Here is a 288,358-nt window from a genome sequence, read left to right on the forward strand (position 1 = left end):
TGTTAATTGAGTTTAATTATAGAGATGGATTAATTTGCCAAAATGGTAAAATTTAATTTTCAATATTGTAGCGATATAGAAAAATTTAAATAGGCTCATAAAGCTTATTTTGTGAAGCATATTGAAGAGGAAATTAGAGCCACAAGTTACTATATGCAAATGAGCTATACAACTGGCAGGGAATATTTAAGGATTAATTTGAATATATTTTTTATGTTATGAAGATATAACACAAAATCTGAGTGTACTCTAAATAAACTGCGAAGCGGTTTATGATGAGAGTACACTCAGATTTTTGTGTTATATCTTCATAACATAAAAAATATATTCAAATTAATCCTTATAATTCAATTTAATAAAGATAATCTCTTCAATACTTAAAATTCATTTTGGGACTCTTTTGTCTATGAAATCATTACGCCGTCATCTCAGCCAATCAGAAGCAACTTCATAAACGGCGACGCCATTTTTTCCTTTATGGGCTGATAAAGTAAATTTTTAAGCCAATGAAAATGCTTGTAACAAGCAAAATTGAATTATTAATCTTTAGCTATGTGCGGGGATTGGTGTCATAGGCTCGGTTATAACCGGAACAAGGACGTTAAGCCCATCAATCAATCAATGTGTGGGGCTGGATACTCTGCTCAAAGTGTACATTTTTTATTGTACGAATTGTATTGGCGAATAATGATTTGCTTGAGGATTGAGATCGGTCACTTTACGAAATACTGGTACCAGAAGCTAATGAATAAGGGGTTGCCTGCAAGGGCTGTCTGATAACGTGCACACTGTAAAGTGGTGTCAGTATCAGTGTGTGAACGGCCCTGGGTACACCAGAAGCTCCTGCGCAAGGGGTCGCCTGAAAAGGCTACTCTGGTACGCCCTGACCTGCAACATTTTGGTACTGGTGGTTGTATTCAGCAGAGCTCTGTAAAACAGAACACTGGCGACTGTGACAGAGGTACATGTATTGTACAATTACCTCGGAGCAGGACACTGTCCATCAAACTCGTACTGGCAAGCGTGCCAGGGGTTGGTCACTACAGTGACAGAGGTAGTGTAGGTGCCTCGGAGCAGGACACTGGCAGTCGTGTCAGGGGTTGTCCCTGGAGTATAACAGGTACAGAGGGTAGTGTAGGTACCTCTGAGCAGGACACTGGTAGTCGTGCCAGGGGTTGTTCCCGGAGTATAACAGGTACAGAGGGTAGTGGCATACCCTGGAGTAGGACACTGTCATCTTGACGACAGTGATTACTTATAGAGACCCGACAGAGTGGTGGTGTCTGTACAGGATATAGAGTACAGGCTGCTGGCTTGTTGTGAAGCTAGTGTTAGTAGAAACGACACTTAGGCAGTGTCGGGCATACCACAGGACGCAGTACACGTCGTAGGTACGACGGGTGGCAAGGCAGGCGATAGGGTCAGAGGCACTGTCCAGGCATGTGTACATATCCAGTCGTGTAAATATCCAGTAAATATTGTTCAACTGCTCGACCAGGCAGTCGAGGGATCCCGATCGCTTCTGAAGCAGGTCACTCTTTCTAAATTGAGAGGTTGCACGTTACAAAACTAATCTACAGCTACAGGTAAACTAATGTACAGTGAAAGGTGTGCTAATCTACAAACAGAACAAGTACTCAGATAATAGTCTTAATAAAGCACTGCACGTGACAACAAAAGATGACATCATAGCCATGTTTTAAGTTAAGGAGATAAGCCTCAAACTCTGCCATATGTGTGAGATGGTACAGCAACGAGTCCCGTTAGCGGGAGGGTATCATATGCTGAAAATAATACCAATGTGCATTGATCCATATGAATATATTCATCACATGTCATACAAGTAACAGGTAAAGAATTTTCACTCACGTGTTTATGAGTGCAGTCAATCATACCTATGTATTCATCACATCTAAACCTTGTGAACCTAAAATACCCTAATACCCATAGTCATCCTTCTATGTGGGAGCTCCGTAGTCAACGGGGTAAAAATCGGTGATATTTACCGTTTTTACGGTATTTATCCATAGAATTCAGCATGAAGTTGATCGAGAACGTAAAAATATACACCGCTTGTATAAAATTCTAATTTTTATGGTGGATATTCCTTGAAAATGAAGAAAAACGAAACCGGAAGTCGGACCGACGGAGCGGTAACAGGGCGAGGACAGCTTTAACATCGGATCCAAGACAAATTTCCAGCGGAAATCTTCGCCGAAGGAAGTTTTCAAAGATTCGTGGACAGATGATCACCAACAGTTAAAATGTAAGCTATGTGCTGTCCTGTATGCAAAGAAGACAATTATTTTGAAATGTGATCGGTGACCATAAGCTAAGGAAGCGACAGAGAAAAGCCGGCCGATACTCATTTGTTTGAAATCCCCAGAAATCAAAAAGAAAATTTACAAGAATATTGATTGTAATACATGTAGTTATGAGATAAGGGAGATAACTCCTATAGCTTTATTATCAATACATCCTATAAAGGTCATATCATTGATTTAGGTTATAGAACTTTCTAGAATATAATCATGTATAAACAAATATGTTTGTAAACATGTTGATTATAAGTAGAGATCTAGAATGATCTATTTCCAGAAAGTTCTGTGTGTTTATTTGTTTACTGTTTTTAGTTAGATATTTCTAGAAGTAGAAGGTTCTCCAATATTCTTGAATTAGGGTTTAGCTATATATACTCCAGCTGTCCAAAGCTAATCAGAACTGTAATGAGACCTGTAATGAGACATATCAAGAATTGTACAGTGCCATATTAGATTCTATTGGGAGAGCTATTGTGACTTTATCTGTGGATTATTACAACACTTTGTGTGGATTTATTCATATTGCCTGGAACTTTACAAATCATCTGTGGACATTCATTTTCAATTTGAAACCTGGAAGGATCAAGGATTATACCAAGACATTCGCATACAGATAAGTAACACTTTAAATCATCGTATTACTCTTGTACCACCACCAATTACTTTAGATATTGTAAACCATCTCTGTATAATATTGTACATATAATTAAATTGTGTTTTGAATTTAGCTGCTGGTTTCTCATTTCTGTTGTTCGTTCATGTAACATGATAAACTTAGGAGTCACGCCTACTTCTCGAAAATTCAACTGAGGAATGATCTTACAGAATGCCAACGCGAAAAATCAGCAGAAGAATGATCTTACAGAATGCAAACGCGAAAATGAGAGGGAAATGAGAGAAGAGGCCAAACGCAAGGACGCTGAAGAAACGGAAGATTATGTGTATAGAGTCCGCAGTACACCGTGGAACAGGAGAATTAGGAGACTTCCAAAACAAGCTGTATAAAGCACAGAACATTATTCAATGTTGGAATTTTAAAAGTTTTATTTATTTATAACAATGGTCAACTTTATAATGTACATTTTAGATATGGAAATAGAGGCAAATTGCTTGCTTCCATAAATATCTTATTTTATCTTATAACGAATATTTTTAATTTCTAAAATGTCTTCCGAGGATGGACATAGCATTGCTCTACCAGGACAATGTCTTTGCTGATGATAACATGATTAGTGATACATTGTATATAGAAACTGAAAAGAATTTACAATGTGTGATTTAGTGTTTTCTTACCTATCTGACAAAACAAATTGAAAAAATAACCCCAAGAAAGGGGTTTATGATTGCGAAAATTTTGTACGTGCAACATGGAACACGTTCGTGTTCATGCTTTGCTGCAGAAGAGGTGAAAGTGTATAAAAATTTACATTCAGCCCTAAAAGAGTATTACCATAAAAACAGTGCAGGATGCATTTAAATAAAAAAGATTATTCTCAAAGATGGAATTAATACATTCAGCTTGAAATTCTGAATATATTGTCAATATTGTCTATGAACGATATGTTGTTCAAGACACAAACATGTATTTATTATAAATGTGTTTTGAAACTCTTCTGGAAATGCTTATGCCTTGACACTTCGAGCTGTGCCGAGGGTTTACCTAACTGGTTTATATATAAACCGGGCAGCGGTCCAAATCTTAATACAAACCGGCTACATTTCACTTATAGACCAGTTATGGGTACATCATGTACATTCGATGAAATATAACACAAAAAGAATAAAGGGATTTACGCTAACTGTGTTTACACTTTGGAAACAGACGCCGAACGATTACCGCACAGACTCCTTTTTATGTAAATCATGTGTGACTAATATTTTGGCCGGTGTTGTCCAATATCGGAAAAATGGCAACACTAGCGGCGTACTTCCCATTACCGCCTATCCCCGGATATCGCGACCGATCAATGTGACCATAGCATGAACCACTCGGCCCCTACAAACCCCTACGACCCCTAAAGCAACAGGCCCGATAGATGATCACAGTCATGTGTCTTGACTTGTCCGACCGAATATATGATAACAGTCATGTCATGTTTCTTGACTTGTCCGACCCAATAGATATGTAACAGGTGAGGAGAAAATGTAGCGGCCAGAACGGGATTCGAACCCGGGACCATCCGAGTGCTCTACCAACTGAGCTACCTTGTCACCGATGATCGATCCAGTCCAATCCCGCTACACTCCTCTCTCCTTTCTCGAAGTCTTCGGCCTCGAAGACATACGAGACCCTTCCAAATACCACCACCGTGGGTTATTTAGTTGGGCGCCAATTCTGTAACAGGAGAGGAGAAAATGACTTGTTCGACCCAATAGATAATCACATGTGTTTTGACTTGTCCGACCCAATAAATAATCACATGTCTTGAATTGTCCGACCCAATAGATAATCGATAATCACACGTGTCTTGACTTGTCCGACCCAATAGATAATCACATGTGCCTTGAATTGTCCGACCCGATAGATGATCACATGCGTCTTGGCGTGTCAAGTTCGATAGATGATCACGTGTGTCATGACGTGTCAAGTTCGATAGATGATCACGTGTGTCTAGATACAGTGTAATCACACGTGTCTTGACGTAAAGTCTAATACATAATCACTTTGAGTTGTTTAGTGTTACGTCCTAACAGCAAGGGTCATGTAAGGACGTGCCAGGTTGTCAAAAATGATCGTTGAAAAGCTCTGATATTGTTCCTTTTCAAATTAAGATTTGAAGGTTTAACTTCCCTATGTAATGTTATGGTCACAAAGATCGGCCGATATTTAGGTATAGGAGGTAATCTGGAGTGCATCGCTGATTTTGGCCATTTTTCCGACATCGGACATCACCGGTCAAAATTTGCCAAATCATTTACATAAAAAGGGGGCCCTGCGGTAATCGTACGGCGTCTGTTTCCAAAAAGAACTTTTTTTCGGGCCGACGAGGCAGTGAATATACCGACCGAACATCTTATGCGAATATCGCCCGGGTATCTCACGGACTACGTGTGATTGCCGCTCGATTCCCCACCGGACGAAGGATATGTGAAAATATTATGAAAATATACGGACACCAGAGAGATTTTAACTTGGAGTTAAAACTCTTCGGGAACCTCCCGCATGCTGCCTGAGAGCCCCGGTCACCGGCCGGCCATGTCTGGTATCCCGCCAAAATGGCTAAAAATCATGCCGGGAGTAAATCCTAAGCCTAATCGGAAGGGGTTGTGACCAAAGCAAAATACATTGGGCGAATAGAAGACAATGGACGATGTTCTCCTGCAATTTGCGTGGACAAATCTTGGTCATATATCTTTATAAGTTTAGCCACAATCTTTTAGATATTTGATTATGACTGTGGAAAGTTGCATAGGAATTGGTACTTGTTGGGTTTTCATTGATGTCCTTTCGTTTGAAGGTCTATGCTTTATATTCCACGTCATTGTTTTGTACCGAAGTATGGCCATACCGCCATATTCACGAGGCATTTGCACAGGAGGATTCGGATCAATGAATCAAGTGCCTCATCAGTTCATGACTCAATAACCTCACTTGTGCTTATGTTCTTGCAGTTATCCGAGACTAACCACACATTACCCAGGTTAGAATATTTTTTATTACTATGTGTTATCATCTTGGTAGTAATGCCTGGCTTCATCATAAATATTGACATTCCTGGACATCTGTCCTGCAGAGAAAGGTATAACCTTCACTATATATACAGGCTTTTTGTGCCACAGGTCGTTAGGTTTGGTGGACCATGTGATATGTGGATTGTAGTGGGGACAGCAGACACTGTGGTTTGATTGTCGGTACTATGGTAGAGGTAATTAATGTTTCGTTGAAGAACATGTTTAACAGTTGTGGCTTGTCTTCTGTTTAAATGTTGTGAAATGTGGCAAGTGACTCCATCATGCCGAGCAACTTACCCTGCAACTGCATCGTTGTATTACTGCCACGACAATACATGTTGTCAGACGAATCTTAACCTCCAGCGTTGTCAGTCTTCGTCGCAGTGTACATGAACGTACGAGGATGGCCCGAAATTAATGTTAATGTTACTTGCGCAATATCTCGTGGAAATCGTGCTAAATGGGCTTAAAACTACCTCGTGGCGATAGCGTGATATCTGAAGCGAGATATAGGTAAATATCTCGCTCACAATTACACTGACCTTGGTGCTGTGTACATTGTTTTGTAGCGCACTCGTTACACTCTATACAAATACGGTTGGCAAGAGAGTTGAAAACGTAATTGAAATTAGGGCCTATGTCAAAGGTAGGTTTCTACTTGGCTTAAAGCCGGTGAATATTCATCGTGAGGTGTATGATATATATGGGAAGGGTCAAATGTCATATATGACTATTTGTAGGTGGGTTGCTCGATTTAAGTCGGGACACCAGCAGCTTAAAGATGCTGCCCACACAGGTCGCCCTGCAACAACAACAACAAAGCATAACATTGAACTAATTCGGCAAATCCTTGAAAAAGATGCATGGTACACTGTCCGGCAGTTAGCTAAAATAACAGGCTTGTCTTCAGCACGTATTCATTGCATTTTAAAGAAACATCTTAAGCTGGGCAAGATCAATGCCAGGTGGATACCCCATTTAATAACTGACAACCAAAAGAGGTCCCGGGTTGACAAGGCCAAATCCTTATTGAAGAAATACCCAAAATACAGCAAAAAGGCTTTTGATAATTTGGTCACAGGTGTTGAAACATGGGTGTATTTTTTCGAACCCAAAAGAAAATACTCTAATCGAATATGGGCAAACAAGAACGCCAGGCGCCCTAGCATTGTTAAAAAAATACGCACCGTGAGGAAGGTTTTGTATGTCATATTCTTTGATAACAAGGGTCCAATCATTCAAATCCCTGTTCCAAAAGGCAAAACTGTCACAGCGAAGTATTATAGAGACGTTGTACTTCGAAAACTTAAGAATGTCTACAAACGCCGCCGCCCACAGACAGGTTTGGAGTACCTCAGGCTCTTACATGATATTAAATGCGCCAGCACACAAGGCGCGCATTGTAACGGAGTTTTTGAAGGCAGAAAAGGTCACTGTCCTCCCCCACCCTGCATATTCACCAGACTTGGCCCCCTGTGACTTTTTCTTGTTCCTCAAACTAAAATTTCACCTGTCTGGAACAAAATATAAATCAATAAATGCCCTTGGCTCTGCCATTTACCAGTATCTTATGAGTATACCAATTCAAGAGTACGAAAACTGTTTCCAAAAGTGGATCGATCGGTTGAAATGATGCATAAATGCAAATGGGGAGTACTTCGAGGGACAGGGCAAAGTAAAATGATCAGAATTACTTCTTTCAAAGAAAAATCACCAAAGTAACAATAATTTTGGAGCACCCCTCGTATAAGTATCATAAGTTCGTCATTGCGTTTGCTTCGAGATCGTCAATATATTTCCATTTTCCATGCCTTTATCTTTGTGGGTAGTATGGCTTCACGTTGTGTTGGAAAATGTCTTCTCATTTCTGCAATTTGATTTTTCTTTGTAGGCATTGAACTTTGCTGGGATCCATTTATCATAGCGTTCATCATTGGTAGGTTTGGGATTTTTCTTTTGTGACCTATTGTCATCATGTTTTGTCCGTCGTCGTGCGCCCTACTCCTCCTTCATCCTTGGATTGATTTCTTCCATATTTGGTATGAAACATCAATGGGGAAAGAAAATCATTTTCTACATGAATGAGATAGGTCCGACCCCTAGGGGCAGAGGGGTGGGGCCCCAAAAGGGCAAATTTTCTTACTTTAAGCTTTAAAATCCTACTCCTCTTACATCTTTTAATAGATTTCATTCATATTTGGTATGAAACATCATTGGGAAAAGACAATCAATTTTTATATAAATGAGATAGGTCCGACCCCTACGGGCAGAGAGGATGGGCCCCAAAAGGGCAAATTTTCTTACTTCAAGCTTTAAAATCCTACTCCTCCTTCTTCCTTGGATGGATTTCATCCACATTTGATGGAAAACATCATTGGGGAAAGACAATCATATTTTGTAAAAATGAGCCTGCTACGACCCCTAGGGGCAGAGGGGCGGGGCCCAAAAAAGGGAAATATTCTTAATTTTAGCTTAAAAATCCTACTACTCCTTCATCCTTGGATGGATGACAACCATATTTGGTTTTAAACATTGTTGGGAAAGGGCAATCATATTTTTCATAAATGAGCCTACTCCTACCCCTAGGGGCTGAGGAATGGGGCCCCAAAAGTAGAAAAAAAAATTAATTTTAGTTTTAAAATCCTACTCCTCCTTAACCCTTGAGTGGATTTCATCCATATTTGGTGTGAAATATCATTGGTAAAGGGCAATCATATTTTATATAAATCAGCTTGCTTGAACCTCTAGGGACTGAGGGGTGGGACCCCAAAAGGGGAAGTGTTTTTAATTTTAGCTTTAAAATCCTACTACTCCTTAACTCTTGAGTGGATTTCATCCATATTTGGTGTGAAACATCATTTGGGAAGGCAATCATATTTTATATGAACGAGTTAGGTCTGACCCCTTGGGACAGAGGGGTGGGGCTCAGAAGGGGGAACTTCAATGAAATTTGGCTTTAAAATCCTACTCCTCCTTAACCATTGAGTGGCTTTTTTCCATATTTGATGTAAAACATCATTAGGGAAGGACAATCAAATTTTATATGAAGATTTTGGTAATCCAATATAGCCACTGGCCCACTTCATGTTTTCAGGTTTCAGTATCCGATCTCACTGAAAATGGGTCTATAGGGGTTTTAAGGGATGACGAACAACATGCAAACATTTTCGTAAAGATTTTGGTATTCCAAGATGGCCCCTGGCCCACTTCCTATTTTCAGGTTTTGGTCTCTGATCTCAATGAAAATTGATCTATAGGGGATTCAAGGGATGGCAAACAACATGCAAACATGGGGATGGAATGGCGGGAGTCCAAAATGGGAACTTTGCTGAAATTTGGCTTTAAAATCTTACTCTTCCTTAATCCTTGAATGGGTTACAACCACATATATTGATGAAGGGCTACCAAGTTTGTTCAATAAATGACCTTTACCTATTTCAGAAACTTACATATTCAACAAAGGAATTCCTGGTATTGCTTATATTAATTATTGACCACTACTTTATACTGTGACTTTGTTGTTTTGTGCCATGAGTCAGATGACCCTTAAGGCACATGGGCCTCTTTTTATTTTAATGTGGTTGATTATCTCTAGTTCCTCTACATACTTCTGGAGGTATACGATAAGATCATCATCAGCGCACTGTGCTCAGTATAATAACTGACTTGTTAAAAACAATGTGAAAGTGGTGTTATAGCAGAGCATGTAACTGTGACATTGTCGCACAAATCTGTGTTTTCGAGGTTTGTTTCCAAGGTATTGACAGAGAAGGTTAAACAATTCAATTGCTATTGTATTTTGTTTATACTGAAAGGAGACTTATTCGATTTGTTAATATTGGGAAATATTAAATAGGAAGATTGATATCGAGTGCTCACACGTCGTCTGCGTTTGCAGAAACTAGTTTCGGAGATCGGTAGACTATTGACACTATAACATCATCTTCCCTGGAGTTCACCAGGGTTTGAGGGATTTGTATCATTACAGACATTCTTTATCATTTTATTTTTTTTCAAATTGGTTGAGGATATTATCACAGTGGTATTCAGGATGGGTGTAGAAACAGTGTGAAAGTCAGAAAGGGGAAACAACGAGGGAGATTACCGGAGAGGTATTCGGAGAGGTACAAGGGAGATAACCATAGATGCCATCGTACAAGAGAGATAACCGCGGATGCCATCATACAAGGGAGATTACCACGGATGCAATCGTATAAGGGAGATTACCATGGATTGATTCGTACAAGAGAGATAACCACATAGGTATCCGTACAAGGGAGATAACCATGGATGTCTTCGTGTAGGTGAGATTGCTACAGAGGTATTCGTTCAAGGGAAATAACCACAGAGGTATCTGTACAAGGGAAATTACCACGGATGTCTTCGTGCAGGGGAGATTACCACAGAGGTATCCGTAGAAGGGAGATAACCTAGGATGTCTTCGTGCAGGGGAGATTACAACATAGGTATTTCAACAAGGGAGAGTATCACTGATGTAATCGTACTAGGGAGATTACCAATGATGTATTCCTACAAGGGAGATAATCACAGAGGTATTCGTACAAGGGAGATAACCATGGATATATTGGTACGAGGTAGATAACCATATAGGAGATAACTACGGATGTAATCGTATTAGGGAGATTATCACGGATTAATAAGTATAAGGGAGATAACCACATTGATATTCGTACAAGGGAAATAACCATGGATGTGTTCGTACAAGGGATATAACCACTGAGGTATTCATACAAGGGAGATAATCACAGAGGTATTCCTTCAAGGGAGATAACTATGGATATATTGGTACGAGGTAGATAACCATATAGGTATTCGTACAAGGGAGATAACCACTGATGTAATCGTATTAGGGAAATTACCACGGATGAATTCGTATAAGGGAGATAACCACATAGATATTCGTATAAGGGAAATAACCACGGATGTATTCGTACAAGAGAGATAACCACTGAGGTATTCATACAAGGGAGATAACCACCGAGGTACTCGTACAAAGGAGATAAGCACGGACGTCATCTTACAAGGGAGATAACCACAGAGATATTCATACAAGAGAGATAACAGGGGACAACAACGGTTGTTATATGGGAATATAAATTTCGTCGAAGTGAAATAAGAGAAAACATTGTTAGTTCAACAAGGGAGACAACTACATCGTCAATGATTTGTATCAACATGTCATTGTTTTGGGTTCAACTTGAGCTTTACAGATTTCGGCCCAGCCAGTTGTGAAAGAAAACAGTAACCATGTATTGACTGTTTATGTCTGGAACACACAGTTATGATACATATCTATACGGTAGTTTATGTGACTTGAACAGACAGAACCTATTTGATATAAACACTTTAATACAGTGATAGACTCGCCCCTGAGATATGTATTGATTGTCCAATAGTGGAAACCTTCCCCGACTGGGAGAGATATGTACAGACGGGGTGTTTATATACCAATAACCACGGCTTTACCGTAGAGTTAACAAAATAATGCGAGCTTTTCTAGATTTATAGCCGTAACGATTCAATTAAATCTGATTTTCAACCACTCACAGTTGTTTTTGATGAATCGTTTCCCAACATGTTGACATTAGTCTCGAGGTCAGTCATATGTGTCTGTATCATTTAGTTCTATGTCAGTATTCGTCAAGTTTGGTTTTTAACTTATCAACCAACAAACCTTTAAACTCACTGACAATGAAGCCAACGTTGAATGCATAGATCAAATCTTAACGGAAGAAAGCCGAGGGTTTTTTGGAAAATACGTAATATCTCAAAAGAAATACACAAATACAGAAATATCTTGCCTGATTCGAAAGATATCTGTGTGTATTTTGTCGAATGTCTCAAGTCATACATCATTATTTGTCTTGTTCACAGACATACTAATAATGACAATATCAATTCAAAAATATGCACTTAAAACAAAAGAAAATGGACCAGCTACGGAATCAGATTGTGCCATATTTGAGTCACCACTGTTACCAGGTGGTCGCTAGGAGCCAATGCGAGATGGCAAAATATTAATGAAATGTCCTATTCTTATGCGTTTACTTGTAGTGTTGTCTGAACGACTTATTGAAATTCCTGTGATGCCTTAAAATTATGTCGGTGTCATATTTCAATGCACAATTCTTCAACCATTTGATTGTGGTTTGCCTTTTTGCCTTGTCACCAAGTCTTACACTGTCGTCAATCATCCTTGCCACGAAGTCTTACCCTGTCGTCAATCATCCTTGCCACCCTGTCGTCAATCATCCTTGCCACCAAGTCTTACCCTGTCGTCAATCATCCTTGCCACCAAGTCTTACCCTGTCGTCAATCATCCTTGCCACGAAGTCTTACCCTGTCATCAATCATCCTTGCCATGAAGTGTTACCCTGTCGTTAATCATCCTTTTCACGAAGTGTTACCCTGTTGTCAATCATCCTTGCCACAAAGTGTTACCCTGTCGTCAATCATCCTTGCCATGAACCGTGTTACCCTGTCGTCAATCATCCTCCCTGAAGTGCTACCCTGTCGTCAAATCATCCTCCACGAAGTGTAACCCTGTCATCAATCATCCTTGCCACGAAGTCTTACCCTGTCGTCAATCATCCTTGCCACAAAGTGTTACCCTGTCATCAATCATCCTTGCCACGAAGTCTTACCCTGTCGTCAATCATCCATGCCACCAAGTCTTACCCTGTCGTCAATCATCCTTGCCACGAAGTGTAACCCTGTCATCAATCATCCATGCCACCAAGTCTTACCCTGTCGTCAATCATCCTTTTCACGAAGTGTTACCCTGTCATCAATCATCCTTGCCACGAAGTGTTACCCTGTCGTCAATCATCCTTGCCACGAAGTGTTACCCTGTCATCAATCATCCTTGCCATGAAGTGTTACCCTGTCGTCAATCATCCTCCCTGAAGTGTTACCCTGTCGTCAATCATCCTTGTCACCAAGTCTTACCCTGTCGTCAATCATCCTTGCCACCAAGTCTTACCCTGTCGTCAATCATCCTCCCTGAAGTGTTACCCTGTCGTCAATCATCCTTGTCACAAAGTCTTACCCTGTCGTCAATCATCCTTGCCACTATGTCTTACCCTTTCGTTAATCATCCTTGTCAAGAAGTGTTACCCTGTCGTCAATCATCCTTGTCAAGAAGTGTTACCCTGTCGTCAATCATCCTTGCCACAAAGTGTTACCCTGTCGTCAATCATCCTTGCCACGAAGTGTTACCCTGTCGTCAATCATCCTCTCTGAAGTGTTACCATGTCGTCAATCATCCTCTCTAAAGTGTTACCCTGTCGTCAATCATCCTTGCCACCAAGTCTTATCCTGTCGTCAATCATCCTTGCCACGAAGTCTTACCCTGTCGTCAATCATCCATGCCACCAAGTCTTATCCTGTCGTCAATCATCCATGCCACCAAGTCTTACCCTGTCGTCAATCATCCTTGCCACGAAGTCTTACCCTGTCGTCAATCATCCTTGCCACGAAGTCTTACCCTGTCGTCAATCATCCATGCCACCAAGTCTTACCCTGTCGTCAATCATCCATGCCACCAAGTCTTACCCTGTCGTCAATCATCCTTGCCACGAAGTCTTACCCTGTCGTCAATCATCCTTGCCACGAAGTCTTACCCTGTCGTCAATCATCCATGCCACCAAGTCTTATCCTGTCGTCAATCATCCATGCCACCAAGTCTTACCCTGTCGTCAATCATCCTTGCCACCAAGTCTTACCCTGTCGTCAATCATCCTTGCCACGAAGTCTTACCCTGTCGTCAATCATCCTTGCCACGAAGTCTTACTCTGTCGTCAATCATCCATGCCACCAAGTCTTACCCTGTCGTCAATCATCCTTGCCACCAAGTCTTACCCTGTCGTCAATCATCCTTGCCACCAAGTCTTACCCTGTCGTCAATCATCCTTGCCACCAAGTCTTACTCTGTCGTCAATCATCCTTGCCCTGACATGTTACTGGGGTATATAGATGGTGATGGAAGTATTGTCAGTATGTGTTTCTAGGGTTAATAAATACTGATGAAATGTTACATGTCTAGTATCATACTGCATAGACAACCAGTAAATTACACTGTCATGCTTAATTGGTTTTACCAAGTCCTCTCCAATCTTGCTGCTTTAATTTCAGACAAATTCCAGCATTCACTTTATTTAACACCAAAAAACTGCAAAATTCGAAATAATCAATGAGTGAAACCAAACATGGACGTTTACAAACTATTCCATTAATAAATAGCCTCAGCTTTAATTAAACTCCGCAGATAGATCCCAGGTCTGCCCATTTATTTCCACTTCTATCTGACACAACTCCCAGTCAGCAGATATGGAAGGTCGTCTCTGTGTCTGAAGGAACACTACCAGTGGCGGCGATACTGACATAAACATATCTATCTTGTAGGATTATAGGGATGTTTCAGGTCAAGGAGAGAACCTAATAGTTATCAGAGTAGATGTCTTATACTAATTCTTTAAAAAAATATCTTAATATCTGCAAGAGTTAAGGAGGAGTAGGATTTTAAAGCTAAATTCCATCAAAGTTCCCCCTTCTGAGCCCCACCCCTCTGTCCCCAGGGGTCGGACCTAATTCGTTTATATAAAATATTATTTTCCTTCTCCAATGACGTTTCACACCAGATATGGATGAAATCCACTCAATGGTTAAGGAGGAGTGGGATTTTAAATCTAAAACAAGAAGCTGCCAAGCTTGGCATTATCCCTCATGAACAGCAGTTGGTATAAAAACCCAAATACATCAAGGTCAAAGTATAACTTTAAACTTAACCAGTGTTCTCCCTTAAGGATTTTTTACTGCTGGTCCTAAGAACTGACTGACCAAAAAGTTACTGTCCTAAAATTACTGATGCTTACAAAATTACAATTCATCCTTCATCCTTGTTGTTTATATAATTACAAAACTATACAAGCAAAGTAATAGTTTTACTAACAAAATATATCCGGATATCCGGATTTGTATCGTGCGCTCTCAACAAAGTTGACTGAAAACCAGATTATTACAGAAAATATTTTGAACTTTTTCAATTGTGTTCTTCGTTATATAAAAGTGTGTTTATTATCATATTGACACGATAGACTTGTTTCGCTGTTCGAAATAGTTGTCCGCTAGAATACTGTCCAGTCTCTGTGCACATGGTGACTTACCTATGTCATGCTTGAACGCCTTTCTGGGGTACATCAGATCTAGAGCTCAGACACCTATAATTTATGGGTTTTTTTCTGTTTCTCTTATGCAAGGATGTGTAATTTATAAATATTCATTATAACTGCAGCAAATGTGGTTTGTGGTCACAGGGTTTAGTAAGTCATAGTGCAACGTACACCTAGGACCTAGGATGACATGAAATAAATTAAATATTATCTGCTGAATAACACAGTAAATGTCTTTGGCCGGTACTAAAAGTTATCCGTCTTCATCACTTTCTTTTATTGACTATATCATCCTGATTTGCATAGTATTGTTCAAGAAGTTTCCAAAGTCGATCAGTTGCTTAGAATATCATGAACGATGCAACAGTTTGTATGATACGCCACTTGAAGTTTACACAAAACAAAAATGTAGCACAGTGAAATGTCACTATCTTAATTTATATTAGAACATCGCTGATGGGTATATCTTAGTATATGCTTTTAAAAGATTTGTGTCACTAAATCATGACGAAATCTATTAAACAGTATAAGACACTGACTTCCAGTATCGCGTGTGCAGTTGGAATCTGCGCATAGTAGATGTACACAGACTCCACACCTGACAAGGAAAATAATAGTTCGAGAGTACACTCACACTAAAAATGGAAAGGACTGCAACAGCAATAGACACAACAAGGGTACTTGTCTGATATATATACAGAAAGTTTCAAGGAGCTGTGTTGAACAGTTTTTGAGTTATAGCCTGGAAAAGAATCTGGGATGGACGGATGGAGCCCAAAACAATATCTCCTTCAAACGTGTTTCACGTGGGATAATTAAGAAATTTTCCCCATTTGGGACCCCACCCCTCAGCCCCTAGGAGTCAGACCAGGCTCATTTATACAAAATATGATTGTCCTTTGCCAATGATGTTTCACATCAAAAATGGATGAAATTCACTCAAGTGTTAAGGAGGAGTAGGATTTTCAAGCTTAATCTTAAAATGACCACGCCAAAAATTTTCTTTTTGGGCCCAACCCCTCAGGCCCTAGGGGTCGGACCAAGCTCATTTATATAAAATATGATTTTCCTTTGCCAATGATAATTCAAACCAAATATGGTTGAAATCTGCTTCAGGGTTAAGGAGGAGTAGCATCTACGGGTCAGATGACTTAAGAAGAAAAACATAACAATTTTTTTTTTAATATTTCAGTATTTTATTTATTTTCTGCTGACCAATACTTTTCCCCACATCACTTATAAAGATGATTTGTGTGACAAATAATAAAACTATCACCATACCAAACACTGTTTCTGAATAATCTCATAATACTTATTATTATATACACAACATGCAGCCCTGACAACTAGCCAGTATCACAACGCACGATGGAGGCCTGGTCAGGAATATATCGGATACCTTAGGAACAATCAGGTGATGAATGGACAATATTCTTGGTCCTCAAGAACAGTCAAGGGACAAGTAATTATCACTGCTATTATTTTCCTCTGTATCTTAGGTATTTTCACATTTTGTCACTATGTCATCTTTGGCTTTAATTTCAAAAGATGACAAATTATCTGCTGTTTACCCTGACATCAATATGAAAATTGTGTTATAGAAAATGATATATGTAATTAACATTTTTCCTGTGTATAAAAATTGATTAAAAAAGAAACTCTTGAAGACTCTTTAAAAAGTTGTCTAAATGCAAGAGAAAACAGCAGTGACAAACATGTATGTCCCTTGACTGTAACTCAATGTTAAATATCAACAATTAAAACATTTGATCATACATCATTAATATAATATTCAAAGGTATACCTTATCATTATGCACATTTATCATTATCATAAATAAATATACTGTCTTGTCTTTTTCCTCCAATCAGAAGAATTGAGGTTTTCATCATCTACACAAACACAAACAAAGCCTAAATTTAAAATGTAGTTCCCAGAGTTAATTGTGGCAGTGCCATTACACATAAATGTCACTTAAAATACCCAATATGGCCAGGGGTTTAAAGGTCATCTGACCAGGGGTATAAAGGTCAAAAGATTATAATGTATAATAACCGATCTGACCAGGAGTATAAAGGTCATCTGACTAGGGGTTTAAAAGTCAAACTAAAGTTATGTATAATAACTTATCTGACCAGGGGTTTAAAGGTCATCTGACCAGGGGTTTAAAGGTCAAAATATTGTAATGTACAATATCCAATCTGACCAGGAGTATAAAGGTCATCTGACCAGGGGTTTAAAGGTCATTCAATATGATAGGAGTTTGTTCATAAAGATATGTAAGTAACATGTATATAATGTCATCATAAACATAATTGCATAGTGTAATGAATACTTTATCACAGGTTTCTATGATTTCAATCTATATAGAAAAAAAAATAGACATTCTTCATTTGCTTAAACAGTTTTAAAATGCATACATCAAATATACAACATATTTTTACAATATTAATACCTTTGGCAATTAATAATCCCTCAATAAAAAATAAGTTGTCTAGTGATAATTGATAAGTCAATGATGATCTTTATAGTATGGTAACTAGTGATAATTTATGAGTTAACGATGATCTGTATAGTATGATAACTAGTGATAATTGATGAGTTAATGATGATCTGTATAGTATGATAACTAGTGATATTTGATGAGTTAATGATGATCTGTATAGTATGATAACTAGTGATAATTGATGAGTTAACGATGATCTGTATAGCATGATAACTAGTGATAATTGATGAGTTAACGATGACCTGTATAGTATGATAACTAGTGATAATTGATGAGTTAACGATGATCTGTATAGCATGATAACTAGTGATAATTGATGAGTTAACGATGACCTGTATAGTATGATAACTAGTGATAATTGATGAGTTAACGATGATCTGTATAGCATGATAACTAGTGATAATTGATGAGTTAATGATGATCTGTATAGTATGCCAACGAGTGATAACTGATGAGTTAACGATGATCTGTATAGCATGATAACGAGTGATAATTGATGAGTTAACAATGATCTGTATAGTATGATAACTAGTGATAATTGATGAGTTAACAATGATCTGTATAGCATGATAACTAGTGATAATTGATGCGTTAACGATGATCTGTATAGTATGATAACTAGTGATAATTGATGAGTTAATGATGATCTGTATAGTATGCCAACGAGTGATAACTGATGAGTTAACGATGATCTGTATAGCATGATAACGAGTGATAATTGATGAGTTAACGATGATCTGTATAGGATGATAACTAGTGATAATTGATGAGTTAACGATGATCTGTATAGCATGATAACTAGTGATAATTGATGAGTTAACGATGATCTGTATAGTATGATAACTAGTGATAATTGATGAGTTAATGATGATCTGTATAGTATGATAACTAGTGATAATTGATGAGTTAACGATGATCTGTATAGTATGATAACTAGTGATAATTGATGCGTTAACGATGATCTGTATAGTATGACAACGAGTGATAATTGATGAGTTAATGATGATCTGTATAGTATGATAACCAGTGATAATTGATGAGTTAACGATGATCTGTATAGTATGATAACTAGTGATAATTGATGAGTTAATGATGATCTGTATAGTATGATAACCAGTGATAATTGATGTGTTAACGATGACCTGTATAGTATGATAACTAGTGATAATTGATGTTAACGATGATCTGTATAGCATGATAACTAGTGATAATTGATGAGTTTAATGATGATCTGTATAGTATGCCAACGAGTGATAATTGATGAGTTAACGATGATCTGTATAGCATGATAACGAGTGATAATTGATGAGTTAACGATGATCTGTATAGTATGATAACTAGTGATAATTGATGTTAACGATGATCTGTATAGCATGATAACTAGTGATAATTGATGAGTTAACGATGATCTGTATAGCATGATAACTAGTGATAATTGATGAGTTAACGATGATCTGTATAGCATGATAACTAGTGATAATTGATGAGTTAACGATGACCTGTATAGTATGCATAACTAGTGACAATTGATGAGTTAACGATGATCAAACTGTATGATGTTAACGATGATCTGTAAGCTAGTGATAATTGATGTTAACGATGATCTGTATAGCATGATAACTTGTGATAATTGATGAGTTAACGATGATCTGTATAGCATGATAACTAGTGATAATTGATGAGTTAACGATGATCTGTATAGCATGATAACTAGTGATAATTGATGAGTTAACGATGATCTGGTAGTATGATAACGAGTGATAATTGATGAGTTAATGATGATCTGTATAGTATGATAACTAGTGATAATTGATGAGGTAACGATGATCTGTATAGCATGATAACTAGTGATAATTGATGCGTTAACGATGATCTGTATAGTATGATAACTAGTGATAATTGATGCGTTAACGATGATCTGTATAGTATGATAACTAGTGATAATTGATGAGTTAACTACGGTATATATAATTAATGTGGTTAACTCATTATAATTTATAGAATGTAACCATTTTAATTTTATAGTAGGTAACCATATCAATTTTATAGTATGTTACCATATTAATTTTATAGTAGGTAACCATATTAATTTTATAGTATGTAACCATATTAATTTTATACTATGTAACCATATTAATTTTATAGTATGTAACCATATTAATTTTATACTATGTTACCATGTTAATTTTATAGTATGTAACCATATTAATTTTATAGTATGTAACCATGTTAATTTTATAGTATGTAACCATATTAATTTTTAGTAGGTAACCATATCAATTTTGTAGTATGTAACCATATTAATTTTATAGTATGTAACCATATTAATTTTATAGTATGTAACTATAACAATTTTATAGTATGTAACCATATCAATTTTATAGTATGTAACCATATCAATTTTATAGTATGTAACCATATTAATTTTATAGTATGTAACCATATTAATTTTATAGTATGTAACCATATCAATTTTATAGTATGTAACCATATTAATTTTATAGTATGTAACCATGTTAATTTTATAGTATGTAACCATATCAATTTTATAGTAGGTAACCATATTAATTTTATAGTATGTAACCATGTTAATTTTATAGTATGTAACCATATCAATTTTATAGTATGTAACCATATTAATTTTATAGTATGTAACCATATTAATTTTGTAGTATGTAACCATATTAATTTTATAGTATGTAACCATGTTAATTTTATAGTATGTAACCATATCAATTTTATAGTATGTTACCATATTTATTTTATAGTATGTAACCATATTAATTTTATACTATGTAACCATATCAATTTTGTAGTATGTAACCATATTAATTTTATAGTATATTAATTTTATAGTATGTAACCATATTAGTTTTATAGCATGTATACAATGATCCTGAGATGTAAATATATTGATAAATAGGAGTATTTGTCTGAATGTTTCAATTAAAAGAATTTGATTATTGAAACCAGGGCCTGATTTCTCGAAACAAAAGTCCAGACTTAAGTCAAAACTTAAGTTTTTCTCCGTATGTAACTTGTATGAAAAATTACGACTTAAGTCAGTTTTTGACTCAAGTTTGTTTTGAGAAATCAGGGCCACTTGTTTATAATGATCTGGTACATGTAGAGAGAGAAAGGAAATCATGCTCTTACTGTGACATTATGCAGTACTAGGCCTGACAAGGAAGCCTATAAAAATCACATAAAGAACTAAGGTAATTTATTACAATCCATGTAAAAAAATATTGTGGTTTTTTTGGCCAAGAAATAAAAATTTGGACAGAAAACAAACCTTTAGTTCTAAAACAATGTAAAAAGTAGAAGATTTAGATACAAGAATTGCATAATTCACTGCACAGCTTTTGGCACAGAATCCATATCAATAGTTACAAAAATATTCTGATTACACATTGGAATGTCATAGCACACTTTTCACATAGATGTTAATGACTATACACATTGGAATGTCAAACTACATGTAATGGTATGTTCTATTTTACTGCATTTTTCTCTTGTCCCAATGCAAAAAAAGAAAAGAAAATAGCAGCATATCGATACTGTACTATGAGAATCGCCTTGCATTTTGCAGCTATGAAAAAATTCAAGAAATTGTGTGAAGAAAACAAGAGGCCCATGGGCCTTAACGGTCACCTGAGTTCAGATACAGAATGAAACAAAGACATGCATATAAACACTACATATTTGCCCATCAGGCCCTTGAAGTCAGTCAGTGATTTTATAAATTTGACTTTTTAATCTATGAAGATTATTTGGTTCCATCAAATCTGTGATTCAGAAGAAATATTTTTGAAATGTTATCCATTTTTACCCCCTTTGGCCCCACCCCTCTGGCCCCTGGGAGTCGGCCAGGACCAATATGAATATGATGTTAAAATGCTATCTCAGGCTAATAATTCTAACCCAGATTGACTAATTTCCTATGAAAACTAAGCAAATAATGTTCATAAATGTGTTGTCCTATAAAAACTATAGTAAATTTGACCCCCTCCCCAGGGGAAAATCTGAGATCCAAGGGCCATGAAATTCACAATTTTTTGTAAAAGGCCTTAAGACCTTCCAATATATCAAGAGTATCTGGTTCCATCAAATCTGTGAATTTAAAAAGAAGATTTTTGAAATTACCATTTTGACCCCTTTTAGCACCGCCCCTCTGGCCCCTGGGGGTTGGCCATGACCAATATGGATATATATATGGATGTTAAAATGCTATTTCAGACTATTAAATCTAACCCAGTTTGACTAATTTCCTATGAAAAATAGGCAAATAATGTTCATAAATGTGTTTTTCCTATATAAACTAAAGTAAACTTGACCCCCTCCCCAGAGGGAAACATGAGACCCCTGGGTCATATTACTCACAATTTTTGTAAAGGACTTTAAGACCTTTCCATCTATGCAGAGTTTTTGATTCTACCAGTTCCAGAATTTCAGAAGAAGATTTTTGAAGTTTTAGCCTATTTGACCCGTTTTGGCCACGCCCCTAAGGCCCCTGGGGATCAGTCATGGAAAATTTGGTAATAAGATTCAATGGCCATCACATAGGGATAATTCTGACTACAACTGACTAATTTCCTATTATAATGACTAAATAATGCTCAAAATGTGTTTTTCCTTTATAAACTACAGTAAACTTAACCCCTTCCCCAGGTGGAAACCTGAGACCCAAGGGTCCACACCTTTAGACTGTCCATCTATGACGAGTATTGATTCTACCATTTCAAGTATTTAAGAAGAAGATTTTTAAAGTTTTAGCCTATTTGCCCCGCCCCTCTGCCCCATGGGGTTGACCAGGACCAATATAGATATAATATTAAATGTTATCTCAGGCTTATAATTCTAAACAAGTTTGACTCAATTCCTATGAAAATTGAGCAAAAAATGCTCATAAATGTGTTTTCCCTATATAAACTATAGTAAACTTGACCCCTTGAGACCCCAGGGTCATATAATTCACAATTTTCATAAAACACCTCAAGACCTGTCCATCTATGAAAGTATTTGATTCTACCATTTCCAGTATTTAAGAAGAAGATTTTTAAAGTTTTAGCCTATTTGCCCCTTTTGCCCCGCCCCTCTGCCCCGATGGGGTTGACCAGGACCAATATAGATATAATATTAAATGTTATCTCAGGCTTATAATTCTAAACAAGTTTGACTCAATTCCTATGAAAATTGAGCAAAAAATGCTCATAAATGTGTTTTCCCTATATAAACTATAGTAAACTTGACCCCCTCCCCAGGGGGAAACTGAGACCCCAGGGTCATATAATTCACAATTTTCATAAAACACCTTAAGACCTGTCCATCTATGAAGAGTATTTGATTCTACCATTTCCAGTATTTAAGAAGAAGATTTTTAAAGTTTTAGCCTATTTGCCCCTTTTGGCCCCGCCCCTCTGCCCCGAGGGGGTTGACCAGGACCTATATAGTTATGATATTAAAATGTTATCTCAGGCTAATAATTCTAAACAAGTTTGACTCATTTCCTATGAAAATTGAGCAAAAAATGCTCATAAATGTGTTTTCCCTATATAAACTATACTAAACTTACCCCCTTCCCAGGGGAAACGCGTGACCCCAGGGTCATATAATTCACAATTTTTGTAAAAGACCTCAAGACCTTTTCATCTATGAAGAGTATATGATTCTACCATTTCTAGAATTTCAGAAGAAGATTTTTGAAGTTATTGGCATATTTGACCCCTTTTGACCCCGCCCCTAAGGCCCCTGGAGGACAGTCATGGAAAATTGGTTAATAGGAATGATTCAATGGCCATCTCATACTGATAATTCTGACAATATTTGACTCATTTCCTATTACAAATGATCAAATAATACTCAAAAATGTGTTTTCCATATATAAACCATAGTAAACTTAACCCCCTCCCCAGGGGGAAACCTGAGACCCCAGGGTCATATAATTCACAATTTTTGTAAATTTTTGAAATTTGAGTCAATTTTACCCCTTTTGGCCCCTCCCATAGCTCCCTGCGGTGTGTGGACCATATAATTCACAATTTTGATTGGCCTTATGCCTTAGAAGGTTTGTGCAAAATTTCATTGAAATTGCTTCAGCAGTTTTGGAGAAGAAGTCGAAAATGTAAATTGTTTACGGACATACGACGCACGACGACGGACAAAAGGCGATTAGAATAGGTCACTTGAGACTTCGTCTCAGGTGACCTAAAAACAACCTCATTAGTATTGAATGTTGTTAAAGTGTTACAAGCTTGATGTGACTTAAATAATTCTATTTTCATCTCAAATCATTATCTGAATTTAGTTATTGTCCACATACATGCCGCACCAGGGTATAAGCTGCATTCCCAATTTCCAGGTAAAAAAGTTGTGGTTTATACTCCAGAAAGTGATAAATACTCAGGTTTCACTAAATGAGAGTTGAAGATGATAAACAGATGATTTGCCTATCTAAATTATCAGAAGCATTTGTTAGATGTTAGACTCCTGTATAGATAGCAGCACCATGGAGCTTTTAACATTACTTACCACCATTACACACTAAAGTTCACCTGGTAAACAAACATTACACACATATTAGCAACTCATAACAGATTGAAAACTACTCTCAAAAGAAAATAGTTGTTAGTAACTAATACATTATTTTTTTTTTAAAATAAATATATTTTTAACATTTATTCCTATCGGATGCTGATTGACTATTATGTTTTTGATAAAAGATTTCAGCCTCATGTAGAGTATTCAGTGATATAATTGCAATATTTCAGCCTCATGTAAAGTATTCAGTGATATTTTAATATTTCAGCCTATAAAATTTGTCAGGCACATGTCTGCCTAGTTGCACAAGAGGGCAATATGATGTTCATCTGAGAGATAATATCTACCGTATATCATCGCATTAAAATTTAGAATATTATGAAATATAGTTAAAATCAAATGGTAATATATTGTTCCAAACTATTGATAGCACAAATCTTGTGTGATAAAAATCAACCAAGGAACTGTCAAAGGACAAATCACAGTCTCATCAAACATTCATACATCCTTCAAATATTATAAACACATAATAAGATGAAATGAATGGCAAAAAAAGTACAATTATCATGATGAAATCATATTTACATACTAAGCCCTAAATATATGTCAGCTAGGTCTCCAAGGTTATGTTTTAAGGGTTAAAGTGAACAGTCGGGCAAGGATGGCTAAAGTCGGTAATAATGGTGTGAATGTATCCAGTATAATTTCTTATGAAATGGAAAAATAAAATATCTCGTCAAAATCTGTCTGCGTACGAAGAAATTGATTTAAAGTTTGGGAATTCTAAAACGTCCTCCCGGCTCACTATGTCCGGGGTTACATTTCCACGCAACCTCGCTTTCAATGCTTTCAAATTTTCTTTACTTTAATGGTCAGAACTGGGAAACTAAGCAGAACTTGACCGTCATATTAATATGTGAGAACTTTTGGAAGGCCAATGAACGCATTTAGACTGGTTTTCTTTGCCCGACTATTCACTTTAAATAACAATATATTATTTAAAAGACCTAGTAGAACTAAGCATAAATAACATTAACGAATAAAGGGTTGTCAGAGTTTATCAATATGGTAACAAATCAGCAAAGTTGTACTTCTTCAGACTACAAAAGCTTGATCTGTGTTACATAGATATTACAGAGTCAACATTAATTAATGAGCATCCTACTTTCTTCTTCTTCATTCTCATGTTGAATCTCGTTATATGAAGCCAGTTTCTCTGCCTGGTCCCCAGCTCGTCCAGGTAATTCCCCTGTTTGGTCCCCAGGCCTTATATTCCCAGACGCTTCACTGACAGGTGGCCAGTCAGTCATCATCATCTCACCAAGTATGTGTTTATATGTATTGCCAGTTTTTGTCTCTTTTTGCAGGAAGCTTTTATTCTTTTTCACACACTTGGTTGCTGTTAATATGTACTGTAAATTAAGATAACTGATGAATTAAGACATATTCAAGTTCAGAATGAGTAATACACCTAGACACATTCAAGATCAGAATGAACAATACACCTAGACATATTCAAGATCAGAATAAACAATACATCTAGACATATTCAAGATCAGAATGAACAATACACCTAGACATATTCAAGACTAGAATGAACAATACACCTAGATATATTCAAGATCAGAATGAACAATACACCTAGACACATTCAAGATCAGAATGAACAATACACCTAGATATATTCAAGACCAGAATGAACAATTCACCCAGACATATTCAAGACCAGAATGAGCAATTCACCCAGACATATTCAAGTTCAGAATGAGCAATTCACCCAGACATATTCAAGTTCAGAATCAGAATGAGCAATTCACCCAGACATATTCAAGACCAGAATGAACAATACACCTAGACATATTCAAGACCAGAATGAGCAATTCTTCACCCAGACATATTCAAGACCAGAATGAGCAATACACCCAGACATATTCAAGTTCAGAATGAACAATACACCAGACATATTCAAGACCAGAATGAGCAATACACCTAGACATATTCAAGTTCAGAATGAGCAATTCACCCAGACATATTCAAGACCAGAATGAGCAATACACTCAGACATATTTAAGTTCAGAATGAGCAATTTACCTAGACATATTCAAGCCCAGAATAAACAATAAACCTAGACATATTCAAGACCAAAATGAACAATACACCTAGACATATTCAAGTTCAGAATGAGCAATTCACCTAGACATATTCATGACCAGAATGAACAATACACCTAGACATATTCAAGTTCAGAATGAGCAATTCATCCAGACAATATTCAACACCAGAATGAACAATACACCTAGACATATTTAAGATCAGAATTAACAATACACCTAAACATATTCAAGACCAGAATGAACAATACATCTAAACATATTCAAGATCAGAATGAACAATACACCTAGACATATTCAAGACCAGAATGAGCAATTCACCCAGACATATTCAAGACCAGAATGAGCAATACACCCAGACATATTCAAGTTCAGAATGAACAATACACCTAGACATATTCAAGACCAGAATGAGCAATACACCTAGACATATTCAAGTTCAGAATGAGCAATTCACCCAGACATATTCAAGACCAGAATGAGCAATACACTCAGACATATTTAAGTTCAGAATGAGCAATTCACCCAGACATATCAACACCAGAATGAACAATACACCTAGATATATTCAAGATCAGAATGAACAATACACCTAGATATATTCAAGATCAGAATGAACAATACATCTAGACATATTCAAGACCAGAATGAACAATACACCTAGACATATTTAAGATCAGAATAAACAATACACCTAAACATATATCAAGACCAGAATGAACAATACATCTAGACATATTCAAGATCAGAATGAACAATACATCTAGATATATTCAAGATCAGAATGAACAATACACCTAGATATATTCAAGATCAGAATCAACAATACACCTAGACATATTCAAGACCAGAATGAACAATACACCTAGACATATTTAAGATCAAATAAACAATACACCTAGATATATTCAAGACCAGAATGAACAATACATCTAGACATATTCAAGATCAGAATGAACAATACATCTAGATATATTCAAGATCAGAATGAACAATACACCTAGATATATTCAAGATCAGAATCAACAATACACCTAAACATATTCAAGACCAGAAATGAACAATACATACTAGACATATTCAAGATCAGAATGAACAATACATCTAGATATATTCAAGATGAGAATGAACAATACACCTAGATATATTCAAGATCAGAATGAACAATACACCTAGATATATTCAAGATCAGAATGAACAATACACCTAGACATATTCAAGACCAGAATGAACAATACACCTAGACATATTCAAGATCAGAATGAACAATACACCTAGACATATTCAAGACCAGAATGAACAATACACCTAGACATATTCAAGATCAGAATGAACAATACACCTAGACATATTCAAGATCAGAATGAACAATACACCTAGATATATTCAAGACCAGAATGAACAATACATCTAGACATATTCAAGACCAGAATGAACAATACATCTAGACATATTCAAGATTAGAATCAACAATACACCTAGACATATTCAAGACACCAGAATGAACAATACACCTAGACATATTCAAGACCAGAATAATACAACAACACCAGAATCAACAATACACCTAGACATATCAAGACCAGAATGAATAATACACCTAGACATATTCAACACCAGAATCAACAATACACCTAGACATATTCAAGATCAGAATGAACAATACACCTAGACATATTCAAGACCAGAATGAATAATACACCTAGATATATTCAACACCAGAATGAACAATACACCCAGACATATTTAAGATCAGAATTAACAATACACCTAAACATATTCAAGACCAGAATGAACAATACATCTAGACATATTCAAGATCACAATGAACAATACATCTAGACATATTCAACACCAGAATCAACAATACACCTAGACATATTCAAGACCAGAATGAACAATACACCTAGACATATTCAAGACCAGAATGAACAATACATCTAGACATATTCAAGATTAGAATGAACAATACACCTAGACATATTTAAGATCAGAATGAACAATACACCTAGACATATTTAAGATCAGAATTAACAATACACCTAAACATATTCAAGACCAGAATGAACAATACATCTAGACATATTCAAGACCAGAATGAACAATACATCTAGACATATTCAAGACCAGAATGAACAATACATCTAGACATATTCAAGATCAGAATGAACAATACACCTAGACATATTCAAGACCAGAATCAACAATACACCTAGACATATTCAAGACCAGAATGAATAATACACCTAAATAAGAATTCAGCTGTCTGGACAAGTTTGATATGAAGGCACTACTATGGATACAAATAAAAAATCAAACTATGGCAATGTGTTTTAAGTTTAGGAGATTTATTTAATGAACCCACAAGTTGAACAATTTTGAATCAAAAAGCCTGTAGAAAAGCTACTGGTCAATATGTCATTATTGAGCAATATCTACTTCTCTTTGGGCTTCTTTGGAGTAAGTTATTTGAAAAATTTTGAATTGTAACTTGATATGAATATTACCTGTATAATATGAACACTATCCATTGGTCTTTTTAAGACAGAATAGACCTAGCTAATAATATTGGACCCCTGTTTGTTTGGTCAGACTACAGGAAAGGGGACAAGTTCTATTTTAAATTCCCATAGGGATACTCTAAATCCTATGTCCATGTATGTGTCTGATGTTTACCTCTGCTTGGGGTCCAACACAAGACAAGGTGGGTGTAGCTGGAAACACCAAGCCAGCAGCAGCCGGAAATCACCTGGTCCTTCTGGACCACAGGGGACCCCCATCAATGATCTCAGTTGTGTGGACACATAATATCGTTTATATAGAAATTATGATATCATGCCCCCCGGGTCAAATTTGTACAATTTTGAATCCCCACCCTATAAGGATGCTACCATAAGCATTAATGGGTGCTATCCCATGCTTGGTTTTCAGAGAAGAAGTTGTTTATATGGAAATAGGCCAAAATTGACCCCTTTTGGTCCCGCCCCCTCAGGCCCCTTAGGGGGGTCACCCCATCATTTGTACAATTTATAGTAGTAGCCCATAAGGATGCTACCAAGTCAAATTTTGTTGAAATCCGACCATTAGTTATGGAGAAGAAGTCGATTGTTGACGGACTCTACACCCCGCGGACGCCGGACTGCCAGATGCCGGACGCTGCGGTATCCCATAAGCTCAATCACCTCCGGTCCTTCGCACCAGTTGAGCTAATAACAATGAAAGCCCACTTTATCATCTGCTTCCTCTCGCCCACAGAGGCATGATCTGGTTGGGACATCAATAATATCATATGATAATAACAATAACAATGCTGTAGTATCCACCACTTTTATCATCTGCTCCTTCTCTGGACCCCACAGAGGCATGATCTGGTGGACACATACATATCATATGATATAAAATAACAATGCTAGTCCACTTTTATCATCTGCTCCTTTCTCCCACAGAGGCATGATCTGGTGGGACACATAATATCATATGATATAAAATAACAATGCTAGTCCACTTTTATCATCTGCTCCTTCTCCCACAGAGGCATGATCTGCGTGGACCACAATAATTATCATATGATATAAAATAACAATGCTAGACCCACTTTTATCATCTGCTCCTTCTCCCACAGAGGCATGATCTGGTTGGACACATAATATCATATGATCATAAAATAACAATGCTAGTCCACTTTTATCATCTGCTCCTTCTCCCACAGAGGCATGATCTGGTGGACACATAATATCATATGATTATAAAATAACAATGCTAGCCCACTTTTATCGTCTGCCTCCTTCTCCCACAGGGGCATGATCTGGTGGACACATAATATCATATGAATATAAAATAACAATTGCTAGTCCACTTTTTATTTTGTTTTTTGTTTTAATTATTTTTTTTATCATCTGCTCCTTCTCCCACAGAGGCATGATCTGGTGGACACATTAATATCTCTATGATATAAAATAACAATGAAAGCCCACATGATTTTATCATCTGCTCCTTCTCCCACAGAGGCATGATCTGGTGGACACATATATATCATATTTGATATAAAATAACAATGGATAGCTAGTCCACTTTTATCATCTGCTCCTTCTCCCACAGAGGCATGATCTGGTGGACACATAATATCATATGATATAAAAATAACAATGATAGCCCACTTTTTATCATCTGCTCCTTCTCCCACAGGGCATGATCTGGTGGACACATAATATCATATGATATAAAATAACAATGCTAGTCCACTTTTAATCATCTGCTCCTTCTCCCACAGGGGCATGATCTGGTGGACACATAATATCATATGATATAAAATAACAATGCTAGTCCACTTTTATCATCTGCTCCTTCTCCCACAGGGGCATGATCTGGTGGACACATAATATCATAAATGATATAAAATAACAATGCTAGTCCACTTTTATCATCTGCTCCTTCTCCCACAGGGGCATGATCTGGTGGACACATAATATCATATGATATAAAATAACAATGCTAGCCCACTTTTATCATCTGCTCCTTCTCCCACAGGGGCATGATCTGGTGGACACATAATATCATATGATATAAAATAACAATGAAAGCCCACTTTTATCATCTGCTCCTTCTCCCACAGGGGCATGATCTGGTGGACACATAATATCATATGATATAAAATAACAATGCTAGCCCACTTTTATCGTCTGCTCCTTCTCCCACAGAGGCATGATCTGGTGGACACATAATATCATATGATATAAAATAACAATGCTAGCCCACTTTTATCATCTGCTCCTTCTCCCACAGAGGCATGATCTGGTGGACACATAATATCATATGATATAAAATAACAATGAAAGCCCACTTTTATCATCTGCTCCTTCTCCCACAGGGGCATGATCTGGTGGACACATAATATCATATGATATAAAATAACAATGCTAGTCCACTTTTATCATCTGCTCCTTCTCCCACAGAGGCATGATCTGGTGGACACATAATATCATATGATATAAAATAACAATGAAAGCCCACTTTTTATCATCTGCTCCTTCTCCCACAGGGGCATGATCTGGTGGACACATAATATCATATGATATAAAATAACAATGCTAGTCCACTTTTATCATCTGCTCCTTCTCCCACAGAGGCATGATCTGGTGGACACATAATATCATATGATATAAAATAACAATGAAAGCCCACTTTTATCATCTGCTCCCACACTTGATCTGGTGGACACATAAGGCCATGATCTGGGTGGACACTGTTCCTTCTCCCACTGGGGGCATCATATGATAATTAAAAATAACAATGAAAGCCCACTTTTATCATCTGCTCCTTCTCCCACAGAGGCATGATCTGGTGGACACATAATATCATATGATATAAAATAACAATGCTAGTCCACTTTTATCATCTGCTCCTTCTCCACAGCGGGCATGATCTGGTGGACACATAATATATCATATGATATGAAAATAACAATGCTAGCCCACTTTTATCATCTGCTTCCTTCTCCCACAGAGGCATGATCTGGTGGACACATAATATATCATAATGATATAAAATAACAATGCTAGTCCACATTTATCATCTGCTCCTTCTCCCACAGTGAGGCATGATCTGGTGGACACATAATAATCATATGATATAAAATAACAATGAAAGCCACTTTTATCATCTGCTCCTTCTCCCCACAGGGGCATGATCTGGTGGACACATAATATCACATTAATATTAAATAACAAATGAAAGCCACCTTTTTATCATACTGCTCCTTCTCCCCACAGAGGCATGATCTGGTGGACACATAATATCAATATGATATAAAATAACAATCACAGCCCACTTTTTTTCATGCTGCTGCTCATTATTGAATGCAATCAGTGGCTCCAGGGTGATCAGGTTGGTTCCAATTGACATAACAATAATGTTGGCTTGTTAACCAAAACTTGCTGTAACTGACATTTCATCTTTTCATATTTAGAAGTGCATGTTCTCAGCATAAATGAAATCAGTATGCTGGAATGTCAATAATATCATTGAACCAACTGATAAAATTAACATATCAATAGTGCTCTTCTTATGTAAAGGTATGGAATGCAGCTTAATTGGCCTTTAAGTCACCTATTCAGTGATGTATTGATCCATTATGAAAATGTAATAATAAAGATCAATTATTGTTTCATGTAACTTGCTGTATTTCCAGGAGAGTATATTCAATTAGAAGCTCATAATGTCAAAATAATGTGAGATTTGACATGCACCTTCTGTCAAAGCATTGTAGAGTCAACTAACTGTAAAATAATTAAACATGGGATCCAATCAAGTGATTCAGATTTAAACTGTTAAAAAGAGATTTGACATTCCACACATCAAAAAATGTATACTCAACCGCCATAGAAATTAAGAACTGTATGAGATAAGTATCATAATCATCAGTGAATGTACCAGATTCAGGTGATAGGGAACTGTAATATAACGACATAATTCAGTGGATGTATAGATCAGGTAGGGAACTGTAATATAAACGACATAATTCAGTGATGTATAGATCAGGTATAAGAACTGTAATATAACGACATAAAGTCAGTGATGTATAGATCAGGTACAGAACTGTAATATACAGACATAATTCAGTGATGTATAGATCAGGTATAGAACTGTAATATAACGACATAATTCAGTGATGTATAGATCAGGTATAGAACTGTAATATAACGACATAATTCAGTGATGTATAGATCAGGTATAGAACTGTAATATAACGACATAAGTCAGTGATGTATAGATCAGGTATAGAACTGTAAATATAACGACATAATTCAGTGATGTATAGATCAGGTATAGAACTGTAATATAAACGACATAAGTCAGTGATGTATAGATCAGGTATAGAACTGTAATATAACGACATAATTCAGTGATGTATAGATCAGGTATAGAACTGTAATATAACGACATAAGTCAGTGATGTATAGATCAGGTATAGAACTGTAATATAACGACATAATTCAGTGATGTATAGATCAGGTACAGAACTGTAATATAACGACATAAGTCAGTGATGTATAGATCAGGTATAGAACTGTAATATAACGACATAATTCAGTGATGTATAGATCAGGTACAGAACTGTAATATAACGACATAATTCAGTGATGTATAGATCAGGTATAGAACTGTAATATAACGACATAAGTCAGTGATGTATAGATCAGGTATAGAACTGTAATATAACGACATAAGTCAGTGATGTATAGATCAGGTATAGAACTGTAATATACAGACATAATTCAGTGATGTATAGATCAGGTATAGAACTGTAATATAACGACATAATTCAGTGATGTATAGATCAGGTATAGAACTGTAATATAACGACATAATTCAGTGATGTATAGATCAGGTATAGAACTGTAATATACGACATAAGTCAGTGATGTATAGATCAGGTATAGGAACTGTGATATAACGACATAAGTCAGTGATGTATAGACCAGGTACAGAACTGTAATATAAGGACATAAGTCAGTGATGTATAGACCAGGCACAGAACTGTAATATACAGACATAATTCAATGATGTATAGATCAGGTATAGAACTGTAATATAACGACATAAGTCAGTGATGTATAGATCAGGTATAGAACTGTAATATAACGACATAAGTCAGTGATGTATAGACCAGGTACAGAACTGTAATATATACGACATAATTCAGTGATGTATAGATCAGGTATAGAACTGTAATATAACGACATAAGTCAGTGATGTATAGATCAGGTATAGAACTGTAATATAACGACATAAGTCAGTGATGTATAGATCAGGTATAGAACTGTAATATACAGACAGTGATGTATAGATCAGGTATAGAACTGTAATATAACGACATAATTCAGTGATGTATAGATCAGGTATAGAACTGTAATATAACGACATAATTCAGTGATGTATAGATCAGGTATAGAACTGTAATATAACGACATAAGTCAGTGATGTATAGATCAGGTATAGAACTGTAATATAACGACATAAGTCAGTGATGTATAGATCAGGTATAGAACTGTAATATACAGACATAATTCAGTGATGTATAGATCAGGTATAGAACTGTAATATAACGACATAAGTCAGTGATGTATAGATCAGGTATAGAACTGTAATATAACGACATAAGTCAGTGATGTATAGATCAGGTACAGAACTGTAATATAACGACATAAGTCAGTGATGTATAGATCAGGTAGGGAACTGTAATATAACGACATAATTCAGTGATGTATAGACCAGGTACAGAACTGTAATATAACGACATAAGTCAGTAATGTATAGACCAGGTATAGAACTGTAATATAACGACATAAGTCAGTGATGTATAGATCAGGTACGGAACTGTAATATAACGACATAAGTCAGTGATGTATAGACCAGGTATAGAACTGTAATATAACGACATAATTCAGAGATGTATAGATCAGGTATAGAACTGTAATATAACGAAATAAGTCAGTGATGTATAGATCAGGTATGGAACTGTAATATAACAACATAAGTCAGTGATGTATAGATCAGGTATAGAACTGTAATATAACGACATAAGTCAGTGATGTATAGATCAGGTATAGAACTGTAATATAACGACATAAGTCAGTGATGTATAGATCAGGTATAGAACTGTAATATAACGACATAAGTCAGTGATGTATAGACCAGGTACAGAACTGTAATATAACGACATAAGTCAGTGATGTATAGATCAGGTATAGAACTGTAATATAACAACATAAGTCAGTGATGTATAGATCAGGTATAGAACTGTAATTTACTGTAATACAGAAATATCATCAGTCATATATAGACCAGGTATGGAACTTTAATACAGAAATATCATCAGTCATATATAGACCAGGTATGGAACTTCAATACAGAAATGTCATCAGTCATATATAGACCAGGTATGGAACTTTAATACAGAAATATCATCAGTCATATATAGACCAGGTATGGAACTGTCATAAAGAAATATCGTCAGTATCGTCACTGGAATATGATGACTTTCTCAGACTTTGTACATACTGTTAGTGTAGATGGGTTTTCTGTAGGGTGGTCCTCGTGAGAAGCAGAATGCCACAGCCATATAGAGATAAGAAGACACCAGAAATATAATTGTGGTTTCCCAGCACTTGGTATTTTCAGCATCATGGCTAGGCAGGGCTCTTGTATACCTGAAACAATAAGGTTATGTAATAAAAATCTGTAACACTGGCAAATGTTAACTTGTTACAGTCTAAATTTATGTACAGGTGGTATTGGCAGCATGCCATAATCACCCTGAAATATTCAAATAAGCAACAATTTCACTTAACCATGTTTGTATGTAAAACAAGAGCTGTTGGAGAACAGCAAAGCTCGCCTATTCAGAAGAAGTTGATGTTCAAGTATTTACTATTTAAACATGGAAATATGACAAATTAACAGGCTCAAAAACCCCCTAAAGGGCCCCAAATTGGTTGTATTATCACGTTCAGCATCCATACACATTAGGAAAATAAAATCATAAACATTTATGATGACTTAAGCTTAAACAATAGGCAAAATAGAAACTTGCTCAAAAACTTTAACATTGAAATATGACAAATTAACAGACTCAAATACCCCCTAAAGGGCCCCAAATTGGTTGTATTATCATGTTCAGCATCCATACACATTAGGCAAATAAAATCATAAACATTTATGATGACTTATGCTTAAACCATTGACAAAATAGAAACTTGCTCAAAAACTTTAACATGGAAATATGACAAATTAACAGACTCAAAAAACCCCTAAAGGGCCCCAAATTGGTTGTATTATCACGTTCAGCATCCATACACATTAGGAAAATAAAATCATGAACATTTATGATGACTTAAGCTTAAACAATTGACGAAACAGAAACTTGCTCAAAAACTAACGTGAAATGGGACGCCAACGCCGACGCCAACGCCTACGCCGGGGTGACAACATTAGCTCCCCCTATTCTTCGAATAGGCGAGCTAAAAATGAGGTTTGTGAATTAAGGTAGAATTAGGCCCCCACTTGTACTTACCAACTTTGTGATTTTAGAAAGAATAAGGCCCCCACTTGTACTCATCAGGTCTGTGATTTCAGGTAGAATAAGGCCCCCACTTGTACTCACCAGGTCTGTGATTTTAGGTAGAATAAGGCCCCCACTTGTACTAACCAACTTTGTGATTTTAGGTAGAATAAGGCCCCCACTTGTACTAACCAACTTTGTGATTTTAGGTAGAATAAGGCCCCCACTTGTACTCACCAGGTTTGTGATTTTAGGTAGAATAAGGCCCCCACTTGTACTCACCAGGTCTGTGATTTTAGGTAGAATAAGGCCCCCACTTGTACTCACCAGGTTTGTGATTTTAGGTAGAATAAGGCCCCCACTTGTACTAACCAACAATTTGTGATTTTAGGTAGAATAAGGCCCCCACTTGTACTCACCATTGTGATTTTAGGTAGAATAAGGCCCCCACTTGTACTCACCAGATCTGTGATTTTAGGTAGAATAAGGCCCCCACTTGTACTCACCAGATCTGTGATTTTAGGTAGAATAAGGCCCCCACTTGTACTCACCAGGTCTGTGATTTTAGGTAGAATAAGGCCCCCACTTGTACTCACCAGGTCTGTGATTTTAGGTAGAATAAGGCCCCCACTTGTACTCACCAGGTTTGTGATTTTAGGTAGAATAAGGCCCCCACTTGTACTCACCAACTTTGTGATTTTAGGTAGAATAAGGCCCCCACTTGTACTCACCAGGTCTGTGATTTTAGGTAGAATAAGGCCCCCACTTGTACTCACCAACTTTGTGATTTTAGGTAGAATAAGGCCCCCACTTGTACTCACCAGATCTGTGATTTTAGGTAGAATAAGGCCCCCACTTGTACTCACCATCTGTGATTTAAGGTAGAATAAGGCCCCCACTTGTACTCACCAGTCTGTGATTTTAGGTAGAATAAGGCCCCCACTTGTACTCACCAGGTTTGTGATTTTAGGTAGAATAAGGCCCCCACTTGTACTCACCAGATCTGTGATTTTAGGTAGAATAAGGCCCCACTTGTACTCACCAGGTCTGTGATTTTAGGTAGAATAAGGCCCCCACTTGTACTCACCAGGTTTGTGATTTTAGGTAGAATAAGGCCCCCACTTGTACTCACCAGGTTTGTGATTTTAGGTAGAATAAGGCCCCCACTTGTACTAACCAACTTTGTGATTTTAGGTAGAATAAGGCCCCCACTTGTACTCACCAGGTTTGTGATTTTAGGTAGAATAAGGCCCCCACTTGTACTCACCAGATCTGTGATTTTAGGTAGAATAAGGCCCCCACTTGTACTCACCAGGTCTGTGATTTTAGGTAGAATAAGGCCCCCACTTGTACTCACCAGGGTTGTGATTTTAGGTAGAATAAGGCCCCCACTTGTACTCACCAGATCTGTGATTTTAGGTAGAGTAAGGCCCCCACTTGTACTCACCATCTGTGATTTAAGGTAGAATAAGGCCCCCACTTGTACTCACCAGGTCTGTGATTTTAGGTAGAATAAGGCCCCCACTTGTACTCACCAGGTTTGTGATTTTAGGTAGAATAAGGCCCCCACTTGTACTCACCAGGTTTGTGATTTTAGGTAGAATAAGGCCCCCACTTGTACTCACCAACTTTGTGAATTTAGGTAGAATAAGGCCCCCACTTGTACTCACCAGGTTTGTGATTTTAGGTAGAATAAGGCCCCCACTTGTACTCACCAGGTCTGTGATTTTAGGTAGAATAAGGCCCCCACTTGTACTCACCAGGTCTGTGATTTTAGGTAGAATAAGGCCCCCACTTGTACTCACCAGGTTTGTGATTTTAGGTAGAATAAGGCCCCCACTTGTACTCACCAGGTTTGTGATTTTAGGTAGAATAAGGCCCCCACTTGTACTCACCAGGTCTGTGATTTAAGGTAGAATAAGGCCCCCACTTGTACTCACCATCTTTGTGATTTTAGGTAGAATAAGGCCCCCACTTGTACTCACCAGGGTTGTGATTTTAGGTAGAATAAGGCCCCCACTTGTACTCACCAGATCTGTGATTTTAGGTAGAATAAGGCCCCCACTTGTACTCACCAGGTCTGTGTGAATATTTTATGTGTAGATAATAAGTAGCCCCCCACTTGTACTCACCAGATCTGTGATTTTAGGTAGATAAGGCCCCCACTTGTACTCACCATGTCTGTGATTTTAGGTAGAATAAGGCCCCCACTTGTACTCACCAGGATCTGTGATTTTAGGTAGAATGACTTGTTACTCACCAGGTCTGTAATTTTAGATAGAATAAAGGCCCCCACTTGTACTCACCAGGTCTGTGATTTTAGAGGTGAATATGGCCCCCACTTGTACTCACCATGTTTTGTGATTTTAGGTAGAATAAGGCCCCCACTTGTACTCACCATCTGTGATGTAAGGTAGAATAAGGCCCACTTGTACTCACCCATGATCTGTGATTTTTAGGTTAGAATAAGGTATCTGTGATTTTAGGTAGAACAGGCCCCCCAACTTGTACTCACGCAGGTCTGTAATTTTAGATAGAATAAGGCCCCACTCTTGTACTCACCAGGTTTGTGATTTTAGTAGAATAAAGGCCCCCACTTATTACAAGTGCAACCATTAAAGCAAATGGACAATAATTGTACTAATTAGCAGTCAATTGTATCAACTTGTATCTGCCAGGTGGTCAAGGCGTAATTTTGGAGGACATCGCTCACTAAAGTTGGCTGAACTACAAAAAGATTCCAATGCATCTATTAGTATATAATCAATGGAAATGTATTATCCTGCTTAAGTATGTTTATAACAATATCTGAATACAATATCAGTCATTTTGTTCCTAAGGTTATCTTCAGTACAATATTCCTATCTTAATTATAATCATAGAACAACCATAATCCATTATTAAAATATGCAAATAGAAGAAATACTTACTAAATATGGCAATAGTTGTAGTGATGACGAGATCGACGTATAAAAACTTTTTCCCCTATTGGAAGGAATTTGAATATTTACCTCCAATTTCCCGTGGGCCCTACCCCTCCTGCCCCCATGGGGTCAGAGCCAAAATTTATACAAGTTCTCTGTTCCCCTCCCCAAGGATGTTTGTGGCCAAATTTGGTTACAATCCATGCAGAACTCTATGACAGTAGGATTTAAAGGATTTACCTCTATTTCCCCTATCAGCCCCGCCCCTCCTGCCCCCGGGGGGACCAGAGCCAAAATTTATACAAGTTCTGTTCCCCTTCCCAAAGGATGTTTGTGGCTGAATTTGGTTACAATCATGCAGAACTCTAGGACAAGTAGCGATTTATAGGATTTACCTCTATTTCCCCTATTGGGCCCCGCCCCTCCTGCCCCGGGGGGTCAGAGCCAAAATTTATACAAGTTCTGTTCCATCTTCCCCCAAGGATGTTTGTGGCCAAATTTGGTTACAATCCATGCAGAACTCTATGACAAGTAGGGATTTAAAGGATTTACCTCTATTTCCCCTATTGGGCCCCGCCCCTCCTGCCCCCGGGGGGTCAGAGCCAAAATTTATACAAGTTCTGTTCCCCTTCCCCCAAGGATGTTTGTGGCCAAATTTGGTTACAATCCATGCAGAACTCTATGACAAGTAGCGATTTAAAGGATTTACCTCTATTTCCCCTATTGGCCCCGCCCCTCCTGCCCCCGGGGGGTCAGAGCCAAAATTTATACAAGTTCTGTTCCCCTTCCCCAAGGATGTTTGTGGCCAAAGTGGTTACAATCCATGCAGAACTCTAGGACAAGTAGCGAATTATAGAATTTACCTCTATTTCCCTTATTGACCCTGCCCCTCCTGCCCCTGGGGTTCAGAGCCAAAATTTATACAAGTTCTGTTTCCCCTCCCCCAAGGATGTTTGTGGCCAAATTTGGTTACAATCCATGCAGAACTCTAGGACAAGTAGCGATTTATAGAATTACCTTTATTTCCCCTATTGGGCCCCGTCCCTCCTGCCCCCGGGGGGTCAGAGCCAAAATTTATACAAGTTCTGTTCCACTTCCCCCAAGGATGTTTGTGGCCAAATTTGGTTACAATCCATGCAGAACTCTATGACAAGTAGGAATTTAAAGGATTTAACTCTATTTCCCCTATTGGGCCCCGCCCCTCCTGCCCCCGGGGGACCAGAGCCAAAATTTATGCAAGTTCTGTTCCTCTTCCCCAAAGGATGTTTGTGGCTGAATTTGGTTACATTCTATTCAGAACTCTAGGACAAGTAGCGATTTATAGGATTTACCTCTATTTCCCCTATTGGGCCCCGCCCCTCCTGCCCCCGGGGGGTCAGAGCCAAAATTTATACAAGTTCTGTTCCACTTCCCCCAAGGATGTTTGTGGCCAAATTTGGTTACAATCCATGCAGAACTCTATGACAAGTAGGGATTTAAAGGATTTACCTCTATTTCCCCTATTGAGCCCTGCCCCTCCTGCCCCCGGGGGGTCAGAGCCAAAATTTATACAAGTTCTGTTCCCCTTCCCCCAAGGATGTTTGTGGCCAAATTTGGTCACAATCCATGCAGAACTCTAGGACAAGTAGCGAATTATAGGATTTACCTCTATTTCCCCTATTGGGCCCCGCCCCTCCTGCCCCCAGGGGGTCAGAGCCAAAATTTATACAAGTTCTGTTTCCCCTCCCCCAAGGATGTTTGTGGCCAAATTTGGTTACAATCCATGCAGAACTCTATGACAAGTAGCGATTTAAAGGATTTACCTCTATTTCCCCTATTGGGCCCCGCCCCTCCTGCCCCCGGGGGGTCAGAGCCAAAATTTATACAAGTTCTGTTCCCCTTCCCCAAAGGATGTTTGTGGCTGAATTTGGTTACAATTCATGTAGAACTCTATGACTAGTAGCGATTTAAAGGATTTACCTCTATTTCCCCTATTGGGCCCCGCCCCTCCTGCCCCCGGGGGACCAGAGCCAAAATTTATACAAGTTCTGTTCCCCTTCCCCCAAGGATGTTTGTGGCCAAATTTGGTTACATTCTATTCAGAACTCTATGACAAGTAGCGATTTAAAGGATTTACCTCTATTTCCCCTATTGGGCCCCGCCCCTCCTGCCCCCGGGGGGTCAGAGCCAAAATTTATACAAGTTCTGTTCCCCTTCCCCAAAGGATGTTTGTGGCTGAATTTGGTTACAATTCATGTAGAACTCTATGACTAGTAGCGATTTAAAAGGATTTACCTCTATTTCCCCTATTGGGCCCCGCCCCTCCTGCCCCCGGGGGACCAGAGCCAAAATTTCTACAAGTTCTGTTCCCCTTCCCCCAAGGATATATGTGGCCAAATTTGGTTACATTCTATTCAGAACTCTAGGACAAGTAGCGATTTATAGGATTACCTCTATTTCCCCTATTGGGCACCGCCCCTCCTGCCCCCGGGGGGTCAGAGCCAAAATTTATACAAGTTCTGTTCCCCCTCCCCCAAGGATGTTTGTGGCCAAATTTGGTTACAATCCATGCAGAACTCTATGACTAGTAGCGATTTAAAGGAAATGTTGACGGACGGACTGACGGACGGACTGACGGACAACAGACGCAGCGCCATGACATAAGCTCACCGGCCCTTAGGGCCAGGTGAGCTAAAAATTATAAAAAAAAAAAAATACTGTGGGATAAAAAAAAAAAAAAAAAAACCATTTTATAACCAGGAAAAAATCTACCAAACATTTGATTCGGTTTATCATCTGTGTTAATTAATTTATGTCAATTTGTATTCTTAGTTATGAAAAGGGATTTCTAATCCATCTAGGTGACACAGATGCCTTAAACACTTCTAATTGATTGAAATGCTCTTATTTGAATGATGTTTTAGAATAAATTTTGTTTGGAATTTCCTATTTCTATAACAAAAAGAGTAGGGTGAGATGTAAAACGATACAGTGATATACAACATGTTTGCTTATGGATATTTGATACACTGGTGAAAACCGATACATATCGGTATATCGATATATTGATCAAGCCTAACGGTTGAGAGCACCAGTTTTGTATCAAGTCACCATTTCTGTCAGGATAATGTTTATGTGATTGAGAGCACCTGATTTGTATCATGTCACCATTTCAGTCGGGATGATGTTTATGTGATTGAGAGCACCTGATTTGTATCATGTCACCATTTCAGTCGGGATGATGTTTATGTGATTGAGAGCACCTGATTTGTATCATGTCACCATTTCAGTCGGGATGATGTTTATGTGATTGAGAGCACCTGATTTGTATCATGTCACCATTTCAGTCGGGATGATGTTTATGTGATTGAGAGCACCTGATTTGTATCAAGTCATCATTTCAGTCGGGATGATGTTTATGTGGTTGAGAGCACATGGTACCGCAGCTATACAACTGATGATCACTAATGATTGTTGATATAACTTAGGTTAATTGCTAATCATTAAACAGTTTTCCCATGTTTTTGTAGTTGGAAACGGCTTTTGAAATGTCGTTCTACAGCAAATTTTGAAAAAGAAATCAGTATTTTCGGCGATCTTGTTGTCCAAAAAATCTCATTTCAAGCTATACAAACATTTTATGCATGATTTTTGTCATTTGGGGCAAAAATTTACTTCATATTATCTGAGATCTTCGAGTTTTCTTAATTCAAATTTTCAGAGTTCTTTAAACAAAGATAAAGAGGGATTTCGGGCAGGACCGGAAAAGTACCTTGTATTAAGAGGGGTTGTCGAATTATCCGAGATCGTATCAACCAAGTTTCACTGAACTGGTCTGATGCTCAACCAATGGAGCTTAAGAGAAACTCTCTCTTTATTTTACCAAAAGATGACTAGACAATACTTAACCAATAGAAACTTACCGAATATAAAATCATTACTGACACAAATTGTATAAAGCTGTACAAAGCCATATACTTAAAACAGGCAAACGATGTGGTGAGGGCTGCCCGGCCTTCCCTGTATAACATACAGAAAATACAGACATACAGAAAATATAGGGATAAGAGGCCCATGAGGCCGAACGATCACTTAAAACTTATTGTATTTCAGTAAACAGTGAAAATAGTCAATAGTACATGCCTTATAACAGTGTAGACACATTCTGTGTGTGGTATACTGGAGGTAAAGGGAGCTGTTCCGTACATACCTTATAACAGTGTAGACACATTCTATATGTGGTATACTGGAGGTAAAGGGAGCTGTTCAGTACGTACCTTATAACAGTGTAAACACATTCTGTGTGTGGTATACTGGAGGTAAAGGGAGCTGTTCAGTACGTACCTTATAACGGTGTAGACACATTCTGTGTGTGGTATACTGGAGGTAAAGGGAGCTGTTCAGTACGTACCTTATAACGGTGTAGACACATTCTATGTGTGGTATACTGGAGGTAAAGGGAGCTGTTCAGTACGTACCTTATAACGGTGTAGACACATTCTATGTGTGGTATACTGGAGGTAAAGGGAGCTGTTCAGTACGTACCTTATAACGGTGTAGACACATTCTATGTGTGGTATACTGGAGGTAAAGGGAGCTGTTCAGTACGTACCTTATAACGGTGTAGACACATTCTATGTGTGATATACTGGAGGTAAAGGGAGCTGTTCAGTACGTACCTTATAACGGTGTAGACACATTCTATGTGTGGTATACTGGAGGTAAAGGGAGCTGTTCAGTACGTACCTTATAACGGTGTAGACACATTCTATGTGTGGTATACTGGAGGTAAAGGGAGCTGTTCAGTACGTACCTTATAACGTGTAGACACATTCTGTGTGTGATATACTGGAGGTAAAGGGAGCTGTTCAGTACGTACCTTATAACGGTGTAGACACATTCTATGTGTGGTATACTGGAGGTAAAGGGAGCTGTTCAGTACATACCTTATAACAGTGTAGACACATTCTATGTGTGGTATACTGGAGGTAAAGGGAGCTGTTCAGTACGTACCTTATAACGGTGTAGACACATTCTATGTGTGATATACTGGAGGTAAAGGGAGCTGTTCAGTACGTACCTTATAACGGTGTAGACACATTCTATGTGTGGTATACTGGAGGTAAAGGGAGCTGTTCAGTACGTACCTTATAATGGTGTAGACACATTCTATGTGTGGTATACTGGAGGTAAAGGGAGCTGTTCAGTACGTACCTTATAACGGTGTAGACACATTCTATGTGTGGTATACTGGAGGTAAAGGGAGCTGTTCAGTACGTACCTTATAACGGTGTAGACACATTCTATGTGTGGTATACTGGAGGTAAAGGGAGCTGTTCAGTACGTACCTTATAACGGTGTAGACACATTCTATGTGTGATATACTGGAGGTAAAGGGAGCTGTTCAGTACGTACCTTATAACGGTGTAGACACATTCTATGTGTGGTATACTGGAGGTAAAGGGAGCTGTTCAGTACGTACCTTATAACGGTGTAGACACATTCTATGTGTGGTATACTGGAGGTAAAGGGAGCTGTTCAGTACGTACCTTATAACGGTGTAGACACATTCTATGTGTGGTATACTGGAGGTAAAGGGAGCTGTTCAGTACGTAACGTACCTTATAACGTGTGTAGACACATTCTATGTGTGTGGTATACTGGAGGTAAAGGGAGCTGTTCAGTACGTACCTTATAACGGTGTAGACACATTCTATGTGTGGTATACTGGAGGTAAAGGGAGCTGTTCAGTACGTACCTTATAACGGTGTAGACACATTCTGTGTGTGGTATACTGGAGGTAAAGGGAGCTGTTCAGTACGTACCTTATAACGGTGTAGACACATTCTATGTGTGGTATACTGGAGGTAAAGGGAGCTGTTCAGTACGTACCTTATAACGGTGTAGACACATTCTATGTGTGGTATACTGGAGGTAAAGGGAGCTGTTCAGTACGTACCTTATAACGTGTAGACACATTCTATGTGTGGTATACTGGAGGTAAAGGGAGCTGTTCAGTACGTACCTTATAACGGTGTAGACACATTCTATGTGTGGTATACTGGAGGTAAAGGGAGCTGTTCAGTACGTACCTTATAACGGTGTAGACACATTCTATGTGTGATATACTGGAGGTAAAGGGAGCTGTTCAGTACGTACCTTATAACGGTGTAGACACATTCTATGTGTGATATACTGGAGGTAAAGGGAGCTGTTCAGTACGTACCTTATAACAGTGTAGACACATTCTATGTGTGGTATACTGGAGGTAAAGGGAGCTGTTCAGTACATACCTTATAACAGTGTAGACACATTCTATGAGTGGTATACTGGAGGTAAAGGGAGCTGTTCCGTACGTACCTTATAATGGTGTTGACATATTCTATGTGTGGTATACTGGAGGTAAAGGGAGCTGTTCGGTACGTACCTTATAACGGTGTAGACATATTCTATGTGTGATATACTGGAGGTAAAGGGAGCTGTTCAGTACGTACCTTATAACGTTGTAGACACATTCTATGTGTGGTATACTGGAGGTAAAGGGAGCTGTTCAGTACGTACCTTATAACGGTGTAGACACATTCTATGTGTGGTATACTGGAGGTAAAGGGAGCTGTTCAGTACGTACCTTATAACGGTGTAGACACATTCTATGTGTGGTATACTGGAGGTAAAGGGAGCTGTTCAGTACGTACCTTATAACGGTGTAGACACATTCTATGTGTGGTATACTGGAGGTAAAGGGAGCTGTTCAGTACGTACGTACCTTATAATGGTGTAGACACATTCTATGTGTGGTATACTGGAGGTAAAGGGAGCTGTTCAGTACGTACCTTATAACGGTGTAGACACATTCTATGTGTGGTATACTGGAGGTAAAGGGAGCTGTTCAGTACGTACCTTATAACGGTGTAGACACATTCTATGTGTGGTATACTGGAGGTAAAGGGAGCTGTTCAGTACGTACCTTATAACGGTGTAGACACATTCTATGTGTGGTATACTGGAGGTAAATGGAGCTGCTATAGAAGCCTCAGCCTCAGACAAAGATATCCCAACATGAGCTGCCTTCAGAGCCTTCAAAAAGATGAAGTCATGGTATTAAGAATGAACCAAAATATCTGTTTGAAAAAATAACAAAAACATCAGCCATGAAAATATAAAAATTCTGGTTGATCTTCTGAATCTTAGTTTTGAGGTAAAATTACTTTATTTATGTGCTCTGGCCTTTGTCTATGTGTAATTATTCAGATTTATAACTATATCAAAAACATACTCTTGTCTTCCTAATTGTTAAACTGTAATTCTTCGTTACTAATGATTAAATGCTACTTTATTGAAATTACAGTTGGCAGTAAATTTGTCACTTACCTCACAATCATTTGCTCCATCACCACACATTCCTACATGGTACCTACAAAGGGCACAGACAATTAATTAATGGCACCTACCTATATATTAATTGATGGTAAATACTAAGGATTAGAAGTCATAATTCATAGTGGTATGAAGGATTAACCTACAAATAACTGATGTTGACTTAGAATTGTACATAGGTGAAAATGTCTTTTAGATCCTGGTTTTTGATTTTTTAAAATTGATACAAACCCTAGAGACTGTAACTTGTGTATAAGTTGACACTTCTGGTCAGGTTTCATCCTGGCAAAAACTGTGCCGACAACACATATCTGGAAAAGAAACACAGCAGAATATTGTAGTTACAATGATGCAAGTAAGTATCCTGGGAAAATTACTAAAACTGTGTCTAGTTCACAAGGATTTGTTTTGACATCAATTTTCATAATGTGTAATGAAATGTTTCATGTGTAACAGGGTGCAGGATTTATAATTAATTTAATCACTGCCTCTGCCAGGGATCGAACTTGGGACCTCTGGATTACTAAATAGAAGTTTTCTCTAGCCGAGCGATATATGTGGCTTGTATTGACCAGGGTTACATACTCCCCCTCTAGGAATGAACTCATTCTCGAGTTTCTAGGGGTCAAAACGATTCCTTTGCAGGTATCGTTAAGTATCATTCCCGAGTTCCTACATGGACGCCAAAATAACAGGGTGCAGGATTTATAATAAATTTTATCACTGCCTCTGCTAGGGATTAAACTCAGGACCTCATAATTACTAGTCTGACAACTGATAGTTCTCTCTAGCCAAGCTGTATATTGCAGTTGAAACTGTCGTCATGACAGCATCACTATTCACATATTTACCTTTGATAGTAGGTCAGGTAGATGGTTGGTAATCACATACATACTTACCTTTGATAGTAGGTCAGGTAGATGGTTGGTAATCACAGATATACTTACCTTTGATAGTAGGTCAGGTAGATGGTTGGTAATCACAGATATACTTACCTTTGATAGTAGATCAGGTAGATGGTTGGTAATCACAGATATACTTACCTTTGATAGTAGGTCAGGTAGATGGTTGGTAATCACAGACATACTTACCTTTGATAGTAGGTCAGGTAGATGGTTGGTAATCATACATACTTACCTTTGATAGTAGGTCAGGTAAATGGTTGGTAAACATACATATTTACCTTCGATAGTAGGTCAGGTAGATGGTTGGTAATCACATACATATTTACCTTTGATAGTAGGTCAGGTAGATGCTTGGTAATCACAGATATACTTACCTTTGATAGTAGGTCAGGTAGATGGTTGGTAATCACAGACATACTTACCTTTGATAGTAGGTCAGGTAGATGGTTGGTAATCACAGACATACTTACCTTTGATAGTAGGTCAGGTAGATGGTTGGTAATCACAGACATACTTACCTTTGATAGTAGGTCAGGTAGATGGTTGGTAATCACAGACATACTTACCTTTGATAGTAGGTCAGGTAGATGGTTGGTAATCACAGACATACTTACCTTTGATAGTAGGTCAGGTAGATGGTTGGTAATCACAGACATACTTACCTTTGATAGTAGGTCAGGTAGATGGTTGGTAATCACAGATATACTTACCTTTGATAGTAGGTCAGGTAGATGGTTGGTAAACATACATACTTACCTTTGATAGTAGGTCAGGTAGATGGTTGGTAATCACAGACATACTTACCTTTGATAGTAGGTCAGGTAGATGGTTGGTAATCACAGACATACTTACCTTTGATAGTAGGTCAGGTAGATGGTTGGTAATCACAGACATACTTACCTTTGATAGTAGGTCAGGTAGATGGTTGGTAATCACATACATACTTACCTTTGATAGTAGGTCAGGTAGATGGTTGGTAATCACAGATATACTTACCTTTGATAGTAGGTCAGGTAGATGGTTGGTAATCACAGACATACTTACCTTTGATAGTAGGTCTGGTAGATGGTTGGCAATCACAGATATACTTACCTTTGATAGTAGGTCAGGTAGATGGTTGGTAATCACAGATATACTTACCTTTGATAGTAGGTCAGGTAGATGGTTGGTAATCATACATACTTACCTTTGATAGTAGGTCAGGTAGATGGTTGGCAATCACAGATATACTTACCTTTGATAGTAGGTCAGGTAGATGGTTGGTAATCACAGATATACTTACCTTTGATAGTAGGTCAGGTAGATGGTTGGTAATCACAGACATACTTACCTTTGATAGTAGGTCAGGTAGATGGTTGGTAATCACAGATATACTTACCTTTGATAGTAGGTCAGGTAGATGGTTGGTAATCATACATATACTTACCTTTGATAGTAGGTCTGGTAGATGGTTGGTAAACATACATACTTACCTTTGATAGTAGGTCAGGTAGATGGTTGGTAATCACAGACATACTTACCTTTGATAGTAGGTCAGGTAGATGGTTGGTAATCACAGATATACTTACCTTTGATAGTAGGTCAGGTAGATGGTTGGTAATCACAGACATACTTACCTTTGATAGTAGGTCAGGTAGATGGTTGGTAATCACAGATATACTTACCTTTTGATAGTAGGTCAGGTAGATGGTTGGTAATCACAGACATACTTACCTTTGATAGTAGGTCAGGTAGATGGTTGGTAATCACAGATATACTTACCTTTGATAGTAGGTCAGGTGGATGGTTGGTAATCACAGATATACTTACCTTTGATAGTAGGTCTGGTAGATGGTTGGTAATCACAGACATACTTACCTTTGATAGTAGGTCAGGTAGATGGTTGGTAATCACAGACATACTTACCTTTGATAGTAGGTCAGGTAGATGGTTGGTAATCACATACATACTTACCTTTGATAGTAGGTCAGGTAGATGGTTGGTAATCACAGACATACTTACCTTTGATAGTAGGTCAGGTAGATGGTTGGTAATCACAGACATACTTACCTTTGATAGTAGGTCAGGTAGATGGTTGGTAATCACAGATATACTTACCTTTGATAGTAGGTCAGGTAGATGGTTGGTAATCACAGACATACTTACCTTTGATAGTAGGTCAGGTAGATGGTTGGTAATCACAGACATACTTACCTTTGATAGTAGGTCAGGTAGATGGTTGGTAATCACAGACATACTTACCTTTGATAGTAGGTCAGGTAGATGGTTGGTAATCACAGACATACTTACCTTTGATAGTAGGTCAGGTAGATGGTTGGTAATCACAGACATACTTACCTTTGATAGTAGGTCAGGTAGATGGTTGGTAATCAAACATACATACTTACCTTTGATAGTAGGTCAGGTAGATGGTTGGTAATCACAGATATACTTACCTTTGATAGTAGGTCAGGTAGATGGTTGGTAATCACAGACATACTTACCTTTGATAGTAGGTCAGGTAGATGGTTGGTAATCACAGACATACTTACCTTTGATAGTAGGTCAGGTAGATGGTTGGTAATCACAGATATACTTACCTTTGATAGTAGGTCAGGTAGATGGTTGGTAATCACAGACATACTTACCTTTGATAGTAGGTCAGGTAGATGGTTGGTAATCACAGACATACTTACCTTTGATAGTAGGTCAGGTAGATGGTTGGTAATCACAGACATACTTACCTTTGATAGTAGGTCAGGTAGATGGTTGGTAATCACAGACATACTTACCTTTGATAGTAGGTCAGGTAGATGGTTGGTAATCACAGATATACTTACCTTTGATAGTAGGTCAGGTAGATGGTTGGTAATCATACATACTTACCTTTGATAGTAGGTCAGGTAAATGGTTGGTAAACATACATACTTACCTTCGATAGTAGGTCAGGTAGATGGTTGGTAATCACAGATATACTTACCTTTGATAGTAGGTCAGGTAGATGGTTGGTAATCACAGACATACTTACCTTTGATAGTAGGTCAGGTAGATGGTTGGTAATCACAGACATACTTACCTTTGATAGTAGGTCAGGTAGATGGTTGGTAATCATATATACTTACCTTTGATAGTAGGTCAGGTAGATGGTTGGTAATCACACAGATATACTTAACCTTTGATAGTAGACTTGATAGTAGGTCAGGTAGATGGTTGGCAATCACAGATATACTTACCTTTGATAGTAGGTCAGGTAGATGGTTGGTAATCATCAGATATACTTACCTTTGATAGTAGGTCAGGTAGATGGTTGGTAATCACAGACATACTTACCTTTGATAGTAAAGGTCAGGTAGATGGTTGGTAATCACAGACATACTTACTTTGATAGTAGGTCAGGTCAGGTAGATGGGTTGGTAAACATACATACTTACCTTCGATAGTAGGTCAGGTAGATGGTTGGTAATCACAGACATACTTACCTTTGATAGTAGGTCAGGTAGATGGTTGGTAATCACAGATATACTTACCTTTGATAGTAGGTCAGGTAGATGGTTGGTAATCACAGACATACTTACCATTGATAGTAGGTCAGGTAGATGGTTGGTAATCACAGATATACTTACCTTTGATTGTAGGTCTGGTAGATGGTTGGCAATCACAGATATACTTACCTTTGATAGTAGGTCTGGTAGATGCTTGGTAATCACAGACATACTTACCTTTGATAGTAGGTCAGGTAGATGGTTGGTAATCACAGACATACTTACCTTTGATTTGTAGGTCTGGTAGATGGTTGGTAATCAGACATACTTACCTTTGATAGTTGGTCAGGTAGATGGTTGGTAATCACAGACATACTTACCTTTGATAGTAGGTCAGGTAGATGGTTGGTAATCCTAGATATACTTACCTTTGATAGTAGGTCAGGTAGATGGTTGGTAATCACAGATATACTTACCTTTGATAGTAGGTCTGGTAGATGGTTGGTAATCACAGACATACTTACCTTTGATAGTAGGACAGGTAGATGGTTGGTAATCACAGATATACTTACCTTTGATAGTAGGTCCTGGTAGATGGTTGGTAATCACAGACATACTTACCTTTGATAGTAGGTCAGGTAGATGGTTGGTAATCACATACATATTTACCTTTGATAGTATGGGTCAGGTAGATGGTTGGTAATCACAGATATACTTACGTACCTTTGATAGTAGGTCTGGTAGATGGTTGGTTAATCACAGACATACTTACCTTTGATAGTAGGTCAGGTAGATGGTTGGTAATCACAGACATACTTACCTTTGATAGTAGGTCAGGTAGATGGTTGGTAATCACAGATATACTTACCTTTGATAGTAGGTCAGGTAGATGGTTGGTAATCACACAGACATACTTACCTTTGATAGTAGGTCAGGTAGATGGTTGGCAATCACAGACATACTTACCTTTGATAGTAGGTCAGGTAGATGGTTGGTAAACATACAATATTTACCTTTGATAGTAGGTCAGGTAGATGGTTGGTAATCACAGACAATACTTACCTTTGATAGTAGGTCAGGTAGATGGTTGGTAATCACAGACCATACCTTACCTTTGATAGTAGGTCAGGTAGATGGTTGGCAATCACAGATTATACTTACCTTTGATAGTAGGTCAGGTAGATGGTTGGTAATCACAGACATACTTACCTTTGATAGTAGGTCAGGTAGATGGTTGGTAATCACAGACATACTTACCTTTGATAGTAGGTCAGGTAAAATGGTTGGTAAACATACATACTTACCTTTGATAGTAGATCAGGTAGATGGTTGGTAATCACAGACATACATACCTTTGATAGTAGGGGTCAGGTAGATGGTTGGTAATCACAGATTTACTTACCTTTGATAGTAGGTCAGGTAGATGGTTGGTATATCACAGAGATATACTTACCTTTGATAGTAGGTCTGGTAGATGGTTGGTAATCCACAGACATACTTACACTTTGATAGTAGGTCTGGTAGATGGTTGGTAATCACAGACATACTTACCTTTGATAGTAGGTCAGGTAGATGGTTGGTAATCACAGGACATACTTACCTTTGATAGTAGGTCAGGTAGATGGTTGGTAATCACAGACATACTTACTTTTGATAGTAGGTCTGGTAGATGGTTGGTAATCACAGACATACTTACCTTTGATAGTAGGTCATGGTAGATGGTTGGTAATCACAGATATACTTACCTTTGATAGTAGGTCAGGTAGATGGTTGGTAATCACAGATATACTTTACCTTGATAGTAGGTCTGTAGATGGTTTGGTAATCACAGACATACTTACCTTTGATAGTAGGACAGGTATAGATGGTTGGTAATCACAGAGATATACTTACCTTTGATAGTAGGGGTCTGGTAGATGGTTGGTAATCACAGACTATACTTACCTTTGATAGTAGGTCAGGTAGATGGTTGGTTATCACATTACATACTTTACCTTTGATAGTAGGGTCAGGTAGATGGTTGGTAATCACAGATATACTTACGCTTAGATAGTTGGTCTGGTAGATGGGTTGGTAATCACAGACATACTTACCTTTGATAGTAGGTCAGGTAGATAGGGTGGTAATCACAGACATACTTACCTTTGATAGTAGGTCAGGTAGATGGTTGGTAATCACAGATATACTTACCTTTGATAGTAGGTCAGGTAGATGGTTGGTAAATCACAGACATACTTACCTTTGATAGTAGGTTCAGGTAGATGGTTGGCAATCACAGACATACTTACCTTTGATAGTAGTGTCAGGTAGATGGGTTGGTAAACATACAATATTTACCTTTGATAGTAGGTCAGGTAGATGGTTGGTAATCACAGAACATACTTACTCCTTTGATAGTAGGTCAGGTAGATGGTTGGTAATCACAGACATACTTACCTTTGATAGTAGGTCAGGTAGATGGTTGGCAATCACAGATATACTTACCTTTGATAGTAGACTCAGGTAGATGGTTGGTAATCACACAGACATACTTACCTTTGATAGATAGGTCAGGTAGATGGTTGGTAATCACCAGGATATTACTTACCTTTGATATAGTAGGTCAGGTAGATGGTAGCTGGTAATCCACAGACATACTTACCTTTGATAGTAGGTCTGGTAGATGGTTGGTAATCACAGGACATACTTACCTTTGATAGTAGGCTCAAGGTAGATGGTGGTAATCACAGACATACTTACTTTGATAAGTAGGTCAGGTAGATAGTTGGTAATCACAGACATACTTACCTTTGATAGTAGGTCTGGGTAGATGGTTGGTAATCACAGACAAAGACTTCCCATTTACAGTCCTACAGTGTATAAATCAAAACTTTTACATTCCTCCAGTACATACATTGTATAAATCAAACTTTTACATTCCTCCAGTATCTACAGTGTATAAAACAAACTTTTACATTCCTCCAGTACCTACAGTGTATAAATCAAACTTTTACATTCCTCCAGTACCTACATTGTATTAAATCAAACTTTACATTCCTCCAGTACCTACAGTGTATAAATCAAACTTTTACATTCCTCCAGTACCTACATTGTATAAATCAAACTTTTACATTCCCCAGTATCTACAGTGTATAAATCAAACTTTTACATTCCTCCAGTACCTACATTGTATAAATCAAACTTTTACATTCCTGCAGTACCTACATTGTATATAAATCAAACTTTTACATTCCTCCAGTACCTACAGTGTATAAATCAAACTTTTACACATTCCTCCCAGTACCTACTACATTGTATAAATCAAACTTTTACATTCCTCCAGTACTACATTGTATATAATCAAACTTTTACATTCCCCAGTATCTACAGTGTATAAATCAAACTTTTACATTCCTCCAGTATCTACAGTGTATAAAACAAACTTTTACATTCCTCCAGAACCTACAGTGTATAAATCAAACTTTTACATTCCTCCAGTATACCTACAGTGTATAAAACAAACTTTTACATTCCTCCAGTACCTACAGTGTATAAATCAAACTTTTACATTCCTCCAGTACCTACATTGTATTAATCAAACTGTACATTCCTCCAGTACCTACAGTGTATAAATCAAACTTTTACATTCCTCCAGTATCTACATTATATAAATCAAACTTTTACATTCCCCCAGTATCTACAGTGTATAAATCAAACATTTACATTCCTCCAGTACCTACATTGTATAAATCAAACTTTTACATTCCTGCAGTATCTACATTATATAAATCAAACTTTTACATTCCCCCAGTATCTACAGTGTATAAATCAAACTTTTACATTCCTCCAGTACCTACATTGTATAAATCAAACTTTTACATTCCTGCAGTACCTGCATTGTATAAATCAAACTTTTACATTCCCCCAGTATCTACAGTGTATAAATCAAACTTTTACATTCCTCCAGTACCTACATTGTATAAATCAAACTTTTACATTCCTCCAGTACCTACATTGTATAAATCAAACTTTTACATTCCTCCAGTATCTACATTGTATAAATCAAACTTTTACATTCCTCCAGTACCTACAGTGTATAAATCAAACTTTTACATTCCTCCAGTACCTACAGTGTATAAATCAAACTTTTACATTCCTCCAGTATCTACATTATATAAATCAAACTTTTACATTCCCCCAGTATCTACAGTGTATAAATCAAACATTTACATTCCTCCAGTACCTACATTGTATAAATCAACTTTACATTCCTCGTATCAAATAATCAAACTTTTACATTCCTGCAGTACCTGCATTGTATAAATCAAACTTTTACATTCCTCCAGTACCTACATTGTATAAATCAAACTTTTACATTCCTCCAGTACCTACATTGTATAAATCAAACTTTTACATTCCTCCAGTACCTACATTGTATTAACAAATTTTTTACATTCCCCAAGTATCTACAGTGTATAAATCAAACTTTTACATTCCTCCAGTATCTACAGTGTATAAAACAAACTTTTACATTCCTCCAGAACCTACAGTGTATAAATCAAACTTTTACATTCCTCCAGTATCTACAGTGTATAAAACAAACTTTTACATTCCTCCAGTACCTACAGTGTATAAATCAAACTTTTACATTCCTCCAGTACCTACATTGTATTAATCAACTGTACATTCCTCCAGTACCTACAGTGTATAAATCAAACTTTTACATTCCTCCAGTATCTACATTATATAAATCAAACTTTTACATTCCCCCAGTATCTACAGTGTATAAATCAAACATTTACATTCCTCCAGTACCTACATTGTATAAATCAAACTTTTACATTCCTGCAGTACCTGCATTGTATAAATCAAACTTTTACATTCCCCCAGTATCTACAGTGTATAAATCAAACTTTTACATTCCTCCAGTACCTACATTGTATTAATCAACTGTACATTCCTCCAGTACCTACAGTGTATAAATCAAACTTTTACATTCCTCCAGTATCTACATTATATAAATCAAACTTTTACATTCCCCCAGTATCTACAGTGTATAAATCAAACATTTACATTCCTCCAGTACCTACATTGTATAAATCAAACTTTTACATTCCTGCAGTACCTGCATTGTATAAATCAAACTTTTACATTCCTCCAGTACCTACAGTGTATAAATCAAACTTTTACATTCCTCCAGTACCTACATTGTATAAATCAAACTTTTACATTCCTCCAGTACCTACATTGTATTAATCAAACTTTTACATTCCCCAAGTATCTACAGTGTATAAATCAAACTTTTACATTCCTCCAGTATCTACAGTGTATAAAACAAACTTTTACATTCCTCCAGAACCTACAGTGTATAAATCAAACTTTTACATTCCTCCAGTATCTACAGTGTATAAAACAAACTTTTACATTCCTCCAGTACCTACAGTGTATAAATCAAACTTTTACATTCCTCCAGTACCTACATTGTATTAATCAACTGTACATTCCTCCAGTACCTACAGTGTATAAATCAAACTTTTACATTCCTCCAGTATCTACATTATATAAATCAAACTTTTACATTCCCCCAGTATCTACAGTGTATAAATCAAACATTTACATTCCTCCAGTACCTACATTGTATAAATCAAACTTTTACATTCCTCCAGTACCTGCATTGTATAAATCAAACTTTTACATTCCTCCAGTACCTACAGTGTATAAATCAAACTTTTACATTCCTCCAGTACCTACATTGTATAAATCAAACTTTTACATTCCTCCAGTACCTACATTGTATAAATCAAACTTTTACATTCCTCCAGTATCTACATTGTATAAATCAAACTTTTACATTCCTCCAGTACCTACAGTGTATAAATCAAACTTTTACATTCCTCCAGTACCTACATTGTATAAATCAAACTTTTACATTCCTCCAGTACCTACAGTGTATAAATCAAACTTTTACATTCCTCCAGTACCTACAGTGTATAAATCAAACTTTTACATTCCTTCAGTACCTACAATGTATAAATCAAACTTTCACATTCCCCCAGTATCTACAGTGTATAAATCAAACTTGTACATTCCTCCAGTACCTACATTGTATAAATCAAACTTTAACGATCCTCCAGTATCTACATTGTACAAATCAAACTTTTACATTCCTTCAGTACCTACATTGTATAAATCAAACTTTTACATTTCACCAGTATCTACAGTGTATAATTCAAACTTTTACATTCCTCCAGTACCTACAGTGTATAAATCAAACTTTTACATTCCTCCAGTACCTACATTGTATAAATCAAACTTTTACATTCCTCCAGTGCCTACATTGTATAAATCAAACTTTTACATTCCTCCAGTACCTACAGTGTATAAATTAAACTTTTACATTCCTCCAGTATCTACATTGTATAAATCAAACTTTTACATTCCTCCAGTACCTACATTGTATAAATCAAACAATCAAACCTTTTATATCTCCCCGATTTGTATTCCAATAATGTTTTTGAGATAATAGACAAAATTTCAATATGTTTTAGTTTATTTGTATTAAACATTTTATGAACAGCTATGTGATGTAATTACACGAGAGATTTTGAAAGTAAATTCCAGAGATATGGAGGTAATGAATATTTATACCAAATTTGCAGCTAATGGGTTAAGAGCTAGTATTAGAATATCAGAAAAACTAGAACACTGACACGTCAGAAAGGGCCCCGCTATGTGTCTGACGTGCCAAGATGACTGATTTGCAGCCATTTTGATTCAAATCATATTGACTTTAATTAATATATTAAGCAATGAATAATTTTATTTATTATGTCATAACAAATTGTTAATAAGTCCAAAAATGGAAAATGTGTCCACAACCTTTGATGCAGTGACCCCATGATCTTACCTTTGGTCAGTCAAAACTTTGGTGAGTTGACTTCTTGTTTAATTCTGAACAACTCTGCTTCATTATAAATGTTGTAGCAAAATGTTCATGAGAAAATAATTTTTTTAAATTTGACCTTGACCTTTGACTTAGTAACCTTGGCCCATGACCTTACCTTTGGACAGTCAACTCCTTGTTTAATTCTGATCAACTTTGCATCATAATGTTATAACAAAATGTTTATCAGTTAAGAGCAACAACATTGTGATTTTTTTAAATGTTAAAATCCAAGATGGCCGATTTTTAAATTTAATTTCAGCCTGAAAAATTACCAAGCAGATCTAGGATGGATGGGGAATCATCATGTAAAATATGGGGAAAATACTCCACTCCCTTCCATCATTAATGTGCAAAAGAAAAAAAACGGACAGACGGACGGACGGACAGACAGACGGACAACCTGATTACTATAGGGCACCCGCATCTCGATGCGGGGCCCTAATAAAGACACATTAATTCATGTACTTTTCTCTTTACCTGTAGAACTTACCCACTTTGTGGACTCAAACATGATCTGGTCGAGGGGATCTCCAGAAAGTTCTCCGTCCATCATGGTTAGTGAGTGACAAGTTGCCATGGCGTTTAACATTGGTCCATGGTCTAGTCTCGATGGATCTGTTTGCAGGGGCAGGAAACTACAAATACATACTTTGATTAATTCTACAAAAAAATTATCATCACATCCAATTCTTTGCATATTTGAACAGATTTAAGTCAATATTAACTTGTTCGATATGAGAAAAAGTTTCTGGGCTATTGGATCATTAAGTAGAGGGTGATCTAACACATGACTGATCATAATTAACCCTGAATAAAAGATGAGTTTAACTATGACCTAATAATTAATAATGGATGAAAGTTTACCTGTTGTTGTGGACAGGAATGGCTCCCATCATATCCAGACCATCCTCTGTAAGTGTCCCAGTCTGTAACATGGCAAACATCACTGAAATCATCTTATATAGGAAAGGCTGGATATCCATAGGTAAGAATGTGTCACTACAGATTAGAATCTTCTCAGTGAGTTTGTATTATTCTCAACTTGGATTCCCAAATAATGTCATCATCTCATACTTGTCAAATATTTCAGAATTTTCAATGGGAAGCAATATTTTGCATGTGGCAGTCCACTTTTTTTTATTTGTTAAAAATGATGTAATCAGACAATATTAAAAATACACCATGTGTGAAAAAAACTAAGGGCAGATAATTTGCTGCAAGATTTTTTTTTTTTTAAAACCACAATATCCACATTCAGTTAAATACACTTTCTGGGTGATGAAAATTAATAAGATGTCCATCCAAATAGAACAGTACCTTATCAAAGCAGAAGGCATCTAGTCGACCCCCAAAATTAATCCTCGGAGGGCTAATACAGTAGATGCTATCTTTCTTCAGTCGATTCTGAGCGTAGGCAGTGCCTATTGTCATGGCGGCAGGCAGAGCGGCCGGAACTATGATTGTTATCACATCTAGTACTCTCAGTACAATATTAAATGGCTCAATCTGAAACAATTATTCACAATAAATTATCACTCCTGCAAATCTAACATAATGACAGTTCTAAAATAATGTTTTTTGATGAACTGGAGGGCCATAACTGCTAAAAAGCTTTTAACCTTGTTACCAAATTTCAAGATGATAGATTCACATGAAATTCTTTGTTATTTTTACTTGAAATCAAGGGGCTGTAACAAATTATATCAGTTGAAAGTGGCGTATAAAATGGCTGATGAATTTTTAACATGTTAGCAAACTGGTTCCATTTATTTTAGTTACTGCATGAAATGAATTGTGATAAATAAATGAACATAATGATTATAAAATAGATGGCTAGACAAAGAATTTTAATATCAGCTATTTCAGCAAAGGAATGTGAAAATAATCAAATAGTCATACTAAAGGTATTACAGAATGTGACCTTGAACAGACTTACCCCATCTCTTACATATAACACAACTGTGTATATCATTCCAATTGCTGCTATAAATCCTAAAAACATCACAAACTTCATGGAATCTCTGTAAAACTGGAAATCAATCGGTTTGGGAAATAATATTGATCGTACAAGCTCCCCTTTTGCAGTTCTGAAACCTGAAAAATATAACAATCATTCCACCTAGTTATAAAATCTGAAAATTTAAGAATAATCACAATGTTCCATAGTTGAGAAGTGATTCAGATCTATTCACTACTGTAATCCCCAATGACTTAATTCATGAAAATTCTGATGGACAATAAACAGATACAAAGATAATAGATGTTGAGCTTAAGACAAAGGTATGTTCCGGCATAGCAATTTTAATGAGAAGAGTCCCTTGTCTTTAATTTATATTCTGTATATTAACTCTAATCAAAACATCATGTACACCTCTAACATCACTCATAGTAGCAATTCTATTTACCAGTCCGCACGACCACAGCTGTGACTCGTGCCGAGCCGTAATATCGTGTTTGCATGATATGAGTCCCGGAGAACAGAGTATGGCGTTTGTGGGCCTCGGAGGAATATATTTCCTCATCTTCCTGATGTGTGAGGGGTGTTTTTGTAACAGGCACACTCTCACCTGTGTAAGGAATGAAGAATGGATGAGATTACAACACAACTGATTTTTTCTTCACTTTTCTATTGCAACACTGACATTATCATTAAGTTGCTAAAATATTTCGAAAGATTTTTTTGCAGTTACATATACATAGTGTATGTAGCAATATATCAATTATTAATTTTAACTGACAATCTTGTCTGACAGACATTTTGACCTAAATTTTAATGATCCAAAGGAAACTTGAAGCAATCATACACAATAACAGAGACTGAGGGCAAAGCTGACCTACATATTATGGAAGTTTAAAGAAATAGCAGTAATATACTCCAACATTTCAATAGCATCACATCTGCAGAACTATATGTCCAGAGGTTAATCAATCAATAAATATGTTATACCTGTGAGCATGCTCTCATTGACTATACACGTTCCTGTGATCAGCACCGCATCGCACGTCATTGTACAGCCATTCTGTGGAAGTACTATCAAATCTCCGGGGACCAGACACGATGTTAGAATCTTCTGGTATCCTGATACAAATGCAAGACACAATCTTAAAGTACACTAAATGGGGGTAAAGAAAAATTAACGTTTATGCTTCGTCCCTATACACAAGACCTAACTGTCAAATGTTACAGCTTGGTATAACATTTCTCCAGACTAACTTGTACATAAAAGTAAGCCCATTCCAATTGGATTTGTTGATCTTTATATTTTTGAAAGTTTTATCTTATCTTTTAAAAGAAGTGTAGATGTTTTATCTAATTTTCCATCACTCACCTCTCCCCTGTCCCTGACAAACTTCTATTTTTTGTTCCGATACTGTCACCATGTCATGAAGTGCTACACTTTGCTGGGGAAGAACAAGAAAAGCAAATTATGTAAAGAAACAGCAAAAATGATACTTTATGAAAATAAATTTAACATACCTTTTTCTCTCTTATTTTACAGGCTATGATTTAAATCATCAAAATCATGATTAGTATCAAACAATTATCTACTACTGTGAAACCTGCCTTATTGACCACCTCTGTTTAAGACCACTTACTTGAAAAGACCATTTCCTTAGGTCCCAAGTGGTCAAATATAACATAGCATAATCTGTGTATAAAGAGTACTTGGCTATAGGTTTAAATGGAGGTTTTTGTACCCCAATACCTGGCAAAATGGGGGTAACAGTGCCATATTTAAGGGGTACACTATATTTGCATATTTTCCCCATGTGTATTCTTTGGTAGAAAATAAAAACAAACCGTCCATTTTGAAAAGCAATTTTCAAATACTTCGTATAGTTCAAGAGATTTTTCACCTCACGATCATTGAATGCGCCGATCCTAAAAGGCATGTAAAATGTAACGCTGTCTTATAGACGATTTCTGTAATGATCGACATCACAAACAATTTTCTTGCTCAGTTAATGTTTACTTCCGGTAACGCAAAACACATTTGACACACTTACAATTTCTTCAATCAAAATTCTGCATGATCAGGAACACTGACTTCCCCTGATCACTTGGGTGGTTTTTATAGACAGCTTTGACTGTACTTGCAATTGAATTAAATAGAAATATCTAGCATAGTTTGAAATATGCAAACTTAACAAACAGCACTTTAAAGATCACCCAATGCTGTGTTCCAACTTTATTTCACGCTACTTATTTCTCATTTTCAATTCTGAAAGAAGTTTACAAAAATTTATTTTTGCAGATTTAAAAATTGAGTGTTAAGATTTTAATCAATATAAATCATGTAGATATCAATTTCTAAAAATAAACTTTCTCGCAAGTTTTCTTGGATCGCAAAATTTGCAAAAAAAATTGCACATGAAAGAAAGTTGGTTTACAATAATCAGACGCTGGAATTTAATTGTGTCCAACCAAGGTGCTCTGTCCAACAACAATAGGTGCTCTGAGGTCAGTCTGGACACCTATCACGATGCTGGAATTTAATTGTGTCCAACAACAATAGGTGCTCTGAGGTCAGTCTGGAGTCCTATCACGACGCTGGAATTTAATTGTGTCCAACAACAACAGGTCCTCTGAGGTCAGTCTGGAGACCTATCACATCCTCAAAGCAAAACTGAAACATGTGTTCTTAGTATTTACTCTGATATTGCACTCACCTTCTTGATCTGACGCAGTGAGACTGTTATAGATATGAGGGAGATGAGAAATATACAGGCTGCGTAGTAGTAGTAGTTATCCATTAGCCATAAGATGATACTGAAGATTTGGAATATGTAGAATGGATTCATTACCTATTAAAAGAAAAGTAAAATAAGAATATGATAATGAGTAATTTTCTTCAGTAAAAGATTACATAATTTTCCTTTATCTACCTTAAAATAGGTATATTTAGCTTACTGGGTATCTCTTCTTTGAAATTAATATACCGCCTATCACTTTATCAAAGTATGTTTCAGACCAATTAAACCTCAGTTCTATGAATTAATTTGAGAAGTTTTGAGCTTGATTTGAAAGTTCAAGGTCAATTTGAACAACCATGAAAGTTGCCCAGGATGCTTCAGTGAATATGAATACAACTCACCTCCTCAATAAAAAGCCTCCAGTAAGACTTCACTTCAACATCTATCAAGTTGTCTTCATAAATTACTCGTCTGAAAGTTTAGCACAACAAGTTCATAAGTTTTTGTGCTAGGTGCCAATTGTATACATCCATGTAAATAGTATGTGTTGCATTAATCAGGTCCATTTTGTTATTCCTTAAGAAGTTTATACTAATTCAGCAAAGGTTGTATTGCTTGGTATTATCATACTTACTAGTAGATGGTTCTTAAATGAGAAGGCATTAATATAATGGCTATCAATTTAACAAATTCTTAAAATAATACAGAAAGAGAGAGAGAGAGAGTTTCATCTATGAACTTACTTCTGGGCTTGCTCTCGCTGTGTAAGGCCTTGAAAGGATTCCTGCAGGGTGGAACATTTAGTGTTATAGGAAAGATCCCTAGAAAAGATACATCCATGGATAAGCTTTTTTGTATCAGTAATAACTAGTAAGGTATAACATCAATTTATTGTCCATAATTCTACCACTGTATGTATCAGTATAGGTTTCACAAGGAAAACAATATACTGTAAACCAATTAATATTCGCGGCTACTTATTTCACAAATTCTGCTTCAAAACAAGTTTACGGAGATTAACTTTGGCGGATCAGACCATCTTCTACTTTCAGTTTCATTACTTTTTTTGACATAATAAAGTATTTATAAGGTATTACAGATCTGTTTCTTTTTTTTGTTTTTGTGAAACAGACTAGTCGTGTACCTGTGTTTGTATTAAGTACATGTATCTCATTCGTAATAGGCCTAAGTGTTAATCCCTATACAAACAGTTACAGTACGAGAGAATAGAACTCATGATCACACACAAATAAGCAATGGAATCTGCCAGTATTAGCGACGATCAGTATGCCTTGAGTTATCTTTGGCTAAACAAAACAAAACAACATCTACTACATGTAGCTATAAAGGATATCATAACTCAAAATTCTGAGACTTGAGATAAAAAACTCTGGAACTGAAGTGACCCCTATTGTTCCCTCACTGAAACGAATGTGCCGGTAATGATTTCTGCCTGGTGTGTCATGGCGGCCGACACAAACACCATCTCATGCGGATGGTAGCATTCTGGGATTAGTCTTACTGAACTATAAATTGTTTATTTAGATTGAACATAGATAGTTTACTTTTGAACAAATATGATCATCTTAACAAAGATTAACTTTCACTATTTTTAGTTGATTGCAAAAGGACCATACATCATACAGAACCATGCAAAAGGACCATACATCATACAGAACCATGGAAACATTACTTACTGTAGCTGGACAAAGGACCATACATCATACTGAACCATGGAAACATTACTTACTGTAGCTGGACAGAGACCATACATCATACTGAACCATGGAAACATTACTGACTGTAGCTGGACAAAGGACCATACATCATACAGAACCATGGAAACATTACTGACTGTAGCTGGACAGAGACCATACATCATACAGAACCATGGAAACATTACTTACTGTAGCTAGACAAAGGACCATACATCATACAGAACCATGGAAACATTACTTACTGTAGCTAGACAAAGGACCATACATCATACAGAACCATGGAAACATTACTTACTGTAGCTGGACAAAGGACCATACATCATACAGAGCCATGGAAACATTACTGACTGTAGCTGGACAAAGGACCATACATCATACAGAGCCATGAAAACATTACTGACTGGAGCTTGACAAAGGACCATACATCATACAGAACCATGGAAACATTACTGACTATAGCTGGACAAAGGACCATACATCATACAGAACCATGGAAACATTACTGACTATAGCTGGACAAAGGACCATACATCATACTGAACCATGGAAACATTACTGACTGTAGCTGGACAAAGGACCATACATCATACTGAACCATGGAAACATTACTGACTGTAGCTGGACAAAGGACCATACATCATACTGAACCATGGAAACATTACTGACTGTAGCTGGACAAAGGACCATACATCATACAGAACCATGGAAACATTACTTACTGTAGCTGGACAGAGACCATACATCATACTGAACCATGGAAACATTACTGACTGTAGCTGGACAAAGGACCATACATCATACTGAACCATGGAAACATTACTGACTGTAGCTGGACAAAGGACCATACATCATACAGAGCCATGGAAACATTACTGACTGTAGCTGGACAAAGGACCATACATCATACTGAACCATGGAAACATTACTGACTGTAGCTGGACAAAGGACCACACATCATACAGAGCCATGGAAACATTACTGACTGTAGCTGGACAAAGGACCATACATCATACAGAGCCATGGAAACATTACTTACTTACTGTAGCTGGACAAAGGACCATACATCATACAGAACCATGGAAACATTACTTACTGTAGCTGGACAAAGGACCATACATCATACTGAACCATGGAAACATTACTTACTGTAGCTGGACAAAGGACCATACATCATACTGAACCATGGAAACATTACTTACTGTAGCTGGACAAAGGACCATACATCATACAGAACCATGGAAACATTACTTACTGTAGCTGGACAAAGGACCATACATCATACAGAGCCATGGAAACATTACTGACTGTAGCTGGACAAAGGACCACACATCATACAGAGCCATGGAAACATTACTTACTGTAGCTGGACAAAGGACCATACATCATACTGAACCATGGAAACATTACTGACTGTAGCTGAAAAAAGGACCATACATCATACAGAGCCATGGAAACATTACTACTGTACTTAGCTGGACAAAGACCATACATCATACTGAACCATGGAAACATTACTAACTGTAGCTGGACAAAGGACCATACATCATACTGAACCATGGAAACATTACTTACTGTAGCTGGACAAAGGACCATACATCATACAGAACCATGGAAACATTACTTACTGTAGCTGGACAAAGGACCATACATCATACAGAACCATGGAAACATTACTGACTGTAGCTGGACAAAGGACCATACATCATACAGAACCATGGAAACATTACTTACTGTAGCTGGACAAAGGACCATACATCATACAGAACCATGGAAACATTACTGACTGTAGCTGGACAAAGGACCATACATCATACAGAACCATGGAAACATTACTGACTGAAGCTGGACCAAGGACCATACATCATACAGAGCCATGGAAACGTTATACTTACTGTAGCTGGACCAAGGACCATTCATCATACTGAACCATGGAAACATTACTGACTGTAGCTGGACAAAGGACCACACATCATACAGAGCCATGGAAACATTACTAACTGTAGCTGGACAAAGGACCATACATCATACTGAACCATGGAAACATTACTTACTGTAGCTGCACAGAGACCATACATCATACAGAACCATGGAAACATTACTTACTGTAGCTGGACAAAGGACCATACATCATACAGAACCATGGAAACATTACTTACTGTAGCTGGACAAAGGACCATACATCATACAGAACCATGGATACATTACTTACTGTAGCTGGACAAAGGACCTCACATCCTGCTCCCAAATATACCTCAGGTGTTGGTGGTCAAAATACCTCAGACTGACATCTGGCTGTCAACAACAGATCATAGAATCAAGTGACAGGATCTTGAAGGACATGACAGGAGAATCGGAAATTTCACAGTTATAAACTGTGGGTATAGACCTGATTCAACCTCATGTGTGCGATACTTTAAATGTACTAACTTTGGCGAAATTTAAATTTTAGCAAAAGCTTGATTTTGAATAGGTTAGCACAGTATTAAAATTCACACACTTGTTATAAATGTTATACTAATATTGTATTAATATTCAGTGATTTTCTTACTTAATAATTTATGGGGCCTGTACCTTTTCAATTGGGAAAACAATACATTGCATCTTCCTTAAAACATGTATATTTTAAAGATTATTTCTTTATTTACAATTTACAATTGGGGAAAATACATCAAAATTTCTCTAGGGGAAGGGGCCTTTATACGGCCCCAAATGTACCTAAACAAATCACTGATATCATTAGTATAATGCAAAATTTGTGGCATAAGTTTACCCGGCAGTAGTTATCAGTCAGTACGTGCGGCAGTTGCAGGATAAAGAGCACTATACAGCCATCCAACAAAATGATCACATGAAAATACAAACTCAGTTTTGATAACATACTTACCTGTTTTAACTTTGTGGTATCACAGGAGTCAGACTCGTCATCGTCAGAAACGTCTCTAAACTGATGGTACTTGTCTGGAACTCCACTACAGAAAGAGTTAAAATACGGAGTATTGTGTAATGGTGTATTAGTAGTGATGATTACAGAGTATTGTGCAATGGTGTATTAGTAGTGATGATTACAGAGTATTGTGTAATGGTGTATTAGTAGTGATGATTACAGAGTATTGTGTAATGGTGTATTAGTAGTGATGATTACAGAGTATTGTGTAAAGGTGTATTAGTAGTGATGATTACAGAGTATTGTGTAAAGGTGTATTAGTAGTGATGATTACAGAGTATTGTGTAATGGTGTATTAGTAGTGATGTTTACAGAGTATTGTGTAATGGTGTATTAGTAGTGATGATTACAGAGTATTGTGTAAAGGTGTATTAGTAGTGATGATTACAGAGTATTGTGTAAAGGTGTATTAGTAGTGATGATTACAGAGTATTGTGTAAAGGTGTATTAGTAGTGATGATTACAGAGTATTGTGTAAAGGTGTATTAGTAGTGATGATTACAGAGTATTGTGTAAAGGTGTATTGTAGTAGTGATGATTACAGAGTATTGTGTAAAGGTGTATTAGTAGTGATGATTACAGAGTATTGTGTAAAGGTGTATTAGTAGTGATGATTACAGAGTATTGTGTAAAGGTGTATTAGTAGTGATGATTACAGAGTATTGTGTAAAGGTGTATTAGTAGTGATGATTACAGAGTATTGTGTAAAGGTGTATTAGTAGTGATGATTACAGAGTATTGTGTAAAGGTGTATTAGTAGTGATGATTACAGAGTATTGTGTAAAGGTGTATTAGTAGTGATGATTACAGAGTATTGTGTAAAGGTGTATTAGTAGTGATGATTACAGAGTATTGTGTAATGGTGTATTAGTAGTGATGATTACAGAGTATTGTGTAATGGTGTATTAGTAGTGATGATTACAGAGTATTGTGTAATGGTGTATTAGTAGTGATGATTACAGAGTATTGTGTAAAGGTGTATTAGTAGTGATGATTACAGAGTATTGTGTAAAGGTGTATTAGTAGTGATGATTACAGAGTATTGTGTAATGGTGTATTAGTAGTGATGATTAAAGAGTATTGTGTAATGGTGTATTAGTAGTGATGATTACAGAGTATTGTGTAATGGTGTATTAGTAGTGATGATTACAGAGTATTGTGTAAAGGTGTATTAGTAGTGATGATTACAGAGTATTGTGTAATGGTGTATTAGTAGTGATGATTACAGAGTATTGTGTAATGGTGTATTAGTAGTGATGATTACAGAGTATTGTGTAATGGTGTATTAGTAGTGATGATTACAGAGTATTGTGTAATGGTGTATTAGTAGTGATGATTACAGAGTATTGTGTAAAGGTGTATTAGTAGTGATGATTACAGAGTATTGTGTAAAGGTGTATTAGTAGTGATGATTACAGAGTATTGTGTAATGGTGTATTAGTAGTGATGATTACAGAGTATTGTGTAAAGGTGTATTAGTAGTGATGATTACAGAGTATTGTGTAATGGTGTATTAGTAGTGATGATTACAGAGTATTGTGTAAAGGTGTATTAGTAGTGATGATTACAGAGTATTGTGTAAAGGTGTATTAGTAGTGATGATTACAGAGTATTGTGTAATGGTGTATTAGTAGTGATGATTACAGAGTATTGTGTAAAGGTGTATTAGTAGTGATGATTACAGAGTATTGTGTAAAGGTGTATTAGTAGTGATGATTAACAGAGTATTGTGTAAAGGTGTATTAGTAGTGATGATTACAGAGTATTGTGTAAGTGTATTAGTAGTGATGATAAAGAGTATTGTGTAAGGTGTATTAGAGTGATGATTACAGAGTATTGTGTAATGGTGTATTAGTAGTGATGATTACAGAGTATTGTGTAATGGTGTATTAGTAGTGATGATTACAGAGTATTGTGTAATGGTGTATTAGTAGTGATGATTACAGAGTATTGTGTAATGGTGTATTAGTAGTGATGATTACAGAGTATTGTGTAAAAGGTGTATTAGTAGTGATGATTACAGAGTATTGTGTAAGGTGTATTAGTAGTGATGATTACAGAGTATTGTGTAATGTGTATTAGTAGTGATGATTACAGAGTATTGTGTAAAGGTGTATTATGGAGTATTGTAAGGTGATGATTACAGAGTATTGTGTAAAGGTGTATTAGTAGTGATGATTACAGAGTATTGTGTAATGGTGTAAGGTGTAGTATGATGATTAAGAGTATTGTGTAAAGGTGTATTAGTAGTGATGATTACAGAGTATTGTGTAAAGGTGTATTAGTAGTGATGATTACAGAGTATTGTGTAAAGGTGTATTAGTAGTGATGATTACAGAGTATTGTGTAAAGGTGTATTAGTAGTGATGATTACAGAGTATTGTGTAAAGGTGTATTAGTAGTGATGATTACAGAGTTTGTGTAAGGTGTATTAGTGTGTGATTACAGAGATTGTGTAAGGTGTATTAGTAGTGATGATTACAGAGTATTGTGTAAAGGTGTATTAGTAGTGATGATTACAGAGTATTGTGTAAAGGTGTATTAGTAGTGATGATTACAGAGTATTGTGTAAAGGTGTATTAGTAGTGATGATTACAGAGTATTGTGTAAAGGTGTATTAGTAGTGATGATTACAGAGTATTGTGTAAAGGTGTATTAGTGATTGATTAAAGAGTATTGTGTAAAGGTGTATTAGTAGTGATGATTACAGAGTATTGTGTAAAGGTGTATTAGTAGTGATGATTACAGAGTATTGTGTAAAGGTGTATTAGTAGTGATGATTACAGAGTATTGTGTAAAGGTGTATTAGTAGTGATGATTACAGAGTATTGTGTAAAGGTGTATTAGTAGTGATGATTACAGAGTATTGTGTAAAGGTGTATTAGTAGTGATGATTACAGAGTATTGTGTAATGGTGTATTAGTAGTGATGATTACAGAGTATTGTGTAATGGTGTATTAGTAGTGATGATTAAAGAGTATTGTGTAATGGTGTATTAGTAGTGATGATTACAGAGTATTGTGTAAATGGTGTATTAGTAGTGATGATTACAGAGTATTGTGTAATGGTGTATTAGTAGTGATGATTACAGAGTATTGTGTAATGGTGTATTAGTAGTGATGATTACAGAGTATTGTGTAATGGTGTATTAGTAGTGATGATTACAGAGTATTGTGTAAAGGTGTATTAGTAGTGATGATTACAGAGTATTGTGTAAGGTGTATTAGTAGTGATGATTAAAGGTATTGTGTAATGGTGTATTAGTAGTGATGATTACAGAGTATTGTGTAATGGTGTATTAGTAGTGATGATTACAGAGTATTGTGTAAAGGTGTATTAGTAGTGATGATTACAGAGTATTGTGTAAAGGTGTATTAGTAGTGATGATTACAGAGTATTGTGTAAGGTGTATTAGTAGTGATGATTACAGAGTATTGTGTAAAGGTGTATTAGTAGTGATGATTACAGAGTATTGTGTAATGGTGTATTAGTAGTGATGATTACAGAGTATTGTGTAATGGTGTATTAGTAGTGATGATTACAGAGTATTGTGTAATTAAGGTGTATTAGTAGTGATGATTACAGAGTATTGTGTAATGGTGTATTAGTAGTGATGATTACAGAGTATTGTGTAATGGTGTATTAGTAGTGATGATTACAGAGTATTGTGTAATGGTGTATTAGTAGTGATGATTAACAGAGTATTGTGTAAAGGTGTATTAGTAGTGATGATTACAGAGTATTGTGTAAAGGTGTATTAGTAGTGATGATTACAGAGTATTGTGTAAAGGTGTATTAGTAGTGATGATTACAGAGTATTGTGTAATGGTGTATTAGTAGTGATGATTACAGAGTATTGTGTAAAGGTGTATTAGTAGTGATGATTACAGAGTATTGTGTAATGGTGTATTAGTAGTGATGATTACAGAGTATTGTGTAAAGGTGTATTAGTAGTGATGATTACAGAGTATTGTGTAATGGTGTATTAGTAGTGATGATTACAGAGTATTGTGTAAAGGTGTATTAGTAGTGATGATTACAGAGTATTGTGTTATAGTGATGATTAAGAGTTTGTGTAAGTGTATGTATTACAGAGTATTGTGTAATGGTGTATTAGTAGTGATGATTACAGAGTATTGTGTAAATGGTGTGATGATTAGTATGTGTAGGGTATAGTAGTGATGATTACAGAGTATTGTGTAAAGGTGTATTAGTAGTGATGATTACAGAGTATTGTGTAATGGTGTATTAGTAGTGATGATTACAGAGTATTGTGTAATGGTGTATTAGTAGTGATGATTACAGAGTATTGTGTAAAGGTGTATTAGTAGTGATGATTACAGAGTATTGTGTAATGGTGTATTAGTAGTGATGATTACAGAGTATTGTGTAAAGGTGTATTAGTAGTGATGATTACAGAGTATTGTGTAAAGGTGTATTAGTAGTAGTGATGATTACAGAGTATTGTGTAATGGTGTATTAGTAGTGATGATTACAGAGTATTGTGTAAAGGTGTATTAGTAGTGATGATTACAGAGTATTGTGTAATGGTGTATTAGTAGTGATGATTACAGAGTATTGTGTAAAGGTGTATCAGTAGTGATGATTACAGAGTATTGTGTAAAGGTGTATTAGTAGTGATGATTACAGAGTATTGTGTAAAGGTGTATTAGTAGTGATGATTACAGAGTATTGTGTAAAGGTGTATTAGTAGTGATGATTACAGAGTATTGTGTAAAGGTGTATTAGTAGTGATGATTACAGAGTATTGTGTAAAGGTGTATTAGTAGTGATGATTACAGAGTATTGTGTAAAGGTGTATTAGTAGTGATGATTACAGAGTATTGTGTAAAGGTGTATTAGTAGTGATGATTACAGAGTATTGTGTAAAGGTGTATTAGTAGTGATGATTACAGAGTATTGTGTAATGGTGTATTAGTAGTGATGATTACAGAGTATTGTGTAATGGTGTATTAGTAGTGATGATTACAGAGTATTTGTGTAAAGGTGTAGTATTAGTAGTGATGATTACAGAGTATTGTGTAAAGGTGTATTAGTAGTGATGATTAAAGAGTATTGTGTAATGGTGTATTAGTAGTGATGATTACAGAGTATTGTGTAAAGGTGTATTAGTAGTGATGATTACAGAGTATTGTGTAATGGTGTATTAGTAGTGATGATTAAAGAGTATTGTGTAATGGTGTATTAGTAGTGATGATTACAGAGTATTGTGTAAAGGTGTATTAGTAGTGATGATTAAAGAGTATTGTGTAAAGGTGTATTAGTAGTGATGATTAAAGAGTATGTGTAAAGGTGTATTAGTAGTGATGATTACAGAGTATTGTGTAAAGGTGTATTAGTAGTGATGATTACAGAGTATTGTGTAAAGGTGTATTAGTAGTGATGATTACAGAGTATTGTGTAATGGTGTATTAGTAGTGATGATTACAGAGTATTGTGTAATGGTGTATTAGTAGTGATGATTAAAGAGTATTGTGTAATGGTGTATTAGTAGTGTATTAGTAGTGATGATTACAGAGTATTGTGTAAAGGTGTATTAGTAGTGATGATTACAGAGTATTGTGTAATGGTGTATTAGTAGTGATGATTACAGAGTATTGTGTAATGGTGTATTAGTAGTGATGATTACAGAGTATTGTGTAATGGTGTATTAGTAGTGATGATTACAGAGTATTGTGTAAAGGTGTATTAGTAGTGATGATTACAGAGTATTGTGTAAGGTGTATTAGTAGTGATGATTACAGAGTATTGTGTAATGGTGTATTAGTAGTGATGATTACAGAGTATTGTGTAAAGGTATTGTGTGATGATTACAGAGTATGTGTAAGGTGTATTGTATTACAGAGTATTGTGTAATGGTGTATTAGTAGTGATGATTACAGAGTATGTGTAATGGTGTATTAGTAGTGATGATACAGAGTATTGTGTAATGGTGTATTAGTAGTGATGATTACAGAGTATTGTGTAAAGGTGTATTAGTAGTGATGATTAAAGAGTATTGTGTAAAGGTGTATTAGTAGTGATGATTACAGAGTATTGTGTATTAAATGGTGTATTAGTAGTGATGATTACAGAGTATTGTGTAAAGGTGTATTAGTAGTGATGATTACAGAGTATTGTGTAATGGTGTATTAGTAGTGATGATTACAGAGTATTGTGTAAAGGTGTATTAGTAGTGATGATTACAGAGTATTGTGTAAAGGTGTATTAGTGGTGATGATTAAGAGTATTGTGTAAAGGTGTATTAGTGGTGATGATTTAGTATTGTGTAAAGGTGTATTAGTGGTGATTAAAGAGTATTGTGTAATGGTGTATTAGTAGTGATGATAACAGAGTATAGTGTAAAGGTGTGTCAGTAGTGATGATTACATAGTATTGTGTAAAGGTGTATTAGTTAGTGTTGAGAATCAGTTGTAAAATCACAATCAATGATCGGTTAAGTAAAACTTACTTATTATCAATTTTATAAGTGGATACAATTTATAGAAAACTTTCCTTTATCAATGTATTTAATCTTTCATTTTCTCTGAAGAATTTTAGAAAGATATCCTGTGCTAACAGTACAAAGAAGTATTTAAAAAAAAAATCAAATTACTGTTTATATATTACCAAATATTCATAACAGGTTAACTTACGTGAACTCATCAAATCCCTTGGTCTTTACTGGGCTGACAAACCATCTCTTCACATGATCCTGATGAAGAAAATTATAGGGTACCAGTTATATCTCAACTGCTGTAACAACGCTGTGTTAATCATAATATACTGGATAAATAATCAGTACCAGGAAATTATCTGTTTGAAGTTTGCATAGAGAGCTCCAAGACCTTGGTTAAAGATCAAGGACATCCACTTGAAAATGCTAAAGTCCATCATTGTAGCATCATGCGTGTGTTTGGTATGAATAATATAAATTGTCCATCATCCCAAAGCATGTAAAACTCAGTCATCAGGTTTACTTTGGAACTTAAAGCCACCTACTAAGTGTTATAATAACACATGGTCCTCTTACCTGAATGAGGATGGTGTCCGCCTCCGTCAGATGACATTTTTTCCGTTTTATATAGCACTCTAGTTCTGGTCTCCATAGCATCAGCAGAAGTACAAAGCCAAGGCTAGTACAGGAGAGTAGAATGAAGAGCAGTAGCTTCCATCTGTTGGCTCTGTACCCATAGCAAACCTGTAACACATATCTCAGGATTAATTTAATACATCTTGTCAACTTGACTAGTGATTCTAATTATTTTTAGTATCGGAATACATGTATTGGAATCTACTTGAGAAACCCATGCAAGATTCTACTAATATTTAGTCCATCATTCTAGACCCCTAGTAAATAAAACATTTATCATTTTTTAACAATATACTGTTATAAACACAAACAAAATTGCTAAAGCCTCAATATGGAAACTTGATATCTGGTAGCTGGGTAACTGGCATATACATTTCTTTCACACAGTTGAGGGTCAATGCCATGATAAATGTATGAGATCACCTACGTATATATACTCAATCAAGTGTTGATCAAGTGAAATCTAGGAGTACTCTTGTTTCCTCTATATTAGATCCATTTGTATGCTTCCCATCCCTGCAGTCAACAGATGTTGATGGTATGCAGTTGTATGATAGTGGAAGCTGACAAACAATGACATTTTAAGCCTATTAAATGGTGAGCTACATAGTCAGACCACATCAGACTTTCATACGATTTTGTGAAGGAAGAAAGAATGTTTATCTTATTTTTTATCTTTTTGTATGAATACAAAATACAAATGTATCTGTCACCAGATGTTCAATACCGACAGCAGCTCACTGCTATACTTTGATTCCCTACAGTGACACAGAGGACATATCATCAATCCCTTATACCTATATACAATGTATAGATCTACTCAATACCTCAGAAAGGCTAATATCAACTTATCCTTAGCTACTATACAAATCACAAACAAGTTTCCTTTTTATATACTACATGCATACAGGACAATTATGTCTTATTTATTACTTTTATTCATGTAACAATGAATTATTTAATGAACTTTTTGCTTCTGACAGACTGAAATGAGGAGAGGGCTTAAAAGGGCATATTTAGGAATATCGTATTCGACCCAGTAAGCATCCCAATTTCCCTATAAGCGCTCTACCCCTCTTTTTAGGCCTCAATTTCATTTACCTTGAATCAAATTCAGATGCAAAATATATAAACTGTGGATTTCTTTATTGATTTCTTTGCAAAATGATCTACTGCTTACTTTGCGCAATAATTTTATGAAGGACTAGTTCAAATTTGGCTCTTATTTATTTCAATTTTTCATCAGGGCGCTTATTGGGTCGCATATGGTATGTTAGGTTGACCATATCAATCATTATACATTAAATATTATGTAAGATTTATGACTTACCAACTGGTCATCAGTACCAGGGTTGAGTATGATACGTGTAGGGTCTGCCCCGCTGTTAAACAGACGGCTATACTCACTCATCCTATAGCTGTCTGCAATAAATTCAAGGCTGATTAAGATTTTACCTCACAGCATTATATCCATCCTTGATACTTCAGGGGTTCTGATCACCTACGATCTCTACACCCCTAGACTATCTCATAGTAAAACTGGGGGCAACAGAACAGAACAGGTAATTTATTCCTTTGATGTACAACAAAAGAGCCTTATAACGGTACACTGTGGTTGACTGTGTGGCTTTGATGTTAGGCATCGCTCTCTCTGTAGTCTTCAAAGGAAATCTTTGCTGGCCTGTGATTGGTCAAATGTTTTTCACTGAGCTGCCTTCAATCTTACTATGAGATAGCCCAGGGGTGTAGAGATCGTAGGTGATCGGAACCCCTGGAGTATCGAGGATGCATAATATCACACTTACAAATAATATATATGTCTTCTAATAGTAATATGTACAGAACTCATATGAGATCTTTGGCATCTAGATGTGAAAAAACGCATTGCTGCTATAGCACTGATTAGTCATTAGTAAATGACTATAATGACATATTACTATATATTGATAATCATAATGAACCTCCTTGTTACACAAAGTTTAATGACTAGGATGTCCTTAATAGCTTACAAAGTGGAACCACTGTCATGCTGGTGTAATAATTTTGAGGATAGATAACTCTTTTCTTGAGTTATAAAACTTTATATTTATGATGTAAGATTTAAATACACTTTACGAAATCCCCAAAAGCAATTCGAAAGGATAAAATAGTTTGTTTAGGTTTTATTTTGTATGAAAAAAATCAGTTTATAAATACCCTGGATTTTATATTTCTATTTTATCTCCAGATTATATGGAAATTATCCCCCTTTAATAAGTAGTTAATTCACTTAAATGTAATTACACAAAAATATTTCTGTATTACAGGAAAAGCAGTGACTATCAAGATGTAACAGATACAATTACACAGATGGAGTGAATTAGAACATGTAAATCTAATCAACACTTAATTGTTAAATTTTACGAGAATAATGAATGGCTCAGTCCACTAATTTAGAATAAGAGTATAAGCCTCTCACTATCAGTGTTGTGTGGGGCTGTGTTAACTGTTGTATAATTTGGTCATTTCCATATTAATTTGGAGAACAACACGAATTAGAATAAAGATGTGACAGGTAGATGTGTATACCATTAAACAGTGTATATGTAGAGACAGCAGTATAATGTATAAACTAATTAAACAGTAGATTTAAGGTACATGTATGTCGTATATGTACAGGGGTTTAACTATACATTTCATATGGTTCATTACATATAACTGACGTTATATAGACCAGTTTTAATTAAAATATTTCAAACTCAAAAAAGTACTATATAGTATTATATCCACATATTTTGATTTTACCTAGAATGTTTATGTACCTGCTACTGTATTGATGGATCACCATGGCCAGCTGTCAATCAAACCGCATGCATTTTGTGTTGTGTATGCTACGATGTTTGCTGTGACATTGAATAGGTACACGTGCGTTTGCGGACACTATGCGTGGCTATATTACACCTGAGGATCTGTCAATTGTTATATTTGTCAGTAAAAGCCACTTCATAATCACATTTAAGTCATATTTTCGAATGCCAGAGATATGTCCTGGTCAGACTCAGTCCAGTTTTCACATAAACTGTGAATTAGTGACATTGAAATAATATTTTTTCATTAGGTATTTTGAAGACATGTGCCTACCTGATATTGCAGACTTGGATATAGCTGTATTAATAACTTAATAATAAGCCCGGAAGTTGTCCTGCTATTCTGGACATAGACACACACGTACATTATATCTTTATCAAGGGGAAGTATAAACATCAAATATATATAAATAGAGGCATTGGAGATAACTGAAAACTCATGTAGCTGGGCTTGGGCATGGATTTTTATTTGAAATTCTCACAGTACAGACAAAAACAATAAAAATAAAAGAATCAAACTGTTTCCATTTTATCCTACATTGGTACCCATGGCAACTAAATAACTAGATCATGGCAGGCGGTTTGAGATCTTCACATTATTGAGATTTAGGAATTAAATCTCTAGAAAAACAGGTGTAGTAGTGTAAAGGAGCATGTCAATAAAATAAATAAATAACCCTATAATTGTCTTCATTCATACAAGCTAGTTCACAAAGTTCAAATATGTTTAGACCAAAATTTTCAACTTCTTTCTCAATGATTCATCAGTGGTGCAATATTTGATATTGGCATTGAAGATTTGATGTTGGCCTAAGTGAACTAAAGTTTTGTTCAAATGAACAACCTTGACCTTTATTTATAGGGGTCAAGTAGGTGTGGAATTTTCTGACAATCTTGCTATAAACATAGTAGATCAACACGATGTTATGCCGTCGGTATGAACACCACAAATTGAACCCTTCAATTTACTACATGTATGTATAAAACTTAGAGCTTCACCAAGCTATAAGCAAGGTATTTAAAAGTTAAAATGACACATTGGAAACGTTTTAACTTTTATACAAGATAGAAATTTCACTATATGAAAACTGATACAAAAGCTTTAGGAAACAAATGACAAACAAAGCTAGAAACATTACGTAGAGTTATGTAGCTCAACATGGGCATGGTATCGTAGAGCATTCGGTCAAATTCAAATGGTCCGGGGTTCGAACCTCGATCTGTCACTGTGCTACTACTCCAACAATGTTAGAGGTAAAGCACAAGACACTTTTTATCACTTTGTCATGTCTAACAGAAATCAGAAACATATATACATAGAGATTGGAAACTCCTTCTTCGTCTATGTGACAGGCAGAGGGACCTCTAGTTTATAGGCATTTTCCCTTGGATAACTTCTTTTAAGTGTATTCTTTTAAACATGATATTTTTGCATCAACACAAAGTTTAAACATTATATCATGGTTTGATGTGATCAGTTTTGCCAATTGATGTTATTTAATATGATTTTTGAACGTATGAAAATGAGCAATTTTACCTGGTTTTTCGAAAATCGGGCATTCAAAACCGGAAGTGCATTTTGTCTTATTATTATATAAGTTAAAATATTATTTTTTCTTTCCAAAATCGTACTCAAACCATCTGAAAATTACTTAACTTTCATAACATATCAAAGTTATTCTGCTGCATTTAAGTATTTAAGATTTTATCTAAAAGCCCCTGGGGACATACAGAGGTACATCTGCCTATCGTAAAAATGGCGAAGTTGCCAATCTCTATGTATATATGTTTCTGCAGAAATTTCTCAATATCAACGTCTAATAATATTGGATTAACTGTGCTACATGTATTTGTTCTATTACATATGGGACAAAGAAGTAATTCCAACTGTGTGGACAAAAAAAGCGAGGTTTTTGTTCCAGTCCTATTACATATATATTATGAATAAATGAAATTATATAATCAATTTATATTACTTAGGCTCACGCTACCCATTCGCATTTCTGTAATGAACGAATCGATCTGGCTAATTGCTAAAATAAATTCATCCTTATTCACAAAATATGCTAAAGTTTTTCTTCACACACCCGATATCCAATGACGCAGACACAAGTTCAAACATCTTTTTTTTTTCAATCAGATTACATTCATTTCAAGTCTAAAACAGTTGATAAATTAATCAGTTACGGTACCATATATATTTTAATGTTGAATGGAAGTAAAGTAACAATATGCACGACGGAGTATGGTTTGTGTGTACTTTTCAACTGATGCATAAAATACACTATTATATGCTTCTTAGTAATTTAAGGTTTTTTCATTATGAAATGCTGTGAATGCACAATTTTTTAAATGAAATTCTTATTTGCTAAAACGAAAAACATTTTCTACGCAAACAGGAAAGTTAGTGCGAGCCCAGTTACTCATAACTTTGTTCATCAACTTACTCATAACTACATCATCAGAGAGTCCTACTGAAAAATAATCGAACTTTCACTTAAAGTGATTGAGGCCAAGGGAAGTTCATCTGCACAGAGGTGACACGCAACTAAATTAGTAAATATGTATAGCAGACGAAATAATCCCGAGTCAGGTTTGTTTACAAAGTGTGTATTATCGGTTATCACCATCTTACGAGAAACGATTACGCCGCCACACATTCTGTGACTTAGATAAACACTTACCTGGTTCATTTAATTCTGTTATCGCGGTATCATCTTGTCAACCCCACGAACCACATACACAGTTGATGTGTTTTAGCAGCCTAACTAGTTCAGCACTAAACTTTGAAACGGAAGTGCTACCGGTGCCACATGTCAAAATACTTGAAAGAACAGCCAACGAGAAATCATATTTTCTAATTACAAATTGTAATGACCAATTTTGATGTTGAATTTTTAAAACTTCGGTAGCTTAATAAGCATAATCACCATTAATATTTATCCCAATGCCTTACAGACACAACAGGCTAATGTAAATAAATAAATACTTCTATAGTATTAGTTTTTTAATAGGAGTATTCTTAACTGACATAACAGCGGAAGTGACAGTGAGTGAATAAACGAGGAAACGGATATGGGTAAAAGGCGGATTTTTTCCCTCAAAAACGTGAATGTACCGTATTATATTTTAGACACAATGAAGGTAAAATGTATCTATATATAATCGTTGTTAATTTGTTTAAACAACACTTACATTAAAATCATGAAACTAGTTTGATACTTTTGTCTTCGTGATTTTTTAAAAACTTTTTCTTTTGTAGTTACTGTTACTGTAAAACTGCCTGTATGATAAGCAGTAAAATTTCCAGAAAAATCTACACATACACATTTAAAGTCTGAAGATATCTTTTTGAAATTTCTTATTTAACATAGAATAGTCATGGACTAGGTTAAATCGCTGACTGGCAGACTGACCACATCTTCTCTTAAAGGCCCACCACCTTTCCGAAACGTTAAAGGCCCACTACCTTTCCGAAACGGCTTTTAATTTTCAAAATGGGAATGTAAAACGAGATCGATACTTTTTGTAGAGTCGCAAAAGTTATTAACTTACTGTTAATACTACACTTATCATCATCTTCTGAACAATTTAATTAAAGAAAATAGTATGTTATTTTTTTAACGCGGGTCGTCTTATGATTCCCGCCGTTGACCTAAATACCGCGCGGTAGTTGACTGTCAGTGCGCCAGACGGCAAGACAGCACATGAATCTCCACAGTTATATATATATAGATATATATTACGCCGGAAATCTTGCATATGTTTGGAGTTGTTACCTCATCTTAGGCCATTGATATGTATTTTCTTATGATATTAATGTTTTTAAGAAAAGGTAGTGGGCCTTTAAGGATTAAATTTTCACCTATTGGGTTTGTTCTGATTTTTTATTATTATTATTTTTATTCTGTACAGAAAATTGTATACAAAGGATTTCAGAAATGGTAAGAGACATGGCAATGAACATGTTATCATATTGTAGGGCATGTTTTGGATTATCTGTATCTGTATGTGTTTCTTCGTAGATCCCGTTGACTGTTTTTTTCACGACGGTGAGAGAGTGCCTGATTGTTATTGGCCTTGTTCTCTTAGTGCGGTCTTTAAAGGCACTAAGGGACTCTGCGCATGCCACTTTCTCTGGGAGGTGGTTCCACTGCACAATTGTCTTCACAAAGAAGGGGTGTCTATATTGGTTTGTTGTACCACAGGTGTTCGTTTCTAATATAAACATAAGTATAATACTGACCCAGTATTATACTTATACTTATATTAGAAACGAGCACATGTGGTTGTACTAACTGGCATTTGGAGGCCTCTGCTGTTGTTACACACTCGGTTCTCCATGATGTTGCTTCCTCGATGCTCCAGGGCTTCCGATCACTTACGATCTCTACACCCCTGGACTATCTCATAGTGAAATTGAAGACAGCTCAGCGGAAAACATTTGACCAATCACAGGCTAGCAAAGATTTCCTTTGAAGATTACAGAGAGAGCGACGCCTAACATCAAAGTCACACAGTCAACCACAGTGTTGGTCTTCTTTTTGTTAAGAAGTCTTGTGGTGGTAATGCTGGCACCAACCCATCAACCACTTTAAATAGCTGTATTAAACGGAGGCTATCTCGACGTTCTTCTAAAGACTCCATCTGAAGTTCTTCTCTCAGTTTTGTGATGGTACGTGGCTCTCTGTTCTTTTAATTTTTCTTTATGAATCGTATACCTCTGTTTTGAATACGTTCCAGTCTGTCTATGTTACCTTGTTGATATGGATTCCAGATTGTTGCTCCATGTTCTAGGATGGATCTAACTAAAGTGATATAGGCTGTTCTTCTGCAAAGTTCCAGAACATTTCTTAGGTTTTTTCTCAGAAAGCCGAGTGTTGTGTTGGCTTTCCTGCAGACTCCGTTGATGTGTAGGCTCCATTTCAGGTCGTTAGATATCTGGAGTCCTAAGTATGGATTGTCCTTTACCTCCTGTAGTATGTGTTTGTTTAGCTCATAAAATCTTTGGGAGCGCTTGTTTATGCTCAGGATGTAACATTTTTTGGCGTTAAATCTCATGCCCCAGTTATTTGCCCATGTTTCGAGGTTGTTGAGGTCTGCTTGGAGTTATAGGTGGTCGTTCTCCGTTTTGATGGTTCTATATAGCAGGCAGTCATCGGCAAATAAACGTACTGATGATTTTACGCTGTCTGGTAGATCGTTAATATGGCATAAGAACATAATCGGGCCTAGAACAGTACCTTGAGGAACTCCTGAGTCAACTGGTGTTTCCTCTGAGCATACTCCTTCTACGATGGTTTTCATTTTTCTGGTGGTTAGGAAGTTTTTCAGCCATAGATGGATGTTACCCTGGATTCCGTACTGGTGTAGTTAATATTATACAATTATCGACCTATTTCCAGGTGGATACGGTGAATTATCAACCCGTGTAAGTGATATATCCCGAGGCCGGAGGCCGAGGGTTATATCATTTACGAGGGTTGATAACTCACCGTATCCACCTGGAAAAAGGTCGATAACTGTTTTATTATATGAAACTTACATATATTTACCCGGCTCTTCAAAAAGAATTAACGACAAAAACAGGATGGTATATGCAAACTTTCTGTTTACAAAAGTAGTTACATGTAGTAATAATGGTAAATATCCAAATGCTCCTTGCTAACGGTGTAGACTCACTGACTGGTAGAACCGGAATATTGTATCAACTGCAGCCCGTCTGGCATTCTTGAACGTTTTCCATAAATTGAAGTTTGCAGTTCATTTCTGTTGATAACCGTTGATCGCAGTAAACTTGCTGCCGTCCGCCATAATAATGACGTCACAATAGACTGTCCCGACGTCATTGAATGAGGGAAACTCCCGTTACGCTATATTTGGGTACGACTCGACGTCAAAAGTGATTATGACGTCACATCTCAAGGGAGTTTTCCTCGATCTATTTTTGACACAGGTTACTGGACTCGCGAGAGGTATCTGGACTGAGTCCAGTAACCTCGCGTGCTTTTCGCCGCCGATTTCGGGGTTGATATCGCAGTTGATGAATACTTCTGAGAAGCGTATCGGCCAATCAAAAGACAGCAAAAGCAGCAGTCATATAATAAAATAATTTGTCGTGGGGCACAGTGTCGAATGATTTCGAGAAGTCTAGTATTGCTACATCTACTTGATTGCCTTTGTCGAAGTCTTTCAGAAAGTCATTTAGTGTGGTAATTAGTTGGGTCTCACAAGAATATCCTGTTCTGAAGCCATGGTTTAGTTTGTTAAAATTTTGTTGTCTTCCAGGTGGTTTAAAATATGTCTGCAGATAATATGTTCAAGGATTTTGCATGTAACTGATGTAAGTGATACTGGTCTATAGTTTTACGGCAGGTGTTTGTCCCCTTTTTTTGAAGATGCTGGAGATATTGGCGTTTCTCCAGTTTGCGGGTAGTTCTCCTGTGTCTAATGATGTCGGCAGTATAATTTTCAGTATGGGTACTAATTTTCCCGCACATTCCTTAAGCATTCGGTTTGGTATATCATCTGGACCAGAGGCTTTAGATGGATTCACTTTCGATAATAGTTTTTTCTGTCCGTTTTCATCAATCTTGATAGTGGTATGTTTTGTTTTGCTTTTAGTCTGGTTTTTGGTGGTATACTGGTGGATTGTTTAGTGAAGACTGACTTAAATTGCTGTAGTAATATCTCAGCCTTTCCTTTGCTGTCACTAACTAAGGTGGTTCCTTAATTTAGCGGTGAAATTCCCCCTGAGTTTTGGCGTTTGGATTTTACATTTTTCCAGAAGGATTTTGTGTTATTGTTGTTGAGTCCTTCTATGATGTTGGAGTTGACGTAATTGGACTCAGCTCTACGAAGGTGTCTTTTGCATTCCTTTTGGTAAGATCTATAATTGGACTAGTTTTTGGTTTTTCGTGCCTGGTTGTAGAGTCTTTGTGTTTTTCTTAGCATTTTCCTTTCCTTTTTCTTTATCCATGGTACACAGTGCTTGGTTTTAATTTCTTTGCTTGGGATGTTCTTGTTCATAGTCTGGAAGGTATGTTGTTTGAATGTATTCCAGAGTTTGTGCACATCTCCACCATGTTCTTGTTCTGCCTCAATTGTACTTCTTAGTTTTACAAGGTCTTTGTCTATACTGTCCCAGTCTGCTTTGTTGTAAATGTAGCATTTTCTGGTAGTTGTAGGATGGTGTTTAACTTTTGTTTCTAGGTCTGTGATAATGATGTCGTGATCCGATATGCCAGGAACGTTTACAGATGACTTTACGGTGGTTGGGTTGGTCACAAATACCAGGTCCAGTAGGTTGTTTTTACGTGTTGGTAATTCATGTATTTGGGTCAAATTATGGTCTTCCATTATATTTACTAGTCCTTGCTGTATTTCTTTTTCTGGATCTTCAGATAGTAATTTTTCACAAGATATGTCTGGACAGTTGAAATCTCCTGTTAGCACTATGTTTGCTTTGCTTTCCTTTTCTTTAATTTCTTGGGATTTTTTAAGTTCTTCAAGGTGTTTTTGTTCTCTATGTGGCATATAGAAGGAGCCGATTAGTAGGTTTTTGTTGTTTTTCAGCTTGATTTTAGGTAGTGTAGTGCCATTTCAAATTCCTCCTTGTCTTTTATACTGCGACAGTTTACAGTCAGGACTCGTAGATTGCTTTTGGGTGGTGTCTCATATGGGTTGCTGGTTCTTTCTGATCTTCTTGATTTTTGGGAAGATTTCGAGGTTCGATGTTGGTCATCCGTTTTTGATTTTAGACTGCTTGGTTTCAGTGGACTAAAGACCGATGGTATGGAGTCGATTGTTAGATCTAGTCCTGATAATGGTTCATAGATATTGGATGTTCCTAGCTCGTAGTTTCTGAATGTGAAGGTACTGATGTTGATGGTCTCACATCCTCAGCATATTCATTGTACATTTTTATGTTACGTAAAATAAACAAGAGGCCCATGGGCCTAAACAGTCATCTGACAATTGGCACAATGCAACACCTCAAAGAATAGGCCTATTGTAGTGGCAAGCAATTAAGGCAATACAAAGAACTCTTTAATTTGAAAAAAATTGACTTTGAATGAAGGTATATGTTATTTATTTGAACAAACTTGGTAGTCCTTCATCCCAGCATACCACAGGCCAAATATCAGGTCTAGGCCTTTTAGTTATTCACAAGAAGTTATTTTAAGATTTTAGCCTTTTTGACCCCTGTGACCTTGAATGAAGGTCAATGTCATTTTATTTGAACAAACTTGGTAGCCCTTCATCCCAGCATACCACAGGCTAAATATCAGGTCTAGGCCTTTTAGTTATTCACTAGAAGTTGTTTAAAGATTTTAGCCTTTTTGACCCCTGTGACCTAGAATGAAGATCAAGGCCATTCATTTGAACAAAATTGGTAGCCCTTACACCTAGCATGCCACAGGTCCAATATCAGGTCTCTAGGCCTCTTAGTTATTCATAAGAAATCGTTTAAAGATTTAAGGCTATTTGACCGCTGTGTCCTTGAATAAAGATCATTTATTTGAACAAACTTTGTAGCCCTTCATCCCACAGGCAAAACATCAGTACCCTGGGCATTTTGGTTCTTGAAAAGAAGTCGTTTAAAGATGTTAGCCTTATTGAGAGCTGTGACCTTTGAATCCAGGTTAAGGTCATTTATTTGAACACACTTGGACCCTTCATCCCATTATGTCACATGTCCAATATGAGTTCCCTGGGCCTGTTGGTTCTTGAGAAAAAGTCATTTAATTTTTTTAGCCTATTTGACCCATGTGACCTTTAATGAAGGCCAAGGTCCTTCATTTTAACAAACTTGGTAGCCTTTTATCCCAGCATATCACAGGCCCAATATCAGGTCTCTATGCCTCTTAGTTATTCACAAGAAGTAATTTTTTTTTTTAGCCTATTTGACCCCTGTAACCTTGAATAAAAATCATGGTCATTCATTTGAACAAACATAATAGCCCTTCATCCCAGCATGCCATGGGCCCTTATCAGGCCTCTAGGCCTCTAAGTTATTCACAAGAAGTAATTTAAAGATTTTAGCCCATTAGACCCCTGTGACCTTGAGTGAAGGTCAAGGACATGCATTTGAACAAACTTGGTAGCCCTTCATTCCAGTATGCTACAGGCCAAACATCAGTACCCTGGGCATTTTCGTTATTTGAAAGATGTTTGAATGAAAAAAATTACGCACTGTGAACAGCCCAGGATGATGGACGATGCATGATGACAATAGGTCAGATGACCTAACAAGAGGCCCAGAGTTTGGGGGGTATTGTTATGCCAAGTAATGTTCTGAACTTCTGAATACAAGACCATTTTTTCTTTTCTTAAGGAATTTAAAGATTTACCTCAAACTTCCCTATTGGTACCCATTCTTTCTGCTCCAGGGGGTCAGAGCCAAAATTTATACAATCTCTGTTACCCTTCCACAAGGATGCTTCAGGCCAAATTTGGTTACATTCCATGAAGAACTCTTTGACAAGTAGCAATAAAGGCTTTACCTCTATTTCCCCTATTGGACCTGGCCCCTCCTGCCCCAAAGGGAGTCAGAGCAAAAATTTATACAAACAATATCCCATTCCCCAAAGATGTTTCTGGATCAATTTGGATTTATTCCATTCAAAACTCTCTGACTAGTAGCAATTTGAAGGATTTACCCCTATTGGGTCCCGCCCCACCTGCCCCGGGGGGTCAGAGCCAAAGTTTATGCAAACTCTGTTCCCTTTCCACAAGGATGTTTCCGGCCAAATTTGGTTACAATCCATGTAGAACTCTATGACAAGTAGCAATTTAAAGGCTTTACCTCTATTTCCCCCTGCCTTTCCTGCCCCTGGGGGTCAGAGCCAAAATTTATACATATTTTGTTCCCCTTCCCCCAAGGATATTTCTGGCCACATTTGGTTAGAATCCATGCAGAACTCTATGACTAGTAGCGATTAAAAGGATATACATCTATTTCCATATTAGGCCTCGCCCCTCCTGCCAGCCAAAATGTATTCAAATTATCTTCCCTTCCACCAAGAATGTTTCTGCAAAAATTTGGTTAGAATCTATGCAGACCTCTATGACTAGTAGCGTTTCAAAGGAAATGTTGACGGACGGACGATGGACGCAGCACCATGACTAAGCTCACCGGCCGTTTGGGCCAGGTGAGCTAAAAATGGCTTTCATGTTTCAAACAATTGTTTCAACTATGTCTCTCTTCAGAATTTTAAACATTAAATATATTGTTTAATACTTAACACCAAACAATGACTGGTCAATGCTTCCAATTTCCAATCAGTGGTTTCGATGTGTAATACAAGCACATAACAACAAACACAATAATTTAAAGTTGAAATTGTTTGTTTTTTATACAATTTTATTTTCTTTCAATAATAAAAAATAAGAAAGGCTTAAGGCTACACACATAACAATATGCAAATTAGTTATAAATTATACCTAACTTCATTCAATGAAAGGCAATTACCAAGGTTAAAAAGTAAAAAGAACAGAAGGCCCATGGGCCTTAACTGTCATCTGACTATTGGCACTATACAACACCTCAAGAAACACAGTAGTGGCAAACAATTAAGGCAATACAAAGAACTCTTTTAATATAAGAAGTTCAGGTTCTGATATATTTGATGACTTAGACCATGAATGAAGGTACCTTGATCCCCACCATGCTACAAGTCCAATATCTAGTCTCCAGGACTCTTAGTTATCTACAAGAAGTCGTTTAAAGGTTTTAGCCTATTTGACCCCTGTGATCTTGGATGAAGGTTAAGATCATTCACTTGAACACACTTGGTAGTCATTCGTTCAAGAATGTCACAGGCCTAATATCAGGTCTCTAGGCCTCTTAGTATACGTAATTCATAAAATGTTGTATAACGACTTTAACCTATTTGACCCCTGTGATCTTGAATGAAGATCAAAGTCATTCATTTGAACAAACTTGGTAGCCCTTCATTCAAGGATTCCACAGGCCCAAAATCAGGTCACTAGGCCTCTTATTTATTCACAACAAGTTGTTTAAAGGATTTTAGCCTATTTGACCCCTGTGACCTTGAATGAAGAGCAAGGTCATTCATTTGAACATATTTGGTAGCCCTTCATCCCAGCTTGCTACAGGCCCAATATCAGTACCCTAGGCCTTCTGGTTCTTGAGAAGTCATTTAAATATTTTCGCCTATTTGACCCCTGTGATATTGAATGAAGATCAAGGTCATTCATTTGAACAAACTCGGTAGCCCTTCATCACAGCATGTCACAGGCCCTATAACAGGTCTCTAGGCCTCTTAGTAATTCACAAGAAGTGGTTTAAAGATTTTGGCCTTTTTGACCCCTGTGATCTTGAATGAAGATCAAGGTCATTCATTTGACCAAATTAATTTGGTAGCCCTTCATCCCAGCATGCTACAGGCCAAATATCAGTACCCTGGGCCTTTCAGTTATAGAGAAGAAGTCGTTTGAATGAAAAGTTTATGCACGGCGGACCACGCACAATGATGGACAGTGCATGATGGCAATAAAAAGGCCTTTAATTGTTTTATATTAATTTCAGAGATATGCCTTGTCAAAAATATACTAACCGCAGGTGTATAACAGGTCTTGATGAATATAAAGAGTACTACGATGATCATCCCTGCTACATGTAATATTTACAGTAATATAATTCGAATAATCATTTCCTTAAATAATATTTATTTGTCTTGCATATCCTGCTTTGCAACACTGATGAAGTTTAATATCAAATTTTAAACACACTATTTTTTAAAGTTAATTTCAAAAGATCTTTACTTTTGAGACATAAGAATCAAAAACAATTCAGCCGAAGGCCAATATGTGAAACAATAGAACATGTAATTGAAAATGAATCTAATTTAAGACAAACAAGAGGCCCAGAGGGCCTGTATCACTCACCTGGTTATTGTAATGCCAAGTAATGTTCTGATTACATGATCATTGTTTCTTTTCTGAAGGAATTTAAAGATTTACCTCTAAATTCCCTATTAGGACCCCCTCTTTCTGCTCCAGGGGTTCAGAGCCAAAATTTATACAAACTCTCTTCCCCTTCCTCAAGGCCAAATTTTTGTATAAATCATTCTAACAAATATTATTATCATCATTTATAACATCAATTTTTTAACATTCAAATAGCTAGATACACTCAAAGAATCTACTGCAGAGGAACGAATCAAGAAGGTGTTGTGTGTGATTTTTGGAAATAGAAAAAAAAGAAAAAGGAAAAACAACCTGCTCATGAATATCAAAACGAAATAATTCGAAGTTAACAACGGAAAACATCACTGATTGCATGATTCTAAACATTGATTATCATTGTGAAAATTATTGTAGATGAGTTTTTTATTATTTCATACCTTCAATTAGGGTGTGAAAGTAACAAAACAAAATTTAATTTTCATTGAAGGTTGTTTTTACAGTTCTGATGTGCTCAGGCTTGCGTATGGTGTACCTATAATTGCTGTTTCACAGCATCAAATATAAGGATATTGCACAAGGTAAACATCAAGAGAACGTGGTACGGGAAGTAAAGACAGTAACTAGAGGTCCAGCCTCACACACTAAGATCACATTTATTGCTCCTGAATTTAACATCCTTGGTTATTCAAAACCTTTATAAGCTCTGAGTAGAATACCTTTATATCAGGTTTCTACATAGGCACACCGGTGTACAATTATCAATCTGTAAATAATCCATCAGCGTACAAAGACTTCCCAGGAACAATTGCCCGAGCTACGGGCCGCTTTCTTGTGGCAGCCAACCTGGACTAGTTTAAGGTTTTGTCTGGTGAAGAGTAGTTTGTAGAGTTGGTCATGGTTGAGTTGTTTCCCTTTGGATTTATTTTTTGCTGCCTCAATATATGCTGGAATTACCTCCCTTGATTTTTCTATTCTGAAACACAAAACATGAAACATTACATAAACAGATTTAGAGCAGCTTCATTATAAGTGATCTGTCTGGATATGATGTTATAGGACTTAATTTGGTTAACATGTTATCCTCCAAAACCACTATATAACAATTCTTAAACGAATCAAATTATTTTTTAATGTTGTCATTTGACAAGTTTCTATTGACAGTGGTTATCATAACATATAACATTTCAAACTAATGTCATTGATACTTTACACTACTTTCTCAAGTTAAAACAAACTTGATCAAAGAATTTATATAGAATAATGAAAGCAAGAGGCCCATGAGCCTTAACTGTCATCTGACTATGGGTACAATACAGCACCTCAAAGAATATAGAAGTGGCAAACAATGAAGGCAATACAAAATAACTCTTTTAATAGAAGTTTAGGTTCTGATATATTTGATGCATTAGACCATGAATGAAGGTCCCTTGATCCCAACTATGCTATCAGTCCAAATCCTCTTAGTTATTTACAAGAAGCTGAAGTTGTTTAAAGACTTTAGCCTATTTGATCCCTGTGACCTTGAATACCGGTCAAGTTCATTTATTTCAACAAACTTGGTAGCCCTTCATCCAAGCATATCACATGGCCAATATCAGGTTTCTAGGCCTCTTAGTTATTCACAAGAAGTTGTTTCATGATTTAAGCCTATTTGACTCCTGTGACCTTGAATGAAGAGCAAGGTCATTAATTTGAACAAACTTTGTTGCCCTTAATCCCAGCATGCCGCAGGCGCAATATGAATACCATGGACCATTTGATTCTTGAGAATTAGTCGTTTAAAGATTTTAGCCTTTTTGACCACTGTGACCTTGAATGAAGGTCAAGGTCATTATTTTGAACAAACTTGGTAGCCCTTCATTCCAGAATACTACAGTCCAAATATAAATACCCTAGGCCTTTCAGTTATTGAGAAGATGTCAATTGAATGAAAAGCTTACAGATGACGCACGACGCTCTATGACGGACGAAGCATGATGACTATAAGTCATCCTGACTCTTTGGGTCAGACGACCTAAAAAAACCCACAATATCTGGTTACCATAGAAACCATCCATTTTTTGTAAGATATTTCAACATCACATAATAAGTAAGAAATGTTTTCATTTTTTCAGTTTGTTGACCATTTACCAAGGATGGTTTGTGTAAATCCCAAATGAGAATTAACTTCTTACTATACACAAGGGTCCAACACTTCTAATGGAATATTTCAAAATTTAAAAGGTATAATGACTCCCAAATGACCCCGCAATGGAATGGCTTGTCTCCAAAAGCTGATCGTTACTCCAGGTAGTACTGACTACACCTACTTACATGTGGTCGAGGTTCCACAGACCAAACAGCTGACGGTAACCCTTGGAGGCGTACGGGTTGATAGTGTGGTACTTATCACAGCTGTCGCTATCAAACGGACCTTCACATCTAAACCAGCCTTTCTTATCACATAACCTCAGTTTGGCTCCAGCAGCTGATCTGTCAAAATAGGTGGAGTGAAAGTCGTTACGCTTGAGCTGGTTGAGAATGTCGTCCAGACTGGTGAGTAAGAGGTCTTTGTGTTCACCATCAGCTTCCTTCTCTACTTGGTCTTTCGCCTGTAACAAATCATTCATTTGCTTTTTGTAAACATGATGAAATTATAACCGAAAAATGACTGCAATTGAATTCACTGTTGTTGTAAAAGTATATTGGTAAAATGTTTTTTTGTTTCCAATGTATATAGATGGAGACACCTACCGTAGTGTAGTAACTTCGAAGTCGTGTTTGGGCACTATGCCTCATCACTTCACTTTTACTTTTGTACTTTTTGTTCAGACCTGAAACAATTAAAAACATCATGAAACGAAGCAATCAACCTTTAAATCTATTTTGACCAAGGGAGACAATAAACTGTCAAATCAATATTAATCTGGGGAGACTTTACTTAACTGTCAAAGTAATCTTACCAGGGGAGACAATAAAATGTCAAATTAATCTTAACCAGGAGAGACAATAAACTGTCAAATTAACCTTAACCAGGGGAGACTAAACTATCAAATCAATATTAACCTGGGGAGACAATAAAATGTCTAATTAATCTTAACCAGGGGAGACAATTAACTGTCAAATTAATCTTAACCAGGGGAGACTACACTGTCAAATTACACTGTCAAATCAATATTAACCTGCGGAGACAATAAACTGTCAAATTAATCTGAACCATGGGTGACTAAACTGTCTACACAATCTTAACCTGGGGAGACAATAAACTATCAAATCAATATAAACCAAGTCCTGAAGGGAGACAATAAACTGTCAAATTAATCTTAACCAGGGGAGACTAAACTGTCAAAACAATCTTAACCAGGGGAGACAATAAACTGTCAAATTAATCTTAACCAGGGGAGACAATAAACTGCCAAATTAATCTTAAAGGTAGGTTTCGCCAAACCAAATAAATATTTTTTTGTGAAATTCGATAAGCGGAAGAAAAGATGAAAAAACATATTAAAATATCTTAATTTAATTTCTTTATGTGTTTGAGATTGAACAAATGTGTCTTGAATCCAAAATTGAAGGAAATCCTTGAATTATTACGGTGTCCGTCAGACAAAATAATATGCAAATGAAGCTGCGATGGATTGTGTTGTCGAAGTTTGGCGCATGCGCATTGTCACGCACTAAAAGTAAACAAAATGGCTGAACAAAAGTGTGTGAGATGAAAAAAATATGTCTGAATCGGCAACAAAGTGGAGGAAATTATAATGGATTCAGTAGCACCCTAGGATATCTATAGGGAATTGAATTCAGAGATGGCATGTAGCAATAGAAGAAACAGAAGCCACATCTCAAGTGGAACTTGCCGGGATCTGTTGGGACTCGTGTAACAGCATTGCACGTGATGAGTTAAATCTCAACACATATGCCAGCGCACAAACAACCGCAGACTAACTACATGTATATTTGGTGTACAAAGTTAGCGAGCGTATGTAAGTAACATGAAGTGTTTTAGATTATATGATATGTATAAACAGTCCCTCGCACTTCGATTTGTTGTTGTTGTTTTTTAACTAAACATGCCTGGGCAAGACTGTCACTTCTATTTGACATTTTGTTGCACGCTTCCGTTTGTTGCTGCGGCCTTGTTTTGGAAAAAATATGTCATGTTCTATGTAAAGCTTGACTTCGCTCTATTTTTAGAGGAGTATTTTCCTGGTCAAGCTAGGCAACTGACCACCCATATCGTTTGCTCTATGCATAGAAAATGATCTGAAGATTATATCTATGTATAGGATAAATTTCAATTTCGTAGTCTTTACATTTCATTGGGCGAAACCTACCTTTAACCAGGGGAGACTAAACTGTCAAATCAATATTAACCTGAGGAGACAATAAACTGTCAAATTAATCTTAACCAGGAGAGACAATAAACTGTCAAATCAATATTAACCAAGGTAGATAATAAACTGTCAAATCAATATTAACCTGGGGAGACAATAAACTGTCAAATTACTCTTAACCAGGGGAGAGAATAAACTGTCAAATTTATCATAACCAGGGGAGACTAAACTGTCAAATCAATATTAACCTGGGGAGACAATAAACTGTCAAATTAATCTGAACCATGGGTGACTAAACTGTCTACACAATCTTAACCTGGGGAGACAATAAACTATCAAATCAATATAAACCAAGTCCTGAAGGGAGACAATAAACTGTCAAATTAATCTTAACCAGGGGAGACTTAACTGTCAAAACAATCTTAACCAGGGAAGACAATAAACTATCAAATCAATATAAATCAAGGGAGACTATAAGCTGTCAAATCAATATTAACCTGGGGAGACAATAAAAATTATGTCAAATCAATTTTAACCAGGGAAGGCAATAAATGTCGAAACAATATTTACCAGGGGAGACAATAAAATGTCAAATTAATCTTAACCAGGGGAGGCAATTTGCAAACTGTAAAATTAATCTTAACCAAGGGAGGCAATAAATGTCAAAACAATATTAACCTGGGGAGACAATAAAATGTCAAAACAATATCAACCAAGGGAGACAATAAACAGCCAAAACGATATTTACCAGGGGAGACTAAACTGTAAAATCAATCAACCAAGGGAGACAATAAACTGTCAAATTAATCTTAACCAAGGGAGACAATGAAATGTCAAATCAATATTAACCTGGGGAGACAATAAACTGTTAAATCAATCTTAACCAGGGGAGACAAAAAACTGTCAAATAATCTTAACCAGGTAAGACAATAAACTGTCAAACCAATCTACCAGGGGAGACAATCAATCTCCAATCTAATCTTTATAAATAGGATCTTCAAACCAATCTTTCCCATGGGAGACAATTACAGTAAGCTCCAAAGAACACTCTTTACCAGAGGAGATAATTAACTTTGAAATCAATATTTACCTGGGTATAAATCCATCTTAAAACTACTATTTATCAGAGAAGGCAACTTACTTTTAACCTTCAAACTTCATCGGAGGGGGTAACTTACCTTCAAACCAGTCTTCATCCTCATATCTCTGCTCACAATCTGTGTTTGTTTGCATCATTTCCAGATACTGAGAAATGATGTGGATTTTTTCTGGAGCGTCCTCACCCTGTAACAGATCCCGGATTTGTCCTGCTATTTCATTCTTTCTGGAGGTACAGTACAGCTTACTGAGGGCATCGTGAATCAAGGCTCCAGCTTATTACAGACAAAAATATATAAATTGTCCATCTTCAAAATCTTACACAATATCATTGATTACAAGAAAGTATATCCTAATACTATCAGTCTATTATAGCTGAACACAAAATACTTTATGTACAAACTCCATTTCTTGGTTTTGGTACTAGCATTATTATTTATCTATTTATGTAATATATGATATAAGTATCATTTAGTAATTGTAAAAAATTTAAATGAGTAACAAATCACTTTCTAGGCAATCAGATTTACATTTAAGCTTAATATCAATACAAGAGATCCCAGAGGGATCTTGGTGCCCACCAAAGAATGATCTATGTCTGACAATGGAAAGAGGGATCTTTTCCCTGCTTTTCAAACTTTTTCAAACACACTACATATAAAATTTGAGATAGATTACTATAGAACTTTCTAAGAAATAGTGGTAACAAACTTCAACGATGAAATCCAAGATGGCGGCTGTGCAGCCATCTTGTTGACCTATTAGTTACAAAATGCAATATGCACAACTAGGGCCCTAGGGGAACCTGCATATAAAATTTGAGACAGATCCCTTCAGTGCTTTTTTAGAAATACCAATAACAAACTTTAACTATCAAAATCCAAGATGGCTGCCAGGTGGCCATCTTGTTGACCGATCGGTCCCAAAACACAATATGCACAACTAGGGACCTAGGGGTACCTACATATGAAATTTAAGACAGATCCCTTCAATACTTTCTGAGAAATAGCAATAAAAAACTTAACTATCAAAATCCATGATAGCTGTATGGCGGCCATCTTGTTGACCAATCGGTCCCAAAATGCAATATGCACAACTAGGGCCCTAGGGGAACCTACTATGAAATTTGAGAAAGATCCCTTCGGTACTTTCTGAGAAATAGCGGTAACAAACTGGAACTATCAAAATCCAAGATGGTCGCATGTCAGCCATCTTGTTGACCGATCGGTCCCAAAATCCAATATGTACAACTAGGGTCCTAGGGGAACCTACATATGAAATTTGAGAAAGATCCCTTCATTGCTTTCTGAGAAATAGCAGTAACAAACTTCAACTATCAAAATCCAAGATGGCCGCCGGTCGTCCATATTATTGACCGATCGGTCCCAAAATGCAAAATGCACAACTAGGGTCCTAGGGGAACCTACATATAAAATTTGAGAAAGATCCCTTCAGTACTTTTTGAGAAATAGCGATAACAAACTTTAACTACCAAAATCCAAGATGGCCGCCTGGTAGCCATCTTGTTAACTGATCAGTCCCAAAATGCAATATTCATAACTAGGGCCATAGGGGAACCTACATATTAAATTTGAGAAAGATCACTTCAGTACTTTCTGAGAAATAGTGGTAACAAGAATTGTTAACGGACGGACGGAGGGACGGACGGACGACGGACCACGGACGAAAGGCGATTTGAATAGCCCACCATCTGATGATGGTGGGATAATAACATAAAGATATATACCATAAAAAGGATTTAATTTCCACCTAAACCTTTGTACATGTGGTATTTTTACACAACACCCAAGGTAATAAAAAAACTTCTTTAATATGATATTTTGTTGTAAAGATCGGTACCTAAATTCTTTTCTACTACTCACCTAAATTTTTTGTTAACAGTTTAACAGTGAAAAGAAACTGGGTATCTCCATTAATAACATGATCTTACCTCCGCGCCATCCCTGTCCTTTCTGTAGGAAAACAAACACGGTCTGAGCTGGTAACTTTTTGAAGAAGGAATCATCGGACACCGTTGTGCCATCATCCTCTATTACGACTGTCACTTCCTTCTGACAAAGCTGTAACATACAACAATAACTGGAGCAATGAACAGGTAGCTTAACAACCTATGTATTCTTATGTACTTTTTACATCATAATAAAGCCTTTGCACATATTTCTTTGTAGTTTCCATCAGCTATTGGTGGGCCGTTTTTAAAGTGGGCCGTTTTAACTGCGATTCGAAGCATCATCTACATCTACCAAATAATCGACCTACTTCATCATATTGAAGATCATGTCGATATTGTTGAAGGTGTGGCTATGAACAGGGGATGAGAAGAAAATAATTAAATTAGGGATGAGAGACGAGTTTTGAAGGAGTCAGGTGACTTTGAGATTACAAGATCTTGCGGAAGAGAGTTCCAGAATAGTGCGGGGAAAGAATTAAGGAGTGTTTGAGAGAATCAGTTCTACAGTAATGTATTTGGTATGCAAGTGTATGGGACTGAGTGTCTGGTAGGGCGTAACTGTGAGGTCAAGTATTGGTCTTTTTTAATAGCTTCTATGCCGTGAGTGACTTTGAAACGCATAGTAAGCTGTGCATTTTTTCTTCTAACCCCTAAGCTAGGCCACTCTAGGTGCTCAAGCATGTCGCTAACGCTTGAGGTGTTATGGAATCTGTTATTGACATATCGAGCAGCTCTGCGTTGGACCATTTCTAGCTTATTAATGTCTCCCTTCTGGTATGGGTCCCACACTGTACAGGCATATTCAAGTGTGGGACGTACTAAAGATTTGTATGCTTGTTCTTTAATCTTTTTTGAATTAATTTTGAGGTTTCGTCTAATAAAGCCAAGGGTCTTATTGGCTGTGCAGGTGATGTTGCTGATGTGGGAGTCCCATTTGAAGTCGTGTTGGATTGTTACGCCCAGATATTTTGCCTTATCAGTATGTTCCAAACAGTGACCATGAAGATAATAATTATGTTTGATTGAAGGTTTAGTCTTGGTAATCCAAAGAACGTACATTACATTTCTGGGGGTGGAATTCCATCCACATTTTTTCCCAGTCAGCTAGTTTATCTAGATCATTTTGAAGTGTTTCTGAATCTTTTTTCGAAGTAATGGTTATGTACGAGATAGTGTCATCGGCAAACAATCTAACTGAAGATGAGAGGTTAAGTGGCATATCATTGATGACATATAAGAACAAACTTGGGCCGAGAACAGAGCCCTGAGGGACCCCCGACTCTACAAGGAGTGGTGGGGAAAGTTCGCCATCAAGGATGACAGATTGTGTTCTGTTCTCAAGAAAGTTTTTTATCCATCTGTTAACGTCCCCCCTGATGCCATAGTTATAGAGTTTATGGATAAGAAGAGTGTGACTGACCTTATCGAAAGCTTTTGAGAAGTCAAGAATGAGCACATCTGTCGGTTTGTTATTTTCAATATTTCTGGAGACACTTATCTAAAAATTCTAATAGTTGAGTTTCACATGACCGGCATTGTCTGAAGCCATGTTGAAGAGGATAGAGGATGTTATTTCGGTCGGAATGAGACATGATGTTACTTACTACAATATGCTCTAGAAGTTTGCTGCAGATACAAGTGAGCGATATTGGCCTATAATTTTCAGGACTATATTTATTACCTTTTTTGAAGATAGGTGACACATGGGCTACTTTAAAATTTCCAGTCTGATGGTACATCACCTGAAGCTAATGAATGCTTAAATAACAGGGTTAGAATGGGAGCAATTTCTGATGACATTTCTTTTAAGAATAATGGTTTGATGTTATCTGGACCTGCAGCTTTGGATGGATTCAGATTATTTAGGAGTTTTTGGACTCCCTCTTTAGATATATTTATACTCTCAAGTGTAGGATGGTCAGTCTGTGGCATGTTGTATTGTTGTTGGAATGTTCCCTGTTTAGGTTGGTAGCTTTAGCATCATCTTCATAATAGCCTTAGTAGTATATACATAACTTAAGACTTTTTTTCGGCCCCATGCAACTGCTCCATCGTCTGAAAATGGTTTTTGTTTAAACTTATACTACGACGGACAAGGCCTGCTAGATAACTTACATTTAACTTATTGCATCCTTTTTCCAGTAACTCCTGGAAATTCTTTGCTGTAATCCCGATTCTAGCTTCTCGCTTGACATCTTGGACTTTGTACGCCCTCATACCTCCATTAAACAGGGAGAGAAATCGATCCCATATCGACATTAGGTACTTCCGTTAAATTGAGTCTATAAATACAAATGATTTCTTATTGTCTACTTTGAAAAAATATTGTGTTCCCGCCATGCACTGTACATGGGCGCCGCCATTATTAGAGTCATTTTCTTCTTGCTGCTCGATTGACTGTAATCAGATTTAATTTTTTGAGCGAGTCAAGATTTTTATGGAAGAGGCTGAAATATGCGAGGGAGCAATCCCTCTTCCATGATCAAGATATATTTCTACGTCGAATAATTTTGATATCAATGTATAAATTTAGGGCAAATATTAAACCGAGAAACATTTAAGGCGCACCGACTGCAGCCGAAAATGTCTACGCATGCGAATCGAGACCTCCTTTTTTTGCACTGGTAAAAAATTCAAATATTATTTGTTATCAAAATACACCAGTTAGTTAGCTTAAACATTCAATGTCAATAAAACAAAAGGATTGTGTTCATTAGGCCTATTTCAGTCATTGAATTTTGAGTTCTCGTAATTTCTCGGACTTCCGAGATTTGGGATTCCATTGGAGTCAATGTACACAAACTAAGTTGTTGTCAAGTGAAAATCACGATATTTTGTTTAAAATACAACGAATAATCGGCCACTACATTTCAACCCCTTTGATTCAAATGAAAAGGTAAGCTCTTTTAGTTTTGGATTTAGTTAATTATGTCTATTGTTAGTAATCACACATTTTCTTATTTAAAATGGTACCGACTCGACTGGGCATGTTTTTCGTCCCAGAATGACAGTAAATAGGCATACAGTTTAACGAGGGCCTGTTGATCAGCCTTGTAGCCTATAATATGAAAGCCCCGTAAGTTTCTCACCAGTTTCTCATCAGTCCAACATCATTTGAAAGCCAAAAAAACTTACACCTACTACCACCATACATATCACCCTCTGGGTTATATACATGTACTACCACCCTACATATCACCCTGTGGGTTATACTACCACCATATACATATCACCCTCTGGGTTATACTACCACCATACATATCACCCTCTGGGTTATATACATGTACTACCACCATACATATCACCCTCTGGGTTATACTACAACCATACATATCAACCTCTGGGTTATATACTACCACCATACATGTCACCCTCTGTGTTATATATTACCGCCATACATATCACCCTCTGTGTTATATATTACCGCCATACATATCACCCTCTGGGTAATACTACCACCATACATATCACCCTCTTGGTTATACTACCACCATACATATCACCCTCTGGGTTATACTACCACCATACATATCACCCTCTGGGTTATATACTACCACCATATATATCACCCTCTGGGTTATACTACCAACATACATATCACCCTCTGGGTTATACTACCAACATACATATCACCCTCTGGGTAATATTACCACCATACATGTCACCCTCTGTGTTATATATTACCGCCATACATATCACCCTCTGGGTAATACTACCACCATACATATCACCCTCTTGGTTATACTACCACCATACATATCACCCTCTGGGTTATACTACCACCATATACATATCACCCTCTGGGTTATATACTACCACCATATATATCACCCTCTGGGTTATACTACCAACATACATATCACCCTCTGGGTTATACTACCAACATACATATCACCCTCTGGGTAATATTACCACCTTACATATCACCCTCTGGGTAATATTACCACCATACATATCACCCTCTGGGTTATATACTACCACCATACATATCACCCTCTGGGTAATATTACCACCTTACATATCACCCTCTGGGTTATATACTACCACCATACATATCACCCTCTGGATTATACTACCACCATACATATCACCCTCTGGGTTATATACTACCACCATACAAATCACCCTCTGGGTTATATACTACCACCATACATATCACTCTCTGGGTTATACTACCAACATACATATCACCCTCTGGGTTATATACTACCACCATACATATCACCCTCTGGGTTATATACTACCACCATACATATCACCCTCTGGGTTATATACTACCATCATACATATCACCCTCTGGGTTATACTACCACCATATACATATCACCCTCTGGGTTATATACTACCATCATACATATCACCCTCTGGGTTATACTACCACCATACATATCACTCTCTGGGTTATACTCCCACCATATACATATCACCCTCTGGGTTATATACTACCACCATACATATCACCTCTCTGGGTTATATACTACCACCATACATATCACCCTCTGTGTTATATATTACCACCATGCATATCACCCTCTGGGTTATATACTACAACCATACATATCACCCTTTGGGTTATATACTACCACCATACATATCACCCTCTGGGTTAGATACTACCACCAAACATATCACCCTCTGGGTTATATACTACCACCATACATATCACCCTCTGGGTTATATACTACCACCATACATATCACCCTCTGGGTAATACTACCACCATACATATCACCCTCTGGGTTATATACTACCACCATACATATCACCCTCTGGGTTATATACTACCACCATACATATCACTTCTCTTGGTTATATATTACCACCATACATATCACCCTCTGCATCATACTACCACCATACATATCATCCTCTTGGTTATACACTACCACCATACATATCACCCTCTGGGTTATATACTACCACCATACATATCACCCTCTGGGTTAAATACTACCACCATACATATCACTCTCTGGGATATATACTACCACCATACATATCACCCTCTGGGTAATTCTACCACCATACATATCACCCTCTGGGTTATATACTACCACCATACATATCACCCTCAGGGTTAAATACTACCACCATACATATCACCCTCTGGGTTATATACTACCACCATACATATCACCCTCTGGGTAATACTACCACCATACATATCACCCTCTGGGTTATATACTACCACCATACATATCACCCTCTGGGTTATATACTACCACCATACATATCACCCTCTGGGTAATACTACCACCATACATATCACCCTCTTGGTTATATACTACCACCATACATATCACCCTCTGGGTTATATACTAACCATACATATCACCCTCTGGGTAATATTACCACCATATACATATCACCCTCTGGGTAATACCAGTGTTTTTTTCACTTACTATTTTCAACAGCCCATGCCTTTTCAATTGGGAAAATAACTCGGAATTTGGAAGAAATTGGGAAAAATTTCAGGGGTGTAAAAATTTTTCAAAACTAATTGCTTCGGGCAAGTAGAGCCCAATAATTACCCTGCAATTGCCCAAAATAAAATTCCATTGCCCCCCCAAAAAATACCATATTTTTATCGCAGTACTGTACTTACTAGAAAATTGAAAATAGAAAAATTTAGAATTATCTAATAAACATTTCTGATGCTATTTCACAAGATTTTTTCCTTTTATTATTAGAAGAAAAATAAAGCAATTGATTTTCAGCACTATTTGCATTTTTAAAACTTTTTTTTTTCGTTTCACTATTTCACTGTTTCATTCCTGAATTCCGGAAACCGGATTCCGGCTCCATTATTAGATCCCAAGTGCTACTTCCTACCTTGAACAGAGATCGTTTTACACAGAAAAAATCCTTGATTATGTTGAAAAAAATAATAATTATACGACTAAAAATGTAAGTTAACTCTGGAAACAATGTTATATAACTTAAAAGCAGTTAACTATTGTTTTTATCAGCTTGAATGTCTGTAAAACTTCTCTGAACTGAAGGTGCACCTAGCGACCTAGCCCGAGATACTCTGGCCCTGACACCAGACTTAGACATTATGACAGATAGATGTCTGGTTTAGGGCCAGAGCGCAGTAGTACTCGAAAACCTGGAATAAGCCGACACCGTTTGGTATCGGGCCAGGTACTCTCCGATTCAGACTGATCACCGAGAAGCACCACTAACCTTAGTCTATACAACAAATGAATATCATATCTACCCAAATATAGCAATCCGTCGAGATTAAAGATGATTTGCATAATACGAGAAAATGGCGACGACGACGAGGGAAATTTAAAGTTGCGGAAAAGAAACTACTGTGTTGACACAATAGAACGTGCATGCATTATGAAATGGATGGCAATGAGTAGATAAATCATTCATTTGTTGAAAAGACCAAGGTAAGTGGCGATTCTCGGTGGTAATATTTTGTAAGTAGTCTAAATGGGAGAGTACCTGGCCCGATACCAAACGGTGTCGGCTTATTCCAGGTTTTCGAGTACTACTGCGCTCTGGCCCTAAACCAAACATCTATCTGTCATAATGTCCAAGTCTGGTATCAGGGCCAAAGTATCTCGGGCTACTAGCGACCTAGTTTATGCTCATTTCGATTTTTTTTTCATTTTGTGAAATAAAAATTGTTTCTAACCCCAAATTATTTGTTTAAGTAATGAAGACTATATTTACACATTTTAGGAATGAAAATCTGTTACAAATTATCAACACAAAAGTCACTGAATTTGATCAGATTTTATTGGAAAATTTGACATCAAAATTGGGAAAATATGGCATTTTTTGGCTAGGGGAAACAGCCGAAGTTCGGCTGTAGATTCGACCAAAAAAACCCACTGAATACTACCACCATACATATCACCCTATGGGTTATATACTACCACCATACATATCACCTCTCTGGGTTATATACTACCACCATACATATCACCCTCTGGGTTATATACTACCACCATACATATCACCCTCTGGGTTATATACTACCACCATACATATCACCTCTCTGGGTTATATACTACCACCATACATATCACCCTTTGAATTATATACTACCACCATACATATCACCCTCTGGGTTATATACTACCACCATACATATCACCCTCTGGGTTATATACTACCACCATACATATCACCCTCTGGGTAATACTACCACCATACATATCACCTCTCTGGGTTATATACTACCATACATATCACCCTCTGGGTTATATACTACCACCATACATATCACCCTCTGGGTTATATACTACCACCATACATATCACCTCTCTGGGTTATATACTACCGCCATACATATCACCCTCTGGGTAATACTACCACCATACATATCACCCTCAGGGTTATATACTACCACCATACATATCACCCTCTGGGTTATATACTACCACCATACATATCACCCTCTGGGTTATATACTACCACCATACATATCACCCTCTGGGTTATATACTACCACCATACATATCACCCTCTGGGTAATACTACCACCATACATATCACCCTCTTGGTTATATACTACCACCATACATATCACCCTCTGGGTTATATACTACCACCATATACATATCACCCTCTGGGTTATATACTACCACCATACATATCACCCTCTGGGTAATACTACCACCATACATATCACCCTCAGGGTTATATACTACAGCCATACATATCACCCTCTGGGTTATATACTACCACCATACATATCACCCTCCGGGTTATATACTACCACCATACATATCACCGTCTGGGTTATATACTACCACCAGACATATCAACATCTGGGTAATACTACCACCATACATATCACCCTCTGGGTTATATACTACCACCATACATATCACCCTCTGGGTTATATACTACCACCATATACATATCACCCTCTGGGTTATATACTACCACCATACATATCACCCTCTGGGTAATACTACCACCATACATATCACCCTCTGGGTAATACTACCACCATACATATCACCTCTCTGGGTTATATACTACTACCATACATATCACCCTCTGGGTAATACTACCACCATACATATCAACCTCTGGATTATACTACCACCATACATATCACCCTCTGCGTTATATATTACCACCATACATATCACCCTCTGGGTTATATACTACCACCATACATATCACCTCTCTGGGTTATATATTACCACCATATACATATCACCCTCTGGGTTATACTTCTGCTATACATATCACCTGGGTTATTCTACAATATTTTCTGGATTATTTATCAGTGCTGAGCTTTATTTGTGGTGAAGTCCACCTTCTTGTCTTTGCTGCTGTTAAGAGTATGTGTGTGTTTTGACAGTGTCTTAACAGTGTGTGGGACAAAAGACGCTTCCGGACAAAAGCCCCTTAGGATAAAAGCCCCTCTGGACAAAAGCCATTTCTTTATAAAATAAAATGTATTTTTTGCTTATATTTAAAAGATAATTAAATAAATTAATCTTTTATATGGTACATTTTGGTGTTACTAGAGAATAGTGGCAAACATAACAAAATTACATAATTATGCTGTGATCATTTGTATTTGAATAATGATATAAAAGAAAGATTAACAAAACATGTACACATACGTATACACAGACATTTAAATTTTATATATACAAGAAGCTATTAATGTTTTCTTTATAATAAGATGCCTATACCTAACAGGCTAACAGCTTGATGTGTGTATATGGATTACCGTATGCAGATAATATAGGAAAGTGTGTTCAATTCCAAAATGTTTGTAGTGTCATAATTAGTGTAAAGTCAAAATAGTTTTACTTAAAACAAAACCCCATTAAAGATGCTCCACCACTGACAAATAGTATTTTTGTCTCAATTAAAAACAAGAGAAGGCAGATTAGCATTTTTCTTCAGTTACAAAAGTTACTTGCTTTACACCATTACCACCATTGAAAAGTTTGAGCTTCTAATCTTACTTAAAGATAAAAATATTAAAAATGATTAATTGCATCCAGAAAAAATTCTAGGGCACTATGTCCTATATATCGAATGAAGTACTCATTGTGCATGCATCAAAGGCAAAATAAATTATTTTATATTATTTTATATATATATACACACATAATTAAACACCAGTTATTGTTGAAATGATGAATAAAATTTATGCGGTGTCGGCAGTGGAGTATCTTTAAATTAATTTATCAAAGTTTGATCGAAGTCCCAATAATCCAGTAAATTACTACAATTTGTTTTATTTTGAACTATATCGGAAAAATAAAATTATTTAAAAATGAAAATGACTTTATATTACTATTTTTTAGCCCACCATCATCAGATGGTGGGCTATTCAAATCGCCTTTCGTCCGTGGTCCGTCGTCCGTCCGTCCGTCCTTCCGTCCGTCCGTCCTTCCGTCCGTCCGTCCGTCCGTCCGTTAACAATTCTTGTTACCGCTATTTCTCAGAAAGTAGAGAAGGGATCTTTCTCAAATTTCACATGCAGGTTCCCCTAGGGCCCTAGTTGTGCATATTGCATTTTGGGATCAATCAGTCAACAAGATGGCCGACTGGCAGCCATCTTGGATTTTGATAGTTAAAGTTTGTTACCGCTATTTCTCAGAAAATAACTAAAGGGATCTTTCTCAAATTTTACATGTAGGTTCCCCTAGGGCCCTAGTTGTGCATATTGCATTTTGGGACCAATCGGTCAACAAGATGGCCGACTGGCGGCCATCTTGGATTTTGATAGTTAAAGTTTGTTACCGCTATTTCTCAGAAAGTACTTAAGGGATCTTTCTCAAATTTCATATGTAGGTTTCCCTAGGGGCCTAGTTGTGCATATTGCATTTTGGGACCAATCGGTCAACAAGATGGCCGACTGGCGGCCATCTTGGATTTTGATAGATAAAGTTTGTTACCGCTATTTCCCAGAAAGTACTGAAGGGATCTTTCTCAAATTTCATATGTAGGTTTCCCTAGGGCCCTAGTTGTGCATATTGCATTTTGGGACCAATCGGTCAACAAGATGGCCGACTGGCGGCCATCTTGGATTTTGATAGTTAAAGTTTGTTACCGCTATTTCTCAGAAAGTACTTAAGGGATCTTTCTCAAATTTCATATGTAGGTTTCCCTAGGGCCCTAGTTGTGCATATTGCATTTTGGGACCAATCGGTCAACAATGATGGCCGACTGGCGGCCATCTTGGATTTTGATAGTTAAAGTTTGTTACCGCTATTTCTCAGAAAGTAGAGAAGGGATCTTTCTCAAATTTCACATGCAGGTTCCCCTAGGGCCCTAGTTGTGCATATTGCATTTTGGGATCAATCGGTCAACAAGATGGCCGACTGGCGGCCATCTTGGATTTTGATAGTTAAAGTTTGTTACCGCTATTTCTCAGAAAGTACTAAAGGGATCTTTCTCAAATTTTACATGTAGGTTCCCCTAGGGCCCTAGTTGTGCATATTGCATTTTGGGACCAATCGGTCAACAAGATGGCCGACTGGCGGCCATCTTGGATTTTGATAGTTAAAGTTTGTTACCGCTATTTCTCAGAAAGTACTTAAGGGATCTTTCTCAAATTTCATATGTAGGTTTCCCTAGGGGCCTAGTTGTGCATATTGCATTTTGGGACCAATCGGTCAACAAGATGGCCGACTGGCGGCCATCTTGGATTTTGATAGTTAAAGTTTGTTACCGCTATTTCTCAGAAAGTACTTAAGGGATCTTTCTCAAATTTCATATGTAGGTTTCCCTAGGGCCCTAGTTGTGCATATTGCATTTTGGGACCACATCGGTCAACAATGATGGCCGACTGGCGGCCATCTTGGATTTTGATAGTTAAAGTTTGTTACCGCTATTTCCCAGAAAGTACTGAAGGGATCTTTCTCAAATTTCATATATAGGTTCCCCTAGGGCCCTAGTTGTGCATATTGCATTTTGGGACCAATCAGTCAACAAGATGGCCGACCGACTGACGGCCATCTTGGATTTTGATAGTTAAAGTTTGTTACCGCTATTTCTCAGAAAGTACTAAAGGGATCTTTCTCAAATTTTACATGTAGGTTCCCCTAGGGCCCTAGTTGTGCATATTGCATTTTGGGACCAATCGGTCAACAAGATGGCCGACTGGCGGCCATCTTGGATTTTGATAGTTAAAGTTTGTTACCGCTATTTCTCAGAAAGTACTTAAGGGTCTTTCTCAAATTTCATATGTAGGTTTCCCTAGGGCCCTAGTTGTGCATATTGCATTTTGGGACCAATCGGTCAACAATGATGGCCGACCGGCGGCCATCTTGGATTTTGATAGTTAAAGTTTGTTACCGCTATTTCCCAGAAAGTACTGAAGGGATCTTTCTCAAATTTCATATATAGGTTCCCCTAGGGCCCTAGTTGTGCATATTGCATTTTGGGACCAATCAGTCAACAAGATGGCCGACCGACTGACGGCCATCTTGGATTTTGATAGTTAAAGTTTGTTACCGCTATTTCTCAGAAAGTACTGAAGGGATCTCTCTCAAATTTCATATGCATGTTCCCCTTGAACCCTAGTTGTGCATATTGCATTTTGGGAGTGATCGGTCAACAAGATAGCCGACCGGCGGCCATCTTGGATTTTGATAGTTAAAGTTTGTTAACACTATTTCCCAGAAAGTACTGAAGGAATCTTTCTCAAATTTCATATGTAGGTTCCCCTACGACCCTAGTTGTGCATATTGCATTTTGGGACAGATCGGTCAGCAAGATGATCGACAGGTTGCCATCTTGAATTTTGATAATTGAAGTTTGTTACTGCTACATATCTCAGAAAGTACTGAAAGGATCTTTCTCAAGGTTCATATATAGTATGTAGTAAAAGTTTGAAAAGCAGGGAAAAGATCCCTCTTTCTGTTGTCAGACATAGATCATTCTTTGGTGGGCGCCAAGATCCCTCTGGGATCTCTTGTTTAATTCAATCTTTTTTGAAATATGAAGGGGCTTTTGTCCTATTTTCCATTAGTATGGAGGGGCTTTTATCCTAGGGGTTTATGTCCTAAGGGGCTTTTGTCCGTGGGCGGGGTGGGAGGGGGTGTCGGGGGATTCTTTTGTCCGTACCCCCTTACCCCTTAACAGCAGTGAACTTTTAAAATTAATGCACAAAATTGCTTATTAGTAATTGATTGTTATTTTATATGTTGATTTAGACTGGCCTAGGTAACAGTGATCTTGAACAAAACAACATTAAAACACAAAGACAAATCCTGTGATGTAGTTTCTACACCATGACTTCTTGATTTGATGAAAGCAAAATCATGCCCCGGAAACTTCCATTTCGTGTTGTTCACGTTTCTGGCCAGGATGATGGTTATAAAGCCATAGAATTAAACACACACAGTCCACTGACAAGGGGATGGCAAGCTTCAAAGTAAGTAGAATTAATTACATGCTCCACTGACAAAGGGATGGCAAGCTACAATCATCTTTAGGTTAACAATAAACTTTTGATTGGTCATTAGAAATGAATTTAGACTTTTTGAACAAAGGAAAGATAACCATAAATTAGGAAAAGAGAAAATAAGGTAAAATTGTATAGAAGTTATAAGAAATGTTAAAAGATATGCAGTAGACTCAACAGTTGAGATAAATTGTATTTTGTATTTACCTGGTATTCATTTTTGATATAATTTAATATACTGTAACTACTTTTAATATTGATAGAATATTTGAATTATTTCTTCATACACATACAACTATTTACATCCTCTAAAATGATGGAATAAATGCTTGTGTGAATTTCAGATTCTGCTTGTACCCCCAGGAACTTGTTGTTCAGCTTGATGCGCGCTCACGTTTACGTAAAATACAAATTTTATCTCATCAGTTCTTGGTTGGTAAGTTTGATCAGACTCGGGCAATGAATCACTAACTTACACTGATCTGGCTCTATAGGATTGGAAGAATATTGTAACTGATTACAGTAAACTATCGGATATTTTACAGGTGTAACTAGTTCACCAATAACGTAACGATAATATGTGTCTGTTTACAGCGACAAAGATTGAGTTTTACGTTGGAGAGGTTCCTGAAGATTTGGTTCTGTCAGCTGACAATGCTAAGTACACGCGGCTAGGGTAAGTTTGATGAAGTCATGGTTTCATTGTTAAACTGCTTGATCAGCTAGGTACTGTACTTTTGACAATTGGGTACAGGATCTTTATAATGTTTATACACAATAATACAGGTATTTAGACATACCAAAATGACTTTGCCAAAGAATGAGGTATTTAGACATACCAAAATGACATTGCCAAAGAATGAGGTATTCAGACCTACCAAAATGACATTGCCAAAGAATGATTTACTGTCGCTTAGTTCCACCTTCCAGTGATTGTGATGTCCCTAGAGTTATATCAAAATATGACATCACATAAATCACCAAAGGGTGGGACTTATCAACAGTACATCATACTTCACTCAAGACATTTTGGTATCTTAAGATCGATGTATTCACTTGTACTAGGTATATTGTTTTTCTATTCTTAAAGGGAAACTGAAAAAACTACATGTTTCATTGAACTGACAAAGATGGTTGATTTGTTGGTCCTTTTCAAAAGCCTAATAAACTGATTTGTTTTGTTACAGATATGTTTCTCTGTCTGACAATGAAAAAACAGCATTTAAGTCACGTGAACTGAAATCCGTTCACGTTGATGCTATTGGCCAGTATCTGAAATTGGTCGTCCACAAAAACCATGTGAACAAGCACAACCTTTATAACCAGGTGAGTGGTATCTATAGACACAGAAAACCAATGAGAGGTCTAAAATCTCTGATTCTCCCTCCTATACACACAGAGAAAACCAATGAGAGGTCTGAAATCTCTGATTCTCCCTCCTCTACACACAGAGAAAACCAATGAGAGGTCTGAAATCTCTGATTCTCCCTCCTATACACACAGAGAAAACCAATGAGAGGTCTGAAATCTCTGATTCTCCCTCCTCTACACACAGAGAAAACCAATGAGAGGTCTGAAATCTCTGATTCTCCCTCCTATACACACAGAGAAAACCAATGAGAGGTCTGAAATCTCTGATTCTCCCTCCTATACACACAGAGAAAACCAATGAGAGGTCTGAAATCTCTGATTCTCCCTCCTCTACACACAGAGAAAACCAATGAGAGGTCTGAAATCTCTGATTCTCCCTCCTATACACACAGAGAAAACCAATGAGAGGTCTGAAATCTCTGATTCTCCCTCCTATACACACAGAGAAAACCAATGATAGGTCTGAAATCTCTGATTCTCCCTCTAATACATATAGAGAAAAACTAATGATAGGTCTGAAATCTCTGACTCTCCCTCCTGTACAGACATAGAAAACCAATGATAGGTCTGAAATCTCTGATTCTCCCTCCTATACTGTGAAAACCAGTGATAGGTCTGAAACCTCTGATTCTCCCTCCTATACACACAGAGAAAACCAATGATAGGTCTGAAATCTCTGATTCTCCCTCTAATACATATAGAGAAAAACTAATGATAGGTCTGAAATCTCTGACTCTCCCTCCTGTACAGACATAGAAAACCAATGATAGGTCTGAAATCTCTGATTCTCCCTCCTATACTGTGAAAACCAGTGATAGGTCTGAAACCTCTGATTCTCCCCCCTATACACACAGAGAAAACCAATGATAGGTCTGAAATCTCTGATTCTCTCTTCTATACAAACAGAGAAAACTAATGATAGGTTTGAAATCTCTGATTCTCCCACTTATACACACAGAAAATCAATGATAGGTCTGAAATCTCTGATTCTCCCTCCTATACACACAGAGAAAACCAATGATAGGTCTGAAATCTCTGATTCTCCCTCCTATACACACAGAGAAAACCAATGATAGGTCTGAAATCTCTGATTCTCCCTCCTATACAGACAGAGAAAACTAATGATAGGTCTGAAATCTCTGATTCTCCCTTCTATACAGACAGAGAAAACTAATGATGGGTCTGAAATCTCTGATTCCCCCGTCTATACAGACAGAGTAAACCAGTGATAGGTCTGAAATCTCTGACTCTCCCTCCTATACAGACAGAGAAAACCAATGATAAGTCTGAAATCTCTGATTCTCCCTCCTATACAGACAGAGAAAACCAATGATAGGTCTGAAATCTCTGATTCTCCCTCATATACTGAGAAAACCAATGATAAGTCTAAAATCTCTAATTTTTCCTCCTATATACACAGAGAAAACCAATGATAGGTCTGAAATCTCTGATTCTCCCTCCTATACACACAGAGAAAACTAATGATAGGTCTGAAATCTCTGATTCTCCCTCCTATACAGACAGAGATAACTAATGATAGGTCTGAAATCTCTGATTCTCCCTCCTATACACACAGAGAAAACCAATGATAGGTCTGAAATCTCTGATTCTCCCTCCTATACAGACAGAGATAACTAATGATAGGTCTGAAATCTCTGATTCTCCCTCTAATACATATAGAGAATACAAATGATAGGTCTGAAATCTCTGATTCCCCCCTCCTGTAAATGTTTATGGTGATGTTATTTTAGCCATGAAAATTAATGATAATTAAGCGATGGTCTGTCTGACCAGAATTTATTGTATGTATAGGAGAAACACCGAAAACTGTAGATTAGTCAAGATAATGGACAATGCGAGGCCGGAAGGGCCGAGCATTGTTCAGTATCTTGACTAATCTACAGTTTTCGGTGTTTCTCTTACTTAAAACATGGCACTCTGATGTACAATGCTAACTATGGCTATTGTGTAACTAATCTACAGCTACAGGTAAGGCCTTCAACCATCTTTGACACTGAACATGTCAGCACAGTAACTGTTGTAATATGTCTACTCTGGTCGTGCATGCATTGCATGAATTTTTCATGAAATTCCATACCAATGTTATTACCAGAGATTTTTAGTGAGTTTGAGTTCTCTTCATTCTGAGTGGAGCAGTACAAGAGGCAACATGGTAGACAGTGCAGATCAGATCTTTACGAAGTCAAACTATCTAAAATGATTATCAAATTTCCTTTAAGAGAGTTTATTTTGTGAAATTTTAATTTAACTGCTCTTTATGTCAGAGGCAGACCATTTACTTGGATATGACTTGTCGAAAATTCACAAGATATGGAGGATTATCATGGAAACGTATCAATTTTGAATATACCGCCCTACGTTATGAAATGAAGAATATGATTGGTCCTAAAACAAAATATCAAGATTTAGTGGATTCTAAAGGAAACTACATTGAAATTATGTGAAGACGGCAAAGTGATGAAAAGAAAGCTTAAAATTTCAAATTTGTTCAGTAGTCTTTGTGTGATTCTTGGATAAGGAATTATACAGAAATTATTCAATTTGGGAAACGTGGATTTATGTGTTGTCGTGTATGTATTCAAGAAATGAAGCATTTAACAGTGATATTATTGGGAAATACACCGAAAGCATTCATTCAATTTTCAAAGAAAGAAAGTACACATATCTATCTAAAATTAAAACATCATTGTAGGAATGCATGTGCTGTCGAAATACTAAAGAGTCTTGATTTTCAATACAAAGAGTAATTTAATGCGTTGTGGTTGATGTGATTGGATTTATGCCGGTGTCCACGAATCAATATATAAAACTGAAAATATGTAATAATATGTATTGAAGTTTTCTATTACATTCATGTTGAATTTGATTTATTTTTTATTTATCTGTCCAATTTTACAATGCTGCATGTAGTGTCACTCTCTACCTTTCATTGTACATTAGTTTACCTGGAACTGTAGATTAGTTGAAACTAATCTACAGCTACAGGTAAACTAATCTACAGTGAAAGGTGTACTAATCTACAGACAGAACAAGTACTTGAACAATAGTCTAAATAAAGTACTGGGGACAACAAAAAGATGACATCATAGCCATGTTTTAAAATTATGTAACATATTGGAGTTATTGCTGTGGCTGATTTCAGAACTCAATGATCTGGTTTGACCAATGTTTATTGTATATATTACAGGTTTTGGTTGTTGCTGTGGCTGATTTCAGACCTCAATGATCCGGTCTGACCAATGTTTGTTGTGTATATTACAGGTTGGGGTTATTGCTGTGAATGTTATCGGGGACGTTATCACTCGACCAACAGATCTGACAGATGTAAGTATCCAAAGAGTTTTAGGATAAAAGAAATGTTGATAAAAACACTTCCATAAAGGAACTTACCAAAACTAAAAAGAACTTTAAATTGTACAAATCTAACAGTGTTGTAATTATTGTTGTCATTACAGAGTTCGTTGATATGGCAATCAATCAGGAAAGATCTAGGGCAAATTAACAGATTTTCTTCCTAGATAGATGTAGTGAACTGGCTGTCTCAATCTTCTCTTGACATTTTTCCTATAAATATGTTTCATATGATGGCTATTGAATTTGCTTTCTTTCTTACAGAACAGGATTAAACCAGTACGTATGGTTTGGTCCTCAAATGTCTGTTACCCTCCCTCTGACACCATGACTGTTTGAGTTTTATACCCCACCAAACCATCGTTAGTGTATAATATCTGTTGTAGCCACCCTCCCTCTGACACCATGACTGTTTGAGTTTTGTCCCCCACCAAACCATCGTTAGTGTATAATGTCTTTTGTAGCCACCCTCCCTCTGACACCATGACTGTTTGAGTTTTGTCCCTACCAAACCATCTTTAGTGTATAATGTCTGTTGTAGCCACCCTAGCTCTGACACCATGACTGTTTGAGTTTTGTCCCCCACCAAACCATCGTTAGTGTATAATGTCTGTTGTAGCCACCCTCCCTCTGACACCATGACTGTTTCAGTTTTGTCCCCCACCAAACTTTCGTTAGTGTATAATGTCTGTTGTAGCCTGACCCTTGCTCTGACACCATGACTGTTTGAGTTTTGTCCCCCAACAAACCATCGTTAGTGTATAATGTCTGTTGTAGCCACCCTCCCTCTGACACCATGACTGTTTGAGTTTTGTCCCCCACCAAACCATCGTTAGTGTATAATGTCTGTTGTTGCCACCCTCCCTGGTCACACAAACTCCATCAGTGGCCTACCCCGCATTCATCAGGTATATTTATAAACCAGGTTATCTAACCAATGAGGCAAGGTGACCTGTACTTATATTCCTTTGTCCATCACATTGTGTAATGTGGTCCGTAAACATTTCATGTTCTTTTTCATGGAAAATGGTCCAATATCTAAGATTTTTACCATGACTGCCAACGTTAAAAACAATTTTTAAGCTTTTGTAGTTGCATTTATGTAAGAACTTATTATTATATGTGATTAGCAACTGGTTTCCTATGCCATTTGTTTGGTTTTTAATATTCATTTGGCCTTTTGGTTCCTGTATTAAATTTGTCCAACTTTTTATTTAGCCGGCATGGCCACGTCTGTGGGGTGTGGATCATAATGTTTTAGACAAATATGATACATTATCAGTTGAAACTTTAAAGGTATCTGGTACACTTTTTCATTTATTTTTTTTAATTCACTGATCACAAATTTTTGTTTTTATGAAAAATTTTGTGACAAACATTTGGAGACATAATATCCTGAGATGTTGAATTACCAGTAGGTGTCATTCTTGAATTTATGCTGCAATTCTATGTGGCAGTAATGCTATACAATGTACATGTTTGTATGGAGCTACAGTGTCACCAAAAAGTAACCTGCTACCAAAAAATGTTGTTATCTTTTTAGTCAATTTTTTTATTCACTTCAAATCATTTCGCACCATTAAACAAAACATTACATACATAGTTGTTTTTTTTTCACATTATTTTTTTTTGTTATATTTGGAATCATCATTTTGTTCATAAAATCTAGTCATGACAGTTGGCACGTCACATCACCATGTACATGTATTGTATATACTATGTTATGAAAGTTTGAATTAAACGTCACCATAAACATTTCTCAATCTTTACTGACACATAAAATGGACATTTTATATCAGACATTTCTACATCACTGTGGTGTATTTCACTGCTCTTATCTTTTTTTTTTTTTTTTTAATATTTCACTCCAAATGACATTTACAGACATTTCCTTTGGAACTCTGGTATAATATATATGAATATCTCTAAAGTAAATTTTGGATAGGTGGTTCCTTGTAGGTTATACATGACAAAGTCAAACCTTGGCCATTTTTGGGCTTCAAATTCACCTATCCGGTACATCAAATTAAATATGAAAACTGTGTTTTTTGTTTTTGTTTTTTTTTTTTAATATTTCACTCTGAATGTTATTTACAGACATTTCCTATGGAACTATGGTATAATATAAGAATATCTCTAAAGTAAATTTTTGATAGGTGGTTCCTTGTAGGTTATACATGGTATAGTCAAACCTCAAAGTCACCTTAACTAGTGTACTGTTATACTAACCCTTTGAGAAGTTAGTGAAAAGATTGGATGGGACTAACAAAATACATTTAATTAAATACTGAGAGGTTTTGAATACCATATTTGACCCAATAAGCAACCCCCATCCCTATGAGCGCCCCTTGGCCATTTTTGAGCTTCATATTCACCCAGGACGCTTATTGTGTCGAATACGGTACACAAATTCGATATTTAACTGTATCAATTTTGCTTTTTTATTTCAAGCAGTTCTGCAGGTTTCCATGGAAAACCAATTAAAATGATTTCTTTTGTTACCATGGAGATGAATTTTACTGATGAGGTGTCTTATCCTAGAATGTATTTAAAAGTTTACTAATAATGTCTGGTTAATGTACAGGATTACTACTCGGACCCGATCCTGGCTAAGAAGTTAGAATACATGGATAACGATGAAAACCAGATCAGGTAAACTCAAAGTGACACTTACTACCAGTGATCTTTTCACTGTAAGTTTCTATGGCTTATACGGACAAACTTGTCCCTGTAACCTACCTATAACAAAACCATCTGCTTAATAAGGTTACGTAATTATATGTTTGTTATACTATAATAAATGTTTTGGTTCTGTATAACAAATCAAAAGAATTTTTGCCAATAGGTTCTAGCTTTTAACTAAAGATTTTTCTAAAATTAATTTACATATGATTTTTTATGGGTGTGGATAATTTCACTCTACAGTAATAAAATAAAGTTATTTTACAGACCAGACTACATCTCGCCCCTCGATGATCTGGCATTTGACATGTATCAGGATCCTGAAATAGCAAATATTATACGCAAATTGGAAAAGAAAAAGCAAGATGCAGTTTTACGTATGTATTCAGATAGTGTGAGTTAGTACCAGTGATTACATATCGCAATGAATTTGAGATTTTCTCCTTGGATTATGTGAAGGATTCGTGTCAATATGATACCTTACTTACTGTCTCTTGTTTACTGCCATGATTCTGTGTTGGGGTAAATAAATAATAAACAAAGGTGAAAGATGTTTACTATGTTACTGGTATCCATCACTATAATAGACACAGTGGGAGAGACAAGACATATGTGTATGTTGATAGGGAGAGACAAGACAGATTTGTACATGTATGTTGATGTCTGATTTTGTTATTACAGGAGAGAGATTTGACAATGCAAAGAAGCTGAAGACAGCTATTCTGGACTTACAGAAAGTCGGAGAAAAGCTTGGCAAGTATGATGTGGAGAAACGGCAGGCCATAGAAAATGAAGACTACGACACAGCCAAGCTTAAGAAGGTTCAGATGGAAGAGTATCGACTACAAATCTATCGCGATCTTAGACTCGGCGAATTGCTGGGGACTATGCCTGTATGTCATTTAAAATAGACTACTTTATTCTAGTGTTATTATCTAATGAAAGTTAAAAATTAATAGAGCAGAGTTGCTGATGATCATTTCAGTAGATAAATTGGAAATTAAAGTTTGGTTAAAGATGCTCCACTGCTGACAAATGGTATTTTTTCTCATCAAAAACAGGAGCAGACAAATAAGTATTTTCCTTTATTTACAAAAGTTACTTACTTTACACAATTGCTACCATTTAAATGTTTGAGCTTTTAATTTTACTTCAAGAACAAACTATTAAAAAAAATTAATTGCATCCTGAGAAAATTCTGTGGCATTTATGTCCTATATGTATGGAATGAAGTGTTGATTGTGCATGCATCAGAGGCAAACTAAATTTTTTCATGTTATTTTTGTATCAATGAAACGCATATATACACAATTAAACACCAATTATTGTTGAAATGATGAGTATCGTTTATGCTCTGTTGGCGGTGGAGCATCTTTAAGTAACACAGGACTTTTAATATAGGATTTTTGTGTCATCTGCAGAAAGACCTCAAGTGTGTACTGGCATTTTGATATTGGCATCCTCATAAAGAATTCTGTTTAATAACCCAAGTACCTTTTGGCTAATCAAGCTAAAATTTCATGCACATCCTGGCTTAATTTGCTTTGGAGTACTTTTCACGTCCAAGGTCTATTGTTACTGTATAGTTACTGTTGCCTCGAATTAACCATAGTGTTTTACAGATGTCAGATATAGTCTTATGAGATTCCTTTATATTTGTGGAGAAATAAGCTGGGCTATGAGTGTAGAATTTAAAATGTTGTACCATGTAAAATCCAGGAGGTAATTTATGCTCAATCTATTATAATTTTCTATTTATCTAATTTTACGTATTGTTGTTGATGCTAATGGGTTCAATTTTAATTTTTCAGTCAAGTGAACAACAGCATGTGGATCTTGGTATGTATTCTAGATAAGGAAAATTGATTTTATAGAAAAAAAACACCAAATATCTTTTAAATTTCAGTTTACTGTCTTTCTTTTGATTATTTATTCATGTGTTACACTTCTGAATTGTTATTTCTGTATCACAGAACCTATACGGGATCCCACACCATCTCGTTTGAGTCATTTGTCTCCTCGGACTCCGCCTCGATCTCCACCCCCAAGGACACCTTACGATGAAAGACCTCTCCCTGCAATTAAAAAGTAAAATTGCCACTTATTTGTCAATAGACATAATTGTAAAGCTTTTCCTTGTCTGCGAGCACTTACAAAACATTTGTATAATTCATATCAAGGCACATTTTAATATTACAGTTTTAATAATGGTCTTTTAGGCTTGATTACATATTGAGTCAAAGACTTATATTGTACATGTATATGTTTCACTGAAAAAGAATTAGTTTATAGTTGTTACTTTTTAAATCCCCTTTCACTGTTGATTGTAAAATTATACTCTGCACAGTTTATATTATCATATACATGTATACATATATACAATGCTTCTAGGTGTTTTTAGCTCATCACATCCATCCATGTCCCCAGAACAATGACTGTATTCTCGTCACTGAGTACATATGTAGCTATATAAAAAGGGGACATGTAGTATAACTATTTGTAGTGTTAGATAGTCCTTTTTTCCTCCCTTCAGTAAAGGGGACACAACTCAGCGAGAACAGATTCCCTCTCCACGAAGTCGGACGCCGTATGATGAACGTCAATTACCAGTCAACAAGTAAGTACTAGGGCTGCAAAAATGCTTGGACCCAGTATTCAGAGTTGTGTGACTAGGCTTAAGGAAACCTTTTTAAAGAAACTTCTATAGGCTCAGTATCATAGGCGAAGTGATTAGCCTCGTCAGATCAACACATATTGTAAGCTTTGTTTTGTATCCTACATCATCGGAACAAGACGATAAATTTACTATTTTGAGTTTAAATGAGGTATTGCCCCTTTTCAGCCATTAAGTTGACTGATATTTTTAGGACATCTGAAGGTTCACGATGACCTATAGTCATCATGTTTCTGTCCGTTGTCGTGCGCCATGCACTGTCTGCCATCCGCTGTGTGAAAACTTTCACATTTTGAACTTTTTCTCAAGTTCTATCAGCGCGATTTAGCTAAAACTTGCCTGATATTATCCTGACATGGTCCCGACAAAATGTTGTTATTTTTCGGGTCAATCCAAAATCCAAGATGGCTGCCACAGCCCCTACCTTCAAAACATATTTTGAACTTCTTAAGTTCTACTGGTGCGATTTGGCTGAAACTTGCCTTAAATGATCCTGATATGACCTTGACAAAGTGTTGTTACATCTCTGGCTGATCTCAAATCTAAGATGACTACTATGACACCATATCTAATTAATTTCCTATACGACTACATGTATTGCCAAAGTTGTCAGATGACTGTTAAGGCCCTTGGTCCTCTTGGTTTTTTTTTTATAATTTTCATGTCAAATTACTGAAGAGACAAAATAAAACATGTTTACTAGGAAAATAAATCAAATTTTGTTTTTACTTTTGAGAAACTTTCAACAGCTTACTATAATGTATGCATTAATTTCTTTGAAGGAACATGAGTGTTTTTGCAAGTTAATGCATTGGACAAACTGCATTTTCTTATTATTCCATTCTTAATAATCAAGCTTTTCCTATATATGTAGCTGCAATGTTTGTATATTTCTCTATTTGTAGTGAGGCGCGGTATGTACATTGCTGTGGGTAGTAGTATGTAGTAATCTGAAAGACGTGCTGTGAACCTTTCTATCTAATCCTACTTACAGCACATAACACTATTGTACTTAGATATTGGTTTTTGTGAAAATTATATCAATATGTATATACAACTGAAATCTTACAGCTATATACACATTAAAAATCTAAATGTGACCAGTTGATTTGAATTAACAGAAACTGTGTTTTGAACACATTATTTCAATATGTAAGTACTAATTTCTGTGTAAACAATAGGTTACTGGTAATTTATTGATTTATTGCTGCACTGCAGTATTAACATATATGTTCATATTGGGAGATTTAATAAATCCTCTCAATTTTGTGTACATGTTATGTATTGACAAGCTACACGAAGAATTATGTGAAGCCTACCGAGCTAGCCAAACACTTCATGTAGGTAAAACTGTATGTCTCAACGGTCAAAGTTCATGACCCTCTTCAGACGACTCTTGGCTCCTGTTTGATGTAGTTGTGTCTCCTTGTAGAACAGTTTTATATTAAGTTGTCTATTTGTTTTTGTTATTATATTTTGTTTTGTAGCCTACAACAACTTCAAATTTTGACAAAATTCGCTTTGATAGTATGATGTTACATTTTCAATGGCGAAGGATAAGATAAGAAAAGCAAAGCAAAAGATTTGTCTTTCCATGGCCTGATATAGATCATTCAATGGTGGCTGCCAATTAAAAAGATTTCATTAGGATCTCTTGTTAATGATAACAGAGAAAAGATCTGTTGTAGAGCCTATAATCATAGATCATTAATATGTTTGTTTGTGTTTGTAAAACTCTAACCTGTGATCCTTGTCTGTAATGGATTGATACTAATACCAAACTTTACTGATACCTGTACTTGGTGTTGATAATTATTGGTATATTTCATTATAGAGTAAAACTCAGGATCTCTCTTGCCCTGACTCTCTCTGTATCTATCTCTTTTTGATTCAGTCTGTCTCTGTGTGTCTCTCCAGCTCTTTGTCTCCATATTTATGTATCTTCATTAATGTCTCCTTTTTCTCTCCTTTTTCTCTCCTTTTCTCTCTCTTTCTCCCTCTATCTTCCTAGTTCTTAATGTCTCCTTTTTCTCCCCTTTTCTCTCTCTTTCTTCCTCTATCTTTCTAGTTCGTTTGTTTTTGTTGATCTTTCTACGTGCCGATCTGTCTTTTTCTCTATATCTTGGTATTTGTTTTTCTGGTTAGGTTTTTATGTTCAAGTACTTTTTATAAATTGATAAGATGGCTAAGTTAATTGTCCAGAGGAACAGAAACTGTGACATCAATAGTAATAAATGTATATTTAGTAAAATTTTCACTTAAATTGTTTTCATTATACCTACCATGTTCTAGTGGTCCTAGCTACCAAGGTGAATAAGTATGGTTGAATATCTTGTTAATTCATGTGTTTTAGGATATATTTATTATGTTTCTTTGTTTTTGTTAGTGTATAAGTAATTTTGATGCTACAGACCTCCCGCTGTGACTGAGGAAGAAGAACAGCCCGTAGTAGAGAGTGGAGGTGGTGGGGGTATTACTGGAGAACCAGAGCCCATGTCTGAGAAGGACTTACGAGAGGCGTCTGCTGCAGTGGACGTGTTTGGAGAACCATTGGTAAGTAGTTGTCTCCCTTGGTAAATACTAATTCCCCATTTGCTGTGAACAATCGATATCCAGCAATTCTGAAGTGTATGGATTGTAGCATGTTTAAAGTAGGATGTTAAAACAAATTAATTTGACCTTCATTCAAACTTTGTTCATGATCTTTATCTTATTCAAAGTTCAGTCAAAATCTTTTCAAATGAATAGCTTTCTTATGTCTTCAAATGAATGATATTGATTTGTCCAAAAGAGATGACCCTGATTTTCGGAAATAAACATAAAATCGTCAGTACACTTCCAACATTTCAATTAATATGTTCCATCTTTAGGATATTCAGCATTTCAAAATGACAACTACAAATATTTTTGCGAATAATATAGAACAATGGAGTTTTTTTCATTTTGGTAGCGTGCAAGTACGCACAAAAAATGCGCATTGCATCATTACGTCATGCCGTTGTTCAAAACGACGTCACAATAGATGTTATGCATATCACTACACCAATGGGAGTTATAGGAGAATTATGATACCATAAATTCCCCTTTTTGGTTGGAAAGGTTATATAGCGTCAGTCCCGAGCAAATGGAAATATTTAGATCAATGACTTTAATCTTTGTTATATGATTAATATGTGTATGATTGATCAGGTGGTCAAAGCCTAGTAAATGTGTGTATTTTAATCAGATGGCCAAAGCCTAATAAATGTGTGTGTTTTGATCAGCTTGCCAAAGCCTAATGAATATGCATGTTTTGATCAGGTGGCCAAAGCCTAATGAATATGCATGTTTTGATCAGGTTGCCAAAGCCTAAAGAATATGCATGTTTTGATCAGGTGGCCAAAGCCTAATTAAGGTGTGTGTTTTGATCAGGTGGCCAAGGCCTAAAGAATATGCATGTTTTGATCAGGTGGCCAAAGCCTAATAAATGTGTGTGTTTTGATCAGGTTGCCAAGGCCTAATAAATGTGTTTGTTTTGATCAGGTGGCCAAAGCCTAATAAATGTATGTATTTTGATCAGGTGAACAAAGCCTAATAAATGTGTGTATTTTGATCAGGTGGACCAAACCTAATAAATGTATGTATTTTGATCAGGTGGCCAAAGCTTACAGTAAGACATGGTCCTACCGTGAGGACGCCCTGTTGGCTGTGTATAAACAGATGTCAGAGATGTCTACTTCAGCCTCAAAGGACGAGGTGAAATCTGCGCTGAAGGGAGCAGTGTATCTCTGTAAACGTGCCATCCGAGATAAAGTTTACGCTGTAAGTGTCTAACTTAAGTGTGAAAAGAAAAATGTCTGAAACGGAGCAAAAGTCCTTTAAAATGATTTAATTATATAAATGTTTTTGTTTATGACAAAAATATCTAATTCATTGCCTTTCCTTTTTAATTTCATTAAATACAGTCAATCCATGAAAATCCGGATGCCAATGGTCTGGACAACTCAGGACAGAAATGTTAGGCAATCAATTTGATTTACTAGTTAAACAGGATCTGGCCGTTCGAAAATTTAACCAATCCAGATGATTTGAATTGGGGAAACAAGTGTTTGGGCTATCGAGGAAACACTTTATAAAATATTTTGTATGTTTATAGGTATTTAAAGCTGGACTTCATCTGCTCAAGATGCTGCTCACAGAATATATACCAAAACACAGGTAAATACAGACAATTTATTTAACACAGAGGCAAGCTAGCCTCACAAAGTATATCCCTAACAGACACTCACTGAAGGTAACCCACATAGCCTAATTACATCTTGGGGAAAGAAATTTTCTCTTCGGATCATTCAGTTGAATACATGATTAATTTATTTATAAGTTGTAGTTCAGGTAGGTTGTACATATAGATGAAGATTTTGATGTATTTACCTCAATTTTACAATAATTTGATGTGAACTTTTCCAGATTAGGCAAGTCTGATATTGTACACACGGTGGAGCTGGTCATCACTGAACTGTTTAACAAGGCAGCTGATACGGTTTGTAACTTTTGTTAGTCTTACGACACTGTAAAGTAGATACGGTATTATCACAATTACACTAACACATTGTGTGTATATTATCAGTCACTTTTATTGAGTTTATTTTTAGCTCACCTTGGTCCTTCGGATACTGCGATACCGCAGCATCTGTTGTCCGTCTGTCGTCAGTAATCAACTTCTTTATCTTAACCGCTGGTCAGAATTCAACGAAATTTGCCTGGTAGCATCCTTATGGGGCACTAACTGAAAATTGTACAAATTATTGGGCTGATCCCTCGGTGGCCTGAGGGGCGGGGCCAAAAGTGTTAATTTAGCTATTGCCATATAAACAACTTCTTCTCTGAAACTAAGCATTGGATAGCACTCATATTGCATTGGTAACATCCTTATGGGGTGATAATTCAAATTTGTACCAATGGTGGGGCTGATCCCCTGGGGGTCTGAGGGGTGGGGTCAAAAGAGTCAATTTGGCTATTTCCATATTTATATAAATAACTTCTTCTCTGAAACTAAGCATGGGATAGCACTCATAATGCAATGGTAGCATCCTTATAGGGTGGGGATGCAAAATTGTACATATGGTGAGGCTGACACCCGGGAGCCTGAGGGATCAGGGCCAAAAGTGTCAATTTGGCTATTTCCATAAAATCAACTTCTCAGAAACTAAGCATTGGATAGCATCCTTATGGAGTGGGGATTCAAAATTGTACAAATGGTGGGGCCAAAAGGGTCAATTTTGCTATTTTTAATAGTTTTTTATGATAATTACTAAATAAACCAGGTGAGCAATAGAGGCCCAGAGGGCCTCTTGTATTTTTCATAAATATTGACATTAACACATCATGTGTCATACTTTAAAGTTTATGATTAAAATGTATGTCTTTATCACATTTTGGACAACATTTGATTAAACTTCAAATTAACATTTTGAGCAAGGATTTTAACTTATACTATCTTTAAGTTAACCTTTTGATTGCTATTCCAGGCTGCCAGGAACCGAGACGATGCTAAGAATTTCACCAGAGAAATGGCAAACTTTCCGGAAGTGCGAGTATGTATTGTTGGAATGAAATTATAATTCAAGCACTTCTTGCATGTAAAATGTTGATATTAAAATGAATTAAGCAGAAACAGAACTCAGTTCTATCTGATTTAGTCTGATTTATCTGTGATCTGTGTTGCCAGCCAACCAATGTTGTGCCACACGAAAGTCTGAAGCCTATAAAGATGACACTAGCACCACGACCCGGCCAGTCTCGTGTGGAGATCGTGGAGATGTTGTACAAGAGTCTCGGCATTAAGGGAAACACGTATGTACAAAGTCAAGGCCACCACATTTAAACACACTTGGGAAAGATGTCTGTAGTAAAGGGCAACTTAATTCTATTTATTTGTTTAAGAGGAAGGTTTGCTCAAAGGCAACAATGCCATGACAACAATTTTAAGGTAGTATATTTGAAGTATGCCAGCATATACACTCCCATGTTGTAAAAAATTTTACAAAAATAAGTTAAATCTTGAATGATTCAGCATCGTTGGGTACCCATGCAAGTACAACTTACTATAAAATGGATTGTTTACAGAGGAATGACGATTGACAACATTATGAACTTCTGTGTGGTGGCGTTAGGTCACACAGCTGGAGAGGTCAGGGACGTATCAGAGAGGATTATTAGAACTTTGTACAAAGAAAATCCTGGTGACCGTCAGACCATCAAAGATCATTTACCACCGGACGACGAGAGGACACGCAAAAACACAATGTATCGACAATTATTTGAATATTTTGACAAGGTGGATGGTAAACCCAGCAAGTCTGATGTAAAGGTATTTATCTACAGTTGTATTAGTCTGATGTAAAGGTATTTATCTATACAGTTATATTAGTCTGATGTAAAGGTATTTATCTGTACAGGTATATTAGTCTGATGTAAAGGTATTTATCTATAGTTATATTAGTCTGATATAGGTATATAAGGTATATATCTGTACAGGTATATTAGTCTGATGTAAAGGTATTTATCTATACAGTTATATTAGTCTGATGTAAAGGTATTTATCTATACAGTTATATTAGTCTGATGTAAAGGTATTTATCTGTACAGTTATATTAGTCTGATGTAAAGGTATTTATCTACTGTACAGTTATATTAGTCTGATATAAAGGTATTTATCTATATAGTTATATTAGTCTGATATAAAGGTATTTATCTATACAGTTATATTAGTCTGATATAAAGGTATTTATCTGTACAGTTATATTAGTCTGATGTAAAGGTATTTATCTATACAGTTATTAGTTGATGTAAAGGTATTTATCTATACAGTTATATTAGTCTGATGTAAAGGTATTTATCTTACAGTTATATTAGTCTGATGTAAAGGTATTTATTGCTGATGTCTATTACAGTTATATTAGTCTGATGTAAAGGTCTGATTAAAGGATTTATCTATACAGTTTATATTAGTCTGATGTAAAGGTATTTATCTATACAGTTATATTAGTCTGATGTAAAGGTATTTATCTGTACAGTTATATTAGTCTGATTAAAGTATTTAGTACAGTTATATTAGTCTGATGTAAAGGTATTTATCTATACAGTTATATTATAGTCTGATGTAAAGGTATTTATCTATACAGTTATATTAGTCTGATGTAAAGGTATTTATCTATAGTTATATTAGTCTGATCTAAAGGTATTTATCTGTACAGTTATATTAGTCTGATGTAAAGGTATTTATCTATACAGTTATATTAGTCTGATGTAAAGGTATTTATCTATACAGTTATATTAGTCTGATGTAAAGGTATTTATCTGTACAGTTATATTAGTCTGATGTAAAGGTATTTATCTATACAGTTATATTAGTCTGATGTTAAAAAGGTATTTATTATCTTAAGTTATATTTCTTGGTAAAGGTATTTATCTGTACAGTTATATTAGTCTGATGTAAAGGTATTTATCTATACAGTTATATTAGTCTGATGTAAAGGTATTTATCTATACAGTTATATTAGTCTGATGTAAAGGTATTTATCTGTACAGGTATATTAGTCTGATGTAAAGGTATTTATCTATACAGTTATATTAGTCTGATGTAAAGGTATTTATCTATACAGTTATATTAGTCTGATGTAAAGGTATTTATCTGTACAGTTATATTAGTCTGATCTAAAGGTATATTATAAAGGTAAAGGTATTTATCTGTACAGTTATATTAGTCTGATGTAAAGGTATTTATCTATACAGTTATATTAGTCTGATGTAAAGGTATTTATCTGTACAGGTATATTAGTCTGATGTAAAGGTATTTATCTATACAGTTATATTAGTCTGATGTAAAGGTATTTATCTGTACAGGTATATTAGTCTGATGTAAAGGTATTTATCTATACAGTTATATTAGTCTGATGTAAAGGTATTTATCTATTAAGTTATATTAGTCTGATGTAAAGGTCTTTATCTATACAGTTATATTAGTCTGATGTAAAGATAAAAAAAAAATACAAATAATTTACATGACAACTTTTAAACAGTGACCTTAACCTGTTTGCTAATGAGTCTATGTTGGCCTAATTTTAGAGACAGAAGGCAGAGGAGGAGTCGAGAAAACAGGAGGAAATAGAGGCTCTACAAAACCAGCTACAACAACTGCGCAGTATGGCTGCAGGCAAACAGGTGTGTACTGAAACAAAAGGGACATAACTGTTGTGTCTATGTTTTGCTTGAGTTGCCTCTATTCACTTCTTAGTCTGTGGTATCAATGATGAAAAGGACTTTCTATCAATTTAGATATTTCTAGTACACTGCTTCTGTAAAATGGTTTTTGGATGTGTTTGATTTTATTGTAACATCCTGTAATGTCTTCTGTATGTTACAGCCTGTGGATGAGAATGTATTAAAGACAGAATCCAAGAAACCAACTAAGGTCAGTATGTGTTGCAAATTCTAACACAGAGCTCACACAATATTGATATCACACTTTCAATTTAGTATTTCATTTATATCAAAATGTTTATCCATTTCTCATGTATCTCCTTCAAACTATTAACAGTTGATATAGAAGGAAATAGCTGTGGGTATTAAGGTTTAATCATTTCTGTGTTTTTTGGGGAGTACTAAACACACACAGCACAATGTATACATGGGAGGCTGTCCATTACCTTAGCTGTTAACTCTTTCTCTACTTTATATTCTTTCCTGATTGCGTACTGGAAGAAGTTGTTAGCCTTGACCTCAGAATTTTTTGATAAAATGAGGGACAAAATGTCCAATTGTTTTGTGCTAATTCATTTAATTTAAACATGCTCAGTTTAGTGTAATCATTTAAACTTACTTAAAAAAATCTTATGAATTATTTAAAACCTGGATCAAGATATTATTTTGATATTGCAATCTGTAGCTAAGGTGCAACAAACTGCTATTTTTTATGATGATAACTTCTGTTTGATTTATCTAGTTCATCTGCCATCAAAACGACATACATGGTCAAAATGAATTAAGAACATTTATTTGGAACTTCAAATACTTTTCATATATCACTGCACTGAAAATTGGTTTAATGTGATAGGAAATTTATTGTGAAGAAAAGACTTATGTTTATATTTATTACAGAAAGTACTGAACAAATCGAAACCCAAACCTAAGGAAGATGATGATACGTCTGTGTACAACATGGATCAGTAAGTTTATAAATCCTGTATTGATCTTTTCCCTGTAGGTTTCTCTGAATTTTGATTCAGTATCTGTTGTCCATCTATGTTTACAAATAATATTGATTTGACTGCCATGTAAATACTGCTGTGTTGGAAAGTCAGTAGGAATGTTAGTGATGACTTATAACTCTTCTCTCTCCAATAAGAGAGTATATTTGGCTGGAATGACGAGGAGATTAATGTTAATCTCTTACAAAATTCAGGCTTAAGAGTGTAAATACTGAGTGTTGTTTGTACTTTCAGTATCTGTATATTCTGTGAGGAACACAACCCTAGCTTTACTGAGGATGGACTCGATTTACACTACTGGAAACATTGTCCTATGCTGAAACGCTGTACCAACTGTAAACAGGTAAATACAAAATCATTGTCTATGATATAAATAACATCTACAAAACCATTGTCTCTAATATTAGTTACATTACAAAACCATTGTCTCTGATATAAATTACACCTACAAAACCATTGTTTCTGATATAAATTGCATCTACAAAATCATTGTCCTTGATATGAATAGCATCTACAAAACTATTGTCTCTGATATAAATTACACCTACAAAACCATTGTTTCTGATATTAATAAAATCAACAAAACCATTGTCTCTGATATAAATAACATCTACAAAACCATTGTCTCTGATATAAATTACACCTACAAAACCATTGTCTCTGATATAAATAACATCTACTAAACCATTCTCTGATATAAATAACATCTACAAAACCATTGTCTCTGATATAAATTACACCTACAAACCATTGTCTCTGATATAAATTAAACCTACAAAATCATTGTCTCTGATATAAATTACACCTACAAAACCATTGTCTCTGATATAAATTACACCTACAAACCATTGTCTCTGATATAAATTAAACCTACAAAACCATTGTCTCTGATATAAGTTACATTACAAAACCATTGTCTCTGATATAAGTTACATTACAAAACCATTGTCTATGATATAAATTAAACCTACAAAACCATTGTCTCTGATATAAATTACACCTACAAAACTTTTGTCTCTGATATAAGTTACACCTACAAAACCATTGTCTCTGATATAAATTAAACCTACAAAACCACTGTCTCTGATATAAATTACAACTACAAAACCATTGTATCTGATATAAATAACATCTACAAAACCACTGTCTCTGATATAAATAACACCTACAAAACCATTGTCTCTGATATAAATAATATCTACAAAATCATTGTCTCTGATATACATTACACCTACAAAACCATTGTCTCTGATATAAATTACACCTACAAAACCAGTATCTCTGATATAAGTTACATTACAAAACCATTGTCTCTGATATAAATAATATCTACAAAATCATTGTCTCTGATATAAATTACACCTACAAAACCATTGTCTCTGAAATAAATTACACCTACAAACCATTGTCTCTGATATAAATTACACCTACAAAACCATTGTTTCTGAAATAAATTACACCTACAAAACCAGTATCTCTGATATAAATTACACCTACAAAACCAGTATCTCTGATATAAGTTACATTACAAAACCATTGTCTCTGATATAAATTACACCTACAAAACCATTGTCTCTGAAATAAATTACACCTACAAAACCATTGTCTCTGATATAAATTACACCTACAAAACCAGTATCTCTGATATAAGTTACATTACAAAACCATTGTCTCTGATATAAATTACACCTACAAAACCATTGTCTCTGATATAAATTACACCTACAAAACCATTGTCTCTGATATAAATAACACCTACAAAACCAGTATCTCTGATATAAATAACATCTACAAAACTTTTGTCTCTGATATAAATTAAACCTACAAAACCAATGTCTCTGAAATAAATTACAACTACAAAATCATTGTCTCTGATATAAATTACACCTACAAAATCATTACCTATAATATCACCATGCACCATTTTGTGTCCTGTTTTAGCTCTATTCTGTTGTTAGCTATAATATCACCATGCACCATTTTGTATCCTGTTTTAGCTCTGTTCTGTTGTTAGCTATAATATCACCATGCACCATTTTGTATCCTGTTTTAGCTTTATGATGTTGTTACCTATAATATCACCATGCACCATTTTGTGTCCTGTTTTAGCTTTACGCTGTTGTTACCTATACTATCACCATGCACCGTTTTGTATCCTATTTTAGCTTTATGCTGTTGTTACCTATAATATCACCATGCACCATTTTGTGTCCTGTTTTAGCTCTATTCTGTTGTTAGCTATAATATCACCATGCACCATTTTGTATCCTGTTTTAGCTCTATTATGTTGTTACCTATAATATCACCATGCACCATTTTGTGTCCTGTTTTAGCTTTATGCTGTTGTTACCTATAATATCACCATGCACCATTTTGTATCCTGTTTTAGCTCTATTATGTTGTTAGCTATACTATCACCATGCACCATTTTGTATCCTGTTTTAGCTTTATGATGTTGTTACCTATACTATCACCATGCACCATTTTGTATCCTGTTTTAGCTTTATGATGTTGTTACCTATAATATCACCATGCACCATTTTGTGTCCTGTTTTAGCTTTATGATGTTGTTACCTATAATATCACCATGCACCATTTTGTATCCTGTTTTAGCTTTATTCCATTGTTACCTATAATATCACCATGCACTGTTTTATATCCTGTTTTACAGGTTGTCGAGATTGCTAGCTATACAGATCACCTACTGACAGAGTGTGAGGCCAAAGGAAACTATGCAAAATGTCCGCAGTGTAGTGAAGCTATACCCAAGTCTGAGTACGCCCAGCACATTGCTGATAAAAGTTGTAAAGGTAAGCACAGATATTTTAGTCAATTTTGCCTTTTTTCTTTTGCTCATTTTTAGGTTTTGCATTATCCATCGTCACGTGCCATCCACATTGCGCCGTTCGCTGTGTGTAAACTTTTCATTCAAATGACTTCTTCTCAATCGCCAAAAGGCCCAGGGAACTGATATTTGGCCTGTGGCATGCTTGGGTAAGGGACTATCAAGTTTGTTTCTAAACGACTTCTTGTGAACATTTAAGAGGCCTATAGACCTGATGTTGGACCTGTGACATGTTGGGATGAAGGGCTACAAAGTTTGTTCAAATGAATGACCTTCATTCAAGGTCACAGGGGGCAAATAGGCTAAAATATTTAAACAACTTCTTGTGAATAACTAAGAGGCCTAGAGACCTTATATTTGGTTTGATTGATGCTGAAATGAAGGGCTACTAAGTTTGTTCAAATGAATGACATTGACCTTTATATAGGGTCACAAGTTTAAATAGGCTAAAACCTTTAAACGACTTTTTTGAATAACTAAGGTCTATAGACCTGATAATGGACTTGTAGCAAGTTGGCATGAAGGGATACCATGTTTATCAAAATGAAAGACCTTGACTGAAGGTCAAGGTCTAATTCATCAAATATATCAGAACCTGAACTTCTTTGTATTGCCTTAATTGTCTGTCACTACTATATTCTTTGTGTATTCAGATGACCTTTAAGGCCCATGGGCCTCTTGTTGATGAACTTTAAACCTGTTCCGTTGATATAGCCTTTCCTTTATATGATAGTTGAGACCTAACTCTTGGTTGATATTGTCTGTTGATGACTTTTGCAGCGTCTGAGCCGGATAAGAACCACTGTCCACTATGTCACCAGAACATCTCGGCTGGTGAGGATGGCTGGAAGAAACATCTGATGGGTAAAGATGGGTGTAAACAAAACCCTCGAAGACTTCTGGCGCTAAACAAACAGCCACCCCAGGGTAAGTTTACATGATTTTAACAAGATCACGGTCACCTTATCAAGATCACTTGGAGGTTTCTTTGTTTGTTCATTTTAATACTATATCTAAGGTGGAATCAAAAGTTTTGCAGTTTACCTTAAATTAGAAGTAAAACAGATCATTTTTTGTTATCCACAAAACTTGTCTGATGAAATCCTCTGGAACCTGAGGTGTAAATGTACATTTTTCTTTCAATTTTTGTTCGTTTATTGGTGTTCTGAAAAGTATGGTTTACAAGGTTACCAGGTGAATGAACATGGATTTTGATTATTTGATTCAGATGCATAATACTGTCTTGCTGAAATATATATGAAAACAAAATGGTTTCTGTGATCAACCCTTGTATTGTGTGTCTCCAGTTCTAGTATCAGATTGTCGGACATACACTATTTGTATCCACATATATAAATTATAAAGTTATCTTCCTTTGTCCAGTCTCCAGGACAACATTACAACCAGAGGACAGATTAGACTCCGAGTTTCTGATAGATCTTTTACAGACCAGGCCACTGGGGCAGCGTCTGTAGGGTATGACATCACAAATATATACTCTGTAGGATCAACACTGGTCTGTACTGTTGTAGGGTATGACATCACAAATATATACTCTGTAGGATCAACACTGGTCTGTACTGTTGTAGGGTATGACATCACAAATATATACTCTGTAGGATCAACACTGGTCTGTACTGTTGTAGGGTATGACACCACCCACAAATATATACTCTGTAGGATCAACACTGGTCTGTACTGTTGTAGGGTATGATACCACCCACAAATATATACTCTGTAGGATCAACACTGGTCTGTACTGTTGTAGGGTATGACATCACAAATATATACTCTGTAGGATCAACACTGGTCTGTACTGTTGTAGGGTATGACATCACAAATATATACTCTGTAGGATCAACACTGGTCTGTACTGTTGTAGGGGTATGTATGACATCACAAATATATACTCTGTAGGAACAACACGTGTCAGTGATCTGTAGGATCAACACTGGTCTGTACTGTTGTAGGGTATGACATCACAAATATATACTCTGTAGGATCAACACTGGTCTGTACTGTTGTAGGGTATGACATCACAAATATATACTCTGTAGGATCAACACTGGTCTGTACTGTTGTAGGGTATGACACCACCCACAAATATATACTCTGTAGGATCAACACTTGTCTGTACTGTTGTAGGGTATGATACCACCCACAAATATGTACTCTGTAGGATCAACACTGGTCTGTACTGTTGTAGGGTATGGCATCACAAATATATACTCTGTAGGATCAACACTGGTCTGTACTGTTGTAGGGTATGACATCACAAATATATAATCTGTAGGATCAACACTGGTCCGTACTGTTGTAGGGTATGATACCACCCACAAATATATACTCTGTAGGATCAACACTGGTCTGTACTGTTGTAGGGTATGACATCACAAATATATAATCTGTAGGATCAACACTGGTCTGTACTGTTGTAGGGTATGATACCACCCACAAATATATACTCTGTAGGATCAACACTGGTCTGTACTGTTGTAGGGTATGACATCACAAATATATACTCTGTAGGATCAACACTGATCTGTACTGTTGTAGGGTATGATACCACCCACAAATATATACTCTGTAGGATCAACACTGGTCTGTACTGTTGTAGGGTATGACATCACAAATATATACTCTGTAGGATCAACACTGGTCTGTACTATTGTAGGGTATGACACCACCCACAAATATATACTCTGTAGGATCAACACTGGTCTGTACTGTTGTAGGGTATGATACCACCCACAAATATATACTCTGTAGGATCAACACTGGTCTGTACTGTTGTAGGGTATGACACCACCCACAAATATATACTCTGTAGGATCAACACTGGTCTGTACTGTTGTAGGGTATGATACCACCCACAAATATATACTCTGTAGGATCAACACTGGTCTGTACTGTTGTAGGGTATGACACCACCCACAAATATATACTCTGTAGGATCAACACTGGTCTGTACTGTTGTAGGGTATGATACCACCCACAAATATATACTCTGTAGGATCAACACTGGTCTGTACTGTTGTAGGGTATGACACCACCCACAAATATATACTCTGTAGGATCAACACTGGTCTGTACTGTTGTAGGGTATGATACCACCCACAAATATATACTCTGTAGGATCAACACTGGTCTGTACTGTTGTAGGGTATGACACCACCCACAAATATATACTCTGTAGGATCAACACTGGTCTGTACTGTTGTAGGGTATGACACCACCCACAAATATATACTCTGTAGGATCAACACTGGTCTGTACTGTTGTAGGGTATGACATCACCCACAAATATATACTCTGTAGGATCAACACTGGTCTGTACTGTTGTAGGGTATGACATACACCCACAAATATATACTCTGTAGGATCAACACTGGTCTGTACTGTTGTAGGTTATGATACACCCACAAATATATACTCTGTAGGATCAACACTGGTCTGTACTGTTGTAGGGTATGACATCACAAAATATATACTCTGTAGGAACAACACTGGTATGTACTGTTGTAGGGTATGACACACATTGTATTAGGGTATGACACCACCCACAAATATGTGTCTCTCTTGTATCATTGACATGTCAGCTGGTGTCTCTCTTGTATTATAGATACATCAGCTTGTGTCTCTCTTGTATCAAATACATGTCAGCTTGTATCAGACACTTCAGCTTGGATCTCTCTTTTGTCATAGATACGTTATATATAATTAGTTTAGATATCTTTTGCATCAAATACATGACAGGTTGTGTCTCTTTTGTATCATAGACACGCCAGTTTGTGTCTTTCTTGGATTATATACATGTCAGTTTGTGTCTCTCTTGTATCAAGGACATGTCAGCTTGTGTCTCTCTTGTATCAAGGACATGTCAGCTTGTGTCTCTCTTGTATCAAGGACATGTCAGCTTGTGTCTCTCTTGTATCATATACACGCCAGCTTCCGTCTCTTGTATCCCAGACATTTCAGGTTGTGTCTCCTGTATCATAGACATGTAAGGTTGTGTCTCTCTTGTATCATAGATACGTTTGTTTGGATATCTTTTGTATCATAGACACGTCAGCTTGTGTCTCTCTTGTATCATAGACACGTCAGCTTGTGTCCCTCTTGTATCATAGACAAGTCAGCTTGTGTCTCTCTTGTATCATAGACATGTCAGCTTGTGTCCCTCTTGTATCATAGTCACGTCAGCTTGTGTCCCTCTTGTATCATAGACACGTCAGCTTGTGTCCCTCTTGTATCATAGACACGTCAGCTTGTGTCCCTCTTGTATCATAGACAAGTCAGCTTGTGTCTCTCTTGTATCATAGACACGTCAGCTTGTGTCCCTCTTGTATCATAGTCACGTCAGCTTGTGTCCATCTTGTATCATAGACACGTCAGCTTGTGTCCCTCTTGTATAATAGACACGTCAGCTTGTGTCCCTCTTGTATCATAGACACATCAGCTTGTGTCTCTCTTGTGTTATAGACACGTCAGCTTGTGTCTCTCTTGTTAGCCCACCATCATCAGATGGTGGGCTATTCAAATCGCCTTTCGTCCGTGGTCCGTGGTCCGTCCGTCCGTCCTTCCGTCTGTCCGTCCTTCCGTCCGTCCGTCCTTCCGTCCTCCGTCCTTCCGTCCGTCCTTCCTTCCATCCGTCCTTCCATCCCTCCGTCCTTCCGTTAACAATTCTTGTTACCTCTATTTCTCAGAAAGTACTGAAGGGATCTTTCTCATATTGCATATGTCGGTTCCCCTAGGACCCTAGTTGTGCATATTGCATTTTGGGACCGATCGATGAACAAGATGGCCAACAGGCGGCCATCTTGGATTTTGATAGTTAAAATTTGTTACCGCTATTTCTCAAAAAGTGCTGAAGGGATCTTTCTCAAATTTCATATACAGGTTCCTCTACAACCCTAGTTGTGCGTATTGCATTTGGGACCGATCGATGAACAAGATGGCCGACAGGCGACCATCTTGGATTTTGATAGTTAAAGTTTGTTACCGCTATTTCTCAAAAAGTACTGAAGGGATCTTTCTCAATCTCATATACAGGTTCCCCTAGGTCCTAGTTGTGCATATTGCATTTGGGACCGTCGATGAACAAGATGGCGACAGGCGCCATCAGTTTTACCGCTATTTCTCAAAAAGTGCTTAAGGGATCTTTCTCAAATTTCATATACAGGTTCCCCTAGGACCCTAGTTGTGCATATTGCATTTTGGGACTGATCGATGAACAAGATGGCTGACAGGCGGCCATCTTGGATTTTGATAGTTAAAGTTTGTTACCACTATTTCTCAAAAAGTGCTTAAGGGATCTTTCTCAAATTTCATATACAGGTTCCCCTAGGATCCTTGTTGTGCATTTTGCATTTTCGGACCGAAAGGTGCACAAGATGGCCGACGGGACACCATCTTAGATTTTGATAGTTGAAGCTTGTTACCGCTATTTCTTAGAAAGTACTGAAGGGATATGTCTCAAATTTCATGTGCAGGTTCCTCTAGGTCCCTGGTTATGCATATTGCATTTTGGTAACGATCGATCATCAAGATGGCCGACAGGACGCCATCTTGGATTTTGACAATTGAAGTTTTTTGCCCAATATATCTTAGAATGTACTGAAGGGATTCGTCTCAAATTGTATGTGCAGGTCTTCTAGGGGTCTAGTTGTGCATATTGCATTTTAGGACAGATCAGTGAATAAGATGGCCGACAGGTAGCCATCTTGGATTTTGATAATTGAAGTTTGTTACTGTTAAATATCTGTTAAGTAGTCAAAGGATATTTCTCAAATTTCATGTGTAGTAATATGTAGTAAAAGCTTGAAAAGCAGAGAAAAGATCCCTCTTTCCTTTGTCAGACAAAGATCGTTCTTAGGTGGGCACCAAAATCCCTCTGGTATCATAGACACGTCAGCTTGTGTCACTCTTTTATCATAGACAAGTCAGCTTGTGACCCTCTTGTATCATAGACACGTCAGCTTGTGTCTATCTTGTATTAGACACGTCAGCTTGTGTCTCTCTTGTATCATAGACACGTCAGCTTGTTTCCATTTTGTATCATAGACACGTCAGCTTGTGTCTCTCTTGTATCATAGACACATCAGCTTGTGTCTCTCTTGTATCATAGACACGTCAGCTTGTGTCTCTCTTGTATCATAAACATGTCAGCTTGTGTCCCTCTTGTATCGTAGACACGTCAGCTTGTGTCCCTTATGTGTCATAGACACGTCAGCTTGTGTCTATCTTGTATTAGACACGTCAGCTTGTGTCTCTCTTGTATCATAGACACGTCAGCTTGTGTCCATCTTGTGTGATAGACACATCAGCTCGTGTCTCTCTTGTGTCATAGACAAGTCAGCTTGTTCTCTCTTGTATCATAGACACGTCAGCTTGTGTCCCTCTTGTATCATAGACACGTCAGCTTGTATCACTCTTGTATCATAGACATGTCAGCTTGTGTCCCTCTTGTATCATAGACACGTCAGCTTGTGTCTTTCTTGTTTTAGACACGTCAGCTTGTGTCTTTCTTGTATCATAGACACGTCAGCTTGTGTCACTCTTGTATCATAAGATACATCAGGTTATGTCTCTTGTATCACAGACACTTCAGGTTGTCTCTCTCTTGTATCATAGACACGTCAGCTTGTGTCTCTCTTGTATCATAGCCACATCAGCTTGTGTCTCTCTTGTATCATAGCCACATCAGCTTGTGTCCCTCTTGTGTCATAGACACGTCAGCTTGTGTCCCTCTTGTGTCATAGACACATCAGCTTGTGTCTCTTTTGTATCATAGACACGTCAGCTTGTGTCCCTCTTGTGTCATAGACACATCAGCTTGTGTCTCTTTTGTATCATAGACACATCAGCTTGTGTCCCTCTTGTGTCATAGACAGGTCAGCTTGTGTCCCTCTTGTGTCATAGACAGGTCAGCTTGTGTCCCTCTTGTGTCATAGACATATCAGCTTGTGTCACTCTTGTATCATAGACACGTCAGCTTGTGTCTCTTTTGTATCATAGACACATCAGCTTGTGTCCCTCTTGTATCATAGACACATCAGCTTGTGTCTCTCTTGTATCATAGACACGTCAGCTTGTGTCCCTCTTGTGTCATAGACACGTCAGCTTGTGTCCCTCTTGTGTCATAGACACATCAGCTTGTGTCTCTCTTGTGTCATAGACACATCAGCTTGTGTCTCTCTTGTATCATAGACACGTCAGCTTGTGTCCCTCTTGTATCATAGACACATCAGCTTGTGTCTCTCTTGTATCATAGACACGTCAGCTTGTGTCCCTCTTGTGTCATAGACATGTCAGCTTGTGTCCCTCTTGTGTCATAGACACATCAGCTTGTGTCTCTCTTGTATTATAGACATGTCAGCTTGTGTCTCTTTTGTATCATAGACACGTCAGCTTGTGTCTCTCTTTATCATATACACATCAGCTTCCGTCTCTTGTATCCCAGACATTTCAGGTTGTGTCTCTTGTATCATAGACATGTAAGGTTGTGTCCCTCTTGTATCATAGATACGTTAGTTTGGATATCTTTTGTATCATAGACACGTCAGCTTGTGTCCCTTTTGTATGTATCACAGACACTTCAGCTTGTGTCCCTCTTGTATCATATATATGTCAGCTGGTGTCTCTCTTGTATCATAGACAAATCAGCTTGTGTTGTTTTGTATCATAGACACATCAGTTTCTATCCTACTTATAAGATAGACATATGAGCTTATGTCCCTGTACTGTGTCAGTTTCTGTAACCTTGTACTTGTATGTTAGGCACTAGAATAGTGTTATGGTTATGGATTGTAGAAACTTGCTGTAACAGACGTACTTTTGTTTGACAGTATAATGACTTGTATAGACTAGCTGTATCAGAAGTACATTTGTTTGACTGTATAATGACTTGTATAGACTAGCTGTATCAGAAGTATATTTGTTTGACAGTATAATGACTTGTATAGACTAGCTGTATCAGAAGTTCTCCTGTTTGACAGTATAATGACTTGTATAGACTAGCTGTATCAGAAGTACATTTGTTTGACAGTATAATGACTTGTATAGACTAGCTGTATCAGAAGTACATTTGTTTAAAGGTATGACTTCTATAGACTAGCTGCATCAGAAGTACACTTGTTTGACTATATAATGACTTGTATACACTTGTTGTATTAGAAGTACATTTGTTTGACAGTATAATGACTTGTATAGATTAGTTGTATCAGAAATACATTTGTTTGACTGTATAATGACTTGTATATACTAGTTGTATCAGAAGTACATTTGTTTGACAGTATAATGACTTGTATAGACCAGCTGTATCAGAAGTACATTTGTTTGACTGTATAATGACTTGTATAGATTAGTTGTATTAGAAGTACACCTGTTTGACAGTATAATGACTTGTATAGACTAGTTGTATTAGAAGTACATTTGTTTGACAGTATAATGACTTGTATAGATTAGTTGTATTAGAAGTACACCTGTTTGACAGTATAATGACTTGTATAGACTAGCAGTATCAGAAGTACATTTGTTTGACAGTATAATGACTTGTATAGACTAGCTGTATCAGAAGTACATTTGTTTGACAGTATAATGACTTGTATAGACTAGCTGTATCAGACATACATTTGTTTGACAGTATAATGACTTGTATAGACTAGCTGTATCAGAAGTACATTTGTTTGACAGTATAATGACTTGTATAGACTAGCTGTATCAGAAGTACACCTGTTTGACAGTATAATGACTTGAATAGACTAGCTGTATCAGAAGTACATTTGTTTGACAGTATAATGACTTGTATAGACTAGCTGTATCAGACATACATTTGTTTGACAGTATAATGACTTGTATAGACTAGTTGTATCAGAAGTACATTTGTTTGACAGTATAATGACTTGTATATACTAGCTGTTTCAGAAGTACATTTGTTTGACAGTATAATGACTTGTATAGACTAGCTGTATCAGAAGTAAATTTGTTTAAAGGTATGACTTCTATAGACTAGCTGCATCAGAAGTACACTTGTTTGACTATATAATGACTTGTATACACTAGTTGTATTAGAAGTACATTTGTTTGACAGTATAATGACTTGTATAGACCAGCTGTATCAGAAGTACATTTGTTTGACTATATAATGACTTGTATAGATTAGTTGTATTAGAAGTACACCTGTTTGACAGTATAATGACTTGTATAGACTAGTTGTATTAGAAGTACATTTGTTTGATTGTATAATGACTTGTATAGATTAGTTGTATTAGAAGTACACCTGTTTGACAGTATAATGACTTGTATAGACTAGTTGTATTAGAAGTACATTTGTTTGACAGTATAATGACTTGTATAGATTAGTTGTATTAGAAGTACACCTGTTTGACAGTATAATGACTTGTATAGACTAGCAGTATCAGAAGTACATTTATTTGACAGTATAATGACTTGTATAGACTAGCAGTATCAGAAGTACATTTGTTTGACAGTATAATGACTTGAATAGACTAGCTGTATCAGAAGTACATTTGTTTGACAGTATAATGACTTGTATAGACTAGTTGTATTAGAAGTACATTTGTTTGATTGTATAATGACTTGTATAGATTAGTTGTATTAGAAGTACACCTGTTTGACAGTATAATGACTTGTATAGACTAGTTGTATTAGAAGTACATTTGTTTGACAGTATAATGACTTGTATAGATTAGTTGTATTAGAAGTACACCTGTTTGACAGTATAATGACTTGTATAGACTAGCAGTATCAGAAGTACATTTATTTGACAGTATAATGACTTGTATAGACTAGCAGTATCAGAAGTACATTTGTTTGACAGTATAATGACTTGAATAGACTAGCTGTATCAGAAGTACATTTGTTTGACAGTATAATGACTTGTATAGACTAGCTGTATCAGAAGTACATTTGTTTGACAGTATAATGACTTGTATAGACTAGCTGAATCAGAAGTACATTTGTTTAAAGGTATGACTTCTATAGACTAGCTGCATCAGAAGTACACTTGTTTGACTATATAATGACTTGTATACACTAGTTGTATTAGAAGTACACCTGTTTGACAGTATAATGACTTGTATAGATTAGTTGTATCAGAAGTACATTTGTTTGACTGTATAATGACTTGTATATACTAGTTGTATCAGAAGTACATTTGTTTGACAGTATAATGACTTGTATAGACCAGCTGTATCAGGAGTACATTTGTTTGGCTGTATAATGACTTGTATAGACTAGCTGTATCAGAAGTACATTTGTTTGACAGTATAATGACTTGTATAGACCAGCTGTATCAGGAGTACATTTGTTTTCAAGTATAATGACTTGTATAGACTAGCTGTATCAGAAGTACATTTGTTTGACAGTATAATGACTTGTAAAGACTAGCTGTATCAGAAGTACATTTGTTTGACAGTATAATGACTTGTATAGACCAGCTGTATCAGGAGTACATTTGTTTGGCTGTATAATGTCTTGTATAGACTAGCTGTATCAGAAGTACATTTGTTTGACTGTATAATGACTTGTATAGACTAGCTGTATCAGAAGTACATTTGTTTGACAGTATAATGTCTTGTATAGACTAGCTGTATCAGAAGTACATTTGTTTGACAGTATAATGACTTGTATAGACTAGCTGTATCAGACATACATTGGTTTGACAGTATAATGACTTGAGAAGATGTCGTTATGAAGATGTGGTATTGTCTGTGATGTTTGTATTAATGAAAGTGTTTTTAATTTAGCATGTAATTTATCAATGAAATATCTATTACTTTTATAAAATGTTCTCTTCCAGTGTTATGGTAAGTGATTGTAAGTTTGGGTAACATGTTCTGAAAATTTAACAATTACCATTATATAAAACATGTTGTCAATTGATTTATTCAGGTCAATCTAAAGGTCGAGCAGGAACAAAAGGAGGAGTTGGACGGGGTAAGAAACGGTAGTCTTGGTGGAAAATGATATTCTCAGGAATGATGGATTTGGTATACAGATTGACTGAGAGAAGGAGCCTTAATAAGGAAATGATTAGAAGTGTAACGAAGGAAACAGTTCAACAGAAGTATTACCAGAATCTCTAGGAATACAAGCAGCCCATGTAGTCATGGATTGGAATTTCATCACTATTTTAATGTTCATATGATTTTGATAAACATTTACGTGCTGAAAAAGACTGATTTTGTTCAATATCAAATTTAAACTGTTTTTTTCCCCTGACTGATCTCATTTCTCATTCAGTACTTTGTATAGTGACAATTGCTTAGTCTGTATTAATATTTAAGGTTAATTTAATTATCTGTCCTTATTTATGAAATAAAGAAAAATTCCCAGCAGTAAAGTCTGTTGGTCCTTACATTAAGTCTGGTTAATACTTGGAGGAAGGCAACTTCACACTAATACCAACACCTCCCTTATAATCTGTCCTTGTATGGTAAGTTTTATCATGTCATGTTCTGTTTGGGGTATGGGGGTGTCAGTTCTAGGTCATTGATCCCCTGGGTGGGGGTGTCAGTTCTAGGTCAGTGATTCCCTGGGTGGGGGTGTCAGTTCTAGGTCAGTGATTCCCTGGGTGGGGGTGTCAGTTCTAGGTCATTGATCCCCTGGATGGGGGTGTCAATTCTAGGTCAGTGATCCCCTGGGTGGGGGTGTTAGTTCTGAGTCCATCATCTCTGGGGTTAGTAATACTGAGGTGACACTCCATGTTCTCGTGTTGGTTGTTTTATGTTCCATAGTGTTTCCTCTGAAGTCAATACTCAGTATGAACTACATGAATGTTGTAGGATTCATTGGTCGTCGATATTTTATGTTTGGTGCTCTATAAGCTGGACTTGAGATTTATACAAAGCTACTGTAAACCGACTTTCTTTTGTGTACCATTTACCTTTGCAATTTTGCCATCCAAATAATTTCTAAAAAGTTAATTACCGCGAATAATTTTTGAAACTGAAATCACAAAATTTAATAGGCGTAAAATAAAGTTTGTTTATAGTATCTGTATAACGACCTGTGTAAAAAGTCAACACTGTCCGAGTTTCACCGCTGCCTTTATATAATTATACAACGTATCTCACTGTTGAAGATATCCACGATTCCCTGACTAGAGTAACACTTATACTTTTTATTTTAGTATATTTTAGAGCATCAGCTTGGGGAAAACTTGAATCCTTTAGCGATCAACTGATTTTTATAGCAACTTACAGACAATTAAATTGCAATACTCTGTTAGTTAAGTGGTATACTGTGTATGATACCTGCATTTGTTTATTGTTAGACGAGTATATTCACCTGAATGTTAAAAATGTTCCATATCAGTGTAATGTTAGTAACAAAGAGGATAAGTTCATCTGTTAATGTATTTCATTTTATTATGCAATTACAGTAAAAGCTTGTTATCTTGAAATCTACATGTTCGAATAACTTGAGCAGTGTAGTGAAAACTTTGGTTGAGACCAAAAATAAGTTTGAGTTAGCAAGGTTTGACTGTAATCTTATATATGTGTACATTGTCAGCTTCACTGCCAGAAAGGCAAAGGAGTATATAGTGTCCTAGAGCAACTTCGGATCCATACGGTGACAATTTCTCTGTATGGTTCAACAACCTTAGTAATTTCAGTGTCCTTTTATCTGATAAAGATGAGCTAAAGTACCATTGGATGTAAAGCAGAAAGGATACAAATACCTCATATAGAAAAAACCTAGTTCTTTATACTGTTAAAGGCGAGTGTCAACCTGTTGGGTCCTTGTGTATAATGTGTCTTGGACATGAAAAGTGATCCTGTATCTGTAGTTTTCTGTACACAAATATGTTAACCCAATAGTCTATAGCCATCTTGCCTCATCCGTCCATATTATTAATTACATGATCAAATACTATGTAGGTTATTTGCCAGGAAGGGAAATTTTTAATTCAAGATTTCTCTCATGAAGATGTGATAGTTAATTGTACAAGAATTGTGAAAATTTTGACCTACATACTTTACTGTAGTTCATATAGCAAACATTGTTTCCCACTTGATTGGAGTATGTTAAAGTGCTGCTTTCATGTACATTATATTATACTTATTTATAAATGACAGATTTCCTTTATTCAATAGACACATTCCATTCGAGAAACATGGATACATTTTTGACCACAGACTCTTGAGAAGAAGATTACAAATTGATTTTGTTATCTTTATAATAAAAACCTGTTGGTACAGTTTATATATCTGTGCACTCCCAACACTTGTGAAATATAACACCAATAAATAATTGATACTATGATGTACTTGCTGTGTGGTATATCAGACATCATCCTTGATACTCCAGGGGTTACTATTACTGTCATAACCGGTATGTCCATCCCTGCACTATGTAATAGAAAACTGAAGGCTCCATGTTGGAAACTAAATGAGCAGGTAGCTCTTTGCTTTGATGTACATCCAAAGAATCCAATAACGGTACACTATGGTTGACTGTGTTCATTTGAAGTTCACTCTCCCTCAAAGGAGATCTCTTCAGGCCTATGATTGGTCAGTTTTTTCTTTCTTAAGCTGCCTTCAGTTTTACTATGAGATAGTGAAAGGTCCAGTTTCACCAACATTCCTTAACCATAAGGAACTCCTTAAGTTAAAGGAAAGCATTACAGATTTCAAGGAAGGCTCCTTACTTAGAATGTTTTCCTTAAATTTGCAATGTTTCCAATGGAGAATTTTAAGTTAAGGAATTCCTTAAGGTTTAAGTGTTCATGAAACTGGACCCAGGGGTGGATATAACAATATTAAAATGAACCCTAGCTGGAGAATCTAGGATGATCAAACATGGTATAGACAATAATGACACAAATAAAGAATAATTTATTTATTACTAGTAGGAATGTTGTCAGAATGTAAAGTTAGTTCTACATGGGACGGCTGGGTAAGGCACAATTACTCAAAGCCATTCTCATTCTCGATATACTTCACTAACATTACATAACAAGGGGAGGTAACTGATAGATCTAGCGATAAGAAAATCTGAGATTCAACAATTCATATAACCATATCATTGCAGTAATCAATCCATGCCAAAAAATCATTTATCAATGAAGAAATTTTTTACAAATGATAGCTGTTAAAACACAAGTCACCTACCCTTGTTAGCCCTTTCTTTGACTAGAGAAACAGCAATCATTCCATCATAATTTACAATACAACTTAAACTAAACAATAAAATTGGAAATATTCTATGTATGTTTCTACATCCTGGTATTTATTAAGTTGAGATGGCAGAGAAAAGCCACAGATTTCCAAGAAAAATGTACAGCCTTTATCCAGTATGTTTAAATCTTGAAAACTAAAATTATCAAACCAAACTCTGCCATAACACAATGTTTAACCACTTGTGGCCTTTCTGTAAAATTGGAACTTGGCAAACACAGAAATCTCCCATCAATGAAATAATCATGAGTGAATTTCTGTAATATATGGGACATTATCTGTATTAAGTTAATAAGATTCATATTAACTAACATACACTAATCAATTGTTTATATAAAATTACCAGCTAGCACTAAAAGAATATAATAAAATAAACAAAAGAAAAATCAGATTCATTTGCTCCCAAAATCACAAAATTGTATTCATAACATAGTAACAAACTGATAATATCGAATTTGTCTGATTTTAGGTAAAAAAACATATGTCTGCTTAGGGTTATATTGGCAGAAAAATAGGATCGGTAGGTCGGGATTTTTTTTTTTTTTTTTTTTTTAGTGTCTTTCACTCTTAAAGGCCCACTACCTTTCCGGAGCAAAATATAATGATTTCTTAAAAACATTAATAACAATATAAAATATATACCGATGGCCTAAGAAGAGGTTGCAACACCAAACATATGCAAGATTTACCGCGTAATATATGAAAACAGTGGAGAGTCATTTCACTGTTTTGCCGTCTGGCGCAGAGATAGTCAACTACCGCGCGGTATTTAGGACGACGGCGGGAAACATAAGACGACCCGCGTTATAAAAATTAACATTTTATTAATTTTGATTAAATTGTTCAGAAGGTGATGATATATGTAGTATTAACGGTAAGTCAATAACTTTTGCGACTCTACAAAATTATCGATCTTGTTTTACATTCCCATTTTAAAAATAAAAAGCCGTTTCGGAAAGGTAGTGGGCCTTTAAAATAATGGCTGGAACCAGAGTCTGAGATCGAAATCCCAACTTTAAAAAATTTTTCGTAGAAAAGTGGGAAAAAAAATTGGGGTCGGGGGTAAAAAAATAGGGTCGGTGAGGTAACCCTCAACAGACATATTTTTTTGGCCTAATCTTACAACCTTTATTGAAACTCAAATAAATAATAGTTGCTGTAATATATTGGAGAGTATTTCATCACCACATCTACACAGTCAATAATTAGGCATAGGTTCACTTTATACTCCCGTACAACACATGACAGATCTATATAGTGAATAATAGGCCATTCACATGTTCATCTTTGCTCAAATTGAATTGGATCAATTTGCCTTCCATAACAGTAAGTACATGTATAAAGAACCAACAAAGATCTAGCTTTGAGATCATCAAACAATATTAGACTTAATTGGTTTAGCAAATTTGAATGCTATTTTGTTATATAATTTGTGATTGGCTACGCCTAACCTTAAAGCTGTATCATGATCTCTGTCCCTGTTATTGTGCAAAAAAGCATCGTACAAAAATAACAACATGTATACATTATATGTATCATGTAGAGATTGAACAAGTAACAACAAGAGGAATGTAATTTTAATGGCATCAAGTAATATAGTCCAGTAACTCATTAATAATGATTATGTTAACATGTTTTGATGTAGCTAGGATGTTGTGCTCGGGTCTGGTCTGGGACTGGCACTACTCTTAACTGATCCTCGCCTGGAGCCTGCAACAGATAATACAAAAAATAAACATTTCAACACACTACTCTTAGCTGATCCTCGCCTGGAGCTTGCAACAGATAATACAAAAAATAAACATTTCAACACAGACCTATTTGGTACCTATTTGGTGCAAATTGATATTTAGCCAGCAAGTCCTAAACCTGACTAAAGATCCTCATTTGAATCTCTCTCTCACGTTTGACTGACTAAAGATCCTCATTTGGATCTCTCTCTCACGTTTGACTGACTAAAGATCCTCCTTTGTGTCTGTCACATATGACTTTCACGTTAGACTGACTAAAGATACTCATTTGAATCTCTGTCTTGTTTGACCTGACTGAACCCTTTCTGTCATGTTTGACTGACTAAAGATCCTCATTTGAATCTCTCTGTCTGTCACATATAACTGTCACGTTTGACTAACTAAAGATCCTCATTTGAATTTCTCTCTCTCACGTTTGACTGACTAAATATCCTCATTTGAATCTCTCTGTCTGTCACATATGACTGTCACGTTTGACTGACTAAAGATCCTCATTTGACTAAAGATCCTCATTTGAATATCTCTCTGTGTCACATATGACTGTCACGTTTGACTGACTAAAGATCCTCATTTGAATATCTCTCTCTCACGTTTGACTGACTAAAGATCCTCATTTGAATCTCTCTGTCTGTCACATATAACTGTCACGTTTGACTGACTAAAGATCCTCATTTGAATATCTCTCTCTTACGTTTGACTGACTACGTTTGACTGACTAAAGATCCTCATTTGAATCTCTCTCTGTGTCACATATGACTTTCACGTTAGACTGACTAAAGGTCCTCATATGAATCTCTCTCAGTCACATATGACTTTCACGTTAGACTGACTAAAGATCCTCATTTGTATCTCTCTCTCTCTCTCACGTTTGACTGACTTAAAGATCCTCATTTGAATCTCTCTCTCTGTCGCATATTACTGTCACGTTTGACTGACTAAAGATCCTCATTTTAATCTCTCTCAGTAACATATGACTTTCACGTTAGACTGACTAAAGGTCCTCATATGAATCTCTCTCAGTCACATATGACTTTCACGTTAGACTGACTAAAGATCCTCATTTGTATCTCTCTCTCTCACGTTAGACTGACTAAAGATCCTCATTTGAATCTCTCTGTCTGTCACATATAACTGTCACGTTTGACTGACTAAAGATCCTCATTTGAATATCTCTCTCTTACGTTTGACTGACTAAAGATCCTCATTTGAATCTCTCTGTGTGTCACATATGACTTTCACGTTAGACTGACTAAAGGTCCTCATTATGAATCTCTCTCAGTCACATATGAACTTTCACGTTTAGACTGACTAAAGATCCTCATTTGTATCTCTCTCTCTCACGTTTGACTGACTAAAGATTCTCATTTGAATCTCTCTCTCTGTCGCATATTACTGTCACGTTTGACTGACTAAAGATCCTCATTTTAATCTCTCTGTCAGTAACATATGACTTTCACGTTAGACTGACTATAGATCCTCATTTGAATCTCTCTCTTGTTTCTGACGGAACCCTTTATGACTGTCATGTTTGACTGACTAAAGATCCTCATTTGAATCTCTCTCTCTCACGTTTTGACTGACTAAAGATCCTCATTTGAAAATCTCTCTCTGTCACATATGACTGTCACGTTTGACTGACTAAATCCTCATTTGAAATCTCTCTGTGTCACATTGACTGTCACGTTGATTTCTCTCTCTCTCGCGTTTGACTGACTAAAGATCCTCATTTGAATCTCTCTGTCTGTCACATATGACTGTCACGTTGACTGACTAATAGAAGGAATCTCTCTCTCTTGTATCATAAACTGGACGTTGATATAAAGATTCCTCATTTGAATCTCCCGTCTGTAACCTCACTTTTGTCTGACAGATACTCATTTGAATGATCTTCTCTCTCAATTCAGGACATTGGAGGACTATAGGTCCTCATTTGAATATCTCTGTCTGTGTGACAGTAAGGGTTCATCATGACCAGGCAATAAGGGGGGACCCACATTCAGTTTGTATCTCTCTCTCATCTTCGTTTGACTGGATACAAGGATCTTCAAAGATTTCCCTTCAGTGTAAAAGACAATTCGTGGCATAAAGGGGACTGGCATCAATTCAGGCTTCAAAAAAAAGTTCGATTTATTAGTCAAATTCAGGACATACAAGGCAGTAAGGGGGACCCAGAGCTTTTAAACATTCAGTGACATCAACAAGGCAGTAAGGGGACCCAGACTTGTACAGTAACTGGTAGCCTCACATTCAGGACATACAAGGCAATAAGGAGGACCCAGGAGCTTTATAGTAAGGATATACCAGGCAATAAGGGGGACCCAGGAGCCTCACATTCAGGACATACAAGGCAGTAAGGGGGACCCAGGAGCTTCAAATTCAGGACATACAAGGCAGTAAGGGGACACAAGAGCTTTACATTCAGGACATACAAGGCAGTAAGGGGGACCAAGGAGGTAACTGGTTCACATTCAGGACATAAAAGGCAATAAGGAGGATCCAGGAGCCTCACATTCAGGACATACAAGGCAGTAAGGGGGACACAAGAGCTTCAAATTCAGGAAATACAAGGCAGTAAGGGGGACCTAAGAGCTTTACATTCAGGACATACAAGGCACTAAGGGGGACCCAGGAGCTTTACATTCAGGACATACAAGGCAGTAAGGGGACCCAGGGTCTTCACATTCAGGACATACAAGGCAGTAAGGGGGACCCAGGAGCCTTACATTCAGGACATACAAGGCAGTAAGGAGGACGCAGGAGCCTCACATTCAGGACATACAAAACAGTAGGGAGGACCCAGAAGACATACAAGGCAATAAGGAGGATCCAGGAGCCTCACATTCAAGACATACAAGGCAGTAAGGGGGACACAGGAGCTTAAAATTCAGGACATACAAGGCAGTAAGGGGGACACAAGAGCTTTACATTCAGGACATACAAGGCAGTAAGGGGGACCCAGGAGCTTCACATTCAGGACATACAAGGCAGTAAGGGGGACCCAGGAGCTTCAAATTCAGGACATACAAGGCAGTAAGGGACACAAGAGCTTTACATTCAGGACATACAAGGCAGTAAGGGGGACCCAGGAGCTTCACATTCAGGACATACAAGGCAGTAAGGGGGACCCAGGAGCTTCACATTCAGGACATACAAGGCAGTAAGGGGGACCCAGGAGCTTCAAATTCAGGACATACAAGGCAGTAAGGGGGACACAAGAGCTTCACATTCAGGACATACAAGGCAGTAAGGGGGACCCAGGAGCTTCACATTCAGGACATACAAGGCAGTAAGGGGGACCCAGGAGCTTCACATTCAGGACATACAAGGCAGTAAGGGGGACCCAGGAAGCTTCACATTCAGGACATACAAGGCAGTAAGGGGGACACAGGAGCTTTACATTCAGGACATACAAGGCAGTAAGGGGGACCCAGGAGCTTCACATTCAGGACATACAAGGCAGTAAGGGGGACCCAGGAGCTTCACATTCAGGACATACAAGGCAGTAAGGGGGACCCAGGAGGTAACTGGTTCACATTCAGGACATACAAGGCAGTAAGGGGGACCCAGGAGCTTCACATTCAGGACATACAAGGCAGTAAGGGGGACCCAGGAGCTTCACATTCAGGACATACAAGGCAGTAAGGGGGACCCAGGAGCTTCACATTCAGGACATACAAGGCAGTAAGGGGGACACAAGAGCTTCACATTCAGGACATACAAGGCAGTAAGGGGGGCACAGGAGCTTCACATTCAGGACATACAAGGCAGTAAGGGGGACCCAGGAGCTTCACATTCAGGACATACAAGGCAGTAAGGGGGACCCAGGAGCTTCACATTCAGGACATACAAGGCAGTAAGGAGGACCCAGGAGCTTCACATTCAGGACATACAAGGCAGTAAGGGGGACCCAGGAGCTTCACATTCAGGACATACAAGGCAGTAAGGGGGACCCAGGAGCTTCACATTCAGGACATACAAGGCAGTAAGGGGGACCCAGGAGCTTCACATTCAGGACATACAAGGCAGTAAGGGGGACCCAGGAGCTTCACATTCAGGACATACAAGGCAGTAAGGGGGACCCAGGAGCTTCACATTCAGGACATACAAGGCAGTAAGGAGGACCCAGGAGCTTCACATTCAGGACATACAAGGCAGTAAGGAGGACCCAGGAGCTTTCACATTCAGGACATACAAGGCAGTAAGGGGGACCCAGGAGCCTCACATTCAGGACATACAAGGCAATAAGGGGGGACCCAGATGGCCTCACAGTGGGGATGCAAATGGCAACAACAGTAAGTGTTGCAAGCAAACACATTGTCCCCTGCGGTCAATGACATTTTAATCTATGATAAGTTATCATTATTGCTTAGTTATGCTATCATTGACCCAGGAGATGCCAAGTAATGTTTTGAATACAGGTTCAATGTTTCTTTTTTGAAGGAATGTGAATATTTACCTCTAATTCCCCTATTTAGCCCCACTCTTTCTGCTCCAGGGGGTCAAAGACAAAATTTATACAAATTCTGTTACCCTTCCCCCAAGAATGTTTCTGGGCCAAATTTGGTTACAATCCAAGCAGAACTATATGAATATTAGCGATTTAAAGGATTTACCTCTATTTCCCCTATTGGACCCCACCCCTCCTGCCCCCGGGAATCAGAGCCAAAATTTAGGCAAAATCTATTCCTCTTCCCCAAAGGATAAATTTAGTTACAATCCATACAGAACTCTAGGACTAGTAGTAATTTAAAGAATTTACCTCTACTTTCCCCATTGGGCCACGACCCTCCAACCCCGGGGGTCAGAGCCAAAATTTATACAAACTCTGTTCCCCTTCCCCCAAGGATATTTGAGACCAAATTTGGTTACAATCCATGTAGAACTCTATGACAAGAAGTGATTTAAAGGATTTACCTTTATAAAACTATTAACAATTAGAAAATGTGACCATAATGTGTGACTAGACATTACTAGTGACTGTTGACATGAATTATATTATTTATTAACCAAAAATGTTAAAACCATAATATCACACAGATGTCAATTAAGATAAATCAGTCGTTATATCTAAATCACACATGAAATATTTGGTTTATGTCACTAATGGAATAGAAGCATTGTGATGCTCTGAATATATTCAAATTTATTATTTTTGATGGACTCTCATTAAGATAACACTCACTTCAGATTCAATTGATTTAATGATAAAATCTGTCCCAGACATTTAACATATTATCTGTGAAGTCATTAAATCAACACTGTAAAACCTTAATGAGGGTAGAAACAATAAGGATTTTTTAAAGAAAAAAAGCCATCAATAAGTAAGAAAGATAACTCTGTGAAAGTAAATCTATAAGATAGTAAGATAAAACACTCAATAAGGGAGATAATTTTGTGAAAGAAGAGTGAAGGGAGATAAATCACTAGACAATGGGAGATAACTCTGTAATCCATTCGGAGGGTCACTACAAAACATTTGATAAAGGAAGTGTGATGACTTTAATTATAAGGGAGATAACTTTGTGTGATTAACCCAGCTTTAATTATAAGGGAGATAACTTTGTGTGATTAACCCAGCCTAAGACACTAATTATAAGGAAGATAACTTTGTGTGATTAACCAAGCCTATGACACTTATTATAAGGAAGATAACTTTGTGTGAGTAACCAAACCTATAACACTAATTATAAGGAAGATAACTATATGTGATTAACCAAGCCTACGACACTAATTATAAGGGAGATAACTTTGTGTGATTAACCAAGCCTATGACACTAATTATAAGGGAGATAACTTTGTGTGATTAACCAAGCCTACGACACTAATTATAAGGGAGATAACTTTATAACACAAAACTTTAGGGGTGATACATCCACTAATACAACTCTTAATTAGATAAATGAATATGCAAAACAAATTTAATAATTGTAAATAATTTAAAGACACCATTATTAGTATTAAAGGTGAAAAAACTCTGTAACACTTGATAAGGGAGATAACTCGACAGCACAACATTTAATTAGGATGAAAATTCTACCAGACAATACTTAGTAAGGGAGAAAACTCTGTAAGAATATCTTACCAGATTTTCATGTCCCTGTTAAACGAAACAGTTAGAATCAAACAGACTGGGTTTTAAATCAGATCTTACAGACAAGTAGACTAAATTCCTAAGAATTTGTTAGATATTAATCCATTACAAAACTTGTTCTGAAGAAATTAATTATCATCGACAGGAAAGATTTGGAATGCTGAGAATGTAAACTGATAAAGATATCAAAGGGTTCATGGTATGATGTAACTTTAAGTCTTAATATCATTATCATTTTACATCATAAGTAATATCTAAGACATCTGAACAGTCTTTCGGATGTTTGACATTGTTACATACCTGATTTCCCTGCAGAGCTTGGTCGTGGTCCTGACTCGGAAAACTGAGGAGGTGGAGGAGCACTGCTACTGATAGATCCTCGACTTGTTGGACGTTTGTCTGGGGTACGGGGGACTTTGGGGACTCCATTACTGACATCAGGGGTTCGTGGTATTTTAGGACGAGAACCAAATGCCTGGTTGTACTCCTTACCCCCACTGAAACACACAAGTAACTGAAGTATAGATAAAATCAATAAAATAAATACAGAGAGGGTCTTAAATGAGTCTTCATTTCATATGAGATTTTATGAAACATGTCTAAGAAGTTTTTGCTTCTGCTTTTTATCGCATAACTGTAACAACCTACATTTTAAGAATCTCATGTCAAAATGTATTGCAAAAATCCAGCGTTATCACTTATAAATGCCATTGTGTAGCACTGCCTTCACATACTTTATTTCTGTAGACTTACAGCTGGGAGGCCTTGCTCTGTGGACGCAGACTTTTCTGACTCGCCTGACTAGTTGGACGGTCTCCCTCACCACCGTCACGAGACAAACCTCGGGATGGAACACGGAGGCCTGACTGGGCCAGACTCTCTTGTGTGTTTGGACGACTACCAGACCGTGTTGGGGGACGGTCAAGGCCAGCTGGACGCTGGGACATACTGGATGCTGCTCGGCTCCTGAAATGTATTTCAAGCGTTCAACACCTTTGAAAACAAAGATAAAATAACCCCACACATTGAATACAGTAAACCCTTCCTTAGCCACCAAGCCTACTTGCATAATAAAGCCACTTTATAAGCATCCCTTATGTCCAATTTAAACACGATTCAACCTGCCTATAAAGGCCACCTTTCTCTGTCCCTAAGGTGATCTTTATAGACAGATTTAACTGTAATTTATGTGTGTGATTTTTTTACACACATCTTTATATATAATCAGGAGAGTATAAAACAGGACTGACATGACAAATGTTGAATAGCATTTCATAGCATGACAGGCATAACAATTACCATTAGATATCATTTGTGTGTGACTTACCCTGCTTGAGAGGGGTGTTGTGAGTCAGCTGCCCGTCGTTGACTAGGAGTAACAGGTCGCTGGAGTGGAACCTGCTGAGCCATCACTGTATCCGTATGCTACACCAGTATATGTGGTATAGAGAAAAGAATGACTTTGTTAATCAAGAAAATACAGTTTTTCCAAGAGATATTTACTTCTTATCCAGAGCTCATCAGAAATATTCTTTATAATTATCCTAGTTAATTGTTACCTCATTCTCTGAAATGACTCAGCTAAGTTAACCCTATGAAGTAGTACTTAAAAAGTCCTTCTTGTTTCCCTCAATTTATTTTCCCATATACTAATATGTTAATCTTCCTTTTACATGTGTTCCTCCTATCCACTCTCACTACAACATTTTACAAGTAAAAATAACACTTATCTTACTTTGGAGGGTTAAATGACCCTTATCTTACTTTGGAGGGTTAAATGACCCTTATCTTACTTTGGAGGGTTAAATGACCCTTATCTTACTTTGGAAGGTTAAATGACCCTTATCTTACTTTGGAGGGTTAAATGACCCTTATCTTACTTTGGAAGGTTAAATGACCCTTATCTTACTTTGGAGGGTTAAATGACCTTTATCTTACTTTGGAGGGTTAAATGACCCTTATCTTACTTTGGAAGGTTAAATGACCCTTATCTTACTTTGGAGGGTTAAATGACCCTTATCTTACTTTGGAAGGTTAAATGACCCTTATCTTACTTTGGAGGGTTAAATGACCTTTATCTTACTTTGGAGGGTTAAATGACCCTTATCTTACTTTGGAGGGTAAAATGACCCTTATCTAACCTTGGAGGGTTAAATGACCTTTATCTTACTTTGGAGGGATGACCCTTATCTAACTTTGGAGAGTTAAATGACCCTTATCTTACTTTGGAGGGTTAATTGACCTTTATCTAAATTTGGAGGGTTAAATGACCCTTATTACTTTGGAGGTTTAAATGACCTTTATCTTACTTTGGAGGGTTAAATGACCTTTATCTTACTTTGGAAGGTTAAAGACCCTTATCTTACGTTGGAGGGTTAAATGACCCTTATCTTACTTTGGAGGGTTAAATGACCCTTATCTTACTTTGGAGGGTTAAATGACCTTTATCTAAATTTGGAAGGTTAAATGACCCTTATCTTACTTTGGAAGGTTAAATGACCTTTATCTTACCTTGGAGGGTTAAATGACCCTTATCTTACTTTGGAAGGTTAAATGACCCTTATCTTACTTTGGAAGGTTAAATGACCCTTATCTTACTTTGGAAGGTTAAACGACCCTTATCTTACTTTGGATGGTTAAATGACCTTTATCTTACTTTGGAGGGTTAAATGACCTTTATCTTACTTTGGAGGGTTAAATAAAACCCTTATCTTCTTACCCTTATCTTACTTTGGAAGGTTAAATGACCCTTATCTTACTTTGGAAGGTTAACTGACCCTTATCTTACTTTGGAGGGTTAAATAAACTTTATCTTACTTTGGAGGGTTAAATGACCCTTATCTTACTTTGGAGGGTTAAATGACCCTTATCTTACTTTGGAGGGTTAAATGACCTTTATCTTACTTTGGAAGGTTAAATGACCCTTATCTTACTTTAGAGGGTTAAATAACCCTTATTACTTTGGAGGGTTAAATGACCTTTATCTTACTTTGGAAGGTTAAATGACCCTTATCTTACTTTGGAGGGTTAAATAAACTTTATCTTACTTTGGAGGGTTAAATGACCCTTATCTTACTTTGGAAGGTTAAATGACCCTTATCTTACTTTGGAGGGTTAAAGGCCCTCTACCTTTCCGAAACAGCTTTTAATTTTCAAAATGGGAATGTAAAACGAGATCGATACTTTTGTAGAGTCGCAAAAGTTATTATTTTACCGTTAATACTACGCTTACCATCATCTTATGAACAATTTAATTAAAGTAAGAAGTATGGGTTTTTTTTAACGCGGGTCGTCTTATGATTCCCACCGTTGACCTAAATACCGCGCGGTAGTTGACTGTCACTGCGCCAGACGGCAAGACAGCACATGAATCTCCACAGTTATCATATATTACGCTGGAAATCTTGCATATGTTTAGTGTTGTTACCTCATCTTAGGCCATTGATATGTATTTTCTTATGATATTAATGTTTTTAAGAAACCTTTATTTTTTTCTCCGGAAAGGTAGTGGGCCTTTAAATGACCCTTATCTTACTTTGGAAGGTTAAATGACCCTTATCTTAATTTGAAGGGTTAAATGTCCCTTATCTTACTTTGAAGGGTTAAATGACCCTTATCTTAATTTGGAAGGTTAAATAACCTTACCTTACTTTGGAGAGTTAAATATCTTACCCGTTTTTTGGGTTTTACCGCCATGCCTCCGGGAGCCAGGTACTCTGCAGTGAGGAGCTGCTCTCCACCGAGTTCATTACCTTCAGGTCGTATTGGTTCATCCTTGTCAAGGTCAAGTTCCATGGCATCTTGATCTTCCTGGAAATCAACCATCACAAAGACATTCATTATACTAAAACAGGAAAAAATATCAAACACATTGATAGAGAAAGGATCTTAATATATGTGTGGCTAAGTGATATGAAATTTATTTAACAAGTTAAGTAATTTGATATGCCATGAACCTTTAGTTGAGTAGCATTTGAAATCATCAAAAGAGTTTGATAAAATTCCTACAACACAGCCACAAGTTTAAGATTATATTTAACACATCACTAATATTATTAGAAATATAGACGAAACATTCAATTTTGAGTCAAAATCTGGCTATGGTATTTTTGCACCTGTGAGCATGATATCATATTTTAATTATGAATCATTATTACATTGATGTCACAATCTGAAGACAAATTTTATGTGAAACCAGCTCTTCAAAACATATATCTTGTCAATATTAGCACAAATCTGAGACCAGAAAATATCTGTGAATTTGTTTGTGTTATTCACAAAATGAATATTGCTATGATCTTTTCAATAAAACAGGAGATTCCTCCATTTTGATATTATTGTCCATCGATAGGATTAGCAAGATCACATCTGTTTCACTCGGACATTCAGGAGTAGTGGTAATCTTAAGGATGATATATATACAGATGACCAGGAGTAGTGGTAGTAAGGATGTAATCTTAAGGAGTGGTAATCTAAGGATGATATATATATACAGATGACCAGGAGTAGTGGTAATCTTAAGGATGATATATATATACAGATGACCAGGAGTAGTGGTAATCTTAAGGATGATATATATACAGATGACCAGGAGTAGTGGTAATCTTAAGGATGATATATATATATATATATACAGATGACCAGGAGTAGTGGTAATCTTAAGGATGATATATATATACAGATGACCAGGAGTAGTGGTAATCTTAAGGATGAATATATATACAGATGACCAGAGTAGTGGTAATCTTAAGGATGATATATATATACAGATGACCAGGAGTAGTGGTAATCTTAAGGATGTATATATATATACAGATGACCAGAGTAGTGGTAATCTTAAGGATGATATATATATATACAGATGACCAGGAGTAGTGGTAATCTTAAGGATGATATATATACAGATGACCAGGAGTAGTGGTAATCTTAAGGATGATATATATACAGATGACCAGGAGTAGTGGTAATCTTAAGGATGATATATATACACAGATGACCAGGAGTAGTGGTAATCTTAAGGATGATATATATACAGATGACCAGGAGTAGTGGTAATCTTAAGGATGATATAGTATATATACAGATGACCAGAGTAGTAGTGGTAATCTTAAGGATGATATATATACAGATGACCAGGGAGTAGTGGTAATCTTAAGGATGATATATATATACAGATGACCAGGAGTAGTGGTAATCTTAAGGATGATATATATACAGATGACCAGGAGTAGTGGTAATCTTAAGGATGATATATATATACAGATGACCAGGAGTAGTGGTAATCTTAAGGATGATATATATATACAGATGACCAGGAGTAGTGGTAATACTTAAGGATGATATATATATACAGATGACTAGGAGTAGTGGTAATCTTAAGGATGATATATATATGACAGTGACTAATACAGGAGTAGTGGTAATCTTAAGGATGATATATATACCAATCTACAGATGACATGACCAGGAGTAGTGGTAATCTTAAGGATGATATATATACAGATGACCAGGAGTAGTGGTAATCTTAAGGATGATATATATATACAGAATGACCAGTAGTAGTGGTAACCTTAAGGATGAAGATATATAATACTTGATGACCAGGAGTCATCCAAAAGTGATGTAATAATTATTAAGGATGGTATCTCTTAATATATATATACAGATGACCAGGAGTAGTGGTAATCTTAAGGATGATATATATATACAGATGACCAGGAGTAGTGGTAATCTTAAGGATGATATATATACAGATGACCAGGAGTAGTGGTAACCACAAGGATGATATATATACAGATGACCAGGAGTAGTGGTAATCTTAAGGATGATATATATACAGATGACCAGGAGTAGTGGTAATCTTAAGGAGTAGTGTGTAATCTTAGATGATATATATACCAGATGACCAGTAGTAGTGGTAATCTTTAAGGATGATATATATACAGATGACCAGGTAGTAGTGGTAATCTTAAGGATGAATATATATATACAGATGACCAGGTGTAGTGGTAACCCTTAAGGATGATTTATATATATACAGATGACCAGAGTATGTGGTAATCTTTAAAGGATGATATATATACAGATGACCAGGAGTAGTGGGTAATCTTAAGGATGATATATATACAGATGACCAGTATAGTAGTTGGTAACCTTAAGGATGATAATATATACATAGATGACCAGGTTGTAGTGGTAATCTTAAGGATGATATATAATACAGATGACCATGGAGTAGTTGGTAAATCCTAAGATATGATATATATATGACGATGATGACTAGGATTAGTGGTAGATCTTAAGGATGATATATTACAGATGACCAGGTAGTAGTGGTAATCTTAAGGATGATATATATACAGATGACCAGGAGTAGTGGTAATCTTAAGGATGATATATATACAGATGACCAGGAGTAGTGGTAATCTTAAGGATGATATATATACAGATGACCAGGAGTAGATATAAAGTAGATCTTAAGGATGATATGATATATATACAGATGACCAGGAGCTTAGTGGTAATCTTAAAGGATGATATATATATACAGATGACCAGGAGTAGTGGGTAATCTTAAGGATGATATATATATATACCAGATGACCAGGAGTAGTGGTAATCTTAAGGATGATATATATTATACAGATGACCAGAAGTAGTGGTAATCTTAAGGATGATATATATACAGATGACCAGGAGTAGTGGTAATCTTAAGGATGATATATATATACAGATGACCAGGAGTAGTGGTAATCTTAAGGATGATATATATACAGATGACCAGGAGTAGTGGTAACCACAAGGATGATATATATACAGATGACCAGGAGTAGTGGTAATCTTAAGGATGATATATATATACAGATGACCAGGAGTAGTGGTAATCTTAAGGATGATATATATATACAGATGACCAGGATTAGTGGTAATCTTAAGGATGATATATATACAGATGACCAGGGTAGTGGTAATCTTAAGGATGATATATATACAGATGACCAGGAGTAGTGGTAATCTTAAGGATGATATTATATACACGATGACCCAGGAGTGTAATGGTAATCTTAAGGATGATATATATATATACAGATGACCATGAGTAGTGGTAATCTAAGGATGATATATATACAGATGACCAGGAGTAGTGTGTAATCTTAAGGATTGATATATATACAGATGACCCAGGATAGTGGTCATCTTAAGGATGATATATATACATGATGACCAGGAGTAGTGGTAACCTTAAGGATGATATATATACTGGTGACTCAGGAGTAGTGGTAATCTTAAGGATGATATATATATATATACAGATGACCAGGAGTAGTGGTAATCTTAAGGATGATACCTACAGATGACCAGGAGTTGTGGTCATCTTAAGGATGATATATATACAGATGACCAGGAGAAGTGGTAATCTTAAGGATGATATAATATATACAAATGACCAGGAGTAGTGGTAATCTTAAGGATGATATATATACAGATGACCAGGAGTAGTGGTAATCTTAAGGATGATATATATACAGATGACCAGGAGTAGTGGTAATCTTAAGGATGATATATATACAGATGACCAGGAGTAGTGGTAACCTTAAGGATGATATATATATATACAGATGACCAGGAGTAGTGGTAATCTTAAGGATGATATATATATATATACAGATGACCAGGAGTAGTGGTAATCTTAAGGATGATATATATCATCTTAGGATGATATATATACAGATGGAGTAGTGGTAATCTTAAGGATGGATATATATATCAGATGACCAGGAGTAGTGGTAATCTTAAGGATGATATATATACAGATGACCAGGAGTTGTGGTCATCTTAAAGATGATATATATACAGATGACCAGGAGTGGTAATCTTAAGGATGATATATATACAGATGACCAGGAGTAGTGGTAATCTTAAGGATGATATATATACAGATGACCAGGAGTAGTGGTAATCTTAAGGATGATATATATATACAGATGACCAGGAGTAGTGGTAATCTTAAGGATGATATATATACAGATGACCAGGAGTAGTGGTAATCTTAAGGATGATATATATATACAGATGACCAGGAGTAGTGGTAATCTTAAGGATGATATATATACAGATGACCAGGAGTAGTGGTAATCTTAAGGATGATATATATACAGATGACCAGGAGTAGTGGTAATCTTAAGGATGATATATATACAGATGACCAGGAGTAGTGGTAATCTTAAGGATGATATATATATACAGATGACCAGGAGTAGTGGTAATCTTAAGGATGATATATATACAGATGACCAGGAGTAGTGGTAATCTTAAGGATGATATATATACAGATGACCAGGAGTAGTGGTAATCTTAAGGATGATATATATACAGATACCAGGAGTAGTGGTAATCTTAAGGTGATATATATATATACAGATGACCAGGAGTAGTGGTAATCTTAAGGATGATATATATACAGATGACCAGGATGTAGTGGTAATCTTAAGGATGATATATATACAGATGACCAGGAGTAGTCTTAAGGATGATATATATACAGATGACCAGGAGTAGTGGTAATCTTAAGGATGATATATATACAGATGACCAGGAGTAGTGGTAATCTTAAGGATGATATATATACAGATGACTAGGAGTAGTGGTAATCTTAAGGATGATATATATACAGATGACTAGGAGTAGTGGTAATCTTAAGGATGATATATATACATCTACAGATGACGGATGCTGCACCATTTTATAATCTCAGCTACCGATACAGTAGACCAAGGTGTATGGGCATCCATGCAAAGTGTTGAATGTTACCTATACAAGCAGACAAATTGCACATGAAAAAAATTGCCTAATTATATTGCTTGAATGCTAATAACTGTAATATGTTAGACAAAATCTTCTCTAATAATCTACATCTGAATTTTGTAACTATAAAAAACTACATGTCTGATCTGTGTTTACTGAAATCAAAGTCAAAATATACCTATTATCTAGAATATATTGAGCATTGATGTCACTATTTTTTTTATTTCATTGGGATATGTAAGATTTTGTTTGCAAACTGTGTGAATACACATATGAATACTTACAAACATTTATACATGCAATTCCATTGAATTTATAAGCAATTATTTTTCAAAATCAATATGCAACGTCAATGTTTCTATTGTGACGTCATGATAACGTCGGATTTTCGCAACATTCTTATTTTTTTTCCTTCATAGTAGTAATAAAAAAATGAACCGGCCAATCAGAAAGACAGATTTAATATCAAAAGATAAAAAAATTTGGATTAAATTTCCAGCAAACATGTCTATAACTCTAAATGAAAGCGTCTACTCTGTATTGCTATCACTAAGTGGGTCAGTCGTGCCTGCCTGCTTAAAATGTCTGTAAAGCCTTGGTTTGGGGGTTGGTGGATAATAAAACAAATAAAAGAAAGTAAGTATTCAAAATAACAAGGTTTCACCATTAATAATTCATATTACATATACTCAGGAATGCAGGGTCCATATACATATATCCTTTATAGTCTGTAACGTACAGATGAATGACACAAATTGTTTTCAAAATAATCACCAAATACTGATTGCAGGATGATAATGAAATAAAATTATAGTGGGATTGTGATAACATACATATTGGAGAAACCTTGTTTTCTAGTCTTACCATGAATTTATAGTCCTTCATAAACAAAACAAACAATATCTTTATCTTTAAGAAGATGTAACTATTTTTTAACTTCATCGGGTTATGAAAGAAAGTTTTTGTTTGTAAACTGTGTGAATCCATGTAGCAGATTCTAACAAAAAATTTTTATTTTTAAAATTACAAAATTAAATTTTTCAGACTACTTGATAATATAAAATACGTTTAAACATACGATTCCATTGATTTTCCAATGGATTATTTTTTATAAATCAATACGCAACATTGACGTCTCTATTGTGACGTCATGATAAAGTCGGCTTTTCACGCCATTCTCGTATTTTTTTCTTCATAGTATATGAAAAAAAAGGATCTGCCAATCAGAAAGTCAGATATAGAATAAAAACAAATAAAAATTAATTATTATGGCAAGAACTCCTATTTCCAAAATTCTACACAAGAAAAATATTTAATAAAATTTTTTTTTTACTTCTCAGAGGTGTAAATCCTTAAATGGTCTCTTCATGAGAGAGTGGTGACCATATCCCTATAATCGTATAAATCCTAATCTTTTGATAAACACATTATAATCACCTGCTATGAGAGAACCGAGAGAATGTCTCTCCCTGATAAGCTATTTTTTCATACAGACAGAAAGAGACTTGTAATAAAATTCGACAAAGAGAAAGGGTTTTTTCCCTTTTAACAAGGAGACTTCATTACAAGAGGCCCATGGGTCTTATAACGGTCATCTGACTGGCACAATACAACACCTCAAAGAATATAGTAGTGGTAAACAATTAAGAACTCTTTTAATAGAAGTCAAGGTTCCGATATATTTGATGAATTAGACAATGAATGAAGGTCTCTCAATCCCCACCATGCTAACCCCCACCTTGCTACAAGTCCAATAGCCAGTCTCTAGGACTCTTACTTATTTACAACAAGTCGTTTATAGATTTTAGCCTATTTGACCCCTGTGACCTTGAATGAATGTCGAGGTCATTCACTTAACAAACTTGGTAGCCATTCGTCCCAGCATGTCACATGTCCAATATAAGGTCTCTAGGCCTCTTAGTTATTCACAAAAAGCCATTTAAAGAATTTAGGCTATTTGACCCCTGTGATATTGAATGAAAATCAAGGTCAATTATTTGAACAAACTTAGTAGCCCTTCATCCCAGCATGCTGCAAGCCAAATATGAGTACCCTGGGCCTTTTGGCACAGCACACAACGATGGACGGTGCATGATGAAAAAATGTTTTTTGTCATCAAACATTCTGAAAGTATAAAATTCATTCCTTGAAACAAATCATAATTATCTGAAACGAATGTAACTTAGAGTGTGAATAACCTTAAATGGATACTTATCTGTCACATATTGCCATTACAGTAACATACCACCAGTATAAAATGTCTGGTAATACTAACCTCTTCTTCCTCTTCATCTTCATCATCCGACGTGTAATCATCAACAGTCTCCGCTAAAATATCAATATGTCAATAGTTGATGATCAGATATGTGACCACCTATACTATATATATACAAAATATCAATATGTCAATAGTTGATGATCAGATATGTGACCACCTATACTATATATATATACAAAATATCAATATGTCAATAGTTGATGATCAGATATGTGACCACCTATACTATATATATATACAAAATATCAATATGTCAATAGTTGATGATCCGATATGTGACTACCTATACTATATATATATACAAAATATCAATATGTCAATAGTTGATGATCAGATATGTGACCACCTATACTATATATATATACAAAATATCAATATGTCAATAGTTGATGATCAGATATGTGACCACCTATACTATATATATATACAAAATATCAATATGTCAATAGTTGATGATCAGATATGTGACCACCTATACTATATTATATATACAAAATATCAATATGTCAATAGTTGATGATCAGATATGTGACCACCTATACTATATATATACAAAATATCAATATGTCAATAGTTGATGATCAGATATGTGACCACCTATACTATATATATACAAAATATCAATATGTCAATAGTTGATGATCAGATATGTGACCACCTATACTATATATATATACAAAATATCAATATGTCAATAGTTGATGATCAGATATGTGACCACCTATACTATATATATATATACAAAATATTCAATATGTCAATTAGTTGATGATCAGATATGTGGACCACCTATACTATATATATATACAAAATATCAATATGTCAATAGTTGATATCAGATATGTGACCACCTATATATATATACTATATATATATACAAAATATCAATATGTCAATAGTTGATGATCAGATATGTGACCACCTATACTATATATATATACAAAATATCAATATGTCAATAGTTGATGATCAGATATGTGACCACCTATACTATATATATATATACAAAATATCAATATGTCAATAGTTGATGATCAGATATGTGACCACCTATACTATATATATATACAAAATATCAATATGTCAATAGTTGATGATCAGATATGTGACCACCTATACTATATATATATACAAAATATCAATATGTCAATAGTTGATGATCAGATATGTGACCACCTATACTATATATATATACAAAATATCAATATGTCAATAGTTGATGATCAGATATGTGACCACCTATACTATATATATATACAAAATATCAATATGTCAATAGTTGATGATCAGATATGTGACCACCTATACTATATATATATATACAAAATATCAATATGTCAATAGTTGATGATCAGATATGTGACCACCTATACTATATATATATATACAAAATATCAATATGTCAATAGTTGATGATCAGATATGTGACCACCTATACTATATATATATACAAAATATCAATATGTCAATAGTTGATGATCAGATATGTGACCACCTATACTATATACAAAATATATATATAATCAGATAAAATATCAATATGTACAATAATATTGATGATCAGATATGTGACCACCTATACTATATATATATATACAAAATATCAATATGTCAATAGTTGATGATCAGATATGTGACCACCTATACTATATATATATATACAAAATATCAATATGTCAATAGTTGATGATCAGATATGTGACCACCTATACTATATATATATACAAAATATCAATATGTCAATAGTTGATGATCAGATATGTGACCACCTATACCTATCAATACAATAGTTGATGATCAGATATGTATATACTATAATAATATAAAAAATATCAATATGTCAATAGTTGATGATCAGATATGTGACCACCTATACTATACTATATATATATACAAAATATCAATATGTCAATAGTTGATGATCAGATATGTGACCACCTATACTATATATATATACAAAATATCAATATGTCAATAGTTGATGATCAGATATGTGACCACCTATACTATACTATATATATATACAAAATATCAATATGTCAATAGTTGATGATCAGATATGTGACCACCTATACTATATATATATACAAAATATCAATATGTCAATAGTTGATGATCAGATATGTGACCACCTATACTAATATATATATACAAAATATCAATATGTCAATAGTTGATGATCAGATATGTGACCACCTATACTATATATATATATACAAAATATCAATATGTCAATAAATATGATCAGATATGTGACCACCTATACTATATATATATACAAAATATCAATATGTCAGTTGATGATCAGATATGTGACCACCTATACTATATATATACAAAATATCAATATGTCAATAGTTGATGATCAGATATGTGACCACCTATACTATATATATATACAAAATATCAATATGTCAATAGTTGATGATCAGGATATGTGACCACCTATACTAAATATATATATACAAAATATCAATATGTCAATAGTTGATGATCAGATATGTGACCACCTATACTTATATATATATACAAAATATCAATAATATGTCAATAAGTTTGATGATCAGATATGTGACCACCTATACTATATATATATATACAAAATATCAATATGTCAATAGTTGATGATCAGATATGTGACCACCTATACTATATATATATACAAAATATCAATATGTCAATAGTTGATGATCAGATATGTGACCACCTATACTATATATATATACAAAATATCAATATGTCAATAGTTGATGATCAGATATGTGACCACCTATACTATATATATATACAAAATATCAATATGTCAATAGTTGATGATCAGATATGTGACCACCTATACTATATATATATATACACAAAATATCAATATGTCAATAGTTGATCATCAGATATGTGACCACCTATACTATATATATATACAAAATATCAATATGTCAATAGTTGATCATCAGATATGTGACCACCTATACTATAATATATATACAAAATATCAATATGTCAATAGTTGATGATCAGATATGTGACCACCTATACTATATATATATACAAAATATCAATATGTCAATAGTTGATCATCAGATATGTGACCTACTATACTATATATATATACAAAATATCAATATGTCAATAGTTGATGATCAGATATGTGACCACCTATTACTATATATATATATACAAAATATCAATATGTCAATAGTTGATCATCAGATATGTGACCACCTATACTATACATATATATATATACAAAATATCAATATGTCAATAGTTGATGATCAGAGATGTGACTACACCTATACGTAATATATATATTATATATACAAAATATCAATATGTCAATAGTTGATGATCAGGTATGTGACCACCTATACTATATATATATACAAAATATCAATATGTCAATAGTTGATGATCAGATATGTGACCACCTATACTATATATATATACAAAATATCAATATGTCAATAGTTGATGATCAGATATGTGACCACCTATACTATATATATATACAAAATATCAATATGTCAATAGTTGATCATCAGATATGTGACCACCTATACTATATTGATATACAAAATGTAACCTGTTACATCCTTTTCCTATTCCTACATATAGATTTATATTTATTTTGTTCCAGACTTTTCTGATTTAAACACAACATAAAAAGAAATCATACTTGAGTAATTAAGTGTTAAACTGTACAAACATTACATTAATATTATTAGATGATGTAAACCTACTTGAGTTAAGCTGTTTGATGATGAACTCAATCTGTCTATTCATATCAGGCTGGTCGTCTTTAATAAAACAGCGAAGAATTTCCTCCATACCCTGGAAAATAAAACATCACGATGTATACAGGGAACCTAATCCAATAATATTAGATCTCGATATTGAGAAACTTCTGATGTGCAATTTTGAGATCTAATGCCCGACCCCTATATGAGTCTTCGCAAGTTACGCCCTCGAATTAGGGCGTAAGTTTGACGCTTAATTACGAAGTGAAAACTTACCAGAATGTCAAAAAAACATGTTATAGCTTGAATCAGTAGTTATCCATTGAACAAAACCAGCTATATTATCTGGTAAGACAAAATATAAATCCATGGAATAATCACAGATTTTATAGGTGATCCATAGCAATAATGTGCATCGCTGTATAATCTAGGTTAAATCTTATTCATTAATTTTCGTCACTTCCGGTTTATCAAATTGTAGTACGGTGTATCAAGTGGAAAGATAATATTAATAGTGGTAACCAAGTTGTTTATATGCACGGAAACAAGTATTTTTTATCAGTTCTGATTAATTCTGGAAATATTTAAATAAATTAATGCATTTTAGTCGAAATACTGCAAGATATTTTGTAGAAAATGATATTTTTATTTTCCCTCACCATTCCGTAATTTGTAACAACTAAGTAAAAATGGCGACTGGGTAGACTTACAAATAGTGGTGGGGGTAAAGAAATGTCTAAATTCGGCATAAAAGTGCAATAGTGACTTTTTGTATTTTGGATTTAACATGATTTGGGATAATGCTTTCAGGATATAAAGGTTAGTGTAAACACAACTTGAAATTTTGAATTTATATTGAGCTCATTTCTGCGCCGTGTGAATCCTGCCTCGATTATTAGAGGTTAGACACAACGTAATGATCAAAAGTGTCTCGTCGTGCTATACCTCTAACATTGTTGGAGTAACAAGGAACCCTACTCAATATTAGTCCTGGGTTATGAAACAAACTCTAATATTAATCCATTATGCAGTTTTATAATATGTATTACAACATAAATCTACATGTATTTCCTAAACATCAAAGTGGTTTTTTGAGGACAATCAACCCAAATCTTGTTTTTATACCGTATTTGACCCAATAAGTGCCCTCATCCCTATAAGGTAAACTTCCCTTTATTGAAGTCTTCACTGACCTCCAATAAATGCAGACTGAAAATATGAAAACATTTATTTGATTTCTTTTTGCAAACTTGATGGTTACTTTCTGCAATAATTTTGTCCAAATTTGGTTCCATTTTTGCGACCCCTTATTTTTTTCATTTTTTTAAGCACCAAGGAAGCTTATTGCTAATAAGTCCAATACTTGTTATATTTTAGTGAACAAAACTACATATATAATAATGTGATGATTTCCGCTGTATATCGATGTTTATTAATGATTTAATGGGAAATGATACTCACCATGGCTTTAGCTTCTTCACGAATGGACGGTATAGCCAGTATACTGTACAGGGCTCCATTTACATACGGTCGGATCTATAAGTAAAAAAGGTCTCGTAACACAATAATAAATAAGGTTTATTTTATCAACTGAGCTAGCTATGCATGGGTGATTAGTTAGATTCATGGATCAGTTGACACTTACCTCTTGATTGTCGTGGCCGAGGAGATCACTGAGGACCTTTAATGTCTGATTGGCGTGGGTCACACATCTCTTCTTCCCTGTGTATCAACACCATACATTTATTACAACTTCTTAACACCATACACATATTTCTTTGTTAATTTAATAAAAATTAAAAGTTTTATGTAATCATTAAAACCACATACAAATAAAAGTTTTATGTAATCATTAAAACCACATACAAATAAAAGTCATCAAGAAAAATCCTCACAGATATAAGCGCAGGGCTGCAGCATAGTTGAATGTATCATCTGACCTTGATCAGGAACAGACTTTTACCGAACGTCCTTAAACAGTTAATTTAGACCAGGTCTACACCATACATAAATGTATCATCTGACCTTGATCAGAAATGAAGCTCTACCCAACGTCCTTAAACAGATAATTTAGACCAGGTCGACAACATACATGAATGTATCATCTGACCTTGATCAGAAATTAAGTTTTACCCAACGTCCTTAAACAGATAATTTAGACCAGGTCGACAACATACATGAATGTATCATTTGACCTTGATCAGAAATTAAGTTCTACCCAACATCCTTTAACAGATAATTTAGACCAGGTCTACGACATACATGAATGTATCATCTGACCTTGATCAGCAATGAAGTTCTACCCAACGTTCTCGAACAGATCATTTAGACCAGATCTACAACATTCATGATTGTATCATATAACCTTGATCAGAAGTCATTTTGTACCTGATGTCCTTAGACAGAGATTCATCAGTAGAGCCACTGAATACTCGAGTGTGTAGTCTGACAGTGAGTCATTATCCTCCAGGACCTTCACCAGCCATTCGATCAGACCAGCGTCAATCATGCTCGTCTGTAGGTTTCGACTGTAAACAGACACAATGTCCTATAGTTACAGACTTGGTATCAATCTTTGTCTATAAGTTAAGTAAATTCTGGTTTTGTCTTCAGTAACAGTAAACAGTTGGTGTAGATGTCTTACCGTAAGCTGAGTTTTTGTAGAGCTCCAAGCACCATCTCCCTGGTAACGGATTCTTTCTCCTCGCTGTGAAGACTATCGAGTAGAGACGTAAACAGATCCTGATTCTGGGCCAGGTACGTCCGACCTACAACACACATTAAGTTATAGCACGTAAACCATTTCCTGGACGCTAACGCCGACCATGCTGACAAAGTGATACCTAAGTGTTGCCCTTGCATTGCAGGTGGCATAAAAATGCAACTTCAAATTTTACAGAAAAAATGCGCATGTTACACAAGTTTTTACGGCATGCCAAAATTTGCAAAGTAAGACAACAACATTACCTGCACACAGAGAAGCGAATGCATTGAAGAGTCTGGCTGCGCCCTGCTTCACCAGCTCATCCGTGGAGGTCAATAATCCCAGTACCACTGTCTGTAACAGATCACTCTCTATATACAAAAACAATAATCCCAGTACCACTGTCTGTAACAGATCACTCTCTATATACAAAAACAATAATCCCAGTACCACTGTCTGTAACAGATCACTCTCTATAACAAAAACAATAATCCCAGTACCACTGTCTGTAACAGATCACTCTCTATATACAAAAACAATAATCCCAAATAATCCCAGTACCACTGTCTGTAACAGATCACTCTCTATATACAAAAACAATAATCCCAGTACCACTGTCTGTAACAGATCACTCTCTATATACAAAAACAATAATCCCAGTACCACTGTCTGTAACAGATCACTCTCTATATACAAAAACAATAATCCCAGTACCACTGTCTGTAACAGATCACTCTCTATATACAAAAACAATAATCCCAGTACCACTGTCTGTAACAGATCACTCTCTATATACAAAAACAATAATCCCAGTACCACTGTCTGTAACAGATCACTCTCTATATACAAAAACAATAATCCCAGTACCACTGTCTGTAACAGATCACTCTCTATATACAAAAACAATAATCCCAGTACCACTGTCTGTAACAGATCACTCTCTATATACAATTACAGAACCTCATTAACTCTTTCTTGTAGAAGTCAATGTCAGTGTGTTTTGTTAGTGCCTTGTAAGTTTTCTTCACATGATATCAAAGTACATTTAACCCATACAATGTGATTTTACAAACCATGGTCTATCTGGCAGACTTCCATTTATCATTGTAAAAGAATGATGATTTAAATTCATTTCAATACTTTCGGTAGAGAGCGAATTAGCCATTCCTGGTTTGTAACCTCTTGTCAAGTAATACTTACTCTGTGAGGCCCCCCTTGGACACATCCCAGGAGATCGTGGTCCCTGTAGGCTGTCATGGTGACGTCTCGCTGCTGTGGGTTGGACTGTGTTAGCCGCTACAAGCAATTAAACCAAACATCTTAATATCCTTTATATCAACTGTAACAGCTTAAATGAGACAACATGGCTCACCATACTTTTGTAGACATTGAATTAATAGATTTTTTTCCAGATATTTTTAAAATTGCTCACTTCCACTGTAGAAGAAACAAATGTCTGGCACTTCTTAACCCAAGTATATTTTAAAGACTTGACATGTCATTACAGATAATGGCGGAAAAGGAAGCAACTTTTGCAGAATGTTTCACTTGCTTTTGTAAGTCTTTGAAAAACAAGATAAGCCTTTGAGAATATGGTGGATGCCATGACTACATGGGAGATAACTCTTACCCATCTCACTGCCTGTAGAAGTAGGGCCTTGCGTTTATTAGTAGCTTCTGCCATATCTTGTTTGATCCTTGCAATATCTATTGCTGGATATGGTTCTGGTTCATCAGTAGCATTTCTTGAAGGACAAAGTATGGATAATATGTACAACCATTATACAGAATGTTTACAATACAACAAAACCTTACAACGCTTTTCTCACAGAACAAAGTATGGGTATAAAATTGCACTGATAACTTACTACATTTTCACAATATAGCTATACAGGGGGTCTGTCCTGTGTATAATGACCTAATTATTTTCTTGTCACAATACTTACTGTCTTGGAGCTATAGACTGTCGTAAATACTGGCTGGCTGTTCCTCCCAATACTTACTGTCTTGGAGCTATAGACTGTCGTAGAAACTGGCTGGCTGTTCCTGGACGTGAGAAGTCCACAGTCTTCTTCATATGGTCAGCAAAGAGGCGGGCACAGATCTCCTGTAGGAATTCTGGGGTCACCTGTTGTGTATAGGCGTAAATGAAATTCCAGACAAGCAAATTCGTGGATTCCATCCCCCGCTTTCAGGATATATTGTAGGTAAAAAACCCAAATTAATATCCCGTTTCGGAGAAAGCGGGGGATAGATAATCTATTAATCATAACATTTGTATAGGAACAAATCAACATTCATATGGCAATAAATTATCCCCCCCCCCCATTTGACTCAGTACATAAAAAAGCTGTTATTAAATTGGTACATGTCATTGATATTTGGAACTTGAATCTTACAAAAAATTTGTTTTCTCAGAAGGGACATCTCAACCCAAGTGAAAGATTTTGACTGTTCATATCACTTTATCAGTACAGAGCTTGATGAGTGCTGATTAGCCAAAACCTTTCACAACGGTGAAAATTATCTTTAAAGGGTTTTCACAGTACCACCATGACGGACCTGTCAAGTATTTATCAGAATTGATGACTTATCGACAATATGTGCAGTGATAGATTCACATGCATTGATGATGTCAAGCAATTTGTTGGAAGGACATGTGAAGAATATTATATGGGAGAAAATGGGTTCCACTACATTTTAGAATTTGTACAAACCGGTTTTCCAGTGACTGTTAGCTCCAGAGCTTCCACCAAGTCCGCTGTGATGCCTATCAGATTGTGGTAGTCTGTCTGTAATCACAAACCATCAGATACTGAGCATAGTGAGGCTGTTACCAGAGCTAGTGTTTACTCATAGAATTCTCCATTTGTCACAAACCATTTAATCACATAGACAAATTTATCTGGAAAGGCATTTCACGTTGCAATTAAAAGCATATATTATTCCTTTCTTTCAAACTAATCAATCTCATCATTTCTTTGGCAACTATACATGTAATACATTATCATACTGTATTAATGTACAGTTACTAAAATAAAATTAATCTTACTTCATCAAGAGAGAAATAATTTCACTATATCAATCACACAATTATCACTATTTTTACAATGTATATTTTCCCCCCAAATACTTTTCTAAATTTTTCATAATAAGTCAAAAAGATAAATAAAAAAGTCAAATGATTGAACTATAACTTTAAATGTATGCAAGTATTGTAAAAACTGAAAAAACAGCAGGTATCAGCAAGAAACTGTAATTTGGTATTTCTGACAAGAGTTTCCATGGTAACAGAAAAAAATCCAAAAATTCAAGGTCACAACAACTAGGGCACTTGTCTGATATATACAGAAAGTTTCATGTGGCTGCATTGAAAGGATCTGGAGTTATAGCCTGGTAACAAAAAGTAACAGTAATTTGGTATTTTTGACTAAGTGTCCATGGTAACGAAATTTTTTTTTTTTAAATTGGAAGGTCTGCAATAGCAAAAGGCACAACTAGGACACTTGTCTGATATATATAAAAAAGTTTCAAGTAGCTGTGTTGTACAGTTTTTGAGTTTTAGCCCGCAAAAGCATCTCGGACAGACGGACGGAGGCCAAAACAATATCCGCCGCAAACGCGTTTCACTGTGGATTATAAACAGTTAATTAACATCCAATAAAATAAAGGCAACTAATTTAATGACCACAAAGAAAACTGGTACAGTCACAAAGAAACATGTAACAGAGGATTGTGTACAGATCATTATCACAATCACACAATAATGGAATCCACAGGGCTATAACATGATTCTGGTGTTGTCATGGATACTGTGTTATTAAATAATATGTGATACCAAACTAGTCAAATCTGTATTAAACAACCACTCAAAATGGCTGCTTAAACCAGATACAATCAAATCATATAATTAATAAAGAGATTTAATGCTTTATAGGTTAAAATCTACATGTACATGATTACATATGTGTATACTGCCAAGTAGTTATACAAACATGCACAGTATGTAAACCGTAGTTTCAATCATTATCGTAAAAATCCAGACGGCTGTTTGTCAGACAACGATCGTAATTGGGACACTATTTTAGTGACCATTGGCCGTGTAAGATAGGTGACCGTTAGAGTATTTAGGTGGTTGTTTTGACAGGTTTGACTGTAGTCAGCTTTAAAGAAGATCATCACTATCTTTTTTAGGTTTATAGCCCACATCTGGGCAACAGTAGAGCATCAGGATTTCTTCCTAGTCTCAGACAACGACTTTCCTTCTAACACTTGATGAAATGATATAAAGTTTCAGAGTAACAACAGCGTCACAGCATTCTGTACAAAATACTCACATCAAGTTTCTATCAATGTCTATTTACATAGGAAACCACAAACTCAACTCTGAATGGCTGTTTTACCCAAATAAGTATTCAAATGAATTGGAAGACAAAATATACATAACAGGTAAAATAGAAACCAGTTTTTGTTGAACTGATGGGCAGAAACAAAAATAATGATTGATAACCTTGGAAATAACAGCCATTTAGATATTACAAAAATTCACAACAATTAGATGTTAAAATGTAAACTTACAAATTAAGATTGATTGAACATTTCAAAAAATATATAAATTAATTTTCATAAAAAATCTAAGAAGCCACACTGAGACAAACAAATTACCCTATCATTTGGAAAGAGGTAAAAAAATGGATAAAACTTGAACCTGGTAACTACAAACTGATCTAACATTTCAACATTAGGTTGCCACGGTAACAATTACTCACCAATGTTGACTTAGCTGGTGTTAAAAAAGACAGAAACGTTAATATCTATAGACATCAAGTGTGGACTTTATTAATAAGGTTAGGCCATGGCACACCATCAATCATGTTACCACCCAGCAATAGAAAGTAAACAGTGTCAGATCGACAAAAATCCTCAATCTTATAAGATCCTCCAATATCTCCAAAAAGACCAAAGGCAAAGGGTTTGGGTTAAGGAAGTTTTTCCCTTTTACAATTGAAGTTATCTCCCTTATGTATTTGTAATTATCTCCCTTGTACACTAAAATTATCTTTAAGAAACCCTGTTGGTACAATGTACTAGTAGAAACTGTAAACCTACACAATTTTGTGGTTACCTTATTTTAGAGCATTGCCAAAAATAATGTGTTACAATATATCTTGTGCTAATTTAATTTCTGCACATTGTTTTTATAGGCATTGTGGTGTTTGTGGGAATTAATCATTGCGCTAGATTGTTTTAGAACACAATTAAGAATGTTTACAATATCAGATTTACTCAAGAAAGTTTGATTTCTTAGCTTATTTATCTTTCATATAAATACCTTACATTACAATTATTCAATTTACTATGTATACACGAAGAGTTTTAATGAATACTAATAACATTATAATGTCATTAATGGCCATATTGACAGAATCAGTTTGAGGACTTTTAGTCGAGTGTTAGAATCTGTATAGCTTTAGTAAGATGATACCAAGCCCATGCATATATGTGTATAGTATGCTATTGGTACCTGTTGATGATTGTATCGTTTAATGTAAGACACTGCCTTTCTTTCTGAATCCACAAGTTGATGTTGGAGGCGGGAAATCTGCTGGAAATTTTCTGACAAAGAAGGATCAACATTTTAACCTGTACAATTCTCTCTAGCATGTTTTTATTTTAGCGCGAATCTTACTCTTCTAAAGGAGCTATGACAATCTGTGGTGCAGCAAGTTTCCTAAGGAGTTTACCTCACTTTACCAAGATGTCTATGTATGAGGCTATAGTCTCTAGCCTCCTATATGTCTGAGGTTATAGTCTCTAGCCTCCTATATGTCTGAGGTTATAGTCTCTAGCCTCCTATATGTCTGAGACTAGTCTCTAGCCTCCTATATGTCTGAGGCTATAGTCTCTAGTGTCCTATATGTCTGAGGCTAATCTCTAGCCTCCTATATGTCTGAGACTAGTCTTTAGCCTCCTATATGTCTGAGGCTATAGTCTCTAGCCTCCTATATGTCTGAGGCTAGTCTCTTGCCTCCTATATATCTGAGGCTACCTCTAACCTCCTATATGTCTGAGGCTAGTCTCTAGCCTCCTATATGTCTGAGGCTAGTCTCTAGCCTCCTATATGTCTGAGGCTTAGTCTCTAGCCTCCTATATGTCTGAGGCTAGTCTCTAGTCTCCTATATGTCTGAGGCTATAGTCTCTAGCCTCCTATATGTCTGAGGCTAGTCTCTAGCCTCCTATATGTCTGAGGCTATAATCTCTAGCCTCCTATATGTCTGACGCTAATCTCTAGCCTCCTATATGTCTGAGGCTAGTCTCTAGCCTCCTATATGTCTGAGACTAGTCTCTAGCCCCTATATGTCTCTAGTCTCTCCTATATGTCTGAGGCTATAGTCTCTAGCCTCCTATATGTCTGAGACTAGTCTCTAGCCTCCTATATGTCTGAGGCTATAGTCTCTAGCCTCCTATATGTCTGAGACTAGTCTCTAGCCTCCTATATGTCTGAGGCTATAGTCTCTATTCTCCTATATGTCTGAGGTATTAGTCTCTAGCCTCTATATGTCTGACGCTAGTCTCTAGCCTCCTATATGTCTGAGGCTAATCTCTAGCCTCCTATATGTCTGAGGCTAGTCTCTAGCCTCCTATATGTCTGAGGCTAATCTCTAGCCTCCTATATGTCTGAGGCTATAGTCTCTAGCCTCCTATATGTTCTGAGGCTAGTCTCTAGCCTCCTATATGTCTGAGGCTAGTCTCTAGCCTCCTATATGTCTGAGGCTAGTCTCTAGCCTCCTATATGTCTGAGGCTAGTCTCTAGCCTCCTATATGTCTGAGGCTATAGTCTCTAGCCTCCTATATGTCTGAGGCTAGTCTCTAGCCTCCTATATGTCTGAGGCTATAGTCTCTAGCCTCCTATATGTCTGAGGCTAATCTCTAGCCTCCTATATGTCTGAGGCTAGTCTCTAGCCTCCTATATGTCTGAGGCTAATCTCTAGCCTCCTATATGTCTGAGGCTAGTCTCTAGCCTCCTATATGTCTGAGGCTAGTCTCTAGCCTCCTATATGTCTGAGGCTAGTCTCTAGCCTCCTATATGTCTGAGGCTAATCTCTCTCTAGCCTCCTATATGTCTGAGGCTAGTCTCTTGCCTCCTATATGTCTGAGGCTAGTCTCTAGCCTCCTATATATGTCTGAGGCTATAGTCTCTAGCCTCCTATATGTCTGAGGCTAGTCTCTAGCCTCCTATATGTCTGAGGCTAATCTCTAGCCTCCTATATGTCTGAGGCTATAGTCTCTAGCCTCCTATATGTCTGAGGCTAGTCTCTAGCCTCCTATATGTCTGAGGCTAATCTCTAGCCTCCTATATGTCTGAGACTAGTCTCTAGTTCTATATGTCTGACGCTAATCTCTAGCCTCCTATATGTCTGAGACTAGTCTCTAGCCTCCTATATGTCTGAGGCTAATCTCTAGCCTCCTATATGCCTGAGGCTAGTCTCTAGCCTCCTATATATGTCTGAGACTAGTCTCTAGCCTCCTATATGTCTGAGGCTATAGTCTCTAGTTCTATATGTCTGAGGCTAGTCTCTTAGTCTCCTATATGTCTGAGGCTAATCTCTAGCCTCCTATATGTCTGAGGCTAGTCTCTAGCCTCCTATATGTCTGAGGCTAGTCTCTAGCCTCCTATATGTCTGAGGCTAGTCTCTAGTCTCCTATATGTCTGAGGCTATAGTCTCTAGCCTCCTATATGTCTGAGGCTAGTCTCTAGTCTCCTATATGTCTGAGGCTATAGTCTCTAGTTCTATATGTCTGAGGCTAGAGTCTCTAGCCTCCTATATGTCTGAGGCTATAGTCTCTATCTCCTATATGTCTGACGGCTAGTCTCTAGCCTCCTATATGTCTGAGGCTATAGTCTCTAGCCTCCTATATGTCTGAGGCTATAATCTCTAGCCTCCTATATGTCTGACGCTAATCTCTAGCCTCCTATATGTCTGAGACTAGTCTCTAGCCTCCTATATGTCTGAGGCTAATCTCTAGCCTCCTATATGTCTGAGGCTAGTCTGTACCTCCTTATATGTCTGAGGCTAGTCTCTAGCCTCCTATATGTCTGAGGCTAGTCTCTAGCCTCCTATATGTCTGAGGCTAGTCTCTAGTCTCCTATATGTCTGAGGCTAATCTCTAGCCTCCTATATGTCTGAGGCTAGTCTCTAGCCTCCTATATGTCTGAGACTAGTCTCTAGCCTCCTATATGTCTGAGACTAGTCTCTAGCCTCCTATATGTCTGAGGCTATAGTCTCTAGTTCTATATGTCTGAGGCTAGTCTCTAGTCTCCTATATGTCTGAGGCTAATCTCTAGTCTCCTATATGTCTGAGGCTAATCTCTAGCCTCCTATATGTCTGAGGCTAGTCTCTAGCCTCCTATATGTCTGAGACTAGTCTCTAGCCTCCTATATGTCTGAGGCTAGTCTCTAGTCTCCTATATGTCTGAGGCTATAGTCTCTAGTTCTATATGTCTGAGGCTAGTCTCTAGCCTCCTATATGTCTGAGGCTATAGTCTCTATTCTCCTATATGTCTGACGCTAGTCCTCTAGCCTCCTATATGTCTGAGGCTATAGTCTCTAGCCTCCTATATATCTGACGCTAGTCTCTAGCCTCCTATACGTCTGAGGCTAATCTCTAGCCTCCTATATTTCTGAGGCTAATCTCTAGCCTCCTATATGTCTGAGGCTAGTCTCTAGTTCTATATGTCTGAGGCTAATCTCTAGTTCTATATGTCTGAGGCTAGTCTCTAGCCTCCTATATGTCTGAGGCTAAACCTCTAGCCTCCTATATGTCTGAGGCTAATCTCTAGCCTCCTATATGTCTGAGGCTAATCTCTAGCCTCCTTTATGTCTGAGGCTAGTCTCTAGTTTCCTATATGTCTGAGGTTAGTCTCTAGCCTCTTATATGTCTGAGGCTAGTCTCTAGTCTCCTATATGTCTGAGGCTAATCTCTAGCCTCCTATATGTCTGAGGCTAGTCTCTAGCCTCCTATATGTCTGAGGCTAGTCTCTAGCCTCCTATATGTCTGAGACTAGTCTCTAGCCTCCTATATGTCTGAGGCTATAGTCTCTAGTTCTATATGTCTGAGGCTAGTCTCTTGTCTCCTATATGTCTGAGGCTAATCTCCTCTAGTCTCTCCTATATGTCTGAGGCTAATCTCTAGCCTCCTATATGTCTGAGGGCTCTACCTCTATGTCCTCCTAGCTCCTATATGTCTGAGGTTAGTCTCTAGCCTCCTATATGTCTGAGGCTAGTCTCTAGTCTCCTATATGTCTGACGCTATAGTCTCTAGTTCTATATGTCTGAGACTAGTCTCTAGCCTCCTATATGTCTGAGGCTATAGTCTCTATTCTCCTATATGTCTGACGCTAGTCTCTAGCCTCCTATATGTCTGAGGCTATAGTCTCTAGCCTCCTATATATCTGACGCTAGTCTCTCTAGCATCCTATTACATCTGAGGCTAATCTCTAGCCTCCTATATTTCTGAGGCTAATCTCTAGCCTCCTATATGTCTGAGGCTAAGTCTCTAGTCTCCTATATGTCTGAGGCTAATCTCTAGTTCTATATGTCTGAGGCTAGTCTCTAGCCTCCTATATGTCTGAGGCTAACCTCTAGCCTCCTATATGTCTGAGGCTAATCTCTAGCCTCCTATATGTCTGAGGCTAATCTCTAGCCTCCTATATGTCTGAGGCTAGTCTCTAGTTTCCTATATGTCTGAGGCTAATCTCTAGCCTCCTATATGTCTGAGGCTATAGTCTCTAGCCTCCTATATGTCTGAGGCTAATCTCTAGCCTCCTATATGTCTGAGGCTAATCTCTAGCCTCCTATATGTCTGAGGTTAATCTCTAGCCTCCTACAGTCTCTAGCCTCCTATATGTCTGAGGTTAGTCTCTAGCCTCCTATATGTCTGAGGCTAATCTCTAGCCTCCTATATGTCTGAGGCTAATCTCTAGCCTCCTATATGTCTGAGGTTAGGCTCTAGCCTCCTATATGTCTGAGGCTAATCTCTAGCCTCCTATATGTCTGAGGTTAATCTCTAGCCTCCTACAGTCTCTAGCCTCCTATATGTCTGAGGTTAATCTCTAGCCTCCTATATGTCTGAGGTTATCTTAGTCTTTAGCCTCCTATATGTCTGAGGCTATAGTCTCTAGCCTCCTATATGTCTGAGGCTATAGTCTCTAGCCTCCTATATGTCTGAGGCTAGTCTCTAGCCTCCTATATGTCTGAGGCTAATCTCTAGCCTCCTATATGTCTGAGGTTAATCTCTAGCCTCCTACAGTCTCTAGCCTCCTATATGTCTGAGGTTAGTCTCTAGCCTCCTATATGTCTGAGGTTAATCTCTAGCCTCCTATATGTCTGAGGCTAATCTCTAGCCTCCTATATGTCTGAGGTTAGGCTCTAGCCTCCTATATGTCTGAGGCTAATCTCTAGCCTCCTATATGTCTGAGGTTAATCTCTAGCCTCCTATATGTCTGAGGTTAGTCTTTAGCCTTCTATATGTCTGAGGTTAGTCTTTAGCCTCCTATATGTCTGAGGCTATAGTCTCTAGCCTCCTATATGTCTGAGGCTAGTCTCTAGCCTCCTATATGTCTGAGGTTAGTCGCTAGCCTCCTATATGTCTGAGGCTAATCTCTAGCCTCCTATATGTTTGTCGGTGTGTTAGCCATCAGCTATAATTGAATGCCAATAAACAAAACAAGAAAACTGTAACATTCATGATTGGTATATAAATGTTGGATATTATATAAAAACTTAACATTACAGCCTCCCCCAGAAAACCAATCTAAAATCCCTTATTTGTTTAATGAAAAGAGTGGTTCCATTACTCCATTTATCTTCATTCTTGTCACATTCATTGTGACCTTGACCTTAATTTACCGTTACAGTTGACCTTGACCTTAAGTGAATGTAAGTTACAAGAACTATACAGATACATACCACTATCCTCGCTATCCTTATTGCCACGCTGTACACGGTTAAGGAACAGCTCTATACAAGGAAACATCAACTCCTTCACAACAATTTGGAAATAAAGCATATTAACCCTGTATTCAAACCTATGGTCAGCGCTGATGACTCCTGACTTTTTTAAGTCTATCCAGGGCATTGAGGCCTTTTCACCATCAAACTACTTTTCTATAAACTAGGGTTGTTAACGGTTAACTAATACAGAATTTACCTACCATTATACAAAAACATCTATTTAGAAATATTGGTACTAATAAATGTCTGTTAGTGAGATAGTCTTTAATTTTAAGGTGGTCGTATGGGCATTAGTTAAACTTGTTTAATACCTTAAATTGATATTACTGTTATGTATATACATGTAAATGTATATACATGTAACAGCTTCTTAAACTGCTGCTATTTACATTGTAATTCAGTTTACCAATTCATCTGTTGCTCAGTGGGAAGATTTTTCGAGTAACCTGTTAGTGAATTACGATCAATTTGACAACCCTTCTATAAACATTATTTGAAAACAAAATCAGGGAGCACTATTGGACTTAAATGTCAACAAAAACACCTAAAAAGTAAGATGACAATCGTTTTGCAAAAGAGAAACATTTTTAAACCAAAGAAACTTAATTGGTATTCATATTTTCAGTCTGCCCTTAGTAGATTTAAATTCATCACCAGAGAACTTGAGGTCTCAAATAAGGTAGGGCACTTCAGAAATGAGTTATTACATTAGCAGTATAAGGATACATATAAATCAAACAATTTGGGTTGTGGTGTTGATTTCAAGGTTAAAGTCAGGAATTTCTCCAGACGATTCTCCAGATCTTTCACCCAGGCATCCTGTCGGGATAAACACCACATTTTCAGTACCTTAAGATCAGTACAAGTACTGAACAGTAACATTAAATTAATGTAGATAAGTAATTTGTGAAATAAACTTTTAATTGTCATTATGAAATGTGCAAACATTTTACAAAGGAATATTGATTCAATTGTCAAATTTAAACATCATTTTGTTTTGCTGAAAAATTTACAAAGTTTTACTTAAAGTTTAACTTTTATGAATAAATTATACCTACCTGACATTGTTTAATATATACTTTAGGAAGTTCAACTACTCTCTACTGAAGATATTTCATGTATCCAGTAATTTACATTAATTTCAGTCATGTCGTTATAAGGTATTTTATTTTATATTTTTATTACATATTTTATTTCATCATTAAAAATATATATACGGGTACAAAACAATATTTTACATATGCACTTAAGGGCATCTTGCGAGCTGGCATTTATAATATAAAACACATATATATCAAAATATATATCAAACAGTTAAGTATTATTGAAGTATATCTCCTTACTGTGAAGAGTTCTTTATAAGATGGATGACTCTTGGCATTAGGTACATATGGCAGGGCATTAAAATGGCAGGAATTCTGTCGTCTGGCTTAATGAGGCTCCGCGGTTCTCAAGATACTTCTTAAAATCTGTCATACAACGGTCAGCTTCTCTCTGTTAAATAACACAAAATATAGATCTATAGTCAACAAAATCTGTCATATACAACGGTCAGTTTCTAATCTCTCTATTTCAATAACACAATATATAGATCTATAGTCAACAAAATCTGTCATACAGCGGTCAGTTTCTATCTTGTTTAATAACACAATATATAGATTCATAGTCAGCAAAATCTGTCATATACAGTGGTCAGTTTCTCTCTGTTTAATTAATAGCACAATATATAGATCTATAGTCAGCAAAATATGTCATATACAGTGGTGAGTTTCTCTCTGTTTAATAAACACAATATATAGATCTATAGTCAGCAAAATCTGTCATATACAGTGGTGAGTTTCTCTCTGTTTAATAACACAATATATAGATCTATAGTCAGCAAAATCTGTCATATACAGTGGGTGAGTTTCTCTCTGTTTAATAACACAATATATAGATCTATAGTCAAAAATTGTCAATATCAGGGTGTTTCTCTCTGTTTAATCATACAGCGGTCAGTTTCTCTCTGTTTAATAACACACAATATATAGATCTATAGTCAGCAAAATCTGTCATATTACAGTGGTCAGTTTTCTCTCTGTTTTAATAACACAATATATAGATCTATTGTCACAAAATCTGTCATATACAGCGGTCAGTTTCTCTCTGTTTAATAACACAATATATAGATCTATAGTCAGCAAAATCTGTCATACAGCGGTCAGTTTCTCTCTGTTTAATAACACAATATATAGATCTATAGTCAGCAAAATCTGTCATATACAGTGGTCAGTTTCTCTCTGTTTAATATACACAATATATAGATCTATAGTCAGCAAAATCTGTCATGTCATACAGCGCGTCAGTTTCTCTCTGTTTAATAACACAATATATAGATCTATAGTCAGCAAAATCTGTCATACAGCGGTCAGTTTCTCTCTGTTTAATAACACAATTATAATAGTCAACACAATCATACAATGTCAGTTTCTCTCTGTTTAATAACAACAATATATAGATCTATAGTCAATATGTTCATAACAGCTGTGGGTCAGTTTCTCTCTGTTTAATAAACACAATATATAGATCTATAGTCAACAAAAATCTGTCATATACACGGTCAGTTTCTCTCTGTTTAATAACACAAAATATATAGATCTATAGTCAGCAAAATCTGTCATACAGCGGTCAGTTTCTCTCTGTTTAATAACACACAATATATAGATCTATAGTCAACAAAATCTGTCATACAACGGTCAGTTTCTCTCTGTTTAATAACACAATATATAGATCTATAGTCAGCAAAATCTGTCATACAGCGGTCAGTTTCTCTCTGTTTAATAACACAATATATAGATCTATAGTCAGCAAAATCTGTCATACAGCGGTCAGTTTCTCTCTGTTTAATAACACAATATATAGATCTATAGTCAGCAAAATCTGTCATACAGCGGTCAGTTTCTCTCTGTTTAATAACACAATATATAGATCTATAGTCAACAAAATCTGTCATACAGCGGTCAGTTTCTCTCTGTTTAATATAACACATATATATAGATCTATAGTCAGCAAAATCTTGTCATATACAGCGGTCAGTTTCTCTCTGTTTAATAACACAATATATATATAGATCTATAGTCAACAAAATCTGTCATCATACAGCGGTCAGTTTCTCTCTGTTTAATAACACAATATATAGATCTATAGTCAGCAAAATCTGTCATCATACAGCGGTCAGTTTCTCTCTGTTTAATAACACAATTATATAGATCTATAGTCAAACAAATCTGTCATATACAGTGGTCAGTTTCTCTCTGTTTAATAAACACAATATATAGATCTATAGTCAGCAAAAATCTGTCATACAGCGGTCAGTTTCTCTCTGTTTAATAACACAATATATAGATCTATAGTCTATATATTGTATTCAGCAAAATCCTGTCATACAGCGGTCAGTCCCCCCCCCAGTTCTCTCTGTTTAATAACACAATATATAGATCTATAGTCAGCAAAATCTGTCATACAGCGGTCAGTTTCTCTCTGTTTAATAACACAATATATAGATCTATAGTCAGCAAAATATGTCATACAGCGGTCAGTTTCTCTCTGTTTAATAACACAATATATAGATCTATAGTCAGCAAAATCTGTCATACAGCGGTCAGTTTCTCTCTGTTTAATAACACAATATATAGATCTATAGTCAGCACAAAATCTGTCATATACAGTGGTCAGTTTCTCTCTGTTTAATAACACATATATATAGATCTATAGTCAGCAAAATCTGTCATACAGCGGTCAGTTTCTCTCTGTTTTAATAACACAATATATAGATCTATAGTCAGCAAAATCTGTCATACAGCGGTCAGTTTCTCTCTGTTTAATAACACAATATATAGATCTATAGTCAGCAAAATCTGTCATACAGCGGTCAGTTTCTCTCTGTTTAATAACACAATATATAGATCTATAGTCAGTCAAACCACAAATATGTCATATATACAACGGTACAGCGGTCAGTTTTCTCTCTGTTTAATAACAACAATATATAGATCTATAGTCAGCAAAATATGATCTTAGTCAAAAATGTCATACAGCGGTCAGTTTCTCTCTGTTTAATAACACAATATATAGATCTATAGTCAACAAAATCTGTCATACACAGCGGTCAGTTTCTCTCTGTTTAATAACACAATATATAGATCTATAGTCAGCAAAATCTGTCATATACAGTGGTCAGTTTCTCTCTGTTTAATTAATAGCACAATATATAGATCTATAGTCAGCAAAATCTGTCATACACAGTGGTCAGTTTCTCTCTGTTTAATAACACAATATATAGATCTATAGTCAACAAAATCTGTCATACAGCGGTCAGCTTCTCTCTGTTTAATAACACAATATATAGATCTATAGTCAACAAAATCTGTCATATAGCGGTCAGTTTCTCTCTGTTTAATAACACAAATATATAGATCTATAGTCAACAAAATCTGTCATACAGCGGTCAGTTTCTCTCTGTTTTAATAATAACACAATATATAGATCTATAGTCAGCAAAATCTGTCATACAGCGGTCAGTTTTTCTCTCTGTTTAATAACACAATATATAGATCTATAGTCAAAAAAAATATGTCATATACAGTGGTCAGTTTTCTCGTTTAATGTTTAGATCTATACACAAAATATGTATACAGTCAGTTTCTTGTTTAGATGTCATATACAGTGGTCAGCTGATATACAAAAAATCTAGATCTATAGTCAGCCAAAATCTGTCATCAGCGGTCAGTTTCTCTCTGTTTAATAACACAATATATAGATCTATAGTCAACAAAATCTGTCATATACAGTGGTCAGTTTCTCTCTCTGTTTAATTAATAACACAATATATAGATCTATAGTCAGCAAAATCTGTCATACAGCGGTCAGCTTTCTCTCTGTTTAATAAACACAATATATAGATCTATAGTCAGCAAAAATCTGTCATACAGTGGTCAGTTTCTCTCTGTTTAATTAATAACACAATATATAGATCTATAGTCAGCAAAATCTGTCATACAGCGGTCAGTTTCTCTCTGTTTAATAACACAATATATAGATCTATAGTCAGCAAAATCTGTCATACAGCGGTCAGTTTCTCTCTGTTTAATAACACAATATATAGATCTATAGTCAGCAACAAAATCTGTCATACAGCGGTCAGTTTCTCTCTGTTTAATAACACAATATATAGATCTATAGTCAGCAAAATCTGTCATACAGCGGTCAGTTTCTCTCTGTTTAATAACACAATATATAAATCTATAGTCAGCAAAATCTGTCATACAGCGGTCAGTTTCTCTCTGTTTGAATTAATAACACAATATATAGATCTATAGTCAGCAAAATCTGTCATACAGCGGTCAGCTTCTCTCTGTTTAATAACACAATATATAGATCTATAGTCACAAAATCTGTCATACAGCGGTCAGTTTCTCTCTGTTTAATAACACAATATATAGATCTATAGTCAACAAAATCTGTCATACAACGGTCAGTTTCTCTCTGTTTAATAACACAATATATAGATCTATAGTCAGCAAAATCTGTCATACAGCGGTCAGCTTCTCTCTGTTTAATAACACAATATATAGATCTATAGTCAGCAAAATCTGTCATATACAGTGGTCAGTTTCTCTCTGTTTAATAACACAATATATAGATCTATAGTCAACAAAATCTGTCATACAGCGGTCAGTTTCTCTCTGTTTAATAACACAATATATAGATCTATAGTCAGCAAAATCTGTCATACAGCGGTCAGTTTCTCTCTGTTTAATAACACAATATATAGATCTATAGTCAAGCAAATCTGTAATATACAACGTCATGTCAGTTTCTCTCTCTCTGAATTGCAAAATAATAACACAATATATAGATCTATAGTCAGCAAAATCTGTCATACAGCGGTCAGTTTCTCTCTGTTTAATAACACAATATATAGATCTATAGTCAACAAAATCTGTCATACAGCGGTCAGTTTCTCTCTGTTTAATAACACAATATATAGATCTATAGTCAGCAAAATCTGTCATACAGCGGTCAGTTTCTCTCTGTTTAATAACACAATATATAGATCTATAGTCAGCAAAATCTGTCATACAGCGGTCAGTTTCTCTCTGTTTAATAACACAATATATAGATCTATAGTCAGCAAAATCTGTCATACAGCGGTCAGTTTCTCTCTCTGTTTAATAACACAATATATAGATCTATAGTCAGCAAAATCTGTCATACAACGGTCAGTTTCTCTCTGTTTAATAACACAATATATAGATCTATAGTCAACAAAATCTGTCATACAGTGGTCAGTTTCTCTCTGTTTAATAACACAATATATAGATCTATAGTCAACAAAATCTGTCATATACAGCGGTCAGCTTCTCTCTGTTTAATAACACAATATATAGATCTATAGTCAACAAAATCTGTCATACAGCGGTCAGTTTCTCTCTGTTTAATAACACAATACATATAGATCTATAGTCAGCAAAATCTGTCATACAGCGGTCAGTTTCTCTCTGTTTAATAATAACACAATATATAGATCTATAGTCAACAACAAAAGTTTCTCTCTGTTTAATAACACAATATATAGATCTATAGTCAACAAAATCTGTCAGGTTTCTCTCTGTTTAATAACACATATATATAGATCTATAGTCAGCAAAATCTGTCATACAGCGGTCAGTTTCTCTCTGTTTAATAACACAATATATAGATCTATAGTCAGCAAAATCTGTCATACAGCGGTCAGTTTCTCTCTGTTTAATTAATAACACAATATATAGATCTATAGTCAGCAAAATCTGTCATACAGCGGTCAGTTTCTCTCTGTTTAATAACACAATATATAGATCTATAGTCAACAAAATCTGTCATACAGCGGTCAGTTTCTCTCTGTTTAATAACACAATATATAGATCTATAGTCAACAAAATCTGTCATACAGCGGTCAGTTTCTCTCTGTTTAATAACACAATATATATAGATCTATAGTCAACAAAATCTGTCATACAGCAGTGGGGTCAGTTTCTCTCTGTTTAATTAATAACACAATATATAGATCTATAGTCAGCAAAATCTGTCATACAGCGGTCAGTTTCTCTCTGTTTAATAACACAATATATAGATCTATAGTCAACAAAATCTGTCATACAGCGGTCAGTTTCTCTCTGTTTAATAACACAATATATAGATCTATAGTCAGCAAAATCTGTCATACAGCGGTCAGTTTCTCTCTGTTTAATTAATAACACAATATATAGATCTATAGTCAGCAAAATCTGTCATACAGCGGTCAGCAAAATCTGTCATACAATGGTCAGTTTCTCTCTGTTTAATAACACAATATATACATATGTAGATTCATAGTCAGCAAAATCTGTCATATACAATGGTCAGTTTCTCTCTGTTTAATTAATAGCACAATATATAGATCTGTCATACAGTAGTTATCTTTTCTGTACATTAAATATAAAACTATCAATTTCCAGTAAAAATTACGCAATTTCCCATTTACCATTCCCATGGTGTTTTACACTCATCATACTCCAGTAATTCCAAAATCTTGTTTATTTTACCAGTCTGGTAAGACCATAACTTTTAACTCCTAAAGGAACATAGCAGTACTGTGACATTGTTGCTAACAGCTTAAAATCAACTTCTCATGCACCTACACAGCAACATACAGGAACTTATTTACAACAGATTCTATTGTAATAAGTAGAACGACAACAGTTGGGATTCCAACCACTGGTCCATCAGTCTGATGTGTACAGAATCTCACCTGGCCGCGGGCAAACTTAATGGGATATATAGCAAAGTAGATGTTGAGGTAAAATTCAAGTTTCTTGGCGACTGCATCAGAGTCTCTAACTCCCGGGGGAAGATTTTCATTCCACAGTTTGAAGCATCTGTCTCGTTTTCCTTTGTGGAACTGCTGCATCAGATCATTCTAAAACACAAAATAAAATTCTCATTCATTAATCAATACTTAAGAGTCTAAATTTAAAATGAAACTTATTACGATAAATTTTTTTTTATGAAACTAGAAATATGTCTGTTAGACATAAAGTGCTCGCTAACTATTTCCTTATACATATATATATGTACCCTAATTTCCGGTACAATTTGGATCTATAAGACCCTACTCTGTGGTGGTTTGCATGTACAAAAAAGTAACAAATAATAAAGAAATAACCCAGAGATATATACCTACAAGCCTACTTGTAACCATTCTCAGCAACAGGTGTACGTCACACTATCGCTCATTAACCCTTGGGACTATTGCAAGATGGTTATGTCCTTCGTAATGTATTGTAATGAATACTTTAATTCATCAGAACTATAAATGTTTATATAGAAGTTTCTTTATTGTTTTACTGATATTGATACGATAGACTTGTTTCACTGTTAAAAATAGCTGTCCGCTATACAGCATTGTCCTGTCTCTGTGCACGTAGTGACTTACACCATGTGTCATGCTTGATTGCCTCTCTGGGAGTACATCAGATCTAGAGCTGTGTCATGCTTGATTGCCTCTCTGGGAGTACATCAGATCTAGAGCTGTGTCATGCTTGATTGCCTCTCTGGGAGTACATCAGATCTAGAGCTGTGTCATGCTTGATTGCCTCTCTGGGAGTACATCAGATCTAGAGCTGTGTCATGCTTGATTGCCTCTCTGGGAGTACATCAGATCTAGAGCTGTGTCATGCTTGATTGCCTCTCTGGGAGTACATCAGATCTAGAGCTGTGTCATGCTTGATTGCCTCTCTGGGAGTACATCAGATCTGATTGCCTCTCTGGGAGTACATCAGATCTAGAGCTGTGTCATGCTTGATTGCCTCTCTGGGAGTACATCAGATCTAGAGCTGTGTCATGCTTGATTGCCTCTCTGGGAGTACATCAGATCTAGAGCTCAGACACCCAGACTGATATTGTATAATGTTTTTTATTCTGTTTCTCTTTCTCATGGCTTGGTAATTCTATAAACATTTACTAGAACTGCAGCAAATGCAGCCCATGGTCCCAGGGGTTTATAGTAAGCGATAGTGCAACGTACAGCTAGGACCCAGGATGAAATAAAATAAATATAATCCAGATCGCTGCTAAATAACTGCGAAATCTATTAAACGTTGACAGTGATTTCCGGTATCATGTGTGCAGTTGGATTTGGGCATAGCAGATGTTCACAGACTCCACATCCGAAAACAAAAACAACAGTGTGAGTGCTCTCACTAAAAATGACATGTTTAAGCAGTAAAATTATCTTTTAAATCAAGTAAGATTGGTTTCTGTGGAGAAGTAAATAATGATGACTTACCTGAATGGCCAGTAGTTTCTGGTTGGATTTCGATTTGATGCTATGTGATGCTACAGGTTTATTTTTTTGGTCACATTCTTTTTGGTAAGTTGACAATGTCCTATCAAATCCTCCAAAGTCCAAGTACTAATTGAATTGAAAATAAAAACTGATTTAATGAATAAATGATAATCACAGTGGCAGTGCATAAAATGCACAAGAATGGTACATTATATTTTCTATTGTGTGAATAATTACATATTAAATGTAATTACTATATAACTAGAAATACCTGTAAAACATATGCATGTATATACCTCCATATTAAATAGGACATGAGTAACACAATACATATTTTGTGGCATTTGCAGTCATGAAAATGTCTTCATAATTTTTCTTGACTAAAATTAGAAGTTAGACTTTTTGTGTTTTATATGATTAGTTATCCAATTACTCCTAGGAGTTTAATTATCAAACTTAAAACCAAAATTCCAAAAGTTATCAATTACTCTTCAAAATATTCTTTCAATCCACAATAATTTTCCAAAAATAAGACAAAATGCCCCACCATCATATTACTGGTACCTTTACTCTAGGAAATTTGATGATTTACCTCTTGTATGATGGCATTGAGTTCCCCTTCAAAGGACACCACTGATAAGGACCCCGACATTGTAGGGCACAAGTTGATATACTACAATCTGTAGGATAAAAGCACACTGGACATGAATGGAGAGTATATAACAATTCATTGATTCACTCCTCAATTAAAAATTTAGGATAAAAGCACACTGGACATGAATGGAGAGTATATAACAATTCATTGATTCACTCCTCAATTAAAAATTTACAACATAGACAACTACAATCTGTAGGATAAAAGCACACTGGACATGAACGGAGAGTATATAACAATTCATTGATTCACTCCTTAATTAACAATTTATAACATAGACAACTACAAAAAGCATTATTGTTTATTTGTTAACGTACACTACTAGGTAAATTTATTACTGTATATATTACCATCAGTATGCAATTTGAATTTGATGTTTTGATGAAGAATACAAGTGTTAGACTGTTACTGAGCTATAGAATAGATAAATAATAAACAAGGTGTACAACATGGTAAAAACCAAAATAATGGACTAAGGCTTTCTTTTATATTACAATTAAATTCAAAGTTCATAACATGCATGTATATGATATACTTCTGAGTATTACATGCACCAAGCAATTATAATTACATGTAGAGGCCGTGTTGCCAACTTTTGGTCTATGAATAAATAGATTATGGATTTACACTAGGTTGATGATCTGTGAGCCATAATTACAAACCACAGACTCAATAACATGGTTGGATATTGATCTGGAGAAATGCCAAATATGGTCAACGACATGACTGTCTGTTTTGAAAGTATGGTGGTCTGGCGATAAAAAGAATTAAAGTAATGTGTTTGTCTTTTGATAACTCACAGTTCTGCTTTCTGTGACATTGTGTTGAATTTGACCATCAGATGCAGATGGATATAGTTTCTTTTGATATTTTTCTTTAATACTTTTTTTTTAAATTGCCATAAAAATAGGTACTACATAGTGCATGTATATGTAGTTCAATGTAGAATTTCTGTATCTATTTTGAAAAATGTGTAACCATATCAATTTAAAAAAAAACAATCTTTTATTATCACATGCCAATCATGTGTAGTGTATATAAAATATCGATTTTTGCCTTAAAAATATGCATGATCATTGATGATGATACAGTTTGTATGTGTATCTCTGTAAAATGGTGCTGTTGTTCAAAACCACTTCAGGCATGTTATTTTAATAATTGCCTGATTTTATATAGACATCTTACACTTACATTACCTTAATGTCAAAATCTAACTTTTGGTAGGCCATCAAATTGCCAAATCAAATGATGGTGTGTATGAGTAAACATATTCTTTAAATAGACTGTGGTGTATACTTAAAATAGCCTTACTATAATGTAACGGAATGGGGTGCTCACAAGCAGATTTTAATTACCATATTGATTTATATTGAAATCAAACGCTTAATCAGTCCATAAGTATTTCATTTTAATAAAAATATGAAAATCTGTTGACAGTCGGCTGTGTAAGACGACCCTATCAGAAATTCAAATTTTATGCTCAGTGCAGGCCTACAGTAGAACATAAACATTAGCAAACGTCGACAACACATAAATATACACACATGATATTTAGGAATCCACCACTGGAATTTTGAACTGAGTCTCAGATCATGATGAATATTCTTTCGACCATGTATGATGTTGTTCCCCTCACCCTGGACGTGAAGTAAACAATGATCATGGTCATACAAGAGCTCTCTAACGTGAATCTTGCGTTCTAATCAAACGCTCATGCGACCTAGTTAGGACTATTTTTTTTTGCGCGAAACGAGATTGAACCCATTTTGATTTAGTCAGAGTTATTTCCCTTATCCCATCCTCATGTCAGTAAGCGACAAGTAACTTTTGAGCACAGGGATCTGAGAATCAGTTACAGTTTATATAGTTACGGACCCACCAGATTTACATATGTAAAAAGACAAACAACACTCTTAGCTTTTTACGACGAAACCTTAAAATTAACTCCAAATGCATAAAAGAACAGGCATTTGAATCATTAGTGAGACCATCTGTTGACCTACTCATGTACCGTTTTGGCCCCTCATCTCGAATATGAAAATGGTCCAATATAAAGGTGCAAGTTTTACTATAAATCGACATAGAAATAGGTCTAGTGTTAGCGACATGTTGAAAATTTTTGATTCGCCTAGTTTACAAACCCAAAGGAAAAATGCCCGTCTATCCATGATGTACAAAATCCAAAACAACTTATTTAGTCGCTATTGGTTCTAATAATAGATTAATCCCCCGACACGTCCATCTAGAAACCAACACGATCTTGGCTTTGCTATTCCACACTGAAGAACACAGTACAGGAAAATGTCTCACAGGGGGCCAGTTCAACAATATGGATGTTTTCATACATTTTTTTTGTATTTGGTGGATGGACTGATGAATTGACGTACCTAACAGCAGAGATATTTAAATCTCTGCTAACAGTCATGTGATTTTTTTATTTGAAAAATCGGGATATTTACTATAAAACACTGGAACAACCCCACATCCGATACTGTCCCCGCCAAAACTTTGGACAGCTTCAAAAACTCCCTCTCATCTTCTTAACTATAAACACCAACTATGTTTTTAACCCTATCTAATTGTGGATAGTTATTTATTGAATACAGCAGAAACATATTTGTATATATGTTTCTGTCTACTAGTACAGTGTACACGGATTTGTCATATTCAATCTGCAACAAATATAGAAGTACGTGGACTTTTAATGTCTTTTTCACAGTGTTCCTAACCTAATACTGTGTGTTTCTCAGTGAGATAGATCGTATGCGAGTTACACCCCTTTGGATAGTTGTGTTGTGTTAGTATACTTCGTTTGTTTGTTTTAGTTTTACGGCCCAAACAAACAAACAAAGTATACTAATACAACACAACTATCCAAACGTAGTGACTGGTACAAGCAACGGGTTTTTTTCAGCTCTACAGCTAGTGTATTGGGGAAATAGCTCTTGTTGTCTGTGAAAAAGAGTAGTCCAAAGATAAATTTTTATTACAGTCGGGTGCGGAGCGGAGAAATATCCAACTTCACGTGCTTCCAAATTTAGGCCTAAAAGTAAATATACAAGTCACACAAAATGACATTATACAAATCATACAAGAACAAACATGTAAAATAAATGTGATGTGCAATAGTCGCTGATAAACTGAAGCAAGAGTTACTGGTATTAGGAAGTAAGAAAGATTTGCAGAAGATATACAAGTAAATACGTTAAAGCAATGGATCACAATAAAGAAACGACTGTGATATTTAAAATAATGTCTTACACTTTACTCCTAAAGTTAGGATATTAATTATATCGGAGTAGATTAAAACAAATAAATATTATTACAAATGTCCTAATACGAAACTGTCATGAACTGCATTACAGTTTACAAGTATGTCCTACCGCCCCACAGTTTATATGTTGTATAATTGCCTCGAACATTTGATAAAATACAAAGTACTCATAGGCATTGTTGAAACCAGGCTTAGCTACTTCTTTGAAATATTATATATTTTGAGTGAAAATGTTGATAGTATATGCAGATCCATAGAGATCGCTTGATACTATTTAGTGATAATTTTGTGGGTCTGGCTTAAAGGCCCACTACCTTTCCGAAACGGCTTTTAATTTTCAAAATGGGAATGTAAAACGAGATCGATACTTTTGTAGAGTCGCAAAAGTTATTAACTTACCGTTAATACTACACTTATCATCATCTTCTGAACAATTTAATTAAAGTAAAAAGTATGTTTTTTTAAACGCGGGTCGTCTTATGATTCCCGCCGTTGACCTAAATACCGCGCGGTAGTTGACTGTCACTGCGCCAGACGGCAAGACAGCACATGAATCTCCACAGTTATCATATATTACGCTGGAAATCTTGCATATGTTTGGTGTTGTTACCTCATCTTAGGCCATTGATATGTATTTTCTTATGATATTAATGTTTTTAAGAAACCTTTATTTTTTTCTCCGGAAAGGAAGTGGGCCTTAATAGAAAGGATTTTCTCTGAAGCTAAATCTGCGTTTTCCCCGAAAGTTCAATATATGTTCTGATTATGTTAGCAACTTGTCTGTCGTCTGATTTGGTTTGTTTGATAATTTAAATCTGATCCCAAAGTAAACACTACAAAAGGTTCCCACGCTTCACCCCCGCGGTATCGGGCTAAGGGGATTAGTCGTTATCCCTCCGGATCAAGGGAGATAACTTTCCCTTACACACGACGTTGATTGATTAAACTGGCCAATATAATGCTTCCACAAACATTTAATCATACAAACTGTGTATGAATATACAGTAAAGTAACAAAGGCACGTCGCCTGCAATGGATAGTCCAACCAACAGTCGAAAAATGATTATTATTTAAAAATGTAAATTAGAAACTTTGCAAAGTAAAAAAAAAAAAAAAAAAAAACGTGATAGTTAGAGTCATGTAGGAGAGAAGTTAGTGACTTAGTACCTCTCAATCATGTTCATATTATCATAAACATTCTAGTTGATATTAAGTTTTGTGTGAAAACAAACCATTAACACAGTAGAAAATTTTAGTCTTGATGATATTAAAGGCCCACTACCATTCCGAACCGGCTTTTAATAGGCCCACTACCTTTCCGAAACGGGTTTTGATTTTTAAAATTGGAATATAAAACGAGATTGCCAGACGGCAAAACAGCGAAATGAGTCTTCACTGTCAACAAAGTTCATGCAGGAAATCTTGCATTTGTTTGGTATTGTAACCTCATCTTTGGCCACCAATATATTATTTCCTTATGTTGTTAATGTTTTTTAAGAAACTTCATATTTTTGTAAAGGAAAGGTAGTGAGCCTTTAAACTTAGAATGTAAAACGCGATCGATAATTTTGTAGTCGCAAAAGTTATTTCTTCTCGTTTATACGACACGTGTTGATCATCACCTTCTGAACAATTTGAATAAAATAAAATGTTAATTTTCATAATGCAAGATTTACCGTCTGATTATCACGTTGCCAGAAGATTTTATGATTTTAAAGTCCCATACCTCTTGCAATAATGACGAATTTGACAATTATCGAAGTCATCCGAGATCTCATTGATATAAAGCAATATACCAAATTTGGTTGAAATCGGACAATAAATACTAAAGTTATAGCAAGGAAACCATTTCCCGGACGCCGACATTGTGATACCTTCCGTTGCAGGCGACACAAAAAGACAATTCAGTATGGTTAGTGTGGATGATAAACAATATTTCTGTCAGATAGGAAAAATAGTTGAAAATATCAAGATTTGAAAATATTGTTTTCGCTATTTTGGGCAATATGTTACGCTTCAACACGTAGAGTATCGTAGTGGGAGCGGAATTACACGTCTGATTTTAATTAGATTGTATGAAAGCTTTTGTAATTTCACAAGGATTCAATAATTTCTTCTCAGATGCTTTCCATTTACTAATTAAAAGTGTATTATATTTATAGTAACTAATCGATATTCCATATTTCAACAAATAATATTTTTAAATTTTATAATTAATTTTGTGTCCTTTTTATATATGTATTTCTATAGATATCAATATGCCTATATAATCTCATTCAGTAATATTATAAAGTCTGTATTATATTATTCACTTGTCAATTATCTCATTGTTATACAAACATTACTTTCATGTCTGGTTTTTGTACTGATTAAATTTGCTGAAATCATATCGTCCTCATTAATTTTAATATTTCAGACATTTCCTAATTTTACTAATAAAGTGATCAATTTATAAGCATGGACATGTACACGTGTCTTGTATACAATGTACATATGCCTGCACATGATGGTAGCGTTTCGTGGAACCTAAATGCAATTTGTTTCTCGTTGCTCATATGCCTCGGTAGCGCAGTAGGTAGCGCGTCAGTCTCATAATCACACATATACAGAGCGATCTGAAGGTCGTGAGTTCGATCCTCACCCGGGGCATTTATTTTGTATAATTTCACAAAACTAATGTCATTTTTGTTATTTTTCCACGAGCTTTAATATTATACTTAATACACATATGCCAATGTAATATTAAGATTATCATTTATTTGTATAAACTACATAAATTGTATTGATATGTTGCTATATATCGGTGTTATCTACACCTGGCAAGATCTAGAGATCAGACCTAGGGTAGAAATGATATCTCTAGCTCGAGTCTACGTTTCAAATTTGGAGCACACACAGAACACACATTTGTATCTACATTGTCAGGTAAACTCGTACCGGTTTCATTGTAGCCTAGCATGTATCTTCACGATGAAAAAACGATGAATATGTTAGGCATAGCTTACAATATCACCCGAAGCTAACAAAGGCCTACACACTCCAGTGCCCATACGAGGACGCCATATTGGACCTATGCGTCGACGCTTCGCTAAAAAAAAATTCTGGGAATAGACCTCTCGCTTCGTTTTAAGTAACGTTCTAATGCTAGTTTATACCAAAAATGTATAATAAAACTCAAAAGAACACATATTTTACCCTTCTGTCCTTTTACGCCAAAAATAAACGGATTTATTATGGCTAGTATCTGGCTATAAATAACCTAGATAGCTGGTCACATGACTTCGTCGTACGAATCACGTGACCTTCAAAGTCTTAAAATAGGCCTAGTAGTAGTTATAATATAAGTCTGCGATATAATATCTAGTTGAGTTAACAAGTTTAAGATGGTTATATTAGGCCTAATGATAAAATGAGCTACGTACTTAATTAGAGCGATGGCCATGCTCTTACATCGTATACCTGTAAGCTTTCCAATAGAAACATATATAACAGGCGTTTCGTCCCAAAACCTGGCAATGTCTATTAAACTTTTTTCGTTGGAGCTAACCGTGGCTAGTGGGGTCGAACTGCCTGAGGAAAAACCGAATTCGGGGCGAAAAATCTGGATACAAATTTGGGATAGCAACATCATTCATTTAATGACGGCTGTTCATGTGTGCTAGTGAAAGTGTACCTGTTGAATGTTAGAGGCGAGTAAATTTAGGATCTTAATCATCTTTTCTCTTCTTACTAACTTTTAATATGACAAGCCGTTTTGATCTTAAATGCATAATATAATTTATATCAAGTTGTTTAAGTTCAAAAGATTTTTAGCTTTAACTTACAATATTTCAACTTCAGTTAAAAGAAACAATTTTTTGTTTTAACTAGATCTTAGTTGTTTTTTTTTTTTTTTTTTTTTGCATTATCACTTTTTTTTTTTGCTTAATTAAGAATGCAATCTCATAGTAAGGTGACAGTTTGCGATTTTTTTCGTGCAGACGCATAAGTTATCCCAAGCTCTAAGCATTTGAATGACTGTGATTTGATTATATCCCTTTTCTGAAAATTGAAGTTATGAATAAATTTATTTTATTAGTTTAAAAAATAACAACACTTATAACCCCCACCAAACTTACATTGCTATTTCATGCTAAATATATATCGATTAAACATTGTTATTCATATTAAAACTGAAATTCATAAACGAAAAATTGAGGCTGTAATGGTGCTGGAAATGTTTTATCTTGAGAAATCGTGGTTCGATGGTTGGCTATTCAAATCGCTTTTCGTCCGTGGGCCGTGGTCCATCCGTCCTTTCGTCCGTTAACAATTCTTGTTACCGCTATTTCTCAGAAAACACTGAAGGGATCTTTCTCAAACTTCATATGTAGGTTCCCCTAAGACCCTAGTTGTGCATTTTGGGAGCAATCGGTCGAAAAAATGGCCGCCAGGCAGCCATCTTGGATTTTGATAGTAAAAGTTTGTTACCGCTATTTCTCAGAAAGGTTAGAATGGGTCACTCTCAAATTTCACATTTAGGATCCCCTAGGGGTCTAGTTGTGCATATTGCATTTTGGGACCAATCGGTTAACAAGATGGCCGACAGGCCGCAATCTTGAATTTTGACAATGTAAGTTTGTTATCGCTATTTTTCAGAAAGTGCTGAAGGGATTCTTCTCAAATTGCACATGTAGGTTCCTCTAGGGGTCTTGTTGTGCATATTGCATTTTGGGACCGATCGATCAACAAGATGGCCGACTGGCCGCCATCTTGGATTTTGACAATTGAAGTTTGTTACCGCTATTTCTTAAAAAGTTCTGAAGGGAGCTGTCTCAAATTTTATGTGTAGTATGTTTGAAAAAGTTTGAAAAGCAAAAAAAAATCTCTCTTTCATTGTTAGACATAGCTAGATCATTCTTTGATAGGCGCCATGATCCCTCTGGGATTTCTTGTAATTTTCGTGATAATGTTTTAGGTAAACTTACATGATTGTTTTTTTTTGCCGAATTTCCACTAAAAATTAATTATGACGAGAGCTAAAGCATTTCTTCTCGAAAAAAAACCATGGATATATAAGATGTAGGCCTATATCACATCAATGAGAGGTAAAATTCACTCTAAGAAAACATCGGAACCAAACTAATTCTAATAGGCGTTAGTTGAGTTGGTTTTACTGTAAATGCCAGAAAAAAACCCATGTTGGTAAAATGTGTGTATAGGCTTCCTCAAAGGGGCGAGCGCTCAACAAAAAGCCAAAAGTAAGGCGGTGTCAAGGGAGACTTTAGGAATGAAAAAGTAAAGCAGGAAGACAGAAAAGATAAGATCCTAAATTATAGTGTACACGGAACGGAAAATAATATTTAGATATGTTATTCTGTTTTATCTCTTGACAAGAATGTTGAAAACCGCATCAAAATCGGCCGCTTCAGTACCGAGATACAGCCCTCCGAATTGCTCGATTTTTACCTGTATATTGACTGCTAATCAGGGAATCGGCCGCTCACGCTGATTTGAGGGATAACCGGATGTGACGTCACGAGGACAACGGCAGTGAGGTGTTTGGTAGTGGGGTTATAGCAAAAAGGGGGACATATATGAATTCCTGAAATGGGGTTACGAGAATTTTACAAATATATACACAGTATACAGTTATATTGACGATTTAATTATATATATAATAAGAAACATTACAACTGAAATCAGGCTAAATACATATGTAGATAAGCGGAAACATGTATACGTTATTTATGTTTCTGGTACATTTAACTAGAGATCTTATCTCTGTTTTAACAACTTTCTAAATTATCAAACCTCGGGAACATTTCATTTTCATAATGTGATCTAAAAAGAGACGAATTAGAAAAATGATGGTTATATAATTACTCATTTGAATATGTTTCTGTATAAATAAAAATTCTCTCTAGGCCTATGGATTTCAACAGAAATATATATGTATATATGTTTCTGATTTCAAGAACCAACATAACGAAAAGAAAATGTTTTAAATGTATTTCATAGTTCAATACACGTAGATATCAAAGACATAAATTGGGAGGGGAGTAAAAAATGGATATCCGAAATCTAGCAACTATCAGAAATATCAAAATTCTGACATTGAGCATTATATTTGCATTGTTCTTTCTCGACATGCCATTTGTAAATAATTTTGTAGTTTTTGTTATAAAAATACATTTACGTGTAACCAGAACATATAAACCAGACAAATGTATAATGAGTCTTTCTGAAATATATACTGTACATCTAGTAATTGATACACTTGTTATATGTTATGTTAGAACGGTATATTTTACTGTAAACCAGGGATTTTTAAGTGTAAACAAATATTACATTATACAACAATTACATGATGGTCCATCGCTAACTTACCTGTGATCTTACTTTTGACAGCTGACGCGAGCTAATCAACAAAGCGTGACAGGTCACTAAACATCTTTCTTACGTAATCTGGGTAGCCCCCTCTTTAGTCTCGGTTGACCACGCGGTTTAGTTACTGCAGTACAGGTGTAGAGATTAACGCACCACGACATTGGCTATTCGGAATGACAGTTCTGCTTTTGTTCTGTACTTGATATCTGCTACTTGGATTAGACTTGTCACATAGACATCTTCAGTCTCATTGTTTTCGTCTGACCCGTGCATGAATTAAATTTTCAATTAAAGACACTAATGAATGAACTTGGGCGAAATACCAACAAGTCGTCGAGTGTACTGTATTATATGTGTGTTTTAGAGAAAAGTCGCATTATCTCTAATACCGTAATCGCTATGAAACTCGTACTTTCTCCATTCTAAATTTTATCCAAAGACGCATTTATCAAGCCTTATATACCAAACCATTCCGTGTACACTTTAAGTCGCCTTTTACGATCATGCTAGATGCAGCAGGTACAATTCTTACGCCATACACGCGGGCGGATGTGAATGCCTGCTAGGTATTGGAAGGCTGCAGTACATTCGTACTGTGTCGTCTTGTAACAGTATAACTTTTACTTTGTAGTGTCGTCTCACCGAATCTTTTCACCAGAGACACCGAAAAGGACTCTCAAACTGTTCACACTATACTGGCAATGGGTAAACCACCAGTTCACACACTCCCTTAATGCTGAGCACAACAGGAGCAGAAACTACCACTTATATAGACTATGGTTTGTCTCATCCAGGGGACAACCAAAAGCCTTCCTCACAGGGGCTAGGCCAAAAGTAAGGTGTTGTCAAGGGAGACGTTAGGAAGAACGTAAGTTAGAAAACAATAAGATCCTACATTTGGTCGTCTTTTACGATCCTGCAATGGGTCAGTTCATTTTATTGTTTTTAATTCACAAGCCGTTCTTCGTTATCGACAGTATTGGGGATAATTTAAGACCTAAACAATTGTTGCAATATAACTACTTGGTTATGATATGTTCCACAAGTTTCACGACGGAATAATCATTTTCAAATTAAGCAACACACCGCATACATGGAAAGCCGTCCTTACACGACCATAGCTGTTAATAGGACGTTAATTAATCAAACACACAAACAAACAAACAAACAAACAAACAAATAAATTAAGCCAAGACTAAAGTAACAAACATTTTTTTCCCGACACGTCCGTAAGTTTATTCGTCGTTAAATATTTGCAACTGTCCATAAAAAAATCAACAATTTATGTGAGCTCCACCCATCTTTCTTAAGTTTATCAGCTTCACTTGAGTAAGATTGGTTTAGTACACGTATCTACTGTGTAAACCAGCTCTACAGCACAGTAACATGCATTTCTGTGTGAGTCTTCGTGTCGTTGTAGTTGAGGTCAAAGAGATGACCCCATGCTATAGAATTTCTATGACCCATGTGAGAGCTCTAGAAGACAAGTGTCATGCAGCCCTGTCTGTGGGGGTTCATGAATCTCGTCTTGAAACACCCGAAACCGAGGCATACCGGAAGTAACTGAAACCACTTCCCGTTGGTATGCAGAACCGATGTATCGAGTTTGTCCTGGGTGACACTGTGTCAGTAGAGCGTGAGAATCCGAGGTCGTGGGACCGTCGGTATATGTGACCTTACATGTTGTCATGCAGACAATAGGCACGTGCTGCACTATGCTGACTTGTAACGAACTATAACGACCGTTATACCGCGAGTTTTATCTGATATTACAATAGACTATACAAATGCATCATTAGATATTATACATGACGACATACATATCACGTACTTCTCTCGCGATCTCTCAGTTATCGATAGACATATACCTGTAAGGAATGTTTCTATTTACAACCTCGGCCCTACACCCCAACGAAATATTACATTTAGATACAAAGGACTATGGTTTGTGCCCTTTTTTAATCCCAAATCTGTTAAATTTTTAAACCTGTTCTTTATTGAGGTAATTTTATAATTTCAGACATCGCTTACTTTCCTGATAGATATGCTTTAGCATCCATCCGAAACATGCAAAAACGTATACAAATGTGACAATTCATGTATCCTTAATATTGGCAATTTCTTGCTATTTTTCAAATCGCTTTTCGTCCGTGGTCCGTCCGTTAACATTTCTTGTTACCACTATTCCTCAGAAAGGGATGAAGGGATTTTTCTCAAAATTTTTAAGTAGGTTCCCCTATGGCCCTAGTGGTGCATCTTGCATTTTGGGACCAATCGGTCATCAAAATGGCCGCCGGGCAGCCATCTTGGATTTTGATAATTAAAGTTTGTTACCGTTATTTCTCAGAAAGTGCAGAAGGGATCTCTCTCAAATTTCACATTTAGGTTCCCCTGGGGCCTTAGTTGTGCATATTGCATTTTGGAACAGATCAGACAACAAGATGGTCAACAAGCCACCGTTTTGGATTTTGACAATTGAAGTTTGTTACCGCTATTTCTCAGAAAGTAATGAAGGGATCTGTATCAAATTTCATGTGCAGGTTCTCCTAGGTCCTTAGTTGTGCATACTGCATTTTGGTACCAAACGGTGAACAAGATGGCCGAAAGGACGCCATCTTGGATTTTCACAATTGAAGTTTATTACATCTATTACTTAGAAAGTACTAAAGGGATCTGTCTCAAATTTCATGTGCATGTTCCCCTAGGGGTCTACGGTATATTGCATTGTCGGACCGATCGGTGGCCATCTTGGATATTGATAATTGAAGTTTGTTACTGTTATGTATCTCAGAAAGTACTGGAAGGATCTTTCTCACATTTCATATGGAGTAATAGGTAGTAAAAATTTGAAAAGCAGAGAAAAGATCCCCTTTTCCATTGTCAGACTATAGATCATCTTTTAGCGGGCCCTGCAGGAAGGGCGTTAAATTGTAACTGCTGCCCTTATTGCATGATCGTAAAAGGCGACTAAATTTAGGATATTATCTTTTCTTATTCCTAACCGACTTTATGTTTCCTAATGCCTCCCTTGGTACCGCCTTACTTTTGGCCCTGAGTTGAGCCGTGGCCGAGACACACCAAAGTCTATAAAAGTGGTAGTTTCTGCTTCTGCTTTGCGTTCAGCATACAGGGAGTGGGATGACTGGTTCGCCCGTTGTCAGTATAATGTGATCGGGTGGGGTATGTTGCTTGGTGTCTCCGGCGGCATGCTTCAGTGATATATCACTATAAAAGGGGCAATAATTTAACTATACAAGAAGACACAACACGAACATACCACAGTCTCCAAAAACACACACCTCGCACTTCAGACACGCTACACACTGCATACATTTGAGGCCGACCTTACATGACCCTTGCTGTTAATAGGACGTTAAAATAATCAAACAAACAAGTAAACATCTTTGGTGGGCGTCAAGATCCCTCTGGGATCACTTGTTAATAGAATAATTACCAAAAAATAGGCATAAAATGATAAAATGATTAAATTCGATTAATTGATGCGAATTTCGGATGACTATCTTGGCAACTAGAGCTGGAATGCTAGCGGAAGGTATTGTTGTAACTGAATCAGGGATTGACCAATTATCAAACTTATTTTGGGACCAAAAATAGCCCAAACCCAACATATCTGATTAAAATACAGATATTTATAGCCATTTCGTTCAATCAGTTTTCAATATCATAATGGTTGCAGGGTAAACGGAATACACGGTTAGTATCTTACAATACAAGGTTGTCACTAGAGGCCTCAAATCAAATGTAGTGATGGTAAGGATCTGTAACCAGATTTAGCCCAATTCATACACCGGAATGTGTGTTTTCCATTTCGTTACAGAACAAATGTATACTTGTATTTCTAAAATTGAGCGGTTCATTCCATGAAACAATTTGTTTGATTATTTTAACGTCCTATTAATAGCCAGGGTCATGTAAGGACGGCATCCCATGTATGTGGTGTGTTGTGGGTATGACGTGTATGGTGCGTGTTTTGGGAGACTGCGGTATATTCATGTAATGTCCTCTTGTATAGTGGATCTATTATCTTTTGTATGAAACAAAAACGAGAATGATCGTTTTTGAGCATTCTACATTGTACATAAGATTGGATGCAAAGTGGACGAGTTGAAAAATATATATTAATTCGATATAGAGAGTTTGTACTCTGGCTGTTGATAGGACGTTAAATATAATATACCAAAACCAAAGCTACCGTACACACGTCATCTGATATTCTTAAATGCAAAATAAAACAAAATTGGAGGCCTATTTATTCATATACGGTTCACGTACAAAAATATATCTACTCGAAAGCATGTTTGTTTAAAAACATGTGCGAAAAACAAGTCACGAAGTCATTATTTCGCTGTTTAATGATGACTTATAACCACAGCATACTTATGTTCACAATTGCTTCTCGAAAGCGTTAGTTATATGTGCCAAAAACTGGATGAAACTTTTGACATGTTGATTTTTTCTCCAGTAATTCATTGAAATCCAATGAATTCAGCTGTGGGAATTATTCAAATGAACAGACAAACATGTTTATATGTCTTATAAACATAAGTTACAACACAGAATTTATGCGTTGTAAAATTCTTGTGTTTATGCCTTTTGTCCTGCAGATAGGGCGTTAGAATTGTACTTGCTGTCCCTATTGAATGGTTGTAAAAGGCGACTAAATTTAGGACCGTTTCTTTTCTTTTTTTCCTAGTCATTGTTCTTCCAAGTGCCTCTCTTGAAATCACTTCACATTTGGGCTCGCCCCTGTTTGGAAGGCTCTGGGTTCTGTATTTTGGCCGAGACACATCATAGTCTATCAAACTGGTAGTTTCTGCTCCTGCTTAGCGCTCAGCATTATGGGACGACTGGTTCATCCGTTGTTAGTATAATGTGTGGTGCTTACTGATTTCGATGACATGCATCAGTGATATAGCACAATAAAAAGGACAAGAGTTCCACTATACAAGTAGACACAACACGAGTATACCGCAAACAAAGTTTTTATGTCTTATATGTGTTCAGATGGAATCATACCTGCTGAAGACACTTAACTAATTACTAATATCCCTACAAATGAGAAATGATATTGAATACCACAAATTAAGGCCTGACTGTATGTTCTCATTTCACTGCAATGTAGATGTAAATATAATGATTTTTGGAAGTACTGCCAAAAATCATTTTCGGCTTCTGTTTGTACTTTTAAAATTAAAATATATGCATTGTAAGTATTGTATTATCCAAATGTTGGTATTTTTTAGTGGGGAATAAGGCATTAAAAGCTCTTCTTTATTTGTGAGTATGAAAATTACGGAACAAAGTTAAGGAATCGACACATGAGGAAACACCCACATAGAAAACACACCGAAAAATAGCGTAGACCGAACACAAAATGAGTCTTAAGATATAAAATAAATTTTAATACATGTACAACAAATTACACCACGATCCCAGCAATCAAATCTAACATCGTTACATATAAATACAATGCTGGAACACATGAGCACAAAATATTGCCCTGCAGGTAGGGCGTTAGAGTTGTACCTGCTGCCCCTATTGCATGATCGTAAAACGCGACTGAATTAAGGATCATATCTTTACTCTTCTTCCTAACTGACTTAATTCTTTCTAACGCCTCCCTTGACACCGCCTCACTTTTGGTCTTTTTGTTGAGTGCTCGCCCCTGAGAGGTACGTTCTGGGTTCTGTCCCCTAGCCGAGACACCAAAGTCTATAAAAGTGGTAGTTTCTGCTTTTGCTCACCGCTCAGCATACAGGGATTGGGCGACTGGTTCACCCGTTTTACAGTATAATGTGACCGGGTGGGGTGTGTTACTTGATGTCTTCGGCGGCATGCGTCAGTGAAATAGCACTATAAAAAGGACACTATACAAGAAGACACAACACGAACATATTAGTCTCCCAAAACACTTTTGAGGGCTTCCTTACATGACCCTGACTGTTAATAGGACGTTAAAATAATCAAACAAACAAACAATCGTCCGTTCTCATTATAATATGTTCGAGTGTAACACGAATACACCAGTCTCTCAAAACACGTGCCTAGCACTTCACACATGGAAGACACCACATACATGGGAGGCCATCCTTACAAAATCCTGGCTGTTAATAGGACGTAAATATAATAAATCAAAGCAAGACGAAAAGTGAGTCGGATGCAAGGGAAAGATTAAATCCAAAATTTAGTCACCTTTTACGAGAATGAGATGGGGTCAGCGGGTACAATGTCAGCGTCGCAGGCCCCGTCAGTTATACTGTATCTGTGGTGGTTGATGACATTACATTGTGTTTGTTTGTTTCTATACTCACGGGAGTATCCTTTAACTAACCACATGTTTACAATTAAATGTGAATCGAACTCTTGCGACCAAAGCCACATCTCTTCCGTTTTGTGATGAACCGGATTTAGATTAGATGTCATCTGCTCCCATTGGACCAAAGAACCATTACACAAGTTTCCGTGCTTCGTTAAAAGACTTAGAATCATGACCCGCGAAATTGACAAAGCGCCGATATTTCTGAGATTGATGTTTGATAAACAGATCTGGCTTTATTGCAAGCCTTGTAACAGAGACGCCCTGTGGCACGCGACTTATCTAATCTGATAAGACTCGGCCGTGCGAGGAGACACCACTGATAGCGGCCATGTTGGATATCAACACGTCCCGGTTGGCAGACGACGAACGCACGATGTGGACTACTTCTCGTATCGACATGCACTCTACCGATCCTGGTGGTGATTAATCCGCATGGCGTAATGATTTCCATAATGGTCATTATGACAGATACCCGTGCCTGATTGTACGTGACCTTTGAGTGGCTCTTAGCGGTCACGGGTGAAGTTTAATGATAACTGTTTAATTCAATAAGCAAATGGCGGATAGTGGTGAGCGATATCTGATATGAGCAGATTGTATACTGATTTGGGAACCTGTTCCTAGGACGACCGTCGCCTCAATAGTATATCAAAATGTGTCCAAAATCACATTTGTTTTCATTTACACGTTTTCAACTAAACATGCAATTACCGTAAGCACCAAACGACATGTATTTATCGATAAATTGGTTATAGCACTTCAGATTTTTTGTAACATACTGCATTAAGAAAACAATCTTAATTGATAGATTTTAAAACGTTGCAATGGAGACAGTGTTTGTTTTTTCTATTTAGACTGGTAAACAGATCCAAAGTTGTAATACTAGATAATACTAAGATAATTTTAGTGATGTATTCAATTTTTCTACTGAACTTCGAGTCGTGTCTGACAGAACAGACGTGTAGTGAAACTATGACAACTTTCCCTACTACCCCAGGAGATCAAGCGTTCCCTGTAACAAGAAAGATCGTGTACCATTGATCATGTATGCCCAGTGTTTAAAGTTACAGTTTTTGTATATAATCATTTTGAATTTGTGCAAGAGAAGCAACGTGGACGTGAAACCGCGTACTATAGTAAATAAAAAAAATGAGTAATCAAATTGCACGGATCTGTCCTTATCTGAAATGCGATATTTTTACATGCCCGGTAATTACAGAAACACAAACAAAAACCAGCAGGATAGCGGATACATAAAATATAATTTGGCGGCAAGTCTCGCGCGTGTGAAAACAACCGTGACCTTTGTATGCCGGCAGTGGTCAGTATCCCACGTTACATGCGATATCCTCGTTTATGGGTTACAGATGCTGGAACATATTTATCCATCCATCAAAATCATCACTCGCGTGTCAGAAGGTCGACGGGCAATCACACATCGGAGGCAATCCAGAGGAGGAAAACAAAATTTACAAAGAATGTGAAAAAATCAAAAACTTTTGGAATAAATTTTTTTTCCTAGAACAGTGAGGAACATTTTTAAATGAACTTCGATTGAATTATGATATCGTATTTTATTGATTGTGTGAAAAGGTCGTTCCGCCTAAAATATTTTGACAGAGTGCTGATAGAGCCATGCTGCTGGAACATGCGCGCGTTTTATCTGCTTGTCTCGTGCACTGGCGTATTTTGTCAGCGCGTGTCTTGGCTTTTGCTCCGATTGCCGCCCAAAGTTAACGGTCGCCCTCATAAAATGGGGAGTGTGTACGATATGTTTGGCTAACAGATGCACTAGACAACTTTTAAAGTTAAATTAAGAAGTTAGTCAACATAATTGTGTAGTTAAAATGAAGGCATGGATAAATGTATGTCATTAGGAAACATCTTCAGAAGTCATCACTCCTGACGGACTGACAGACATGGGGTTTGGTGTTCTCAATCAGAACAAGTAAAATGTGGGTATGACAATCGATTAAAAGAATTCTCCCAGGGTTTCATTGTACATTCGGTCTGTGAGAAAGTGAAACATAGATTAATTCACAGGAAAAAGTTTCACTATTTATAATATGCTTTGTGGTTTAGAATATATAAATTTTAAAAAGTGTATAGTTTTATTTGGCGTTCAGTATACATGTATATGGAACTCACCAGTAAATGGGTCTCTAACAAGGATTCACATTTCTGGAGAGAATAAAAGTTTTCTGTATAGAATGAAAAAAAATGCTTCCATGATATAATATATATATATGATTGTTGTTTTTATTTAGATGTATTTATATTTTCATTTCAATACAATCCATATAACATTATTTGGTGCTTAGGAAATGGGTAAATATCAAGTCATAATAATTGAATTAACATTCAGGTAATTTTTGCCATCATTGTGTTTTTTAATGTATTAATGGTAAGTATAAAACGTTCTAAAAAGATTTAACGTCGCTACACATTAAACGTTTCTGTTCCAAAACGTTTAAAGATGTTTTGCGGATCAAAGGAATGTTTGTCTTTCTAATATTGGAGGTTCGTGTTAGTTAGTCCCTCAATATGGCAAAGCTGAACTTACTAAAAACAAGGCTACACAGTAACAATAGCCGCAAGAGATTTCATTGGTCACCAGAGTTCTGCACTGTGTCTCTATGTGATTGTCTATACCACATATATAATCGTATGTTTTGATAAGTTGACTTATATATAGCTGTATAATCAAGTACACTTGGCCGATTTAGTCTCCTGAAATTACAAGGCAAACTTTTTTTCTAAATTTAAATGACTTTTAATATTTGTGAGCCTATATCAATACAGATATTGATATCATCAATTGCACTGACTGAGACATTATTAAAGCAGAAACTAACGCCAACGTTAATTATTGTCAATGGAATTTATCCCCTTTGCTACAGATATGTTTTATTTGTATATAGAGGCGTTTTATTTGTATATAGAGGCGTTCAGAATAAACTGTAAAGTTAAACTAAGTAAACTAAGTTAAAAGAAATATTTCCACATTTGCTGAAAAAATTGATAAAAATGCATATATACTTTTACGATATAATGTAAATTAAATATCTTTATGTTTGGTATAGACAATTTAAAACAATGTACTGCATTCGAATCAAAAATCATTTTGAACATGTTGATTACTGCTAGCTGATAACTTAAAAATGACAAAGTGAAAAAGTATACTGTGATCAACGTGAACATTACATTCTGGACTTCTCCGACATTATGGGGACATAGGTACAATTATCACAAAATTAGATTGTATTGTTGTAATTTATATACATAGTAAAATGTTCTAGTCAACTTAGAGAAACGAATATCTATCTTTTGAGGTTTTTTAAGAAACAGGAGAAAATAATGCATTGCAAGTTGTCTTTTCGCATTTAGTTGTGTGATTTTGTATTCATTTTGCATAGACAATGCAGAATTGTCGATTGTTTGAAACGATATTAGCGTGTCTACACTTCTTCTCCAAACTTTTATATCAATAACTTGCCAATTTATAAATGCAAAGCAAAACGACCCTGCAGATAGGGCGTTAGAATTAAACCTGCTGCCCCTATTGCATGATCGTAAAAGGCGACTAAATTTAGGATCTTTTATCTTCCTGACTCGCTTTATCCTTCTTATTGCCTCCCTAGGCACCGTCTCACTTTTGGCCTTGAAATGAGCGTTCGCCGCTGTGAGGAAGGCTCTGGGATGCAATTAATTATTTTTCATATTTTTAACTTGAAGTAAAATTAGAAGCTCAAACTTTTCAATGGTGGTAATGGTGTAAAGTAAGTAATTTTTGCAACAAAAGAAAAATACTAAATCGTCTGCTCCTGTTTTTGATAGTGTAAAAATGTCATTTGTCAGCGGTGGAGCATCTTTAAGGGAGTAGGACGACTGGTTCGCTCGTTCTGGGGTGTGTTGCTTAGTGTATTTGGCGGCATGCTCCAATGATTCCACTTTACAAAAAGACACAACGCGAACATACCACAGTCTCCCAAAACACAGCACACCACATACATGGGGGGCCTCCTTACATAACTGGCTGTTAATAGGACCTTAATTGAATCAAAGAAACAAACAAAAGCAAAGCACAAATTAAAGTCTTCTTAATGACGTAAGTATACATACAAGTATTCTCTGCGTGATATTCTGCGATATCGCCCGTTTAATAATTTTGCGTATGTCCCTAGTTTAATTAAACCTGGAGTTATTTCCATTGGGCAGGACGTAAACAATAAAGTGACGCAAGAAAATGAGGTTGCGTTACGATTTAGAGGAGGTCGAAACAAATTGGCTGTCTCCGTAAGATTGTTGCTGCACATTTGGCGTTATTTTTTTAGATATAGGTTTTTGTAGTTATGTGATTAAAAGTATCTTTTTGTATTAATTTCATATTTCATGAAACTCATCTCAAAGTTTGAGAGGACCGCCAAAAATAAAATTTCTATGACTGATATGAAATTAACACTCTTTGAAGATGATTATTTTTCAAATATGAAAAAAAAATCAGAGAGTAAGTGTGCAAACAAAATTTATTCATACACATCCCGATGAAGTATTTTTAAGTTTTAACAACAATATATATATATATATTTTTTTTTTGTTAAAACCTAAAAATACCTCATCGGGGTGGGTATGAATAAATTTTGTTTGCAAAATTACTCTCTGAGAATCTACTACACGGCTTCACACAGTTCAAACAAAAATTCTTTCATACCCCGATGAAGTTAAAATATAGTGACATCAATGCTTAATTAATCGAGTTAGATATCTTTTAATAATTAATTTTTAGGTCATCTGACCCGAAGGGTCAGGATGACCTATAGTCATCATGCTTCGTCCGTCGTCGTGCGCCGTGCGCCGTCCGCCGTCCGCCGTGCGCCGTCCGCCGTCCGTAAACTTTTCACATTTTGAACTTCTTCTCAAGTTCTACCAGTGCGATTTGGCTGAAACTTGCATGAAATGATCCTGACATGGTCCTGACAAAGTGTTGTTATTTTTCGGGTCGATCCGAAATCCAAGATGGCCGCCACAGCCGCCATCTTGAAAACACATTTTGAACTTCTTCTCAAGTTCTACCGGTGCGATTTGGCTGAGACTTGCATGAAATGATCCTGACATGGTCCTGACAAAGTGTTGTTATTTTTCGGGTCGATCTGAAATCCAAGATGGCCGCCACAGCCGCCATCTTGAAAACACATTTTGAACTTCTTCTCAAGTTCTACCGGTGCGATTTGGCTGAGACTTGCATGAAATGATCCTGACATGGTTCCGACAAAGTGTTGTTATTTTTCGGGTCGATCCGAAATCCAAGATGGCCGCCACAGCCGCCATCTTGAAAACACATTTTGAACTTCTTCTCAAGTTCTACCAGTGCGATTTGGCTGAAACTTGCATGAAATGATCCTGACATGGTCCCGACAAAGTGTTCTCATTTTTCAGGTCGATCTGAAATCCAAGATGGCTGCCACAGCCGCCATCTTGAAAACACATTTTGAACTTCTTCTCAAGTTCTACCAGTGCGATTTGGCTGAAACTTGCATGAAATGATCCTGACATGGTCCCGACAAAGTGTTGTTATTTTTCGGGTTGATCCGAAATCCAAGATGGCCGCCAAAGCCACCATCTTGAAAACACATTTTGAACTTCTTCTCAAGTTCCACCGGTGCGATTTGGCTGAAACTTGCATGAAATGATCCTGACATGGTCCCGACAAAGGGTTCTTATTTTTCGGGTCGATCCGAAATCCAAGATGGCCACCACAGCTGCCATCTTGAAAACACATTTTGAACTTCTTCTCAAGTTCTACCGGTTCGATTCGGCTGAAACTTGCATGAAAGGAGCCTGACATGGTCCCAACAAAGTGTCGTTACATCTCTGGTTGATCCCCAATCGAAAATGGCAACCATGACACTATATCTAATTAATTTCCTATATGATTATTGCCAAGGTACTCAGATGACCGTTAAGGCCCATGGGCCTCTTGTTATTTTATATGGTAAGGTAATTAAATTTTGCAAGTGCCTTTAAAATATTATTGTATGTAATAATCCATTTTGATGTATTTGAAATATTGCCCTGCAGGTAGGGCGTTAGAATTGTACCTGCTGCCCCTATTGCATGATCGTAAAAGGCGACTAAATTTAGGATATTATTTTTTCTATTCTTCCTAACTGACTTTATCCTTCCTAATGCCTCCCTTGGCACCGCCTCACTTTTGGCCTTGAGTTGAGCGTTCGCCCCTGTGAGGAAGGCTCTGGGTTCTGTCCCCTGGCCGAGACACACCAAAGTCTATAAAAGTGGTAGTTTCTGCTCCTGCTTAGCGCTCAGCAAAAAGGGAGTGGGACGACTGGTTCGCCCGTTGTCAGTATAATATGACCGGGTGGGGAGTGTTGCTTGGTGTCTTCGGCGGCATGCTTCAGTGATATAGCACTATAAAAAGGGCAAAAGTTCCACTATACAAGAAGACACAACATGAATATACCGCAGTCTCCCGAAACACGCACCTCGCACAACATACACGCAACACACCGCATACATGGGAGGCCATCCTTACCATAGCTGTTAATAGGACGTTAATTAATCAAACAAACAAACAAACAAGTATTTGAAATAATAATGCTATTTAACGTAAACGATTTGAAACAAGAATAGCATAAGTAGAACACACTGTGTGAACTTCTAAAATTACAAGCACAAGTGGCGTAGTCCACTGGGATCTGGTAGTGACGGCTACAATGTTCAAATAAATGCTACAGCTGGAATTTTAAAAACGTTCACAGCTGACTCGGTGACGTCATAAATTGTAATAATGAGGGGAGCAACTGTGAAAAAATGTAAACAGTCGTCTGTCATGCTTATTCAATATACTACTTATTATTTAATTTATTTCTTAATTATAAAAATGTGTCGTATTTTTCAAGATACTCCGTGCGGACCTCTGAAGTGTCAGTTTTATGTCAGCTTTTTCTTGTCGTTTTCACTAGCCATGTTTATACTTTCTGAACTCCGTCACATCAGGATGGTTTCTTGACAAATTATGTTAAAGCAACACTAATATACTTAGTGATATAGAATGGGATTATTATAGCACATTGTAGTTAATATCGAATCACTCCCTTGTAATCATTCTTGTGATAGAGAAAAATATTAAGCCCATTTAAATATATTTCATTAGATAAATTAACATTCTACTGTTTTATAATTTGTCAAATAATTACAGTAGATGAAATTACCCTCTTTTGTGTTATATTTGCCTAGAATATTAATTTACAGCACAAAGCTAACTAGTCATAGGAACAGACGCGTTCAGCATCAGGACCGCATTACCACGGACCGGGAACAGGTCCGTTTTATTGAGAGTACTTCAAAGGCCAACAGGGATACAAGGTCTTTCTGTAATTGATAAAAATGTGACAAAATATTTCCCAAGAAACCCATGGGGAGATAAGATACAAAACGAAAACATAATATGGATTATAGTAACTTCAAAGGGATATTAGGCTAATTTGGTTTAAACTTAAATACATTTGATTAAAAGCTTTCAAGCAGAAGCGGCGTTTTTTTCGGAACGCGTCCCCACGCTACATCTAGAACATATTTAAAACATATTACATTTTTGTGTACGTGGAAAAAACCCCAGCAGATTTCCATTGATTGGATTTGACCGTGTGTTCGTGCGAGGGTTGGCAATAAAAATAATAGTAATAGAAAAATAAGCACCACGCAGACGAAACAAATTCGTCGTTCTAGTGAAAGTAGAGGCAAACTACAGCTAGTTCATCTTATTTCGGTTTGCAAAGTAAATATTACGTTTTTGTTACACGGAATGTCTAAAATGAGGAAATGTTTAAAGTGAATAAAAACAACAAACGTCAAAGCAGTGAGAACACACAAAACATATATCAGTATGCATGATTAACATAGTAAATTACTATGGATTGGGATATATTGGATGCAGCTATATTTTGGCGTATTTGGCGTTTGCTATGAAAGCACCAAAAAGAAACACACCAACATTTGACGGTGGTATTTAAAAGCTGAAGTCTCACTTTCTTACCCTACATTTAGGTAATGAAATGTGTGAAATCGTGTACACATGTATATAGGTACAATAAGCACGAATGGAAACGCCAAAATGAAACACACCAAAATTTAACCACCCTATTTTGGTAATACTTTTGTTTGTGCATTACATATTTCATGATTAAAACGTGATTAAATTTTTGGGCACCGTTTAAAAAACCATTACTTTCAGTGGTAGATTACTACAATGATTTTATTGCCTGTCGCCTTCCAAGTCAACTTTTTGTGCAATTCGGAAGGTATAAATGACACTTGGTTTGAAGGTCGAAACCAAATGTGCTTTCTTCCTTACCACATAAGCTAAGTAATTCCTCGACCATAACGTCTTTATATCAGAAAACACATTGACCCTTTGGCCGGCAAGTGTTATCATTGATGCTATATGACAGACTGACCTTCAGGACCTACGTCTCAATTCCAAATATTTCCATACATATGGGTTTGATAAATGTCCATTACGGGTCCTTTTATCTTTTATTGTAGTTGTTATTTTAACAATGTCTTCTATGTTGACCTACAGTAGACATTGTTTATACAATAAGCCATTGCATGAATTCCCATTTCCTTCCGTTGCTTTGCTAAAATACCATAACGAATTCCTTGACCATTGGTGGAAATTTCTTGACCCTTGAAGTAAGATCGATGATTGCTTATAAATGCTCATTTTAAAAATAGCTGTCGTGCAGAGTAGACAATTAACACTGTATCTGCAAGCAGATGGATTACAAGCAATCCGATTGATGTTGATATCAAATTTTATGGACGACGTCCATTTCATCGCCGTCAAGTCTAGAAGATGATTGGTTGGACATCGTTTGTCACGCTCATACCGCGCGCAGTGGCGTACTGCGCAAGCAGCGCGTGGTATGGGGCACGCGCTTTGTAGTGGAGTATTGGTCACTTTGATCTCTGTCACGGAATTCAATTATAGCGTTGTCCGGTCGTAAGGCCAACTCCATAAATAATGAGACCAGTATATTGCGTGGTTCCAGTCGTCACGGTTAGTTCACAGGGCACCATGCTTAACGAAGCATGTTTTTCATGACTTTTACGTCGCTGTATATACACCCACTTTATTGAAGATCATAGAGGATATGTTATTATAATATACTACACAATTAGCATTAGTATTCCCCCAATAAATAAATAGATATTAATAAAAAAAAGACATAAAAGGAATTGAATTATTTTATGATCAAATAGAAGAGTTATTTTGATTCGTGATCACCAAATAAAATAAAGCTTATGTTCAAACATTAATTTTTGTGTGTTAAACTTGTCATTTTATTGCGATTGTTAGTATATTATAATGCTCCAACAAGAATGCTTAATTTAAAAGCTCTTTATTGTGTTATTTTCTGCCATAATAACCTTGATCTGGTTGTTAATTATTCCAACAAGTTCTCTTTTACACACAAGTTGCATTTGTATTTCCAATACACATTGTATACTACATAATACAGTAGACCAAACTGTATTGGATGATAGATTAAACTATAGCACATTTATACTCATTTTAATATTCTGTTTACATATTAAGAGACCAATTTGTCTACAAAATTTAGGGCAAGGTCTAATAAAGCAACTACAATCAAATAAAAAATAAAACAATTTAAAATTATTTATTTATTATTTATTTTTAATCGTGTTTTACTAGCGTTTCTTACAGTATATTAGCGAGATCGAGTGACCTATAACTGACAGAATTGTTTTATATCACGAAAATGACGTGTCGTGAAGGGTTATATTGCACGGATGACTGCATCGTGGTAAGAACAATAACGACCATCAAATTTCATTCGAAAAAAAACTGACTGTGGATTGTTGTATTTATGTGATATTCATATTTACAATGATTACACGTTTGTAAAAACAACGAAGAAAAAGAATAATATATAACAAAACTACAGGAGATATCATTTCTACATTTTCAATTTGCGTTTTTTTCTTTTACACTCAGAAGTGTAATAAGTTATTTTTGCTCCAAAATGATGACAAAACACTTTTTTTATTATACATTAAATGATTTTGCCCAGATAAACATTTTATTGAAACAATTTCTTCACATATTTGGATTTTCAGTTCAAATAGTAATTTTGAATAGAAAAACATGTAAATTCATTGTTATTACTAGTTTACCGTTCCATAACGAAATTAAGCAATAAAAATGCAGATCGAATTCTAAAACAATACTTTAAATCACATCGGGGTATTCCATGGGATTTTAATATTGAAATAATCTGATTACTTACATGCTAAGTAGTCGTTGGCTTTTCGATTTTAACACAAACATACCAATTGTATTATGTTAAAAATGTGACACGTAACACTATCTAATACACAGCTCACATTTAAGTAGGACCATTCATTTCACACTTACTAAAGTAGGGTCATTTCACACTTACCGCTATTGGGTGTTACGGTACCGCTATTCAAAAGAAGGTTTACGTGTTGATCCGTACAGGCTAGCTTATCATATTTAAAGTAATTAATGACAGATATACAATACCCTCGAGTATGTTATAACACTTTAATTCAAGTAGGTGCATTGTGAAACTCGTAACGCTGCACGTTCAAATAGACCTTTGTTCGTCTGTTAAGCACGTCACACTTGGTGAGTTGTTACGTCACCAAAACATTGGCAGACCAAATATCGTATGAAAATGCTACATATCAACAGCGAATTTTATATCACAGAATCGGTATCGGAACAAGAAAAAACAAAGAAACATTTTTTTTAAACAACATGAAAATATAAAGCAATTGCTATTGTTTGACAAGTATCAGAAGAATGTCACATTTCTCTATTGTTAAAAATTTAACAAGGCCATGAAAAATGAAAACATTCGCGTTTACACGTGATTACATAGAATCTATATTCCTTTCTATTTTGTTAACTGATCTGTGTATATTCTATGCTGTATTGGTGTGGTGTTTACTAGTTCTCAGGACTTATACTAACTGTGAACTTTCCCATCACTGATTCAGTGCTGGGAAAGTTTGGAACTGAGGTAGGGGAAGCGTGCGCCCCGCTGTTAGGCGAATGTGGGGTAATTAGTTCTATATAGATGTAAGTAAGCGACTGTATGGGTACGCTCGATAGGCTTTACACGTGTGCTGGCTTTCGCACTGTTTTGCTAACTAATAAAAGTGTTTCGTATTACTTTCTAATCATTTCCATAGCAGCCCTTAAACGTGAGAACAACCTACACTTAAGGAATACATCAAACAATGGATCTGAATCGTATTACACATTTAGGACGTGACCGATAGGGTATACCCCTATATATAGTATAAAGTTTCCCAAGTGAAATGGAATTTAAAATTCTTTCCTATTTGATACTGAATCAGTTTGACATCTATAGTCTTCGGCAAAGTCAGCATCTGCAAGTTAAACTGCGATAATTGATTGTGGGTTTGGGTTCAACTGGCAAAGTCGCCATTTAGTCTGCTAATTAATGTTTTAGAAATCTTTGTTATAAAAGAACATGTTTACTTTTAACTGTTTGGATAGACGACTCCATAATTTAGAACCATTATAATTGAACTAAATTGATATTTATCACTGTTTAAGTCGAAATTTAACATATAGGATTTGTTTATAAACCACTTTGATAATCTTACTTACATTTAAAAACATTTTCAATGTTCATTATACCATTTGTAATTGTTGTTATTTCTGCATTTCCTTAAATTGGTAAATTTTGGATACTGAAAAATCAAGAGAATTTCATACTTTTTAATAAAAAAGTAAAATTTCCATTCATAGTTATTTTTTTTAATTTGTGGTTATTGACTCAACTTTTTTTGCCTTCTAATTATTCTGCACATAATGGTATATTCAATATTTTTATATTGCTCATTATATATGTACAATTATTATTGTTTAACAGTTTTATGTAAATTGTGGTAGTGTTGATGCACGCTGAGGTTTTTTAATACTTCTTATTTTTCATCAAATAATCAATATAAAGATTAATAATTTTGTAAATTCGTTTTTGTGGAATAATATTACTAATCAATATAATTTACGTTATAATAATTTCGAAATACCATATATCAAAATTTTGTTAAAATATTCATACTCTTTTTAAGGTTATTATTTCATAGTTTTTTAAAATGAATTTTCTTTTTAAAATTGAACGCTTCATTTATTTGTAAATTTCTGTCAATCCAGTAACTTGTTAAATTAGTGAGTCCAATTCACTGTGCTTTTAATAGATCATATCAATTATTGACCAAATTGTGCACAGTTGGACCTGCGTATACGTAATTCACAACGACACCGGGCATAAATTAATAATGGAGCCCGACAAAATGGAGTAAGTATAAAGCAATATTGTAAGTTATATTATGCGTTTGATTAATTTGATGGTACGAATATATCATTGTTATTAATCAATGTAAGATTTTGTTACAACGAAAGCTGTCCATTTCGCCCCCGTGTTGACAGTATACTAATGACTTTATCAGGGAAAGCTGACGGATATCGAAGAAGATGTTTACCGAATCTAAACATCTGGTTGTGTGTCACCCGTTCAGAAGTTTTTTCTATCTATCGATGTCACAGATTGTAATCTACGTATGTCTACAGGCGAAATCTGAAATGTCAGGTAAATGTAATATGATTTAACAAATAATAATAAAACGTAAAGAAACATCTCTTGTTTTTGGGCCTTTTTATTCGCTTTATAAAAACAATGATGCATTGCTTATTGTAAAATTCATTAAATGTAATTTAACACAAGCTTTATTACATGTAATGCAAATCTTAAAACTTCACTTTCAAGCCATAAATTGTTGATAATGATTCTAAATATCTTATTAAAATACCCCGGATTAGTATGTAGTTGGCCAATTTTATTTTTCTATGAAAATATCACTTTTCTTCAATGTTAATCCATGTGTGATTTAGCAATATACCATTGATGCCACCTAAATTGCGTTGAGATTGTGTTTTCGGAACTACCGATTTTTTCGGAATGGAGAAATGTTTTATTAATGTAGTACGAACTGAAGATATTAAGCAAGATTATATTTTTTAGGAAATATCTAATTTAATATGCAAGATTTGTGATAACTTCATTTATTTTTAACATTATAAAAGGTATCATATAAACTGTTTATGATTTATTTCATGAAAGAGGGTTTCTAACCAAATATTAGCTTAATTTCATCCATCGAGTCGATATCTAATTCCTACATTCCGACTATAAATAAGAGAGCCTTGTTTGGATACACATACTAGGCCATATTTTGTTTGGGTGAGAAATATCTAGTTATACCACTATGCGTGCGATCGACTCGTGGAGGGTTACAATAACCACGTTTTATAAAACAATAGACAGGTCAGGTGTAAGGCCTTATCGATAGCGCGCGCACACGTACGTCACCATTACAGATTATAACTGTCATATTCTAATTAATATTTGGCTCATTAAGCTACCGATAAGACTCGAGGTATCTACAATATTGTGTTATAGTGGGTGTTAATTGGAACGGAATTGTATTGATAGAATGATGTATAATACCATTAGCATTTCAATGTAGATATTGCCATAAATATTGTAATTGTCGTGAATACTCACACATTTTTATTTTCCGACTCTAAGTAGAGTATTAACTGATACAAAATGATGTTTTTATTCTTCTAATTAATCGAGGAATATCTTAATTGTCAAGATTATCCTGTATCTTGAAATAATGAACAATTTAAAAGAAAATTAATATCACAAAAACTATAATACAATCCGTGTCAAACCTTATATAGCCTTACTAATTAAACAACACATATAATATCACAATACTTTATTAAAATATTTGATATTTCTAAGAAAAATATATTTTACACTGTAGTGCAAAAGACCTTTATATGGTAAGCATATAAAGCGCTTTTACCATGGTGATCAGTCACAACAGATCAATTATTACTGATTTTCATTGATAAATGTGCATTGTTTTCTGTTTGATATGTGAAGTTGTTTGTAAATATGGCAAAAATAATGTACTTTTTAAGGTTACATTTGCAACAATTCCGGGACTTATAAATTGTACCAAATTATCACGAGTTTAGTTCCTAAAACTGTTTTTGTCCGGATTTGACTAAATAAGTATAACTATTTGTATTGTTTGACATGGAAATGCATATGCAAACATACTACACAAATAATTCATATGGTGAGGTATCTCAATTAATAAAATTGTACTTATTAAATACGACTGTATGAAACATCTGACCACGGAAAGAAAAATGTCATTTAAAAAGATTTTTTCAAACAAGAGCTGTTGAATTATTTTTGCCTAGAACAGTTTTCTTGACATAATTAGAGTACTTGATATAAAGAGTTGGAATTTATACACCTGAAAATCATCACTAGATTCACCTAATATTATATGAAGTATTATAATGACACACAATTTGATTACTACGCAATCTAAATCCCACTTAAAAGAAATAATGATTCATTTGTTTTTTTTAAATGTCCGTTTTTAGAAGTTAAATAATTTGGATCAACAGGTCATCCAACACGTGGTCAGCGTATACCGTATAATCTATTCTACACAATAAGTCATTACCTATCTGTCCCACAGTCCCCTTGACCACAATTTAATTTGATGATACGGTATAAATACCGGTACATATGACGCGTGCTGGCCCGCCAGGCTTTACCTATGTATTCTGTCTAGATTTAAATCAAAGTCGCCCGAGAGGCCAATTGACAACAGGTGGCAAGTCGTTTTCTCATGCTACACAAGCGTGGTGAGACAATTAAACCCTCTCTCCCTTCCTACTTGAGGTATTTTCCCACGAGTCCGAGGTCCCCCTTTACAAAAAAGGCCGAACATTCCTATACGTATTCGGCTAAACGGCCGGCCGACTGATAGCGCGGTCGCGAGTGCGCCCTTGTTCAGCCATTGTCAACCTCTGGGTTTATCGCACGGCGTATTTGAACAATAATTAAACTGTAGGAAAGGCGGGGTTTTCCCACACAACTCTGCGCCGACTATGTAATTACACAGCCACGTGCCCCTATTTAGATTTCAACAGATAAACCGCTTGATTGACATACCGTAACAGCCAGATTTTAGATGTTAACACTGTGTACCAATCAAAAGTGAGAGAGCACGAGAGCTATGATTTTACCGGGAAAATACTCAAATCTGATTGGCTGACGGTGGTGGAATCTGACCGTGGGAACAAGAGAGGAAATCGCTTCACACCAGACTCTATACAATGTGAAATGTGTATAAAACTTGGCGGAGCCTGTCACAGGGCACATATATACACCGTGGTGTGAGGCTGTGAGACATACGAGTACTCTCAATGAACAATACAAACAGTACTAACATGGATATACAACAGGATTATGATACAATGTCACTTAAAAGTGAGGAGAAATATTCACAGAGAAAGGTAAGCCATTCATCAAATTATTATTCATTAGACTATCCATGTATATCAAAAAATACCTTTACTTTTAATTTCTAAATACAGCAACATGTATATCTATTTTAGGATGACTGTCAAATTAAAAAAAATCATAACAAAGCGTAAAATGATTTATCAAATATCTCAAAATGGTTATAACTAAAAAAATAAAACGCCGATACTAATGAAAAATAATAATGTATTGAAACAATATTTATATTATCACTATTCATGATTAACCAGTGTTTATAATTAGCGTTTTGGTTTTGATTTTACAGAGTAAGAAACCAATGATGGAAAAAAGGCGAAGGGCCCGAATCAACAGTTGTCTTCTACAACTTAAGTCTCTCGTATTACAGGCAATGAAAAAAGATGTAAGTATATACAATTAAAAACTTTATATAATGCCAAACCAAATTACAATGCAATTCAGAAAATTCACCATATTCATAATTTACATAGTCATTTACCAAAATATAACGACATAGAAAAAATCACTTTTGAATATAAGGATTATTAATTCGACTTAAAAATGTATGATAAAACTGATACTGATGTTATACCTTTTTATTTATAGACATCTCATTACTCGAAGTTAGAGAAAGCTGATATTTTGGAGATGACAGTGAAACATTTACGAAGCCTACAACGTCGACAACTGACTTCCGCTGTAGCAGCTGATCCTACTGTAGCTGCCAAATACAACATTGGATTCTCAGAGTGCGCCAGCGAGGTGATGCGCTACCTGGGATCAGCACAAGGCATCAATGAAGATGTTCGTAACCGTGTTGTCAACCATCTGGGTGGATGTGTACAGACCATTAATGCGTCTTCAATGGCACATCACAACCTCCAACCAATTCACGTGCAAATTCCCCCATCACAGAACGTAGCAGCGAACAATCCACGTGCTATGTACTCTTCTGAACGCCTTCTCGTTCAGCCAGCTACTCAAACACAGAATGGATGTTCATACCCTCTACAATCAGCTATTCCAGTTCAACCACAGTCGAATGGTGGACAATTTGATCATGTACCAGGCAGTGCTTTCAGTGGACCTTATTGTATGTCTGCCCCGGAAGATCTATCAAACATGTACCCCCACAAAACACTCAAGTCAGAGCCACGTCCGGTGAGCATCAGTCCACAATCCTACTGTCAAAAGCATCAGGAACAGGACATGTCTCCTGAAAAACATTCTCATTCACACATGGTGTCGACATTATCGTCCAGTCCCGTGTTCTCACCCGCCACGAGTGCTCTGAAAGAAGAACAGCTTTGGCGTCCGTGGTGACCGCTGCTATATCAGACATTGTGAATTATGACAATAGAAAGCTGTTATTGTGATGCTACTGACTCAGGTCAAAGTGCCTTCCATACATTTATTCCAAAAAACTGAGCCACTAAGATGAGAGGATTTACTTACGAGTTTTATACTCAGGAAGTTTGACTTTAAATGACAAGTGCTTATATGTCTTTCACATTCACGGAATTAACGAATGAGCCAGTGGCTTTGATTTAATTTTTGAGATAACTATTTTTGATTGGTGCATATACTGTGGCCTTCATGGTGCTATAGATAAAGGTCGCTTGTTACGGGTAGAGATATATTGTCTCAGTATTACTTACAATCAGTAATGAATTAAAATACAAATGAAATGAAAAACCAAGTGTTGTTTTTGTTTTCCATCAGCATATTGGGCACTATACGTTATTTAGTAGTCTTGTATGATGCGAAGATTGTGTGTATCGAGTTATTGAAGCTTGTCAATCATGTAAGCCCAAATAAGATTACCAACATACAATTTGTGTTATTAGACCACAACAGAATGAATTACGTAAAATCATTACGATAAAAATAGCGTTGTGACGTCGCGCTTGAATTCTATTATCGATATAAAAGTTTCCGAAACTGCTCTTTTAAATTGAGTTAATGACTTTAAAACAAAAACATGAAATGAAGGGTATTTGTCAATATAGATACAAGCCCTAAACACCAATTGTCTGGTGGTATGGTTTTATAATACGGAACAGAACTGCATACAAATAGTCATAAAGCGCTCAGTTGCGTTGTTCGGTTTGTCGCGCTTTTCTGTGCTATGAAATCAAAACAAGGCACAAAATAATTTAATGTTAACATATATACGTAAATAAGATAAATTTCATCGAATTAAATATTTCTGGAATATTGCAGATTACTATGAATTACTGCTATGGAGTGATATGAAAAGAAAAAAAAATAAACCGCAGAAAACTATACTTGTGGTGAATTTCGATTGCCTATAAAATACATCCATTACACAAGGTTTACATTAAATCAGAATTTATTCTCAAATATAATAATCACATCAGTGTTATACTAAATCTGAATTACTTCTTAGACACCATCATTCTGTAAAATTATCTAATTACACTATGAGTAAATCTACTCAAACACCAAGTAGCATTACAGAAATAAATCACAATGGGACAGAAGATGATTATTATAAGAATGACATCTAACCAAATCACACCGCAAGTGACATCTATACGTCCAATTACGGTCAAATAACAAACGTTTTTGGCTTACAGTATGTTTACACCATGAACAAAAGTTAATATTTGTAAAGTAACTTGCCGTGAACGTAATTTCAAAATTATTTATCTGCTGCTTTGTATTTAAAATGGGATTGTTAAAAACAATCGAGAAAGACGTAAATCCTTTCATAAAGTTTGTATTTATTTACGTATTTATGGAAAGTTCATAACTTACAATAACCAGGGGAATTAAAAATTAAAAACTGAACATATTCTTTGGTCATTTTGACGTTTAGTCGGTCGGAATATCCACATCACCATCGACAACTATTGTCTACCGACAATACGTGTACTGACGCACGATCATGTGGACAACCTTTACGCGAAACGCAATGAAGATCTAATGATGTTTATATCAATTCAATAGTTCTTTCTACTATATATGTATTTTTTTTATTTTTCCTCTCAAAATCTACATATTAACTATTCTGCGTGCAAACATCATTACATTCATTCATAATATCTTTTAATTTTCAGATTACATTTTCACGAAAAGAATAAAGCTAGATAAATCAATTGATACTGTAGCATTTGTTGAATAATGCATTAATGTAAATGACAAACTGCAGATATATGTAATAAAAAGATATATTTAACCAGTGGAGTGAACTTCACAATTCACCAATATCTTCAATGACCAAGTGTCAGCTGGATTTTGACAGACAAAGATAAAGTTGTTTCAATTTGTACACACTTACAATGGTGACACGGGTAGCCTATAGCTGTTTTAGATAACTACATAACTGTAAACATGACCTAGACAAACAGCCTTAAGCTAAGTTAGATAACAATGTAACGGTATCCCATTATCATCCGGGTCACTGGTCACACACCGGACGTACTCACGTAACTATCCCGGGCTACATCAGTAGTTTCCGGTCGTGTAACGGATCTGGAGACTCATTGGAAGACAGGGGTCATTAATTCATCAAAGACAATATAAATAATGATAATTGTCAATTCTATATTATTGCTTCTGACATCATTCTATATCTTTGTCAGAGATCAATATTCTATATACATGTACAAGATATATCTGCTAATGTTTTAACCAAAAATGTTTTTGTCATCATTTAAAATATTTTTAAAAAACCTTTGTTACTATCCAACGCATCTTAAGTACTTGATAAAAGAATGATTGATTTTGTTGACTAAAGAAATGACTGTTCATATCTATTTTAAATTTAAAAACATGCATTAACAATGGGTGTGTCTTCTGTCTGGTGTAAATAATAATTTCTGTTATATAGTATTATAATTCTACATTAAATTTTCATTAGAATAAGCAATTGCCATAATTAGACGTTATTGTGTATGCTTGCATGTTGCTGTACTTTGGTTGCGTCATTATTTTTGCGTCACATTAGTTGTACCTTGTCAACAGTTTGTGGTGAGACGCGGCCAGGACTCGGGAATGATGGGAAATCTGATTAAACTGACACAGACCAGAATATGATAATGTTCTGAGATAAACATCTGGAGAGGCAGGTTGTTATATCACCCGGGGTTAACGATTCAAGCTCGGAATAAGTATACGTTGTTGAATAAACTAAAAATTGACGGTACTAAGAAATATTACAAATACATTTTCTACAGTTTTGGAGTTGTGTCCTCTCCAACCTCTAGAAGAACGCATTCACATAATACCATGTCAATGTAGATTTTTGTTCCATTAGAAGTGGCAATATTTAATGTTAACAAGAACTTTGAAAATCAAAAGCATGTTTTTTAAATCATCAAAAAATGCCGTGTGTCATTGTGGCTGTACAGATCAATGAACATGTCTTTTATTAATTCTGATCGTTTATACTTTGCCTAATCCTCCTGAGAAATTTATTAACAAATTGAACTCCCTATTATATGATTTCCTGTGGAATAACAAACCACATAAAATAAAAAAAAAAGTGTTATTATTCAAAATTACACAGAAGGCGGGTTAAAAATGATTGATGTACATTCTTTTATTGATTCACTAAAATTAGGCTGGGTAAGAAGAATATTTCAGTCTTCTAGTAAATGGAACTTGCTTCTGAATACTACTATAGACTTCAATAAATTACAAAATTGTGGCAAAGAATTCATTTGTGTCTGTGCCTCCTCATGCAAAAATAAGTTTTGGAAAGATGTTTTTAAAGCCTGGGTCAGAATGAATAACTCTATGTTTCTGAGAAATGTTACACAGGATTCTATCTTAAAAACACCGCTATGGTATAATAATGATATTCAAGTTGGAAATAATTATGTTTTTTATCCAAATTGGTTTAAGGCAGCAATTTTTACAGTCAACGACCTTGTTAAAAACACTGATGATATGACCTTTTATTCATTTGATGAATTTCTTCAAAATTTCAGGATTAATACAAATTTCCTTCAGTATCATGGTGTAGTTACTGCAGTGAAACGCTTTCTTCAAAAGTATAATTTTCAAATGAAAAGGCTAGCCCAACCTTTCTTGCCACATCTATTAGAAATATTTTTTATGAATAAAAAGGGGTCTAAAGATTTCTACAAATGCTTAATTTCACCACCTCCCACTCCAAATGGTATCAAGAAATGGAATGAATATTTTGATTTTGAATTTGATAATGAAAAATGGCAAAAAAATACTTAAAATACCCTTTTCTGTCACAAAAAGTTCCAAACTACAATGGTTTCAGGTTAGAATTATACACCATATTTTAGTAACGAATACTTTTCTTTACAAAACAAAGTTGTATCCTAGCCCATTATGTTCACTTTGTAATAAGGAAAGAGAAACTATTATTCACTGTATATGGGAATGTTGTGAAGTACAAAAGCTATTACAGCAATTTGAAAATCTGTGTGACATTTTATTTATTCCTGTTGTTTTAAATAAAGAATCATTTCTTTTTGGAATATTGTCTCCGGTAGCTAACATTGTTGATAACGAAATTATAATCTTAATCAAACACTATTTATATAAAAGTAGATGTCTACATAAATCCTTCAGTCTTGACGCCCTCATCAATACTATTAAAGATCATTTCAATACTGTGAAATTTACCACATATTATAAAAATGAAAACATAAAAAGGAAATTTGACAATAATTGGAGAAAATGGAAACATTTTATAGAAATGTAGCTATAAAAATTTAACATGCATGTGTTTTTTTGCTTGTTTTCTTCTTCTTCTTCTTCTTCTTCTTCTTCTTCTTCTTCTTCTTCTTCATCTTATAGCAGTTGTGGGATCTCTCTCTCTCTCTCTCTTTTTCTCTTTCTTCCCTCTTTTTCTCACCCCCTCTCCAAATTTAAGTGTTTGATGTGTAGTTGATAATAAAAATGATGATTTTCTTTCTTTTGTGTATGAGTTAAGAGTGTGTGAAGGTATACAAGGGTGTGTAAGTGTGTGTGCTTATGTTAGGGTGTGTATGCATGTATATATGTTTGTATGTATATATGCCATATATGTATATATCTTCAACACTATATATGTACCTGTGCATGTACGCTTTGTAAGTATGCTTGTATATGTATCTATGTATGCATGTAAGTATGTATGTCTATAAGGAAATATGTAACTACTATACATATGATTTACAATATATGTGTGTATGTATAAATCTATGTAATACATGTATGAATGTATGTATGTACTTTATATGATTGCAATTAATATACATGTATAATGTATATGGTATGTCAGAGTGAATGTGTATATGATTGTATTATATTGTGTACTATAAAATGTCTTGAAAAATTAAAAAATTATAAATAAAAATTCTGATCGTTTAATCTAATGAAAGTTCCAGTGGCGTCAAAGTTATTAATATGTAAAAAACTACAATATCTACACTATACGTATCTGTCAACAAAAAGTTGGATTCGACCCCGATATTGTTAGTATATGTAGATGTAGTTGGAATTAAGTTATATCACAGAATATTTATTATAATTTCTTACTAACTTTGGTACAGCAGTTGTTGAAATTCAATACTTGTAAAAATGCATTCGTTGTAAACTGGTCGCCATCGAAGTTACGATTATTGACGAACGGAAGTCGGAAATTGCATGACCCTTCTCAAAAGAGTTCGGACAGGCGTTACGTAGTTACGTTAGTCACATGAGGTTCTTTGCAACGACGTTACAATGTCGGCTAACTTCGGCTTGTTTGACCTAACGGGACCCACCTAGCGATGTTCAATATTTATTTGATTTTTATCAAAAGTTTTGAATCATTATCGCCAATCTTGACTTCGATTTAGCCCTGTCTCTGCATGATTTTCAAAAGGATTTTTTATCAACATTCTTCTAAATCATAAATAAAATAAGAAAGAACGAATATTGGGACTTAAATAGAAATTCTTTCTTTCAGTTAATATTATAAATCTCGTTTTTTTAGTTTGACTGGTTGGTTGATTTGACTTAACGGCCTCAATATTAACAGCTAAGTTGTCTGTGTGTTTTACGAGGCCGTGTTGTCACCCTGTATTAGGGAAACACTTGAACCATGCCTCTAAAACCAAACAGCACATTCAACTCGGTTACATCATCTGAAAAAGGGCAAACCAGTCGTCCCCTTGTCTATGATGTTTAAAGTTATTATCGTTATGTGTTAAGTTATTATCGAGGTTCAACATACAGTCTTTTCATATAACAATATCGCTTCTGCATGTACAATTCTTCAATACTGTGAGAATATAAAATATCCTTTGTTTGCTTGTTTGTTTGATTAATTAAAGTCCTATTGACAGCTATGGTCATGTAAGGACGGCCTCCAATGTATGCGGAGTGTTGCGTGTATGGTGTGCGAGGTGCGTGTTTTGGGAGACTGCGGTATATTCATGTTGTGTCTTCTTGTATAGTGGAACTGTTGCCCTTTTTAAAGTGCTACATCACTGAAGCATGCCGCCGAAGACACCAAGCAACACACCCCACCCGGTCACATTATACTGACAACGGGCGAACCAGTCGTCCCACTCCCTGTATGCTGAGCGCTAAGCAGGAGCAGAAACTATCACTTTTATAGACTTTGGTGTGTCTCGGCCAGGGGACAGAACCCAGAGCCTTCCTCACAGGGGCGAACGCTCAACTCAAGGCCAAAAGTGAGGTGGTGTCAATATATAATGTAGATAAATTTTAATGTTTCAAATTTGCTGAAGAACTGGAAATATATGAGACAGATAATATAAAACAATTGATTCAAGTAATTGTATTTAGTTTACATTGTGAGAAAATGTACATTAAATACATGTTCGTACTTGTATTTACAGTAAATGTACACAAACAAGTTGTACATTTCGTGTTGTTGTAGACACAAACAAGTTGTACATTGTCGTGTTGTTGTAGACACAAAAGTTGTACATTGTCGTGTTGTTGTAGACACAACAGTTGTACATTGTCGTGTTGTTGTAGACACAAACACGTTGTACATTGTCGTGTTGTTGTAGACACAAACAAGTTGTACATTGTCGTGTTGTTGTAGACACAAACATGTTGTACATTGTCGTGTTGTTGTAGACATGAGACAGATTATATAAAATACCAATTGATTCAAGTATTGTATTTTACAGTAAAATGTACAATGTCGTGTTGTTGTAGACACAAACAAGTTGTACATTGTCGTGTTGTTGTAGACACAAACATGTTGTACATTGTCGTGTTGTTGTAGACACAAACACGTTGTACATTTGCTGAAGAACTGGAATGCATGAGACAGATTATATAAAATACAATTGATTCAAGTACTTGTATTTTACAGTAAAATGTACATTGTCGTGTTGTTGTAGACACAAACAAGTTGTACATTGTCGTGTTGTTGTAGACACAAACACGTTGTACATTGTCGTGTTGTTGTAGACACAAACACGTTGTACATTGTCGTGTTGTTGTAGACACAAACAAGTTGTACATTGTCGTGTTGTTGTAGACACAAACAAGTTGTACATTGTCGTGTTGTTGTAGACACAAACACGTTGTACATTGTCGTGTTGTTGTAGACACAAACACGTTGTACATTGTCGTGTTGTTGTAGACACAAACACGTTGTACATTGTCGTGTTGTTGTAGACACAAACAAAATGTATATCGTCGTGTTGTTGTAGACACAAACATGTTGTACATTGTCGTGTTGTTGTAGACACAAACAAGTTGTAAACTGTCGTGTTGTTGTAGACACAAACAACTTGTACATTGTCGTATGGTTGTAAACAAAAACAAATGTATTGGATATTGATTTCTATCGGACAAAAATTGACCGACTTCATTGTAAAGAGACAATAACTTTTCACACTTTTGTATCTCTCGGAAATCGATCAAATGAATCTGAAGAAGAAAGTTACAAAGAGAAATGATTACAAAAACAAACAGGTTATCAGTTTATCGTTTTATATGAGTCTCCGTTTTCTCTTCGAAAGTTCAGTGATATAATCCTATTAGAAATCAATAATTCAATATAATCTCTATGGAACTACACAGGTAAATCTCAAGTAGTGTAGTTTTATAATACGATAGAAAGCTAAAATAACACAGGTAATTCTCGAGTATCTATATAATCCGTAATAACACTGATGTTTGCCGGGTTGTTGTGTCCGGGAGTCCTAAACTGTTTTTAAGTGGTCATTGAGCACGTGCTATCTTTGTCCTTAAGAGAGCGAGATGATTTGGTGACAAATGTACGGTTTCAACATCAAAGAGTGGTCACCGGAAGTTGACCATCAGGCCTCGTTATGAGTATGACTACCTTTTGAGAGAGAATCGTAAATAACGTTGGTATTGTAATGATTTATTAGACATTAATGTGAAGAATGGCTTCTTAAAGGAGTGGTTCTCTATTCTTAGTAACACACGAAACTCTAATACCACTCGTAATACTTCCTTTCATCACGGTCGTTGACGTAAATTTACAGGAATGAAATAGGAAAATTGAGCGAAACTTTCAATCAAGGGATAATTTGAAGATCTATTAAATCATAGTTTGATTCACAAAAGACCCTGTTAATCTCATTACTGAGCTATTGCACACTCTTTAAATCGTGAACAATCAACAAAGCAATTTTCCAGTAAGGTTGTATCATGAAAACGAACATTAAGAGTTTCTTGAAACTTTATTCACAACAGATAGATAATTTGTTTATCAATTTTGTTTATCAATGACGGGTTATTTAATGTTATAATAGCATCAGTTTCGTTTAAATATATTACCGCGGTGTCATTGGGAAAAATCAGTTTCAAGGATAACAGGAGATTATCACATTTGAAATTTAATGATGGGAATTAGGTGTGAAATAAATTCTGAGTGGCTACCGATGGTAGGATATCATAAATGACTCACGTAACATGTAATAAATAGCTATTTAACTTTATAATCATTTTGAAGTTTGGATGATGAATGACATATCAGGAATATAGGCTGAACGCCAATATCTAACTTATACCAATTTCATGATCGATCAAGAATCCCTTCAGACTCAATTTTTGCACAATGGCAAGAAGATTATCCGAAAATGACAAAAACACACAAAAAAACACCGCGCCTATCTAACCATGATTGAGCGACTTGCCCTGGCCGAGGACAGAATGGCGCGCATCATCCCATCTCTGTCACAACCGACCGCCACCTCCTATATTTCTATTGTATGCAGGTTACACAAAAGTTTTGTCACAGATATGTATTTAATCAATATTGTGAATATATAATTATCGTATTTTGTCATATAAAACAACCCTCCCCATCTTCCTCTCATTCCCGTAACAAATATAATGTATTCTATTTTGTATTATTTTGTTGTATATCATACCCTCGTTTTGTATTATTTTGTTGTATATCATACCCTCGTTTTGTATTATTTTGTTTTATATCATGCCCTCGTTTTGTATTATTTTGTTTTATATCACACCCTAATTTTGTATTAATTTGTTTTATATCATACCCTCGTTTTGTATTAATTTTTTTTATATCATACCCTAGTTTTCTCTTGTTTTGTTTTATATCATACCCTAGTTTTGTCTTAATTTGTTTTATATCATACCCTAGTTTTGTCTTATTTTGTTGTATATCATACACTAGTTTTGTATTATTGAAACTGACATAACACACGTCAGATTCATTTCTTGAAATCAATAATTTCACATCTAGATTTACCACGATATCATTCTTATGCAGTTTTAACAGTAAAAAATAAAATTCAGATAGTATCTCTACAAAGAAAGGAGAAAGAATATGTTCAGGGAAAGAGCAAGTGAAAAGATTAAAACAATGTACAGAGAATGTTTTAAAGACTAAATAAACAACTTTTACTGTCAAGTTTGTCATCTTTTGTATAGATTTTAACATCAGAAACAGCGAAATGAAAAAGCCCAGTATCTTGTACAATGAAGTTTGATGAGAATATGTTGGTTTAGATTTTCATTGCGAAAAAAATCTAGATGTGCTGGTTAATTTTCAAAATGAGCGTATCGCAATAAATCAAAATAGTTAGCAAAATCGCTAAGGCAGGATACATGTCGATGGTGAGTGAAGAGATCTGCCGAAAACAAGATTGATGAACAACGAACAACGCTTGACCCTGATGTCGTAATTCAACAGATCTCTAAATAAAGCACTTGTCCATATGGCCGACGGTCAAGCAATGGTCAATGGAATACCCGCGTAATGGGTCATTTCTCAACGTCAAGGGCAACAAAAGTACCCATACATCCGTGTGTCCCCGCCGTCCATCCTACTGACCAGCCGACAAAGTGCCAATGGTCAGACTTTTTCTCTATTTCAATGTTTCGGTCCTTTCTGTAACATGTCTCAATTTTGTCACAGCATGTATTCATCAAGATACTAGCATTCGCGACTCACTAGAATACGTTTTCCCCGATTCAAGTTTTTAACTTAACTTTTAACGATATGAAATGAAATCAAGAAACGAAGCAATAATCTTACATTATAAAATTGGTTCATGTATCATTTTGAAGATTAAACAATACAAAAAAATGACTCTACATTCCAAAAGGTTATAGAAATAATCTAACATTATAAAATATAGTTCATGTATCATTTTAAAGATTAAACAATACAAAATTAATTACCCTACATTCCAAAAGGTTATTGAAATATCGAGGGAACAATTGATGGAACGGGACAGACGGGAGTAAATTCTTTTAACACAAAATAATTCTTTGGAACTTTTGTTCAACACATGACACAAATCAATTATGGGAGCGCCAATATTTCCAGTGTAGGGGGCGTCTACACATCTTTCAATATCGGCCCCTTTTAAGGTAACTGACCACAGAATCTCTGTTTCGTTGACACAAATCAATCTCTTGGGTCTTTCATTAAAAAGGTTACACAGGTGCATATGTGAAACCTGGTTAAATTTCAGATAATTTTAGACAGCAAATTCCATTGACCTAATAACCAAAATGGTTAAGCGATTGTCCGAACTGGCACAAAATTATCATAAATTTGCTGGGTGCATTCCTACCAGCAAACGGCAACCATATCAGTTTCAGAGACGATCTGTATTGTACCTGTATTTCTTTAGAAAAAAAAATCAATTTTTTAAATTAGATAATCACATTTGCTGACAGAAAACATTTTATAATGGTTCAGAGGAATGCAGTGTAATGGGAGAAGGCTTCAATCGACTCAAAATGAATGATAGGGCAAATAGGAGAGAAATATTATATTATATATTATAAAGGATTATAAATTGACATGCTAATTGATTAAGGTGTGAATACCTTCTTCTCCCGATTTATAGCGCTAAATGTTACTTATGGTATGCAATTTGCAAAATCGATATCAAAATTAACTTTTAAAAACATACAAATATCGTTTGAATGTTTGCGCGTCCGCTGACTTCATTATTGGTTGTAGTAGCCTTTTTAAACATTATATATATTTACGGAAATTGTTTTATCGGAAAATGAGATTTCTAACCCCAATAAAGCACAACTTAAACAAACGCATAATGTTGACTTGATGGTAAATCTCAGAATTATCATTATTTCCCGAATAAAATGATAACACTATACCTTAATGCAAAGCTACAAGAAAATAAAATATACAAACTTTCAAGACTATATAATAATAATGATAAAAGATAGCAGAAGAAAGTCCATACTCATCATGCTTTATTTATTTTCAGTCGTCAGACACATGCTCCATAACGTGATACCAGAAACGTAGTCTAAAACAATTATCAAGAAATCGCTACAAGGTACGTTCAAAGCTATTTGTACAACTAAGATGAATCAATCAGATGATAATAGTATTCTTTTTTCTATGTACATGTAGTAAACTTTAAAAAAAACTATAAGGAAGAAATCTATCTTTCTATAACGGATTTTGTATTAAGAAAATTGCTCGCAAGACTGCAAATTAGCAGCCACAGTTTAGAAATCGAGGCGGGTAGGGTAAAAGATTCCCCGTCCACTGTGGTTATGTAAATTTTGTAATGACATTGAGGATGAAATTCACTTTATTTCTAGGTGTTCCGTTAACTCTTCAGTGATAACAATTTTCTTTATTAGACATAATGATGTAATTAACCATCATTTAGCAGATTTTGAAAATATGATACGACACTTGTCTTCTAATGATCTGAAATTTCTACAGGATTTAGGCCTCTATATTTAATAGTTCTTTGAACTGGGGAAAGGTGGCTTTATAAATTTTTAAGTTTTTGGCGAATAAAATAACTATATATCACACACGTTGATACTGCAGTTGCCCGATCGCGGATAAACATTAAAATAAACACTCTTGTCAATTTGATACGGCGTCCATCTCCTATCTAAGTTTGCTCTAATAAACACCGCTAATTACTCCCGTCAAGTAGTATTCTCTGAGAAGAAACGTTTGTTCCCTAACGAACGCTCCCCATCCCTACGCTAACAAATTAAATAAAGCAATTTAATTACAAGTCCTCTTTCATTAGTCATGGCCGAACTAGCCTAGGGAAATCGTTAGGATTCCCGCGGGGTTCGTGAAATTGTTACCGGTCATAAACAGAGGTAGGGATGAGCAGAGATCGACCCCCGGGGAGACATGCTCCCTTCTTTAACTCAACCAAATATTTACATATGTACACATCAAACGCGACAAGTATTTAACAGATAAGCAGGTATGTGTTGATGCACGTGTTATCATATGACAGAAGACATCACTTAAGTCAGCAAAATAAAACTTGATCCACTCTATTGGGGGTACCATATTGATGTATGATACACAGCAGAACCTTCACCATGTGTTTGTTAGATCAAATTTAAACATAGGACTGGATTTTAAGTTGCTTGGTCTATATAATGTTCATTAGTCAGGCATCCATTGTAAGATGGCTTGTACATGTTTTTCATTGTAAAATTGATTAAATACAACTCTGCATTTCGATCCATGCGTTGTTTTTGCGCGATAAAATAATTCGATTTAAATACATTGCATTAACGTATGTCCAGTACACTTTCGTAGTTGAAATATTTAAAGATTTGATTATCATTTTCGCCATAATTCATGTCTAATTCCAATATGTATATGTGATAGGTGAGTTTAAGAAGTCTAACAGAAACTGGGACAATGATATGATGTAACTGTCAGTCATCTTCTCCACATGTTTCGTTAGAGACCAGAATTAATGGTACATGTCGCTTTAAGTTTTATTACCGGAACTATGTTTACAACAGTCTATTATAACCTGTCATATCTAAGGAGGAATATTTATGATTTCCTATGACGCGGGATATAAAACTAATCCACCTCGGGTCCGGATACATGTGACGTCACACATACAAAATGGACGACATTCGTGTGGTCGGTACTCAGTCGCGGGCTATATAGACATTGACACCCTTAGTGATGACATGTCACGCGCGGGCTGACGACCCCCGGGGAAGTTTGGGTTGAGGATTTATTTGAGAGTAAATATGACCGTTACTAATGTCGACGTAACGCCCTGTCACACGTAGCGCGAGCCATTGTTTACCTCGGGTAAACGACACTCGGATCGAGTCGGTCAATATTTATATTCAATCTAGTCGTTTTTGTTAAACTGTTATGTATATTTGGGTAATGTGTGTGCTTACATAATAATTTGTCTAGATTGGATAACTGTTCAGTTTTCTGGTTAGATGAGATAACTATAACAATACACTAATAATTATGGATTTTATTTCCAAATGCACATGGAATCAAAGACTCTTCTCACATGTGCCGAACATATAAAATGTATTTACACCAAGTTATGGCTGTCACACGAGATTCTGCATTAAATCTAAGTCAATACTAACGTAAAGACAAATTGGCATGAAATTGAACCACTATGTAATTATATACGGCTTTCATATAATATATATTTCTGTGAAAATTTTTATGCTGTTCTCTATTTTTCATCATTGATGATGGTTTTAGTCGAAATCTGAATTTAATCAACGCTTCCTAACTAACATAAAACTCTGCATAGGAAGTGTTATATAGTAAAATATTGCTTTATCGAATTCCATGGGACTATGAGAGATAATCAAAACAGATATCTTTACCAAGATTAGAATTCTGAAACTATATCACAGCCTTATTTCACCCCCAACTCTAAGTAGAGTAAGTTATAAACAAACAATAAACAAACCATGCAGATGTTACAAATATTTTATTGTATGGAGACACATCTTTTAATTTCTAAGAAACTGTTTTCATCTTTTTACATAGATATCTTTTTAAAGTAATTTGTGACCTACTTTTTAACAAATAACGGAAAAAGCCAATATATTTGTTATACATGCTAATTGACGGAACCTCACTTCGTATCAAAAGATAAGTCGTTATTTGTTTTCAAAAGAAGAGGAGGGTTTGAATTTTATTCGTAAAAAGCAGAAACTCGTATCAAACTTTTCGTCTTTTAAGGAAGTATTAAAGAAAGAAGTCTTCAAGAATTGGCATTATTACATTATTGCTTCTCTTTACTTTTACATTCACCTATGTGGAATCTTAGTGTTATTAGTAAGCAAACTCTTATTCATGATGCCACCCGCCACATATATTTAAGTGGCTTCATGACCGAGTTAACATTTGATGCCACAAATAATTTTATCTTGTTATGAGAGAAATACCTAAGGTAATTCAACTGTTAGATAATTATGGCGACAGTGAAACTCTCCTACACTTCAATAGTATATGATCATTGCGTTTCCATTTTACTAAGAAAACTTCTCATACTTTCCATGATTTTTCATAACTTCTTATTTTCTTTTGGACGAAAATTCTTTTGTATTCTGACATTTTTATACGCATTTTGGAGTTGTCCTGTATAAATTTATCCGAAATGAATGAAAAATATAAATCGTGGGTTCATTTGATTATTTTGAATTACACTGAAATATGGCAATTTATTTTGTGTAAAATAATAGTCAGTTAAATGTGAGGCCCACGCATGAAAAGACGAAAAATATTTATGGAATTTGTAATTAATTGGACGTTTTACACGAGTTAAGTGTGAACTTTGACCCGATGAATACATTTATCTGTCACCTGTGTGAGGAGCACAAGGGAAACCGGTATGTCACCACGGAGACACAGAACTCATCTATCTAAAAGAAATGTTTACATCTACGGTGTTGGATAGTACCTGAAATTACATCGCTATCTCGGTGTATTCTATAATGGACCCTTTCGCACATGAAAACATATATATATATATTAATATTAAAAAAAACCAACAATAAAACAGTTTTTGTATCGTCCTTTTAGGGGAGGTTTTAAATCTCCTCCCCCCGAAGAACGACAAGAGCCGCGAAAGCCTTAGGACGATACAAAAACGGTTTTATTGTTGTGTTTTTTATTATTTGGAAACCATCACATGGACATGTTACTTTTTTACTTATATATCTATATATACATTATGGATTATTCCTACCAAACTCTTTATATTGATTCAGCACGATGTACAGTGTATTAAAAGGTGATATATATAGTATTTTCTCTTTGTTTGGTGTACATGTATATTTGTCATAGGCTGTTGATGATATGGCTCATTTGTTATTAACTTATACGTATAACTTGTGATTGATATAATGATATTGTGACATTATGAAAAACATTATGTATCTAATGGTTGTTATTTACTGGTGTGATGTTATTTAATATTCGTTATGTATCTTAACTAATGTTTGATCGTTCTGAAATAGATTTTGTATGGTGTTAGTGATGAACTAAGTGACTTGTGTGATATTTCATTGACTATCAATTTGAAGACTATCAATTTTTGTTCTGGTGTTTTCATAGAATGGGTAGTATCATGAGTATTGATGTTTGACTTTCTATATCCTGATGCTGTTAGCGTCTGGTTTCAAAACTTTTAAACTATGTTTTTGAAAAAATTATCAAAAATAACTTAGATAAACCACGGTTAAAGTAATTCCCAACCAAAGTTTTTTTTATTATATCTTACTTCTGTATGGTTAGATATCTATAAAGTTTTTTTTTAATTACATTTAACTTCTGTATGGTTAGATATCTATAAAGGTTTTTTATTATTATATATACATGTATCTTACTTTTGTATGGAAACATATATATAAAGCGGTTTTTTTTATATCTTACTTCTGTATGGTAAGATATCTATGAAGTTTTTTTTATTATATCTTACTTCTGTATAGTAAGATATCTATAAAGTTTTTTTTTATATTATATCTTACTTCTGTATACTTTGATATCTATAAAGGTTTGTTTTTTAAATTTTATCTTACTTCTGCATGATAAGAGAACTACAAAGGGTTTTAGTCTATCTTCTGAATCCTTAACTGTTTGATAAAGATATTTCTACAACAGTTCTACGTGTAATTCCACTCTCAGGCTTTTTTTTTTATACATGTACTGGGTGTTGGATAAACATATTGATATTAAACTAGTGGAATAATACCTTCAGGTATTTTGATTAGGGAGAAATTGAATTTTAACCTGGTGGACTTTGTTTGCGCGCGTATAGTCCGCGATTGATTGTGTTTTGTTCTTAATAACAATTGCACATTATGGTGTCATAGACGTAAATTTATCTTAATTCAAACAAACAACGATGTTATTGATAAAACAAATTTGATCATCATAATAGAGTTATGAAAATGCATTTTCGAATATCAGGGTTTTTTTGCAATGTGGATCATATCAGTACGCCTACTTTTACATACGAAAGCAAGCAGATTTGCATTCAAGAAATAATTCTAACATCGCTAAAATACTGTGGTAGAAACAGGTCACTCTACTCGTAACTATTAGATGTAGAATTTATTTTCCTCTCTTTCATCATTTTTTTAAAAATATCTGTATTGACCTTTGAGGTTTATGTTTTTTTTCTATGAATGTTCGACTGTTCCGCACCATTGAAAATTTAAATTGTTATCAAATTCTATATAAAATAAATCGGCAAATAAGAATATTGGAGACATTTATTGGCATATTTCCCGTATTTTGTTTCATATTTTGTAATGGATTAACGTTATAAGTTATATGTGACATAACTCGGACAAAATTCCTACATTTTATTTCTGCAGTAACCTATTGAAAATCATCAAGTTTGAAGACTTAAGCTTTGGAAATCATTCAAATGAATAGACAAATAAGTATAATGCCTTATTACTATAACAACACAGAGATTATGCGATGAAAAAAGCTAGTTCTGTTATGCCTTATGTGTTTGTGTAGATGTATACATGCAAAAATCACTTTAAAATTACTGTAGAAATGTGAACTGAAGTCGTAGATCACACATTGGGTTCATGATCTTATCATTGCATTGTAAATGTAAATACGATGAATTTGGACAGTACTGCCAAAGTTATTCTCAGCTCTTATTTGTACTTGTTAAACCCTATGCAATGTAAGTATATATATTGTATTAATTTTTAAAATGGTTGTAAGTTTTGGTCGTAAATGAAATGTTTAAAGCTCTTCTTGGTTCGTGAGTATGAAAATTACGGCACATATAACTCTTACTGTCATAGTTTTGTTATATTTCACAACGCTACTACTTGTACCAATAAATATACGTTTCTCTGACGGCTCTCCCCCGTAGGTAGACTCACGTCATTAGGAGAACAATCCAGCAGGTTTATGTTTGGGAGGATCTAGACCTTGTCAGTGAACACGTGCGCTTTTGTCACAAAGGTCTAACTTTATCCTAACTTTTACACTTTAAAGGCCCACCTTATTGTTACTCTTATCACCCGAGCTGTTGACATTTGACTTTTGTCATAACCACGTGGTATGCGCAGTGAGCCACGGTGGGTGGTGCTCGTCACTGATGACCGCCATCTTTGTTCGCGATTGTCCGAAGCGACACCTTGTGGTATTGTCGATGTAGTGTGGACCATACCGTCGAGGTGTCGGATTACAGTGAGTCTAACAATTACCACCCGATATAGACAAACGGAGATAACTAACCCGTAACTGTACTAATCATATCATAGGTATCCGCTCCGATTTAACAAATTTGTCACCAGGAACAAATGAATGCCACAGGTGTGCTCTCGTGCTAGTTATAACTGCTTGGGTACTTAATGCAAAAAAGTGAACATCAAGGACAGGACCCACCAGGGTGTCTTTCGAATGCCTAGGCCACCTTAAAACGGATGATATATGCATACCTTGGTAATGGACGTAATAGTGATACTTACATAGAATTTTGATCCATGGAATATTAAATATTGATACATGAATATACGCTTCAAGCCAAATCGCGAATTTTGCAAAAAATGATTTTTTCTATATGTTTTTGACCTGCGTAAAGAACCGACGAGAATTGTTACTTACAATTGATGTCTATTACACTTCATTTTGTTCTTTTTAAACCTATTGAAATTGAACGAAAAGTTATTATCTAAAAAGTTAAATTAAAAATATACGGCATATTGAAAAGCACATGACCGAAAATGCTATGGCTTTTTAATACCATGCAGACTATGTATCAATTCAATGCCCTGCAGGTAGGGCGTTAGAATTGTACCTACTGTTCCTATTGCATGATCGTAAAAGGCGACTAAAGGAGGTGTATCACCTTGGGCCGTTTTACGGCCATTCAGTGATAAGCAAAACATTTTGCATGAAGATACCTTAAGGTCAGCTGCATATTATATGCTATTCAGAATATCCGATTTTTTCTGCGCTCATGGTAATTTCAGAGGTCAAAGGTCAAAGGGTGAAAATTCACATTTTTATTGTTCAAGTCCTGATCACTTAAATATTAGAATAGAGATAACTTTTTTTTGCATAATTGCCTGTAAATGTTGGGTTTGCGAAGTTCAGTTCAGAAAACTAATGAAAAGTAGGTCGCAGTGACATAGTTAAGCATTTATTTTATTTTAGCATAAAAAACTTTAATATTTTTGCTGAAAACTAAGATTTTAGTTACTAAGTAACAATGAAACTAAGATTCCAAATTTAGTCGCCTTTCACGATCATCAGTGGGACAGCAGGCATAATTCTAACATCCTACCTCAGTGAAGGCGTTGCTTGAAATTAAGCTCACAAGTCTAAATCATTTTAAATGCTGCTTTTAAAAATTCGAAAACAACAAGTGCTTAGTGGATAGATGATACCATTAATTGAATATGACTTAATTTATGCACGTGACCTAGCCAATGTGAACCTAGGATGTAATCAACTTAAGCAGTTCATGTCAAGATCCTTATGCAGTACAAACCATCAAGCTATCAAATCTTTAGTCAACCTAGTGCCTATCATATGTTAGACAGGTTTTCAGTATTAAATCACAGTTTGAGGGATTCTCAACTATTTATCTTCAAAAGTTTTTACACTTTTTTTCTTGATAAAAATTCTTATTACCACGAATTAAAAACATTCAAGTTTAAAGTGACATATAAAACATTGTCCTGTCTCAATAAATATTTTGTATCATTATATATATATATATAGTGGAGTAGTGTATTAAATGCATTCTGTACTAAATAAGTCAGAGCAGAGATTACGAATCGGTGATGCATTGATGATATTAATTATTTCATATAATTATTATATCATTACTTAACTAAAAACAAAGAAAGTTCTGTAACAGTAGTTAATAAGAAATAGGGTAAATACAAGAAAGAAAAAAGAGACTATTTTCCAAGTTCTACATAACGTGAATCATAATTATTAGAAATTTAATAACTGGCATTTATAACACTCTAATTCTATTTAATGCTTTCAGAATCTGCAAACCTATTTTATTATGGTTAAGTTTGTTGTGATGGGCGCCAGTGATAAATAGGTTATGGAGATTTTATATGATTTTCATGTACGTTTTATCGTATAATTACAGGTAAATACGACTTAATAGACTAAAAGTATTCTCTTTCCATTTCAAGTTCGGCTAGAACGAGGACAAGGGTGGTTGTCCACGGGAGTTAGACAGCAAGGAAGACAATGATAATAAACACATAGACTGACGGTTAATACTGACACACTTTATAATTTCAGAGATTCGATCAAGTTAATATCATAGCATGCGAGTTTACACGCGACAGTTTTGTGTCTTTCCTTTTCTCGTGTGTCTGACTGTTGTTATCAAACCACAATGTTGCGGTGATATGACACTGATACATAAGACCCCAATTAAAACAGTATAATATGATCACCGTATGACGACAGGTATGCCTCAATATCTCACTCCATTTGATGATACAATAATAGCGTAAGAAGTTCCGAAATACTCTTCGCCACTTTATTTTAGCGCATACAATATTTCACGTTCGCTATCTCTCAAAATATTACGCTAAAACGGTAATCTTGTGTAAATGAAGTTGATTGCAGTACAATTTTGGCGCAGAAAACTATGTGGGATATAAAATCTTGCATTTTGATTCACACTTGATTGGTCGTTTATGAAAAACTAATACATGTATAACGATGCAAAGACAATAAAATAAAATATGTGTAAAAAATTCATTTTAATTTCAATAGCATTATTTTTGCAAAATCAATATTATCTATGATAAACAAGTGTTTAATTATGCAAATATTTGTTGATTTATCTTAATATAGTGGCAGCTATCTATATTGTGCATTTTGATGCCCTTTTGTGATGAGGATGAGTGAGAAACTTTCGAAATTGAGGCCACGTTTTTATGAGAGAGAGACACACTCAAAGAAATTAGTCTCCCAGAAGGTAACCCAGCGTTTTTGACGCATGTTGAGATTTACTTGACACGGATGTAGATTGTGACATCGGCTGTCGCAGAGGAAGCTGAGAATGCATAACCTTCCGAAACGTCTGGTGCCATGAGCCCTTTCATTTTGCAGGGTGTTTGAAAATATACCTGAAGATATTGTTTCTAATTATTATATTATCAGTTAATCTTGTACAGGCTCGTATTAAAACAAGTAAAGGGTATAAAAGACAACATTCGAAAAAATGGTTAGATCTAAGTACCCGGAATAGTAAACATAAGTACCCGGAATAGTAAACAACAGTACGGTAATACCTTAAATATCTTTAAGAGAAATCGTGAAATGCATTTCATCAAACTGTTGATAATAAACCCGAGGAAATACTTGAACGGAATAACCTCCTGACAGCTCAGTTATAATCTGACCTTATAAGGCTGTCCTTTGATTTTCTATAACGATGGAGATAACATCTTCAGTGTTCGATATTCCATTTTCACAACAGATTTCCAATAAAATCACATACAATTATTTTACGTTCGCGGGAGCAATTTACTAAATGCCCTTTTCATTGAGATATTTTTGTTTTCCCCAATATGTGTTTACGCTGATAATAGATCAGTAACTTCAGTAACTACAGTGGATTGGAGTACTTCTACTACTAGATGCCAGAACATTCTTTTCTATATTGCACGTGCATTGCTTGTGCCCATTGTTTCTAAACGACTAATGTAATGTAAATGCCTTTATACTGCTTTTTAGATAAATGACAAATGCATTTTCGATTATGGTGGTATATAGTACCATCGATCACATGGCGATCCCATATTTCCCCTTATCCATTACTGTGTATTAACTCGACATCACAGATAAAATATTTGTATTGGTGCCTCCATATAATTATAGCTATTGAATTCCTAAATCAATGAGTCATAAATAATACCTTACTAAAAGTTTTTTGAGCACACGCATTTATCCACAATATAAGCGTATATGATACAACTGACCACCCGCCATTATCATCTCGCCACCTAGACTACACTAACAAAACATTTAAAAATCGGAGTGCGATAACTGCAATATTTGATCGAACATAATGTTTGATGACTATTCCACATTTTATCAACCGTTTACCTGTTTTTACTTTTATTCTGTACTATCGTAAAATGATTAAGGTCTAATGATCATGTATTTTAAACTGCATTCTTCGATATTTTATTAGTTTTCGGATCACAAGGGAGGTCACCAGTTCGGTATTTGATATATGACTGGACCGCAATTTAATGTTACTCTCCAATAAAGCTGTTATCACTGGCGCCCATCTCCTGGTCAGGATATCACACACCAATAGGCATTTCAACCTGTTTTCTCTTCCACCAGTTTACTGCAAAATTAACACAACTTAAATGATTCTAAGTAAAGTACCTTTGTCTGACCAAAACATGTGAGCAGGTTGATTGTAGCCACCCATCGTCCACTCCAAGGTTCACCGACAACCGTCATCACAAATCTTTTACCACCATCATACACCGCGTATTTCTGAAGGATACACATTTGAGCAGATCGATTCTGTTTCACCTTTATTAAAAGTGTTCATTCATTACATAGTGAACTGAAACATAATAACCTTAGTATGTCGGATTAGCACTTTGTGGAAGGTGTTATGAGTACGTAAATCTCAATTATTGTTTAACACGATGTGATGTAAAATATAGCCAAACCTATTATCATTAAGTTAACATATTTGATGCCGCTTAAATACGAACATGCGCGATAGGTAAATATTGGTGTTATTGTATTTACAATCATCAACCTTTTTTCTGAAAAAAATACCCAACTGAAATAAATCCATAGAGAATAATCCATACATACAAGCGTTTCTACTCGAAATGCGTATACTTTTGTATATTTTACTTAAGTTTAAAAAAAAAAATCTAACATTGTGTAATTGGTGAATATTAATGCTTCCAGAAGTCAGCCATCGTGGTTTGAATGTACTAAACTTCTTTTGTTTAATATCGTCTATGTTTTGAAAGTTTGTCTATTAGAAATATGATTTAAATGTATATACTATGTTGTCGTTCGTAGCAGGTGGAGCATCTTTAAAATATCGTAATACACGATATATATAAACATGATCATAATCAAAATGACTTTAATGAAATATTTAACACAAGTAAAATCAACCAAAATATTTTTTTTATGTTAAAAATAATTAATATACAGTTGTAGTTGGAGTTGAAATAAAACAAAATGTTTAATATAAGTTGATAATCATAAATTATAAATAAAACCCATTGTTTTATTGAACAGATCGACACAATAAGTCAGCAGAAGTTCCTCTTCTTGTAGACAACACCAAACCAAAGCGCCCGTAGTTCTTACCTATAAATATATAACATTATGTTGATCAATTTCATATGAACAAATTTTGTCAAGATACTATTTTGACGAATTTCAGGCTAGCTTTTCAAACTGATTTTAAAACATTATTTTATATTTATGAAAAACATTCTTTAAATAGTGTTAAAATGACCAAACAATTAAAATCCTGACGTTGCTTAATTTATCTAAAATAATATCGTGATAAATAACTAAAATCGGATATACGTATAATTAGTTTTTCCCTTTCTAAAGAATTTAACTATACATAAAAGGCAGTGATGTCACTTTTTAATTTCACCGAGTAATGTAAAACTTTAGCGTATTCGTGCGAAACTTTATTCTAAGCAAATCAAATTTGTATAATGCGTAATAGACAAGAAAAGTTTGCCAGGACGATTTCAAGTAAGATTCCGATTACTTTAACACTGAAGTGACCATTTCAATCGTTGCAGGTAAAATTAGCACGGAACTTGTCTGTGTAGACAACTTACATATGTAATTCATCAGATAAAAGCAGAAAGCATTTCAATTTCAATTTATCTTGTGGTATTGTACGTAAAAATCATTTTGGCGAAAAGAATCGTTATACCTTAGATAATTTAATCTGAGTTACAAATTATTGTTTCTTGTTTACCAATATCACCTTAGTTCTATAACAATGAACAAAGCAAACATGATGTCCACGGAATGTCGTTCTAGGATGATTTAACATAACGAAATGTCATCCTGTTAATTATAGAGGCCGGAGTACTAGACTCTCTTTTTATGTTACTGTTACGTTTTCACCTGTAGTTAACGATCTATTTAATTTACATATAAAGTCTGACACCCGCATGTCAGTGTATTTTATAGTGGTTATTCAAGAATTCATCATTCTCTTTACACATTCCAGCATAAACATAGACATACCATCACATATCTAAACAATAATGAAAACATATAATGACGCAGGGAAGTTAAAATGTGTCAGTGGTGACACGCTATCATCTAACAGACGCGACCCTTGTAAGATAACTGTATAAATACCGCTGCATGGGACAGTGTACAATGGACTCTACTCTATCGCTATACAGGTGTAGTCAGCCATGACAGTTGTGACACTCTCGGCACGTGCCATCAGGTAGCGTCCCTACCACTCACCTGGAAACCAGCTGTTCCGGTTTGCGCTGTAGGGAACAAACTGGAATACTGACACAGGCTTTAACGATCAACTTCCGCCGTCGGTCAGTAGAATACCTACACGTGCAAGGTTCGATTTGGTGATGCTTATAAATAGACAAGCGTTCAATCAAGCCGGATGCGGACTGTGTAGGAACGCTGATTTAATAAGTGTCATTATGCAGATGCAGTCTTTATGACCGGCATTCCGTCAGTTGACACGTGTCTTGGTGGACGATTTGTATAACGTTAGCGTCACGTTATTACAAGTAGCACCGTTATAGCAATACATTAATGCTAAAATAAACATGAAAAGCAGCCGACCGAGCAAATTGATTAGATTTGTTAGAAGTTTTAAATGAAAATCTTTTAAGTCAATCTACTGTATTTCACTGTTTTAAAATGAATATCCTTATTGACTTTTCAACGAACTATCTGACAGAAGACTAAACTCTACTGTGTAATGACATCTGCAGTATGCATTCATTGAACCATGAATTTCAAATTAAATGTAATTTTACGTGATTTTCCCTTAAACAATGATGTCCCAGCTAACGATTGATTTATTTGTAATAAAATGTTAGAGATTATATAGAAGACTATAATGTAAACCAAATTATTTTCGTGTGCAAAAGTGTTTCAAACACATATACTGTAGAATTTGGAATTACATGTTTCACACACATATACTGTAGAATTTGGAATTACATGTTTCAAACATATATACAGTAGAATTGGGAATTGCATGTTTCAAACATATATACAGTGGAATTGGGAATTAAAATCGCCGTTAAAGAGTTATTGGCCAGTTTACATTAATGTTAAAGATTAAAATAAAGCGTAATTATTTAAAAAAAATCATAGGTATATATGCTTGATGTTAAATTTGATGTAGATTTGATAATAATTAAACATACAGCGTGATGTCAATCTTTGATGAAGAAGTATATATAAACATGCCCAGACACCTGGTTGTAATTCTTAATAAAATTGCTTTTGTTCAATACTGTTTACTTCAGATTAAGATCTTATTCTATGAGTCACAACGAGCATAGATGAATGTAAATGAATATGAAACCGTATTCGCAGGATTACAACAGTATTAACGATAAGGGAGAAGTTATAGTTTTGAAGGAAGAACTTAAAATGACATTGTCTTAGTATATTCTATATCTTATTTAAATTTTGATAAGAAATGTAGCAAAATTGTAAGTAAAACGTTTGCAAGGGAGACGCCTGATGAATCCCGATGGGCGCATCGTGATATGCTAACTGTATCAGATATTTATCAAATATGAATAACGACAAAAGCACGCAGGTTCTAACTTAAAAGTGTTTATGAGGGCTCCAAAAAGAATCTTTACAGTGCCCAAAGATCATTTCGAAAATATTAGTGTGTCTATTAGGTACCGATAAGCTGCACAATGGATTAGCCCAATACTTTGATAAGTCATTGTAAAGAGACCTCTGCAGTTTTATAGACATTTTAACATGGAGAGTCAGAATTGTTGTGCCACTTTATTTAATTTCAATTACATTATGCTATGAGTCCTGCCTTATGAAAAAATAAAACAATGGTTTCCACTAAATATTGGTGTGTTGTGGATGACACGCCCTTCACTTCGCTTGTGTATATATGTTGCTTTGTAGATTTTTCCAATACTTTCACAGCATAATTAAGTATATAGTTTATTCTTTATACTTTTCAAAATATTTTGCTCGAATACTTTCGTTTTGTTTTCACATTTTTGAAGACGTTATTTTTGTTCGGCTATATTTGCCGCTGGAGTCCTACAATGGTAGTCGAGCAGTTTTGTGTGCATTGTTGGGCGCTGATGGTAATTCAATAATGGTATTTCTAGTGGGTATTATGTATTGTTAGATTATATGACAGTGATACTCTCGTGAATTTACTGAAACTGCATTAATCATTTATAATTTCTTGCTTACTACGATTTTATAAGTACTAAAATTGATATATTGTGGAATTTTAATATTAAAATTTTATATTAAGTTCCATTGTAAGACTAGCGTGTATGGCGTTCTTACTTGATAACCTGCATTTTCCCATTTTTCATAAGACCTCTAAAGTTTAAGATTGGGTATATTATCATATATGACAATGATGGGAAACTCTTCGGATCTGATGCTCTTAATTGGCTGACGGCACACGTGCGCCAGTATTCAACGCCGTTAATGGCCAGGAAAATATTTTCAATCCATCCAGAATGAATTTAGATAATGCCGTTTTCAAATATTAGAAAAGACTTAAGAAATGAAATTCAAAAGAACCTGACCTTTTCATCGAAGTGCAACAACCGGTTCTCACGCGAGCGGTGCGTCCGATTGCGATGGACAGTGAACACTACTACATTGTACGAACGCGCCCATATAATTATCTGTTTAATTGGAATGGTTATCGTTGCCAGTTTGGTACTTTTACCTTCTTTTGTACACACTAAGACTAACCGAGCGTGTAATTCAGCTTTTATTTCAACCGAAGGTAGTAAATCAAATTTGAACCCATCCTTTAAGTAAATGTTGCCAGAAAAACGCGTGAACCAGGTTATGGAAGTCACAACCGGTAAATTGAAGTAACATTATAGCGTTTCTTTCAAAAAAATGTTTATTTTCGTCCAGTCATTGTATTTTGTTTAATTGCTTTCTTTATGTTTTACAAATCAATGTTCCATAAGAAAAGATATAAATACAGGTATGACTCAGGTATCTATTGTACAGATCTGTTAGCCTATTGTCACCACAAGGGTAACAGTATCATATTTTTTATCAGCAATTACATTAAAAACGCGCTTTAGAAGTAGTTAGATTTTGGGTTGCCTGTAATGTTGCAATACCGTGCCATATTGTACTCAGGTTACGTTCGAATAGGAATACATTTAATATTTTATCACCTTTAATGCAATAAAGTACCAATACCCTAACTCGTTAATGTTACACAGGTTTATATACTTGCAATCAAATTAATTTATCTCATTTATCTATTATTTATCTTTTTTTTTAAAATAGACAAGTTCATATGTGACGTTTCAAAATTGTTTGTTTGTGAGAAACGAATATTTTGATAAACCTCAATTAGTTATTATCATTATTTATGCAAGGATCAACTTTCACTTAAAACCCTCTTATTATTTTCATTTATTTACAACATATCTTATTTTTGACAAAAATAAATTAGGCCTATATCAAAACTCTCCATAACATTCAGAACATTCGATGAATAATTAAGAATGTAAATTATGACATATTTGTAACAAATAAAAAACTATATATTTATCAATAATATATAATGATGACCTTACTCGTATTTCATAGATCAGTTTTGTTATTTTAAAGTTCAAATACGTACTTATCAGTTCAGTTGCAACGTAAGAAATAAATGCTTGCTGTTCTTCTGGTAATTCTTCCTGTGGTATCCTACTATTTGTATGAGGAAATACTATCTCCCTACCGGAATAAACACATTATTATATGCAACAATATCAGATAATCTCGATGTACTTGAGGCTGGCCATCGCCCATAGCCACTGTGTCTACGAGTCAATAAGTGAGTTGGACTTACATATCTTTGTGAATATTTTCATCCACCAACAGTAACTATCAAATACTAGATTTATTTCCAAAACAAAAATCATGCGTTATGAAATGTGTCGCTGTAGATGCACTGTATAAGTTAAGGTGAGGCGGTACAAGTCCTTAAGCACAGACATGTTTGTTATACAGTAACGTGTGCTTCTTTTTATGGATCCTTGGTCTGTGTTACTTTTATAATTACTTCATATAGTAATTTTACTGGCATTTAAGGGATGCAATTCTTGGGTTTAGGAAATAAAGAGAGCATTTGTGTAAGAAACTTTATTTTACAGCTGGGATATCTCATTTCCCCTTAATGACAAAATACATCCTTTGAGATTAGACATGAGAAAATCAACATTTCTGACGTGAACCCTGACAGTATTACCATAGCTTCAACACCACAGAACAACATGTCAGTTCTTCTCGCATCACTTAAGGATACTTGTACCGCCTCACCTGCATATATTAAATTTAACAATACGACAAATATAACAATGTGCACTAGAATTTCACGCTTAGGTGGAGCAATGTAGTGTCACGGAGATGGTGTAGCCTATCAGGGCGAGATCTACATCTACCGACCCTCGGGTCTTCCTCTTGACCCCGGGGTCTACAGATGATGGTGACACGCAATCTCTGTCCCCTGTCATAGATAAGTAGAGTGTGATAGGGGACGACAGCCAGAGAATAACGGCATATCGAGAAGAGACAAAACAAGGGTTGTCTCTTATCATTGTCGTGTTTTCTTAAAGTGTTTATTTTAGCATTAGCAGGAGTGTTCGTTTGACAAAAAATAAAAGAACCCAACGAATGTGTACATTTTTGTAATTTGCTCTATGAAAACAAAAGTGTTAATCTTTCTATGTTCAACTGAAACATTCACCAAAACAAACAATGACAGAAGCTTTATTTTAACTTCATGGAAAACCAAGTAAATCGAAAATATCAAATATAGATAAAATTACCACAGTTCCTTTGTCAAAGCTGTTCGAATAGTGTTTGTCTTTAATCATAATGAGTCACTTAATAGTTATGTTGAATTGATGAACATGTTTAAGTTCTGGGACACACTGATGACATTCATGGTGGGTGTGTTCTTATACGCGACCGAGTTTATTCTTATCATTACAGACATACTATTTTCTAGAATAACCTATTAGAATGTCAGAAAACAAAACTGAACTACAATAAGAGTTTTCTCTGAAAAATGCGATGAAGCTTGCCAAAAATTCGCAATAGCCGATGATTCTAAATCACTGCACCTGACGATCCTATCAACTAGTTCCATCAAAATAATTTCCATTTATCACATAACTGGCCCTTCCAGCCATGTCATAAATATCGTAGGACACATGTGTAATAAAACTATTGTGACGTCACAGGTAGTTTTGACGTCATAATCTATATATGACGTCGCATGATTCTCTCAGTTGTTGGAAAGGTCTCATCCAAGCCGGGTTACTTCTGTTTTATATAGAGACGAAATCTGAAGTTTTACTTATATTTCCATCATTGAAAGTTATGTGATAAATAGAATCTTACACTTGTGACCATGTGATATGAAATTTATCAAACTCGTCTGATATGCCACTTGCCTTAAAGCTCGTGGCACATCCAAATTATTGAACTCGTTTGATAAATTCCATTTCACATAGCCACTCATGTAAGACCCTCTATTTCCAAATTTGAATGATTTGGAGTGGAGTTTACAAAGTGTTTCATGTTAAAACTATCCTCGATTATTGCGATTTAATTGATCACCTTTTGCTGTTACTATTGTCAGTAGATGAATAGGTAGTTTTCAACTTGTCATTTTTAATCTCTAAAGTTTGAATGATTTAAAAGACAATATTTGACTAGTGTCCTTGTGACTCTATTGCACATCATTGTGTTATTACTGATTCTTCTTTCTGGATACTACTGTACTCAATTTAGTGGCTTAAAACTTTATATTTCAAATTATGTCATAGGTTTGGAATTGTTGAGGGTTATGTTGCGGGGTCATACTAGGATGGTATTCAATTGAATTCCTGCTCCGTTTGGGAGCCTGTCAAGGGGGTATACTTGTCACTGACAACATACGTTTTACGCGACTTATCTCCCTTAGTCTTGTGAAGAAATGATCAAGTGTAATAATTAGCTATGATTAAATTATTTTCTGAAAAACGAAACAATGATTACAACGAATGTTATTATAGATTACATTTATCCCCAAGATTATAATGAAATTAATACTTGTGTAGGAATGTATTATATCACAACTTGCATAGTTGCGTTTCCTTAAACATGTAGAAAAAAAGAAGAGAGAAAAAAACCGAGTCTTGAATTTCTACTATAAATGATTACATATATTCGCATGGTTTTTATCAAGAATATCCAGGTAGTCGAAATAAAGGTGGTTGAACTTAAGGTACATTTTTATGAAGACTTATCAAAGGCATTGCATGGTAATGCAAATAATGTTTTCAGAGCAGATTTACTCAGATTGAAGATCTTATTAAAATTGCCCCTCCCACATAATTCTTGCAGATTTCTGAATAATTGTCATTGTCATGGAAATGTTTTAGGCATTGTAGGTATAAACAATTAGCAAAGAGTAAACTGAGTGATCATAATTAAAATTACTTGCCTGTTGTGTTAGAACCATGCACAAGTATTTTCGTATCCCAAATTGATTTACGATCTACATGGAAATCGATATAAAACACTCAATACAAATGTAGTTGTTGATCTAATTTTTCAATTAATCAGTATCAATTTTTAAAATAGACAACTTCAGTTTGTTGGACTATAAAAGGATGTCTGACACACCTGTAGTTGATTAGCATAACCATGACGAATACGACCAGAAAGTATAATCCTATATACCAGTGGTAATTGGTAGTTTTGTAAGGAACCTAACCAACACGTGTGTTCCTATGACGAATGACGTTATAACCATGTGGCTGACCTTGTCTATAAAAGGACTACAGATGATATCAGATAATTAATAGCCTAAACTGTCATTTTGAGAAATTAAATTTTTATTGTCAGATATTAGAAAGAACTTTTAACAGTAATCTATCACGGAGGAATAGGACAGGTCGAAGTGGGTAGAGATGATTTAAAGTAATAAACGATTCTTTTGTTATCCTCAAATTACTGTCCCAGAGTGGATCATTCGTTAAGAGCCAAGTCAAATATCATCTTCTGACTTACCTCTGTGTCATCATTTATCTGTTAACATTGTGGTCGTTATTTTGTATACACATTGACATTCTAAAATACATTAAAGTTTAAGAATACGCAATGTATTTCATCTACAATTAAAATAAAGTCAATTAAAATCCAATTTATTTGTCAAAAATGCAAAAAATAAGAAGGATGGCATTTCATTAAAAACGAAACATACAGCTGCATGTTTTCGTTTGAACAAAATGGCAGTGCTAATGAGAAGAATGATCCCAAAACACTTTATTCAAAGCTATTTGATGGAAGAATTTCATAATTTTTTTCTTGAATGTAAAGGAATAGTGAAAAATAAAATAACTAAAAGACACTTACTTTCATTCCATTGATAATACAGTAATATGTATTTTACAAATATATTTATATATATATATATGTTGGGATGACTTGCTATATGTATTAATTAATTAAGAATGAAGTTTACATATCACACAGACGGTAAACAATGATCACAACTCATCTATGACTAAAGGCACGTGTTCACTGGACATATCGTTAACCAAGGAACAACAGCCGAGACAATTAGTCTTAAATATCAATAAACATATATAAAAACTAACTAAATCTGCACACAGTGAAATACTATATAGTAGTATACATGAGGTAAGGTATAGTGCTGAGTCAGTGCCTATCGATAACCTGAAACATGATCGTTAATTAGATCAAATTAATCATGTCACAATATAAGGGATATATAAACATCATCACTGATATGATATAACCACTACAATACGATATAAGTAATAAGATACCGTGTTCATTACACTGCACATTCCTTAGTAGTTGTATTGTAAATCCAAATATCATAGCATTATGCTACATCATGCACCACCTGAGTGTTAGTTTCCACATATAGTGAGATCTATGGAAATGACATCTATCAACACCATGGATATTGAATGCGAATCAAAGAAGGATTCTCGGTCATCAACTCTTATACTGCCTATGTATTTAGGTTTGTTTCGCCTTTCAAACATATTGTTTACAGTTTGAAGTAACTAATCTATTAAGCGCTGATCAGGTCAAGATTAACATTTAATACAAAGGTAAATAACGACAGTATACTATGACAAAAGAAGGGTAGAAACTTGAGTTTCATCATCCATTGACTAGTGATACTGGAGATTTAACACGTGCATATTGAAAAACAGGATTGCATAGAGACGGGCGTGCTATATTTACCCATAATTAGGACATATTATCGTTATGTAGGATTTCTTTAAACTAGAAATCATGACCGGTATTTCATATGATAACGATTGTTGTAAATCCCCACTAGATATATGTGGTGTTTTTATCGTTGAGGAGTGAGAGTGCATCAATGTGAACTCTTTACGTAAACATAACATATCTGCACAAGGTCTCTTAATGGTCCCATAATGATCTATAAGTATATTGATAGCAGACAGATTCCCAGTCCTAGGTGTTTAGTATTATAATTAGTGTATTAAGACATCATTCGTCTATTTATGTATCGGTTTTAGGCGACGATTTGAGTGCTGCTTTAAATTCAGAACGACAATAACAATATACACCCTAATAACAAATCTCTCTAGAATACGATAATTACCTTGTTTACATATTTATAGGAGCTTGTTTTAGGTGCATCTAGTGTGAAATAAGCTAGTGCTTTTCGGTTCATGACCCCTTTTAGGGTGTAAAGTAAAACAAGAAGATTGTTACTAGAACAGCTACAGAGTTCCATTGCCTTTAAATTAGTAAGTAAAACAAGAGAATTTGTAAATGGGGTACCTTTCTAACAAAACCTTACTGATGAGACCTTTTAGCAAATATTTCTTGTTGTTGTAGAAATCTTGCTAGGGATTTTGGTCTTACTAGCTCATTTAACAAGACCGAAATTCCTATCATACAAAAGACATCATGCTGCTAAATAAGCGCTGTTACGTTGTTGCATAATCCTCGGCAATAACAAGTACATTCGTGTGTGTTTAATGCACAAAATAAATGTCAATTATTTGTCATGCGATAGTGAATACATTAGCTGTGTTCCAAATGATTGAATATTGTTTTTAACTAGGAACACATGTCCCTACTGACATTAGGATGTTGGTTGTATCAGTCCTCAAAATCCTATTGGTACGTTATATTCCAGATAAATTCTAGGTACAAAATAGCCACATATGACTGTTTATAAGTTGTAAGGGGACCCAATCAATGCATCTTGTGTATGGAAGTTTTACTTCTTATCTTCACATTACAATTGTGCATCAACATGTACTCTTTCCTTATTTAGCATGGATAGAATAAATCGGTACAAAATTCAAGTTTGTTTCCCAATCCTAAATTGTCAGGATTTTGTCATCAAACGATGAATAAAATATTGTTTAACTAACGTAAAGCATTATCTTGTATCTCTTTACAGTCATCCCCCCAACACATGATGGAGTATCGCGTACAGTGTACTTTAATGTCTTCTGTATCGTATATATTCTCAGATTACAACAGTAAACCTGACCTGGTGAAACTATCCGCCAGAGTCGAATTGGAGTGTTGTGTTGATTGCATAACTAATGGGTTTATATGCTGAGTATATGTCGTGTGACCAATCTGGTTTTGTAAACCGAAATGTGTGTGATCTTTAACGATATCGGTTAGCGTGAGATAAACTCTGTAATGGTTTTAAATCCATGTCTGTGTGTCGTTGAGGCCGGTCTTTGTTTACTTGTGATATTAAACCTTGTTTATTACCTCGACTGTTATCAGAAAGTTTCTGTTACCTAGCCTTCTTATATTCCACATATATATCTATTCCGTATCAAGCTGTTTTCATGTCACACCGAGTATAATACCCCGACTGTCCGGGAGTAACGCCTGTCTACCTAGCGATAAGTTTGTGGAAAGTAGGATATTTGTTTTCATGGGTACGTGGTGAAATGAACATTTTAACAATATGCCACTATCTGATGGCGACCCTGTCGTCTCTCTATCGACATTTTCCCACGATCTAACACAATGCAGCGTTCCTCTGTACACTCCCGACAACCACTTCAGCAGTAAAGTGGTCGCGAGCCGGCTGTACTGGCCCTTTGTAAATCGCTGAGTCGAGACACAGGCCCTATCTACTTACCTATTCAAGAATTCGTGAAGAAAGTCCAGGGGGCGTGGTTTTCCCACACTCAAACTACAGCTATTTTATGGTTTCCTAGCCACGTGCAAGCGTTTAGATAAGTCGTGCTACAGGCATTCCTAAACAACCAGAAAAATATTTTTGACACTCGACCAATCACTGTCAAGATGGCACGAGACTCTGACAGGTGATCTGTTAAACTAGCGATCTGATTGGCTGAACGTCTAGGAATTCAATTGATCAGTCTTTTAAATTTACCTAACTTTATATACTCAATAACAATGATCAATTATATCAGATGAAAAAAAAACTTCAATTATTTAGATTTATTTTTAGACAAACGTCAGTCGATTCGTGTGAAAATGTGATATTTGTTGTGTTGTTATTCACATCAGTGATATCTGTCTATGACGCGAAGCTTACAAGAACATTAAATTAAATCCTTTGGCTGTGGAAAGAGATCAACATATTGAAGTATAATCTTTCACAATAGATTGCGTTAAAGTATATAGACTTCCGATGTTAACATTCACCCTTTGAACGCCAGTAGACTCTTAATTATCACCTATTGCTAAAGCTGTTGTCATTAATAAAGGGCTATCAGCAGGTACAATAATGTCATATAAGATGTACATGTACCTGTTATGAATCCACACTAATTTGAATGTAGGAGATTGTTTGATTTTGAATTAGATACTAAAATGACGTTTTTCTGCATAGGTTATGTTAATTTGACTCAGATCATATTTTCCTTTTGATATAACATACAAAGATGGTAAGAAAGTATTGAATCCATTTTGATATTTATTTCGAAGATTTGACAATGTATAATTATTTCATACCTTTTGAATTTCATGATTAATTTTGTCATTAATGTTACAGTGTTGTAATCATTTCGAAGCAAACACGGTAATGAATTTGTCGTCATTTTATTAATTTTGGTAATGAGAGTAATGTTTGAGAGGATACTTAACTATGTTAATAATAAAATCTGTATGATAGAACGTGCGTTAGCATGGCGCGGGTGAGGGGTGTGAGTCAGGCCACACAAACATGTGGTGATATGTGAGATAGATTTCCCACGGTACTGTAGTATTATATATTAGTGAAGTGGGCTAACCTCTGAACTGTCTCGTGACGGGAACGTGCCTTTTGCACAGATAACATTCACAAAGGGCAGCATTGTGTTAAGTGACTATCGTAAAATAGGAAGTGCTTTTTTAAAATACAAACAGATTGGTCGTGTTTTAGAAGTTGACGGATGACAAGTGTTTTTGTACCTTTTACTCTTGGGAGAACATTTTAATACACGTAAACCTTAGCGTAATTTGGCGTTTGTTCACACGACATTTCAAATGCAGGTGGCGAAAATGAGTCTTTTAAAGTCAGGCTCTATTGTAATTTGGTGACATTTCCGACAAACGTTTGAATGCGGACATTTAAATATTTTACCAAAACATTTACACGCAGGTTTTTTTTCTGTCCATGAAAAATTGTAATAGATATGTATAACACTTATATTGGACATGTAAAATACTTATATTGGAACTACATTAACGATATCAAACTATTCATAACACGTGCAGTTAAGTTGATTTAAATGATTGGCAATCGTCATTGATGCACAATGCGTACATAAAACGCAACCAAATGTCATCAAAATAAGTGGGAGAAGAACGAAAACAAATACTATTTGACATTAAGCTTATGACATCGTGACATTGAGCATTTCAAATGTAAAATAATATTGTTTATGAAACTAAATCTGTCAGCAACAGTTACAGTTCCGCCACATATATTGACAACACACCATATGTTCAATGTCCTTTTAATTTACAAAGTCGATTTACAATTTGTATAGATCGAAATAAAAATGAACCGACTGCACTTGTTCGTTTTTGCTTCTCAGGAATCATAACTCGATTGGAGAAAAAATCTTGACTCTGACAGATCCTAAAATAATCACGTATTCAATGCAATCACAAATATCACCATACTTATACAATGTGACATGAGCATCATTCGAGTATTGCATTTAACTTAATTTTTGACTACCTTATCCCCCTCTCGTAGCCTTTCAAGTCATTGAAAAAAATCCAATATATATATCATAAGAAAACAACAAGAATGTTCTTTTCACCATGATATCCCTATATCGGATACTGCTATGTCATGTAGCAAAATGTGCTGTTTCTGCCTATGTAATGCCATGCAATCAGTTTATATATTTACTAAAGATATGTAACGTCATATCAGTATCAGAATCAGCTTATCATTTTGTGACATTCCGATGAATCCTGACATCAGTCCGAGCTCGCGCTGAGCGCGTGGGAGCGATTGAATCTCGAGGTCTGATCGAATCGTAATCGAAATATTAGGCGCTGTCATTGTTTTGATATGGCGATAAGATTGTATGGTAAACAATAAGGCCATTCAACACTAGGGCTAACTGTCAAATACAGATGTTTTATTGTTACAGGTAGACTGTCGGCGTGTGTTTGTTTGTTTGGTGTAATCTTGATACATCGGATTGGCGATACATCTAATAGACGAGCGTATAGTGGTTTACTGTTTTAATTAACTGATAATTTAACTGATTCCCAGGGATATAACATTTAACAGATTCATGGCATGACTCACCATAAAGTTATATATATTAGTACAAAGTCTATTACATATAACTCGAAAACCCAATAGTATTTAATATCAACTAGTTTAACCATTGCACGGTTAAACTTCTCACCCTAACGTTGCCATTTTCATGAGTCGATGGTATGTAAGTAAAAGAAACCACACGCGTTTATATTTGCAATAGTTGTTTTCGTTTCTGTCATAATATTGTATACCATATTGCAAGTCAAACGCAACACAAATGATTGAAAGGAAGGTTAAAAGCGAGCCACAAACATATTAGATATGACTAGGCTCACACTTTGATATTCAGAATATCATCACAAGGAATATCTATGTCAAAATGTTGTATGGTAACGTTAATATCCTCTATGAAATACAGCAAGAGTTGAAATATTGAGTAGCACCTCCTGAAATCACAACTTACACTATGAAAATAAATCAGAATTCTGGACATAAATATCGCTGGTATGTATTGTGAGAACGTCTATTTGTACATAAAAATCAATCCGTGGATCTTTGGTAGAGAAAGTGGAAACATTTAATGTATACTGAACAGAACTTGGAAATGCAAACATTTTTCTTAGTGAGTGATACTTTATGCGATGATACTTGCGCACCTGGTATAAAAGTAACAACCGTCCATGTGATAATAACATGAATGAATATTGTATTTATACTATACAGTATCCACAAGAATGGCGTAGTGGGACCATTCAATAGTTATCATGAATGAGAAAGTAATTTTGATTGTAATGCAGATTACGATGGAATGTATCGATTTTAATTATTACCCACTCAGAAGCCAGGTGAACACTGCCAGATGTACGAAAAAGCTCCATTCACCCTGCCCCTCCCACGCATAGTCTTCCGGACACTCCTTTATTGGCATTTCCCACGGAAATCCCATTGTCATCTGATCCATTATTAACATAAAGCGTTACTAATTATAGTGCTGAAATCTACGTAGTCCAAGCAAAAGAATACATTTTCTCAACTTAAGATGCAAATATTGGTCTTCACAATACGCAATTGGCCCTTTGAAACAATGGTTGAAAACTTTGCAGAATGAAAAAATAACAATTGATATGTGTATTTTATTAACATGTCATTCAAATTATATGTATGACAGTATTGTAACTAATTTATCTAATATTCTTTTTAATATTTTCTTTTGTTTACATACAAAATCCGACTGCCTGATTAGTGAATATTCTTCATACCACTATGAAAATTACGAGAATGGCGCGAAAACCAGACGTTATCATGACGTTACAATAGAGAAAATGACGTTGCGTATTGATTTGGAAAAATAATCAATTGAAAAGTCAATTGAATAGAACATTTTATCAAATAGTCTGGGAAATTAATCATAAGTATTGGTGTCCATATTTACGGATTCAGTTTGCAAACGCAACGTTTTTCACACCACGATGAAATTTAAAGAAAAAACATCAAGTAAGTAATTAAGTAACAGAATTACATTGTATCTGAAAAAGAAAAAGTAATAGGACGTTGCTGGTTAATCTTCAAAACATCATAGCAAATACAATTTTTTAAATTGGATCCACTTTCTCAGATTGATTTAACTATCGTTGGTTAAAAGTGAACATTTAGAAAGATCAGTGATTCCGTCACCTATTTGCTCATGAAATGAAGTGCATCAACCTCCAATATAATTAAAATAATGTGACTGAAATAAAGCCATGCTTTAGTACAAAGCAAACGCTTGTTCCAAAATCAATGGTTTGCTCGTGAAATGAAGTATTGCTCAATTTTGCAGCCAGGGTATCAACTAAGCGTTTTAAACTTATTTGTTATAACGCACGAGATAATATGACGAGGAAAATGTTTTCCAGATGATTACATATAAAGGTAACAATAAACTTGCCAGAAACGAAATGCTTTGTGAGTTTGACGATTAATTAACTCGTAAACACAACGTCGGTCAGCGTGGATCACTGACAAGTCAAGCCCATAGTAACCAGGTATCCATAAAGTCTGCAGGGATCAATGGTAAGTGTGTCCCCTGGTTACCATTTAACTACAACCCTACAAAAGCGTTAGTTAGCTGAACTTAAATCAACTTTAGCCTTCATTATCAATTATTATTGTAGGCATACTAAAACCATTTCTTACACATTAAATAGGAGTCCAAAGGTTTCAAAGGCCGTGAATTATCATATGCATTTTTATGAAGTGGAAATAGTTTAAATATTTCTATATGTCAAGAGTAGAATATCATAGCTCGGTATTTAAGTTTATTCGCGGCGCACGCTCGAGATAACGGCGTTCCTAAGCCTGCGGGGTCATAGGTCACTGGGAGGCAAGTGCCCGGGATATGTGAAGTGCGCCTTTGTGGTTGGGTTCTGTATCACTAAGTGACCGACATCAAGTGGACACTTGTTACAAAAATTACAAAAATTCAACAGGTCGTTTGCATCAGAGGCTGGTAGAAATATTACTTTTGAAGTTAGTGGCCTGTTATCAGTGAGTGCCTGGCACGCCCTTGGCTGAGCATTAGAAACACGAGGCGCTCGCTGTCATGGCAATTAGATCCAACTCTACAGCAATTTCAATTAATTTGTGTGCTGGTGAACCTGGGCAGTGATCTATGTGTCTGTTTAGGTGTCGTGGTGTACTTATTCTAGTAAACGATTTCTCGTTATTTAAAGATGCTCCATCGCGGACAAATGGTATTTTTTTCTCTATCGAAAACAGGAGCAGACGATTTAGTTTTTTTCTTCAGTTACAAAACTTACTTATTATACACCATTATCACCATTGAAAAGTTTGACCTTCTTATCTTACTTCAAGTTAAAAATATGAAAAATAATTAATTGCTTCCCGAAAAAATTCCATGGCAGTACATTCTATATGAAATGAAATACTAAATGCGCATGCATCAAAGGCGAAACAAATTATTTTATATTATTTTTTTGTGTTAATAAGGCATTTATATATATACATATACATACGATTAAACACCAATTGTTGTTAAAATGATGAATATCATTTATGCTCTGTCGGCGATGGAGCATCTTTAAATGTTTAAATTGAATCACTACACGCCTCGTTGTATGGTGTATGTCATTGTCTTTTTTGCTGCTTTATATTCACTTTTCAGTTTTTGGCTTGGGCAATGTTTCAGATTTTCACTCAACCGTATGATTTTTTTTAATAGTTTTTATTATTTCATTATTTACATATATTTGGCAAATTTTGAATAAATGAATCATCCGATATAGACCCAACAGTATTTTCACTTGATATTATTGCCAATATTCGTTATTATAAATTTATGATATATATAAATCCTTGCTTCAAGTATTGGTAACCGGTTAAGATCTTGCGTTCGAAAAGAATTCTAATAGTATGACACAATCTTGTGTAACTTCACTTCATGTCTATTAATGGTTCTGTTTTCCTTGTTTGCATTTCTGCAGAAGTCTGTAGGCAAACCAGCTTGTACTGATTTCTATTTCCAGCTTGAAAGTAGATGTTTAATTTGATTAAGTGTTTCTTTGAATCAGTATTCGCATTTTTTAATTAAGACTACACACAACATTCTATATTAATTCTACTACTATTACACAGGCGATACTTCTTCACGTGATATTCATGTGAACCGAGACTAACAAGTTCATTTCACACGCATTTCAAGTGAAAAAATCACATGAGTTTCACATGAAGAAATATTACCTGTGTAGTAATATGTTTGACCATTGCAATAAATTTATATATTAGTAAAAATTCTTTACAATAGAGTTCAGAAAACGCAAGAAAATAGTGTTTTATCTCTATTGCAAGCAATCCGTATTTGTTTGGAATTCGACAAAGACGCTTTCCCGTCTTATTGCTTTAACTGTTATAGCTTTAATAAACATTAAATTATTAATAATACGATGCTTTCTATGTATACCGACATAACATTAGTTTATTGCTGTAGAATCTAATCGAAGTCAGGATATGATTTATCAATGTTATTGCTTTAACATCTACTTTAACCATTTTGAATCATTTTACTGTTATGAAATATAACTAAGTGTAGAATTTCCATTTAATTGTTAAAAAATCTAACACTTGATACAGAATGATGTGAAGTATGTACCAATTCAAACTCGTCTTTGTAGTGAACGGTTTTTATTGTCACCTTTTATACACCTGTGATTGATAGCAAACGGTTTACCTGGGAACATGTTTACCTGTACGGACTTCTTATTTTGTTACATTAAAATTCCCACACTTACGGAAAAGTCGTCCAGGTGTTCTTAGATGCACAGTTAATCATAACCGGATAGAGAGGTCACGTGATGTCACGAGAAAATCTCATTCAGAAATAGCTCAGTAACAGTGGGAACCTTGACAATGGATTTAATGTTAGTTATCTAACGAACATTGTAACGGGGACTTTCATCATCAGGGAGGGGTGGGGACGTCAGCTGACCCCCAGAGTGGAACAAAATTATTGAATGAACATTCAGGAAGTATACTAGAAGCCGTTAGAGAAAATTCAAATGAACCAACGGACTGATGGAAAAACATGGTAGGGAGGCAGGTGGGACAGCTGCTTCTCAGTTCAAATCGAGCGCCAAGACGCACAGTAACAATAGAAAACGGGACCGAGGCATGACTACGTTAACCAATACAGTTAAAATATATTGACTCATTAAACTATTTATTTGTTTGTTGAGGACAAACAAAGATCGCCTCCGTCGATAGCACTGCATTGCTATGTGACTACCTTGTGATCACGAGCCATGAAGTGCAACGCACACAAAGAAATTAACGGGGGCTGTTGTAAATAGGTGAAGATATATACATATAGTTTCAATTCACGAATAAAGTACAGTCTAGAAATTGATTTTGCTTTTCGCTTGATTTATTTACTTTTATTCGGTATTTTGGTGTATGTTTTTTCCGAAGTATAATAAAAGGTTATTCCACAATGGCAAGCAGATTTAGACAAAGATTACGCATTATGAACAAATGCATAAAAATCAAACATTCAGAAAAACTACGTCTAATTGACTTGGTATTATGACAGATATCTGATGACACAATTTCTATAATGAAACTATAACTTACGGGGATACAACTGATTTGTCTTACATATCTATTATACAGATTGGGTTTAAAGATTCCCAATATGAAGGCGAACTTCAAGTAAAGTTGTGGTATTTTAGACTCGCCTACCAGTTTCATTTATTTATAGTTGTATGCTGTACACTATTAGCTTTTTAAATAAAAGTTGTAATTGGATAGATAGCGAGGGAGAACTTTTACATTCAGCTTTCCATTATTATTTTGACATCTTTGAACTTGAAATTTTATATTAGTCCTACAGTTAATAGGTGAACTCTTGTCCAACTTAGGAGTAGAATGGAACTCAAATATCAACTCAAAACAAAATGAAATAAAAAAAAATCATACTTCGGCCTTCCTAATTACGATTTATTTGCATCTGTACGAAATAGATGTGTTAAGAATTTATTTAGTACTCACTTTTAAGAACTTAAAGAAAAACACCTAGCTTTGACTTGTCAGAACTTAATGTGATGGCTGAGTCGAGCTGTGCATAATATTGAATTCAGTACTTTATGTTTCACTCATTTGTGGTATGAATAGAAACAGAAAAAAATAAATGACCCTCAATGCGTAAGTGTGTGCATGTGTAGTGATACAGTGTATGAGAGATGGTTTGAGTATAAATTTTCAATATGTATTTGAACGTGTAGAAATGTCATTAGCATGGTACGGATATGTTATCGTCATTTGTGTGGCGATGGTATAAATTTGCATTTTTGTACAATACGAATATTATGTGTAAGAGGGTGTAAGCGTAAACCTGGAATAAAAATCGGGAAATGTTTATGGTATCTTAGTTAGTGAAGAGGAAAGTAAAAAAAACTGAACTGACAACAGTTGTCGATCAGATCAGAATAATATCACAGAAGGCAGACTTACAATGAATATAAACAACGGTGTGATTATGGCATGGAAAAGAAATATTGGAATTTGTGTCTAAAATGATGGTTCTTTCTTCCCTATATAGTGATGTCCTTTCCGGAATATGGACATTCTGACGCGTCAAATTGATCTTTATCGAAATGGTAACTTGATTTTATTCAAAATGCAGAATTACATGATTATTTAAGGAACATATTCTTATGTTGGTTGTGATGTGTATTATGATTTCTTCCTAGGTACTAACTTGTAAAAAAACTATTTTGCTATAAGGCCATATATATAAAATGTTCAAAGGATATACATTGTATGCCCCGAACCTTTTTTCAGGTATTAGATTAAAAGACTCGCTAAGAGGAAAATAAAATGTTAAAATATTTTGGGGACAAAAGGAAGTTAATAGTAGACGGAATTAGAATAGAGTATTCGTGTCATAGTAATGGAATTTCAATTTATGAGATTAATGACATTGATTTAATCGTATTAGTTAGTCTTGAGTTACGAAATACAATTACATGGTTATAGAACATTAATGCAATGTCTATGAACGACAACATAATCATTGTTTAACATGATCATTGATGTATTTTACTGAGGAGTGCTTTACATACAACATAACGGGTGATGTGATACCTATAAAGTATCTTCGTAGATGTGTCATATTAAAGTTAAATAGGAAAATATTTAATATATACATTGTGTCTCGACGTTGGTTTTTAAAACTAATCTCATAATTAAAGTTTTTGACACCAAAATTAATTGTAAAGGTCAGTCAGGCATGGAAGGTAAGGATGGGATTTGTTTGACATTTTTATACACTTAAATCGATAGCACGAGTCTGATTAAGGCAGTTATTGACTATTTACCCACTGTCACTTGTCACGCGTCACGCAACACTAACTCTGCCATGAAATTCCCATACACTCGCTGTAATGTACGGACAGCCAATACCACTAGAGGAAGCCAACAGGTGTGTCGGCCAGGTAACGAACTGGGGCATGCCACCAGTGTCATCAGCGTCTCGCCCGACCGACTTGAGGACCCGTGACACTTAAGGTGTTTTAATTTGCATCTGATGCACGAGGCCTGATCCCTTTTAAGTTATTCAGGTGGGCGACTTTCACGTGTCAGTGTCACGCATGTCGTTAGCAAGAGCGTACATCGGTCAGATTTCTGACTGCGTGTCACCTCGAAAAGTCGCTCTAACGGAATCTGTAAAAGTCTGACAGCGTGCACCTTCCGACGCTTGATTTAAATTGCGATACCTGGTGTATGTCATATCAGTATTACATCTGTCTCTTTTGTGTTCATCAGTTTCTATTTATATACATGTTGTTAGAAGTTTTAGACAAGTCTGGGCAAGTAAAACTATAAATATACATATCGTAAGCTTCAATTTTCATCGTAAATACAAAAATAGTAAATATGTTTTTAACTTTAAAACACTTGAACCTCGTATATTATCGAAATATTAATATTAAATAAGCTCTGTACATGTGTATGTGGAGTGGATGGAAAGCGAAATTTCATTTCTCGAAAGGTGATATAATACCATGCATATCAATTATGCTAAACCACTTACGCATCCTTAATAAAAAAATAGAACTCGAAACAAAACCGAAACCAATTGTGTTATTTTTAATTCATTAAGACAACATTTCTGAAACATCATATTATAGCATGTAATGACCACAACCACCTTACTTGTTCCATTGTACATCAGCCACACGTACAGAACACCAATAATCTTATTTAAAGGAACACATCTTATACAGACAAAATTAACTCGCAACTTGAGCTATAATTGCGACAGTTCTCGCCATATTCTGATTTACAATCACCCGAAAATTTTCAAATTAACGTTCAGTCGTACCCAATGGACGCCACAGTTAGACGGTTGTAGCAGGTCACAATTACTTTCGACTGGATCGTAGAGCACGTGCGTGACTTTACACATGTGCTTATTACCTCTAGGGTACAGTAAATCTCCGCTTGATTATACTTTAAATGGTTTTAATGAATCGAAACGATTCATTTGAAACATACTTACTAACTAACACGAAGGATGCAAATAATTAATTTCTGTATAGAAGAACGGCAGCATTCAAACTGGCCCGTTCGCGTGCAGTCTTCAGAAAATGTTTCCTTGTCCTTTAATCAAATTAGAAGGCATCTAGTTTATCGAATGACAAGGTATAGGCATAAAAATAAATTCTTTCAAGACAAGTTAAAGAAAATGGCATTTCCTATTAGAGTAATAAGTAAGACGACTTCGGCTATGAGACTGGATATATTTGATTAAAATATAATTAAATCGCATTTCTCAAATAATGTCATGTTTCCAATTACCGTTGGTTTTGACTTTCCAGTTAAAAGTTCAATGACATTGTCACCTTAAATACCAAATACAAATAACGGTATGACAGGCATTTCCATTGCAACCCGTAATGCAATTGAATATTCGCTCTGGAAAAAATCCAAACACCTGTATAAGTAGAGAACCACAAAAGAGTCAGTATAAGTTATCAAACTACACCAAGTGTGGTCAACACACAACAGCAGCCATGTGGCGGGGCATATAATTGTGGACAATTATTTCGTGTGTCGTTGAATTGTCCATATCAAATCTCCATATCCACAACCACAGTTAAATACATCAGCAAACATTTGATGTTAAGAAACCTGTAAACACGGGATGTTTGAGGCTAATCAACAGATGTTAAATGTTTTATAATCCCTTTTCAGATACAACAGTGCGCGTGACTCTCCAGCCAGGGACTCGCTTATAAGGTTGTATCGGACGTATGGTTCGAAGTAGTATCAATTCTGAAATTCATTCTACGTGCATGCAATTTGGGTGATCAGAAAAGATTATCTAATGTATTGTGTACCAATATTCGTTTTTACGAATACTATGCAAGCTATTCTGCATATATTTTCATATGATAGATTTTATGAAGATATACAGTCTATACAAGATATCTATCTTCATCAATCTTACATATAAAACGTCACTTTATGGAAATATATTTATATAGGCAAATGAACTTTAACGAAATTAGTTCCTGCAACCTTTATTGATTTATATTTAGTACAGTAATACGTTATTTGGAACTTTACAAAATAATATTTTGGCCCCCTCGATACATTTTTTACGAATCAAATATAAACTACTTAAAACATTCAGTCTAACTACATCAGCAATGGAATTAATGTAAACCCTTAGTAGGATAGATATACTATTGGGAGTGGTATATTAAAAATCAACTGATAAACTGTTTGGTGGGTGAATTTTATCACCGATAACCTGACAATGCTATGTTGAAATTACAAAACGTGACAACTTTCGATCGCAAACAATATGTATATAATAATACTTAACCGTTATAATGGAAACATTAGACAGAAGGCAGATCGTGACTGGTCACACCATGTCGGGATCAGTGGACAACTGATACTGATATATGGGACAGCCTGGGTCTGTATCTTGTCAGATTGTTTGTGAGGAAGAATACCACCAGGATTGGTGAAATATGCTTCCTCTTATTTCAATCTGCTAACATTTTACGACCTGTCTGTGCTCACAGAGAAGAAACAGAAACAGGTTGGCGGTGACTCCGTGGCCTTGATTTTCTACTGCAGGGGTTACACAATTTTAAATTAAAGCTACTATTGGGATTCTTGTTGCATTTATCATTTTCGTCATAACACCAGTGCTTTTTGATTGGTTAATTGAAATAACATGCCTATCAAAAGGTTCATAATAAAAAGGATAGAAAAATTAAAAAGTACATTAAACTATTCTTTTCGTGACTCAATTGCCTAACCGTACAACTTTTTTGTCGTTGATTTACATAATTATAATGTTTTGAAACTAGCCATTCTGCAGTCGTAATGGTAGCGTTCGAAAGCTCGTTGAATAATAATATCAATATAACATACTTAGATAATAAATATACCACATAATACACCACCGGACTCACACGTAGGAAACATTAAATAAGTTTATACATTCATGGTTATTGGTTTATTCCCTTTCTCATACACTTATCTGTTATACTATGAATACAAAATAGAATACAGTAATTCGATTATACGAATTGAAAGATGACTAGATACTTATATATTACTTGCACCGTACGTCTCGTTTTAGTAATAATGCATTTAAAGTGAAATGGATTTCTGAACAAAGATATTTATTGTAGCGGCTATTAGGTCAATAGATGCATCATGGATCTTCTATTTCCCATCATAACACCCCACAGGCGTCAGAACCACTACTCTACATAAGGCGTTCCGTTTCGCTTCAGATCTCGCCTGAGTGATCACAACAAACTCTCGGCGTGAGAACCACAACGTTTCCTTTCAAATCGCAATTTAATCAAACATATAATACTTAATGTTCCAGGCAATCTCGAGAAATGATGCAGTAAATATAATAGATTATATCTTTTATTTATTTGTTACATTTAGTTTTTATAAGACATACATTTTTTTTTCATTTCTTTGCTCTTATCTATTCGTGCGGTGCTTTTCAGAAAATTTCTATAAAATATAGAACAGCTTTATGTACCGCAGGGTTTGTAATTTACAGTATCAAGTGTAACTATTGTATGAACAGTATATTTGTAAATTGATTTATTTCTTATTTAAAATCAATAAGAGTCGCCTCCAAAACATACCAAATAAATCATAAAAAGGCTTCAGGTAAAAAAAAAATTTCAACAAAGTCAATCTGAACCATTTTAGTCATATACGCATTGGATAGGACAAAATAGCGAAAATATAGTGTTTTTTTCATGTCGAATTCTTATGAAGCATGTATACGGTTCAGAGACGACCTTGGTAGGAAGACATCGCAACCAGAAAAGTTAAAATTCAAATTAAAAATCAATTATAAATCAAACAGTTAGTTGCATTTATCTTTTATGGCAATTAATATCAGCTATCGAATTACATATAAACAAGGGTCAGTATCGCTTAATTTACCCAGTATTTATCTATACACAGTTGCGATGATCAATTAATATCCATTCCATTTTGAGCTGTCCAACGTGTGCTTTAACGCCAAAATAACACTTTCTTTATATGAATAGGGCTAATATTAAATATGATCATATGTCAAACACATTGGAGCATACAATTCAAACTATATGTGTTAAATGTTAAGCTCTTACCACATCGGTTATCCTTGTAACACGTTACTTTTTCAAAGTTAATTATCCTGTAAAAGTAAAATTGCCGAATGAATTTGCGACCCGCATTTTGGTCATATTCTTACAGCAAATTGTACTGAATAAATGAAAAGATATATGAAAAAATATTCAGCAAATCTTGCAGCCATTGGCCAATCATCACCAGCTACCGAAAGCATTAATGTTCCTCAGAGAATAGGTCGCTGTCGAGGTGTTCGTTTCCTATTCTTTCCAATGCTTGTGAAGTACGCGCACGTCTGCACTTGATCCTTACTACTTTTTAATTTCCTTCAAAGTCTATTTCCTTTGAAGAAGTTTTCTTTTCTGTAAACTTGTGTAAATGCATTTATTTAACCGGACTAACATTCAGGCAATATTGCATTATATTGACAATATGTTTTTAATAAACGGTCATGTAGAACACTTACATCTGGATAATAATAATATAGGAAACAGTTTGTCAATCTAAAATTCAAGCGTATTGCAGTTGCATGCAAACGAAATTATATTTAATATGTAGCACAATAGCAAGTCATTGAACTTATCTTTTTAGGTACCGAAAGTGAACTTTGAAGTCAATTTTCGTGCTTAAGTGATGAATTGCATTATGATGTGTCAGGTAAAATAATAAAATTAATCCAAACTCATTAACTCAATTTCGAGTTATCGAAGTCTTTGTTTACTTTTATGTCTAGAGAAAAGTTTCGTTTTGCGATGAACTTAATACTTAAAGATGCTCCACCGCCGACAGACCATAAATGATACTCATCATTTTAACTGCAATTGGTGTTTAATCGTGTATACTTTATATATGTCTGATTAACATAAGCAATAATATGAAATAATTTGTTTCGCTTTTGGTGCATGCGCAGTCAGAACTTCATTCTATATAGAACACAGTGGCAAGGAATTTTTTTGGGTTGCAATAAATTATTTCTAATATTTTTATTTTAAAGTAAAATTAGAAGCTCAAACTTTCCAATGGGGGTAATGGTGTAAAGTAAGTATCTTTTGTAACTGAAGGAAAATACTAATCGTCTGCTTCTGCTTTTGATAGTGAAAAAATCCCATTTGTCAGCGGTGGAGCACCTTTAAAGATGCTACACTGCCGACAGAGCATAAATGATGTTCATCATTTGAAAAATAATTGGTGTTTAATCGTGTATGTATATATCTAATTAACGCAAAACATAATATAAAATAATTTATTTTGCCTTTAGTGCATGCGCAATTAGTACTTCTTTCCATATAGGATATAGTGCCGCGGATGTTTTCGGGATGCAATTGATTTTTTTTTCTTTTTATATTTTTAACTTGAAGTAAAAAAGAAGTTAAAACTTTTCAATGGTGGTAATGGTGTAAAGTAAGTAACTTTTGTAACTGTAAAAACACTAAATCGTCTGGTCCCGTGTTTGAAAGTGAAAAAAACCCACATTTGTCAGCGGTGGAACATCTTTAACGGATAAGATTTTAACAAAAAGAGCAAAACATTTACCAATAGGGTGTTAATTACTTCCAGTGTTTATTGACAGTTGTTACGACGTAGTACAAGAGAACATCAGAACCCTATATTCCCATACTATATATCTACTATAAAACTAATTTATTGCTGTAGATGATGTGAACGATTTTTAATATCGGGACATTAAAAGCAGATGTTATTTTGTATGAAGTGTGAGTGATAATTTCTTATGTAGATGTAAGGTGATCTGTGTGGTCACGGCTCGCTGATCACACCACAGAGAGCGTGAGAAAGTTAGCTTTCCTCCTTATCTACTATATACATAATCATATAAAGTTTAATGTTGCGAAACACCTTTGTATCCGTAATGCTAATCTGTGTTTGTGTGAAGTGTGGCAGTGAGAATCTACTTCATATATGAAAAATGGCAAAATATTTGATGTTTGATAATTTCTACCAAAAAGGTCATTGTTTTACTGTAGCAGTAACAGGTAAATTGAGTGTCACGTCACTAGTAGTATACACATACTTATAACTGTCTTTCTTCCGGTTGCACTATGTAAATATTAACTACGTTTATAAAGTAAACTATTTAGTCTGGTTTTGTATTTATTTGCCTTCAGTTGAAATGATGTTAGATACGTTTGGCGTGTCTCCCTGAAAGTACTAGATAGTGTTTATTGATGGGACTACTTACCCTCGGTATAGTGCTATCCCACTATAACAGGCCACCAGAGACAGCGATCAGCACACCCCGCTTGGTCACATTTTCCCTATCCTTCTAAAGTAATTCAATAATAATAGCTAAATCAAGATAGACATTGAAATAAGATGAGATAGGGTAAACAAAATACAAGATCATTGGACAACATGTATCCTGATGAACCAGTAAAGAATTAATACAGTTACAAAACATCGATATTGATCATTAGGACTATTATATCAACCATTATATATAAACCGGATCTAGTAAATTCTACAATGCAAAATATCGTCACTTTGAATAGGTAGAACGTAACTGTTCTACCACAAAAATCACCTATTTATAATTACCTAACAAACAATTCGTACTAATTTACACATAATAACTTAACCAATCACAGATGTATTTTGCATACAGTAAATGGAAACTTTTGCGCAATCTTATATCAGTGTAAAACATCCTTTTTACGTTCTTGATGTGTATGTTAATTGTTTTCCTAATTATCGTTTTTCGTTGTACTGTTTCCGGTAATGAATTTTATTTCCTATGCTGTTTATGTTGAGTATGTATGTGATGAGGAGTACGCCGATATATAATTATTAGACTGATGATAAACGTTTCCTTGTTAAGCAAGTATTGTTTTTTTTCTTCGAAATTTAGTGGTGTAATACACCTTAGGTTATTAATCATCAACACCTTATGTGTATATAGTCCATATTAGTGATATTAGCCTGTATGTATATTAATTGATACAATGTCGTAAGCTATATATATACACCTACACACGTAGATATGACAATGTCTCGTGCGGTGCGGAAGCAGATGTTAATACAGGATAGTTCTTTTAAACTTTGACCTATGGCGGTTGGTATCACTTTTAAACATTCAACTAAATCACATTCTTTTTCTGTCCTCTGGAGGTATTTTCCCACGAGCTGGTACAATAGATGACATTCCTGCACACATAAGGCCAGGTTAGCGATAAGGCCTTCATGAGACATTTTATAGACTCTTTGTGAATCCGGCTGCTTATCGCTCTCCGTGTTTACATAGTCATTCAACCATTTAGACGTACCAAAGTGGGCGGGGTTTTCCCACACTTTCACAAAACCAGCAGATAATCACAGCGGCACGTGGACCTATTTAGTTAACAAATGGCAAACATTTTGATTGACAGCCACGCAACGTGACAGTTCTAACCACCTGCCGGAGACCAATGGAATGTTCGCAGCCACGAGACTAAGCGCGCCGATATGGCTATCCTATAATCTGATTGGCTGCGTGTACTGGAATGAAGTAGAGGCGTGTTTTCATTGGTCGAGTGTGACGGATTTTTACCGTGGGAAAGGGCAACAAACATGCCATTAGATCTGATATGGGAGTATATATCAGAGTGTAGGCTGAAGGTAGAGCATTTAAAATTTTATCTTCGTACCGTACGCACCTCGGATTAACAGTGATATCAAACAACAACATGTCCGTACAAAGTATGGAGTGTGGTCATACCACAAAAGAAAAGAAAGCATCACTTAGAAAGGTAAGTTATAAATAGATTTATTTATACATAATATATTAATAAAAAATTATTTAATTCTGCAGTTTTTCTATTTCTATGAAACAAATTATAATGTTTGTTATTTTGACTATTTACAGAGTAACAAGCCAATCATGGAAAAGAAAAGGAGGGCCCGTATTAACAGTTGTCTGTCCCAGCTGAAGACTTTGGTGCTGGAAGCTATGAGAAAAGATGTAAGTTTCATCATGTACGTCATAATGATATTGTAGTTTTGGCTCGGGGCAAAAATCATGTAATATGATATACGTATTAATAGTCTCGTGCTTCGTCATAGTGCATCGGGATTAGTGGACTAAGGGACGGGCCACAGGGGTTAGATATATCGATTGATCATTAATCATGGTAATCGATATCTTACCTATCTTTCAACAGGTAATTTATCTACACTCGCAACTCAATTTATACATATAAGATAAGTTAATGTTAAAGTCCAAAGTATTATGTGAGCGAACTTAATAATATTAATCTTATATTATATTGGATGAGTTAGCGCTATCGTAAACATATGACAATTCACGCTTCAATGAACATCAGAGAGACGTCACGATAGATGTACAGGTGATATATATAACCGTTAGAGTGTTAAGGGTGGTGGATTTGAAATTGGCGAACAAAGAACAACAAGTTTGAGTCGGATGAATCCGTTGATGACTGCTGGCACATTAACATACAGATGGCCAGATTTTAAATCTTCACTGATGTACGATGATGTAATTGTTAATCAAGTCTACTGTTACATCCTGACACCTGTGGTGTTTACCTGTGTTTATAGTTAAAATGATTACTTATGTCAATTTATTTGGTATTTTTCAGAGTTCACAATACTCTAAACTGGAGAAAGCTGATATTTTGGAGATGACTGTGAAACACCTGAGGAATTTACAGAGGCAGCAGATGTCCACCGCTCTAGCCTCAGACCCCAATGTTGTGTCAAAATACCGCGCGGGATTTAAAGAATGTGCGGGAGAAGTGGTGAAATACCTAAACACATCTCAGAATGTGAATGACGATATGCGTTCTCGTATCATGACCCACCTGTCTGGTGTGGTGCCATCAGTACCTAACCATCCCCAAACTCAGCAGCAGCAGCACCTAACACCTGTACAGCTAGCACCTGTGTCTCAGCCAAATCACCCTCAGCGTCAGAGTATGGAGCCACTTAGTGTTCAAATCCCTACTCAGCAACACTCTCAGAACAATAGCAGTAACACAGGCAGCTTTAACCTAGCATCTTCTGCTGAGAACATGTGTCTTCTTAGGCCCGGAATTGTATCACAACAACAAACAAACCAACAACATGTTTTAAATCAATCTTCTCCAACATTCGTGAACATTGCTACTCCAGTGTGCTCGGACAATAAAACACAAATTTCCGGATCTTTCCAAATTCTTCCCGGAAACGTTTATAATGGACCAGTGGCGGTGTATGTTGGTCCCGTTAATGACAATCAGACCTCGCCGTCAACCACAGCTCTGCCAGTGTTCACTGTACAGGTCCCCTCACAACAGCCTAACGCGTCATCGCCAACAAAAAACAAGGAAAACGTGTACTCAAAGGCCAACCAGGACTATACCATTATGTCAAAACAGGAACAATTATTAAACATGAGCCATATGGATTGCCATGACTCTAACGTGTACAATGACCGGCTATGGAGGCCGTGGTGAACCAATGTTGTGACTATATAATGACTAACTCAGGGCAAACCAAAGTGCTTCCAGACAGTGTGATTAAGAAGGGGCCAAAACAGAACTGGGCAGTTATCCCAGAACAGTGCTATTTTGTTATTAACTTGTTGATTTTTGAATTTTTTATTCCAATTATTAAATTTGTTATCAAATGGTTATCTGACTTATTTTATCTATTTGATCATACGTCTGTTTGGCGTTTGATGCTTGTCGTCCTGGGCCAAAGTTTCATCAATTAGGAAACTTAATGTCAGGGAATTTTGGAAATTCCCTAAGATAAAGAATCATTATAAAGATTCAATTAATAGAGATTTTTTTTAAAATTTCAGTAAATACTAAAATTGATGAAACTAAGAGCCATATAGAAAGCACGGACTGCATTACTGGTTACAACTACTGACTTACTACCATATCGCTATATAATGTAACACTATTCCTACACCGATGATGGCTACTTATTGACAAAACGACAAGTAAACTGGCACCATTAGCCGCAGAAAACAAATAATTTGAAACATATTAAAAAAAAAACAAGTATAGAGATAGAGTTATACTAGCAAAGAATATCGGTATATTTTTAAAGATCCAAATGCAAAACGTCTGCAACAAAATCTGAATTACTTTTCTCTTTGATATCGCATTATAGAAAAAAATACGACAGCAAATGACTAACATATGTTCAAGTATATACCAAGACTACACGTATATACGAGACTAATGACAGCAGTTATAAGGAATTGAATCTTAAGACGTTTAGTAAATTGTAAATGCAATGATAACGAAGAATGCCACTATCTGAACGTCCCAAGACAAGCGGCGTGGTCAGATGTCATATTTGTAAAGATATAGACTGATGCTCTACAAGTCAAGGAAAAGAACTATTATTCACCCTGAATGTCAAATGTTTCAGGAACTACAAAACGTTGAGGTGAGCAAACCTTAAACATGACAAATCATCATGGATAGAGCGTCCTATTCTATAGTTTATACATTCGAAACAAAACAAAATATGCTGTATAGGTAGAATCGCAGTACTAAAAGATAAACACACATAAGACAGTCGATGTTTCATAAAATGAATATTTATTTGTTTTAATAAAAATGAAGTCAAAATTTTGTTTTAAAGTAAAGGTATGTATCCATAGAGATAAGCATGATATTTGTATTAGCAAACAGAATCGCAACAAGTCTGACAAATCCTCTCGATATTTTCCTCAATTCCAAGAAAAAATACACTTGTACATTTTTCATTTGGGTATGAGTAATTCGTGTTATGTCTTCTTGAAAAGCAACAAGTTTGGATATTGAGGCATGCGTTGTCGTCCTCTATCACTCGTTATATTGAATAGATACAGGTTAACACTATGTAAACGTCTCCCAAGTTCTCGGATATTGAATCTAATTCGCTCGGTGATACAACACCAAGTCCGAAGCTCGTGACCAATTATGCTGATTTTAATTTTAAGGTGGTGTTCCTGATAAACAGATTGATAGCATTAAAACCAGGATGTATACCCGCGACATCGCAATTACGTAGTTGATGCGTGTCGGTACCTTTTTACAAGTAAACAACCCAACTAATGCGTGCGTACCCAAATGGAATCAAGATTGTTTTTATAAAACACACGTGGCTCAAGCTCTATGTACTTCTGTCCACATATATCTTGACAATCATACACCAATTTGAGATGGCTAATGAATGCTAATCATTTAACGCAATACATAACCTTAGATTTCATGCTTTTTATCAGTGTTTTACTGCGATAGACGACTATCAGATCGGGGTGTAATTGAATAATCAAGTTTCTCTTAACATCATACACAGCAGCTTGCCACTGACGTGTATACATGACTGATTTAAATCAATTCGTCTGTAGATTTGCAAAAGTGTATCGAATGGTTCTGGGTCAAAAACAGGCTTCTTTCCCACGACATCGGCTGGTCACGTGGTTGTTAGGAAAACTTGATCCCTGACCGCGTCTCGTGACGCAAGCGTGCCTGTGAGAGATACGTTTACAACAGTTTCGTGGTGTACGCGGGCGGAACGGCGGGGTCAGAGATAAAAAAGGGAAAACGTGGGTTTCAGCTCGTGTGGTCGGGTCTAATTTCGGATTCTAGAGTCATTTAGTTGGTTATGGAATTTAATGATAATAAACCGTAACAAATAACAGTAACAGGTGTTTGGAGATTTGAGTAATATCCACAGTGGCCTAACATATTCACTAGTAACGGAATCAGGTCCACATTATCGACAGAAATGTAAGTCCAGAAGTAAAATAAAAACTAATTTCACATCTTCGCTATTAATAGGACGTTAATTTATTAAACAAACAAATCTTTCACTACTAACAGAATCAATGCCATGTGATCGTTGTCTTTTTCTGTTTTCTCCAGTATGGATTCCTAATTAAAGGGAGTTTTTATTCTTTCACTAGTAAATAAAGGGGAATAACTCCCACATGTGTGTAAGCTGAAATTAGAAACTATACATGTACATTGGAAATTGTTTTGCGAATAATTTGCCCTTTCAATGTTTTTTGATATAGACATTTTGTTTATGAAATGTCCTTTGTATGCCAACAACACGTATTTAACTTATTATAAAAGTATGATATTTCTAACTTATAACTCTCCATTGTATTGGGCATTTTAGTCTTGTTTCGGAATTAAACGTTATTTATATGTTTGGTTTGATTGTTTGATTAATTAACGTCCTATTAACAGCCAGGGTCATGTAAGGACGGCCTCCCATGTATGTGGTGTGTAGCGTGTGTGGAGTGCGAGGTGCGTGTTTTGGGAGACTGCGGTATGTTCGTGTTTTGTCTTCTTGTATAGTGGAACTCTTACCCTTTTTATAGTGCTATATAACTTAAGAATACTGCCGAACACAACAAACAACACATCCCGCCCGGTCACATTATACTAACAACGGGCGAACCAGTTGTTCCACTCCAATTATGCAGAGCGCTTAGCAGGAGCAGAAACTACCACTTTTATAGACTTTGGTGTGTCTCGGCCAGGTGACAAAACCCAGAGCCTTCCTCACAGGGGCGAACGCTCAACTCAAGCCAAAAGTGAGGCGATGCCAAGGGAGACATTAGGAAAGATTAAGTCACTTAGGATGAAGAAAAAGATAAGATCCCAAATTTAGTCGCCTTTTACGATCATGCAATAGGGGAAGCAGGTACAATTCTAACGCTCTACCTGCACGACTAGTTTGATTAATTAACGTCATGGTCATGTCAGGACGGCCTTCCATATATGCGGTGTGTAGTGTGAATGTAGTGCAAGGTGCGTGTTTTGGGAGATTGTGGTACATGTATATTCGTTTTTTGTTTTCTTGTAGTGCTATATCACTGAAGCATGCTGCCGAAGACACCAAGCCACACACTTCACTCGGTCACATTATACTGACAACGGGCGTACCACTTGATGTCGAGTTCAACCGAAAATCAAAAACGAGGCGGTGTCAAGGAAGATATTAGGGAAGATTTTGTTTGTTTGATTAATTAATGTCCTATTAAAGTGAATTAAGAAGAAGAGAAAAAGTTAAGATCGTTAATTTAGTTTCCCTTTTCTATCATGTAATAGAGATCCAATAGATGTACAATTCTAACGTCCTACCTGCAAGGCAATAAGATGGTGTGTTACCACATATTTTTGTATTTACGGCGACTAAATACCTAACATGTACGAATCATCCATATTATACGATAATCATTTAATTTAATTTTATTTTGCTAACCATCCTATCAACAGCTAAAGCCATTTAAGGAGAACAGTACGGTCTCTCATTTGTTATAAATAATTTGTACGACCAGTGTTTAAGAGTGTAAATTTCGACTGGTATATTCTTGGGGTCTCCCTTGTCTTGTAATAATGGAAGTCCATTGCTTGATATCGTTTAAAGGCGACTAATTACAGGATATTTTCTTTTCTATTCTTCAGAGGAGAAACTCCCTATTTTGTAGATTTGTTGGATTACAGTGTGTCCCGACTAGGAGACAGAACTCATACCCTTCTTAGGAGCAAAAGTGTGGCGGTGTCAAGGCAGATATTAAAGCAAGAAACTCAATTAGGAAGAATATAAAAGATTAGGTTTCAAATTTAGTCGCCATCAATAATTACATATAAGGCCCTACCAGAAAGGCAATCAAATGGATCTCATTATTCCTAAGATACAGAGCAGAACATCGAAGTCGGTCACCTAATTTAGTCTAAGAACGGGCGAACTATGCAAATTGATGCAATATTGCGTTTAACTAAAATATGAAATTTAGTCGCTTTGAGCATCACGCAATGGATACAACAGCTACATTTCATTTGTTCTTTATAACCTATGTCACAAGTTACCGCCAATTACTGGTCGAAAGTTTTCATCTTTTGTTCTTCTTCCTAACTTACTTTCTCCTTCCATGCGTCTCCCTTGACACCACCCACGTTTGACCTTCCTACTTAGCGCTCAGCATGAAGAGAGTTGGACGACTGATTAGCCTGTTGTCAGTGTAATGTAACCTGGTTGGGTTTGCTGCGTTGTGTCTTGCAGCATGCTTCAGTGATATAGCACTATAAAAAGACACCACATACACGGGAGACTGTCCTTACATAACACTAGCTGTTAATAAGACGTAATTATGATAAACCAAACCAAACCATTTCTCTTCAAAAATATTTTGTGGTTTTGATGAAAAGTCACTGTTTCTTAATATACAAGATAGTTATAATATAGACTTTGTAATTACTTTCTCGAAGTAACATCTCGTCTGACAGCACCACAAGTTTGGCTGGTGTGCAGGTAGGGTGTTAGAATTGTACCCGCTGCCCCTATTGCATGATCGTAAAAGGCGACTTAATTTAGGATCTTATCTTTTCTCTTCTTCCTAACTGTCTTTATCTTTCCTAATGCCTCCCTTGGCATCGCCTCATTTTTGGTCTTGAGTTGAGCGTTCGCCCGTATGAGGAAGGCTCTGGGTTCTGTCCCCTGGCCGAGACACACCAAAGTCTATAAAAGTGGTAGTTTCTTCTCCTGCTTAGCGCTCAGCATACAAGGAGTGAGACGACTGGTTCGCCCGTTGTCAGTATAATCTGACCGGGTGGGGTGTGTTGTTTGGTGTCTTCGGCGGCATGCTTCAGTGATATAGCACTATAAAAAGGGCAACAGTTCCACTATACAAGAAGACACAACACGAATATACCGCAGTCTCCCCAAACACGCACCTCGCACAACATACACGCAACACACGGGAGGCCGTCCTTACATGACCATAGCTGTTAATAGGACGATAATTAATCAAACAAACAAACAAACCAAACATTTTTCTTGACAGCGTCTCACTTTGGAGTTAAGAGTTAGGCCCTGTGAGGAAGCCTATCATTATGGGTTCTGTTGACTTGTCGAGACACATCAGAGTCTATAAAAGTGGAATTTCTGCTTCTGCGTTGCCGCTTGTCAGTATGTGACCGATAGGTGTGATAGTCGATGTCTTCAGCGAAATTTATCAGTGAGCACTACAAAAAGGGCAAAAGCTCCACGTTTATGAAGAGATACAACACGAATATACCAAAGTCTCCTACAGACATCCACACAGTAACACACAACACGCATTTATATTTTAAAATTACTACTACAAATACAAATTGATACCAGTTACAGGCTTGTTGCAGAACAGATACAATGTAGATGTTTATGGAACTATCAATAGTCCAGCGATAATGATAGAAAGTATACATGATATGTTTATAAATCTACATTGAGCACTGTTGGTAAATGTTTGCTTATAAAGAACATATTTCATGAGGCTTTTATAGATATTTATTATTTTACGGGAGGCCGTCCTTAAATGAGCCTGGCTGTTAATAGGACGTAAATATGATACACCATACCAAACCAAAATTATTTAAATATAATATAAGAATTATAAGTATACATTTGTTTTCAAATAAAAAAAATATTGTCGACTCGACTCTAGCTACCATTATCATTTCTACATATATTGAAAGGTATATGCGGAGTGAGAATATGTATGATATAAACTTGGCCAGAATTGTGAGGAGATATATACTCTTTTGTAACGAGCACTAATATTGGGAATAATTTTTATTCGTGACACGGCAGATTTGTATTCCGTATCAAACGTTGATATCATAGCCGACCTATCTGATTTCGGTTTTATATTACCATCACGTATCAAATTCCTATACTCTGGTATCTTCTCTTTGTTCAGGGTTGTCTAAGTAGTTCAAATATCAGTAGAACTGTGTCACTCGCGTGGCCCCCTGTGTTTCGCTCATGTAAACATGAATATTTTCTAAAGTACAAAGCTGACAAGTATGTACTTCATGTCGGCGACCTCGGCTTTTTTTCTGTATGGATGGTTAATCGTTAAATGACCTATACAGTGTGTTAATTAATCCTTATCAGACGTGCGTAGTTTTTTCTGACCGATATGGTATTTGCTCTGATAAAACTGTTTGTGATTTTGAATTGACTAATTTTATTTCGCATGGTCAATACTCTATTTCTATTGTTGGTACAAAACCAACTGTAACTTTATGAAATGAAGAGAAGTCTCTGAGACATAACTATATAAATAATTGGCAAAATACACATTTTAGAATAACAATTATAGATACAGACAGTATGAAAAGTTTTAGCTGCAATATTGTAGCTCAAAAGACTTTTTCACAGAAAATGGTGTCGTCTTTAGAGCTACAATTGGTGACTATTACTGCTAATGGAGCAAAGTAATGATAATGCAAACCATTATAAAACGTGTGTTTGCATTTTTATCGTACTTGTTTGATATCTCTTACCTACTAGACAATAAAACTGAACCACATAAAATATCAAATTCTCATCGAGGCATTATTTTTTTTTTACAAAATACATATGAAGGTCTTTCTGAGGGGAATTTATACGGCAAGTCCACAAATTGTGAATTTGACGTCTTGTGAGTGGTACGGTAGATATTAAGAATGGTACTTATGTTTGTTTTTGACAAAAATAATATGTAAATGAATGTATACGCACAAAATAATTGGAAACCTACAAAAAAGTATAGAAAACTATGCCCGAGTGATTTTCGGAGGCAGTGCTCCACTACGACACATAGGGACCAATTCGTACACGGCCGAAAGATATAGTAAGCCGGGTACGTATATTCGTTCTAGAAAAGTTTATACTCTCAAAGTATGTTGTCGATATGCTTATGACATTTATATATATTTATTACATTTTTCGCAGTGAAATATAAGTTTTAAGAGTGAATATAAAAGTGATATACTTCGCTCCAGTGAAAATATCAATTTTGATTTCGATATTTTCACTCGCTGTTGACCAATCGGAATGCAGCATTGACAGTGAAAATATAATTTTGATTGTTAAGTCATTAGTTTGTGCGTAAAAATGACGTCATACTTTTGTGTAGAATTATGACGTCATGCTCACCAAAAATGCGACGTAAAAATCGCAAGGGCAAATAGCTCTGTACGATACAATGGTGGAATAACCTTTGGTGGAACTAGTAGTGATGGTCCTCTGTAAATAGATGCAAGAATTGAACGTTTTCATATGTGGATATGGAGGATAGGGATATTCTACCAGAGGGTAACAAAATGTAGTAAAACCCGAGGCTCAACATTTTGTGATCCCAAGGGTAGAATTTCCCTATCCTTCATATCCACTTATGAAAGAGTATTTTTCTTTCATACATCGGTGTTTTATTGCAATTTTACAACTATAATATCCGGTCATTTTGAAATAATTCGAGGAAATCCACGACTTGAAGTCAATTTTCCATACATGAAAAATTAAGTGATATTTTCAACACAAATTCCGTTGTTTGCATCTTTTATAGTAAAACCATGCATATTTGTGAAAAAAAATGTTAAATTTTACCGAAGAAATAGAGATTTTGTTGACGCCGTGACGTTACGACGCTTTATTGCATGGGTAGCCATGTAATGCAGCCTCAAGCGACATGAGTGTATTGCCCTGGACCAGCCAGTATTTCATCAGAAGGTATGAAAGAAAATATAATATTCTTCACACTCGTGAAAAATATCGAAATTCACACCTCACTCGATAAAATATAACTTGATATTCATCAAGAAACAAAGAATATCCTCTATATATTTTGTTTGTTACTTATAATGTAACCAGTATGACAATGTGTTGTTCCGTTTGATAAATAAAAATATAGTGAGATTTAATGCCACCCGATTAACATACTTGATGTCGCGGTGACACAAAATTGTAAACGTAATAAAAGTAAGATTTGTTAATTCGGAACAGTTTAGGACTCAACAGTTTGTTTCTTTTAACGTCCTATGAACAGCCACGTTTATGTAAGATGACCTCCCATGTATGGAAACTGCAGTATATTCGTTTTTTGTCTTCTGGTGTAGTGGAACTCTTGCCTCTTTTATCATGCTCAGTATAAGGAACATTGCAGACACAATTATATATTAAAGTTATATGTGCCATAACTGGGCGAAAATGTTATCATGCTATTATTTTTTCAGTAAGTTATTGAAAACCATCAGGTTTGATGAATTGAAAATCTGTGAAATTCATTCAAAGGCACAGCCAAAATGTATGATGCCTTATAAACATTAAATGTGCAGTATGTTTTTTTGCATGTTTAGATTAAACCACTTTTGCAATATTGACAAAATGTATTTCGAGGTTTTAGTTGCCTGTGTAAAATTAAAACCAATGCATTGAATGGAATCGCAAAATGTTGGTAATTTTGGTAGTGAATAACATATAAAAGGCTTTGCCTGATTCGTTAGTATGAAATGTACGGCATATGTAACTTTAGGATAACAAAATCCATGCAGTGACAATCTTCGTTGAAATAGCACTGCAAAAAGGACAATAGTTCCACTATTACAAAAAACACGAATATACCGCATGCTTCCCAAAGACATTCACAAATTTCACACATGGTAAACTAAAGAACCAAATTCAGTTGAATTTTTTTTAATTGTTCAAGTTCTACAGATTATGGATGATTTTTATAAGTTGTACATGTTGTATAACTTTGTTATATCCTAATTCTCTAAAACGTATCGTATATGATTGTTGAGAAAGTGACTCAAAATCAATATCAGTATACAAAGCGCGTTTTAATTCAAAATGATCCAACGAGCAGATATATATTTAGAACAATGTAGGTAAATGTCATTATAGTAGATGTACTCCGTTTGGCCAGGGTAATCGCTATTGTAAAGTTGTGTCCATTTTATCTACTACCATCCTTAACGTCAATATGTTTAGGAAATGCAAATGTATGCGTTTGTATAAAGTTATTTATATATAGAAATTGAAATGAAAAAAGAAAGTTCGGTAATGTTTCTGGCACTTCTAGTTTTCCACCAAACTTTGTGACAAAAAGTGATACATAAAGTTTTTTTATAGGAGTATTGTTACTCTTCAACCCTATTCTACGTGAATGTACACATTATGTTATAATGCGAATAGTATTAATCTTTCCAAATTAATAGAAACACTTCAATTATTAAACGATCAAGTCATTTCCATTATTACGGAATGGTTAATACAATTTGTTTGTGGTATTGCCAACAAATGAAAATAATTTGGAACTGAACGAGAACACTTAAGGATTGGAGATGATCGAATTGCGATTCTCAGGTACAAAACTTTTGTTATCCTTGTCCAGGGATTACAACGGTCAAGTTGCATCCCATTGTTGGGTTAGTAGACGACTTTGTGTACACGGAGCCGTGCACGTGACAAATTAATTCGCGTAAGAGGCGAGTAAACATTGGACGCCTGTCTAACACTACTTCCTTTGAAAGCTCACATCCGGAATGTAAATAGAATTTCTGGTCAGAATGCCCATCAAATATTTGAAGATAAATAAGGAAAGATAATTGGTATGACTATAATGGAAACTAAAATATCAAGTTTGAAAGATCGTGCATTGAGTTTACATGTGAAAAGTTAATACATGTCGAAAGTCAATCGCTCTCGTGGAAGTGAATGTCATCGGAGTGTCACTCTCTTACTATACACTGGTATGGGGAACAGCTTTGAAAAATGTACAACAAGGGTTGCCCACAATAGGAAGATGTCCTCACACGGTAATTGTGTTTGCTTTGGCGGGGTAAAGAAACAGACTTATAAAAGACGAGTGCAATTATAATCTAACATCGTTAGCCAGCCATCTAATGCCTGAAATGAAAAATAAATATTGGTAGGAATTTGTGTTTATATTTTAACTATAAAGCTTGGTGGGTTCCTTAACATATGCTTCCCCCTATTTGTTAAAAAGATGGGTTCACGCATCCGAAAACAACAGCTTCCTTGTCAAACTGGGGTCAAATGTGTCACAGAAATAGATTAAACATACTCAAACCATGGTATTACATGTAATGTATTTCAGCATATATTAAGCGAACGCCTTATGACATCTTTTAGCATATTAAAATCGTTGGTACATACTAGATATTCCAGTTTCAAACGGACGTTTTTTGTGAAGCGACGTTCCGTTGTGCGGAGCGATGGGAGGTATACACCTATACATTTTGATATGTATAAGTTTCACACTTTACGATGTTCTACAGACACAGCTAATGAATATTACCTGAGATAATTGTTTTATATGTGCTGTAATCATCATAGTCACGAAACAAGAAGAGCTTTTGATATGCTATCAGTGTTATAATTCACCTTCAAAAGTTACCAACTATAAATACTCGTAAAGGATAATATGTATTATATGCTC

The 288,358-nt window shown here is 35.6% G+C and overlaps 6 protein-coding genes, 1 non-coding gene and 1 pseudogene across 8 annotated transcripts; 4 read left to right on the forward strand and 4 right to left on the reverse strand.

The window, feature by feature from the left end:
• Positions 1-24,251: 24,251 nt before the first annotated feature.
• On the reverse strand, positions 24,252-80,231 carry LOC138308548 (polyamine-transporting ATPase 13A3-like). Its single transcript, XM_069249587.1, has 33 exons — positions 79,953-80,231; positions 75,753-75,844; positions 74,363-74,530; positions 73,986-74,044; positions 67,270-67,354; positions 66,595-66,677; positions 63,411-63,488; positions 63,069-63,138; positions 62,644-62,778; positions 61,302-61,374; positions 60,920-61,051; positions 60,378-60,539; positions 59,909-60,066; positions 59,290-59,478; positions 58,837-58,898; positions 58,463-58,607; positions 57,012-57,046; positions 53,852-53,896; positions 52,061-52,076; positions 46,913-46,992; positions 46,676-46,718; positions 46,272-46,381; positions 43,228-43,324; positions 38,754-38,847; positions 36,639-36,678; positions 35,402-35,550; positions 34,542-34,576; positions 31,523-31,598; positions 31,012-31,047; positions 30,499-30,534; positions 29,937-30,059; positions 29,524-29,605; positions 24,252-25,658 (listed from the first exon to the last, which is right to left on the reverse strand). The coding sequence occupies exons 2-33, from the start codon at positions 75,831-75,833 to the stop codon at positions 25,376-25,378; spliced, it is 3,060 nt and encodes a 1,019-aa protein (XP_069105688.1). The 5' UTR covers positions 75,834-75,844; positions 79,953-80,231; the 3' UTR covers positions 24,252-25,375.
• A 7,369-nt stretch (positions 80,232-87,600) lies between these two features.
• On the reverse strand, positions 87,601-98,975 carry LOC138314423 (DNA fragmentation factor subunit beta-like). Its single transcript, XM_069254751.1, has 6 exons — positions 98,704-98,975; positions 96,568-96,697; positions 94,697-94,891; positions 91,936-92,015; positions 91,516-91,793; positions 87,601-90,175 (listed from the first exon to the last, which is right to left on the reverse strand). Exons 1-6 carry the CDS (start codon positions 98,845-98,847, stop codon positions 89,980-89,982), a joined length of 1,023 nt encoding a protein of 340 aa, XP_069110852.1. The 5' UTR covers positions 98,848-98,975; the 3' UTR covers positions 87,601-89,979.
• A 363-nt stretch (positions 98,976-99,338) lies between these two features.
• LOC138314402 (centrosomal protein of 104 kDa-like) lies at positions 99,339-144,470 on the forward strand. Of its 2 annotated transcripts, XM_069254718.1 has the most exons (26): positions 99,339-99,484; positions 108,744-108,964; positions 109,339-109,430; positions 109,589-109,670; positions 110,182-110,320; positions 113,648-113,710; positions 116,322-116,389; positions 116,687-116,796; positions 117,101-117,312; positions 118,231-118,258; positions 118,393-118,507; positions 118,953-119,036; positions 121,505-121,646; positions 122,727-122,894; positions 123,229-123,290; positions 123,540-123,612; positions 124,601-124,666; positions 124,801-124,925; positions 125,199-125,442; positions 127,200-127,295; positions 127,498-127,545; positions 128,232-128,299; positions 128,576-128,684; positions 131,013-131,151; positions 131,967-132,113; positions 142,098-144,470. In XM_069254718.1, exons 2-26 carry the CDS (start codon positions 108,852-108,854, stop codon positions 142,154-142,156), a joined length of 2,652 nt encoding a protein of 883 aa, XP_069110819.1. In that variant the 5' UTR covers positions 99,339-99,484; positions 108,744-108,851; the 3' UTR covers positions 142,157-144,470. The 2 variants fall into 2 exon arrangements, with proteins under 2 accessions (XP_069110819.1, XP_069110826.1); XM_069254725.1 differs by lacking the exon at positions 118,953-119,036.
• Positions 129,271-130,075, reverse strand: LOC138314342 (uncharacterized; annotated as a pseudogene).
• A 564-nt stretch (positions 144,471-145,034) lies between the features above and the next one.
• On the reverse strand, positions 145,035-193,431 carry LOC138314416 (lisH domain-containing protein ARMC9-like). Its single transcript, XM_069254738.1, is given in 25 exon segments — positions 145,035-147,097; positions 153,530-153,726; positions 153,983-154,195; positions 154,557-154,654; positions 156,902-157,039; positions 164,310-164,362; positions 168,050-168,140; positions 169,508-169,582; positions 169,692-169,768; positions 170,435-170,574; positions 170,691-170,814; positions 171,014-171,104; positions 171,951-172,046; positions 172,381-172,495; positions 172,754-172,878; positions 173,468-173,542; positions 176,275-176,366; positions 181,721-181,748; positions 182,492-182,584; positions 183,109-183,171; positions 183,173-183,259; positions 189,573-189,740; positions 191,109-191,234; positions 191,701-191,788; positions 193,308-193,431. Coding segments are annotated over 24 exon segments (2,490 nt in total). The 5' UTR covers positions 191,761-191,788; positions 193,308-193,431; the 3' UTR covers positions 145,035-147,032.
• Positions 193,432-197,594: 4,163 nt separating this feature from the next.
• On the forward strand, positions 197,595-197,686 carry Trnam-cau (transfer RNA methionine (anticodon CAU)). The gene is given in 2 exon segments: positions 197,595-197,631; positions 197,651-197,686. It is a non-coding gene; the product is annotated as a tRNA-Met (tRNA).
• A 25,395-nt stretch (positions 197,687-223,081) lies between these two features.
• Positions 223,082-224,924, forward strand: LOC138314433 (transcription factor HES-4-like). The gene is made up of 3 exons (XM_069254762.1): positions 223,082-223,239; positions 223,533-223,628; positions 223,832-224,924. Exons 1-3 carry the CDS (start codon positions 223,150-223,152, stop codon positions 224,546-224,548), a joined length of 903 nt encoding a protein of 300 aa, XP_069110863.1. The 5' UTR covers positions 223,082-223,149; the 3' UTR covers positions 224,549-224,924.
• Positions 224,925-275,699: 50,775 nt separating this feature from the next.
• On the forward strand, positions 275,700-277,763 carry LOC138314441 (protein deadpan-like). Its single transcript, XM_069254774.1, has 3 exons — positions 275,700-275,879; positions 275,996-276,091; positions 276,732-277,763. Exons 1-3 carry the CDS (start codon positions 275,817-275,819, stop codon positions 277,584-277,586), a joined length of 1,014 nt encoding a protein of 337 aa, XP_069110875.1. The 5' UTR covers positions 275,700-275,816; the 3' UTR covers positions 277,587-277,763.
• Positions 277,764-288,358: the final 10,595 nt, after the last annotated feature.

The sequence above is a fragment of the Argopecten irradians genome, chromosome 1 (genome assembly GCF_041381155.1).
Source record: "Argopecten irradians isolate NY chromosome 1, Ai_NY, whole genome shotgun sequence".
Taxonomy (NCBI): domain Eukaryota; kingdom Metazoa; phylum Mollusca; class Bivalvia; order Pectinida; family Pectinidae; genus Argopecten; species Argopecten irradians.

Coding starts and splice junctions, on each gene's coding strand:
- LOC138308548 (XM_069249587.1), bottom strand. CDS start 75,833: ATGAGTGAGTATAGCCGTCTGTTTAACAGCGGGGCAGACCCTACACGT. Junction 67,355..73,985: donor AAGGGATTTGATGAGTTCAC/GTAAGTTAACCT, acceptor CTCTTTCTGTAG/TGGAGTTCCAGACAAGTACC. Junction 43,325..46,271: donor TGTGTCTACACCGTTATAAG/GTACGTACTGAA, acceptor TATGTTATACAG/GGAAGGCCGGGCAGCCCTCA.
- LOC138314423 (XM_069254751.1), bottom strand. CDS start 98,847: ATGTCGATATGGGATCGATTTCTCTCCCTGTTTAATGGAGGTATGAGG. Junction 94,892..96,567: donor AGGACAGGGATGGCGCGGAG/GTAAGATCATGT, acceptor GTCTGTAATAAG/CTGGAGCCTTGATTCACGAT. Junction 92,016..94,696: donor GGATGAAGACTGGTTTGAAG/GTAAGTTACCCC, acceptor TAATTGTTTCAG/GTCTGAACAAAAAGTACAAA.
- LOC138314402 (XM_069254718.1), top strand. CDS start 108,852: ATGCCCCGGAAACTTCCATTTCGTGTTGTTCACGTTTCTGGCCAGGAT. Junction 117,313..118,230: donor AATTGCTGGGGACTATGCCT/GTATGTCATTTA, acceptor TTAATTTTTCAG/TCAAGTGAACAACAGCATGT. Junction 128,685..131,012: donor GCTGTACCAACTGTAAACAG/GTAAATACAAAA, acceptor CCTGTTTTACAG/GTTGTCGAGATTGCTAGCTA.
- LOC138314433 (XM_069254762.1), top strand. CDS start 223,150: ATGAACAATACAAACAGTACTAACATGGATATACAACAGGATTATGAT. Junction 223,240..223,532: donor AGAAATATTCACAGAGAAAG/GTAAGCCATTCA, acceptor TTGATTTTACAG/AGTAAGAAACCAATGATGGA. Junction 223,629..223,831: donor TACAGGCAATGAAAAAAGAT/GTAAGTATATAC, acceptor TTTTATTTATAG/ACATCTCATTACTCGAAGTT.
- LOC138314441 (XM_069254774.1), top strand. CDS start 275,817: ATGTCCGTACAAAGTATGGAGTGTGGTCATACCACAAAAGAAAAGAAA. Junction 275,880..275,995: donor AGAAAGCATCACTTAGAAAG/GTAAGTTATAAA, acceptor GACTATTTACAG/AGTAACAAGCCAATCATGGA. Junction 276,092..276,731: donor TGGAAGCTATGAGAAAAGAT/GTAAGTTTCATC, acceptor GGTATTTTTCAG/AGTTCACAATACTCTAAACT.